A 273754-nucleotide genomic window follows, 5' to 3' on the forward strand; every position below is an offset into this window, starting at 1 on the left:
AGCGACGCACATATATCAAACCCGTTCGTGGGTATTGATTTGGTTACGAAGTTTTTCGGCAAATCACACACACGCGACCCGAACGCAAAGTAAGAGAGCAAATGTTTTGATTTTTTTACTTCAGTCTTATACTGAATTTCATGCAAGCAGGTTGATGCCGCTTTATTTGTTTATTTTTGGGTACACAGAAAAGATTTTGCAGTTGTACAGCAAATATGTGGAGGGAACAATTTGAAAATGATTTTTGTTTTGTATTAATATTTTTAATGACGCAGAATGGCTCGTCTGCAATGCAACAATAAAAAATGTGTGTATGCTTAGAAAGTCTTAAAAAATCATTTTTATATACAATTTGTTTTTTCTCTTTAAAAAAATTAACATATGAAGAAAAATACTTTTCAAATTATGAAGTTATTTATATTATTTTTAATTTAAGTCATACAAAGCGAACGCGCCAACAATATATTTTTCATTTCACACTCAATATGAAAATCATCACCCTGTTCTGTCAGTGTAATTTTACCCACACATAAACAATTTAAGCGCTCGCTCTTCTTGGTCGGCTATGACATATATCCCTCTGGAGTAGAGAAAAGAAGAAAAAAAAAAAACACAAAAAATCTATGGGGGAACCCAGACGAGGACAAAACAAAGGGACTACTTTTACTATGTAAAAAAGACATCAGTAGACTGACGGGCATCGTTACAGGACACCTGGGACTACAAGCGCATCTGCACAAAATAGGTTGTGCAGGAAACAGTGGATGCAGAGCATGCGAAGAGGACGACGAAACGTTGGAACACTACCTCTGTCATTGCCAGGCCTTTACAAACCCGAGAACCCAGCTACTAGGGAGCGACATACTCGTAATACAAGGATTCGACCAAATCATGACAATCGAGCTCAAAAAATTAAGAGACTATGTCAAAATGACAGTAATCCTAGACTAACCACGGTGCTCTTGAAGCAACTTTAAATGGAAATTTTTGCAGATTCTGAAACTACAATGTTCATAGATGAGAAAAATCCAAAAAAAGTTCAAATTGGGACATTCATTGACTGTATCGCCTCCTTATAAAACAAGGTCATGACTGCAATTTCCCAACTTAAACTTATATATCTCGAAAATGGTAAAACCTAGGAAAATATTATGAATGCCAATCTTGTAGAGAATTTTCACAGCTAAAAGATTCTCTCTAGTCCCTAGTTCGATAAAACTTACCGTTTTCAAGCAAATCGTGAAAACCGAACAATAAAGCTAAAATGTGACGTAAACGTCTATATATCTCAAAAATGGTAAAACCTATGAACAATTCTCTAGAGTATTTTCACAGCTCCAACATTTTCTTTAGCCCCATTTCGATAGGACTTGCTGTTTCCAAGCAAAATCGCGAATACCTAAAATAAATCTACAAATGTGAATTTTGACCGCGATTTATTTAAAAATCCCTCCAGCGATTTTTTCTTGTTTTTGGATTTTTCTCACCTATGAACATTGCTGTTTCAAAATCCACAAAAACTTCCCAGGTGTAAGCGGTTTTCACTTAAAGTTAGTTAAGGCGCACCGTGTATAAACTTGTTTTATAAGGTAGCGATACAGTCAATGCATTGCCCCAATTTGAACTTCTATATCTCAATAACAGTAAAACCTAAGAAATTATTATAAAGATCAATCTTGTAGAGAATTTTTATAGCTACAACATTTTCTTTGGTCCCATTTTGATAGAGGTTGCGGTTTCCAAGCAAAATCGTGAAATCCTAGAAAACCCCTAAAAATGTCAACTTGAATCGCGATTTATTTAAAAAGCGCTCCGGCGTTTTTTTTTTTTTGATTTTTCTCATCTATGAACATGGTAGTTTCAGAATTCGTAAAAACTTCCAAAGTGTAAGCACCTTCCATTTAAATTTTCTTCAAAACGTGTAACGTCAATAAAATAATCAGGAATTTAACTAATGAATTCATATACTTAATTATACAACCTCATCCTGACCTCAAATTAGAGCGCACAACATCACCCCTCTTTTCAACCTAACCTAATTATTCTCCAGCATGATTTATACAGTTTTGCGTGCGCTCAAACCAATAGTTGAAGTATTTTTCCACTCCCATTGAGACACCCGCATTTTCTGGCTACGAAAATTGTTGACCACGCAGGAATAAAAAGAACTCATTGGGTGCCAAGTCAGAGCTGTACGGCGGATGACCCATTAATTCTTCGGTTTGTATTGATGTGTGAGAGCTGGCATTATTATGGCGCACAATGATTCGTCTTCGCTTGTACGATTTTCGAACAAATCATAAAATTGCTGTAGTGAGGAATTCGATCAAAGAACGCCTAATTTCATTTAATTTTTAATGAAATTCACGCTAGTGTGGACTGGGACTAAGATATGCCCTTTCAAATGAAAAAAAAAAATCTTCCGAAAAAGTTTAGTAGTTTCCTTGGCAAATAATCATGAAAAATGGTTTTTATTGGGCTTTACAACCGGGGGTTACCCCTTAGACCATACTTTTTGTAGTGTTGTCGGACAACATTTGTATTAAATGCAGTTTTGCCGGAGTCAATTTTTTAATTCAGATTTGGCATTTTTTGTTCTAGGCGGCGGTTATTTTGCGAAAAATGTTTGTATTTATGAAATCTAGTATTACACTATGCAACACTGAAAATGCAAACCACTTCTAGTATGCATTTTTTGAAAGGGCATATTGAGACTCCAAAAACCCTAGCAAGGTTTTGTCCTGTCAGATCCAGTTCGGATTTTATAGCCTCATCTAAACCGGGCTAAAACTACATTTTTTTTGCATTTGTCGGGTCTTTATCTCATAAACGAAAAGAAATTTGGCCTTGCAGAGTTTGGCAATATTATAGCCCTAAACTAGTGTAAATTATTTTTTGGAAAGACCACATAAGAAAAACTCCATCTAGGGCATCAAAATCGATAAAAAAATAGAAAATTTTACATAATTGCTGAAATTCTGGACAGTATCAGCTAAACTATTGGGAGTTGAACCAAGTAAACTTTAGAGAGAATCTTCCAATAATGCTTTCAGCAATTCTATAGAACATTCTGAGACTCTAAAATGCTTAGTTCATGTTGTATCATATGTTGCATCATACTTTTTAACGGCACGTATTTCAAACACCGTTCACACCGAAAGTTTTTTCTCGCATTTCGGATTTTACCACATTATTGACATACTTATTAAATCTTCGTTGAAAAATATACTCAAAACAATGTGATAGAGGCATTTTAAAGAATAGCATGTTCTGGAGAGTTGTGTATTATATTCCAGCGAACAGGGACGTACGCAGGATTTCATTTCGGGGGGCACAACTTGACCAAAAATCATGAAAAATTCAAATGTTGTGTAGCGTTACGTAATGCTATTTTAAGGGGTTATGGCCACTTATAAGCATGAGAAAAGCCATTTTCATGCATTTTTTATAAAAAATCTATTAAACCTTAAGTTACCTTCTATTTTTTTTTAAATCTTACATTCATATGCCCGCTTATAAAACACTGTTTTTACTAAAGCAGTTTGCGGCACTGTAGTTTGAAAAAGAATAAACCGATCAGCATATATATTTCGAAAAGGAATTAAAAAAAAATAATTTTTAAAAATTTTGAACAGTTAATATCAAAATTTCGATTTTAACAAAAACAAAACACCGTACAAAATTGATATTTTTTCTGACTCCGTCAGCAGTTTTTTTTAAGACTCTCTCGGTTAAGCAAATGATTTATGTGTACAATAGTCCCACAAAAACATATAAAGTGCCACTTCGAGGAAAAGACGTTTTTAGTTTCTATGCTACATACAAAACACAATAAATGTTTCCCTTCGAAAGCTCATATCTCCGTAAATGTTTGTCCGATGGACTGGAAATTTTTGGCCCATATTCTATTCTATATTCTATATATATATATATATATATATATATATATATATATATATAAATTCAATAGAACGGATTCATAATATTTAGTCCCAATTTACATTAGGCGAGTTTACTTGCGGCAAGTCTCAGTTTGTAGGAGAGACACGTAAGGGGTATGGAAGTGGAAAAAATTGCTCGTACCGGCAATTTTCAGGCAATTCCTTTTATATTTTCCGTTTTTGACATTATTTTCATTGTTTTGAAAACAAAACTTGCAGAAACAGAATTGCCTCTATAAACGCAAGAGGCAAGTTTAAAAGAGAACGAGAAAAATTGCCGCAAGAAAAATCGTTTAATGTAAATTGGGGCTAAGGATACAATTTTAAATATTTACAGAGTAGGATATTTAGAATTGAAAATAGACAATATCGAGCCACGTTCGGTAATGTCGTTATGTAAAATTTATTGAAGTATATTGAAGTTTCTAATCATACAGGTCCACGTTATGGTTTATCGCAGAATTTTACAACAACAAAGAATTGCCGTTGTCTTTGCTATAGCAAGATTTTCACTATTTCGATGATCTTAGCCTAATTTTTAAGAATATCGGCTGTCGTTGATATGTTTTCAAATGAAAACATTAAGAAAAATTTAATAGTTTTGGAGATATGGTACGAAATGTATACAAATTATGGAATTTTTAGATATATTATAAATATTTTTTTTTTTATTTCTCCAAATATTTTATTTTTACCCTTATCTACAAATTTGCTGCAAAGGTCAGAAGAAGATTTGCATTGGTTTCAGAGATATAGCCCCGAGTTGTTTAATAAGTCGATATTTAACAATGTTTAGATGGGCCATAAAATCCAAGCTGTATCCATAACATGGACCGAGAGTTATCATGAGTTTCAACCTGCCAGACAAACAGAGATACAGACGGACGGACGGTGGTAAGTACTTCCATCTTGGCTGAAACGAATATCGTCCAAACATATGTGAAGTCTTAAATCATCATTTTGATGAAATCTATACAATCCTAGTGTATATAATCTCGTAATCTAAAGTCTGAGGTTACAATTATACTTCGGTAATGATAAGTAAAAATCAAGTGACGCACCAAAATTCATTTGTCTTCATTATTTTCTCATACTGTTTAGCAACAATTCTATAGAAATGTGTCTAAAACAGAATAACAAAATTTTGGCGATGGCAGTAAAACAAATTTCTAATTGGCTTTCAATATGTAGGCCACGAAGGACCGACCCTTCAACATTTTATTCAATAGATTTTTTATATATTTCCATTCCCATAATACTGAACTCGTTATTTTTGTTATAACCGGGTGAGTTTTAAGCCTCGAGAGCTCTATACAGTTCGAATAAATAATAGAAATGGGGTATATTCATTAAGGAATTAGATTTTGATAGTGGTATGATATGACATGAAGAAGTAATTCAGATTTTATTGGAAGTTTCTCTCAAAAACAGCTTACAAACAAAAATTTTTAAAATCCCGGGCCCCCCGTGCCCCCCTCTGCGTACATCCCTGCCAGAGAATATTTTTCCAAAAGAAAACATTAAGAACAAATTAACGGTTTTGGAAATATGGTGAGAAATGTATAAAAATTATGGAATTTTTCGATATTTTATACAATTTGAGACAATAAATGTAGTTTTTTTCGAGTTCATTATTTCTCGAAATATTTTATTCTTGCCCTTATCTACAAATTTGATTCAGAGGTCAGATGAAGATTCACATAGGTTTCCGAGATATAGCCTAGAATTGCTTTAAAAAGTCAATATTTAACCATGTTTATATGGGGCCATAAAATCCAAGCTGGATCTGAGATAACAAAACCCAATTAGGGGTTTTGTCGTTTGGATCTGTACTTTGAAACTTCAGCTCAAATTGTTTGCACAAGATTACCTTAAAAATATTGCACTGTGTTATACATATATTGACTCATACTCGTATTTTAAATTTTGAAAATCGGGTCGGATTTTGATATAGCTACATATATAGGGCCCAAAATACCCAAAATCGGACAAATACGCATATTGGAGATATAACAAAATCGATCCGATTTTCAAAATTTTTTGTAGAAATAGTTTTTTAGCAACATTAATGAACTGGTAAAGTTTTTTCAGTGATCGGACCATAATTGGCCTCATACAAATAGTCCCGTCAAAATAGTCATTGAAATAGCAAAAATTTCCCACAAAGCTGAATTTTGGTGGATAGCTAGGGTTTGCCATTAGAAGCAATGTCTTAAAAGTCCCCATCAATTCCATGTGTACAAAAACAATTATACGGGGTCAAAGTTCAAAATTTAGGGATTTTTTAGGTTTTCGATTTTTTTCTTGAAAACGGCGGGTCTAATCATTTATATGCACTTATAAGGGAAGTGCGCACATATTCATGAAATAACCGGTTTAACCGGGTCTGTCCCAGCAAAAAATATATGCCTCGTTGAAGACGGAAATTATATCTATCTTTAAAAAATTCCAACAAAATCGAATCGTATTTAGTAGAGTTCTTCCATGTTAGTGTTATTTTATGCAAAAATAGTCCATTTAACCCACATGAGTAATCAAAAGCCTAACGGTAACGACCACTACGAAAACTCTCCGAATTTTATACCCTCAGCCTTTCGGCTAGAAAGGGTATATACACTTTCATACGGGCAAAATGTGCCTCATCGAAATAGACCCCCAAGTATGTTTGGGCGAAATGTGTTTCAGACAATTTTGAGTCGATTGTGCTATGTCCGTCCGTCTGTCTGCCTGGCTGGCTGGTGCGCACGATAACTCTCAAACGGATGAGCCGATCTGGTCCAATATTTTGTCCAAACTTAGTTTAAGTTCGAAGATGGGTCATATCGGTCTACTCCTTCAGGTACCTCTCCAACAAAAGTTCGAAAATGTTCGGAAAATTTCTGCGCACGATAACTCTTGAAGGGAGTAACCGATTTGGTCCATACTTCGCACATCGTGAAATGTGTACCAGACTTAGATAAGGTTTCAATATGGACTCAATCGGTGTACTCCTTCGTGTACCTCCCACACAAAATTTCGGAAAAGTTCAGTTTAGAGGCTGTTCTCGAATCGCTTTGATTTTTGTTGTAGTAACTTATATTCACTGCACCCCCATGCGACGGTACAGATTTCATCAGGGGCAAGTCCATACTTCCTGAGAAAATAGCCTGTAAGGTGCAAAAAAACCCCTATGACATCGTGTGTAGTGTTTGGAGCGTAAGATAACTCTCGAACCTTCAGGTACCTCCCTCACAAAAGTTCAGGTCCGAATATGGACTATATTTGTCCACTCCGTCGGCTACCTCCCACACACATTTTTGGATAAATTCACTTAAGACCTGCTCTCGGATCATTTTGATTTTTGTTGAAGCAACTTGCATTCGCTGCCTCAATTACGACAGTAAAAGTTTTTTCAAGGGCATGTACATACTTCTTGAGGAAAAAGCCCGAAAGTTGTAAAAACCCCTATGGCATCATATGTAGTGGCTGGAGAGCTCGAACCGAATACTGCGTTCGTCCACACTTTGGATATCGTAATATATCTTCGAATATTAGATGAAATTCGAAGGTGGAAGGAATAGACCTTCCGATACCTCCCCCACAAAATACGTAAGTTTTTTGGGAAAAAAGTATTTCAATCCACACAACCTGAGGGTATATCTCTGTCGGCAATGTCGACTGATACTTTTTTACTTGTTTTTTTGAAATGTTGTCAAAAGATAGGGATTGTTGCGCTGATTACGGAAATGTATAATTTTCATGGGCGGCGGATCTGGTTCGCCGGTTATTTGACCCGAAAAGCCAGATTTAAAACCGGGTTAGACCCGGTTCTACTGGACCGATTACTGCAAAATGGGTATCGTTCGAAATCTTATAGAAATACCTAACACATGGCGTTGTTACCTTTTTTTGGAAATTGTGTTTCTTTCTTCTTTTCGGAAAGATTCCCCCTATATACATATTTGCCTTTTAAGCGGAACACAAAAAAAAAAATATTAACAAATTGAAATTGAGAACAGGGGCCGGATTCTTGTTCTGTGAAAATTTGAAATGAACAATTTTTCCTTTATAATTTTTTTTCATTTGACAGTTTTTTCTTTTATAAAAGTTTTCATTTCACATTTTCATAGAAACAGAATTGAGCCCCAGGACTTCAAGACTGGAAAAACTATAACGAATAGAATGAAAAATATTTGACATTTTCACAATACACAATAGTTTTCAAAGAAGAATATGTTTGCTGAAACAATTTAAAGCAAAGTATTTTAATACAAAGTGTTTCCCAACAGCTTTAACCGGTCCGCCTCATGATGTTCTTACGCGGCTTACTCCTTCACATATGTAATTTGAGACTTATATCGCTATATCTCAAGAATGGTGGCTCCTATTGAAAAGTCATAAAGATAATTCTTCAAGCCTACAACTTTTACTTTAGTCGATTTCAGATAGGCCTTACCGTTTTTGAGAAAAATAAAAAAAAATCAAAAAGGCCTCCAAAAAATGACCTTTGACCCTTAATAACTTCGTTTGCACACATTTTAGGACGTTACTTTTAATGGCAAACCCCATGGTAGAACAAATACAAGGTAAAGTTAATACTACAACAAATACAACTCGAACAACAACCACAAAGGAATTTGTTTTTGTTTGTAAACCTTAGTGTCAACGTAAATGTAAACAAAACAAGGAAATGTCTATAAATTATTGGAATTTAAAAACTAATAATTTTTCACATTTGATTGAATATTTTGGAAAACATGAATGAAAACTCGTTAGATTTTCAATTTGAATGTTTCCATATCATTCCACTAAATGCATAATTTCTCGCAGAAAGTAGAATACTTGCAAACATGTTTCGGGTCGCTGGTAATTCATTGAAAAAAGAGAAGCTGTTTCAATCATTTGCTTTTGAAAACAAAAAAGCACATGTTTATTAGGGCTTTATTCTTTTCAAGTTTAACAAAATACCACACATATTAACAAATATTGTACCGCCTCTATAAGCGGTGTTTTAGTGTGCGGCATGTCGTTTGGACCTGGAGGAGGTTACATGTCAATGATATGAAGCCGTCTTTATGGGAAATAGTTTTTTTTCTGATGAATAAATTTGTTCTTGAAAAATACATATCCCTAATATACATCGAACATAGAAATAAATACATAAAATGTCGAATGGAATTTGACACTAACACTACAACCCAGTTCAGTCAGCTGGGTATTGCTGCTACCTTTTCTTGTTCTACCATGGGCAAACCCTAGCTTTCCACCAAAATTCAGCTCTGTGGGTTTTTTGCTACTTCCCCCTTATTCGCATGTCTATTTTGACTGGGCTAAAATTACTATGGAAACAAAGATCGCTAAGTTGGCACGAGTTAACCTTAAACGAGCGCCATAAAATTTCATATTTCATAAATCGAAAATCTCGATAATTCGTATAAAGGACTGTGTACATAAGCTGCTCTGCCTGATTGCCTTGCTTTCCTGCTTCATTTTTGACATAATAAAAATAAAAGAATAAAGAAGGCCGAGGAAATTTCGAACTGGGTTGCCCTTTTCTTTTTTATTCTTTTATCAGAAGTAAGCAGCTTATGTACGCAGGCCTTAAGGTCCTTGAATCCGTTTCCTTGGCATTTTGACCCCGCTAAACCTCGATAATTCGTATAATATGACCGGTCCCTTGGACTACGAATTATCGAGATTTTCGATTTATGAAATATGAAATTTTTTGGGTCACTCTAGTGTGCAACCTTCATTTTACATAAAATCTGTACATATTGATCAATTTCTGCGTGGAGGGTTTCTACCCATTGAGAATCCGAAATAACAAGATACAGTCACTAATCCTTTAAAAGTCATCGCAACCATAAATGCATATCTATATCCACAATTCTCTGTATGCATGTTTTATACCCATATCGAATGTTAAATATCAAATTTCAATCATTTCGGTAGGATAATGTGACAAAAACCTTCAAAGTACTGAAAATCGGGATGTAGCGTTCTGTGGGAGGTATGTCAAACCGTGAATCGATACTGCAAATTTCCGGGGGAAGATTTGTATCCCTAAGAAGACTATATACAAACTGTCACTCACTTCGGCGATAATAATGATGCTGATACTGCTCTATTCTTCTTGGGGGTTATATCAAAACGTGGACCGATACCGACAAATTTGTGGTAGAAAGTTTTGTAGTTCCACACAAGACTAAATACCAAATTTCAGGAATGTTGGTAGGATAATATAGCTAAAACCTTTAAAATACCGAAAATTGGGAGATACCGTCCTATGGTGGGTATATAAAAACGTGGACCTATATAAACATTTTTTGGTAGAGTGATTTCCACAGACGGACGGACATGGATATATCGATGTAGAGTTGCACGCTGATCACAAAATATACATACAATCGGGCCTCCATTATCCGTAATGGTGGGGACCGGAAGCATTACTGATAATCGATTTTCTCTGCTTCTAATTTATTTTTAATAAAAAATATGCGTTCTTGCAAGTATTTATAAATAAGAGCAATTACGAACTTAATGCGAAATTTTAAAGATTGCAACTGTTCTAAAATAATTCGTTTTTTGTCCATTGAAATATGGACGAATGAATTACAATCCCGGATCATAAAGGTTTTCACAGTTAATCGGTGTGAAATCAACAAAAAATCTGTGTTTTCCTTTCCCGGATAATGGAGGTTTACGGATAATCTATTCCCGGATAATCGAGGTTCGACTGTAGTTTGTAGGGTCTAAGGTTATTATTTCGAGTAGTTACAAACGGAATGACAAACTTAACATACCCCCCATTAACATTAATAGGTCAAGCGCCATTAATTCGACTGATATATCGATGATGCCTTTAGTATCTCAGGTATTTTTTCTTGCCACGGAAGTGGCATTCCTCTGTATGTTTAATCCATACTGGCGTCCTGGCTTTAAGTAGAAACAACATCTTTTATACAAATTAATAGAAACATTAATTTGGATTATTCGCTGATAATTGTCCCCCTCAGTTCCCGATTTTGAGATTCATATGCTCGTAAATATTCGTAAACTTTGCTTTTCATATTTTTCCAAACTCCCCCGCAACATTTGTTTGCATTGTATAAATATGTTGTGCGGTCAGTGATGACTTGTATTTATGTACATATGTATGTATGTACGAACATTTGTATATCCAGCCATGTCATGTGAGTGTGTTTTTGCTTGATATTATCACTTAAAATTTCTTTTCTTTTCACAAATCATTTTTCTACTTTAATTTGAATACAATGGGACACCGTGTGTCCTATACGAGAGAATAATTCAAATGTAATCTGGTTGTATTAAGAAAATCATCATCGTTGTTTGTCATTAAGTGACAACGACTACGACGACAACAACATCGGTCACATACCGACCGCCCAATGCCCGCTCTTCTGCCTTCATCTACTTTCTGCCCGCAAAATCGTTGGGAGTAGTAATAAAAAAATTAGTGGCTATAGTGGTGAGTGATCTTTTTTTATTTGTTTTCAGGAGCTCAGACTTCCATCGGAATCAAACGTGCGCTTGTTTATACAAAATAATAGATACTTGCTGCTATCTTCATTCGTACATACTTAGAGATATGTACATTAAATAACAATCAATGCTGGAGAAGGAAGGTATGGTTGGTATGGGTGCTATAGGTGTGTGGAAAAAAGCTAAATTTTCATTGTTGAAAGAACGACGACGACAAAAAGTTTGATGTTCTCTCCTACAATAAAGGCAAACAAGTTGGAAGAAATTATATCTTTAGAAGATTAAAGTGACAAAGTGAATTAAGCAAGATTTGGTTATGGTTGTTTTGTATATATACAAATGTATGTACGTATGTATGTATGTATATGTCCGTCTTTGACGTTCATGTTTAGGTATGGGGGATATTTGTATATATGTATGGATATACATATATCATCTGGTCAACCATATAAATCGGTTGTCGCCAGTAGAAACTGACTTTTATTGTTACCTCACATACACTGTTAAACATTGTATGTGTGTGTTTAGCAAATAAATAAATTTCATTTAATTCTACTTTCGGTAAATATTTGTAGTGCATAAGCACCTTTATATAGAAAAATCTAAATAAAAAAATCCAAAGATACAAGTCTTGTTTAAGTTCATTTAAATATTTGTATTTATAAACGATTTTATCGTACAACTTACATGTAGGCGGTAAGAAGTAAATTAACACAAACATTTGTTTATTTCCGAGTTTTCTTTTCATTTTTACAATTTGTCGTTTTACGTTTAAATGTCCCAGTTTTTAACAAGAACCCAAAATAACATTTTAATTAACTAATTAGGCATGTGGGTGGCTTCATTCATAGTCCAGTTTGAAAAATATTTGAAATTAATTGAAAATAGTATGCATAACAATCATAAATGACAATATGTATTTAATGTTTTTTTTTATTAATTTCGTTATTTGAAAGCTACTAAAATCTGATGTGATGTATAATTTAAAATTATAACAGATAATTTCATACTATGTTGCATATCTTATGGGGTTAATTATTAATTTCTTCTCATTTAGCTAGGAAATGAAGGGTTCAAAAAAGATTCTTAGTGTCGCGGCTTATTGTCATATTTCATCATGTATGGGGACAATGTGGCAGATTTTGTTCTTCAAACACATACATTTCTAATGTAACAGCCAATACGATATACACCAAATACGAGATTAGACAAATAATTGCTACCCCAAAGCCCAGTTGGAATCTTGTAGCCAAAAATGAAGCATATAATATTAAACAAGAGGCTACCAAAATGGCAGTGGAGTAAAAAATACTAGCCGAATTAATGGATATTGCATACTGATACTGATGATGTAGATTAGCAGGCATGAAGATGGCCTTGAAAAGCCATGGAACACCCAAACAAAATGAGATGTTAAAATTATTTGAGCCAACGGCATTGCAAACTGCCATAGAACCATAACCTGGGGGGAAAAAATAAAATAAATAATCATTAGACCAATATAATTTTGAAATTCACCTTTCTTCGTTACAATAACACTGGATATTGCTTCCGGAATACTTGTGCCAATTGCTAGAATTGTTATACCCATTATTGAATCGGGTATTTGTAAATAATAACCTAGTTAAGAATTCTAGTTAAGTAGATTCACATCATCAAGTGTGTGTGTGTGTTTATTTCATACCAACCACAGTAAGCATCCAGGATATTAAATACGTTAAAATTGAAATCCATATAATTGACATAATTAAGCCCAGCATATAATATTTTCGCCCCCAATCTCGACGTACGTTTGGTATTGTTAGAAACATTAACACTTCCAGTGGATATGAGATACACCAAATAAATTTAACCCATTTGTTATCATTTTTTGGCCATCTGGAGAAGTTGAATGACTCCTCTCCGGAATGATCAGGATCAAGCATTTTCACAAAATCTTGTACAGGACCACGTGGTACGTAGCAAATGCAGGGACAAGGCTTTTCAGGATCTATGGATAAAAACAATTAACTTTTTATAGCCCCTGATACTAGTATGAAAATGTAATATAAGTTCTTTTTATACCCTACACCACTATGTGGGGAGGGTATTATAAGTTGGTTTTGGCCAAAAAGTTTGTAACGCATCGAAATAATGGTCGTAGACCCATACTTATATACCAAAATGAATGTCTCGACGAGCTGAGTCGATCTGGCTATGTGTGTCCGTCCGTCAGTCCGTCCGTCTGTCCATCTAAACCTTGTAATCACGCTACAGGTCGCAATTTTGATCGGATCGTCACGAAATTTTGGATGTTGATGAGGGTCCCGGAGGGGAAGAAGCCTATTGATTTTGGTGATGGTCGGATAATATTTAGGTGTCGGAATGGGCAAAAAACTTATGTGGATAAAAAGACAACGTTTTTTTCCAAAGCGAATATCTCAGCTTCTATACGGGGTATACAAAAAGCAAAACCTGACAATAAAAGTAGAAAATATCACCTTTCTAATGATGTAAAGTAGGTTCTCGTAGGTGATCAAACAACGAAGATATCACAATAGTCGCAAATAAAACCCAAATTTTCATTTTTGCGATTTTAATTATAATGAAGAATATCACAGCTTTGGTTGGGGACTTTCCAAAAGCAAAGCCTGGCTATGAAAGTAGAAGATCCCATCTTTACAACGATGTAAACTAGGTCTGCGTAGGTGACCAAATAACGGAGATATCGCAATAGTCGGCAATACATCCCATTTTTCCACTTTTTTGGAAATCACGCTACAGGTCTCAATTTTGATCGGATCGTCACGAAATTTTGAGGGTTAATGGGGGTCACACAGATGAAGAAGCCTATTGATTTTGGTGATGGTCGGATAATATTTAGGGGTCGTAATGGGCAAAAAACTTATTTGGAGAAAAATACAACGTTTTTTTCCTAATCGATTATCTCAGCTTCAATAAGGGGTATACCAAAAGCAGAACCTGGCCATGAAAGTAGAAAATATCACCTTTCTAATGATGTAGTAGGTTCTCGTAGGTGATCAAACAACGAATATATCGCAATAGCCGCTAATAGAACCCAACTTTTTATTTTTGCGATTTTAATAATAATGACAAATATCACAGCTTCGGTTGGGGGTCTTCCAAAAACAAAGTCTGACTATGAAAGTAGAAAATCCATCTTTACAGTGATGCAAAGTAGGTTGGCGTAGGTGGCCACATAACGGAGATATCACAATAGTCGGCAATACATCCCATTTTTTAATTTTTTTGTAATCACGCTACAGGTCGTAATTTTGATCGGATCGTCACGAAATTTTGGGGGCTAATGGGGATCCTACAGAGAAATAAGCCTATTGATTTTTGTGATGGTCGGATAATATTCAGGTGTCGGAATGTGACAAAAAAATATTTGGAAAAAAGACCAACGTTTTATTTCAAAGTTAATATCTCCCTTCTGTAGGAGGTATATCGAAAGCAAAACCTGGCAAGGAAAGTAGAAAATATCACCTTTACAACGATGTGAAGTAGGTTGTCATAGGTGGTCAAACAACAGAGATATCGCAATAGTCGGTAATGCATCCCTTTTTCCATTTTTGTGCAATCACACTACGAAATTTTGATCGAATCCTCACGAAATTTTGGGGGTTGATGGGGGTCTAACAGAGAAAGAAGCCTATTGATGGTTGGCATACATCCCACTTTTCCATTTTTTATTTGGGTTGTACTGTCGATGCACTTAAATGCGTGTTAATGAAGACATTCAGAGCAAAGGCGCTAAACTATTCCAATTTTAATATTTTGAATTTTATTAGTCAAAAGCTTATGAACAGGGGTAGTTGTGTAGGGTATCACATAGTCGGTCCCGACCCGACTGTAGCCTTGGCTCACTTGTTGTTAATTAATCCTCTTTCGAGTTGAGTTGTTATGACCTAAGAAGTGCATTGCTAAATTAGGAGTTCACCGAAGTCCCATACATTCAACCATTATATGTAGCACGGGTTGTTAAGTCCGATCATCAGGCATATTAGAATGTTATTTTTGTGGGTGAACGAAGGTGAAATAAATACATATGTATATGTATGTACATAAAATGTCGTATGGAAGTTGACACTAACATTGCAGCCCATTTCAGTCAGTTGGGTATTGCTGTTACCTTATATTGTTCTACCGAGGCGTAAATCATTCGAAAATTGTATATACGCATCAATGTCAGTTATTTAATTCCAAACTTTTCCTATAGTTCGTCTTGGCTGTCAACGCTATTTTTAACTGCTATTTACAAATACTTTGACAGCTTTTTTTCACCTTTATTTGTATTTGTCCTTCTGTATCCGAAGATTTTATCATCAATATTTGTCATTGAAAGCTTTGACATGTTGATGGTGGCTTAGAAAGCTGAGAGGCCGTGTCACTTGGTTGTCGGAGACCCAGGTTCGAACCCAATTCTGAAATTATTTTATTTTTGTCTTAGGGCGAAACCTATAACTCTGCGTGTTGCGTGTGCGTTTAAAAAACAAAAACAAAATACATGTATTTCAATTTGAAATACATATATTTTGTTTTTGTATTTTTGAACGCACACGCAACACGCAGAGTTATAGGTTTCGACCTTATTAAGGTTTAGTAAGTCTTATGCCAGACCATGAAAATTTTCATTAGAAAATTCTTTGCCATTCTTTTTTGAATTTTCATTGACGTCCACACACATATATGAAATCAAATGAAAATTTTGTTATTTTCATTGCTTTGCATTGGTTTGAGAGTTACGAATTTAAACACAAAAAATAATTTCAGATTACAGAACCTTGTGTACAGAGTTTCACCCCCTTCACACCTCTTACCTATAAACTCATTTTCATGTTAATGAAATTTTTCATAGTCTGACATAAGACTAAGTTTATTGGGTTTCAAAATTGATGATAATAGTAGGGGTGTAAATTCAGATTCTCATCTGAAATGTCAATTCTCAAAGCAGCAGCTAACAACATTTTCCCGACCTTATTGCCTTCCTTTTTTCAGAATAATATAGAGTTGTGTATTTCAGGTACGAATTAGTTCCAAGAAACTATTCCGAAACTATAGTTCCTTGTATATGTAGTTCCTTTAGTTCACATATCGTCAACTGAAATGCCCAAAGACGTAACCATTTGAGCTTGCCGACAAAAATGTGGATTAGGATTAAAGTTCAAAAGTGTTGCGGAGGAGATAATTGAAGGAATAGACCGACATAGTCCATTATGAAAGTAGATCTTATTATGGGAGTCATATCTATTCGATAGATATCGCACCCACTAGTCACTTCAGGGGTTATTGTATAACATTTGCACCAGTATGCCAGGAAGCGTGAACTTGTCCACGGAAAACATAATATCGCTGTAAACAGGACAACAACGAATAGCATCGGTATACATTTTCAAAGGATCTTCGAACAGACCCTAAACCGCACTTAAACAAAAATGTTGAACTTTTGCCGGGATGTTACCTTAAGGAGAGGACCACTATGGGACATTTTTGGAAGTTAAACTAAATTTGGACAAAATATTAAAAGATCCAAAGTTTGGACCAAATTGGTTACCCTATTCAAAAAAGTGTATCGTGTATACCATTTTAGCGACATTTTTTTTAAATTTTGGGGGGAAGCACTGGAAGTTGTGGACTGGTATTGCCCATCTTCGAACTGAAACAAAGTTTGGACAAAATATGTCGAAGGCCAGTTCGAGTGCTATAGTGCGTCCAGCCTCTACACATGGTGCCATAGAAATTTTTATAACTTTTGGGTTATTTTCTCAGGAAGTATTTACTTGCCCCTGAAAAAAATTGTACCATCGTAAAGGGGGTCAGTGAATGCAAGTTGCTTCAACAAAAATCAAAGTGATTCTAGAGCAGGTCTTAAAGTGAACTTATCCGAAATTTTGTGTGGGAAGTACCCGAAGGAGTGGACAAATAAAGTCCATAGTCGAACCTGATCTTACCTGCTAGATATATGTATTAAAGATGGGAAATGGGTAAATACCCAAATGGTAAATACCCATTAAAATAGGTAAATTGGGTAAATACCCAGGTATTTACCTAATATGTGGGTATAAACTTCAGAAACTAAAATCATCCAATTAGATGCAAAAACCCAGTGTTTTAGCAAATTTTAACTGTCTATGAACAAAATTGCCTGTTTTTGATACGGGCAAGTTAAAATATGGCCAATTTTGGCCCATATTTCGGTAAGTCTCTCATATATTGTGACAGTATAATTTTGATATTTGAAAGGTTTGTGAGCTTTTAAAGCGGTTTGTTGTAGTGCTCCATGCAGGAAAACATAAATGCTGGATCGAGATCCAAACTTTATCATATATCAAATGAATTAACCCACGATTTAAGTGCACAATCCTGAGATTTAAGTCATCCTCGACAAAGCTATAAAAAAGAAAAAAGAAATTTATCGGATATTTACCCATGTTTTGGGTAAATACCGGCTAGAATCCCATTTATATATATTAGGATGTGCAAAGCATGGACTGAATCGGTTACTCCCTTCAAGAGTTATCGTGCGCACAAATTTTCCGAACATTTTCGAACTTTTGTGGGGGAGGTACCTGAAGGAGTGAACCGATATGGCTTATCATCGAACTTAAACTAAGTTTGGACAAAATATTACGAAGGCCATATTTTGGACCGAATCGGCAGATCCGTTCGAGAGTTATCTTGCGCTCCAAAAACTACACACGGTGTCATAGGGGTTTTTACAACTTTCAGGCTATTTTGTCAGGAAGTAAAATCAAAGCGATTCGAGAGCTGGTCTTAAACTGGACTTTTTCCGAAATTTTGTGTGGAAGGTACCCGAAGGAGTGGACCGATTGAGCCAATATAAGAACCTCATCGAAGTCTGGTAGAAATTTCAGGATGTGCAAAGCATGGACTAAATCGGTTATTCCCTTCAAGAGTTATCGTGCGCACAAATTTTCCGAACATTTTCGAACTTTTGTGGGGGAGGTACCGGAAGAAGTGGACCGATATAACTCATCTTCGAACTTAAACTCTGTTTGGACAAAATATTACGAAAGCCAAATATTAGACCGAATCGTTTGATCCGTTCGAGAGTTATCGGGCGCACCAGCAAACCAGACAGACGGACATTTCTAAATCCCATAAGGACAAGGGGTCATTACAGTGCGTTTGACTGTACAGCTAGACTCAGAATGTCTTCTGTACAAAGCCAACTGACATCAAGATTCAACAGTCTTCAATAACGCTTTCCAATTAGTTCTAGTTTTTGTCTTCCTACCTATGTGAATCCAAATGACTCTTCGTCGGCATAATCATTGTAATTTTTACTGTTGACTATGGCTTCTACGGCTTCACAAATTTTCTGAAGAATTATTCTCTTAAGTCGCCGTTTTGCTTCTGATTTCATTAACCTTTTACTTTCGCAATATACTGCTACCCCACTTGGAAATATTATTTTTTTTTTTTCAAATGTGGCTATTGAAGCTTTTAGAGTTCTACCCATAATGTCGATTTTCTCGGCATATGCGAGTAACATATCTTTCATATCGTCATCATAAATGCCCGAAGATGTAACCCACAAAACTAAAACTTTACAGGCGAAGCCTAAAACCTTATAAAATGAAAAACTGTTTTATACAATATCAATCTTATTAGGGCGAGTATTTTGAGTATTATCACTCACGTACGAATGGGAGTAAGTAATGAAACTAAAACCACGAAAACGCTTGGTTATGGGATCCGTAATTATAACATCTGCAATGTTATCCCATTTTTCGAAATGCCATTTCTTGAATAGGATCGTTATTTTTGAACCTAGAAGCTTGAAAGTTTGCCAGAGGATGTATTTTAGCGTTGTGTAACAGATTCCATCAAAAACGAATTTCTATTTTCATATGGGTTACGTCTTCGGGCATTTAGGGCGACGATATATAAAATCCAATTTTTATACACATGGCGTTGAACTGATCATAGACATTAATTGACTGAATTTGTGTCAAAAACTTCGTTTGAAAAGAAATAATGGGGAAGTTGAACACAATCAATTTTTAATAAAAATGCCGTTCCAATTACTTCCAACAAGTGATTCCTTAATAAAAAGTCCTTGTCAGCCAGCGTAGACCCAACACACATTGTCAATAAATATTAAACTTATCGAACACTAACCTCTAATCTTCTTTTGTATAACGGCATCCAGAGACAAATTTATGATATTGATGAAGAAACTCGTTATGAGTATTGCAGCTTCATACCAAAATATATAACCATCAAACATGAATAGGGCCAATAGGATTATATTTAAAGTATTCCATAGCAGGTCACGGGATAATGGCCACCAATCCAAGGAGATACCCTGTGTGTGAGAAAGGTATAAATGAATTTTTCAATTTCCCTATTCATACCACCATGCCAGCCGAAAATCCACAAAATGCTGTTATAGCCAAGCTATTAAACGTTGAAGAACCCACAATGGTCCCAATACCCATGTCTCCTTCAGTCAAAAAGGTGGCATATAGATTAACAAAAAACTCCGGTGCTGATGTAGCCATGGCAAGAAATGTTGCTCCAGCTACATCGTAGGACATGTTCAATTCTTAAAGAAAACATTGCAAACATTAACACCTTAAAATTCTTGTACATCTCGGACTTACTATAACACAATCTCTCCACTGATGGTACACAATATTCATCACAAACAATGGCCACGCCCAAAAATAAATACATATTTATCACAAGGCATAGCAGAACATAGTCGTAACGTGTACCCGTTTCGGTAAACCAATTTGGAAAGGCATCTATTCCACTGATGGTACAATTTGCCACATTCTCGTGATTTCGATGAAAAAAGGAGCGAACTTTGAAGATGTAGAAAATAAAGAATTAATAACATTTTTTATATCGAATATGCCAAGATAATAATAGCTTACTCAAAGAAGAAATGTCCCCATCATTCTTATACGTAAAATCCATTGGGTAACATTTATTGAATAATTTATTTATTTTGAATGACATTCATTAAAAAAAACCCAAAGAAAAATGTTAGATAAATTCATGGCATTTCCCTTGGTTAAATTCAAGTCATGTAGCAGATCAACCAACGTTCAACCTTTTAATAGATCCACTACTAGAGTGGTTTCATTGAAAACTGTAATGAAACCATGCGCCCTAGATCGAGTTCCATACTAGAGTAATATCATGAAATTGCTGTAGTGGGGAACTCCATCCAAAAAAATTTGTAAGTTTTCAATGAAACCACTCGAATGTGATCTTTGACTAACACATGGCGCCAGAACTAACACAATGCGCCATTGACAAACCACATGTTTTTTTAAATGTATTCTTCTCACACGAGTTGTCAAATTGTGTAGATCGATTTACTCGCCTTAGCGCAAATGTAGAGCGCTGATTATTAAATGAGGAATTCTTTACTAAATATGGAACGCGTCTACGAAAAAGGTCTGTATGTGGATGTCTAACTTATTACGAATACAGACGAACGAAAAAAAATTAGTCTTATGCCAGACTATGGAAATTTTCATTAACATGAAAATGGGTTTATAGGTAAGGGGTGTGAAGGGAGTGAAACTTTGTACACAAGGTTCTGTAATCTGAAATTATTCTTTGTGTTTAAATTCGTAACTCTTAAACCAATGTAAAGCAATGAAAATATGAAAATTTTCATATGATTTCTAGTGTTGGGCAATCTCGTTCATTGAGCGGATCGATCTTTTTCATTCCGTTCACCAAAATGATCCGGGTCCTTCACTTCGTTCGTTGGCTCTTTTTCATTCAATAAAACATGTTAGTCCATCATTTTCTTTTGAATATCGTTCATGGTTCCTCTTCTCTACATTGATTGTTTTGTGTGTGTCAGTTTGTGATGCTTTCGTTAACGCAGCTTGCGTAAGTATATTTTGTGTGTAAAACTAATTATGGTGGTTTTGCTGCAAATTTTGTAAGCAGCGATGTCTTGGCCATCAGAGATCTAAATGAACGACATAAACTAATGTGCTGGATACTGATCCGTTCGTTCTTCTCACGGAATCGTTCCTTTGAGCCGGTTCGTTCATGAACGACACAACTCTAATGATTTCATATATGTGTGTAGGTAGACGTCAATGAAAATTTTGGAAGAAAATGACAAAACGTTTTCAATGAAAATTTTCATAGTCTGGCATAAGACTTAAGGTAAGGTCACATTAGGCAAATATTTGCTCCAGCGACCGGCATTGTGCGCTTACTGAGATCAAGTGAGTGTTAATAATACATTGAATTTATGCTCACTTGCTCTCAGTAAGCGCACACTGCCGGTCGCTGGAGCGAATATTTGCCTAATGTAACACTACCTTTAGTTAAATTTTTTTTCAGTTTTTATATCTTTTCAAACTCATCAGGTATGTGATCTCAATTAATTGGATCAAAGTTTTCTTTGGGTGTAAAAGGAGTTTTCAGTTTTTTGTTTTATCATAAAGCCCCTAAAATATAAATTGTGATGTGTTTGCGCAGGGCCCTTGAACATTAGCATTTGTATTTTCCACCATTTTATTGTTTTTTTTTTTTCAACGGCAGTTATTTTGGTTATCTGCGACAGTTTTAAGATGGAATTTGGCGATTACTTTCCTTTCGACGATTGATAGTCACTACTGATGTCATTGAATTTCTTAATTGACGTCATGCATAGGTGCGCGGTGAGCGTGAAAGCAACACAGGGGGAACGTTTCCATATACATATGTATGTTCAAATAATAAGCCCAAAAAATTCAAGTGTGTTTGTGTCTATTCTGTTATCGCCGCCTTGATTTATATGCCGATTAAATTATATTTTTTCGGACTAATAATATGAACTTGAAATGGAATAGTACCCCGAGGAAATTGTAATTAAATTTTAATTAAGACTATGGGTCTTGATAGTGTTGCTTGAACGGGGAACTTTTTCTTTAAATTGGGCAAAGTGAAAAGCGATAAAAAGGTAATCATTTTGAATTTAAATATCGTAGCTATCTCTGGTCAGGAATGTTCGCCAAGGGGATTCCTGTAAATCATGTGGAAATCATGTGAAACCGAGAGTACTGCGTCATAACGTAGTTAGTCATACATACTTCATTATTAATGTTTACCCAAAGGAGCATTTCCTAGAAAGGAAAAATTCAAATTGATTAAAATGTAGTCGATTCCTATAAGTAAGGTCATGTTTATATTATAGCCTTTTGCAGGGTTAACCTTCTTCATGTGGATTTATTTGAAATATAAGCAATGGAATTGACATTTGAAACCCAGTGGGTTTGTTAAATCTGATCCCCATGTAATTGGAAAAGACTTTGTCTTTTAAGTTTTGAAATCAGTTATAAATCGACATCATGTCGGTTCTGTTCAGAACTGCAAGAATCTACTAATTTTTACTATTTTTTCGATATCATAAAAGAAAAATTGATATCGTAGTAAAAATTTGTATATTCTTGCAGGTTTTGAAATAGACATCATTTTTCAAAAGCAATGAACTGCTGTCATTTACTAGGCGTTTACACATGGTACAATAATTTACAGGTAGAATTAAATACCAGCTGTTTTGATTCTCCTGTAATACTAGTGTCAAATTTCAATAGACATTTTGTATTCTTATTTCTATTTCCCTTGTATATTAGGGATATATATTGTGAGAGCAAAATATCATTCAGAATAAAAACTATTTCCCACGAATATCTCCGAAGAGAAAACGGGAAAGCCTCACTCATATCAATAAAAGATTCTTCGAGTGCGAACGAACTGCCTCACATATTATGACACCACTAGACAGCGGAATTTTATACAACCCCTATTTTTAGTCCGATTCATGTAAAATTTTTGGACTGGACATATTTTTGGCTTCTGATTAAATTGCAATCGAAACATATGACATATGCAAAATTATGCAACAAATATTTCAATAATAGGTACAAAAATGTTTGCGTGTAAAATTTTTCTGTTTAAAATTCTTTTCAGACAGTTCAGTAAAAAAGAGAAATGTATATCCACAGCCTCAACCTTCAAAATACCTAAAATCGGGAGGTAAGGTATGAAGGCCTGAACCTAAATCCACAAATTTTATGTGGAAAGTTGTTTACCCCGAAGGAAGACTTAATACCGAATTTCTGCCATTTTGGCGGGATATTGAGGCCACAACCTTCAAAATACCGGAAATCGGAATGTACCGTACTATGGGGGCTATATGCAGACCGACAAATTTCAGGTGGAATGTTTTATACCTCCAAGGAAGACTTAATACCAAATTTCAGCCATTTCGGAGGGATACTGAGGCCACAACCTTCTAAACATCAGAAACCCGGAGGTACCGTTCTACGGAGGTACGTTTCTTCACAACAATTTCGTGAGGGATTTTAGCTACCGCGAAGTTGGAGCCCAAGACGGACTACACAACAACATACCCAATATCGATCTACACACTGCAATTTTGCGTATTATAAGATATTTGTGCCATTTTTTGTTATATGCACAACTTAAGAGAATATGTTTTTGCAGAACAGGACTTCTCTCTGTCATTTGTCTGACCATATATAAATCCATAGGTAGCATATATTGATCGACTTTGCTCTGGACTACATTTACATCGATGTTTATGTATGATGCAAATCAACCTATTGTCAATTTAAGATAATGTTTGCCATATGTGATTCCGTTCAGAACAGACAATGCACTATAGGTAATTTGCCCTGTTTTTGAGACAAAAATTAATAACAGCGGAATTAAAGGATTTTTTAACATTTGAAATTATTTATGTGTAAAGGTGAGATAAAGCAAATAATTTTACAGATAAATTCGGATATAACGAACAACGGTTATAAGCAACTACGTATATAACGAACAAAGCTATTTTTTCCAATGCAATTTTCATTAGTTTTCTTATACACAACAAACTGTTGAAAACGATCAAGGTAGTAAGTAACAAAAATGTTGTCCCCGCGAGTAGATTTTCCAATGAATTGTTACTATTGTTTTGTATATTTTTTTTAATATACGCTAACAAAGACGAGTTTAGTACTCCCTTAAACCGTATCAATGATTAATATGTAATAGAGAGATAAAATAAAGCTTACTACTGCCGCACCGTTTATTGAAAACCACGGATATACCGAACAATTTGTCGCCATTACTTATTTTACTTGCAATGAAATTGTAAACAACAATATTTTTTACATTTATTGTTTATTTCCTCAAACCAAACTTCCACAATTTTAGGACTTTTTATTGAGAAGTAACCTAATAAAATCTTATAAATAACAAAAAACGGGCAAAATCGGGTTTTGAAACCTAATAATACTAATGCAGAAGACTTTCAGTAATGTGTTCTAGGTGGCAAAATCACGGCCAAACACGGCCAATTTAGTATAAGTCTATATGAAGTGAGTTTAAGAAAAATAAAATATATATTTCTGAGTATATGTGTTTTTTTTTTTTTTTGGTCGCTACCCAAAATGTTTAAGCTATATTATATATTAAATAAATTCCTCTCGTAATTGCCAATCTATTCCATTTTACATATATTTATATTTGGTTTATTTTTCAGCGTTTTTAAATACATTGAAATATGCAGTACAATATATATTCTTCTAGTTCTTCTTCGAAATTCTCACTTTGACTGCAATTTAAACCGCAATAATGACGCTATTTTGAAAAATATCATTCATATAAATAAATTTTGACATGTTCTTTTTTCAATGCCCACTAAAAAATTATTATTATTGAAAGTTGCAAAATCGACTTTTTGCCTCAAAAACTGGGCAAATTACCTATAGTGCAATGGATGGAAGGTGGCACACAATGTGTGTTATTTTGTAAAATTAAAAAAAAAACAAGTAAAAATGTATCAGTCGGCTTTGCCGACAGAAATATACCCTCAGCCTATGTGAATCAAATCGTTCATCTACGGACAGATGTAATGTATTTAAAGTCTTTGCAGAATTTTGGCCCAAAATTTGGTTGTCCCGTTCAAGATATATCGTGCATAACATTTCAGTGACATTTTTTTTAATATTGGGGGGAAGTACCGGAAGTTGTGGACCGGTATTGCTTTGAACTTCAACTAAGTTTGGATAAAATATGACGAAGTTCACATTTTGGATGATCAAATCGTGAGTTATCGTGCTCTCCAGCCACAATATATAGTGCCATAAAGGTTTGTTACACCTTTCGGGCTGTTTTCTCAAGAAGTAAGGGCTTGCCCCTGACAAAAACATTTACCGTCGTAATTGAGGCAGCGAATGCAAGTTGCTTCAATACAAATTAAAGTGATTCGAGAGCAGGTCTTAAAGTGAACTTAACCGAAATTTTGCGTGGGTGGTACCCGAAGGAGTGGACAAATAGGGTCCATTTACGAACCTGATCTATATCTGGTAGATACATTAGGATTCGTAAAGTATGGGCCAAATCGGTCACTCCCTTCAGGAATTATCGTGTGCACAATTATGCCGAACATTTTTAAACTTTAATGGGGGAGGGACCGATAGGGCTCATCTTCGAACTTAAACTAAGTTTGGACAAAATATTACGATACCCAAAATTTGGTTCGAATCGGTTGCTTCTTTCGAGAGTTATGGTGCGCACCAGCCAGCCAGACAGACAGACATATCAATCCCACGACAGCGGGTTCTATCGTACCGGATTGACCCGAAACCATAGTGTTTCGGCCAGCGGCTGGCAACCCAGCATCAAACCTACGGTTCTATGTAGGTTTTTATGCTACAACAACAACAACAGACAGACGGACAGACGAACGGACATTGCTAAATCGACTCCAAATTGTCTGAAATGGATTTCGTCCAAACATACTTGGGGTCTAAAACCATTATTTCGATGAGGCATATTTGAGGCAATTATCCACTTAGAGGAATGGGTAGGAAATATTAGAATTGAACATAAATCGAATTTTCATTCATAATTTTCAAATTTATGTAACCAAATCAAAAAATATTTATTTTTGAAATTAAAGTAATTTATTGACAATTTTTATGTTTTCTTTACAAATACCATTGACACTGGTATTACATACAAAAACAAATTTGTATGTCGTTGTTGCTACGTTTGTTGTACAACAACACTTGCCTCTACCTGTAAAATAATTGTACCATGGCGTTTACACCAGACAAATTTGAGCAGACGCGGGGGTACCGTTATATGGGGGCTATACCAAAACGTGGACCTATGCCCACAACTATTTTTATATAAGTTTATTGACACTTAAGAACCCTTAACGTCAAATTATAGCTAAATGGGTCTGAAAATGTAGTTAAAAACGTCAAAATACCGTAAATCGGGGGTACCGTTATATGGGGGCTATACCAAAACGTGGACCTATGTCCACAAGTTTTCTTATATAAGTTTATTGGCACTTAAGAACCCTAAATGTCAAATTATAGCTAAATCAGTCTGAAAATGTAGCCAAAAACGTCAAAATACCGTAAATCGGTGGGTACCGTTATATGGGGGTTATACCAAAACGTGGAACTATGTCCACAACTTTTGTTATAAAAGTTTATTGACACTTAAGAACACTATATGCCAAATTATAGCTACATCGGTCTGAAAATGTTGCTAAAAACGTAAAAATACCGTAAATCGGGGGTACCGTTATATGGGGGCTATACCAAAACGTGGACCTATGTCCACAAGTTTTCTTATATAAGTTTATTGATATTTAAGAACCCTAAATGTCAAATTATAGCTAAATCGGACGTGCACAGATCGACTCAGAATTTTACCCTGATCAAGAATATATATACTTTATAGGGTCGCAAATGAGTATTTCAATGCGTTACAAACGGAAAAACAAACTTAATATACCCTCCATACTATGGTGGAGGGTATAAAAATTATGTAAGATTCCATCATGAAAAATTATTTTGTTGTTTGAAGTGCATTTATAAATACAACACTATAACTTAATTTTTTTTAATTATTATACCTTCCACCATATGGAGGGTATAATTAAATTTGTCATTCCGTTTGTAACACATCGAAATATTTGTCGGAGACCATATTAAGTATGTATATTATTGATGAGCATAAAATTCTATTTCGATTTAACCATGTCCGTCTGTCTGTTGAAATCAAGATACAGCTCGCAATTTTAAAGATAGAGAGTCAATATTTGGTACAAAAGTTTTTATTACTTGCAGGATGGTTGGTATTGAAAATGGGATATATCGGTCCAAGTTTTGATATAGCCGCCATAGAACGGTACCTCCCGATTTTCGGTATTTTTAAGGTTTTAGCTTCATTATCCTACCAAAATGACTGAAATTTGGTATTTAGTTATCGTTGGGTGTATAGAACATTCCACCTGAAATGTGTTGGTATAAGTCTACGCATTCATATAGCCCCCATAGAACGGTACCTCCCGATATTCGGTATTTTGAAGGTTTTAGCTTCATTATCCTATCAAAATGGTTGAAATTTGGTAATTAGTCTTCGTTGAGGATATAAAACGTTCCACCTAAAATTTGTTGGTATAGGTCCACGCCTTAATATAGTCTCCATAGAACGGTACCTCCCGATATTCGGTATTATGAAGGTTTTAGCTTCATTATCGCACCAAAATGGCTGAAATTTGGTATTTAGTTATCGTTGGGTGTATAGAACTTTCCACCTAAAATTTGTTGGTATAGGTTCACGCCTTCATATAGCCCCCATAGAACGTTACCTTCCGATATTCGGTATTTTGAAGGTTTTAGCTTCTGTACCCCATAAAAATGATTGACATTTGGTAATTCGTCTTCGTTGAGGATATAAAAAATCGTTCCACCTGAAATTTGTTCATATAGGTCCACGCCTTCATATAGCCCCCATAGAACGGTACCTACCGAATTTCGGTATTTTGAAAATTTTAGCTTCATTATCCCACCAAAATGGCTGAAATTTGGTATTTAGCCGGCCGAACTTAACGCTTTTCTTACTTGTTTTTTATTTGCAAATTGAATTTTCGAGTCACTGTAAACAACGCAACGCACGATCGTACGTCAAACCGTACAGAGTACGCTTATGCTAAAAATGTCATGTTCAAGATGCAAAATAGACTGCATAGTCGCTGCACCAAGCTCTTGTAAAATTTATGATTTCTTTCAAATAAAAAGGGGGTCTGGAATCACTGGCACTAATGATTCATTTTCTTTTTGGGTACAAAAATGTTGCTGGGCACTGATACCTCAAGGAAAATAGACCCTGACAACCTGCGTATTCAACAAACAGCTGGCAAATTCTTCCCAATTACTTGAACTGTTAATTAGTTCACCAACAATTATTTAACATATTAGGCTATTCATTCATCGCCTATTGACAACAGTGGTTTGTGGTTATCTTAAAATGTGTGTTGCTTAGTTTATATTCTATAATTATTTTCTATAATATTTGTAGTAAACAAAATTGGTTTTGCAAAAAGAAATTTAAACATTCTGGTCCGATGGAGAGATGGCGTTTGGCGCACGCTACGTTTATGGGCCTGTATTAATTGCCTCCGATTTGATTAGTTTTACTACCGATAAGACCTCTATTAATCACCCCAAATGATTGTAAATCAATCATAGTTTAAATTTAACTACAAATCTTCAGCAAACATATTTTTGTAAACATTTGTCGGTCAAGACAACAAACATCAGCAAAATACTAACAAAAACTGGAAAAATTCAATTATTTATAGGGATTCCAAATTGTATTTTGGTGGGTATTTTTGTTTGCGAAAAAGGATTGGGGAAAAATTGATGATTATGGTAATGGGAATAATTTAATTGGGCCTTTGAATAAGAACAGATTTTTATGTTGCCATTGAATATTTGTGAAATAAATTAAGATATTATTTATTTAATATACACATGTCCTGTAAAGAAGTTGCTTACTCTAATCTACATTTTCTAACAGAACTCTGTAAATTTCCTAGCTATTCTTTTTCCATAAAAGAATATGTTTATAGAAATTCCAGAAAATTCCCAAGAAACTTATATCGTGAATGTCTAAATTTCTTCCCATCTCAAAATCTACCTACCTGCTCTTCATAACTACCTGTAGGTACTAGGTTCCCTCTTCGCAGCAGCGAAAAAGTGAAATATTTCCATTAAATATGTTTTGTATAATTCTGTAATAAGGCTTATCATTTATTTGTCATTTGGCGGGAATTTGTTTTCTTTAAAGAAGCACACACACACAAAGAAAATATTTCCCTTAAAAATAAAAACAACAAAAATCACATGGGTACATAAGAGGCTGTAAGTGGCACGGGCATTTGCATTCAAAAAACTAAAACGACTAGTGAAGCACTAACGTTTCGCCAATAGAGGTGGCTGCAGCAGAGATAATCAGCGTAAATTCAATATGACATTTTCAAATCGATCAATTATCAATTCTAAATGGAAAGTGACGAAAATGTTTATCATATTGAGAATGCTGTTGGTATTTGGTATATTAACCCTATTTTATTTGCGTTTTTTATTGGTGGACACTGCGGATCATTTGGAAGAACAAGAAAATTGTAAGAATTTGGTGAAAACTATTATTTGCAAAACGTAATTTGGAAAACTAATTTATATGTATTTTTAAATACTACAGCATGGATTCAAAACTCTTATAAACGAAAAATCTTATCGGTGGATTATTGGCCTCATGAAACGGAGATTGGTAATTGTACTCCTCCTGCTATCTTGGAATTTCCATCGGATGGTTTGAGTCGAGACCAGAGACTTCATGGCTGGATAATTTTACACATTTTGTTGATTTTTTATGGTTTTTGGTTCTTGGCGGCAGTTTGTGATGATTATATGGTTCCAAGTATTGAACAGATTTGTGCGAGTAAGTTTGAAAACATATTTATAATTCGATATAGCAAAATTAAACTCCTGTTTCTCTAAGACGAATCCAAACCAAAATCGTTTGAATATGTTTTGAAAAAATATATGTAAATATTTGATTCATTTGATTTCGAATCGTCTTAGAAAAACAGGCCATAAATGTTTCTAAACTTAAATAGATTTAAACATTTTATAAGACTACACATTAATAAGCGACATACCGGGCTAAAAATATTATTTTCATAACCCATGCCTTGACAGGAGTGGACAGTTTCACTTGCCTTTCAATTTTGTTTGAATTTCAAAGTGTTTTTCAGAACTGAGCCCTAGGCATATCTGATCATAAATTACTTATTCATCTCTACTTTCTATCCCTTCCCCAATAGATTTCAAAATTGACGAAGATGTAATTGGTGCTACAGTCATGGCAGCTGCTGTATCCAGCCCAGAATTGTTTATGAATTTTGTTGGTACCTTTATAACGAAAGGAGATATTGGCGTGAGTGCCATTGTCGGCTCTGCTGTATTTAATATATTGGCAGTGCCTGCATGTTGTGGCCTATTTGCGCTAAGCTATCTTAAATTGGATTGGTGGCCAATAACACGTGATTGTTTGGTATATCTCGCTGCAGTCTTAACACTGCTTGGCATTTTAAGAGATGGCAAAGTTATGTGGTATGAAGCAATAGGACTTATAGTAGCCTATTTTGTTTATATGTTGGGTAAGTTTTTTAACTGTTTAAGATCCGTCAGATCAGACCAGTATAGTGAAATGCAATAATCGGTTTTTCGATTATACGGTTTTCGTGAAAAACTTAAAACTCGATTTTCGGTTAGTCGATTATTTGAGAGTGTACTTAAAGTCGACTTTCGATTATTCGTTAACCGCCGAAAAAAAGTACGGTCCATTGCGCGGTTTTAGCACACCCAATAGTCAACTACGACTAATAATGGTCCACGATTAATAGTCGACAACGAATAATAATGGAATATGACTGATGCTCGACTACGAATAATGTGGTCTGTTCCAGGACGTGCAAGAAGCTACTATTTTTTACTACGATAAAATTTTTTCCTTTATGTTATCGCAAAAAATAGTAAAAATTAGTAAGTTCTTCCAGTTCTGGAACAGACCAATAGTTGACCCCGTCTTTCGAAAGTCGATTAAGAATAATCGATTATCCGGTTTTCGCACAGTCAATAGTCGACTACGACTTTTAGAAATTTTACGGCTAATAATCGATTAACCGAAATCGATTTTACGTATCCCTAGACCAGTAGTCTATGTTGGTCCATGCAGCAGATAAAATTTGTCAGATGATATTTGTGCCGGTTTCGTTTTTAGTTAGCTTACATATAAAGTATAATCTCGATAATCCGGCCAGCCTATGTTTTGACGGTGTCCGAATTATCGAATTGACCGGATTACCGAACAACAAAGAAATAAAAAATATTTTTTATGACTAGATCACTCGTGGGAGGTGCATAATAATATATTTTTAATTGCAATTGCTAAAAACGGACACCTAAATGAAATAAAGAAGTAAAAAATTCTGTAAGTGGAAAAAATAGTGATGTCCGAATTATCGAGACTATCCTGTATATTTATGCTTTTAGTAGCGGGATTCTGTAACTCATTTTTGCGGTTATCGATAATTGTCGGTAATATTAAAATGCTTATAATTTCGATAATTAACGAAATATTTCGGTAAGTTAACAATGAATAAAAAGTAGTCGCTAGCATCTACCGACACAAACAGTGATGTCAACTTTTCTTAATGTTTTTAGTCATAATCATGCGATTTAATTTTATCGATTTTTGTCGGTAACAGCAAAAATGAGTTACACACCACTACAGAGCTTAAACAGAATCCCCTATATTTTTCGCTTAACATTGATTTAATATTAATATTTGTTTTCACTTTCTGTTGTTGTTATTGCTTATAGTGATGTATCACAATCAGAAGATATCCAAAACAGCCAAGAGGCTTTTAAAAAAATGTGGATATCACACATTCCATTATCAAGAAGTTACGGAATTTACACCACTACTGATGAAAAATGATTCTAAATTTAGTCTTGCCACAGAGGCATATATATCTTTGGAAAGGGGTCTGCATTCGTCACACATGATGTTGTATTTGGAACAGCAAGAAAAAGAAGGTAAGAGCTGTAATGAAATTATGTAGTTTCTGCAACTATAAAATATAATCATTTTTTAATCTATATTTATAGAAAATATCAGATCTCCCTGGTCTTCTGATGGGTATTCGAAGGTGGAGTATATCTTCCGTTGGCCCATTACTATACTTTTGTGGCTAACAGTGCCAAATTGCCGAAAACGACACTCTCTCAAATATTTAACCTTTTTTATGGCGATTTTATGGACCGGCATTATGTCTTATGTGGTGGCATTTGGTATAACAATAATAGGTACGTGCTATAAAAACAATGTATATTGGACTCTAAGAAGTACGACCACAATGAAATCTTATCGTGGCATACACCCCCAAGCCGTTAAACTTTAAGAGATTTAAAATTGCGATTACTAGGTTTAAAATACATATATTTCAATATTTATGATGGCCATAACGAAATGAAATATATACCTATATTGGCTACCCATTAAAATTTTATTGATATTCAAGAGTTTTATGCCCCACATAATTGGTGAGAGCGTTGGGTTAGGCCTTGTATGCAAATGATCTTATCAAAGTGGATGTTTATTTAAAAATATTGAAATGATTGGTCAATTCTTTGACATGGCGCTACAAAGAAGATCATTATTTTCACACCTTTTATGATTGGATTGGGTGATTTGAGAATGCGAACATACATAAGTAGTTACGTATGTATGTGTGCTCATATTTCGATTAAACATACATTTTTGCTCATCTGTTGTTAGTATTTTGTGGTTGTGTTGAACATCGCAATGTTCATTGGCTTAAAAGCTTTAATCGCTATGCAGAAATAAATAACTATTTTTAATTTTATTTTCTTTTTAGGCGATACCTTACTTATACCAGATTCTGTTATGGGCCTGACCATATTGGCTGCTGGCATGAGTATACCAGAAGCAATTTGCAGTATAGTGGTTACACGACAAGGCCAGGCATCGAAAGGCCTCAGTAATTCGCTTGGTTCAAATACATTTGATATTTTACTTTGTTTGGGTCTGCCATGGTTTGTTAAGTCATATTTTTTGCCCGATAACCCAGAAGAAGCTTCATTATCACTAAACGCCGAGGGATTGACATTCACGGGAATAGCATTGCTCACTTCCTTGGTTGCGTTATATGTCATTTTTGTACTTAATAAATTCACATTAAATCGCAAAGTGGGTCTATCCTGTCTGGTGCTCTATTTTCTAATAATGACATTAACTACACTGATGCAGTTGAATGTATTCTTCGACATCAATTTACCCGTGTGTCCGCATTAATTAATTTTAGTTTTTCTTTATTTGTTTTTCAATATTTATATAAGAAAATGAAAATTTTAAGTAATAATAGGTATAAGCAACGGTATATTCAATTAATGCCAACGAAATAACTGTTAATGCGATTTTCGTCAATAATCAATGTTGAAAAATTGATATAAACCAAATGAAAAATTACCATTATCATCTATAAACAATTAAAAGAAATGATAATAGAAATATTATTAAAATTATAAGCCAAAACAATATTATATAACTTTATCAATATGAATGGTTTAGAATTTTATCAAGATCAAATTTTGAATACTTTTTTTTTCAATCGAAAAAGAACTTTGGAGACGAAAAATGTTAACTACAAATACTTGTGCTCAAATATTACAGAGAATGAAAGACATTTATCATGTGCCTTCTTATGAAAATTAAGAGTTAAGAAAATTAAGGAAGTAGTCAGCCGGTCTGCTCAAAGACCAATTTACCATTTGGAAACTCTTAAGATACACCACATTCGACCAGTTTGGCGATGAGTGTGGCAGATTAGATAATTCTGTGGTGATTTTGTAAACTTATTAGTGATATCCCAATTATTTCTCAGTAAAATATTTGAAGAGGCTTGTTTTCCATGTTATTATCTTCATAATTTTACTTTTAAAAAGACACGATAGGATCGTTAACGTGATCGTAAACGGTGGTGAGTGATACTACTTCAGACGTCAATGTAGAATTTATTAGAAACTATAGTTAACGAATAGCTGGTAGGAGTATATACAATTCTTTGAAAAAAAAAACACTTTAGATTTTAGTATAATTATTAGGAGAATCCAACTAACACACACATTGACATGTCGTCTCTTTTTAAGTATGGGGTTAATACCCTTAAGTTGGAATAAACATATTAGAAAAATTCCATTTCTCATTAATTCTGGACTTTTTTGAATGGGATTAATGGGATTGTTGTGAAAATTAGGAGGGAGAATTGTCGGCCAGACTGCTGAAGACCAATTTTCCCTTTTACAAAAACTTGAGATATACCACATGAGCCGAGTTATGAATGATGAATTAGACAGATTATATAATGTGGTGATAATTTTAAACTTATTACTGATATCTCAATTACCATTGCCAATGCTAAGTTGTTTAGTTAAGGCTTTGAGAGAAATTTGTTATTTTATTATTATCACCAAAATGTTATGGTTCATTAGAGACTTCGTAGGAAATGGGATCGTTAACGGTGATGACAGTTTTTCAGAAGTCGAAGATATAGAAATCTGAAATATTCATTCAGATTTTAGCATTATTATTTCCCAGCTAAATTTTTGTAGCCTAAGCGATTCCGGAGTACATGTGTCGTCCATCCAAATTCTTATAATGTATCTTATATACCTGTAGTGGGATTCTGTAACTCATTTTTGCTGACAAAAATCGCTAAAATTAAATCGAAAAATTATTCGATTTAATTTTATGACTAAAAACAAAAGTTGGCGTAACTGTTTGCGTCGGTAGAGACGACTACTTTTTATTCATCGTTAACTTACCGAAAAATTTCATTAATTATCGAAATTATAAGCATTTTAATTTTACCGACAATTATCGATAACAGCACAAATGAGTTACAGAATCCCAATACTGATGAAGTTATAGCTATCGATATGTTGCCTTCTAATCTAAACACTTGCTTTCCAATAAGACCAAAACTTCGTTATGCTTCGTTATGCTGATTGCAAACAAATATATGTTTGGATCCAAACATGGCATGCTCACCCCTGTATTAATATTTTTTCTTTAGTGTTCTAGAGACAATCGTTGATTAAAGACGGTAAAGTGTTGTGTATTTTCTTAAAGAAATTGTGATTTTTAGTAAATTAAATGTTCAATACATTTTATAATTCGGTGACGTAGGGGATGAATGATACCAAGCAACGGTCTTGACCGGCTTTAACATGGCAAAGCCCAGGATTTATCTTGGTACCTCTTTCATCTCAAGTGGACACTGACCTCCCCGTGGTGTCACCTGGGGAACTGCCTTTAACACCCGTTAAAGGTAGTGAGCTAACATGTGCCGCGCGTTCACCCATAAGAACGTTAAAAACTTGGGTTTGGGCGTCGGGTTAGTAACCCTCCCCTAGAAAAAAAAAAACATCCTACTATGAAAAAACGAAAGAAAAGAAAAACAAACCCCTCTAAAGTTGACGAACCCCGCAAACGTTTTAAGGACCATGATCTGCGAATCTGCACCTGGAATGTTCGCACTCTTTATAGAGTAGGTGCAGTCTTCGCATTGGCAGACGTACTTGAAAAGTACAAGGTCGATATTACTACCATACAGGAAATACGATGGATTGGGAAAGGCGTCACAACAACACCTAAAGGTGACGCACTGTATTATAGCTGCCATGAATGAAAGACTTGCTGCAATTCGAATAAAAGCTAAATTCTTAAACATCAGCTTTATTTGCGCTCATGCTCCCACTGAAGAAAAGGACGAACAGACCGAAGATATATTTTACGAGCGCTTAGAAGAAACATATGACCGTTGCCCTGCCCATGACATTATAATCATTCTAGCTGATTTTAAAGCCAAAATTGGAAAGGATAATATCTTTGGCCCAACAGTCGGGAAACATCTGACAATGGTATGAGGCTGATAGACTTTGCAGCTGCAAAAAACATGGTAGTTAGCAGTACCAGATTTAATCATCTCAATCTCGAGGGCACCTTGCTGTCTCCAGATCAAAGAACAAGTAATCAAATTGATCATGTTGTGATAGATGGTAGACATTCATCGAGCGTGTTGGATGTACGATCGTTCCGAGGCGCAAACATTGATTCGGACCACTGCCTTGTTGCAGCATAGGTACGTACCCGTCTAAACGTTGCAAATAAAGCACGAACAGACACAACGCGGAAGTTGGACATCGATAGGCTGCAAACACAACAGATAGCCACAACATATTCCACTCAACTAGCCCAATTGCTTAATGAGAGCACTCCTTGTCCCGATATGTAACATAACAACACAATGAAAAAATATTGCCCACTCCATGCAAACAGCCGCAAAATCCATACTTGGATTCCAGAGACCTCCACAAAGGAATTCATGGTATGACTAGGAGTGTCGTGTTGCTACCGAAGAGAAAAATGCGGCATATAGAGCTACTTTACAATCAGTAGCAAAGCATAGCGCACGAGAGAGATATCGGGAGAAAAGGAGAGAGATATCGGGAGAAAAGGAGACAAGAAAAAGAGAGAAATGGAAAAGCGGGAGTGTGAAAAAATCGAGATGTACAGGAGCCAGAATGAAGTCCGAAAATTCTACCAAAGAGTGAAACATCAAACAGATGGCTTTGGTACATCCTCCTGTAGAGACCAGCAAGGTAATCTGGTAACAGATACATATAGCGTGCTCAGGATATGGAAGGAACATTTCTCCAATCTGCTGGTATCCAATAGTAACGAAGACGATGATACCACAGATCCAATCCCAGAAGATGGTATAGAATGTATACCGCCCGGCCAAGATGAGGTGAAAACAGCAATCAACCGGCTGAAGAATAATAAAGCAGCAGGAGCCGACGGCTTACCAGCCGAGCTGTTTAAAACCGAAGGCGACGCGCTGATAAGGTGTATGCATCAGCTAGTTAGCACCATCTGGCAGGAAGAACGCGTACCCGACGATTGGAACCTGAGCATCCTATGTCCCGTCCACAAGAAAGGAGATAAGAATGTATGCTCCTACTATAGGGGCATAAGTCTTCTCCCTATTGCCTATAAGATAGTGTCAAGGATATTGTGCGAATGACTAAAGCCAATGGTCAACGAAATAATTGGACCATACCAATGTGGCTTTAGACCTGGCAAGTCCACCATTGACCAGATTTTTACCCCGCGGCAAATCCTAGAGAAGACCCAAGAGATGCAGATCGACACATTTCACCTTTTTGTCGATTATAAAGCAGCATTCGACAGTCCCCTCCGATTAAAGGTATTCCACGCAATGTCTGAATTTGGTATCCCCGCAAAGCTCATCCGGCTTTGTAAGATGACTTTAACTGATACTAGGTCCTCAGTTAAAATTGGAAAGAACCTCTCCGAAGAATTTTGTACCAAAAGAAGTTTCAGACAAGGAGACAGCCTTTCGTGTGACCTATTCAACATTTTGCTGGAAAAGGTAATACGAGATGCAAATGTCAAAAGAAATGACACAATTTACACCAATAGACATCATGGGACGATCAGTAAAGGAAGTAACTGATACCTTTAGGAAGGTCGAAGCAGAATCTGCGAAAGTGGGTTTGGCGGTAAACGGCGAAAAGACCAAATTGATGGTGTCGATGCGCAAAGCGTCCATAGAGCTCGGACCAACTGTGGAGGTTGGTACTTAAAAAAAGGCATGGTCGAGCCTTTAGCTCCCAAATAAGGACCTAGGGTGGGAAACACAATCACCATTGCAAATTCATTATACCCTACACCACATTGTGGTAAGGGGTATTATATCTTTGGGCATGTCTATGTAACATGGAAAAGGAAAAGAGAGAGTTCCTTTTCGGGGATATACATCGAATCACTTTCTGAGTCGATTTATGCGTGTCCGTCAGTCTGACCGTCTATCCATGTATTTTTGTTCGCAACGTACAGGTCGCATTTATAATCCGATTCAGCAGAACATTGGAGAACTTAATTTTTTTTAGTCATAGAAGGACGCTATTGCTTTTGGTTAAAATCGGTCCAGATTTCGATATAGCTCCCATATATATTCTGGGCCGATATCATGTATTTACTGCACAAAACACGCTATATATGTCCGATTTCGATGAAATTTGGAATGTGTGACTGAATTCGTTCTAGAAAAAAATGTGTCAAATTATGTCAAAATCGGTTCAGATTTGGATACAGCTCCCATATATATTTTAGGTCGATTTTAGGTATTTCATGCACGAAATAATAGTGCCAAATTATATCGAATCCGTCAAGATTTGGATATAACTCCCAAATTATTTTTTATATTCCCATTGGTGTAGGGTATCATATAGTCGGCCAAGCCTTTCCTTGCTTGTTTTGCAAACCGATACGTTTGCAAGATTGACAAAAATAGCGTTTTTGAAAAATAAGGCCTAGTGGAAATACCCCGTCCCCTCCGAAATTCAACAAAATATATTGCCAATTTTCACCAGGGGTCATCCCTATATTTTCTCTGAAATTTTAACTAGTTTCGTAGATATAACATATTTAAAAAAGTAGGCATAGTCGGGCCCTAAATAAGTACATAAGATCGGAGGTTCAACCACCGTTGCCTCGCAAATTAATTTTCTAACCGATACGTTCGTCAGTTTTGCTAAAATCGAGTTTTTAGGGCATGGGGGAGGTTCCCCGCCCCGCTCCGAAATTCAATAAAATCTATAGCCTATTTTCTAGAGTTGTTAATTCTAGTGAACTAGTTCAGTACCATAGTTCGTTTGCGTATGAGTTATTTCATGAAAACAAAGATATAATATAACTCATTCGCTGTTCGTTCATACAAACGACCGGTGTCCACTGAACTATATAGTGAACTAGGTCGTTCAAACGAACTAGATTTTAACAACCACGGGCGTTCCCTGTACATTTTGATTAATTTTGGAACATACAAACATATACACATTGTCTTCTATATATAACATAATTTCGATGATAGGGATGAAAATAGGATTATGTCATCAGATGATGAACATACTGTATCTATGGGCTTTTTCGGTAAGTAGTTGTTAAAGTACCACTTTATCATAAAGTAGAGTTCAATTTTATTTTGCTTGTATAGATTATTCGACAACATGCATACACATGTAAATATTTAGGTATACAATTGGAATAATAGTAATAATAATAGTTTAATAAATTTGTTTTGGTATTAATACCACTTAATATTAACAAAGTAACAACATCAGCCATAACATCATTCTGTACGCCCCTACTAGGCACTCTAATAACATCGTGCATGATAATAAATGTAATTCTATTATTATTTTTATGATTTGTCAAAATGTCAGTGAACACGATTAATTCACAACTGATAACAGGATCACTTCTCGCTTACTCTTTATTTTGGGACATCAGCCAATTTAGTTTATTAGCACAACAATCTATCAAACCCCGTGCCACTGATAATGCAAAGATTTGATAAAAACGATTAAACCTGGAGGAAAGAATGGGTTGGGAAGTCATTGTGAATGTGAACAATCAATTATGCCAAGGACTTCAAACAAATCCCACAATTGTTCAGAACATTACTTTTTTCGCTTCTTTTATTTAAAACATACACAAATTACAAGAGCAAATAGGTATGTACAATGTACATACATATGGGTATATGTACAAACATCTGTATAATCAATTAGCTGAGGATTATTCATGAAATTCATGCAAATAGTTGTGTTGTGGTTAAGAAGAAGATACTAAATTAGTCACCACCATCGATCGATAACCCACCACTAACTAATTAAGATTAATAAATTTAGCATTACCATATTACTCAGTAAATTGATTTCTATTCATGCTGTCGATTCATGGAAATTTTATAAATTATAGAGTTCAGATAAGAAACATACATCTCCTCCTCCACCTCCTTTGAACCAAACAATGCTGGTGGCATCAGAAGATTCTTCGACCATAAATCTTTTTATAAATTTGGTATAGAAATCATCGTTCAGTGGAAATGTTTAAATCAGAATTATTCAAAACAAATGATAAAAACAAAGAAAGCATAAATAGTAATATAAGTAATAAATAAATTTCTTATTATTATCAATTATCGTACGATGTTGGTTAAACAATTCGGTTATGCGACCTAAAATGCTTGGAGAGGTTTTTTTCCTATTTTAATAGTGATTTATAAATGTCATCGTACTTACAAAGCTGTGGAACTTTGCATGAATGACTTGAAACACATTTGATCCTATGGGTTGTCGAAAAAGGCGACAAGTCTATAGGATCGAATCGATTTGCATTCCCAGAGTCTTATGATGTAACCTCACAACTCTCACAAATAAATATGGTGCAATAGTCTGGAACCCTTGTTACACAATACATAGCAACTCCTGGTAGAACAAGAAAAAGTAACAGCAATACCCAGCTGACTGAACTGGGCTGTAATGTTAGTGTCAAATTCCATACGACATTTTTTATATTTTTTTCTATGTTCGATTTATAGTAGGGATATATATTTTTTGAAGAAAAATGTATCCATCAGAAAAGAAACTATTTCCCATAAAGACTTCTTCATATAAATGACATGTAACCTCCTCCAAGTCCGAACGACTTGCCGCACACTAAAACACCGCTTATAGAGACGGTACAACATTTGTTAATATGGTGTGGTATTTTGATAAGTTTGAAAAAGTAAAGCCCAAATAAACATCTGCTTTTTTGATTTCAAAAACAAGAGATTGAAACAGCTTCTCCTTTTTCAATGAATTTCCAGCGACCCCAAACATATTTGCAAGAATTTAGTGTAATGATGTGGAAACATTTAAATTCAATACATAAGCTGTGTTCCTTTACTTACCTGAGGTTACCATTTTACCATTTGTTACCATTTTAACCTGTAAAGCGTTCCTTAACCCCAAAAAGTGGTAAAACTGGTAGCAATTTTTAAGAGAGTGAGCGAGGAGAGAGATTACTTATGCCTTTCTCTTTTACCACAGGCTACCAGACACATTTCTGCAGGTAAAAAATGGCAGAACTGATTTTTCGACTTTTGTTTGACGATTATTTCACAATGAAGAAAAAAATGGACGAAACACAGAAGAAAAAGTCGAACGCTGACAAAACTAAATTAAAAACTGTGAAATAAAAGACGAAAATTGATTTTTTTATGTTTCTTTTTGACATTGCTACTAGATCTACCATTTTTCCGTTCCTTTACTTTTCTGTTAAAAATGTTCATGAGAGAGTAATTTTGAGCAATTTTGACACTTTTCTCTTTTACCACTCTTACCATTAAAAAAGTAAAGGAACAAAGCTATAAATTTCAATAAAATTTGCATCTGTTTATATTGTAAATATTAGTCTGTAAGGATATTTGTAATATCTATAGACTTAATAAAATATGACCTTCGTCCTAATAAGACAACAATTAAATAAAAAATTCATAGCATGAGCCCGGCTGCCCTGGCTGAGCTTTGAACCTGGGTCCTCTCCAACAAACAGGCAATGTTGTCGAGGTATTAGCGTTCTAAGCCACTGCCAATCTATCAAGGTTCCGAACTGGAGGGCATTACAATTCATGAAGGAAAAAATCTTCGATTGTATACATGTGTGTATTGAAGAAAAAGGCTTCAACAATACTTATATCTTTAGCCAATAGCCTTAGATGCTAGTGCTATTTTTTATATAATTTTACTAGCTGACCCGGCCCGCGTTGCTCGCCCGTTTTTGAGGTCCCGGTATAAACATTTACAACTACAACTTTTTTCTACAACGGATTTCTACTACCAACACACCAACAATTGATGTAGACCACAATTACCAATGTCATGTTTACCAATAATAATATCTGAAATTTCACGTTTTGGTCAAAACAGCTCTGGGGGGGAAGTCACCCGAGACCACTTCTTCCCGTTATACTATGAGAATTTGCATTGAAAGCTGTTATTTCGATATTTTGAAGAACTTTGGCTGATTTCCCAATCGATTGTTTTGGAATTTTGGTCAAGTGCCATTTCAAATTATCGGAATTTTACTGCGAAAATTGTGAAGTTGACCGCAATGTCTAACTTATTGAAGCCAGTTTTTATAGCGCTTTTAAAGACACGCGTACTAACATTACGGATATTATCTGCAATTATACATTTTTGAAAAAAAAAATTGTGGACCGCGATATTTCACTTCCGCGATGATCATTCAGGGTCAGGGTAATAATTACCATAGCATTACAAACAATTTTTAAACAATAGGTTGAAAAATACCTTCGATTTCACGTTTTGTTAAAAAAATTTGTGTGGGAGGTACCCTGGTCACTCCATTGACCACTATAAAAAGTAGTTAAAAACCTATTCTCAGACCTACAAACTCCACATACAAAATTTCATCAAATTCGGTCCAGCCGTTTCGGAGGAGTTCAAAGCCGAACACCGTGACAGGAGAATTTTATATATATATAGATTGTAATTTTTTATTATAATAAATTTTTGAAATAAATTTTGTTTTTTTTTCAAAATAGTCTGGCTTAATCCCATTGTTGTTGTTTTAATATTTTAAAACAACTATTTTATTAGTGGAACAATGCCAAATCTTTTCCACTAATAAAATAGTTGTTTTAAAATATTAAAACAACAACAATGGGATTAAGCCAGACTATTTTGAAAAAAAAAAACAAAATTGCAAACGCTATCCCAATAAAAAACGCCACAATGTTTCTATTTGAAATAAATAAATAAAATACTTATGTATATCTATATCTCGACGAGCTGAGTCGATCTGACTATTTATGGCCGTCCTGTACATATAAACCTTGTAATCACGCTACAGGTCGCAATTTTGATCAGATCGTAACCAAATTTTGGGTGTTGATGGGGGCCCCGGAGAGGAAGAAGCCTATTGGTGACGATCGTATAATATTTAGTGGTCGGAATGGGCAAAAAACTTATTTGGAGAAAAATTTAAAGTTTTTAAAGCTTCTATAAGGGCTATACCAAAAGCAAGACCTGACAATGAAAGTAGAAAATATCACCTTTCAAACGATGTAAAGTAGGTTGTCGTAGGTGGTCAAGCAACGAATGTATCGCAATAGTCGCTAATGAAACCCCACTTTTCATTTTTGCGATTTTAATTATAACAAGTAAAAAAGTATCAGTCGGCTTTGCCGACAGGGATATACCCTCAGCCTGTGTACATTGAAACAATTATTTCCCAAAAAACTTATTTATTTATGGGGTTTTAAAAATTTTGGGCGTTTGAACGGACAAAAATGTTGATTAGGATCAAAAGTTTTGCGGAGGAGATACTAAAAGGAATGGATCGACATTGACCATTATGGAAGTGGATCTCCAGCCACTACATATGATGATTATGGGGTTTTTTCACCCTTCGGTGAATACAAGTTGCTAAAACAAAAAGCGATTCGAGAGATGGCCCTAAACTGAACTTTTTGTGTGGGAGGTACCGGAAGGAGTGGACCGATATAGCCCATCTTCGAACTTAAAATATTACAAAAGCCAAAATTGGAACCGAATCGGTTCATCCGTTCGAGAGTTATCGTGCGCTCCAGCCAGCCAGACAGACAGACGGACGGACATTGCTCAATCGACTCCAAATTGTCTGAAACACATTTCGTCCAAACATACTTGGGGTCTAAAACCATTATTTCGATGAGGCACATTTTGCCCGTATGAAAGTGTATATACCCTCGTTAGCATAAATACTTACTTAGTTGGCCCATTACAGAACATTTGTTCCATAGACCGAACTAAGAAAAGATCTCCATTCCTCTCTGTTTTTCTCTTGACTTTTTGGAATACCGCGCCTTTCCATTTCTTCATCCACTTGTGTGCTCCATCGAAGCTTAGGCCTGCCGATTCTGCGTGCACCGCCATGTGGCATGTTTTCATACGCCTTTTTAGCGGGTTCATCATCGCTCATTCTCATGATATGGCCTAGCCAACGCAATCGTTGCATCTCGATACGTTTAACTATATTCATGTCTTTGTATAGCTTATATAGCTCGTGGTTCATACGACGTCGATATTCACCGTCAACGCAAATCGGCCCGTAGATCTTTCGAAGAATTTTCCTCTCAAACATACCAAGCACTGCCTTATCTGCTTGCGCAAGTACCCATGCTTCGGAGCCATACATTAGCACGGGTAGTATCAGCGTTTTGTATAGTGTTATTTTTGTTTGACGAGATGTGGCTTTGTTTTTAAATTGCTTACTTAAACCATAGTAGCATCTGTTGGCCAATACAATTCTTCTTCTTATTTCACAACTGATGTTGTTTGTTGTGTTTATGGCAGTGCCGAGGTAGACGAAGTCTTTAACTACTTCAAAATTGTAGGTACCAACTTCTACGATTGGTCCGAGCTCTATGGACGCTTTGCGCGTCGACACCATCAATTTGGTCTTTTCGCCGTTTACCGCCAGACCCACTTTCGCAGATTCTGCTTCGACCTTCCTAAAGGTATCAGTTACTTCCTTTACTGATCGTCCCATGATGTCTATGTCATCAGCATAGGCAAGTAACATGTGGCTATTGGTGTAAATTGTGCCATTTCTTTTGACATTTGCATCTCGTATTACCTTTTCCAGCAAAATGTTGAATAGGTCACACGAAAGGCTGTCTCCTTGTCTGAAACCTCTTTTGGTACAAAATTCTTCGGAGAGGTTCTTTCCAATTTTAACTGAGGACCTAGTATCAGTTAGAGTCATCTTACAAAGCCGGATGAGCTTTGCGGGAATACCAAATTCAGACATTGCATGGAATACCTTTGATCGGAGGGGACTGTCGAATGCTGCTTTATAATCGACAAAAAGATGAAATGTGTCGATATGCATCTCTTGGGTCTTCTCTAGGATTTGCCGCAGGGTAAATATCTGGTCAATGGTGGACTTGCCAGGTCTAAAGCCACATTGGTATGGTCCAATTATCTCGTTGACCATAGGCTTTATTCGTTCGCACAGTATCCCTGACACTATCTTATAGGCAATAGGGAGTAGACTTATGCCCCTATAGTTGGATCATACAGTCTTATCTCCTTTTTTGTGTACGGGACATAGGATGCTCAGGTTCCAATCGTCGGGTACGCGTTCTTCCTGCCAGATGGTGCTAACTAGCTGATGCATACACCTTATCAGCGCCTCCGGTTTTAAACAGCTCGGCTGGTAAGCCATCGGCTCCTGCTGCTTTATTATTCTTCAGCCGGTTGATTGCTGTTTTTACCTCATCTTGGCCGGGTGGTATACATTCTATACCATCTTCTGGGATTGGATCTGCGGTATCATCGTTTTCGCCACTATTGGATACCAGCAGATTGGAGAAATGTTCCTTCCATATCCTGAGCACGCTATCTGTATCTGTTACCAGATTACCTTGCTGGTCTCTACAGGAGGATGTGCCTGTACCAAAGCCATCTGTTTGATGTTTCACTCTTTGGTAGAATTTTCGGACTTCATTCTGGCTCCTGTACATCTCGATTTTTTCACACTCCCGCTTTTCCATTTCTCTCTTTTTCTTGCGGAAAAGACGTTTCTCTTCTCTCCTTTTCTCCCGATATCTCTCTCGTGCGCTACGCGTTGCTACTGATTGTAAAGTAGCTCTATATGCCGCATTTTTATCTTCGGTAGCAGCACGACACTCCTGGTCATACCATGAATTCCTTTGTGGAGGTCTCTGGAATCCAAGTATGGATTTTGCGGCTGTTTGCATGGAGTGGGCAATATTTTGCCATTGTGTTGTTATGTTATCGGGACAAGGAGTGCTCGCGTTAAGCAATTGGGCTAGTTGAGTGGAATATGCTGTGGCTATCTGTTGTGTTTGCAGCCTATCGATGTCCAACTTCCGCGTTGTGTCTGTTCGTGCTTTATTTGCAACGTTTAGACGGGTACGTACCTTTGCTGCAACAAGATAGTGGTCCGAATCAATGTTTGCGCCTCGGAACGATCGTACATCCAACACGCTGGATGAATGTCTTCCATCTATCACAACATGATCAATTTGATCACTTGTTCTTTGATCTGGGGACAGCCAGGTGCCCTTATGAATATCGAGATGATTAAATCTGGTACTGCTAACTACCATGTTTTTTGCAGCTGCAAAGTCTATCAGCCTCATACCATTGTCAGATGTTTCACTGTGGAGACTGAATTTCCCGACTGTTGAGCCAAAGATATTCTTTTCAATTTTGGCATTGAAATCGCCTAGAATGATTTTAATGTCATGGGCATGGCAACGGTCATATGTTTCTTCTAAGCGCTCGTAAAATATATCTTTGGTCTGTTCGTCCTTTTCTTCAGTGGGGGCATGAGCGCAAATAAAGCTGATGTTGAAGAATTTAGCTTTTATTCGAATTGCAGCAAGTCTTTCATTCACTGGGGTGAAGCTGGATACCAGATGTTTTAGTCTCCGACTAACTACGAATCCGCAACCAAACTCATGCTTTACGTCATGGCAGCTATAATACAGTGCGTCACCTTTAGGTGTTGTTGTGACGCCTTTCCCAATCCATCGTATTTCCTGTATGGCAGTAATATCGGCCTTGTACTTTTCAAGTACGTCTGCCAATGCGAAGACTGCACCTTCTCTATAAAGAGTGCGAACATTCCAGGTGCAGATTCGCAGATCATGGTCCTTAAAACGTTTGCGGGGTTCGTCAACTTCGTTAGCATAAATGCTGAGGGTATAATGACGAATAGCACAGCTTTGGTCGGCGACCTTTTAAAAGTAAAGCATTACTATGAAAGTAGAAAATCACATGTTTACAATGATGCAAAGTAGGTCGGTGTAGGTGGCCAAATAACGGAGCTATCGCAATAATCGGCAATACATCAAATATTCCATTTTTTTTGGAAATCACGCCCCAGGTCGCTATTTTGATCAGATCAGAAATTGGGGATTAATGGGGGGTCCCAGAGAGGAAGAAGCCTATTGAGTTTGGCGATGCTCGGTTAATGGTTTAATCTTTTGCGAATGTCTGGCCTTCTAGTAGGGTACTCCAACGGCAAAGTAGAAAGAAATTATCGCCTTTACATTGATGAAAAGTAGGTTGGCCAAGGTGGTCAAACAAGGGAGATATCACAATAGTCCGTAATATATCCAATTTTCCATCTTTTTTTCGTAATTACGCTACATGTCGCAATTTTTATCTCAGAAAGAAGCATATTGAATTTGGCGATAGTCGGATAATATTCCCTAAAACAAACGTTTAGCAGTGAAGAACTTATGTACAGGGGTAGTGGTGTAGGGTATCACATAGTCGGCCCCGTCCCGACTATAGCCTTTGCTCACTTGTTTTTTTATGTATTCGTTTGACTAATTGAAATTGTTCTGTTAAGACACTGACACGTATTAATTATGAACCATATTTCTAAACTGTACAAACTTTGTGATTGATTTTTGAACAAAGGACATCCGTCATAATTTGATTTGAATATTCGAATAATTTATTCTTTACCATCAACTTTCAATTACGGAAAATCTTTTGAACAAATTATCTTCGTACTGTCAAACAATACGATACCCGTTCGACTGTCTTCTTGCTTTCTTATCAGAATTCCAATTGAAAAAGATTTATTGATGTCTTCTATTTAGTTATTACGCAGATTTTGACCATTGCAGTTTTACCAATGTCACCGCCAACTCTTGGGGACGGTAATACAATGTCCCAAACCAACAACGAAGCGATAACGTAAGATACGAGGACACCACCAGTCGCCAATAATTTATAACGATCTAAATGCGTCATTGTTAAAATCTTTGACATATCGCCAAATGTGTTTTTTTTCCAATTCCTTATAGGGCTAGTAGCTTTTTTTGCTTTTGCCAGTCGAAAATCTTAACTGGAGAAGTGAATGGGACATATATCAATAATTAAATCGCCACAAAAATCTTTTTGCCCCTTTTTGCTTTGATGGAAATGTTATCGCATTTGAGTATCGATTTGTCGGCATTTCTCTGCTCTGAGCAAATAATTTCACTCTCTCGGAAGTTGTTGTTGTTGTTTTTGTAATTGTTGTTACCATTAACTACTACAGTTGCTGATTTTAGTTGTTTTGTTTAAGCGGACCCAATCTATCTATAACTGATATCGGTGAAATGTCTACGGACCCACCGATAATACCGATCAACTTGAGAGGAAAGGCCAGCACAATGGCACGAGTAGCGCTTGCGAATAAACGAACAATGCGTAATCATTTGTAACAAATATGACAGACAGATATCAGCCAACCACGGCGACCACCACCATTGCTCAGTCTTAATTCTGCTGATAGCTAGCCGAGTTGGCCGAGTATAAAATTCAATAAAACAAGGCGGTGTGATTTTATTCTCGTCAATAGTGGCCATAAAGACGTTTGTCCTGATTGCAAAGTGGGCACGCGGTGTGGCAAAACAGAAATACAAATAAAGAAACGTTTCGAATTAAATGAAACTGCTGCTAATGTTAGAGAAATTTTCGAACTTTCAATACGGCGGCGATAAGAAAAATCGATGAATACAACAAACGCAGAGCCATAAGCGGATTTTGTGGACATTTAATTGAATGTTTATTTCCACACAAGAAGAAATAAACAAACACACGAAGTAGAATAAATCAATGGAATTGATTTCCGGTTAATTGCTTGTGCCCAAAGCAGAAACGGAAGTGAAAAGTTTCTACGAAATTGCAACGCAAAAAAAACATGTTCATAAAAGCTTAGGTAAAGCTTATCAACAAGAACACTTAAAAGCGGGTTTAAAAATATACTAAGCTAAGACTAAAGCTTGTAATATTAAAGCTGTGGTTCGTTGAGAAAAAAGAAAAGCCTTATTTTGTGCGTGTGTGTGTGTGTGTTAATAAAGCTGTTTCCTATTGAGTTTCTTCTTGAACTGGAGAAGAAAAAGTAAATAAACCTTTAAAAGTTGCTGTTCAAAAGACAACGGAAAAACAAAAGGAAAATAAAAGCATGTTAAAGAAATGTATGCTGCACTTAGCGGTGCTGTTTCTAATTTTTGCACACCCTGCAACAGAAGCGGCAGCAGTTCTTGAATCAAATGGTAAGTTAGATTTATCTCAAAATTCGAAAAGAAAAAGTGTTAATTACAGAAGTCATATGGAGAATTTAGGCACTTATTATGTTGGGGAATTACAACCATTTTAATTGAATTTTTTTTTTTTTTGTCAAATGGAATAATGGGCCGTCGGATAAAACGACATACATATGCATTTCATACATATTTTAATGCTTACTTAAAATATTCAATATTAGCTGCTTGTACTTTGCTTGCTATCTATGAAAGTAATCTGTTATAGTGTGTCCCTATCACCATTAGGGGGGTTTCTCCTACAACATAAAAAATTGTCAATTGTGGCAAAAACCACTCAGTAAAATTTCTCGGTGACAAAAAAGAGATTCCATATAACACTGTGCAGCACTGAAAATAAAAACAACTTCTAGTTATCCCAGTTTGGGTTTTGTGTTTGGAGTTTGAATTAGGATTTTGTGGTTTCATCTTTTTGCATTGTTTGGGACTTTTCTCAGAAACGAATAAGAATTTTGCATTGCAGTCGTTACCTATACTGTAGCCCCTAAAGTAGTAAAACTTATGTGTCAAACAGACCAACTAGGAAAAAAACTGCATCTAGCACATAAAATCAATAAAATATAGAAAACTTTATATAAATTTTGGAACCAAGTAGCCTTTTGCAAATTTTCCAAAATATTTTCCAAATAAAGTGCTTAACAATTCTTCAGAACATTCTGAAACTGAACCAAGTAGTCTTTTGTCAATCTTCCAAATTATTTTCCAAATAATGTGCTTAACAATATTTCAGCACATTCTGAAACTCTATTTCATGTTGTTTCAGTGGTATTTTATATCATAACTTCCACGTACACGTACAGTTTATTCCGATATTTGGGATATATGAAATTTTATGGCGATCGGCTAACGTTAAGCCATGCCAACCTAGCAATCTTTGTTTCCATAGTAATTTGCATGGGGCCAAAGGTGCATTTTCACGAAAATTCTCTAAATGGCACAGTCGATGAAAAACTTTACCAGTTCATTATTGTGGCTAAAAAACGATTTCTACAAAAAAATTGAAAATAAATAAATGGGACTAAGGAAAAAGTTCCCAGCAAATTACTTACTTTTTTTCATTGCTTTTTGCATTAGCAGGTAATGAGTACTCATTACCCTCCGCATTATCAGACAGTACATACATATATAACAGTTAACACATAACTAGTTACATCCTTAATTACTACTTACTTACTAAGGAATAAGCACGGTGGCACAGGGCTAGTGTGTCTGACTACAAATCCTAGGTTTGTGTGTTCAAAGCTCATCGTCGCACAGTGGTCCCACTTGTATGGAAAAGAGTGCCAAAAATAGTTCTAATCGAGCTACCGCCTCCAAATTTTACACGTAGGTTTATAACAAGCCAAAACGATAGAAAACCATTTTTAGTGGATGTAGGTCCATATTTGGCTATAGCTCCCATAGAAAGGTACCGCCCGATTTGTGGTTTTTTGACTATTTTGGCCAAATTAATCAACCGATTTGGATGTTATTTTGCATTATGAGTTCTGGGTGAATAAACTACCTCCTCGCAAAAAATATTCAATACAGGTCCACGTTTAGGTATAGCCGCCATATAAATGTACCCTTAGATTTTCGGTATTTTGGCAATTTTGGCCAAATTAATCAACCGATTTGGTTGTAATTTGGCATTTTGAGTTCTGAGTCAACCAAATACCTCCATGCAAAAAATGGACAATATCGGTCTAGGTATAGGTATAGCCCCCATATAAACGTACCTCCCGATTTTCGAAATTTTGACGATTTTACCCACATTTTCCAACCGATTTGGCTGTAATTTTGCATTTTGAGTTCTGAGTGAGCAAAATACCTCCTTGCCAAAAATGTTTAGTATAGGTCCAAGTTTTGGTATAGCTCCCATATAAACATACCTCACGATTTTCGGAACTTTGACGATTTTACGGGCGTGGTGTAAGAAGAATAACTTAGCGGGTGGCAGATGGGGGCAGCTGGACTTTTTTTAATCGTAAACCAGAGACTTTCCCTAGCATTCTAAAAAAATTGCGAAACTCACAAATGCTCACAACATTAGTAAAACTCAACATAAATGAATAGTAATTATATTAAAAATAGCAGAAAAAGTCATTTATTAAGAATTTATTTTTAATGAAGTTAGAAAACGAATTATGAATTTGTTTTTTCGTAAAAACATTGCCAATACCATCACCTATAAGTTTCATTTTGAAAATTGCACATTTACCTCTCCAATTTTTTATAATTGCGCCGTTCCCCTACTTTATAAAGTGGTAAAAGTCGTAAACGATTTTCATATAAATTTTGTGTACGGGAACGCAAAATGTGTAAAGATGGTAAAAATTGTAAAAACTTTTTAGTTCTGGAACAGAGCTAATTTTACTCGTAACCTACGAATGCTTTGCGGATGTATTTTTCATTTTTAAGGCCTCACCGACAAATCACAACTTCTTCGACTTAACTTGGCGTATAACCGCTGTAAATTTACAAAAATAAGGCTGGATGTTAGTATGTAGTGTGTTTGGCTACAAATCAGAAGTTCGTGTGTTCGACATCATCAGGGAGCGGAATAAAAAGAAAGAAAAAACAAAAAAAATTGTGGAGTGTTGAATTTTAATATATTTTCCCCTAACTTGTTCTAAAAATAGAACATATACGTACTTATAAAACATATTTAAGTACTTCCTTCCTATGACATCCCCATGTAAAAATAATGACTTTTACGGTCAATTAGTAAGTAGTTACAACTGCCAATTTTTACTGAATAAAGTCATTACTTGGTAATGACTTTTTTGCTGGGTTGTAGAGAATTTTCACGGCTACTACATTTTCTTTAGTTCCATTTTGGTAGTGTTTGCGGTTTCCAAGAACAATCGTGAAAACCTAAAAATGTTGACTTTGCTGCGCTCCTGCGATTTTTTTTCTCATCTATGAACATTGTAGTTTCAGAATCCGCAAAAACTTTCAAGGTGTAAGCCACTTTCCATTTGAAGTTGGTTCAGGCGCACCGTGATTGCTTTCAGAGATATCGCCTCGATTTTAGTCTAAAAAGTCTATATTTAGCCATGTTTAGATCACTGCCGACCAAGAAGAGGACACACAAAGTTCTGAATATTGACATCTTTTGACAGTGTGTTAGTAAGGTTGTATGCACGCATGCCGCAAAACAAAAACAAATCAAAACATTTGCTCTCTTTTGTGTGCTCTTTCATTGCGTTCGGATCGTGTGTGTGTGAATTGCCGAAAAACTTCGTAACTTCAACAATACCAAAGAACGGCACTGGTTTAGATGAGGCCATACAAACCCCATCTGACAACACAAAACCCAACTACGGGTTTTTCGTTTGGGTATGTACTTTCATAAAATACTCAGCAGAAGCTTTTTGCACATGACTACCTTAATAATGTTGCACAATGTAGTTGAGCTAAATACAGAATCGGACTTCACTCCATGATATCCGAGGAGTGAGTCAGTCTCCTCTTGTTTCTTCTGGATGTTCGTAAGAAATAGTTTTTTTTACACATCGTCACCTGAAATGCCCAAAGATGTTACTCAAAAACAATAAGTTTACAGGGAAACTAAAAACGCTATAATATTAAAACATTGTTATAAAATATTAACCTTATGACGGCGATGGTATGGTTACTATTATTTAAAAATTAAGTTTGATATGTGTAAAATTACAACTACGTTTCGGGGAAAAACATCATCATAAGTCTAAGTATTTTAAGTATTTTCAAATCCAAATTCAATAAACTCGCTTATTATTGGGAATGAAAACTAATTTGGTAATTCCATTTATCTACGTCATACCGATATAATTACATTAAATTAGGATCGAAGAAACTAGTAATAAAAAGCTTCTTAGAATCACTTTTAAAAATGCAGACAGTTGTTAAGATGACAACAATTTCCCCAATATTCAATTCTATGTAACTTAGCTACAACAAAAAAAAAAACACACACACAGAAAACACTTGTCAAAAACAAGAAATAACAATATGTAATTTAATGACTTCTCCTACTTCATTGATAAACATGATAAAGCAAAAATTTGTATTTCTATTTATATGCACTTAAAAGTGTTATAATAATAATGCTTAACAATAAAACAAAATGAAACAAATAATTTCAATCGAAACGTAAATGTTGCTAGCTCACACAATAAACGATTAAATCCTAAATTTGGTGCTTTATTTTTTAATAAAAATATTTTTTTTAAACAAGCAAAGAAAGAAATAGGTGAAAAGTAGAGTTTAAAGGCGATTTGAGGTGAATCCCCCTGCGATAATGTTGAATTTCTTGGAATTATCTCAACAAAAATGTCAAAGTGTTTAATATGTGCCTTTTTGTGTTTAGTAATTGATATTCTTCAACAATTATCAATGGCAAATAATTAACTTATTTAATTGAAAAAGATATATATTTTTTGTGACTTTGATAATTGTATTCTGGGAAAACTTTCTTAAAAATTAGACTTATTTGCAGTTAATATGTGTGTTTCCATTATATTTGTTGTAACTATTATCTCAAATCATCATAACGTAACCTAAGATGAAACGTAACAGGCAGAAATTATTTATCAATAATTTCCAGTTGTACGAGAATACACACAGCCAGAGAATCTCTCAGCGGTGCATATACATACAGTGGCGGCCATATAATTAAGAACGACATCATATTAAAAAGTATTTGACTTGCTACGTTCCAAATATTTGAATATTTATATGGAACAAGATTGGTAAATAAAGGACAGGGTAAGCACTTTCAAATAAAGCCAAAACATGGTTTAATTCTCCCTCGTTTATACGAAAGATACCACGATTTATTAAAATAGTCATAAATCGACCTGGCCACATAATTAAGAACGATATAAGTAAAAGTTACTTTAAGGTAATTTTCATACACAATATGTAAATATATCATTATGTATTTTAGAAATCGGTTATTTTGATTCATTTTTAGTATCAAATGTCCTTCAATGGTACATATTATTAAGTCTAAGTTTGATAATTAAGCCATACCTAACGATTCAAAAATTTGCCCATAATTTGACGAATTTATTTCATTTTTGGGATCTAAAGCCACAGTTTTGGCTTCCTCTCATTCCCTCGATGACGCTCTAAACGATACCCTGTAATTGCCGTTCCATAGTCGGCGCTTATTTACCCTTAAATTGGTTTTTAACCCACTTCTTTGAGTCCTTTACGAGGGAATTGTCTGGGAAATAGTTTCGTATGAGCCATTTCCACCTTATAAATCGGTGGGATTGTTGTCTGCAGGTAGTAGACAGGAAATAAAAAAATAATTTCGTTTTGTACAAAAAATTGGCCTAACGGTACACCAAACAAAAATGAAAGGTTTAATATTTTGAAAACCTTCATTGCACAATGTCTTTGTGGGTGTGGTAGGCATAGTTATGTAAGACTTTTTAATCAATGAAGCTCATATTAATATCAAAACTAGTCAAATCAATAATTTTTATGGATGAAAATACAATGTTTGTATAAACTAATGTCTGATGTACATACACAAAATTATTGTGGAATTCGAGCTTTCATAACATTATGTTAATAAATGTTATATTCGGTGTGAAATTCTTCCAATTTTTGTGTAGACGTTATATTATTGTTTCATTTCCTGTCTACTACCTGCAGACAAAAATCCTACCGCTTTATAAGGTGGAAATGACTCTTATGAAACTATTTCCCAGACAATTCCCTCATAAAGGACTCAAAGAAGTGGGTTAAAACCCAATTTAAGGATAAATAAGCGCCGACTATGGAACGACAATCACAGGGCATCGTTTAGAGCGTCATCGAGGGAATGAGAGGAAGCCAAAACTGTGGCTTTAGATCACAAAAATAAAATAAATTCGTCAAATTATGAGCAAATTTTGTAAAACCTTAGGTATGCCCTAATTATCAAACTTAGACTCAATAATATGTACCATTGAAGGACATTTGATACTAAAAATGAATCAAAATAACCGATTTCTAAAATACATAATGATATATTCACATATTGTGTATGAAAAATACCTTAAAGTAACTTTTACTTATATCGTTCTTAATTATGTGGCCAGGTCGATTTATGACTATTTCACTAAATCGTGGTATCTTACGTATAAACGAGGGAGAATTAAAACATGTTTTGGCTTTATTTAAAAGTGTTTACCGCGTACTTTATTTACAAATTTTGTTCCATATAAATATTCAAATATTTGGAACGTAGCAAGTCAAATACTTTTTAATACGATGTCGTTCTTAATTATATGGCCGCCACTGTAGATGGTTGATTGGTTGTATACTTAACGTTTACTATGTGTTGTGGCGCCCATCATTTTTTATTGCCAGTTTGGTTATCTAAATGCTTTGGGAATTGGCATTATGGAAAAAATTCCCATCACTTAAGAACGTCTACGATTGCGTCTCTGATTTTCATTAGAAGCGAAACAAAAACCACATCATTGTTGCAATACTTTATTTGCCAATGTTTCAATTTGAATTAATTAAAAGCCCTTTGAGCGCCAAAAGCGTCTAAACGAAATGAAGTGATTGAATTTATAATAATGTTTAAATTATTAAAATGGAATTACGAGCGTTATTGTTATCAGTTTTGTTAATATTGTTACTTTTATTGCTAATAATTTATTATAAGTTTAATGTACAGAGAGTGTTTACAGTTAGCCTAAAAATATTTCGCCTAGAATATTTGCCCATACACATATTTCGTTAGAAGGACTTGATGGACAGACCCAGTCTGGGAGATGGAGGTGGTGAAAACAAATAAAACTCCTTTAAACAATCTATCATCCTAAAATGGCTATTTTTGATGTTTTTATTTTAAGTAAAAATAAAGGGACTTTTTTAGTTAAAATAATTAAAAAAAACACTAAATAATTAAAATAAATAGGATTCTCCTGCTAACAGACATGACAACAGCAATTCGTAACAAGTGATAAGGCATCGGACATATGTATGTTCGAAACTTGTGTCAGTTAAACAGGTAGAGCTATGCTTTGCTAGGCCTGCAATGATAAACTACATTCATAGCTACTAAATAAACTGAAGTGGGGGATTTTTTTCTGTTCTGTTTGGTTTCAGTGTGAATGTCAATGGCATTGTAATCAATGCAACCGAGATTTCATATGATCAGAGAAATCCCCATTTATTGATTTTTATGTAACTTTTTTTGTTTTATTAAGGGAGTTTTTCTTGCCACTGATTTCAGTAATGAAAAAAATATATTTCAAACAATTATGTTGTTGTTAGTTCGTAATTGCAATTCAATGTTGCATTCTTTTGAAATATTATTTTCAAGATCATGTTTGAATACCATAACAATAAAACCCTCAAACAATTGAACATAGAATATTTCAAGTATATTTCCAATTTCTGAGGGTATTGCAATCGCCCGATTGGCAAAACATTAATTCACACCGCAGCACGTGTCACGCAATTGCTGCGGTGTTCGTTCTTTATTTGTTTTAACAATTCTTTGATAAATCAAATCATCCAACCGCACGAAATAGAAAAATAAAACAAAAGAAATATTTTTTCACACCCCCAACCGATACATGATGTGAAAATGTTTCGGAGATGTTTTGTTTCGACAATAGCAGCAGTTCAATCAACTTTTATTCCAATATAGTAAATAAATGACTTGGGGTCAAGTTTATATATCAATCGGTGGGAATTATAGGTATCCACTAAGGATCTGCAATTTAATTAATATCCACAAATAAGAATCCATGATTTCTTAACTTTTATTAAATCCACAGAAGATTGTGTGAAAACTATCATCTTGAAATTGTTGCACAGTGCAATTTACAAATTTGAAATAGCACACTCAATACCGAAAGCATGTAGTAGGAAATAAATTGAATTGTAGGGCCAACATATTTGTGGAAGTTAGGAAGTATTAGTAGTTCTCGGAGGAAAAAGAAACGCAGCAAAATCGTGAAAACCTAAAAAACCCCAAAAATGTGAAGTTTGATTGCGATTTATTTAAATAGCGCCCTGGCGATTTTTCTCATTTTTGATTTTTCTCATCTATGAACATTGTAGTTTCAGAATCAGCAAACACTTCCCGATTCAAGAGCACCGTGATCCATATGTACATATATAAAATTTCAAATTTCTTCTAAATATTTAACTAATAGCTTCTCTCCAGTACTGTACTGTCAAAAATTGCTTTCCCCCCACAAATTTGTTCAAAAAGTACGGGAACGGAAAAATAGCAACAATTGCAAACACTCTGCATACATTCTTAATAAATAATCAAAATAGTGATGTTCAATAGTTAAGAAATAAATTCCCCCAACCAATGTTTGATCACATTGACTTTGAAAATTATCATTACAACATTATTACACCGTTTCCAAGAAAAAAATTAAAATTTAAATAAGTTTGCCAATTCCATTGAATATATGTATGTACCTCTACGACACGTTTTCCCACAAACTTGTGTATATCCCACCAGTGTATATCTGTGGTTTACTACAGCTTTGTTCCTTTACTTTTTTAATGGTAAGTGTGGTAAAAGATAAAGGTGTCAAAACTGCTCAAAATTGCTCTCTCATGAACATTTTTACCAGAAAAGTAAAGGAACGGAAAATGGTAGATCTGGCAATGTCAAAAAGAAACATAAAAAATCAATTTTCGTCTTTTGTTTCACAGTTTTTAATTTAGTTTTGTCAGCGTTCGACTTTTTCTTCTGTTTTTCGTCCATTTTTTCCTTCATTGTGAAATAATCGTCAAACAAAAGTCGAAAAATCAGTTCTGCCATTTTTTACCTGTAGAAATGTGTCTGGTAGCCTGTGGTAGAAGAGATAGGCATATGTGCTCTCTCTTCTCTCTCACTCTCTTAAAAATTGCTGCCAGTTTTACCACTTTTTTGGGTTAAGGAACGCTTTGCAGGTTACAAATGGTAAAAATGGTAACCACAGGTAAGTAAAGGAACACAGCTTGAGATAGTAACATAAGTCGACTTATGTCAATTTAGATCATTATTCCTTTTGAGATATTTCAGTTTATAAAAATATATATAAAATATATATAATATAAAAAAGAAAAGAATTGTTTGGCACATTATTGGGAACATTTTTGCAAAAGGCTGCTCTGTTCAACTCCACATAGTTTAGCAGCTACTGACCAGAATTCCAGAAATTCTGTAAAGTTTTCTATAAATTATCGATTTTGATGGAATAGATGCAGTTTATTCTTTCTAGCTCATCTGTTTGACACTTAAGTTGTACTTCTTTAGAGTTACATTATTGTTGAAAACTGCATAGCCAAATTCTAGGCTTAGATGAGGCTAAAAAATCATGGATCTGACAAGACAAAACCAAGACTTTTCTGATCTCAATACGTACTACTAGAAGTTGTTTGCGTTTTCAGTGTTGCACAGTGTATTCAAATATCGATCAAAAATTCTTTACAAATTTCCATGGTGTTGTTCGAAAAAAAGCTTTGATATTTGTACTTTTTTTCAAAATACAATTGAAGAAGCTAATATCGAAGGGGGTATATTCTAAGAATAAAGATAATTAAATTTATTTTTCAATTGTTTTGTTTATTGTTTGGATTTTTTGGCGCGAGCGCATGTGCCTTAGCCCGGTGAGTTGTGTTTTGTCTTTGCACAAAGTTCAGTTTAAGTTTGAAATTTATTTTTTGCTACTCATGTTTTCTTAAATTGTTGTTGCTGTTGTTCTTGTTGACGTATAAAACTAACGATAAGTTTTAAGTAAAGGTTTATTTACACTTGAAATGCTCAACAGTCAATCAGAACGATAGCGGATCGATCGATATCTCGTTTACTCTCGGATCGTATCGAAATAATTTGAAATATTTACCAGCTATTGAAGAGTGTGACAACGGGCGAGTAGACAGACAGACGGTGGTATAGACAAATTAAAAGTTGAAGTATTTACTTCGTGTTGTTGGCATGAGTTTTTTTTTGTGATTATGAACATAAATTCATTTTTCACTGTAAACAAAGCTAAGTGAATCAATTTGCTAGACATACTAAAGTTGCCAGTGTACGTTTGTAATAGTGTGTGTGTGTGTGAGTCTTCGTTTTTAATAATTTTAGCCTTTGTGGTAACGATCACAGAAAAAATAATTGTTAATAAAGCATAATAATTAAATCGTAACAAGTTAATACAACAAAAAAGTATATCAAACAAATCTACAATCGTTATTTTCTTTTCAAAGTTAATAAACAAAACAAAGAATATAAACAAAAGTTGTTAATACTCTGCCAAGGTTTTAATAATTTATTAAAAAAAAGAAGAAGACATGCGTCACTCCACGGAAACATCCTAGTGGCTGAGTTTTCTTTACAAGAAAGAAACTAATCAATTTTGAAACGCCGTCTAAAATGGATTTACCTTGGAGAAGATGGTGGTATTTTGTGGGTAAATATTTAAAGAGTTTGTTAATAGTTTGATTTAGAACTTAACTGTCAATTGGAGGGAAATACCGTAGAATACCGATAATTTGTAACCGGAATATGCACAATAATTCATAACAAACTTCCTCTTGGAAAATATTATTTCAATTTATTATAGGCCACTAATGTTAGTCTTCTTCACTTCACAATTTTACTAGGCGTGATTTCCAAAAACCTCCTGCTGAATACATCAAACAGCACATCTTTATTTCGTATTATTTTGACCCACATTAGAGGTTCATGTACCCTAATAGCTTGTTTGAATTTATGAAGATTAAACCACTGGGCCTATAGCATCGCGTGGATTAATCTTTGCTGTTTACATGTACCATTGAGAGATTTAAAGATTACTTATTAACATCATCGGAGAAAATTGTGTGAAATATTAATTCTTTCCACTCTGTGTTTTGCAACATGTTGGTAGAAAATACAAAAAGGTGCAAGCTAGCACAAGAAACAAGGTAGATGCATCGGTGAATTGCTACACTAAAAATAATTAAAATAATTTAAAATGTAAAAATTTGTAAACAAGGCGGAAAAATTAAATTTGTTTTGATGTACAAAGTTGATTTTAATCAACCAAGACTAATAATTACGATGTCTAAACGATAAAGTAATTTGTTTATTTATTTTAGATGGGCAAACTGCGATAAAATAATTCCTTATTTGCTCTTTAGTTAGCATTAGTAGCATAATGTGCTAACATTTTCAGTATTAAAGTATAAATTTGTAATTTGACGTATGTTTTTTGAGACGAATTCTATATGCAAAAAATTCTTTTGACGTTTCAAATTCGATCAGATGGGCTAATGCATCTACCTTGGTAATTGTGCTATGAACAAAAATCAGCTGAATCAGAATCAGCCATTTAAATCCTTCAAAATATATATCTAAATGCAATGAGATTTGTACTGGATTTATTAAATTCAGTCGAGGATTTATGGCTAGTCTAAATGAGCTATAACGGACAACTCGTACAAACAGTTGCAACTTTTTGTAATTTTTTTGAATAGAGTTGTGGTTTTATGTACAACCAGAGACTACAACACTGACAGGGCGATCATGAATAAAAATTCCGTGCGGAATTTGTTCCCTTTCCCCAAATTTCAAAATTTTTATTTCCATATTTATGTCCAAAACGGGAATATTTTTGTTGATTCGGCAAGAATATTCCATAATTAAGTAATTCTAGTAGTTTTCAACGTTTTAAAATGTTTATTTTAAACGAATTTCACGTTTTGAAATTATTTTCCGTGCTTAAACTTCCGAGGGAAATATTCATGATTGCCCTATGTATTTATGGCGGATTTAAAATAAAACCAATCGTGGGAGGATTTCATTTTGTATGGGAAATCTGGTCAAATTTGACCGGATTAAGCAATTAAATCCTCATGAAGGAGGTTAAACCGGCAAAAAGCTCTATTGCTAACGAGGTATAAAACGGTGTTTGCATTAGAGCTTTTTGTCGCGTTTACACTAAGTCCCAGCAAGAATTGTCCAGCAAGAACTTTCTCAGAGAGTAAGGGGTTTTTATTCTCTTTTGCTAGAAAATTGTAAAAAGTAAACAGACACCTTCCCAGCAAAAACCAGCAAGCAATCAGCTGGCTTGCCAAAACAGAACAATAAAGGAAGCAAATTTTATTAAAAATAATAAAGAAAATGAAACAAAAAAGTATTTTTCCACTTTACAAATTTGTTCTCCATAAAACAATACAATTACACTATGTTATTTCCACAATAAAATTTGGTATGTTCCAGTACTGTAAGAATCTACTAATTTTTACTATTTTGTTCGATAACATAAAGGAAAAATTGTTAGTAAAAACTAGTAGCTTCTTGCAGGTTCTGGAACAGAGCAATTGTTTTTAATTTTCACAAACATAAATAAACAACAATTTAAAAACAGATGATTGATTGTTTTCAGGAAGAAGAAGAATTGCTAGTGCTTGCTAAAAGACATTTGTCCAGCAAATCTCTCGAGTCGCTCTCTTTTGCTGGTTTTTTGTGTTAACAGACGACTTCCAGCAACAATTGTTACAAATTTTAGGGTAACCAGACAGACCTATTCTTTATAACAACGTTTGCACTAGAACTTTTTGTCGGGTTAACCTTTTTTATGAGGATTTATTTGACGCTTGCGCTATGGAATTGACATTTGAAACCCAGTGGGTTTATTAAATCCGGTTAATTGGAAACGTGGTATAAAACGGTGTTTGCACTAGAGTTTTTTGACGCGTTAACCTCCTTCGTTAGGGTTAATCTTCTTTATGAGCAAACGAGGTATAACATTCATTTTATGCTTTGAAGACAATTGGCAAAAACAATTTTTTTGCATTGTTGTTGACTGTTACAGTTTCCACCATTCTATTGGCTTTTGTTCAAAATGCTCTGACGTTATTTTTTATTTAAATAAAGAATAATCTACATATTCATACTTGCATATGTGTTTATATGTATAATGATGGTAACAAATCTAGTTATTGACTTGAAAACAAAGACTACAAATGTTATATTTCAAGAACAAAGTTTATTCTTGGAATGCAATGTAATGCAATAAACTGGCTGTTTTATATGCTGATAAAGTTTTTGGATTTTCTCTATAATGTGCTAAATATCATAATCATATTGCTTCAATCTTGATTTTATTAGAAGAAAGAAGCCTATACCACATTAACATATCGACATAAAAATACCCATAATATTTTATGATAATTAATGGTGGTAAAGTACCCATATCATCACGTTTTTTCCTATTCGTTGAACAGTTTGTGTACTTTTTATTCAAAACAAAACTGACCTGCCTTTCGAAGCAATCTTTTGAATAATGGCATGATTAATTTCTAAATTCTAAAACTACGCCATAAGCTTTAAATACTTATCGAGTATCATAAACGTAGTATCTGGAAAAAATGTGTTTGCTGAGAATTTTCTTCATGTCGTTGTTTGTCAAATTAATCGTCGGTTACTTACATAGCTTTTTAGCGCTTTATGACAAATTATATGGGCCATTTAAAAAGAACAATTAACTTATCTAAAGCAATTTTCGTTTAAATGTCAATAAATACAGACAAAATACTAAAATAATTATAAAATTTTGCAAATAATTTAATGAAAGTGAATGAATGTTGAATGATTATGGATTGAATATGAAATTCCTTGATGTATTATCAATTGTTGTTATTGTTAAAATTCGTTGGTACCAGCCAGACATGGTTTATTTGTTCTTGAAGAACAACAGTGATATCTAATGACTGATGGAATTTTTCTATTTCTTTTGTGCGAATGTTGATAAAAAAAAGTTGGTGAAAAGAGCCTAATTCATCAAATTTCAATCGCCAATATGACAAATATTTTTCCTCGCTCAATTATTATCATTAATTATTATTATTAATTTCATTCATTATTAAATTACGGAAGGGTAACTTAACTTTACGCATTTTTGTAAACGAAAATATCTAAACAAAATAATAAATACTCGTAGTATTCATGGTAGAGTAACCGAGCTCGCAGCTAATACTTTTCCTGAGAAAATACTATTTTTACAACGTGAATGTGATAAGGAATCCGCAAAAGCAATTTATTATTGTTGCTATTGTCATTATAGTAATTCTGAAGAAAGGCGGCAGTATATCTGTGATTACATTTTCTATACCACTGTTTTATCTTCCTTTATTTTACCATGATTCTTAATAAAAACCTTATAGAATGTCTAGCCAAGTGCATATTTAACTGTAAAGGTATTATTAGCGGTCAATAGCTATCAATAAATCGTTTAGCTAAAAAACAATTAAATTTAAACAGACATTAGATGTTTGGAATCGTTGCTGCTGTTGATAAAGCGTCAATTTTTTACAAGCAATTAAAAACTAGACGAATTTAAGATTAGCTATTTATGAGCTTGTCGCTCGCAGTTAACTTTCTATTAGTGCATTACGTGTGCAGTAATTCTTACGAAAGTTTAGATTTTAGCGATACTTAAATTTCCAAAACGCTACTTAGAATGGACATTAAGTCAACACATAACTAGTCTGGTTTTTTTCTACTAACGCAAGTTATGTAGTATCCTATTAACAATAGCTGTTTTCCTTTACTTACCTGAGTTTACCATTTTTACCATTTGTTACGATTTTTAACCTCCAAAGCGTTCCTTAACTCCAAAAAATGATAAAACTGGCAGCAATTTTTAAGAGAGTGAGAGAGAAGAGAGAGCGCATATGCAGGTAAAAAATGGTAGAACTGATTTTTCGACTTTTGTTTGACGATTATTTCACAATGAAGAAAAAAATGGACGAAACACAGAAGAAAAAGTCGAACGCTGACAAAACTAAATTAAAAACTGTGAAACAAAAGACGAAAATTGATTTTTCATGTTTCTTTTTGGCATTGCTACCAGATCTACCATTTTTCCGTTCCTTTGCTTTTCTGTTAAAATTGTTCATGAGAGAGCAATTTTGACATTTTTCTCTTTTACCGCTTTTACCATTAAAAAAGTAAAGGAACAAAGCTAATGTGTATAAGTTGTCCTATAAGGAGGTAGTTTACACAATATATCAATGTCATATGACATGAAATTTTCCATCGTTATATAAGCTTTGTTCCTTTACGTTAAAGTTTCTTAATGTTTTACCATTTTTAGCTCGGAAAGCGTTCCTTAACCCCAAAAAGTAGTAAAACTTGAAGCAAAATGAGAGAACATGCCAAAATTGTTTTCTCTTTTACTACTTTCTGCTCGACAAATTTCGTGGTGTAAAAAGTGGAGAATCTGTCAAACTTTTGATTTGACATTTATTTGAAAATTAAGGCAAAAGAAAAAAAAAGAAAACAACGCACACTGGCAAAGCAAAATAAAAATAAATAAAATAATATAAATAATTAAAAAATTAAACCAGTGAAATAAAAAGTAACAAACAGTGAAATTCATTTTGTTTGTTGTTATTGTTTTAGACAGTCATGTTTGTTTTTTTTTTGACATTGCTGCCAGATCTACTATTTTCCCATTCCTTTACTTTTGTGCAAAATTTGTTACGTGAGAGCAATTTTGACAGTTCTCTCTTTTGCTACTTTTACTTTTAAAAAAAGTAAAGGAACAAAGCTATAGTCACTAATGTGTGTAATATTGGGGATTTTCCTTACGCCATTTACTTTTTGCGTCCACACCAGCAAAAATGCAATGAAATTACTTCTCCACATTGTCTTTGTGGGTAGATATGGAATGTTTTTATTTCATGTCATATGACATTGATGGCTAGTGTAAACACCACTTTAATAATGTGTTCTATTTGAAAATTGTTAAGTTAAATTATACATACATAACAGTCCACATTTTTTTCTAAGTCCCAATTTACATTAGGCAATTGTCCGTTTGTCGGTGAGAGAAGGTGTTGAGAGGCAAAGGGTTACCATATGCCTCACCTCTCTCTCCTTCAAACTAAAAATTGCAGCAAAGAAAATTGCCTAATGTAAATATGGACTAAGAATACAACGAATTGCTTATGGCTATATTACACCATATGCTTTTTCACATGTATGTTGCCACTTTGGGTATACTAATATAATACAGACCAGCTGATGTCATATATGTGAAAAACATATGTTGTAATATAGCCAATAGAATATTCGACCCTAGTAAATAAATTGTAACACTTATTTATCATTTTTTTATTTATATGCATATCTGAAAAAAGTTAAAAACTGTTGGTCTGTTCCAGAACTGCAAGAATCTACTAATTTTTACTATTGTTTTCGATATCAAAAAGGAAAAATTGTTATCGTAGTAAAAAGCAGTAACTTCTTGCAGGTTCTGGAACAGGCATTTTATTCTCTATTTTGTTCTCCACACATACAGTATGTAAAGTTCATATTTGTACAAACTTCAAAAATGAAAAAAATCGTTATTAATTCCATATTTTATATGCAAATATGAAACAATTGATGGGAATTACTATAACAAAGATTTCAAAATAAAAAAAAAAATAATTTATTGCATCCATTAGGTATAGATGGCGCCCGTGTGGGTGGCACCGTGAATATTGTTGCAGAAGGACAGCTATTAGCTATTTCCATTCCAAATTCGAGAATAAATTGCCATAGTTAATCTTATCTATCACATTTTCTTAAGTATTTCGGATGTTCGTCTGACTTTTTATTCGTGCAAAACTTTTAATTAGATTATGGTTATTTTTACATTTTCTACAGCAGAGGCACTCTAAAAGAAGAAAATAACAAAAATTAGTTGTATTTTGCTTAAAAACTCCTTAAATACCTCAAATATATAGTGCTTCTACGAATTTTGCCAACCACACAGGAGCCAGCTATACCTAAATGACGGAATAAACTAAAAGTTTGTTTTGTTATTTTTGAATCTCTCTTCATTATGTATAGTAATTCCCACCAATTGTTTCATATTTGCATATAAAATATGGAATTAACAACGATGTTATTCATTTTTGAACTTTGTACGAATATGAACTTTGCATACTGTATGTATTATTGAAGGTCTACTCGTATTTTGATAATTACATAGATACGAAGTAAGATGTCACTTCGGCAATCACTTATCAAAAGCTACATACACTTTCTATAACAACTAGAAGAACATAGTAGTTACTACTCCGTGTGATAGCAAAGTATCCATTGATCTGGAAATTTGATTCTTAATTATCTTCTTCTACTTTCTATATTCGTTCCGGGTTTTATTAGCCCTTGTTTAAGGGAAACAACATTATCTTGGACAATGCAATATATTAGTATATACTCTTGTTATGATACATCAAAGTACCTATCGTCACATTTCGATCGTCGTACACACTTTAATCAATTATTTTTAAAATACACATAATATCATTCTCAATAAACATAAATATCTAGTAAATAGTCTATATAATTTTACCACTAATTTCACACATTCACGAGATTAACTAACATTTTTACTTTCTTTTTTTTTCTTTCAGAAAATAATGGATCCCTGACAAAGCACACACCAAATAATTTTGAAACATTTTTACAAAATTTTGAAGATTTTGTTGCTTTGAATGGAGTAAATCGCGAAGTATGTCCCGATGAACCAGAATCATCACCGTTAGACGATTTTCCCGAATTGTTTACAGGTAAGAATTCGCAACTTAATTTCGAAAATAATCACTATGTGGTCATTGATAATATAAAGCTGTGCTACTTGAGATAGTAAAATAATATTTAAATTAAAAGTCAATAGAAATGTGATTTGCTTACCACACACTTGGTTAAATTGATTTTTCTTAAGATATGACTTGCGTCAAACACTTCTCAGGCAAAAGAACAAAAAGACGTGCCTCTGTTTAAGTCATCAATAATTCTGGCATCATAGTAGCAAAAAAACACATTTGAAGAGGTTACAGTTATCGCTTAGTTGATAAGGTATCACAACCCTGATTATTTGGAGTCAAGTGTTCAGATGATATTCAAACTCTTCATATTCGTACGCCCCTTTGGTGATTATAAAGAAACCTGTATGTATTCACAATTTTAGAAAAACAAAAATATAAGACTTCTGCATTATTTGTTTAATAGCGGTAAATATAAAAGAGGTTTTCCAAAGGTGACTATCATTTATAACTGATTTTAAAACAAATTAACTGTCGAAACAATTGTTTTGCCAGAATGTTGACCATGATTAAAACAAAATCACGTGATTTGGACAAAGCAAACATTAATCCAAAAATATAGCAAAGATATCTGATCGCAATTCTATATACAGGCCATGAAAAATTGCTGACAGTACGGTTTTCAAAGTCATTGTGATTTATAACAGTCCATACCACTTAAGCGCAAAATTATTTCAAACACAAATCGACAAATTCTATTGAATATACATACCCAGCGAAAAGTTTGCCTCCAAAGAGGCAGTTAAATGATATGTACAAGTGATTTGGAAGTGCATCAAATTATGCATTTTCACTCATGATTTTTACAAGGGAGTGACCCCGGAAAGAGGCCCTCCATTGCACCGCATTTTAACTGACCCTTTGGCATTGCATTTTAACTGAACCTTTGGCACTGCATTTTAACTGACCCTTTGGCATTGCATTTTAACTGACCCTTTGGGGTAGAATAGGAGGCAGTCCAGAGCACGTGTTTTGAATAACAAAATAAAATGCATTTATTATTTGTGTAAAACAAAAATATTAATAACTTTATTAAATTAACACAAATTATGAAAATTCTCTATTGAATTCAATCGCAAATATGTGTGTTTCCTCCGCTCTTCATTTAATCCAAGCTTAAGTGCTTTTGCTTCATCTGCTAAATGGGTTTGATATTGTCTTCCCATCACCAGTTAAGATTTCGACTCCAACAGCACTCCATTGGGAAATTTTCTTCTCGTGAGTTACCGGAAAAATGTTCACAAATTAAATATTATTTAGTTTGTATTAACAAATGTTTGGAAATGTTAACACGATTATCTCTTTTTGGAAATGTAGTCCGTAGAGATGTACGAACTGATTTATGTACATGTAGGGATCTCTAACAACTGCTAATAAAATGTAGTGAACGGAGTGCCTTTTTCACGACTCCGTTTGCACTGCATCCGGATGCTGTTAAATTGTGAAGAATTGGAGTGCCTTTTTCACGACTCCGTTGAACTGCCTCCGGATGTTGTTAAAATGTGACAAATGGATGTGATTCTTTGGATTGCATCCAAATGCGGTTAAAATACGAGGAATGGAGTGCCTTTTTCACGACTCCGTTTGAACTGCATAAAAACATGCCGTGAAAGAACTAGTCTACATTGCACTACTTCCAATTTATTTTGCTGGGTACATACGTCAATTACAATACATGCATATGTACTTTTCTAAATAACGATATATAGGTGCCAGTTTTAATTCGGGTTTTCTAAAGCCACACGCTGAAACTTTCATACGAAAATTTCCCATTATTTTGGTGTTTATAGATCGAGTTCCATACTAAAGTGATTTTATGAAATTACTGTATTGGGAAACTCGATCTATAAACGCCAAAATAATGGGAAAGTTTCGTATGAAAGTTCACCGTGTAGCTTTAAAGTTTGAAACGAATCAATTGCTTTGTTGCAGTACCTGTTTTTCCTTTATGTTATCGAAAAAAATAGTAAAAAGTAGCAGATTCCTGCAGTTCTGGAACAGACCAAATATTTGGCCTGTTCCCGTACTTTATAAAGTGGTAAAAGTCGTAAAAGTTGTAAAAGTCGTAAACGATTTTCATATACATTTTGTGTACGGGAACGCAAAATGTGTAAAAGTGGTAAAAATTGTAAAAACTTTTTAGTTCTGGAACAGAGCTATTATTTGAATTATTTTACGGTTCTCACATATGTAAATATTTCGTTTAACTTCTTTTTACTTTACGTTTTGATTAACTTCACTTACTCTAAAGCTACACGCTGAAACTTTCCCATTATTTTGGCGTTTATAGATCGAGTTCCATACTAAAGTGTTTTTATGAAATTACTGCATTGGGAAACTGGAACTAAGAACACCAAAATAATGGGAAGGAAAGTTTCGTATGAAAGTTTCAGCGTGTGGCTTTAGAGTTACTTTTACATTAATATTTAACAGGAAAAAATAAATCACTGTACATATGTTTAATACTACTATGTTAAACAACTATTACTACTAGATGAGATCTCGCTTCTCAAAATTAGAAGCTAAGCAGTACGAAATTCAATTAATTCGTTCATTCCTGTTGAGCAGTGGAGCCAAATTTTTATGCATTAGCCTCACTGAAACTGTCTTTCCTTTGCTAAACAATGCCAGATGAGAATGAAGAGATAGTATGTTGTTGTTGTACATCCGATAACGTATATGGGCGAGGATCAGTGCTATAGAGCCACTTGATCCCTACACACCAACTAGAATGTTTTCCCCTAAAGTACCTGATACCGGTAATAGTGAATCACCCGCAATACCGAGAGTGAATAAAGTATTCTTTTGAAAAAAAAAAAAAAATCTAAGCATTTGGGGTTTTGTTGTATGAACTCGTAGGTTGAATCTACGCAAACGTCTGGTTACAGGTTTTAATTTGTATTTTGTTTATCTTTTATTCTTTCAGAGGAAGAGTTGCGCCAAGGCTGGGTTATTTTACATGTCTTTGGAGCGATTTACTTTTTTATTTTACTGGCCACAATTTGTAATGATTATTTCTTGCCCACCGTCGAATGCATTTGTGAGGACTTGAATTTATCCAAAGATGTAGCCGCTGCGACATTCATGGCCACCGCTACCTCTATGCCGGAGTTCTTTACCAACACAATATCAACCTTGTTGACAAACTCCGATATGGGTTTGGGTACAATTATTGGTTCTCTTATGTTCAACACTCTCGGAGTTGCCAGTATAGCCGCCTTGGCGATTAAAAAGGTACACAAATGCATAGTGGTACTTATAGAATTATTTTTAATATTTTAATATTTTTACAGCCTGTGCAATTGGATTGGTGGCCCATTGTGCGCGACTGCTTTATCTATGGTTTAAATACCGTTATTTTAATCATATTGGCTTGGGGTGGTAATATTACATTTGTCGAGTCCTGTGTTATGATGGGTTTCCTTGTCATCTATTACCTGGTTACCTTCAACAACAATAAATTCATGCCCGCCATACGAGTATTTGTGGAAGACAACTTGAATTGCTGCCATTCAACAAGATTCGGTAAGACCATGAAATTTGCAAATAATATTTATTTTTTTAATCATCCATAATGTCTTGCAGATCTCACCGAGCCACCAGAGAACAGTGCCAAGGCTAAATTACCATTGAAAAAGGATCCACTGACAGGCAATGGTTTATTTGTAGTAAATTTACCAGAGAATACTAATTCCATGTCTTCACGCGCACAATTGGCACACTCGAAGAGCTGTAAGTAATTATTAAATGCTCTTGAATTCCATATAATAAATTTTTTTCATTGTTTGTTCTAGGGGATGGCGAAGAAGCATCTATGGAACTGCCTTCCAAACTATTTGCGTTGCCTCGCGGAGAATCGAAGGTCATGAAATTCTGGTGGGCCTTTACTTTCCCCATTAAATTCGTACTGAAATGTATTATTCCACACCCTGCCCATCATCGTAAATTGTATCCACTTTCATTTATAATGTGTATTGTTTGTATTGGAGCCAATGCCTACATGATTGTATGGACCCTAACAGCCTTTGGTGGGTAAAAAATTTATTTTTGAAATGTAGAAAACAAATTTAATTATGATTTTTAAACAGGCGTCGCTATTGGAGTGCCCACAATTATTATGGGCCTTACTTTCTTGGCGGCTGGTTCCACAACTCCAGAATGTGTTTCCAGTGTTATATCTCTAAGAAGTGGTTAGTACTGCCCTCCAACTTTACAAAATGTTCTTCCATATTTATTTCTAACCATTTTTCAGGTGAAAGTGGTATTGGTGTATCAAACTCACTTGGTGCCAACTCCTTGGCTATTCTCCTATCTTTGGGTGTCCCATGGTTCATCAAGAACTGTATCCACTATGGCGAACCTGGAAATATGATCAATGTTGCTGCCCAAGGCATCGAGTATAGCATATTAATTTTAATGCTTTGTACGTTGGCACTTTTCTTTGGTCTCAGCTTTACCGGCTATCGTCTCACCAAACGTTTAGGCGGTATTCTATTCACAGTCTATATCGTATTCATTGTATTGCAAGTCTTAATCGAAATGAATGTCTTCTTCCCCAAGAAATGCTAACACTAATGAACTTATCTAAGTATTTTAGTTGTCCTTAAATTTAAATTATTGTAAATTTAATTAAGACTGCTTAGTTTATAAACAACAACAAGAAGAAAATTGAAGAAAAACGAAACGAAATTTGTCCATATTTCCAAAGAGTGCTAAAAATGTAGTTAAACAAAGTATTCAAACCAAAAAAATAGCTGTGTTTATAATTAATTATGAAGTACAAGTTTTAAAGATTTAATTTACGCAAATGTACCGCTCCACTTTTTTTTGGATTTTGAATAGGTTCATATTCGAAAGGCTGAAAAGCGGTAGCATATTTTTGCAGTAAAATAAAGTATTTATTATGTTTTATGTGGACTTGTTCCGAATTATCGAAGTAAGTTTGTATACTCAACTGTATTTATTTTGTTTTATAAGAACGATTACTCTTCTAATTTAATATTTTTATATTTTATACGCTTTCAATTCGTAATAAGTCTTATTTAGTTGTTATTTAGTATTTTAGACCGAATAGCGAAGAAAAATACAACGACACAAACTGATATAATAATCAATTTTATATGTGTTTAATTTCTAATGTCCATGCATCGCAAAGGATTTGCATTTCCGACTTTTTAATCATTAACATTATTTCTTAATACATACATACATATCTTAAATATCAATTTTAGAAATCTAGTATCAATCCAAAATAATTTATTAGCATCTTTATTAATGTTGGTATTTCTGAGGAACCAACAAATGCGAAGGCGATGATGGTGGTCCTCCTGTTGCCAATGATGGTATTGGTGGTTCTACTGTTGCCAATGACTGTGTTGAAATGGTGGGTTTCGGTGGCTATAATGGTGGATTTCGGTGCCTCGCATCCCTGTTATTTCCATGGATTCACCGATAATGTTGAAGATGAGACAAAAAAAGAAAAAAGTACACACTATATATCTACGCAACAGCAGAGAAATCGAAATAAAATACGCTTACAGCGAATTGAAAGTATCGTATGAGACACTACTATACCACTTACTTCGCACCCCAGGAGGGCCATACACAAAAAAGAGAAATGATTAAAAATGTTGTAATTATAAACAATTTGCTAATATTAATTTATTTTAATTTATATATTTTTTAATATTTAATATTTATTTATTCTTTCCAATTCCAAGTCCGAAGACCTCATTTAAGAAATTGACAAAACAACAGGATATTTAACTTAACAGAAAAAAAAACTAATCGGAGAGATGCTCAACATAGGCACAATAAAAAAAAAAACATATAGAAACTTCAATACACAACTACTTTCCACTAGTGAAAGTATCGGTATATAATTAATAAAACACAATCCGGCTAAAAAACTACTCGGTTTCCGAGCAGCAATAGCTCACATCATTACATATAAATTACAATAAAATTACGGAATTTGAGCATAAATCCTAACAATTAAAATTATGTATAAATACAATTTTGAACAGGGAAAAGAATTAAAAGGACTACTCAATTAAATTCTTAAAATAGAAATATTAATTTAAAAGTTAATATTAATTTAATAATTAATTCTCAATCAAACAAAAGTCTGGAAAAAATATAAGTTTTTATTTCTTTATTTTATAACAAATTCTTAGAAATATATACACTCTTTTTTATTTGTGGTAGAAATTAGGTATGTTCGTTTACTCAATAATTTGTAAAAATTTTTACAAGTCCAGCAACTTCTTGTAATCGACTAAGGTCTTTTGCATTGTACTGTAGAGTAAACGAATAACATCCAGTAACAATTTGTACAAATTGTAACTCCCAGTTTTTGTAACTTATTTTTGTTCGTTCGTCTATATTCGTAATAATTTAGGCATTCATAGCTCAGCCCCCAGATGACATACACATCTAATTTTTAGTATACCCGTTCCATATATCGTTAAGGATTCCTCATTTAAAAATCAACGCTCTACATTTGCGCTAAAGCGAGTAAATCGATCTACAAAATTTGACAATTCGTGTGAGAAGAATAAAAATTTTTACAAAAACTGGGGGTAAGTAAACGAACACACATATTAGGCCTGTACGATAACTCAAAAGTTTGTACAAATTTGTACAAACTTTTACAAAATGCTGTTCGATAACAAACTTGTTCAATGAAAGAGAAATGAGAAACAGTTGCAAGAACTTGCAAATACTTTTTACTTGCGAAATTATCGAGCAGACCTATTATTTCTCCAGCGGCGTTTAGGGATCAACAAACTCTTTTTTTGTAGTGATCTATAAAGCAACTGCTTATAAATTGTATCCAACGGATTGCATTTTTCATAACTTCGTGTGGACTGCATCGAAGGATGTTGTGAAATCATAACTCCACATGCACAACTTCCAAAAATTTTTGCTGGGTCTTTTTCTATGAATTCACTTATGAATTTTACAAGGGAGCGCGCAGCTAGGATGCACTCCATTCACAGGTTTTGATGTAGTGTTTTGAATTCAATTTAAAGGCACTTTTCGGATTGCATTTTTAGTCAGTCTAAAGATGCAATAAAAATGCAAGCCATTGCGGAATATTCCAAAATAAATAAAGTGCATTTTATTCTTGTAAAACAATAACTCAAAGAACTTTATTATGGGTGTGTTCCAGTACTGCAAGAATCTACTAATTTTTACTCTTTTTTCGGGAATATAAAGGAAAAAATGTTATAGTAGTAAAAAGTAGTAGCTTCTTGCAGTTTCTGTTCCAGATCATATATTTATTATATAAACACAAATTTATTATATAAACACAAATTTAAAAAAAAGTTTCCATTAAATTTGAGCTTATTTCCTCCGTTCTCAATTTAATACAGGCGCATCTGATTTTGCTTCATCATCCAAATGGTTTTTTATGTTGCCTTCCCATCACTAGTTCATCTTTCGACATGGACTCCAACTCCGCTCCATTAAAAATTTTCGCAACTTAAGTTTTTATTTCTTTATTTTATAACAAATTCTGCGAAATGTATACTCTCGTTTGTCTTTTGAAGAAATGTGTAGGGATCAACCAACTGGTTTTTTTTCTGTAGGGATCTCTACAGCAACTACTTATAAAATGTATCGAACATAAATCTGTTGGACTACATCGAAAGGTGTTGTGAAATCATAACTCCAATTGCACAACTTCCAAAATTTTTTTTTTTGCTAGGTAGATATTGTCACAGTCAAACTAATATTTTTAATGGAAACATCCTCTCAAGTGAAAGTTATTGTCTAACCACATCTCTTTTTTTTAGTTGCTTAGTCTTGGTCCACACTAAAGTGATTTCATTGAAAAAAATAATGAAATTAGGCGTTCTTAGATCGAGTTCTTACTAAAGTAATATTATGAATTTGCAGCAGTGGAAAACTCAATTTAAGAACGTCTAATTTCATGAAATTATTTCATTTAAATCATGCTAGTGTGCTTAATGTGTGGTTAATTTCTAATGTATGTACATGCATGGACCATGCATCACGAACAGATGAGAAGGAGTCATATTTAGGTTTTGTTATATAAAAGGATTTGCGTTTCCGACTAACTTTCTTTGCTTGAAAAATTAGAATCCAAAGAAAACAACAATTTAAATTAACGGATAAAAACATCCCCTAACATATATCTACGTTGTCAACTCTCCCCTTTTGCAATGTAAACAAAGGATATCAACATCTGTCATTACAGGATAAACTATCAAATGAGAGCCAGAGAGTTAGAGAGAGGGAGTGTATGTCTCAGATGTCTTATTTGACATTGCAAACAAAAAGTCGACAATTATTTAGGTTTATTGAAGCGTTTGTTGCCGTTCCTGCAAATAAATTTGTGGGGCAATCAGACAATAAATTATTGAAATAGTGCAATAGATACCTATTACCAAATCTCAACTAATCACATTTTAGGAAATCTCTATAAAAATGACTCCATTTGACGATTTTTCCTACTTAATAAATTTTGTTCTACTTGGGGAGGAACCGGTAAGTTCTATAGAAATTAATAATGTTGCAAAAGTGAAAATATTTTGCGCGTTTGTTTAATTATAGACAATCGAAGATTTTATTTTGCTGGTGGGTACTTTTGTGGCTTTTGTTGCTTTCATTTTATGGTGTTGTTTTCCCATTCAACCAAAGGTAAGTTGACACAATTCTATTGACTTTTCACATTTGCTAATGTCCTGTTTTTTCAGGACTCCAATCATAGACAATTCTCGTGCAAAACAATTCATTCCATTGACAACACATCACAACAAATTCACACCAACTACAGCAAGACATCCTCGTCGAATTCTTTAATCTACAATGATTATGTTGTGAGAAATGTTTCCAGCAATGCTGGAGGTGGACAAACCAGTTACCATTGTTGTACCTAAGCCCAGACGGTTGGAGCAATTATTCGGGGGTTTTCTAATGGAAAACACTTAGTTGTGTAAGTGCTGTTAACAAAGTTATAAGCATGTAAATGTAGAAAATCTAATTGATCCTTGCAAGAAATAATTTTAACATAGCCAAGTATGTTTATCCTTAAACGTACTGTAGGCTGTGGTGTATTATTTGAACTTATAATTTCTTAAAGGTTGTTGAAATTCCTAATGAAATGTATTGGAATGTCGTCGATGGCTTTGATTATTTTATTCAAATCAATGCCCACAACAGGGAAAAAAACGCTTCTAAAGCCTCTAAAGATCCCCCATTAGAACAGAAACAAAGAAAACCAAATACGATGTAAATAGGTATTTCTTACAGTTTGTTTCCAAATCTATTAAAACATACACGCTTCAAATAACCCCACATGTCCAATTACTTAGAATAAATATATTAATTTCTAATTTGAACATGTATGTATGTATTTAGTTGTAAGTTAAAATAAAAACAAAGCAATTATATAATTTACTAAATACAAAATAATATTCATTTGATAGACTGATTCATTGATATGAAACACACAAAAAAATGCAAGCAGTGAAATGTATAAAAGAAATACATGAAAAACTTTAAAAGAAAATGAACATTTAAATTGAGATTAATATTTCTTATTTTAGTTTTCCCATTTCCCTCCATTAATTTGTTGTAAAAGAAAAGTAAACATCAGTATATTGTATGTTATTTATATAGATATAAATATAAACATTATTGCAAAGTAAATAAACTACATACTCTCATACATATTTTCTTAAACATTATGCTTATCAAAATCCCATAACCATCGATACGAATATATAAATCCAATAAATGAAAAAATATAAATACTTACCCCATGATTACACATGTTGGTAACTTGCAGACACTAGTGTATACATATTATAGTCGAAATTTCAATTTGTTCAAACCCGACGATTACACATGCAAGTAACTAGCAAACAGTTGTGTATACATATTATATTCGAAACTTCATCTTTTTTTTTCAAACTGACACTTGCATGTGTAAACGCTAGGAAAAAATTTGAAGTTACTTTCAAAGCACTTGCATTGATTACTGACAACGAAATTTTCTCGGCAGTGAGTGTATTGGTATTTTTCGAACTGTCACTTGCATGTGTAAACGGAGGGTAACATACATTCAATTAATTGTATTGTTTACTCTTTTATAGTACGTTTACATTAATGAAATCCACATTTAGGAAATCGAGTGGATTTCAACTGTCAATTCCATTGCTTATAAGTCAAATGAAATCCAATGGATTTCAGATGAGTTTTCAGTTGACGTATACGCAAAGGAATTGACAGTTGATATCCACTCGATTTCGTAAATATAAACGTACTATTAGTTTAATTGTAAAAACTGAAAACGCCCAGCAACAAATTTGGAAGTTGTGCAATTGGAGTTACCCAGCAAAAAGTTTGCATCCGCGGATGCAGTTGAATCACTACAAGTGTACAGTACATTTGACGTTGGAGTACATCTTTTCCAATGAATTCACTTATGAATTTTACAAGAGAGCGCCCAGCTAGGATGCACTCTATTTTTCTTCCACAGCACACAGCTAGGATGCACTCCATTTTCGAACCAAATCACAGCTTTTGATGTAGTGTTTTGGATTGAATTTAAAGGCACTCTTCGGATTGCATTTTTAGCCTGTCTAAAGATGCAATAAAAATGCAAGCCATTGCGAAATATCCCAGAATAAATAAAATGCATTTATTATTTGTGTAAAACACGAAGAACTTTATTATATAAACACAAATTAAAAAAGTTTCCATTAAATTCAATCACATTTGTGCTTACTTCCTCCGTTTTTCAATTAATCCAAACGCATCTGATTTTGCTTCATAATCCTAAAGGTTTTGATGTTTCCTTCCCATCACTAGTTCAGATTTCGACATGGAATCCAACTGCACTTCACTCTATTAAACATTTCCGTCTCGTGAATTACCACAAAAATGTTCGCAACTTAAGTTACATATTTCTTTAGTTTTTAACAAATTCTTCGAAATGTATACACTCTCGTTTATCTTTTGAAGAAATGTGTAGGGATCAACCAACGTTTTTTTTTTTCTGTAGGGATCTCTACAGCAACTCTTATAAAAGCTTTATTCCTTTACTTTTTTAATGGTAAGAGTGGTAAAAGAGAAAAGTGTCACAATTGTTCAAAATTGCTCTCTCATGAACATTTTTACCCGAAAAGTAAAGGAACGGAAAAATGGTAGATCCTAGCTGTGTGCTGTGGAAGCAAAATAGAGTGCATCCTTGTAAAAATCTAAAGCGAATTCATAGGAAAAGATGTACTCCAACGGCACTGTACTGTACACTTGTAGTGATTCGACTGCATCCGCGGATTCAAATTTTTGCTGGAATATCATTAATTACCGAATTTTTAAGCATTTTAATTTTACCGATATTTGTCGGTAACTCAATAAACAAAATAAATCGATGATTTTCATTCATAATTTTACAACTGGCAACAGGCAAGTTTTGGGTTTTTGACAATCAATACATGTGCTCAACTGTCCTGCCATGTGTAAACGCAAGGTAATGAAATGTTAGTGTTCATAATATATTGTAGATGGCGTGCTAAGTGCGTAATCCAATTTATTGTTCAATTATTTCAGTTATTTTAAAAATTACAATATTAATAAAAAAATAGCTCTGTTCCTTTACGTGCAAGAATCTTCAAGTTTTACCACTTTTTACTCGAAAAGCGTTCCTTTACTTCTGACACCATACAACTCATATGGGAGCAGTTTACAGCTTTTACTACTTTTGCCGGTTTTACCATTTTCAAAAGTAAAGGAACAGACCAAATATGTATTTTTTGTCGAAAAAGGTACAGAGGCTCTTTAATAACAAATACAGGTTTGCACAATTAATATGAAGTTAAAAATATGCTGGTGAAATACATTTTTAAACGTTTTCTTTTTAAACGTTTTCTACGGGTATATGACGTTTTCGACGTTTACAACTTTCTGACCGTTAAACTTGGCAGCACACCATCTCTGTCATAAATATCGTCGAACACTTCAAATCCCTACCCATATGTTAGAGGTAGTTTACACTATATATCAATGTCATATGGCACGAAATAAAAACATTCCATATCTTGCCACGCAGGCAATGTGAAGAGACTGCTATCTCTTAGCCCCGGGCCACACTAAGAGTAATTTCACTGAAATTTTGACATGAAAGTAAAAGAAAATATAAAATAGAACGGTCTGTTTGTTTCATTCGAATATTGCAACAAAGCAAAATTGCAGAACACATGGAACCGTGTACACTAGTTTCTCGAAATTATGAATTTTTCCCAAAAAATGCAAAGTTTCATGTAAAAATTTCATTGAAATTACTCTAGTGTGGCCCGGGACTTACTTACCGAATCATATGGTTTTTTGTTTTCATTTTTCAAGGCGAATTCCTAGTTTTTGACGTTTTACATTCGATCAGCTGGGCTGAGGCATCTACCTAAGTAAAGCTGAAGACACATCCAACGTTAGAGAAAGCTTTGTGTCATTTCTGGTAGAAGAATAAAGAAAAATTGAAACTTGGCAGCATTTTGTCTTTTATTCTTCTACCAGAAACTTTACTCAAACGTTGTATGTGTTTTCATGGGGTAAACTAATCATCCGGAAATGAGAGCTTAGGCCAATCACCATAAATGATGACGTGGTTCTAGCTAATCATTCTTAAATGATAGCCCGAAAACACGGCGGCATTCGGCTTTGCGTTACAGCCAATCGGCTCTGTACTGTGGTGCTGTGCGAGTGTGTGTGTAAAAAGTTAAAAGTAAAGTCGCGTCGAAAAACTTTGTAAGAATAAAATATTTTTAAAATAAAATAATTAATAGTAAACGGCGAAAAAAGTAAATACAATAAATGAAAACAAAATGTTCAACTGCATTTGTTTCGAAATGAGTAAAATATAGTGGTAAAAATCAAATATACGGCTGGGAAAAAGGCTGTATTTTTTTGTGTTCGTTCTTTTTTCTCCATTCATTCTCAAAAGCAAATCAATCCATGGTAAAAGAAAAATTGAAATCGGAAAGCAAAGTAATTTAATGCCGCTGGCTATGCTATGTGCGTATCCAAAAATAAAAAATTACTCAAATATATAAAAATCCATGAAATGTAAAATAACACAATAACGAAAAGAAAAAATCGGAAATTTGTTAAAGCGGACAGTACATTTCATGTGTGTGAGTGTGCGTTTGTGTTTCTCCTTGTCCGTTGCGGTCGCTCTCTCTGCTGTGTGGTGTATGTATGTCTCCCCCTCCATCAAGACGACAAACGTCGCGCCCAGCAATGTGAATATAGCAAAAAGATTAAACTTAATAACGGAGACAAAAGAAAGTGTTTAAGTAAAGCCTTTAAATAAAAATTATTATTAACAAATTATACAGAAATAAATTAAAAGAAATGAAGAATCACAAAGAATGAAGGGGATAGTGTTTTTGTGCAAAAAATGTGTTTGCTGCCGGTAGCGCTGTTGTTTGCAGTGCTGCTGTCGTAACTGAGCTGCCGACGTCTGCTGAAGGCTTAGTTTGACTGCAAATATTTAGCATACACACAAGTCATATTGGAGTCTAATATCTTCATCATCATCATTATTGTTGTTGCCGTCGTTTTTTGGATGGCGTTGTGCTCTCTTCTCTTTTGTTGTTGTAGCAGATGAGAAGCTTGATTTTGTAGAAGAGACAAGCCAAAAACCAGAGTTTGGCATTTCGGCACTTTTGTTGTTATTCAACGTAAAAAATAAAAATTATACAAATTTAATCAAACAAGTAACAAAGAAAGCAGCAATACAAACAAACAGACATTTCATTTCTTGCTACTACACCTTGTTTTGTTCCAAAAAAGAAAAAAAAAACAACAACGAACGAACTGTTCCCACACAACCGACAAAAATAACGACGTGACGTTGGATTCCTTATTTCCGCTCTGTTCTCTTTTCGAAGAGTTTTCTTAATTTATTTTTTTTCTGTTGTCGGTGTGTGTTTTGCTCTCTTTGTTTATTTTTTTTCTTCCCTGCTCCCCTTCCAGAAACAACAACACAACAACTTTAACGAACAGACAAAAGAACTCAAATAACAACGTTTCATTATTATATTTTTTCGTTTCTGTTTAGTTTTGTGTTATTGCCATCATCACAGACAACAACAAGAACAACTACAGCAACACAATAACAACAAAAACAAAATACATTTAATTTTTTGTTTGTTAAATTTGAATACAAATGAAAATGCTACGAATTAATATCTGCAAAACAAACGGAATTTCTACGTTCACAATAAAGGACTAACCAAAACAAGTTTCAAATGAAATGTAAGTAGATAAAATTGAATGATTTTTATATTCTTTAATGTTTCTATATACTGTAGAATCACAATAATTCGTGTCCCGAGGAATATAAAATCTCAAAAATTTATAAAGCTGTTGGTCTCTTGAAACGCTTTCCTTCGTATTTTAACCCCGATAACTGGAGAAGCTTAATAATTCGTAAACAAATTGCCGGTCACTTGAATTACGAATTATCTGGATTATACTGTATTTACGAATAGCTGTTTGTATTCTTTTTATTGATGATCTGCAGGATATATGATAGAAGACCTCAAGAGATATTTCAATGGAGTACAATTGATCTTTTCATAGAAAACAAGAATGACCTCTCAGTTAAAGAAAAAATGAGAAGACTTAGCGGCCCATATGAGAAGAAAATTTGCAGTAAATTAATGCATTAATATATAATAATGTCGATTTCTACACTTTCAGTATTTCTGGTGTAGCTTAGGATATGGTAGGTTTGGTATGGTATGTGGAGGTGGTCTTCTAAGACTCTTATCCTAGGTATTACGTAAAATTGGAGGTAAAGAATTTAACTTTAACCCCCTGTTTTTGTAAAAAAATTATTGTTCTCACACGAATTGTCAAATTTTGTAGATCGATTTACTCGCCTTAGCGCAAAAGTGGAGCGCTGATTTTTGAATGAGGAATTCTTAACTATATATAGAACGTGTCTACGAAGAATTAGGTCTGTATGTCATCTAGGGGCTGAGCTATGGATGCCAAAATTATTACGAATATAGACAGACAAACGAACAAAAAATAGTTATAAAAATAGGGGGTAAGAGTAATTATAATTTATTTTCTTCAATTTTATCGCAATGGGTACTTTACAGGATATGTTTTTTAGATATGGGTTGTCACTTTTTATATACAAAATGTATATGCAAAGTGACAGCACATATGTAAAATAACGTATCGTGTAAAGTACCCATTAGAGCAGTAATGTTTTCCATGTGTTTATATCAGCCTTTCGTACCGGATTCACCCCTAAACGAAAAGTGTTTCCGCCAACGGGTGACGACCCAGCATCAAATCTATCCTGCTACAACAGAAACAACTCCTAGGAAAATATGAATCTTTTAAGGTTTCTGTGCCCACAAGCCTTATTCCTTTCTTGGTAACGTGATGAGGTTACTCCTTGAACTCTTTGAGATGTATGATATTTAATATTTGTAGCCTTCGTTAATTTGCCACTGTAAGCACACGGGTACCATAATGATCACTCTTAACTTCGTATAATGGAGTCTTATTGGGGATACTTTTTATGAATAATTCCACGGAAATATTATTTAAGAAAGAGGATATTAAATATTTGTGTCCCCAGTCAATGCCTTCCACATTCAATGCTGTTAGTCCATCTTTTGAAAAACGTGCTAAGATTTCCTTCAGTGTATTCAAACAGCGGATGTTTTCATCCCATATTACCTTCCTCTGAATGTGCAGCATATTCCCAAACCTTTCAACGTCCGACTTGTTCGTGGAAAATCATGTTATTGACCAAAAAATCAAGGTTTTTGGAATAAATTAAAAATGTTTCATCTTATCAGCATCCGATGCACTCGTATCCGCCGAGTTTGTGTCATATTCTATATTATTGTGGAAAAATATGATATAACTTCGCGACTCCTATTAATATTCCGAGATGTTTCAATTATCTGTCAATTTAAACCATTTACACTGTTATTTCGGTGTCCGCGGAATTATTTGTGGTTTTTCTTTGGTGAAAAATGATTAAAAAGCCTTGCTTTATCGACTGAAAGAAAATTCGGCGTAATATCTCAAAAATTCGCGAAAATAAAATTAATGTTCTATCCTGATGACTAAAAATAAATGCCTATTTTTCATAGTACTATCGGAAAAATGATCAGAAAATCATTTCGTGAAGAGCTAGAAACATATTTTTTTTGATCATACATTATCGTTTGATACACACTATCGACTTTAAATTCCTACAAGATAAAACAAGTATACTCATTCGTTTCGGGATAAATAAGCTAATGTTAAAATAAGTTTAGGTGTTATATTTTACGGACGTGGAGTGTATGATATCAAGGATAGAACCGCTTCCTTTGACTCCAACCCGCTTGTTTTGTATGAAATGTCGCTTATTTTTAATATGTAAGTTTTTACTTAAATTTCTCTTTCTTTAAATTAAAAAAGTTTTTACTTCCGCCATATTCATTGTACGCTTTTGTTGTGACTTATTGTAATGTAATTGACTTTACGGTATTTTTGCCACATTCTTCGCTTTGTGAATCAGCATTAATGCGTTTTTTCATTCATCTGTCAAACTTGTTTCGTTTATTGAACTTCCCGGCAACATCATTGGCCAATGCAGGTATGACGCACGCTTTAAATTTTCAAAAAATTATATTGACAAAGATCAGTTCTCATGCATTAAAAAAACATCTTGTTGACGATAGGAGAGAATTTCGAATAATATGCAGGCGGTGCAGGCGGATACAGGGCCTTAGTACTTTTAATTAACTGTTCGCATCACTTATTGTTCACATCACACATTTGTTGTTACATTGGCCTTACTTCTGTAATTTTATTTCCACAAGCTTACTATTACCCTAATGGTTTTAAGCATTTAACCCGAAGTATTGATATTATTTAAGAAGTCCTAAAATTATTCTTTTCGGACTGGGATAGTTTCTCAAATTTGTAAATTTGTAATCATTAAATCAGCTGAATTCAATATTAACTGACTAAATACAAAACAATTCTCGTGTAAAAGCATTTTTAGAAAAAGTAGGACGTCGTTCCGCCACATAAGGGGAATGTCAGTAAGTTTTGACATCACTCGAAAGTGTCCCTAAAGTTGGCCACCACTGTCGGTCATGATGATGGATAATTGAGGCATGCGCAGTTACAGTAGCTCGATACACCGATGGACCTTTACCGAGTGATGGCTGATATCGGTTGATTTTAGATCGAAGTTGTCGGAAATCTTTTCTTAGTTCAGCTTATGGAACAAACATGAATGTATGCCCATACAGAATATTTTGGTATCAGTGGACAAGAACTGGGCAATTTGCAATTTATTCCAATTTTTGAGATGTTCTATCACACATTATCACCATCTTCATGAGTGACGAAGTTTTTCCGGTACATCTGCATAACAAGATGTTGTCGATGCAGTACCTTCTTGTGTTTTACCGCATTCCCGTCACGATCGAGAGATCTTCATGATCTGGGGAGAGAGAAAGGTCGAAGCCAGATCCTCTAGATCAACGTGGCTGTCAGGCAGGCTTGAATAGCACTCACACCGATGCAGTGGCGCATGCAGTACACAGGTACAGTGTGAATGCCATAATCTGACAACTTCCCAATATATCTCAGCAGATAAACGCCACCAGCCAAGGCAAACATGACTGGTTTTGGCTCTGTTAAGATCCGGACTATGCAGCCGCCTCGATTCGTATTGGGCCCAAATTGACGGCACAATACCCAACAATGGTCCAGCATGTGGTTGGGACCCCACAACTCTGCATTTGTTTAATTTCCCAGCTAAACCCACTCACCTATCTACTGATTCTTTACGCTTGCAGCCTGTCCAGGTTCTAGCATTTTTGAACCTGGGCTTTGTTACAACATCAATAACCGATCAAGTTTATTGCAGTTACATGTAGGAAAAAACTCAGATATGGAAGCTATCTTTTTATAAAAGTTCTAAAAAAGAGTCAATAAATTTTGAACTTAATATCCTATGCAGATGGCAGCGTTAATTTACATTAAGATGTGCATTTAATTTTAACCTGACAGACGACAGTTTCCGCATTTACGAAACAGCTGATTGCTGTTTTGTTGTTGTTTGCCCTGTATTTTTTGTTTTCCTTGTGTCTCAGAGCATGAATATGCGCTCTCCCTCATATGAATATGGGCTCTCTTCTACGGTATTGCCATATTGAAATACCTAAATGCCCTTTAAATTCAATTTGATGTTGTGCATTAAGGAAGTGGATATTGCATGAATTAAATTGAATTAAGGCAGTTAATGCAAATTAACGATGCCGTCTGTCTAGGGTATTAGTTAGAAGTTTTGTTTTTCTTAAGTTATAAGTAGATTTTGGCTGAGTTCCGTATCGTCATTTGCTATGGGTTGTTTAAACTTCGTCAAAATATTTCAGTTGCACACTCATACATTGTTTGTCGAAAATGCAACTAAATGTATCACAAAAAATGATACATGTTTGTTTTTTACCTGCGTTTTGAAACATGTAGCTTCGCAGTTGCTAAATACAACGGCGTTAAAAACATAATACTTCACCAATTTTCAATCATTTGTAAAGAAACTGACGATACGGAAGTCATCCTTTCCATTTGGCCTGAAGCTTCATTAGATCTTAAAATTTCCTTTGACATAGTCTTTAGGAAGGATATTTATTTCTCTGATATTTTTGTGCATAATAATGTTTGCATGGGGCCTCATGATTGCAGCTACTAACAAAAAATATGCATCTTACTGAGGCCAATAAACTTCGTAACATCGGCAGTTGGTGGGAACACATGCGCTATGCAAGAGGTTTGACTGGCATGCAAAACGTACTCCGAGGCCAAACCTACCAATTTTAATATAATAAACCCAGATCTCGCTTTGCATCGTTTCACTTTGCGTTGTTACGACACTAAACTGATATATACTTCGGGCCAAAATCCTGATATCAACCCTTATAACATTTTTGGTTCCATTTTAAGAAAAAAAGCTCGGATAAAATCTTCGAAGAAAAATCAAGATTTACTAAAAATAGGCGAACCAGTTCCAATAGAGTGTAGCATACGGAGCCTTAATTTTGGGTTAAATAAGCTCATTAAATCCTCAATGAATTCCCAAAGTGGATAGACAACTCATTAACGAACACAAATTCGGCAGTTTTTCAAGAAGAAACCTTAGATTTGGTAATTTTTGGAAACATTTTTTTGTTAAATATTTAAATTGGTGTTTTCACTTTCGCATTATTTTACGAATATTTTTAGTAATGTTGTCCGATCTCAAATTATATACCCTCAGTCTTTAGAGGGTATATACACTTTCATACGGGCAAAATGCGCCTCAATGAAATAATGGTTTTAGACCCCAAGTATGTTTGGACGAAATGTGTTTCAGACAATTTGGAGTCGATTTAGCAATGCCCGTCTGTCTGTCTGTCCGTCTGTCTGTCTGTCTGGCTGGTGCGCACGATAACTCTCAAACGGATGAACCGATTTGATCCAAAATTTGGCTTTTGCAATATTTGATCCAAACTTAGTTTAAGTTCGAAGATGGGTTATATATGTAGGTCCACTCCTTCCGGTACCTCTCCACAAAAGTTCAGAAATATTCGCAAAATTTGTAAGCACGATAACTCTCGAAGGCAGTAACCGATTTGGTCCATACTTTGCACATCGTGAAATTCCTACCAGGCTTAGATTAGGTTCCGATATGGACTCGATCGGTCCACTCCTTCGGTTACCGCTCACACAAAATTTCGGAAAAGTTAAGCTTAGGACCGGCTCTCGAATCGCTTTGATTTTTGTTGTAAAAACTTGTAATCACTCCCCTTCATACGACGGTACAAGTTTTATCAACTGCAAGTCCATACTTCCTGAGAAAATATCATAAAGGTCCAAAAAAAACCTATAACACCGTGTGTTGTGGTTGGAGCGCAGTATAACTCTAGAATGGATCTGCCGATTTGTTCCAAAATTTGTAAAATTTTGTCCAAACTTAGTTTAAGTTCGAAGAGAAGCCATATCGGTCCACTACTTCAAGTACCTCCCCCACAAAAGTTCAAAAACATTGTGCGCACGACGGCTCTTGAAGGGAGTAACCAATTTGGTCCACACTTTACATGTCCTAATATATCTACCAGATATAGATCAGGTTCGAATATGGACAATATTTTTCTACTCCTTCCGGTACCTCCCACACAAAACTTCGGATAAGTTCACTTTAAGACCTGCTCTCGAATCACTTCGATTTTTGCTGAAGCAATTTGCATTCGCCGCCTCTATTACGACGGTAAAAGTTTTTTCAGTGGCAAGTCCATACTTCTTGGGAAAACAGCCCTGGAGAGCACAATAGCTCTCTGGTCCAAAATTTGGCCTTCGTTATATTTTGTCCGACTTAGTTTAACTTCAAAAATGGTCTCCATATCGGTTCAACATTTGTGTCCAAGTGCAGTTTAGGGTCTGTTCGGAGATCCTTTGGAAATTTATACCGATGATGTTCTTTGTGGTCCTGTTTACAGCCAAATTATATTTTCCGTGGACAAGTCCTGGCATACTGGTCCAACAGGTGTACGATAACCCACTCAAATGACTAGTGGACGCGATATCTATCAAAAAGATATGACTCTCAAAATAAGATCCACTTCCGTAATTTACTTTTGAACTTTAGTTTGAACAAAAAGTGCCACAAAATTCAGAAAAGACCCTAAATACACAGTCTTACATAAGTATACGTACGCCCCATAAATCTCGGGTTTTAGAAAAAGTAATGATATTTGTGAAATTCCAAGTACACAGGTTTATTTCGTCTCACTAATAAACAATATTTAATACAACAAATGTATATTCCATAATATAAATAACGGTAAATTTTACAAAAACCAAAAAATGATACTTACAAAAGTATACATACGCCCCAAGGAAATATGAGTATTATCGTACAATTTATGGAATTAGCAGCAAAATTTATACATTTTATTGTTTTGGCGAATGTGTTTGGATGTCCGAGATATATTTTAGAGAAAAAAAAAATAATTTTTGGGTGTTAAGTGCCGTTATTTAATGCCAAACTTCTTGTATAGCTCGTTAAAGCGGACCCTTGCTGATTTCTTTCCGTTTTAGGTATTTGAGTATACAAAAGCCACAATATTAGTATCAGACCTTGTGCATAACACACCTTCCTGGGTGTCGATAAATTCACATTTTCCTAGGATATCTCAGGAAGTTAATAGTTTCCTCGGAATTCTTGGCTCAAATTGCATACAGAAGACCTTGAATTGTGTTTTAATATGGTGTTATATAATCCTTGGACACCAATTGAATCAGAAATGTGAAATATTCTGTAAAAAACCTGCTCCCAAAGCATCAAAATATAATCACTACCAAAAAGCATGAAATTTACACTGTGAACAACGTAGTTTTCGTATTATAACCATTACCGTCAATATAGGGTCGGAAAGTATCGGATAATTGTACATTTCTTATTCAATTGGTGTCCAAGGATTACATAACGCCATATTAAAACACAATTCAAGGTCTTCTGTATGTAATTTGAGCCAAGAATTCCGAGGAATCTATTAACTTCCTGAGATATCCCAGGAAAAATGTGAATTTATCGACACCCAGGAAGGTGTGTTATGCACAAGGGCAACTAAAAAGCTTTCTAGGATCTCAAAATCTATAATCTGACACTAATATTGTGGCTTTTGTATACTCAAATACCTAAAACGGAAAGAAATTAGCAAGGGTCCGCTTTAACGTGCTATACAAGAAGTTTGGCATTAAATAACGGCACTTAACACCCAAAAATTATTTTTTTTTCTCTAAAATATATCTCGGACATGCAAACACATTCGCCAAAACAATAAAATGTATAAATTTTGCTGCTAATTCCATAAATTGTACGATAATACTCATATTTCCTTGGGGCGTATGTATACTTTTGTAAGTATCATTTTTTGGTTTTTGTAAAATTTACCGTTATTTATATTATGGAATATACTTTTGTTGTATTAAATATTGTTTATTAGTGAGACGAAATAAACCTGTGTACTTGGAATTTCATAAATATCATTAGTTTTTCTAAAACCCGAGATTTATAGGGCGTACGTATACTTATGTAAGACTGTGTACATTCGATCTGTCCGTAGATGAAAGTTCCAATTCACATAGGCTGAGGGTATATCTCTGTCGGCAAAGCCGAATGATACTTTTTTACTTGTTCACTTGTATTTTACTTTTTTTTACCAAACCGTAACTTGATCTTGGCAAAATTTCCAATCAAAATTATTCTTTGTTAAAAAATAAACAACAACACTGTTGTTTGAACTTGTCCTCTCGCAGTGTGGCAATTTGAAGGGGGAAATTGTGCATTAAATCTCATTCACTGATGACAAACTTCTCTTCTGCTACTTTGAACTGTGCTCACAAATGTCTCTCGGAAAACCCCGGGTTCTCGTTTTCTAAGACAAAGAATAGAAACCCAAACCCTCTCCCCGTCCGAAAAAAAGATCGTTGTCATGATGTTATTATTGTTTGTTTTTGTTCGTGCTTTCTTTTGTGAAAGCTTTCTAAATATTAAAGTGAGTGTGCAGTTTTTATAACGAAGCACAAAGCAGCACACTTCTTCTTCGTTTTATTGTACCTGTGACGAGCGCGTGTTTGTTTTATTTCTTTCTGTGGCCCGAGTGTTGTTTGTGTGATTGTAGATTTTACAAATGTTTAAATATGTTCCGTCTTCTTTTTCAATATTTACTTTGATTTGTTTAAATTTTTCATATTTGGGGGGATACATCCATCCAAACATGTTTGGTTGTTTTTGTTTTTTTTTTTTTTTTTTTTTTTTTTTGAAGACATCTGCGATAGCCGTTAGAAATTGCCTTGTTGTTGCTTTGTATCTGTATCTCTCGAGTACTTAACTTTTTTTAGTCGAATTGGTTGTTGCTGGCGCTGGGTTTGCGAGTGTATGTCTGCGTTTGTTTGTGATGTCATGTGTGAGAGAGAGTGTTTGGCATTGTTGTTGTTGTTACTTTTCTGTGGGATTCTCTTGTGTGTTTGATATTTATTTGTATTACTTTCTGTCACTGCCTTGCTTGCTACCATGTATTTTGTTGTTGGAGCAGTGCCTGCCGTGGGTCATTGTACCTTATAAACGTCATGCTCTCTTTAAGTTTTAAACAAACAGCAACAGCAAACACAGTTCTTTTTCTTAAAACATTTCTTTATTATGATTTGATTTGTTATTATTATTCGGTTTCGTTTTTTTTTGGGTTAGTTTTTTGTTTCATTTATTTCTTTCGTTACCAAGAGCTTTTTAGAATTGGAAACGGACTAAAGTATAAAAAGAAACATTGGTCTAAAATTGAACAACAAACTGTGAGAACTTCAAGTGTCTGGTGGTTTTGCTGCATTGTGCTAAAAATATCCATCAAGGGCTAGTGTTATAGCCCGAAAAGGTGATGCTAATTATCGCCTAATTTATTCTTCTTGCTGTACGTAGTCTATTTTCGTTGTGGTTTATCAAATAGCACAAAGTTTTTTTTTTTTTTAATTTTAAGTTGACTTTACTTTGGTATTTATTTTTCGCTTTTTTTAAGGAAATGTTGACAAAAGTTCTTTGCCGGAATGGAATATTCAAAGATTTAATCCATCATTTTGTTTGCAACAACAACATAATAACTATTATTTCGCTAAGTAGATATTTGTTGGGAAATTTTCTGTTAAAAAAATAGTTTCTGTGTTTACACTGGCCCATGTAAACACTTGTGTTTGGTTATCGTTGTTATTGTTGTTGTGGCTTTCAATATAATTATATTTACATACAGACGTTGTTGCCGGAAGAAAACAACAAACATTGCATCGTTACAAAGTTTGTTGTTGATATTCTATGTAGGTACCTCTTCTTTGAAACACCCACCCACCGACCCACCCACCATCCCTGCTATACCGCAATGCAACTGCATCTTTTTTTCTGTTCTACGCAACCGGATAGATAATTATCATTGTTGTCGTTGTTGTAAAAGAAAAATTAGATAGGCATTTTGCGGTATTGGTTTCGAAACGTAGATATTTCTGGTTGCCTAACTAACACGTGACGCCAAAGGCGCCAGCCGATATTACACAGGGTAAAGTGCAGTGATGATGATAATGACGTGGGCATTTACACTTATAATATGACGCAGGAACGATTCTTCTGTTCACAATTTCACAATTTTTGCAACAAAGGGGCCGACTCGTTCGTTACAGCTGAATAATTGAATTGCGAGCAATTACGAAGGCTAATAATTCTTTGTTTGCTTGCCTTCGTCTATCAATTCGCTGCTTCTTTGAAGGGGGTGGGCTAATATCTATGACGTTTTGTTTAATTTGTTTTTTTTGCTATTTCTTTTTCTCCTAAAGTAATTTGCGCACTTGAAAATCTTTTGGAATGAATAAACAACAATCCCAATCAAAAGCAATAACACAAAGGTTCCCATACAACAACAATATGGAAATAAAGTAAAAACATTTAAATTTTTAAGTAAAATCATTTCAAATCAGCGCGTGTTGTAAATATTTGGAAAAGAAATGTAAATAAGCTATTTTTGTGAAGGTTACCTACCACGAGTCCAATCCATTCCGCATACGTTTATTCTTTCATTGCGTTGTATTTTACATCTTATGTAATAGGTATGTTGTAAAATAGTACCTATGGTAGAAATGATTTTTCGACATTTGTTTGACGATTATTTGGCAATGATGAAAAAATTAACAAAAACGAAATTAAAAGGCGAACCTGACAAAACAAAATTAACAAGTGAGCAAAGGCTATAGTCGGGATGGGGCCGACCATGTGATACCCTACACCACTACCCCTTTGCATAAGCTTTTCACTGCTAAACTTTTCTTTTAGGGAATATAATCCGACTACCACCAAAAATAATATGCCTCTTTCTCTCTGGGATCCCTATAAGCAACCAAAATTTCGTGACCATCCGATCAAAATTACGACCTGTAGCTTGATTGCAAAAAATGGAAGAATTCGATGCATTATCGACTATTGTTGTATCTCCCTTGTTTGACCACCTTCGCCAACCTGCTTTACACCAATGTAAACGTAATATTTTCTTCTTCCATTTACAGGCTTTGCCGTTGGAATACCACTACTAGAAGCCGATATATTCACAAAGAATAAAACTTTGAATTTGTCTCCAAATGAGTTTTTCCCCATTCCGACCCCTAAATATTATCCGACTATCACCAAAATCAATAGGCTTCTTCCTCTGTGGGGCCCCCATCTACCCCCCAAAAATTTCGTCACCATCAGATCAAAATTCCAACTTGTAGCGTGATTACAAAAAATGGAAAAATTGGGTTTATTACTGAATTTTGCAATATCTCGGTTTGCTCACTTACACCAACATACTTTGCATCAATATAAACGAGATCTTTTCTTCTTCCATTGACGGGTATTCCTGTTGGAATACTCCAACCAGAAGCGGAGATATTCGCATAAGAAAAAAACGTTGACTTTCCTCCACATATGCTTTTCGCTTATTCCGACTCCTGAATATTATCCGACCCTCAACAAACTAAATTGGCTTCTTCCTCTGTGGGACCCGCATCCACTCCCAAAAAATTCGTGACGATCCGATCAAAATTGCGACCTGTAGCGTGATTACAAAAAAATCGGAAAATGGGATGCATTATCGACTATTGCCATATCTCTGCTATTTGACTACCTACGACAACCTACTTTACATCGTTGTAAAGGTGATATTTTCCACTTTCGTTGCTAGGTTTTGCTTTAGATATACCTCTAAAAGAAACAGAGATATTGGCTTTGAAATAAAACGTTGACCTTTCCCCAAATAAGTGTTTGCCCATTTCAACCCCAGAATATTATCCGACCATCATCAAAATCAATAGGCTTCTTTCTCTATGGGACCTCCATTAACCCCCAAAATTTCGTGACGATCCGATCAAAATTGCGACCTGTAGCGTGATTACAAAAAAATCGGAAAATGGGATGCATTATCGACTATTGCGATATCTCCGTCATTTGGTTACCTACGGCGACCTAGTTTGCATCATTGTAAAGACGGGATCTTCTACTTTCATAGTCAGGCTTTGCTTTTGGAAATTTTACAACTAAAGCTGTGATATTCGTCAATATAATTAAAATCGCAAAAATGAAAATTGGGGTTTTATTTGCTACTATTGTGATATCTTCGTTGTTTGATCACCTACGAGCACCTACTTTACATCATTAGAAAGGTGATATTTTCTACTTTAATTGTCTTTTTATCCACCTAAGTTTTTTGCCGTTTCCGACCCCTAAATATTATCCGACCATCACCAAAACCAATAGGCTTCTTCCCCTCTGGGATCCCCATCAACATGCAAAATTTCGTGAAGATCCGATCCAAATTGAGACCTGTAGCGTGATTACAAAGTTTAGATGGACAGACGGACGGACTGACGGACGGACACACATAGCCAGATCGACTCAACTCGTCGAGACATTCATTTTGGTATATATAAGTATGGGTCTACGACCATTATTACGATGCGTTACAAACTTTTTGGCCAAAACCAACTTATAATACCCTCCCCACATAATGCCTGTGAAGTTATATTGGAAAAATTAATTTTTAGCAAAGGCGCAAACCATTCACAGGGTGACTCAGAGAAAACATATTTAACTAAAATTGGAGAACAAATTTGATCGCAAATTATAATTTATGGTCATAACTATTAAAATAACGGTAAAGTATAAACAATTCTGAACAAAATGAATGAAGGAGGCATAAATACGTGTTTAATATATATCAAAGAGCTGTATTGAAAAAGACACTGAACAGAACAGCCCATTGTGCCAAAACTATAAAAGATGGGCGGACGAAACTTGGCTTAAATTAAAGGCCTCTTGAATAGCTATCAGCCCATATATAGGTTTTATCCGAAATCAATTTCAGAGATCTGCATTTTGCGATCTACCTTGGGCCCACCTATGAAATATATACTGAACATAATAGCCCACTGTTCCAAAACTATAAAAGATGGGCGGACGAAACTTGGCTTAAATTAAAGGCCTCTTGAATAGCTATCAGCCCATATATAGGTTTTATCCGAAATCAATTTCAGAGATCTGCATTTTTGCGATCTACCTTGGGCCCACCTATGAAAAATACACTAAACAGAACAGCCCATTGTGCAAAAACTATAAAAGATGGGCGGACGAAACTTGGCTTAAATTAAAGGCCTCTTGAATAGCTATCAGCCCATATATAGGTTTTATCCGAAATCAATTTCAGAGATCTGCATTTTGCGATCTACCTTGGGCCCACCTATGAAATATATACTGAACATAATAGCCCACTGTTCCAAAACTATAAAAGATGGGCGGACGAAACTTGGCTTAAATTAAAGGCCTCTTGAATAGCTATCAGCCCATATATAGGTTTTATCCGAAATCAATTTCAGAGATCTGCATTTTGCGATCTACCTTGGGCCCACCTATGAAATATATACTGAACATAATAGCCGACTGTTCCAAAACTATAAAAGATGGGCGGACGAAACTTGGCTTAAATTAAAGGCCTCTTGAATAGCTATCAGCCCATATATAGGTTTTATCCGAAATCAATTTCAGAGATCTGCATTTTGCGATCTACCTTGGGCCCACCTATGAAATATATACTGAACATAATAGCCCACTGTTCCAAAACTATAAAAGATGGGCGGACATAACTTGGCTTAAATTAAAGACCTGTTGAATAGCTATCAGCCCATATATAGGTTTTATCCGAAATCAATTTCAGAGATCTGCATTTTGCGATCTACCTTGGGCCCACCTATGAAATATATAATATAATTGTTCCGCAAACATCCCAGATGGGACAAGGGAGACTTCTCTCATATCAATGAGTGCACCCCGATTCATATTAGCTCAATGATATGGGACCTACTGTTTATTGCCGAGTCCGAACGGCGTGTCCTAAGACACCACTTGTAGAGAAGTTTTTCAAGGCTGAAATACTCAGGAAATGTCGCCAACATCACTGAGGGGTATTTTGCCACCGCTGAAAATTTGATGTTGCCTGGCCTGGGAATCGAACCCACGATCTTTAGCGTGCAAGGCGGGTGTGCATACCATTGCACCACGGTGACATGAAATATATACTGAACATAATAGCCCACTGTTCCAAAACTATAAAAGATGGGCGGACGAAACTTGGCTTAAATTAAAGGCCTCTTGAATAGCTATCAGCCCATATATAGGTTTTATCCGAAATCAATTTCAGAGATCTGCATTTTTGCGATCTACCTTGGGCCCACCTATGAAAAAGACACTAAACAGAACAGCCCATTGTGCAAAAACTATAAAAGATGGGCGGACGAAACTTGACTTAAATTAAAGGTCTCTTGAATAGCTATCAGCTTATGTATAGATTTTATCCGAAATCAATTTCAGAGATCTGCATTTTGCGATCTACCTTGGGCCCACCTATGAAATATATACTGAACATAATAGCCTACTGTTCCAAAACTATAAAAGATGGGCGGACGAAACTTGGCTTAAATTAAAGGCCTCTTGAATAGCTATCAGCCCATATATAGGTTTTATCCGAAATCAATTTCAGAGATCTGCATTTTTGCGATCTACCTTGGGCCCACCTATGAAAAAGACACTAAACAGAACAGCCCATTGTGCAAAAACTATAAAAGATGGGCGGACATAACTTGGCTTAAATTAAAGGCCTGTTGAATAGCTATCAGCCAATATATAGTTTTTATCCGAAATCAATTTCAGAGATCTGCATTTTGCGATCTACCTTGGGCCCACCTATGAAATATATACTGAACATAATAGCCCACTGTTCCAAAACTATAAAAGATGGGCGGACGAAACTTGGCTTAAATTAAAGGCCTCTTGAATAGCTATCAGCCCATATATAGGTTTTATCCGAAATCAATTTCAGAGATCTGCATTTTGCGATCTACCTTGGGCCCACCTATGAAATATATACTGAACATAATAGCCCACTGTTCCAAAACTATAAAAGATGGGCGGACGAAACTTGGCTTAAATTAAAGGCCTCTTGAATAGCTATCAGCCCATATATAGGTTTTATCCTAAATCAATTTCAGAGATCTGCATTTTTGCGATCTACCTTGGGCCCAACTATGTAAAAGACACTAAACAGAACAGCCCATTGTGCAAAAACTATAAAAGATGGGCGGACGAAACTTGGCTTAAATTAAAGGCCTCTTGAATAGCTACCAGCCCATATATAGGTTTTATCCGAAATCAATTTCAGAGATCTGCATTTTGCGATCTACCTTGGGCCCACCTATGAAATATATACTGAACATAATAGCCCACTGTTCCAAAACTATAAAAGATGGGCAGACGAAACTTGGCTTAAATTAAAGGCCTCTTGAATAGCTATCAGCCCATATATAGGTTTTATCCGAAATCAATTTCAGAGATCTGCATTTTGCGATCTACCTTGGGCCCACCTATGAAATATATACTGAACATAATAGCCGACTGTTCCAAAACTATAAAAGATGGGCGGACGAAACTTGGCTTAAATTAAAGGCCTCTTGAATAGCTATCAGCCCATATATAGGTTTTATCCGAAATCAATTTCAGAGATCTGCATTTTGCGATCTACCTTGGGCCCACCTATGAAATATATACTGAACATAATAGCCCACTGTTCCAAAACTATAAAAGATGGGCGGACATAACTTGGCTTAAATTAAAGACCTGTTGAATAGCTATCAGCCCATATATAGGTTTTATCCGAAATCAATTTCAGAGATCTGCATTTTGCGATCTACCTTGGGCCCACCTATGAAATATATAATATAATTGTTCCGCAAACATCCCAGATGGGACAAGGGAGACTTCTCTCATATCAATGAGTGCACCCCGATTCATATTAGCTCAATGATATGGGACCTACTGTTTATTGCCGAGTCCGAACGGCGTGTCCTAAGACACCACTTGTAGAGAAGTTTTTCAAGGCTGAAATACTCAGGAAATGTCGCCAACATCACTGAGGGGTATTTTGCCACCGCTGAAAATTTGATGTTGCCTGGCCTGGGAATCGAACCCACGATCTTTAGCGTGCAAGGCGGGTGTGCATACCATTGCACCACGGTGACATGAAATATATACTGAACATAATAGCCCACTGTTCCAAAACTATAAAAGATGGGCGGACGAAACTTGGCTTAAATTAAAGGCCTCTTGAATAGCTATCAGCCCATATATAGGTTTTATCCGAAATCAATTTCAGAGATCTGCATTTTTGCGATCTACCTTGGGCCCACCTATGAAAAAGACACTAAACAGAACAGCCCATTGTGCAAAAACTATAAAAGATGGGCGGACGAAACTTGACTTAAATTAAAGGTCTCTTGAATAGCTATCAGCTTATGTATAGATTTTATCCGAAATCAATTTCAGAGATCTGCATTTTGCGATCTACCTTGGGCCCACCTATGAAATATATACTGAACATAATAGCCTACTGTTCCAAAACTATAAAAGATGGGCGGACGAAACTTGGCTTAAATTAAAGGCCTCTTGAATAGCTATCAGCCCATATATAGGTTTTATCCGAAATCAATTTCAGAGATCTGCATTTTTGCGATCTACCTTGGGCCCACCTATGAAAAAGACACTAAACAGAACAGCCCATTGTGCAAAAACTATAAAAGATGGGCGGACATAACTTGGCTTAAATTAAAGGCCTGTTGAATAGCTATCAGCCAATATATAGGTTTTATCCGAAATCAATTTCAGAGATCTGCATTTTGCGATCTACCTTGGGCCCACCTATGAAATATATACTGAACATAATAGCCCACTGTTCCAAAACTATAAAAGATGGGCGGACGAAACTTGGCTTAAATTAAAGGCCTCTTGAATAGCTATCAGCCCATATATAGGTTTTATCCGAAATCAATTTCAGAGATCTGCATTTTGCGATCTACCTTGGGCCCACCTATGAAATATATACTGAACATAATAGCCCACTGTTCCAAAACTATAAAAGATGGGCGGACGAAACTTGGCTTAAATTAAAGGCCTCTTGAATAGCTATCAGCCCATATATAGGTTTTATCCTAAATCAATTTCAGAGATCTGCATTTTTGCGATCTACCTTGGGCCCAACTATGTAAAAGACACTAAACAGAACAGCCCATTGTGCAAAAACTATAAAAGATGGGCGGACGAAACTTGGCTTAAATTAAAGGCCTCTTGAATAGCTACCAGCCCATATATAGGTTTTATCCGAAATCAATTTCAGAGATCTGCATTTTGCGATCTACCTTGGGCCCACCTATGAAATATATACTGAACATAATAGCCCACTGTTCCAAAACTATAAAAGATGGGCAGACGAAACTTGGCTTAAATTAAAGGCCTCTTGAATAGCTATCAGCCCATATATAGATTTTATCCGAAATCAATTTCAGAGATCTGCATTTTTGCGATCTACCTTGGGCCCACCTATGAAAAAGACACTAAACAGAACAGCCCATTGTGCAAAAACTATAAAAGATGGGCGGACGAAACTTGGCTTAAATTAAAGGCCTCTTGAATAGCTATCAGCCCATATATAGGTTTTATCCGAAATCAATTTCAGAGATCTGCATTTTGCGATCTACCTTGGGCCCACCTATGAAATATATACTGAACATAATAGCCCACTGTTCCAAAACTATAAAAGATGGGCAGACGAAACTTGGCTTAAATTAAAGGCCTCTTGAATAGCTATCAGCCCATATATAGATTTTATCCGAAATCAATTTCAGAGATCTGCATTTTTGCGATCTACCTTGGGCCCACCTATGAAAAAGACACTAAACAGAACAGCCCATTGTGCAAAAACTATAAAAGATGGGCGGACGAAACTTGGCTTAAATTAAAGGCCTCTTGAATAGCTACCAGCCCATATATAGGTTTTATCCGAAATCAATTTCAGAGATCTGCATTTTGCGATCTACCTTGGGCCCACCTATGAAATATATACTGAACATAATAGCCCACTGTTCCAAAACTATAAAAGATGGGCAGACGAAACTTGGCTTAAATTAAAGGCCTCTTGAATAGCTATCAGCCCATATATAGATTTTATCCGAAATCAATTTCAGAGATCTGCATTTTTGCGATCTACCTTGGGCCCACCTATGAAAAAGACACTAAACAGAACAGCCCATTGTGCAAAAACTATAAAAGATGGGCGGACGAAACTTGGCTTAAATTAAAGGCCTCTTGAATAGCTATCAGCCCATATATAGGTTTTATCCGAAATCAATTTCAGAGATCTGCATTTTGCGATCTACCTTGGGCCCACCTATGAAATATATACTGAACATAATAGCCCACTGTTCCAAAACTATAAAAGATGGGCAGACGAAACTTGGCTTAAATTAAAGGCCTCTTGAATAGCTATCAGCCCATATATAGATTTTATCCGAAATCAATTTCAGAGATCTGCATTTTTGCGATCTACCTTGGGCCCACCTATGAAAAAGACACTAAACAGAACAGCCCATTGTGCAAAAACTATAAGAGATGAGCGGACGAAACTTGGCTTAAATTAAAGGCCTCTTGAATAGCTATCAGCCCATATATAGGTTTTATCCGAAATCAATTTCAGAGATCTGCATTTTGCGATCTACCTTGGGCCCACCTATGAAATATATACTGAACATAATAGCCCACTGTTCCAAAACTATAAAAGATGGGCAGACGAAACTTGGCTTAAATTAAAGGCCTCTTGAATAGCTATCAGCCCATATATAGATTTTATCCGAAATCAATTTCAGAGATCTGCATTTTTGCGATCTACCTTGGGCCCACCTATGAAAAAGACACTAAACAGAACAGCCCATTGTGCAAAAACTATAAGAGATGAGCGGACGAAACTTGGCTTAAATTAAAGGCCTCTTGAATAGCTATCAGCCCATATATAGGTTTTATCCGAAATCAATTTCAGAGATCTGCATTTTGCGATCTACCTTGGGCCCACCTATGAAATATATACTGAACATAATAGCCCACTGTTCCAAAACTATAAAAGATGGGCGGACGAAACTTGGCTTAAATTAAAGGCCTCTTGAATAGCTATCAGCCCATATATAGGTTTTATCCTAAATCAATTTCAGAGATCTGCATTTTTGCGATCTACCTTGGGCCCACCTATGTAAAAGACACTAAACAGAACAGCCCATTGTGCAAAAACTATAAAAGATGGGCGGACGAAACTTGGCTTAAATTAAAGGCCTCTTGAATAGCTACCAGCCCATATATAGGTTTTATCCGAAATCAATTTCAGAGATCTGCATTTTGCGATCTACCTTGGGCCCACCTATGAAATATATACTGAACATAATAGCCCACTGTTCCAAAACTATAAAAGATGGGCGGACGAAACTTGGCTTAAATTAAAGGCCTCTTGAATAGCTATCAGCCCATATGCAGATCTCTGAAATTGATTTCGGATAAAACCTATATATTGGCTGATAGCTATTCAAGAGGCCTTTAATTTAAGCCAAGTTTCGTCCGCCCATCTTTTATAGTTTTGGCACAGTGGGCTATTATGTCAAGTGTATATTTCAGAGGTGGGCCCAAGGTAAATCGCAAAATGCAGATCTCTGAAATTGATTTCGGATAAAACCTATATATGGGCTGATAGCTATTCAAGAAGCCTTTAATTTAAGCCAAGTTTCGTCCGCCCATCTTTTATAGTTTTGGAACAGTGGGCTATTATGTTCAGTATATATTTCATAGGTGGGCCCAAGGTAGATCGCAAAATGCAGATCTCTGAAATTGATTTCGGATAAAACCTATATATGGGCTGGTAGCTATTCAAGAGGCCTTTAATTTAAGCCAAGTTTCGTCCGCCCATCTTTTATAGTTTTTGCACAATGGGCTGTTCTGTTTAGTGTCTTTTACATAGGTGGGCCCAAGGTAGATCGCAAAAATGCAGATCTCTGAAATTGATTTAGGATAAAACCTATATATGGGCTGATAGCTATTCAAGAGGCCTTTAATTTAAGCCAAGTTTCGTCCGCCCATCTTTTATAGTTTTGGAACAGTGGGCTATTATGTTCAGTATATATTTCATAGGTGGGCCCAAGGTAGATCGCAAAATGCAGATCTCTGAAATTGATTTCGGATAAAACCTATATATTGGCTGGTAGCTATTCAAGAGGCCTTTAATTTAAGCCAAGTTTCGTCCGCCCATCTTTTATAGTTTTTGCACAATGGGCTGTTCTGTTTAGTGTCTTTTACATAGGTGGGCCCAAGGTAGATCGCAAAAATGCAGATCTCTGAAATTGATTTAGGATAAAACCTATATATGGGCTGATAGCTATTCAAGAGGCCTTTAATTTAAGCCAAGTTTCGTCCGCCCATCTTTTATAGTTTTGGAACAGTGGGCTATTATGTTCAGTATATATTTCATAGGTGGGCCCAAGGTAGATCGCAAAATGCAGATCTCTGAAATTGATTTCGGATAAAACCTATATATGGGCTGATAGCTATTCAAGAGGCCTTTAATTTAAGCCAAGTTTCGTTTGCCCATCTTTTATAGTTTTGGAACAGTGGGCTATTATGTTCAGTATATATTTCATAGGTGGGCCCAAGGTAGATCGCAAAATGCAGATCTCTGAAATTGATTTCGGATAAAACCTATATATGGGCTGGTAGCTATTCAAGAGGCCTTTAATTTAAGCCAAGTTTCGTCCGCCCATCTTTTATAGTTTTTGCACAATGGGCTGTTCTGTTTAGTGTCTTTTACATAGGTGGGCCCAAGGTAGATCGCAAAAATGCAGATCTCTGAAATTGATTTAGGATAAAACCTATATATGGGCTGATAGCTATTCAAGAGGCCTTTAATTTAAGCCAAGTTTCGTCCGCCCATCTTTTATAGTTTTGGAACAGTGGGCTATTATGTTCAGTATATATTTCATAGGTGGGCCCAAGGTAGATCGCAAAATGCAGATCTCTGAAATTGATTTCGGATAAAACCTATATATGGGCTGGTAGCTATTCAAGAGGCCTTTAATTTAAGCCAAGTTTCGTCCGCCCATCTTTTATAGTTTTTGCACAATGGGCTGTTCTGTTTAGTGTCTTTTACATAGGTGGGCCCAAGGTAGATCGCAAAAATGCAGATCTCTGAAATTGATTTAGGATAAAACCTATATATGGGCTGATAGCTATTCAAGAGGCCTTTAATTTAAGCCAAGTTTCGTCCGCCCATCTTTTATAGTTTTGGAACAGTGGGCTATTATGTTCAGTATATATTTCATAGGTGGGCCCAAGGTAGATCGCAAAATGCAGATCTCTGAAATTGATTTCGGATAAAACCTATATATGGGCTGATAGCTATTCAAGAGGCCTTTAATTTAAGCCAAGTTTCGTCCGCCCATCTTTTATAGTTTTGGAACAGTGGGCTATTATGTTCAGTATATATTTCATAGGTGGGCCCAAGGTAGATCGCAAAATGCAGATCTCTGAAATTGATTTCGGATAAAACCTATATATGGGCTGATAGCTATTCAATAGGCCTTTAATTTAAGCCAAGTTTCGTCCGCCCATCTTTTATAGTTTTGGAACAGTGGGCTATTATGTTCAGTATATATTTCATAGGTGGGCCCAAGGTAGATCGCAAAATGCAGATCTCTGAAATTGATTTCGGATAAAACCTATATATGGGCTGATAGCTATTCAAGAGGCCTTTAATTTAAGCCAAGTTTCGTCTGCCCATCTTTTATAGTTTTGGAACAGTGGGCTATTATGTTCAGTATATATTTCATAGGTGGGCCCAAGGTAGATCGCAAAATGCAGATCTCTGAAATTGATTTCGGATAAAACCTATATATGGGCTGGTAGCTATTCAAGAGGCCTTTAATTTAAGCCAAGTTTCGTCCGCCCATCTTTTATAGTTTTGGAACAGTCGGCTATTATGTTCAGTATATATTTCATAGGTGGGCCCAAGGTAGATCGCAAAATGCAGATCTCTGAAATTGATTTCGGATAAAACCTATATATGGGCTGATAGCTATTCAAGAGGCCTTTAATTTAAGCCAAGTTTCGTCCGCCCATCTTTTATAGTTTTGGAACAGTCGGCTATTATGTTCAGTATATATTTCATAGGTGGGCCCAAGGTAGATCGCAAAATGCAGATCTCTGAAATTGATTTCGGATAAAACCTATATATGGGCTGATAGCTATTCAAGAGGCCTTTAATTTAAGCCAAGTTTCGTCCGCCCATCTTTTATAGTTTTGGAACAGTGGGCTATTATGTTCAGTATATATTTCATAGGTGGGCCCAAGGTAGATCGCAAAATGCAGATCTCTGAAATTGATTTCGGATAAAACCTATATATGGGCTGATAGCTATTCAAGAGGCCTTTAATTTAAGCCAAGTTTCGTCCGCCCATCTTTTATAGTTTTGGAACAGTGGGCTATTATGTTCAGTATATATTTCATAGGTGGGCCCAAGGTAGATCGCAAAATGCAGATCTCTGAAATTGATTTCGGATAAAACCTATATATGGGCTGATAGCTATTCAAGAGGCCTTTAATTTAAGCCAAGTTTCGTCCGCCCATCTTTTATAGTTTTGGAACAGTGGGCTATTATGTTCAGTATATATTTCATAGGTGGGCCCAAGGTAGATCGCAAAATGCAGATCTCTGAAATTGATTTCGGATAAAACCTATATATGGGCTGATAGCTATTCAAGAGGCCTTTAATTTAAGCCAAGTTTCGTCCGCCCATCTTTTATAGTTTTGGCACAATGGGCTGTTCTGTTCAGTGTCTTTTTCAATACAGCTCTTTGATATATATTAAACACGTATTTATGCCTCCTTCATTCATTTTGTTCAGAATTGTTTATACTTTACCGTTATTTTAATAGTTATGACCATAAATTATAATTTGCGATCAAATTTGTTCTCCAATTTTAGTTAAATATGTTTTCTCTGAGTCACCCTGTGAATGGTTTGCGCCTTTGCTAAAAATTAATTTTTCCAATATAATTTCCAATATAACTTCACAGGCATCCCCACATAGTGGTGTAGGGTATAAAAACAGTGAAATTAAAAAAGGAAAATTAAATTCTTTTGTTTCTTTTTGACATTGTTACCAGATCTGCCATTTGTGGTAAAACTGGTCATGAGAGAGCAATTTTGACAGTTTTCTCTTTTACCACTTTTACCATTAAAAAGCAAGTACCATTAAAAAGCAAAAAAATCGGTGTTCCAGTTACTCTCCAACAGGGGTTCCATATTGTCATTCCAATACTATTGAGAGACGAGTTGTGCTCTGTTGTAGGTTGTTTCAAAACACTGCACTGAGTGTACATTTTTTTCTATATCTCAGAAGTATTTTAAATTTTTCAGAGAAAAAATCAGAACTTTTTACGTTAGTCCATTCTCCGACAATACATATATTGAGTTAAATATTCATTCTTTGCATACTTATGTAGGGTCCGAAGACCCTTCTGACGGGTTTTTATCAATGAAATTTATGACATTCAATACTGTTAGATCATTATTAAACGCATAATGTCTACAAAAATTTGCAATATTTTAGTCTGTATTTTTTATAAATCGAAAATGAACATTGTATATTTTTACAGAATATTGTTTTGAGGATCAGTAGCAATAGAAAAACCGTATAGTTGTTACATAATTTGTTGCCATAAATGAATAAATTATTACAATTTGTTTGCAATACTTTTGTTGTATTTCGAAGGTCTCTTATTTCTCAAAGAGTGCCACATACCAAAAATATCAGTTTCGAGAAAAACAGGTTTTAAGTAGCCGTTTGAATTTTTTACTTCCCAACTTAAAAAATTATTAAGCAAAAATAAAATATCTTTTTGGCACTATTTGCCAGGGTAAAATTTCTGTGCAAGATCAAGCATGATTTAAAGTGTTTTATTTCAGCTTTAGAGGTATTAACATGAAATTTTGACATAAGATACATTTTAGTAGTCGTAGAAAAAATTAAAAAAAATCCATGAAAAAAACATGACAGTGTACCAAACTAATTATAATACAGATAAGACAAGGATTTTAGTGAGAGCGAAAATGTTATATTGTTGTAACATATCGAACCACTGGGGTCCTGCGTGCAAGTGGAAATCCTAACCACTGTAATATTGTGGATTTGACTAGGCGAAAAATATCGCAGTCCTATGGACCTTGTATCAGCTAATGCTCATATTGACAATTCAGCAGACAATTAAAGCAGGTGATAACAGAAGTACATATCTCTCTACATGAAATCAGTTTTCCTTTCAGTCTCCCCCTTTATGCTCTACAGACAAATGTCCTGCAGTTTATAGACACCACATGAAATTACAAAAAAAAAAAAAAAAAATGCACCTGCCAAAATTTGTAGCCTTTGCAACGGTTTTGAGTTACAGATATTCTCCACACGCAGTTTAACACAGGTTCACACACATACGCACAACTACACATTCATACATACTATACCACTCTCATGAAAGCAAAACATGAAATGACCGACAGACTGTGTGTGACTGGGTAGAGAACTATGACAAGGATGATGATGTCGATGATAGGTGGAGTAGAGTGTAATAGTCAGCACCTTGTTGTACCGACAAACAGCTGGTCAGCAACATAACCTAACATCTCTATCATATTGGGCCGTTTACACATGCAACGCTTTTTGTTTTGTTGCAACAACATTGTTTGACTTGGATCACTTTTTCATGTCATAATTCTAGTATTGGGACTTTTTGTGTAATATGGTTCAATCGCCACTTCGGGATCACCACATTATTTTGTGTGTGGCACACTTTAATAGGTTATGTGTAGTTGTTAATGAATAGGAACAAAAAGGAAATGGTTCAAAATACATTCTCTTGGGATGTGCTCGTTACCACGCCGCAAAAAAGTCCTCCCAAAATAATGAGTTTTTATAAGGGGTTTTTGTCAGCCGTAACTACTTACAAATCCTAATACTAACCCATTATTTTAACAAGGGCATGTCACACTGATTTACTAGTTGTTCTATGACCACTAGAATAACTAATTATTCTGTGGCCACTAGAAGTTGAAAAATAAGCTAAAATAAAATCTATTTGTAGAACAACAGTTGAGGTGGAATTTGTTTTCAATTCCAACACACTTCATATTTTTTGTTTTTTATTTCGCCCTTTGCTGAATTTGATCATGCGAACGTCTGATTTGTAGTCGAACACACTACACACTAGGCCATGCGTACGAACATTAAGAGGAGTTGTTTAAACGCTTACACCAACTGTTCTTTGTTTTTTTTTTTTAACAAAAAGTAACCGGCCGACGGTGAGCGTTAAACACACAACCCTCGGATTTGTAATCGGACACACGCGATCTGTGCCATCGTACTTTTAACTCAGTAAGGAGTACTTACTTTGTAATGGGTTACATAATGACTAACGGATTCTAATTTTCGCTGGGCATAAGCTGTTCTTATATAAGTCGATAGGGTAAAAAAATCTGAAAACTGTGTAGCGAATACGGAATAAGGGATATTGTTTAGAATGCTGACTGAAACTAGAATTAGTCGGTATTGGACGAAGTACCGGAACCATCTAGTTCCTCCCCCAAAAACGAGATTCTTTATGTATCAAATTTGAAGATCAAGAGTATGAAAAAGCATTAAAACACAAAAGAACGGTGTATTGAAATATTCATAAAATTATATCGGTTTCGGAAGTATTTAGAAGGACAGAACATTGTATCGGTGTCGGAAGTATTTGGAACTAGATTTGCCCAACTCTAATAATCACATTAAGGAATATGATATCAGATCAAACTTTTACTTTATTTTACTCTTTATACCTATGAACTAAAACACATTTTCTTTATAAATTTAAAATGTCTTTACCGGCAATGACAACAGCAATAACAAAAGAAACAATAAAAACGCTAATATTTTCTTGAGTATTTAGGTCAGATCATGACGTATTTTGCTACTACAATGACGGCAAAAACAAAATCAAATAACAACAACACTAGGTTTTGCCTCCACCTACATATGTAGACCTAAATGTAAACATTATTCAGTCATATGTATGCATATGTCGTGACCAAAGTACGCTCAGCTGTAGCTAAGCAAGCAATAATGATGGGAAGTAGTTTTTGCGGGCTCCGCAAACCTCTTCCTCCACAACCAACTATCGTCACAAAAGCAAACATATTTATGTCTGTATGTAATATAACAGTTTAATAAATAAAAATTTATACTATTTTTACTTTTTAATAATAAATGTGACCAAAGAGTTCGGCTTTTAAGTTTCCGAAAATACATAAGTTTTGTGACATAAACCGCGACGTACCTGACCATTCCATTGATTTTTATTAAGCTTGAATCGCTTTTATTAAATTTTGTATAATAGTTTCTTCGATGTTTTCTCAAAGATCAATTCATTCGTGTACGAGTATCACTCTCATTCGAATTTTGTTTTGATATTTGAACTAATTGACAACTGTGTTGGCAAGAATCTGCCCAACAAACTAAATGTAACACAGGATTAATATTTCTACATACTTTATAAACAATATTCTGATAAATCTGGCCCTAGATAGGTTCCTCTCCTACTTGTCGGAAATTTATTGCCTTTTGTCAGATACCACCAGACACATCAGCACAATGTTTAAAGGATTTTATATCCGAGTTCTCATCTCCAGAATAGGTTTAATTTAAATTTTCTCTTTTTTCTTATTTTATTTCTAGGCAAAACCATAGGATCACTATAATATTTTTCACTAATCTCGCTGAGATTTCGAATAAGAAACCGAAAATAATCTGGAATTTGTTTTTGTACAATTTTCTAAAATATTGTTGTTTGTTAGAACTGACATTTCGGTCCGATGCATTGATTGCAATATTTAGAGACGGTGGATCTTCTTAGCTTCATTAAAAAATAACATTTTTTTTGGGCGGACGCGTGGTTGACTAAAAGTTGTGCGTGTTTGCTTTTTTGTAGCCTATTTTTACCACCTTGGCATGATTAACAAAACGTTTTAGTCATTTAGCGTATATTTATTTGATTTTTGAATTTTTCTTTTGCCTTTCTTCGCATTTTTTAGATTTGTTTTTGCCAAGAGAAAGTGTTTTTGGTAAATGAACACCTTATTCATCATTTATTATAACGTGTGCGGCAAAATATGAGAGCTTATACTTTTTATTTGTTTTCAATTGCTGAAGTATTGGGTGCGTGTGTGAGGCTCTGCCTAAGCAGTCACTCTGCCACCTATTTCAATTATGAATTTCCCTTTAGTTTTTTTATTTCTTAGATATATTGTGGTATGCTTATCTGAGCTTGATGAACGTTAGATGAAAGTTGAAAAAATAGGCTGAGTTTAATATTTTACTAGAGGGGATATCTCAAATCGACTAGATTGAAACCAATTTATTTATTTTGTAATCGATGTAATCGATGGATATAAGAACATATTCTAAAATTAAAAAAAAAAAGATTATTTGACATTTATAAGAAAAAAATCCATTTAAGAATAAACAAGTAAAAAAGTATCAGTCGGCTTTACCCTCAGCCTATGTGAATTGAAACTTTCATCTACGGACAGATCGAATACCTGCTACAAAACCAAAATATTTTTCCCCAAAAATTATGTATTTAGGGAATTCTCAGAATTTTGTGACCTTTTTTGGACATTTGAACTTACCGAAAAAAATTTGGAATAGGATTAAAGCTCAAAAGAGTTGTAGAGGTGGTACTTGAAACATTGGATCGACATAGTTCATTTTGGAAGTGGATCTGATTTTAGAATAGATAACGCCACGCATTTCAGTTTGTCACTTTTGGTCCACTGTGCCAGGGAGCATGGATTGCCCAGTAAAATCTTAATATTATCTTTCAACCTAAAGTCAAACCTAAAGTAAGTTTGGACAAAATATTACGTAGGCCAACCAGAGATACAGATGGACGGATATGCTAAATCGAATCCAAATTGTCTGAAAATGATTTCGTCCAAATATACTTGGGGTCTAAATCATTATTTCGATGAGGCACATTTGCCCGTTTGAAAGTGCATGTACTAGGGTTACGACTTTTTGAAACTTTTTCTCAAAAATAATTTTCTGTAGTGAGAATGAACACGCGGAGAAGAGATATTGTAAGAGCAATCATATTCCAAGAACAAAATAGTGTATTTTAAAATACTGAAAATACGTATTGTTGGTGTAACAATATATTTTGTGCCATTATATTTTCTGATAAAAAAATATATGCTTGAAACAACAATATATATTTTCAGATTTTTAAAATACACTATTTTGTTCTTAGAATATGATTGCTCCTACAATATTTCTTCTCTGCGTGAATGAAATTTTGCCTATTTATGCCTAAAATAACATTCATTCCATTTTATAATAAAAAAGGTTCCGCACAAACCACTTTAAAATTTTTTTGAAATAATTACTATGAAATGAAAATATTTTTCTCAAAAAATTATTTCCTGTTGCACGAATGAATGACATTTTGCCTATTAATGACTAAAATAACTTTATTTATTTCACACAAACCATTTTTAATTTTTATGATATATGAAAAAAGGTTATATATAATATATAATGATATATATAAAAAATAAAAAATATTTGTCATTTATGAATATTTCTCTTCTTCTAATTTCAGATTTTTCCCATTTTGAACTACAATTAGAAATTGCAAAGATTAAATTCTGACTGAAGAAAAAGACCGGGCAACTGAATAAAGTTTACGAAAATGGAAACATTTTTCAACTCATAAAGAAATACATAATAATAAATTGCAATACAATAAACACAATTGTATATATAGTACTGTAAAACAACAACAAAAATAATAGAGAAAGAAACGAATGCTTCATTTTTTTCGCTTTCGTTAACAAGAAAAAATTTGTAAAATGTTTCGTTGTCATTTAAATTTTGTGGCGTTAATTTTGAATGTGAAAAATGTTCAAAGTACTTGTCTTCAAAGACTCAACTGCAACAAGAACACCGGTAACAACGACGTCATTAAGCACGTTAACAGCTCTAATAACAACGTAATCTTCTAAAGAAGTTAAGTGGAAAAAGTTTAAAAGAAAGAATTTGTTGAAAATAATAATAAAAGTAATGATACAATAAACATTTTGTATTAAAAATATAAAAAAATATTAAAAACCCAAACAAACCTATTTAAAACAGTGTGTGTTCAAATCATGATCAAATACAAACCCCATTTTGGAAATTAATACAAATTAAAGAAAAATAACCACAAACATAGCAACAAAGTAATTTAATACAGTGACACATTGTTGTTTCCTCTTATCCGCTCCCTCTATAAACGCCTCCCCAAAAACAAACATCGTTAATAAATAAAACGATTTTCCCAAGAAATTTGTGGTTTTCTTCAATACTAGTGCTGCTCCGCGACACCTTATAATTTCTTTGGAAAAATATATGTGAAACCCCTCATTAGGAGCACTTTTTTTGTAATCATCTGAGCCACTGTTGCTGCTGCCTATTTTCCCGCATACCACGACAAACAAAACGGTCTTTATATGTATAGATTAGAGGATACAAGCGGCGCCGCAATGGATAAAGCCAAACAAAAATGTAAGTAGCTTTTTTCATTTCATTGTATGATTATTCTCTTATTATTTTTAGTTTGTTGCTACGTAGAATTGAAAATTTGTGACAAATAGAAGTTTTCATATGCGACAACTGCTAGTAAAAATACCTACATATGTATGATACTTTTTTTATTCCTAAGTATTTCCTTAACAGCATTAGAAGCTACATAAGTCTAGAAGCCTTCACCACCACCATTATATTTGAATTGAATTTTAATTTTACTACTAGCTTGACTAATTTGGATTGGCCCAAAAGGTATTTGTTTATTTGTTTTCCACACAAACATATTCTACAAAAAGACACGTTATTAGTAGTCATGGTACCTTTAAATAACTCACTCCTGGCTAATTGGTGGGCTATTTTTGGCCAGTGAGGAAAAATCAAAGAAAAAAGACTATGAATCAATACATGTCGTGTGTGCGGTATAAGTTCGATACGAACATGTCTGATCTGGTATCTTTGTTGGTTTTCTATGAATGATTCAAATTGCTTTTTCGCCCCGTTGTACCGTTTTGGCAATATTTAAATCTATTTGGTTGTTCGTTGGTTGCTAACATTTACAATTGACACAAATAGCGACAACTAATTTGTGCGGCAAACTTTAGCGTGGGACTTTCATTAGAGGCCGGCATATTCTGTCAACCGGTCCCCCCATATACCTCACAAGCGTCACTTAGTAACTGAACATATGGTTTATTTTGGATTTTTGGAAAAATGTCTCCCACAAAAACTAACACAGACAGACAGACAAAAACAACGTTAATGCATTTATATGTACGTATGTACAGTCAGACCCGATTATTGTGAATTAATAATTGTGGGGAATATAGTTATCTAATTTTTAACTGTCTTAACTTAGATACGATCCAATAAAACAAGTACCGGATGTACAGTTCTATGGGGTTACATGAAGACGTGGACTCACCTATTCCAACAAATTTCAGATGGAAAATTTTATATCCTGAACGAGGGAAAAATATCATATTTCAGCCATTTCGGTGGGATATTGAGGTCACAAGCTTCAAAATAACGAAAATGGGAATGTATGGGAACTAGGTATATGAAGACGTGGACCCATAACGACAAATTTCAGATAACAAGTTGTTTACCCCCAACGAAGACTAAATACAAAATTTCAGCCATTTCGGTGTGATGAGGCTAAAATCTTCAAAATATCGAAAATCGAGAGTTACCGTTCTTTGGGGGGCTATATCACACACCATAACTCTCGACGGCTCAACCGATTTGTTCTAAAATTTGGTTCTAATAATATTTTGTACAAACATAGATGGGCCATATCGGTCCACTGCCATTTTAGAATGGTTCACACGATAACTCTCGGAGGGAGTAACCGAGTAACCGCTTGGGCCCAAACTTTACGCGTCGTAATATTTCCCGCATACATAGATCAGCATTGAATATGGATTTTATCATTATCGGTCCACTCCACTCCTTCGAACACCTCCCACACAAATTTTCAAAATTTTTGGAACAAGTGCAGTTTATGTCGGAAAAAGTTACTTGGATGGCAGCAATTTGTGCAAAGTTTCAAAATATACTATCTATCGGATAGGATGAAGAAAAAATCACACAGATCTCTCAGAGGTCATCTACAGAAGTTTACAATGGGTTCATATACATGTCATACGAAAATAGACACATTTTAGGACACCATGAATTCCTAGGAAAAATTAAATTAAAAAAAATTAAAGAAATTTTGGAACAAATACTTGGAATGGTTTTTGGAAATATGGAAAATATGGTTATAGCCACTTATTGAGCATGATAAAAAGCCTTTTTTCATAAATTGTAATAGATTAGCATATATTTTTTGTGAGATCATTAAGAGCCTTGAAATCTAGCCCTAAAGCGAATGGAAATTCAAAAATATTTTAACGAAAAAATTGATAGTATTTTGACCAAAAAACCATCAAAATTAGTTTTTAAAAAGTCTCTCGCCACAATCAACAGAAATAGCAATCCAAATGCGAAGTGATGAAATATTTGCAAATTGTAGATGAAAAATGTTGAGTCCTCTAAGGACTACACATCCTTTTCCCAAGTAAAATAGCACAGAAATGATGGATTTATTAATTAGAAGAACTAAAAACGTTATGCCAAATATTGTTATGGATAAGGATAATTGTTTTAAAACTTCATTGCAGAAATAATATATTTGTTATATGTAAAATCGTTTATATTTGTGTGTCCACTAGGTTACTGGGAACACTTTCAGAAGATAATAATCTTACACAGAAAATTTGAAATATCTACCCTTTATGAAAAGCCTTTATATATCGACACCTCCAAATAATAGTATGCTAAGTCTAAAAAGTGAGTTTTGCAGGAGAAGCTCTCAAAGTTTGGAATTTTTTTTAAACTTCAGTACTATGCTAAGTCAATATTTGTTTATAACTTCTGTTCGGATTGACAGATCATTACCAAAATTAGACAGAATTTAAGTTAAAGGACGTTCGACACCTCCAAATAATAGTTTGCTAATTCTATAAAGCGAGTTTTGCAGGACAAGCTCTAAAAGTTTGGAAATTTCTTTGACCTTCAGTACTATGCTAAGTAAATATTTGTTTATAACTTCTGTTCGGATTGTCCGATCATTACCAAAATTTGACAGAATTTAAGTTAAAGGACGTGAAATATAAAAATGTAAAGAACTTGAAAACATGCTAAGTCGACTTAGCATACTATTGTTTGGAGGCGTCGATATGTGGGTGGAACTATTGAGGGGACCCTAGGCGAAATTTAACTTTATGCGGCATACGGATACCGTTATTAATTTCCTTATTAGGACACATATTCAGAAAATAATGGTATAGATTCATTGTAGGAAATTCGAAATATCGACCATTTATAAAATTGCATCTCGTAAAAACATCTGCAATATGGTGTTGTAAAAATCAAACAGTTGACTGCCTACTTGTCAGAAACCATGTTTAGTACTGCACGGTTCGGCGTGGATATTTCCTTTTTTAATTGCGATCTTGTATCAGTAAATTTTATAATACATGTTTGCAGGGTCACGAAAGTCCTACAAGGCAGAAAGAAACTATCTGATTTTCTTGAAACTCCGCCAGTATGAGATTTGATTAATTCTGTTTTGCAGGTCTCAATAATCCGTTCGGACATAGGCTGACTCCTGTTGCCTTTTAACCTTCAGTCGGCTTATTGCTATATTGACCTCATAATACTTAAGTGGAACACGCCCACTGGTTTTTTCAACGCCATATTTTCCATATTTTTGTAGTGTTTTTTTTTTTTTTGGCAATCTTTTATAGTGTTGTCTGTTATCTGTCGTTCAACGCTTATAAAGTTTCATTGTTCTATGTATTTTCACGCATTTGTCCTAAAACGCAATGAATTCCATTAGAACGATTTTTTGTAATATGTGCTAAAAGTCTCAAAAATATAATTTGCATATAAAATTTTAAATTTTCTGCGGGTTAAGGATTGTTTGGCTGCAGGCTTTTTAAATATAAAATCTGATGTTCTGATTTAAATTTCTTTATTTTCCAATATTTCGATTGGAACCTTCAATCATCTTCAGGGAACTACAAAAGATTACACTGTGCGACAACAAAAAAATGACGAGGAAAATCGAGTAGATTATGAAAGTAGAGCTAAAAATATGAGACACGTGTATCGGCGTTTTAAAAGTTTACGTCGGAAAGTAACCAAAATAGGCGGGGCAAGTTCCGCCCATTTTTAATTTTTTCCAAATATTCGAGTTAAGATATCTTTGAATCCTTGCATTTTAGGTATACAGTGTCTTTGGCAACTTTACAGAGGAGTACGAGGGCAATATTTCAGTTTAAAATTTTAACCCTCATGCGGTTCATCAAAGGGGTCTTTTTTGTCCTTTTTTCCAAAATCTTTCAAAAACTCCTTAAAAATGTGATTGTATCAAATCCAAATATTCTACAAAATTGTTCGCGATAAAATTTTACTATAGGTCTCAGAATACACCAAATCTGTAACTCTTGTCTAATCGCCAGGAATCTCTAAAAATTAAAAACACGTTTTAGGGTTAAAGTAGGACTTCATCTGAGTTTATTCAAAATTGTCCCACTAAACATAATTTTAGAGAGATGATGTCAGAGACAAAAATATTCTTCGTTAAATTTCACTATGGGTCACCAAAGAAATGATATGTCCATTTACATTTTATAGCATGAAAATAGCAGTATCAATTTTGCTGAAAAAACATGAAAATATTTCCCAATTTTTTTGATGAAAAATTTTTCTTTCTTTTTCGAGTTGGTACATGGAAGTAATATGAAACTTGGTTATAGGTGAAAAGTGTCAAAGGATGAAAAATTCTACACAAAATTTCACTATGAGTTTCAAAATAAACTATATATCTATGTATACTATTTCCTTAAAAAATTAGATTACAAATTTATATGTATTAAGATGAAATTATATGTTTTAATTTTGGACTGTTAATTTTAAATAATTCCATACTGGATCAAAATCTTGCAAAATCCTTTACTTTTTGGGAATATTGTTAAAGAAAGAAATGTTCCAAATGAAATTTCATTATGAGTCTCTGAATAAAAGAAATCTGTAACCATAACATATAACATTCTTAGCAGCACGTGTTTTTGATATATAGGTTTTAGGGCCATATTTTCCAATTTTCATACAGATTGTCGTTGTGATTGGATACTGTAAATATCATATTGATGGTTTTTCGTTGTGAATTCATACAGGAGATGTTGTACGTTCCATTCATAATGCCTTTGAAATATTTGTGGTGTATATATATGTTTGGAATATAAAAAACCCACATTGGACCTGCCCAAATTGCGTATTTTTAGTACTTTCAACTTAAATTCCGTAGTTTGGATAAGCCATTGGTTGCTTATATTGTAACTGAAAGTATATTAGAGATGTACGGCTATGGTCAAGTAAAAATATAGGTGTCATATGGGCTCCCACATGCACAATTTGGTGTGGTCCAAAAAACTACAATGATGGGACTAACTCCTACTTTGGTGGCATTTACGGAATTAACACTAGCATTTGACATATGTAAATAGCTGTATCATGAATGACCATAACGAACCCAGTTACGATATAGTCATTTATGTCAATTTCTAAGGTTTATTCCGTAAATGCCACCAAAGTAGGAGTTAGCCCCATCATTGTAGTTTTTTGGACCACACCAAATTGTGCATGTGAAGCCCATATGACACCTATATTTTTACTTGACCATAGCCGTACACCTCTAATGTATTTATAATTACAATAGCAACCAATGGCTTATCCAAACTACGGAATTTAAGTTGAAAGTACTAAAAATACGCAATTTGGGCAGGTCCAATGTGGGTTTTTTATATTCCAAATATATATACACCACAAATATTTCAAAGGCATTATGAATGGAACGTACAACATCTCCTGTATGAATTCACAACGAAAAACCATCAATATGATATTTACAGTATCCAATCACAACGACAATCTGTATGAAAATTGGAAAATATGGCCCTAAAACCTATATATCAAAAACACGTGCTGCTAAGAATGTTATATGTTATGGTTACAGATTTCTTTTATTCAGAGACTCATAATGAAATTTCATTTGGAACATTTCTTTCTTTAACAATATTCCCAAAAAGTAAAGGATTTTGCAAGATTTTGATCCAGTATGGAATTATGTAAAATTAACAGTCCAAAATTAAAACATATAATTTCATCCTAATATATATAAATTTGTAATCTAATTTTTTAAGGTAATAATATACATAGATATATAGTTTATTTTGAAACTCATAGTAAAATTTTGTGTAGAATTTTTCATCCTTTGACACTTTTCACCTATAACCAAGTTTCATATTACTTCCATGTACCAACTCGAAAAGAAGGAAAAATTTTTCATCAAAAAAATTGGGAAATATTTTCATGTTTTTTCAGCAAAATTGATACTGCTATTTTCATGCTATAAAATGTAAATGGACATATCATTTCTTTGGTGACCCATAGTGAAATTTAACGAAGAATATTTTTGTCTCTGACATCATCTCTCTAAAATTATGTTTTGTGGGACAATTTTGAATAAACTCAGATGAAGTCCTACTTTAACCCTAAAACGTGTTTTTAATTTTTAGAGATTCCTGGCGATTAGACAAGAGTTACAGATTTGGTGTATTCTGAGACCTATAGTAAAATTTTATCGCGAACAATTTTGTAGAATATTTGGATTTGATACAATCACATTTTTAAGGAGTTTTTGAAAGATTTTGGAAAAAAGGACAAAAAAGACCCCTTTGATGAACCGCATGAGGGTTAAAATTTTTAACTGAAATATTGCCCTCGTACTCCTCTGTAAAGTTGCCAAAGACACTGTATACCTAAAATGCAAGGATTCAAAGATATTTTAACTCGAATATTTGGAAAAAATTAAAAATGGGCGGAACTTGCCCCTCCTATTTTGGTTACTTTCCGACGTAAACTTTTAAAAATGAATTTTGTTGCACAGTGTTATTAAAACTTAACAAATTTTACATGAAACTATTTCTTAATTGATTTACTTGAAAGAGAGTTGTGGTAAGTTTGCTGCCAAGTACTTTCTTCAACTAAAACTTGTCGCGTTTGTATTTGTTCACAGTGTGTCGGAACTTTTGATTTCTTCAAAAAAAAAAATTAATTAATAATAATAATAATTAATGCCATGCTCAATTAAAACTATACAACCTTTCGAAAGATATTACTTATTTTGTAATATTATTATTATTATTATTATTATTATTATTATTATTATTATTTCAATGTAAATATTTCATTATTTATATAATTTTACTGAATTTGTTGTGCTGTGTTATGCCTCAATCGCCCGCCCAGCTAATCACAACCTATAATGTGGTATTTACAAGAGGTAACGTTCTTTCGGTGGCTACCACATCATGGCATGGTGTGTGGTGTTCGTCATTTGACGTCAAACCTATCGATTGGCGTGGCTATTGATATATTCAGAATTTATTCTTAGAAAATGCTATGGTTTGTTTAGTTGTGCTTGCTATTTTTTATAATGAATATAACAACAGAACCTTTCAGCGTCAAAAAATACCAAATGTGATAAAACAAAGAAATGATCTGATGGTCATACGGAAGAAAGTCATGTGTCAAATAGCAGCGAGAAGCAGCACAACGGTCATTGATATTTGGATAAGTAAATTGAAAATGTTACTAACAATAAACCTACCATGAATGGCATTTTCAACGAAGAGCGAGAAATATATTTTTATTAATATAAATCATATAAATCATACATTATTTTTCTAATCGAAACAAAATGCAATTCTTTTGTGAAAAAAAAAAACCAAAACTGCAGTTGTGCAATAGTTTACATTACTTTTTCTATTGCCACTTGAATTTTGTTGCCATTTAGCTTCTTGCATTTCACATTTCTATCTTCAAGATGTGTGAGTGAGTCTATTGTCTGTTTTCATTTCTTCATTTGCTTGGCGACAAACGTAAAATTATAGACATCTCCTTGTGTTGTTTTTATTTCCTTTCCTATTTCGTGGGAATTTGAAATGATGAGAGGAGTCAGGAATAAATAAAGAATGGGTGGGCATAGAAGAAAAAACGTGTCAAACAAGAATCAGACGCCAGACACACAGCGGAATATGTAGTTCATACCATTTCTACTTTTGTTACAACTAATAATGTTAAAAAGTTTTATTCTTTTATTTGTAGTTTGCTTTGTCCAGTATTATTATCTCCTCTTCATTGTGTGTCCATTGCAGCTACCAGTTGGGGTATTGGATGTTATTTGTCATCTTTGAAAGATGCAAAAAGTTTTCACGTCTGTTAAAAATTGACATCGAACATTTATTTGAACGAGATGAAATAAAACTGTCAAAAGTGACCAACAAAGTTTTTTTTTCGTTCAATTGGTGTCATTTCAGTCGTAGAGTTCACCCTCACCAAATGGTATTTTCGAGGAAAGTTGTTACTCAGTTGTTAAAGGGTTTGAAACACAGACAGAAAGACAAATTCAATGTAGATTCCTATTAAGTTAAATTTGCGTTTCATAAACTAAAACACCCGGAGGAAGCTTGAGTCGTGGAGAACATGTCAGTTAAACGAAAACATTTTGTCTTGGGAAAAAGTGGAGTTTTCGAGCATTTTTGGTGCGTTCAATGCATAAGTAGTTCTATGGAAATACGGGAAAAGAACTAACGGAAAGGAAACCTTCAAACATCGCTGGATAGTTCGAGTGAGGCAAAGCATCCCGATATTTGGTATCAGTTGGAGAATCCTAGGAATCCGATGTTTATTATAGTCTAATCTCCGTTTTAGGGAAATGTCTAATGTCACAGTCAAAAAAAGGGCAAGCCGAAGCGCAAAGTTTGTACTCGTATTCTATTGTTTATGGATTTTCCATTTAATTAATTAAAACTTAGATAATAAATACAACGATTTTTTATTATTTTCGATTTGCAGCAAAAAAATTAATAAATGTAACCATAGAAGTTACATTGAAGCGCAAGGATTTCTTAAACAACATCTAAATAAACGCAGAAAAAATGTAGTCATTTGATAAAAAAAATTCAAAGATTCAATAAAAAATGTATCGATTTGCCGGCGATAAAAAATGTCATATTGACAAAATTCGATCAAATTATTTGAACACAAAGTAAAAATACAACTGATAAAATATTTCACATATTGACAAAAATATTTGTCAAAATATTCCACATTGTCAATATTCTAGAACATATGAAGATTATAGGAACGATTCTTCAAGCTCAAAATTCGATTATTTTAGGTCATTATTTCCTGTTCAGGTCCGTAAATACCAAACCTTTCAAATTTTCTTGAGTTTTTAACAGTTTGTTATTTCCAAACCTGAGCAGGGGGAATGTAAGAAATAATTTAATTGTTCTTGAATTTCAGCTCTGAGAATCATTCCTAGTATCGTCATATGTTCTAGAAAATTGTTTACTGAAATCTTAGGTACATTTTTGTAGTTGACGATATCCCTAATTTTTGGGCGGTTGGGTATCTTTGGGCCAGAATCGGAGAAAAAAATGTTAAAATTGAATATTTTCATATGTTTTCTGCTATTTTCACCCTTAAGAACCGTTCATAGACATTTCGCATGTTCCAGAAAGTTGTTCATTGATGTCTTTGCTACATTATTGCAGTTGGTTGTTTTATTGAATATTCAACGGTTTAGTATCTGTGGACCAGAACCAGAGAAAACTGGATAAAAAATCCCATTTGCTTTGTTAATTTGGCCTTTAAGAACCGTCTAGAAAGATGTTTATTGGGATCTGAGGTACATTTTTGTTGTTGGTTGTTTGCTTCAAATTTGATCGGTTTGATAGCTGCAGACCAAAACCCGAGAAATTTTTTAAAAGAAATTTGACTTTGGCTATTTTAACCTTGCAGATGAAGTTTGATGGATTATATGTCTTCACAATTTGTGTTCCTTAAGACAAGATCTACAACTTTGCCTCTGAGATAAATTCAAAATTCCTAACGGTTTGGAAGATATATTCTTAAAAAATAACCCCTTTTCACATCAAAGCCTCAAACCTTTAGAGGCCTACAACCGCGAAAGTTGATGAGATAGGGAAAAACGGCGAGACACGTCTCATCTATTTTTCGGTCTTCTATCACACTGTGGAGTCAGAATATGGTTAATAAAACATGACTCAAAAAATTACACACAGTGTATGTGAAATATTTTATCAGTTCAATATAAAAAATCGATAAATATTTTAGTCAATATGAGAAATATTTTATCAGTTGTATTTTTACTTTGTGATCAAATAATTTTATCCAATTTCGTCAATATGATAATTTTTTTATCGCCGGATTTTTTTTTGTGAACATAAAACTGGACTGGATGAGATTTATATTTCAAAAATTGTTTTGTATTTTTCTAGCCAAAATTGTTCATTTCAGAAAATGAATGTAGCCTGAGGGGATTTTTGAAAGCGTTGCCCACTGTAGCTCGAAGACGGATGGCCCGATCTTCATATGTTTTTGTGAGGTTGTTCAGCTTGTCCAGAAGTGATAGATTGCTTGTTTTTTAAATTAGGTATTTTTGTCGGATTTATGGCAAAAAATACTATCCATTATTTTCGTTAAAATCGAAATTTCGACTTGGACAGTTCACCATCTTTTTAAATGGTTAGGTTATTAATGATCCCACAAAAATATATACTGATCGGTTTATTCGTTTGAGAGCTACAGTGGGAACCGCAAACTGCTTTAGTAAAAACAGTGATTCGTAGGTGGGCAATTGTCAGAAAACTATGCAATATTTTTCAACAAAAAAATTGGAAAAAGCTTGAGTAAACTCAAAAATACCCAAAGACGTAGCCCACAAGGAAATCAAAATTCGTTTTTTGATGGAATCTGATGCATAAAGCTAAAATGCACGCTCTGGCAAAATTTCAGTTTTATTACATACTAAAATTCGTACATGATTGATAATACCGCAAATACTCGCCCTCATAAGGTTGATATTTTGTGGATTACAGCAGTTTTTTTTTTAATTTTTTGTAAAAACAAAAATCATGAAAAATAGTGATGATTTTAGCTCGAAACTTTTTTTTAAGTATTGGTCCTGAATGTTTCTTCCAATGATTCATGTTTATTATAGGTTTTTATATTTTTAATACCACTGTAAATATGTAACATGACATACGAAAATCGTAACAAATTCCCTACCAACTGATGATTAAGATTATGAATGATTTTAGTTCGGAGCCTTTTTAAATAGAATTGGTCCTGAATGTTTTTTTTAGATAATTTGTAGACCTATGATTCATGACTTTTTATACACTTTTGTATTTTTAATACCACTGTGACCATGTCTCTTCTCGCCTATTTTCTAAATATTACGTATTGTGTTTGCGCGTCTGTCCCCACGCCATATTCCTCAAGTGTATTTGCAAAAACAGAAATACTTTTCGTGATTTTATTTTTCGTAATGTTTTGGTCTGATTGTCGCTGACAGATCTTTGTTTTACGGGTTTCATTTTTTTCTTCGTGGTATTTCAATTTGCTTTTGGTTTGTTGGGTATTTTTAAATAAAAATACCATGAAATTCAATTGAGAATTTCGAAATAAAAACGAAAAACCAAAGACAGACACACAAACACTTGCAAAACTTTCAGAAAGAGAAATGCCGAAATCGTCAGATCAAAGTAGAAAAAATAGCAAAATGCCTGTTTTTCTAAAAGATTTCGCATTGTGTTGCAGTTTTCGTTGAAATTCGGTAACGGCGGATGGTTTTGAAAAATACGAAAATTAGTTTGTGAGAAATATTGAAGACTTTACAAAAGTTAAAAAATGTAGTATCGAAAAATACAATTTATGAAAAATTCTGTGTGAAAATATTTCAATATAATGCAATAACCAGCAACCACCTACACCACCAGTCCGAGTATAACCGAATCACGTACACTTAATCGCTTACTTAATCAAATTTTATAAATAAACCGAATGTTCAATTTACTGCCAAACCGGAAAGAATTTTACCAGAACGCGTTTCCAAAAAAAGCACAGCCAGCGACAACGACCACACTACAACTCGCCGCCACCGACCTGATTAACACGAATTATCCATGTACAATAAATGCACGGATGTTTTAAATAAATAAACCACAATTGTTTATAACTAAAAGTCCATAAAAACAACAAATCTAAAAAGCAAAATAATACAAAAAGCACAAAAATCCATCAAAAGTATTTTGTAAAAATATGTTTTTTTTTCTAAATAATTTTATGCTTTATTCGACAAAAATAGCCAAAAGCAAAAACATTATTTTTCGTTCACAATCTGGTGGCAGAAGAAGAGAAAACAGAAAATTTAACAAAATTGTGTTGGTGGTATTGGGATCCAAGAATTTGTTAAATTATAAATAAAACACAAATATAAGACGATTACACAGTGCTACAGATAGAATAATCTTTCAAGAGTTACATATTTCTAATAGATTTTGAAAAGTTTTAGATTTCAGTCACGTAATTTGAATTTGCAGCATGCTCACAATTAACACACATTTATGGGCCAATATCTCTTTTTATTGCATATTTATAGTGATTCTGTGTTAATTCTTTGCTGAAAATAAAAAAAAAAATGTACTCAAGTATGTGCCCAAAATACTATCGGAACTGTTCTTGTTCTTTTTGTTCAATATTGGTTTTAACGAAACATTTACAAATCCTTGCTTTGGGCGTCTCACTAACTTTTCTGGTCTTTTTAGTGCAAGTTTCGAAACCCCCATAAGCGCAACAAAAGCTTTAGAAGCTGTCAAGGCCTTTAGACTATCGTTTTCTATGTAAAAACTATTCTCCATATAAACAGCTTCGATATCTCTAGAATACCACATAAATATTTCATGTGGTATTCCATAACATTTTTAAACGAAACTACAACAGAATTCTATTACATCTGAAACTTAAACTTGTAGCACAGTGTAACGTTTTAATCAGAATTTTTGTACAGTGAAAGAATAATTTCGAAAACATGTCTGCCGCTGCTTTATGCTATTGGCAGGCATCAACTGCTGGCAGTGTTACCGCAAATGCCACAGTAACATCAGCATCAGCTGTGGCTGCCGACAGTACCACAAGTCCCACATCAACAATGCGACCACCAAAGCCGTCTAACGACAACGTCAGCGGTACCAGTTCTTTGTTTCAACGTATCAATAGTAGCAGACGCCTAAATAAACAACAAACACCTCACTATTTCGCCTACAATAATCACCAGAACAGCATTGATGATGAAGGCGGCGATGATGATGACAGCAACCTGCCAGATGGGCATTGGAAAATGCAACAGCGACAACATCGATCAAATAATATTGGTTTACTTACAAATGACAGTGGAGTAGCCCCCTCGTGTAATGAAGAGGTGTCATACATCAGCAATCATTATAGCCAGCAACCGCCACCACCCCATTACGATGAGAAACATCATTATTATAACCCTGAAAATATTTCAGATCATTATCATAATGATGTACATCAAGATCATCAGTACAATACTACGGTTATTGTTGCCAACAATGTTTACAATAATGCTGCGGTCGATGAGGATGATTATGACGATGGAAATGGTGTTGATGATGTTGCTCTTGTTTACAATAATCAATCTCAAAATATCGATGAGCGATTACGGGTAGACCATGAGATAGCCCGCAGTCATCAGCTGCTACGAAATTGTAGGTGGTTTGTATTTTAAATGTTAGTTTTTTTTTTTGCATGATCAAAAATTGCCACATAACCCATAATAGGGTGGGGTACACAAGTGGGGAAATTTTTTATTTTATTATACCAATAGTCATGGGATAGGAGAGGGGATGATGTGTTTGCATTCGTCTGCCAGCCAAGGGGACTATAAGAAAGTTACCATATCATTGAACTCAGAATGGAATCGTGCTATTCTCATTGTCTCTATGAGAAAAGTCTCCCTTGTCTCTTCGGGGATGTTTGAGGAAAATAGTCTTTGTTGTATACAGTCGAGAGCAGAATAATTTGCACTTTTCGATATTTACCTATTTTTGGTTAATTGGTTTTGCCGAATACATAAATGGAACATGTTCAAAATTTAATCTTGTGTAGTTCATGAACATCAGTCAGTAAAACTAGGCAAAAATTGCTTTCAGATACCAGTTTGTTCAAAAAGTACTTAAACGAACAGTGAAAGAAATGTTGAAAACCTCTGACATACGAGGGCTGCCCGAAAACTATCTGGCCTGGGCCAAACCGCCTGTTGCCAGGCGCCGTTTGATTTTTTTGGAAATACTGACAGTTTTTTGGCCTAAACGTACTCAGGACAGTTTGTCATACGACCATGTGTTGTGTTGTTTACAGTGACTTGAAAAATTCACTTTGCAAAAAAAAAATGGAATTTTCGTCCGATCATTTTTCACAAATTAAGTCTTTGTATGCCATCCGATAGCACTATGAAAAACTGGTTTAATGAATTCAATCGTGGCCGACAATTGCCAAAATATAAAGGAAGGTCGTGAGGGTCGCCCAGAAAAAAATTAAGCCATGCGTGAACGGATAATGCAAGATTGTCATGTTATATACCATGAGATAGAGGAATCCTTGGACATTTCTTCAACCAATTAACATTTGATATTGCATGAACAGATGGCCGCAAAAATGGATTTTTCTTGTTAGATGCGGCAAAATTGGACAATCGCTCAAAAAAAGGCTTGGATTGGTGTAAAGAAATTGTGAATAAATACGCTCGCGATGCTTCAAACGACATTTAAAAGATTGTTACAGATGACGAATCTTTGATCCACGCTTAGGAACCCGAGACAATACAGGAATCGTTTAGGTCTTTGAAAGGGAGCCAAATCCAACTAAAGTTCTTCACGTAAGAAGAACTTCTAAGCAAATGGTCGCCTGTTTTTTCGGCAAAACTGACCGTGTGGCGACTATACGGCTTGAGAAATGTAGGACGGTTAATTATGAGTGGTACACTACAATTTGTGTGCCTGAAGTCTCCTAAGAAATTCTATAAACGAACAAGAGAAGACAAATCTTTCTGCATCATGACAATGCGAGCTCTCACACATCGATTCAAATTCAACGCCTGTTTGACCGGACAAATCGTGAAATTGATAAGTCATCCGCCGTACAGTCCTGACTGGGGATCCAACGACTTCATTTGATTCTAGCCTATCAAGAAAACAAGTGAGCAAAGACTATAGTCGGAACGGAGCCGACCATGTGATACCCTACACCACTACCCCTGTGCATAAGCTTATCACTGGTAAACATTTTTTAGGGAATATAATCCGACTACCACCAAACATAATATGCCTCTTTTGCTCTGGGACCGACCCCACATAAGCAACCAAAATTTCGTGACCATCCGATCAAAATTGCGACCTGTAGCGTGGTTGCAAAAAATTGAAGAATTGGATGCATTACCGACTATTGCGGTATCTCGCTTGTTTGACCACCTTCGCCAACCTACTTTACACCAATGTAAAGATAATATTTTCTTCTTCCATTGACAGGCCGTTGGAATACCCCTACTAGAAGCCGACATATTCACAAAGAATAAAATTTTGAATTTTTCTCCAAATGAGTTTTTACCTAAATATTATCCGACTATCACCAAAATCTATAGGCCTCTTGGGATGAATTGCGATCTCTGTGATATCTCTCTTGTTTTACCACCTACGACAACCTATTTTACATCGTTGTAAAGGTGATATTTTCTACTTTCCTTGCCGGTTTTGTTTAAAAAACAGAGACATTGGCTTTGAAATAAAACGTTGACTTTTTCTCCACATAAGTTGTTTGTCCATTCCGAACCCTTAATATTATCTGACCATCATCAACCCTTATAAGTGCGGAGATACGCGCTTTGATATAAAACGTTGACTTTTTCTCCAAATAAGTTTTTTGCCCATTCCGACCCCTGATTATTACCCGACCATCACCAAAAGCAATAGGCTTCTTCCCCTCCGGGACCCTCATCAACACCCAAAATTTGGTGACGATCCGATCAAAATTGCGACCTGTAGCGTGATTACAAGGTTTAGATGGACAGACGGACGGACGGACACACATAGCCAGATCGACTCAGCTCGTCGAGACATCACAAACCCTCCCCACATAGTGGTGTAGGGTATAAAAAGGCTCGGTCACCAATTTTCGTCGCCAGAAAATGCTGTTGAAGCGTTCAAAAACCATGTTTTGGAGGTGTCTCAATCGGAATGGGAAAGGTGATTCAACAATTGGTTTGAGCCCATGAAAAATTGTGTATAACTCATGCTGGAGACTACATAAGAAAAGGATAAAAGTATTTTTGATGGTAAATATTCGCGATTTCATTGTTAGTAAACTTCAGCCTTCGTATACATACATATGACAAAATCGATGGATTAGCCAATCTGAAGCAAACATGGTGTATATTCCGATTTGTAATTATTAAAAATTACCCAGCCATTCCATTTCCATTTTTAGAACAGTTGAGGTGGAATTTGTTTTCAATTTCAACACAATTCATATTTTTTGTGTTATTTCGCTCTCTGCTAGACTTGATCATGCGAACTTCTGATTTGTAGCCGAACACACAACACACTCGGCCACGCGTACGGACATGAAGGGGGGTTTAAACGCTGAAATGTGCACCACCATTTGTTCTTTACTTTGTCTACAAAAAGATGGTGTGCTGACGGAGAGCGTTGAACACACAACTCTAGCATTTGTAATCGGACACACACGCTCTGTGCCACCGTACTCATAACTTTGTAAGGAGTAACATAAATAGTTATTTTTGTTTACATTACTTTGTAATGGGTTACATAATGACTAACGGATCCGAATTTTTGCTGGGCATAATCAGTATTTTAACTGAAATAGAGAAACTTCTCCCTTGCACGTACTTAGGGAAAGTTTACACTATATGTAAATGTCATATGACACGAAATAAAAACATTCCATATCTGTCCACGCAGGCAATGTGGTGACGTAATTTTATTACATTTTTGCTGGTGTGGACGCACAAAGTAAATGGCGTAAGGAGAATCCCTAATATTGTACATATTAGCGACTATATAATGATGGAAAATTTTATGTCATATGACATTTACATATAGTGTAAACTACCCTTTAGGTTAGAACTGTGTATGAACACAAATAATGTCCGAAATAAACTTCCTTACTATAGTTTTTTTTTACACTTCTTGTTTTCTTATATTTTTTGTTTTACAATGTTTATCATCACTTATTACATCACTTATACCTTTCACTACAAGATTTGCAATTGTATTTTTTTATTCACATCAAACATTGTGCAATAATTTCATTCAGAAACGTGTAAAGCGAACAACAATTTAGCCAAACTAAATTCACAAGAAACCTGTCATTTATTTGTCTATCCCGCCATTACAGAAGAAATCTAGACTTTTTGGCATCCATAGAATTTAGGTGAAATTGTTGGTAATTTTGCATTATTTGGCTTATTTTTTGCTCTTCTGTGCCCTGCTATGTGGCGGCAACATATTCAGTGTCTTTTAATGTTCCGGTTGTTGTTTCCTTTTCAGCATTTTGTCATTATACCATATCAACCAAATGAAAACCTTATGCAAAGAGTTTTTCTTCTTTTCTTTCGTTTGCGGAGGTTCTTAACATTTTGGCCAAGGTGCCAAAAATCAAAATATGATGCAAAAATAAATGATAAAATCAATATAATTGCTGTTAAGAAGTCCATTTAGGAGACACTCGACATTTCTAGATATATTCGATATGTTTTGGGGGGGAAATAGCAGAGCTTTTTCTTAAATCGTGAATTGTCAAAATAATAAACGTGTTCTTCATATAAATATAGCATAATTTTAATGATTACCCTATGATTTGTAGGCTTCAGTTTGTCATAAATTTATGGTACTGTATTCTATAGGAATTAATTTGAATTTTCTCCTTTTCAGGTATATTCTAGGTACATATATTCGATATGTTTTGGGGGGAAATAGCAGAGGCTTTTCTTAAATCGTGAATTGTAAACGTATTTTTCATATAAACATAGCCTAATTTTAATGATTATCCTATGATTTCTATGCTTCAGTTTATCATAAATAATAGTACTGTATTCTATAGGAATTAATTTGAATTTTCTTTTCTCCTTTTCAGTATCTGCAGCATATGTATCCAGCGCGGCAGCTGCTGTTGAGGCCGGTAGTGGCGGAGGTCGTCAACGACATGCTCCACTCTATGGTCGCTTTGTTGGTGAAGAAGAGCTTCCTGCAACACATCGCGAAGTTATGCATCATGTAAGTATTACATATGAGCACTTGTGTATACATTTAAGTGCTTCTCAAATCCAGTGCAATGGAAATGTGCTATAAAAACGAAAGTTAGACGGCTAGTATTTAGGAAAGAGAAGATAGGAAGCCGTCAGTTGATTACAATTAGTATACAAATCGAATGAGCTCAGAGTTCTTTTTCATTCTAAGATTTCCATGGGTCCATATTTGATATTTATGACCAGAAGTGAACTCATAGTCACCGAGGAGGCTGACCTAGTGTTGTTTAACACTCAACACTGACATAGTAGGTGTTCGATGGTCTCTGTCTCATCATTCTCACATTACCTGCAGTAGCGCAGTAGCTGCTTTTATCCCACCAACGACTTCCGGATCTTACATAACAGTAGCCCGTGATGACCTATACAGCAATTCTGGTCCCAGCCTTGTTAAGTAGAAGTACTAATGGCCTGTTTCACTAAGACGATTCGAATTCAAATTCGTTGGAACAACTACCAAACTTCTGATTTCTTTGGAGTAGTATATGCTTAAACCCCGTTTAATTAAAAATTGTTATTAAATATGTTTATATCTTTATTTAGTTTTAAGGATTAAGTTCAGAGTTAGGTGTAGTTTAGGATAACTTTGCTTTTGTAACATAGATGGCCTTATAGGCTTGGTTACCCATTCGAAATAAATAAAATAAAAAAAAAATAAAATAAAAAAAAAATATTTAATTCAAATTTTGTTTTCAATCACAAAAATGATTACCACAACAGGAGTTTGGTAGTATCTCGAACGAATTTGAATTCGAATCGTCTTAGAGAAACAGGCCATAAGACTTCATGAAGAAGTACTACGACATCCATGTATCTGCATATGTATGTAGAATATCTTTCAAATTTTCCCCAGCACCACATGAACCTTATTTTTACTCGTTCTGCCCTCCGTCAAAAATTAGATTTGTGTTGAATTTGTCAACTTTGGTGGTGAAGTAACACATTTCGGCCATGTAGAGATTCCGCAAATGTAACAATGGTATCGGATTTAATCACTGATCTCCAGAGGGGCCAGACAGACTTCTTTGTGAACGGTACAAGCTTGTCCAACATCCGTTACTGAGGATCGAAACTTAGTACATATCACATATGTATGACAAAATAGGATAGACCACAGTCCTGAGTTCTTTCATGAGTAGAGTGCGATTAGGGCTTCTTTTTCGTTCCTCTTCCAACGCAATTGGCGGTCAGGGGGTCACGAAAAAATTGTTGGCTTCCGTAGTGAGTCTTTCGAAAAATCAAATTTTTGACTTTGACAGTTTAGCACCTCAAATATACATGATGATGGGTCCATTCGTTATCGAGCAAAGGTGAACATCGCAAAACGCTTTTTTAAAAACAGTGTTTGGTAGACGGCAGTTTGTCCCAAAACTATGCAATATCTCTTAACAAAAAAAAAATACCGAAAGTAGCTCAAGATGTTCCCTTTCAGACGAAGTAAAGAAATATTAAAAATATTGGTATTTTCTTTATTGGTGAAAATTCCAGAAAATTGGATTTTTTCGGGCAGCAAGTGAGCATTGGCAACAATCCTTCAGTATTTCGTTTATTAGTTACTGCCCCTGCTTGGGTGAAGTTATTCCATAGTATAATCCAGAAGAGGTGCACTTAGTTGCCGGTTATCTCTATAAGCGCGAATTAATGATTCTGCTTTAAGACACCTATGTCTTCCAAAGCGCTGTGAATTGATTCGTGTTTTACGTTGTTAAAAAAACGTTCCTTCAATATCGCGGAAGGCGGCTAATGTGAAGTTTGATGACTCCATATTCTTCATCATGTATGGCCTGTTTCTCTCAGACGATTCGAATTCAAATTCGTTCGAATTACTATCAAATTCCTGATGTTAAAGGAATTTTATGTTTGATTGAAAATAAAAACAATTCAAATATTTTTCAAAAACAGAAGTTTGGTAGTAGTTCGAACAAATTTGTATTCGAATCGTCTTAGTGAAACAGGCCAGTAAAGTGATTTCGTTAGACTTCCCTTTGGTATAAGTATGCATTTGGGCGTAAGCTAGATGTAATTTAAAGGTCCAATTATCTTGGTTTAAAGTACTTGACTTATTTCGACAAGGTTCTTATATTCCACTGTAAGGTTACGCAACCCAACCACCAGTGGCGGGTTTGTACCTATACATATCCTTAAAGATTAACAAAGTTGGTGCTGGTCAGTAGGCCAAAAAGTAGCTTAGTCCAATTTTTGTGAAATTTTAAAGGCATTTAAAGAACAGAATCAAAAATATAGATCTTTTTAACCAGTTGCCCGATTTTATCTCTAATTTTGGATTTACGAAGCAAGGAATCCTGAATACTTTGGACCCTCAAGGTTTACTTTACTTATGCAAATATAGAGAGACCCAATACACGCTTTGTCTTTCATACGTAAGATTTGAAAATTCCATTACGTTAAATAATATTTCAGCTTTAAAATGATTTCGTTTATATCCATTATTAATAATTATAATATCTGTTACCTATCATCAGAAATGCATGCATACACAATGAAACTAAACTTTTCTCATTTATTTTCTTTCTTCTCTTTTTTCATCGTTTTCTGTCGACCAATCAACAAAAACACAGCGATCTAGTCCAACGTCTTCGTCAGAGGTGCGCGCCATGCAAGCACGAATTCCAACACATTTTCGTGATCCCGCAACGGCGCCGTTACGAAAATTAAGTGTGGATTTAATAAAGACCTACAAACATATAAATGAGGTAAGTACCACCACTACCAATAACAACAACAACACCTAATAGCAACCAACCAAAATAACAAAATAATGATGACGCCGCTAAGGCGCAAAACCGTGTCCAAGAAAAGAACGGCAGACGGACAGACCAAGAGCTATCCAGACAGATGATAAACATATAGCGAATCAGATAGAATGTCAGAATGTTGGCCAGCACAATTGTGTCACAAAACAGAAATTATTGCTTGCTTGGAATCTTCATTGCGATTGTCATCCAATCGTCCAATCATCAAACACACGCATTCAGATATGACTATGTGCAGCAGAATGTCTTCCGCTTTAAATTTGCTGACATTGTTGTTCAAAAATCATTCGCGCTGGTATTTTTGCTGCTACCATTCGTTTGAACTGTGGCGACTAATCAGAATTTCAAATAGTAAAAAATGCTTCGTTTTTATTATTTTTTTCTAAATTTTTTTATGTCTGCTCATGGTCTTTGCTACACTCTACCCCTTCTTGGTATATACATAGCTTGGTTTGTGGGTCAAGGTTATTTCTAAACTGACTGACTAATGGACGGATATTGATGTGTATGTCACATATGTATGTATTCGTCTGGCTGTAGATTGGCATTTAGAAAAATCTATAAAAAGCAAATAAAAAAGTATTATCGTCAGTGTTGAAGTATATTAATTTGATCCTCAATATTGTTTGAATTTTTCTTTTCATATTCCTTCTAAACACACACACAAATATTAATTTGGCCAAAAGCGTCCATTTGAATTCACATTCCCTAGGATGGCAAGATCTTCAAATTGAATGAAAAAAGAAGACAATAGCAGAAATAAAATTAACACGCTATTGAATGTTTCCATATTCACTTGGCGAAGAAGGTGATGACTTGTGGCCAAGAAGCTGCTACTAGTGACAATTGTTGTGAGGCAATGCTATTGTTTGTTTACGAACGCTTTTGGGTTGTGGAGAGGCTTTAATTTCACTAGTCACTGGCAAATGACATATTTCTACTTGCTTTACTTTTTTATCAATTCTATTGCTGCAGTTACAGGAGGAAAGTAGCGTTAGACAAACATATTTCTAGCTAGACACCAAAAACGAAATTTGTGGGTAACACAAAACGCCATCCAAATTTTATTTCAGTCTCGACCAACATGATACCTACCAAATCCGAGAGTAGACAAGAGAACGAAAGACCTCCTTTCATTGTTGGGAAACCCCACTGAAATATTTCCCCATGTTTTAAGTCTTTTTCTTTGGCTGGCTACTCATTAATAAAGGGATGTGTACATTATTATGCCCCAAAATACCCCAAAATAATACATAGATAGTATATTTTACTCAAGTAAAAGCCATCCCTTTGCAAATTAATGCAGACATCGATGGACAAAAACGACACATTATTTTGTGCCGGCTATTGATGATATTAAAGCGTCAGCGCCAATGTTCAAATTGCAATGCCATGGCATTGGAGCAACTTTTCGGAATATTTATCCGCATTAAAAGAAGCAAAACTCTATTGATGACAAACACCCAGAAAAGAACCAACAGAAGTCGGAAAACTTTTGCTGACTGGCATCTGCTATAAAGGTAGAGAAAAGTTTAACGTTGTCAGAAAGCGAGAGCGAGGGAGAGAAATACATGGATTCCACTCAGGTCGGTGGTCTCTCTATGTATCTGTAAACTTTAGTCGACCACTCTTGTTTGTTTGGCTATAGTGTGTTGCACGAAACGTTTTCTGACGTTGACGGTGCGCCAGCAGAGTTTGGCATACACCCATTTTTAAGCGTTTACTGAGTAACTTTGCAGACTTTTAGGCGCAACTCATTTTGGGGCCAAGAAACTCTTATACAGTTCCTGTATACATACCCAGAGGAAAGAACAGGAACATGTATAGTCATAGTCAACATTTCTTCATAACGTTATGCCGCAATTGAAGATATGGACGTAACAAAACATATTCGGCATTAAATTTCAAAAAAAAAAAAAATACCCAGCAATATTTTACTTATTTTATTATCTTCGTACGTACGAAAAGTTTGATTTGTTTTCATTGGCATTTTCAATGGATTGTTGTTTATTGGCGCTTTGCGAGTTTTGTACTCTCCCTCTCTATACTGAAATATTGTGTGAGTAATAAATTTTCTTGCAACTCTGTCTGGGGCCTTGTTCTCTGTCGCGGTTGACGACACAATATTCTCTGTCGGCCGCTGAGCTGCATATGTCTGTTGCTGCTGCTTTTGGTCTGTGGCGCGGCATTGTTGTTGTTTTTGTTGTTTTTCCTGTAGTTGGTTTTTGTGCTTATACATCTTCTTTCTGTACAGCAGAATTCTAAATGTTCCACGGGTTAGCAACAACTTTTTTGCAATTTTTGATTTTTCATTGCATACTTCTGTGGGTTGAGATAATGGATGCGAGGAGGGGGAGCGAGCGCCAATAAGGAGAAGAAGGAGTACATTTGGGAAAGAGCAAAGGGACAGAAGAGTCGTTTTTAACACAGGGAATGAGGGAGCCGGCTATAAAACCTAACACACAAAACAACCAAACATACATACATACGTATGTACAACTCGTTTACTGGCTAAATGACTGAATGGATGGATGTCTAGCTAGCTGACTGACTGACTGACTGGCTGTTTGGTATAACTATCTGTATAGACAGGGAGGAGAGAAGATGTGGGGAAAATTGTATATCTGTTAGACGAGCTAATGTTTATGTCCGCTTTTTTATTTTGACCATATCAGTAGCTGGATGTTTGTTAGCTACAGCTAGCTATAAAGTGAGCCGGTTAGGCAGACCGCCATGCAACATTCAGTCATGTTTGCATTATATTTGCCTTGTTCTTATGGGTTTGTATTGTTTTCGGACGCCGTTATTTCTTCACGTCTCCATGTGTTTCCTTGTTTTCTATACAGTTGCTGGTTTTTGGTTCTCTCTTTTTCGATTTTGGATTTTTGTTCGTTGTTTCCTTGCCTGATGATGATAACCAACCAGCCCATCAGACACATGCGCTTTTAGTAATGTTTACATTTCATAGGTTACCACCACCAGCAGCACCTTACATCAGTGAGCGCCACATTTACCACCTCTTCTACCCCAACGCCCTCATTCTGGAAAAAGTTTTGTTGTGTTCATATCGTTTGTCAATTTCCACAGTTTATAGATATTCTTCACGTTGTATGTCGTCGTCTACCAGCCAACCAGCCAGCCAGCCTACTTCTACTTCTCTATCATAATAAATATGAGAGAGCATTGTATATGGATCTTAAACTTCTTGACTATTTATTATCGATTTTTATAAAATGAAATCTTTTTGGTCAAAGAAAGAGTTGGTTCGAAAATGATCTAAATATTCATATCAATCTCAAAATAGTTTTTGTGTGGCATGCAAAATGTATCTTATAATGATTAGAAAATTAGAAGTTCGAAATTCCTACGAAACATAGGACTTTGTCAGCGATAAATGCTGACCGCAGTTGTCTCTATAGAGGTAGTGTCATAACATATTTATCTTTGCACACCATCGAGAAGGAAATTTCCCATTGTCCCATATATGCATGAATGTGTTGTAGGTTTTATAATCCGAGGAGGAAATAAATAATTTGGATAGAATCAAGGCATTTTGAATAGGTATTGGCAATGACACAATGGAGTATGTCCAAATTTACATTAGGCGAGTTTACTTGCGGCAATTGTCAGTTTGTCGGAGAGAGAGGTGAGGCATATGGTAAACCTTTGCCTCTCAGCCCCCTCTCTCACCTACAAACTGACAATTGCCGCAAGTAAACTCGTCTAATGTAAATTTGGACTATGTTATGTCAAAAGTTTTTTATGTTGTTGGAAGAATTACACAAATATTAATAGGTCTGTACCATGATACAATAAGAAGGTAGCAGCAACTGCCGTTTTTGGTAACATAGGATGTCAAAATTTGACATAAATTCAATGCAATTGACACATTATGTTACCATCAGCTGGACTGGTAATGCTACCTTTTTATTGTATCATGGTCTGTACGATAACTCAAAAATTTGTACAAATTTTACTTAGTGATGTTCGATAATAAAATTGTCCAGCAAAAGAGAGCGTGTTGAGAGAGATTTTTTGACATATCTGCTACCGATAACTTGCAATTTTTTGCTGGGAAATCTGTCCCAAAAAATTTGTAAGTTTGCCCAACTGACTTTTAATGTAAACAACTTGAAATGTTAACATTAGGTCTGTACGAGAACTTGCAAATTTTTGCTGGGAAAATGTGTCCCCTAAAAATTTGAAAGTTCGGCCAGCTGACTTTTAATTAGCTGTTCAATGTAAACAACTTGAAATGTTAACATTTTTGTCGAAAAAATTTCATAATTTCACATTTTTTAGATTTTAAAGCGTTGTGAAACGGATTACTGCTTTAAATAAGTCAACTGCAATTTTAAAAATAAGGTTTTTGTTCCATTTGGTTTAAAATATCAAAAGAAACAAAAACAATTTTCATACATTTTCGGAAACAGCTGACTTTTTTGCAAGTTCTTACAAAATGTTGTTCGATAACTTTCTGCAATTTTTCTTGATTGAGAGAGAGTAAAATGCACTGAGAGAGGTTGCTGGAACTTACTCAGTAATTATTGCTGGGAAAGTTATTATCGTACACACCTATTTTTGACCAAGAAAATTTCATAATTTCACATTTAAAGCTTTGTGCATAGGATTATTGCTTTAAATATGTAAAATGCAATTTTAAAATGTATGCTTTTGTTCCATTTGTTTTAAATTATCAAAAGAAACAAAAACAATTTTCATACATTTTCGGAAACAGCTGACTTTCTTGGAAGTTCTTAGAAAATGTTGTTCGATAACTTTCTGTACTTTTTCTTGCTTGAGAGAGTAAAATTCACTGAGAGAAGTTGCTGCAACTTGCTGAGTAATAATTGCTGGGAATGTTATCGTAACATTTCAAGTTTACATTGAACAGCTGATTAAAAGTCAGCTGACCAAAGTTACAAATTTTTACGGGACAAATCTTCCCAGCAAAAATTTGCTTGTTCTCAGTCACAGAACTGTCAAAAAATCCCTCTCAACTCTCTCAAAAGCATTCAGTAAAAATTTGTACGAATTTGTACAAATTTTTGGGTTATCGTACAGACCTATTATTGGCACAATTCAAATAAAGATGTTTTTGGTTGACTGAAATATTGTTTTCAAGATTCATTTAGAAAGGTTACCCAGAAAGCAAGTTCAGGCGTTGGTATTCTTTTGCTGTCAAAAGTTTTTGTAGTGAAAATTTTACAAACAAAAATAAAGTTGCGGAATATTTTTGGCAGAATTCAAATAAAGAAGTTAATTGTTTTATTATTTTTAAAACAAAAATGTATTTTAACAACAAAAGAAGACATCAGCTGGGCTTGCAGGGTCACCTTGTTATTGCATCAGGATTTTTTTATTATTAAAAAAAAAACAAACAAAATGTATTTTGACAACAAGATAAGACATCAGCTGGGCTTACGGGTCATCTTGTTATCCATGTACGGAAGGTTTGGCCAAGGTCTGTACTAGGTCGAAAAATAATCCCACCTTATTATGTTTGCTGTCAAATGAAATTTGAAACTTCGAAATTTGCCACCATAAAATACTTCTTTTCATCCTAAACGTGTAATAAAAATGACCTACGACAATTCTAAATGCTTTATATTTACATTTTCAAATTTGTTGTATTTTATAGGATTTTCAAAACGTAGTTTTGTTTTTCCTGACAAAATTATTAGAACAACCCTATTATTCATTATTTTTTGACATTAAATTTTCAATAACAACAGTGTTGCTTTTGTAAATTTGTTAGTTGTTGTAATTCATGCATATACCTTATATAAATGTGCCTTGTAATTTCTATTTTCTGTGCATGGCAGAACTACCAGGTAGTGGTATCACACCATGAAAAGTCAAATCCTTTTATAAAAAAAATATTTTTGTTGTAATTTCCCCAGCAACATAAAGAAAGTTTTGACATAACATATTCAAAATTTTACGATGCCACTACCTGGGTAATTGTGCCATGTTTCTGTGTACATTAGGGATATATATTTTTGAGAGCAATATATCATTCAGAATAAAAAGTATTTCCCACGAATATCGCCGAAGATAAAACGGTGGAAGATTCTTCGAGTCCGAACGAACTGCCTTACATAGTATGACACTACACATAGGGACGTTTCTTCCGAACAGCCAGCAGAAGTTGGCGCCCAAGACTACACAGCATATTATGAATATACATATTTGTGTAATTTTTTTTGTTATATGCACAATTTAAAGGCTTTTGTGGACAAACATGTTTTTACAGAACAGGGTTTCTCTCTGTAATTTGTCTGACCATATTGCAATATTCGTCCTATGGGAATATATTGACCGACTACATATGCTCTCGAATACATCTACATTCTTATTTATGTATGATGCATTAATCAAACTAGTGTCAATTTACGATAATGTTTGCAATATGTGATTCCGTTCATAACAGACAATACTTAAATTTTTTCCATTCGAAAACTTTTTTGGCGGTGGGGAGAAGGTGGCACAGAATGTCTGTTATTTTGTAAAGTATAAAAAAATTAAGGTCCTAATAAACATAAGTTTCTTGATTACAAAAACAAAAGTTTGGAGCAGCCTTTAATTTTTTTCATTAAATTTTTAACAAATTTACTTAATGCTTGCAATTATCCATTCAGAGAAATGGCTTGAACATTAGAATTGGAAATAAATCGAATGTTCATTCATGATTTTCGAATCTAAAAATATATATTTTTTTTTAATTAAAATAATTTTTGACACTTTTTATGTTTTGTTGACAAATACCAGTGATACTAGTATTACATACAACAACAAATTTATATGTGGTTGTTGTTACGTTTGTTGTACAACAACACTTACCTTACTGGAAAATAATTGTACCATGGTGTAATAAATAAGGTGTTTGCATGAATTACAACAACTTGTTAAGACCACAATTATTGTCCATTCGATAAAAAAAAACAGTTTACCAGTTCTTTGCAGTGGCTAAACAAGTAATCCTACGAAAAATTTTGAAAATCGGGTCAGATTTTAATATTTGCTATATAAAGGGTCATGGAAAATTTAAGGCACCAGTGGCACGCGTTAACATATTCCGATTGAGCTCAAACTTTGGCAATTTTACTTTTTAACAAAATTAAACATTTTAGGAGGGTGCCGCATAAAAAAAATCCGAAATCGATTTTTTAAAACCACTCTAATGTATACACAACTGTTTGCAAGTTACTTGCATGTGTAATCATTGGGTTACCCCCCGTTTACACACGCAAGTGTCAGTTCAAAAAATTGAAGTTACGACTATAATATGTATACACAACTTTCTGCAAGTGTAATCATTGGGTAACGAAAAGTCATCGAAATTGTCCTTCAGATTGTTTCATGTTCCCTCATATTGCCGGCAACGATGTCTTTCACTTTCTACAGGTAACTGTAGATGCATTTGCAAATATAAAACTCCCTTTCCCAAACCTAAGCATGTCTTGTCAAAATTGTTGTTTCGAAGTAATGTTGTTTACTCGTCATCTTGTCAACATTTATTTTTGAGTTATGGTTTTTATAAAAAAGCTTGTAAGATGAAATACCTATGTAGTCTTAAAGCCTATCTTCCAAGGACATCAACATACGAAGCTCTACTTTTCGAAATGTAAATTGTCCAAACTCTAATTCGTCTACTTTCTTTCAGGTTTACTATGCTAAAAAGAAAAGACGTGCCCAACAGACACAAGGTGAAGATGATTCCTCAAACAAAAAGGAACGGAAATTATATAACGATGGTTATGACGATGATAATCACGATTATATAATAAAACACGGTGAGAAATTTTTGGATCGCTATGAAATCGATTCATTGATTGGTAAGTTCTTTTTTTTCTTGAGATATGATATCATTTGGTTTTTAATATTTCATATTTTGTCGCTATAGGAAAGGGTAGTTTTGGACAAGTGGTCAAGGCGTATGATCATGAAGAGCAAGGTTATGTAGCAATAAAAATTATTAAAAATAAAAAACCGTTCCTAAATCAGGCACAAATTGAGGTTAAACTATTGGAAATGATGAATCGGGCAGATGCAGAAAATAAATATTATATCGGTAAGTGGAAGTAAATTATAAAGGCGGGATGCGGAGGAAATCAATAATTTATCAGACCCCAGACAGTAGACCTACTGTACTACAGAATGGCTCATGCCATTCTGTTTACAGTGCTTGACGACGGAGTAAAACATGGATCTGTTTGACTGTCATAGAAGCGTTATTTTTACTGCTGTGATGACTTTTTGATTTCCTTTTCATCTCTCATCTCGAAATATTATTATCTCATCTTATTTTATTCCTAATATCTACTCAATTGCTAATATTATTCTTCCTCCTTCTCCTTCCAGTAAAACTTAAAAGGCATTTCATGTGGCGCAATCATTTATGTTTAGTATTCGAATTATTATCCTATAATTTGTACGATTTATTACGTAATACAAATTTTCGTGGTGTATCCTTGAATCTAACGCGAAAATTTGCTCAACAGCTATGCACTGCTTTGCTCTTCTTGAGTACTCCCGAACTGAATATAATCCACTGTGATCTAAAACCCGAGAATATATTACTATGTAATCCCAAAAGATCAGCGATTAAAATTGTTGATTTTGGCAGTTCGTGTCAACTGGGGCAAAGGGTGAGTCCATCATTTACGTAATAGAAATCCTAATAATTGATATTCGTATTTTTCTTGCTCCCACACAGATATATCAATATATACAATCTCGCTTCTATCGTTCGCCGGAAGTGTTGCTGGGAATACCTTATGATTTGGCCATTGACATGTGGTCTTTGGGTTGTATATTGGTGGAAATGCATACTGGTGAACCATTGTTCTCCGGTTGCAATGAAGTCGATCAGATGAATAAAATTGTCGAAGTGTTGGGCATGCCACCTAAATATTTATTAGATCAAGCGCACAAGACACGTAAATTTTTCGATAAAGTCGTCTCAGATGGTTCATACGTATTAAAGAAAAGTCAAAACGGTCGTAAATACAAACCGCCTGGGTCTCGAAAGTTACACGATATATTGGGTGTTGAAACAGGTGGACCTGGCGGAAGACGTATGGATGAGCCTGGTCATTCAGTAGCTGATTATCTAAAATTCAAAGACTTAATACTGCGAATGTTGGACTTTGATCCGAAGACACGTGTAACACCCTACTATGCACTGCAGCATAATTTCTTTAAGCGTACCTCAGATGAGGGTACCAGCACCGGTTCGGGTGCAGTACAACCTGGTAGTATAGCAATATCTTCGCCTTCCGTTAGTTCAACGTCGTCATCAACGGCTGCATTGGTGCCTGGACAAATGTTATCGGCTAGTGCGGTGCAACATTCAGAGCAACAAAGTCACGGTAAGTTAAAAAAATATATTTGTCAAAGTTATGTAGAAAATTTATAATTTGTATCCGAACGCATTGAGAAATTCGTTTAGTTTTATTTTCGCTTTTGGCATTTTTTCTTTAAAAACCAAATTTTATTGTGTTGTAGATAAAAACGAAGTCGTATTTTGTTTTTAAAGATAATATGTTCATTTCACCTTCAGAACTGGAGTTCCTCACAACGTTGTAGTTCATTCACATGTATAAATAGTAACATGTATAGAATTTTCTTGATTTTTTTTTATAAAGATTTGTTGTGGATCTAAATGACATGACTATAGGATGTGAAAACTGTGCAACTACTGTTTGAATTGAAGTATTTTCAATATTAATATTGATAGCTGAAATTCTCCTTGTTTCATCAGATTTTCATTTGAGATTTTTGAAGAAACGCAAATATTGCATGTTTTAATTATTGTTTTTATACATATGTATATATATTTTTAGTTTTGTATTAAGTTTTTTTTTTTCAAAGTATTAAATAGGATGTGTTCTTCACTCCCTATTTATAAAAAAGTGAATTCACTATAACATAAGGATGAAGTGGAACTATTAATGTTTTAGATATCATTAAGAAATATTTATTTAGAAAATTTACTCATTTTGTTGATAAGCAATATATTTGTTTTTTTTTTATTATTTTAATATTATTTTCTTTATTTATGTTAAAAATATATTAATAATTTATTCCAAGTTATCTAATACAATTTATAACAATATTTGATCTTATAACACAAAATTGTTAAACCATATATTTTGTTGTTGTTTTTTTTTTTATAAAATTTTAAATAAATTGTATGCAACCCCTCATATAACGCAATGTACTATTCTTGTCTCTATTCCATTTCTTCGCTTTAAAACAAATGATTTTGATTTATTTAAAACATTATTTATATGTATATGTAAAACATCGTTTTGTGTGGATCCGACATCAATAGATGATCGACGATGACCTGGAATGATGGTTAACAGAGACAACAATCAACATTCAACATCAGCAAAGGACAACAGCAGCACTCAACATTCACATCAATCAACAATTCCAAAATCAGCATCTACATCAACATCATCATCCAATACATCCATAGCTTCCTCAGGTTCTAATACGGCTACCAGGAATATAAATAGGGTAACGGCAACAACAACCACAAATGCTACTAGCAACACAACGGGACAACAGCATCAATCAACACATGGTTCTATACATAATTTGGTATAAAAAGAATTAAAAAAAATGTTGACCAAATTTGAAAACGGAACAGAAACGAACTGTATATACAAACCTTTTGTTGTAAATTATTCCTTTTCTCCCACTGGGTAAAAAAGGAAAAATGAATTGGGCTCTTACTTTTTCCCGTTCGAAAGAAAGGACGCATGAAACGTAATTAACGACGAATAGTATATAATTTAATTTATTTTAATTTAATTTAAAAATTATTTTAAGTTGTATTTAATGATATTTTATTTTAAGTTAGAAAATTTTAGGTTATGAATAATGAAATTTAGTTTCAGCAATGAGAAAGATTTGAAAAACAAGAAACAAAAACACCATACATAATATGTTGTTATTAAAACTATTTGACGAATATTAGAAATGAATTCATAAAATTCGAATTTAGTTCCATTGATTTGCAAATCTCTCAACAACCTGTTTATCTGCATTTGCAAATCCATAAACTTAAATTAGAATGCGAAATGTTGTGGGTTATTTTTTTAATCTTAAATTAAACTGGGGTCGTTGTGGGAAATCTTATTGCTGTCAGAAAGATAATTGTAATTTGGCGTCTAATTTGGTCATCTCGCACAAAGTAATAACAAATAATTTTTTTTTCCAAGATATTCTGACAACAATTAGTGTCTACCAACAGCTTAAACGAACTTTACCAAACGGCAAGATACAATGAAATAACGTCAACTATTATAAAAAAACCGCAGAATTACATAATTATTTTGCTTGGATCCTATATTAATCCGTGGAAGTGGAATTTCTTAGACTAGGTCATTTCTACTTCATTCAAAACGTTCTAACTTACTACCCAGCAAACTTAATATCGGACGTCCGACACGTATGCTCAAAGTCGGAAGTTTTTCCCACGTGTTTGACCGACTTCGTTCCCAATTCTGTCCGAATGGACGAAAGGATTATGTTGATATTTATACCCTATACCACAATGTGGAAAAGGGTATTATAAGTTTGTTTTGGTAAAAATTCATGTAACACCGCTAAATATTTGTCAGAGACCCCCAATGTGGTATACCAATCTTCATATCTCGACGAGATAAAGCGATTTTGAGATGTGTGTCCGTCCGTCAGTCCGTCCGTCCGTCTGTCCATTATAAATTGTAAACTCGCTCCAGGCCGCAATTATGGACCGATCGTCACGAAATTTTGTATAGAGGTCGGGTTCAGATCAGAATAGATCCCTATTCTTATTGGTGATGATCGTGAAATATTTAGCGGGTTAAATGGACCGAAAACATAATATTTATCCAATTTTCTAGCGACTCTGTAGGTCTCAATAATAGTCCGATCAACGCGTAATTTTAAATAAGGTAAGAGTATATCACAAACGAGAAGCTTGCAATTTGAAATGGCGATCGGATAATATTTAGAGGGTTAAATGGACCAAAACTTTTGTGTGAAAATTGTGAAAATTTTTAATATACAGCTTATATCTCAATTCCTGGAAGTGACATTCCGGACAAGTGAGATATACTTGAAAGTGGAATACTTGACCTTTCAATTGATGCCAATTATGTTGGTGTGCATGATCAGATAACAGAGTTACAGCCTAATATATTCCGTTATTTGTTTGTAGTGAAATAATAAACTCGCTAGAAGTCGCAATTATACATCAATAGTCACGAAATTTTGCACCGGGTAAGAGTATAGGTCGAAAAAGATGCCTACAATTTTGAATGATGATCTGATATTCTTTAGCGGGTGAAATGGACCATTACTTTTGTATGAAAAATATAACAATTTTATTTTTGGTCGATATTTTAATTCATTAAGGACATATATATTTCGCAAAGTAGCCTACATATGGAAAAAAACTACTGACCTTTCCTCTGATGTAAATTACAATAAAGTGTTTGCTAGATAACGGGCCTACTGCCTAATATATAATGGGTTGTGTGTAGAGAACCACATTTTTATCCCATGCTACATATTGTCTCTCCAAAAGTTTGTGTAACACCACGAAATATTCGTCCTAGACCCCTTATTTGGTGTGCCAAAATTCATATCTCGACGAGATAAAGCGATTTAGCGATGTGTGTCCGTCCATTAAAAATTGTAAACAAGCTTAAGGCCGCAATTATGGACCGAATGTAACGAATTTTTTAAGGAGGTTGGGTTCGGGCCAGAATAGAAATGATTAGTTTTTGATGATGATCGTGAAATGTTCAGGGGATGAAATGGACCAAAAACAAAATTTTAACCAATTTTGTAGCGGCTCTCTAGGTCAAAATAATAACCCGCACAATTTTATACAAAGTTTGAGTTTATGATGAAGAAGAAGCGTACAAACCAACGTGAAGATCAGATAATACTTAGCGGGTTAAATGGACTGAAACTTTTGTGTGAAATTGGTAAAAATTTCAATAAAGTAGCGGTTAAACAACGGAAGTAGTAGTACTACATAAGTGGGTTTCATTACATTTTAGTTTGTGTAAACTAAATTTTCCTTTCCTGCTACAAAAATGTCTTTGTCGTGGTCATAAGTATTATACATTACATCTCTGATATTTGATAATTAAATGTTCACAATCATTGGAACGAAGTTCCATGGAGAGCGATTGTCCAGGGATAGTGGTATAGGGTATCCCATGGTCGGCTCCGTCCGACTATAGACTTTTCTTACTTGTTTTATATTAACATTATATGAATACATGTATTTTATGTATGTATGTATTATCAATAATTGCTTTTCATATTAAACTGATCCTGTTGATAAATGTACAGTTCTCGTCATTTGAGAAGACATATTGACATTTATATGATATCACTTTAAACTTTCATAAAAATTTACTTCCGAATTTGGCCCTAATTGACAGTTCATTTCTTTGACGTTTTCTCTCATCCACGTCATCGCTTAAATTTTTTCCTTCCACTTGCAGTATTTAGCTTTAGCTAGAATGATATCTACTGAAATTCTGATCTCGGCCTTACTTGGGGATGTTTGATTGTCATATTCAAAAATTACGTTAGCCTGGTTAAGCTATTTTGTGTAACATAGATGGAGTGTAAGGCTTGGTTACCCTTATGCGAAATACATTAAATTTAATAAGGCTGTATGAAAGCGTGATATTGAGCTACTCTTTAAAACGATATTGTTGCATGAATTGTCAACCTATGATTTTGAACTATCAAACTGAATGGTAGATCCTAATTGGTATGTAAATAACAAAAATCTATTTACAAATTATATTTCCATACATTTAAAATAGTTTCAAAGAACCGTTGAACACATTAATAGAGATATATTTTTAAAAAGATTTAATATATGTATATCATACATTTAAAGCGGAATTCGTTTTGACTTCATTCTTTCATTACATTTTGCCGTCATAGATACTCGAAAGTTTGTAGCGTTCAAAATTTTAATGGCATTTCTTTTATTCTTCAATTTCATGACAAATTGTTTCGTCTTTCTCACACAGTTTTGTAAAAAAGTTTATTCATATTGGATATAATGTATTGCTATTATATTTATATTAATTTTCCTACTTAACAACAAGAACAACAAAACGACTCAAGTGACTGCCATAATTTTAAAACTTAATTAAAAAACAAACAAAAAAAACTCAGTACATTTCTATTTAATTACTAAACAACAGCAACAACAAGGAAATTCTACTATTTTGATTTAAAACAATAAAAAAAACTTAAAAACTATTTTTAAAAATCTCAATAAATTCTTCTTAAGAATTAAAAAAAACAGCAGCAATCTGTATACAAAAAGATAACAAGGATTAGTTGGTTTAACATTGTCGTAATCGAAATTTGAAATAAAACAAACAAAATATAACAGCAGCAAAAGAAAATGAACGTGGAACGTAGTAATAAAAATGAAGCAAAATTAAACGTATATAGTTTTAGCAAATCCAGCAAAGCAAACAAAACCAACCCAAACCAAACTTTAGGACATTTTTCAAACAACAAAAAAATTGTAATAAAATTCCGGCAGAAACAACAATACGATTACAATAACAAGAGGAAACTACCAAACTTTTGGCTACCAATGGAAAAAATACTACAAAATATAAAACAAGAAATTACTATTAGATTTGTTTTTAGAAATTTAAGTCTCAGCGTTGCTCTCCTAAAGAGCAAAAGTTGGGAAGGAACTCTAAAAAGATTCAGAACAAAAACAACATACATTTACGAAACAATATTCTACAACAATAAGAAGAAACATGTCTTTAAAAAGAACATAATTAATAAACAAAAATAAATTGAATATAATTTTGGCTTGATTTAATTTTGGGAAAGTTTATAACCTTTTTTATTTTTTTATATAACTTCCCCATACTATATCCCAAAACCCTCTTTTCCCCCACAAAAACAATTTCCACGGTAAACATGTGGGAAAAATAATAACCTTAAACTCTATATTAAAACAAAAAAAAATTGCATATTTTGGCATCGAACTATTACTATACAAATGAAAAAGTAAAATAAAATATGAAAAATAAAATCTTATTATGCAAATAAAACAATACTTAAAACAAATATTTTACTACATAACTACTACTTTTGGACTCTATGGCAATGTTTATCCAATTAATCAAATGATATTTGTAACTAAAACATTTACACAAACACCCTCTCACCATAGGCTTTATTTAAATGACAAAAAAATCAACACATAATAAAAAAACGAAAAAACACAAATTTCGAAAAAAATACTTTTTTAATTAATACAAAATTGGGCATTTTTCCTTTTAATTTTTGGTAATTACATGTTTGTTACTATAACTGTTATAACATCTCTAAAATAGCAATTTATTTTAAAAAAATGAAAACAATTTGTACATTCCTACTTTTCAAGTCTTCTTAAGAACTCTTGTTTAAATAGCATTTACTCTTATTACGGTGGGAATAGTCAAAACATATTCGATTCGTGATTCCGGGGGGTTTAGATGCTGTATACTTGGGCTATGGAGGAAAACGGCAATTGTTAAGAGTAATGGAAACAATGCGTTTTCCATAGGAGTTGAGGATACTGCTATAATCGGTACATAATTGTGACAATATGTACCCAGGTTGTTTGTTTTGTTTTACGCCGTAATGTACGGTAATAAAAAAATTGGCTGACTTCCGAAACGTACCAACACATTGCAATTTTTAGATTTCGTCAAAATATTTCATTTGCACACTTTGCATTGTTCCTGCATTGCAACTGCGAATGCATCAAAAATAATTATATTAATTATATTTTATTTATAATGTTGGCACACCGTGCCAAGTTTTTCTTTCAATTTTATAACAGTTATAGCATTGACAATTCTTCCTTTTTCATTTATTTTTTCTAATTTTGTTTATATTTATTTATGTAAAATAATAAATTATAGCAACATAAATAAGTAAATTCTGAGAAATATTCAATCTTGAAACAAATTTATAGTTTATAGAATGGAGGTAAAGGACAAATATTTATATGAAAAAATATGCATTTATTAGGTGACTTTAACCACCATAGAGTTCATTATTTGCAGAATAACAGTGAAAATCCAAAAACAAAACATATTTAACAAAAAAAGCAAATATATATATATATACAAAAATACCTGTGAAAAGGAAAATATATATAATATAGCTGAAGGAATTCTTGGTTTGTTATAAATGAATACAAACAAACAGTACATTTCCGAACGGGGAATAGCATATTTGTTTGTAATGCTTTACTTTATAAACCTGGACATGAACTTCAACTATTAGCATTAACTAAAACAAACAAATGCTGTATAAAACACATGAACATGAAGGAAGTAATCAATCTTTGCATTTTCAATAGAATTAATAAACAAATTCTCCATACACTTGTACAAAATTACCACAAACATTCATCCTGCCTTTCCTAGTTCCCCTACATCCACTTTCCTTTACCCAAAAAAAAAAACAACTTGATTAGCAATCGTATACAAAATAAACATTTAATACTAGAATACAAAACAAAAGGGATGGAAAGTAAGGCGAAAATAAAAAACCAAAACAAAACATTAGAATATAAACATAATATAATTAGGCAACGGTAAAAACAAATCATAGTTTATAAAAAAAAGAAACAGCAAGAAACAAACGTATTATTAACAACAAATACGTGGAAAACAAATTACAACAAATAACAAACAAACAGAATGAATGTTCAAACAAAATGGGTGTGTGTGTTGTAAAATATTGAAATATTATTAAAATAAAAAAGAACAGAAAGCAAATACATAATTTACCTAAAATAATATTAATAATAGCGTACTTTTTAGACAACAACAAAATCCAAAGAAGAAAAACAGAAAAAAATGTACTCAAATAAGGTCATGCTAGTATTAAAAACTCATAAAACAAACAAAAAAACAAATTGAAATGGCATATATTTTTTCACTAAACTCGATTAGGTTTTCTTCTTTTAAGTTTGTCCACTTTGAGGTCCTTATTTCAAGCTTTTAACTTATTTGCGATTTTTGCATGTAGAAAACTGTTGACTTTATATTTATTTGTGGAAAAGTGTAAAACTTTTGTTTTATATCACATAAGAATATTTTTTTTTTAATTTCATAAAACCTTAGGTATATTCCATGGCTATTTGTAAACACTGGTTACACTGGTTGTAGGTGTTACTATACGTTTACTTGTTGACCACAACTTCTGCTTTTCCCTTTTCAATATACATACATAATCAGCCTTATCCTGAACGTAAATTCACCGTGAGTTTTGTCTCTCTGCCTTTTTAACTTAATGCAGAAAGTGGGAAAACTCACGGGGAATTAACGTTCGGTATAAGGCTTAATATGTTTTCTAATAATTCTTAATAATTTAATTCCTTAACTTTTTTTTGAAAAAGAAAAACATAAAAGAAAGTCGGTGAAACAAATGAAGATTATATGATTAAGGAGTAAAGAAAAATGTTATACAACTTTAAGCCATTTATAAGTAATATAAATAAAAAAAGAGGAAAAAGAAACATACAAAACTTCATCATAAAAGCATTAATACATAAAAATACCAAATTAAATAAAAACAACGGAATATATATTAATAGAAACACACACACACACAAACATATTTCATTTAACTTTAAGTTAATATTTCATAAATAATATTAATATATAATAACTGAACAGGAAAAACAAACGCAAATAATACATAATAAACCAATACCAGTATAATAATTAAAAAATAACAATAACAACAACAACAAATTAATAATTATATGAAGGAAAAGAAACAAAAAAGCAAGAAAAAACTTAATAAAAATTTATGATATAATCAACAAAAAAGAAAATCTGCTATGTGGCCAACAAATGTGTTTCACTTGTTAGAATATTTTCAATCATTCTTTGCGTACAGATGCGTTTGGCAACTACGAATACCTGGAAAATATGTCCATAAGGGTGTTCGAAATTAAGATATCATTTTAACTCCACGTTAAAACATTTTTAATTTTCATTCACAATTGTGAAAAATATTTCCGCGTCGTGGCCACTATTTCGGCGGCATTTCCTTGCCGTTTACCAAATAACAGTTGCCGATGTTCGATATCTCAAGCTCTTAAGAATTTTCTTTTTTTTGTTTTTTTTTTTACTTTTTTATTTTAAGTATGTGGGAAAGCAATCTCAATCTCACCTTTTATGGGTTACGCCTTTGAGCATTTCAGGTGAAGATATGTAAATGTTATCAATCTGTACTATTACATTGGTTATAACTTATAAACCAGGTTTAGAGTACGAATGAAATCTTCTTCATCAATAATAAAAGTTATAAATAGTTAGTTTGTATTCATAAACTGTGCCAAATTCGAACTTCACAACTTAAGTGGCCGTAATGACCGTAAAATAAAAATTGCCAACTCAGAAAATGCATTTTTTGAGTTATGCCACTCTTTGAATAAATAAGCGATATATTTTAAGGAGCCCGGCGCCTTTTTTTTCTATACTTTATAAATTTATTTTATAAAATATTTTGTAAATAAATAAATAAAATATTTTAAGGAAGATTAATATTGCACATTAATTCAGACGCATTTTCAGAAACTGTATTTAAACATTTTTAAGACATTTAGTGACTCATTCTTCTTTTTCTATCATCTTTATAATAGGCCTACTACTGCATCCATCTGCTCAACAGCCAAACAGTTTAAGTGGCAGTGTCACATCGGGAAATTTTATGCGTTCGCGGGCCATTGGTGGTGGTAGCAATGGCGGCAGCAGTGGTGGTCCCCAGAGTTTCGACCAAAGTAGCCTTATGATGAAATCGCTCTATGAACAACAACAGCAGCAGCAACAACAGCAACTTTTGGCCGCTCAACAATCATTGCAAGGTCTTTTATCACCGGGCAATAGCAGCAATTGTAGTAGTACCACACAAAACAATAGTCACCATCAACAATATCCATTGGCCATGGATTGTGATCCACCTTTATCAACACAACAAATGCCACCACCTCCACCACCACAACAACCATTACGTTTTGGTCTTGGTTCATCTTCGTTGCAGGGTGGTAGTGTAACATCTACCACATCTGGACCAGCTGGTGGCTCATCATCGTCCTCATCTTCAGGTGGTTCCTCAGGGTCGAGCAGTTCACGTTTGCGTCAAAATTCTGGCAGTAGTGGTGGGGCAAATAGTGTTTTTGTCAAACAACAACACCCGCAACAATCAATGGTACATTCATCAAGCCAACAACCTCCACCACTACCACCGCAAGGTGTAACACATCATCACAGCTATGCACCCGCTTCGTTACCCCTAGATTTGGTACATCATCCGCTATCGGCGGCTGCCTCGCATTTAATGATGACCGATTCAAGTGTAATAACGGCGTCTGCCTCAGCGACCGGACCTGCCTACACATCATGGCCCAGTTCAGGGCCCAACAGTCATGCCTTTGGTATGCCACCACCTCCACAACCTATTCAATCTAATATGGTTGTAGGTGGCGATATGGTGCCGCCACCAATACCGGCCCACCACTTGCAACAGCATCATCAAATGCAGCAATTACAACATACACAAAGACGTAATGATTCGCAGGTACGTCTGCCACCGGGTAGTGCGACAAGTAGTAGTTCAAATTCGAACAGTGTAGGTCCAGGCGGTGGCAGCAGTGCGACTGGTGGTGGCGGAAGCGGTTCATCGGCCAGTGGAGATGCATCCTCGCCCATGGTAGGCGTTTGTGTTCAGCAAAGTCCTGTAGTTATTCACTAGTTCCATATAACTCCTAGATGACGATGTAAAGCTGCGCCGTTCTTTGTTAATTATTTTGTGGGTATGGAATGTGTTTGCGTCGTTGTCGTTCCCGTTCATTAAGTTTCTATTTGCCGAGAAAACACACACATGCACATGTATATTTTCTCCTATTTCATTTCCATAACAAAATAATGACCTCTACTACAACCGTTTGCTCTTTTTTATATTTAATTTAAATATATTCGAAAGCCTACATACATACATATTTTATAGATATAATTTTTATCATTTAAATATATAACCTGTATTTAAAATTAAAGAAACAAAAAATATAAACAAATGTTTCAACCTCAATTTTTTCTTAGATAAAAATAAATAAAAATATAACACAGTGCTAGAAGCTAAGTGAAGACATACTTCCAGGCTGCTAAAGGGCAAAAATGCAGATATCTGAGAGGATATTCAAAATATAGAGGTCTAAATTCCGCATTCGATATTGAACGTTTATACGTTCGAAAAATTATATTAGATTCGATTGTTTTATGATTTCGTTTAGGAAACGAAATTGCATGTATAGTTTTAATATCTCACTGAAAATGTTTCGAAAACTAAATCTTTAGTTGGAATACCCTCATGAATGTCTATCGCATTATTAATATCACTTTTGACACGGTGTAATTTTTTAATAATATTTAAAACTGTCACAGAGTTATATATGTAGCAAACATGATACACAATTTGTGTAAATCAAGCAGCTGCTTTTTTAATTTCAAAAACTTTCCACAATTATTAATGTTCTGTTCCAGAACCTGCAAGCTACTATTTTTTACTACGATAAATTTTTTTCCTTTATGTTATCGGAAAAAATAGTAAAAATTAGTAAATTCTTGCAGTTCTGGAACAGAGAATAAAATTACTTATCAACAAACATAAATCCGACACATTTTTAATGACTACTTCAGTTTACGGTTTTCACATCCGTCCATTTCTAACTATATTGTAACAAATCTTCTACAATAGATGAGAGATTGAGATACGTTTGTTTTTGAAAGAAAGCAGTTGCTGAAAGCTGAAATAATACCGACTTGTTTCATTAAAGTGCTACCTTACTGTTAACATTTATACAACTATTTTAAAGATAAGGAATATTCAATTTTATTTTTTAAGTTTTTATTTAATATTTTTAGTTAAAACAGAATTCTAAACAACAAATTAAATAAAAATGACTCGATAGTTTATATTTCGTTTAAAAATAATATACAAAAATGCATACAAACACCTACACCTTCCCATATACATACATAAACTTACGACAACCCTCCCTCATCAGCTCATATATAAACAAAAAAACAATAGTTGAATTTAATTTTATTTTTTCATAATTTATTTACTTTTTAGTTCAATTTTTGTACACAGTTTTCCTCGCATTTTTTTTTTAATTTAACAAATCCGTGAAAGGAGAAAAGCAAAAAAACCTGTAAATGAAAGCAACAATCTGCCGACTTTTTTAACAACTGTCACTCCACCCGTTTAAAATATGTTTTTAGTTGTAATTTTATAATAAAGAGAAAATATTAGTTTTTAAACTTAAATTGTATTTATAATTTTGACTTTAAAAATTTAAATAAATTTAAAATCGATTAATATCGGATATAAATGTACAATTTGTAAAGTTTTAATAAAACAATGCCGCAAGGACAAGGTAAATCCTCGGAGGGAGGCGGGACCGGACAGTTATTGCTGATAGTTTGCACTATATGCCACTAAAAATCTACATAGACTATTTTCAAAATCTCGTCATGCTCATAAAACCAATTTTTAGATGTAAGTAATGACGTTTAAGGGTTGCAAATTTCGTACATAGCTGTTCCGGGTTGCTATTATTTTGCACGGAACTGTATGTTTTAATTGGGATAGCTTTTACAATTTTTTTCAGGGCATTTCCAGTGGCCCATATTGAACTTCAACCCAATGCTTCGCAGTTTGCCGTATTCTCGGCCATACGTTCAACGGTCTTGGAAGCTGAGACCCGACGTCTGTTATTTTATGAGCTAAGTGGCAATGCAAGACATTTGCCAAATATAAATTCTTCATGCTGCTTGCTATGCGGCTCTTGTAGCAATCAATCTACAGAATGTTCCTGTCATGCTTTACAACATGTTGGTGCGGGTGGAGGAGCAGCCGGTGGCAATGGTGCAGTTGTTGCCCAGGTAGCAGTGGCAGGAGTTGCGGGGGCTGGTGGTAAACGTTCACGTCAAGACTCGACCAACAGTGATGTAGAATCAGAATCTGAGGAATCCACAGAGAAAGAACCTAAAATTGTAACCGTCCCACTAATAGTTGGTGCTGGCTTAAGAAGCCTTTTCGAATTAATATCCGAAGCTCGTCATATACAACCGACATTTTGTTCCAAGGCCTTGAAAGCTCTGTTGGATGTGATCCAGGGCCAACAACCGGAATCGTTTAAACACGAACCAGAAGAATTAATAAATCCTTTATATGATCTTTTATTGGATTTGGCCACCATGAGTAGTACAACGGAAAGTGGTAACAGTGAAACTGATTGGTCTGCAGTGGCTTGTTCCGCCTTAATTGGTTTATGTATTGCTCGTGGGGATACTGGGAAAATGTTGAAATCCATTGCAGCATTGATAATGTCACCCAGGCATTTGTCATTGCAACGCATACAAATGCCAGCCGTATTGGGAATGCTCCAGCGAACTGTAATAAGCGCTGCATTGGCAAAACCTACTTCTCCAGATTTTTATACCAAAGGCGTACCGGTGAACTCCCTTGTTGATGAAGTAAGTTTTTAAGGCAGATGAACCACTTTTATGGAAAAGAAACGGAACTTACCATATAGGTCTTCTTACGGAGGTCTCCTATGCTATAGAAGCTCCAACGGAGTTCTTCTATACCATAGAAGCCCCCTATGGAGGTTTTCTATACCATAAAAGCCCGCTACGGAGTCCTTCTATACTAAAGAAGACCCTTTCGGAAGTCTTCTGTGCTATAGAAGCCCCCAACGGAGTTCTTCTATACTATAGAAGCACCTTTCGGAAGTCTTCTGTGCTATAGAAGCCCCCTACGGAGGTCTTCTATTGTATAGAATCCTCCTACGGAGGTTTTCTATATATAAGCCCCCTACCGAGGTCTTCTATTCTATAAATTTATCTATTATCTACTCTGAGAGCCTCACAGTGTTATTAAACCTTCTTTGTTTTTTGACAGTTCACTATCAAAGCTCCTTTTGGCGGATTTACCGAACCTGCATTAGCTTCGGATGGCACCTATTTATATTTGCTAAATTGGCACTGGCTATAATGGCTCCTACAAGGGTCACATTTATATGCAAAACGATGAATTTACCAAAGAGAAGACGGGATGGCTAGGCTATAGTAATGGTCAGCTATATTATCGTCGCAACTCCAAATTTGGAAAACAACCCAAGATTGGAATATAACCTGCCCATTGAATCTTCGGATCGTCAAGTTTTATTTGCTGTCCCAAAAAATGATAAGTTCGGTGGAATTATTTTTTGATGATGAAGGAAATGTACAGGACATTGCATCTATTAGAAGAAATTTGAGGGACAAGTCGAATCCATTGGAATTGCCATCTGCACTGTAAGCTGATGATCATGTGGAAAGATCTGTATAATCAGTAAATTATTTTAAAATACGCCTTAAATATTTTCGATTGCCAAAGGATGCCGCAGTTTACGTTGTGGAAACGTTAAAGGATGACTTCAAAGTAAGTTACAGATCAACAGCAATACCCCCACTTTTAAAAGTGTGCGCAGCGTTGCGATTCTTGGAGGAGGGAAGTTTCCAAAAGTCCCATGGCAATGATATCAACAATTGCATGGCTCAATCTACATTGTCGAAAGTATGGAAGGAAGTTGTCCACTTGATAGAGGACAAATTGTGCCAAAATTGGATCGTTTCGAAGTTGACAGAGGAGGAAAAGAGGCAAAATAAAAACCATTTTTATTCAAAAACGAAAATCCCTGGTGTAGTTGGCTATATAGATGGAGGATGTTCGTCATGTGTACTTAAACTGAACCTACTGTATTTGTCACCAGATTCATTTGCAAAAGATTTGCTGCTATCCGCTCCAAAGGCGATAAATTCACTTATTGTGATGGACCACCACCAGTGTCGATGAAGTTTATTTTATTTTGAGGCATTTTCTTTTTCAACTTTGCTTTAAAGTGAATCCAGACTCTGCCACTCTTCATACGTTCGTGTTGGAGGTTCATGGCTGTTTAAACTATCCGAAATGGACCTCCACGCTTCATCCGCTGTGGCTTTGGTTTCACCAAAACTCCCGAACTCCTCGGGCTAAGTTTGGATTTTCACTCAGTTTATCAATTAATATTTTTTTATTAATATTAATAATAAAACTGCTGCTTTGTCGTTATTTTCACCATATTGATACACAAAATTAATTAATGATGCAAAGAATCAATAATTGTTAATAAAATGTTTATTTTTCCTTCTATTTTACTTCTTGTTTCTTCGAAAATGTTCACTGCAACTGAAAATTTGTGGTTGCTGAAAAACAGCCGCTTCGTCAACTGAGATTCGCAACTTCAGTTGAGAGTTGCCATACGTGGATCAATTTTGACAACTGGAAACGCCACTCAACGGTAATTGTTATCGAAGATCGACCCCTTAATTGAGTAATCGTTGATCGTAAATGTCCCCCAAGGATTCCCTGGTGGTAAGACGCCTTAATATTGGTCATCAAAATCGCACCGCTGAGCGTGATCAGAACAGCCTACCCGTTGAGCTACCTTTACAGCTGTCACGCAAACGTTTTCGCACCCTGGGCTATGCCACATTCGAGGAAGAAGTTTTAAATCAAAATCAAATCTTGAAGATTCAAGCTTCCTACAATATCTTCGAACCGAAAATACCCAACGATGTGGAATTACAGGAAATTGTTTGTGGGAAAGAGTTCGGCTTGGTATGCGCGAACAATGGTAAAGTTTACTACTATGGCAAATCAAGTGCCTTAGGTTTGAAATCCGTGGGTCGTACACCTATTATGAAACTCACCGAATTGATTATATCGAAAATATCACGTATTATTCATATTGCTGTGGGCCATGATGGTGTCCATGCATTGTTGGTGAATGATGATGGTACTGTATATTTTGCTGGCACCGCTAGACGTGGTGAAGATGGCGATATATCGAAAAATAGACGTCAACCCAAGGCTGTCAAACCAAAGAAAATGACAAAAATTGAGGGTCATGTTATTGTGCAGGCCGCCTGTAATAATGGCACCTCGGCCTTTGTAACAAAGACAGGAAAATTGATAATGTTCGGCAAGGATACTGTGCATTGTGATGCTCAAGGTTTTGTGGCAGATTTTGCTGATCAACATATTCAGAAGGTGGCATTGGGTAAGAGACCTTAAACATACCTCTTGTATATAAAACACATTTGTGTTATTTTTCTGCAATTCCTTTTTAATGGCCTTGGCGGACAGCACTTGGGGCTGATTACAACGATTTATATTTTTTAGGTATCTATTGTGGAATTTATTTCCGGATGGTTATTATTATCATTGTCATTATTATTATTATTATTATCATTATTATTATTATTATTATTATTATTATTATTATTATTATTACTATTATTATTATTATTATTATCCTCAGGAAATATAGGCATATATATAAGCCCATTGTTTTTTGGCGAAATATTTAAAAAAGTTACAAAAACCGAATATTTTTGACGCATAGAAAACAGGGTTAACAACGTTTTCTTTGTTATTCTCGCTTATAGGGTTGCCATGGATCCATGTTACATGCACTTTTTAATTGCCACAGGACCAACATTTTTTTAAGTATTTGGTTTTTTGGATATTGGGCATGGGCTTCTAAAATACTGAGGTGTTATTATTGGTGAAATTGAAAACCGAATATTTTTGACACTCACTGTATATGTCTTAAATGACAATGTTATTATTTCGCAAAGTTATGTTCAGACCAATATAATTGTGAATGAAATGACTTTATTTTTTTAAAATCTCGTCTTGCCTTGCTTTTATATAAAGTAAATTGTCTAATGTAGCTGGTCTTTTTAATCGTTGTCTTAACTTATGAAAAAAATGTTCTATAACAAAATGAGTGCAGCAATTGTTTATAGAAAAATCATGACAAATTAAAAAGCGACGTATTAGTTGCAAACTATTAACGACTTTTCTGTTGATATCTGTTCCTTGCCAGGTATATGATATGCCAGAAAAAAAATTGATCGCATTTGTAATTATAGTTATTTTTTCGGCTCTATCATAATCGGCTTCATTTGAGAATAATTCTATAAAAGGTAACAAGTTTTCAAGAACACTTTTCGTAGCTTCAAACTGTAATTGAGCATTTGGATCATCATTTGACATTAAGAAAATAACTATATTATTATATATATGGAAAAATTGCTCAAAATGGAAATAATCATAACAATAGGTTTTATGAAAAGCAAAACAGTCTGGAATAACTACATGAGGCTTAACAAATTTGTCAAAATCGACTTTTACACCATTCACTTTCACTTTTGACTGGGTAAAGTGCACAGTAAAGGTAAATAACCAGTGCATTGGATCAATTACATTAGGCGGAACAATATGTAGAAATGTACGTAATCGGGGATATCGTCGGCGATATCGTCCTGACCGTAGAACTTCTAAAAATTTTAATTGGTAATTTGCTGCATCGGTGGCGGTCATAATTACGGTTACCCCTATATCTCTAGTGACTTTATAAACATCATAGAGGAAATTTTCAAAATATTCACAATAATCCTCTCCTTTAGGTGTTGGTTCGGACGCAACGCCTATTATAATAGGATCATGTGTACATAGAAAAGGTTGCAGCAAGAAGACATAAGCTGATTTTTGAATCCCATTATGATTTATCTTTAGTTCATCTATGTGTAATACACACTGTTGGAGATTTGGGTTATTTTCAATAATTTGTCTAATAATTTGTTGTGTTTCCAAATCGAATCCTCTACGATAATTTGAATATCTTGCCTCTAGAACTTGGGATAATGGTGTCGTCCAATTAAATATATTGCTTAGAACATCATAGCAAGTAGAGCCTGCTAATGTTATTAGCGTTGCTATGTCATCTGAGGTGAGATCATTTCGAAAAGAACTAAAATCTATTGTATTGCCTTCTCGTTCCTCAAGATCTTGTGAACCATTTTCCATTGTTACTTCATTATCCGATTCAACAATAGACGAATTTGAAATATAATCTTGTACGTCGTTATTTTGTTGGTTGGAATCTGAAATAGCGTCTTGTGAACCATTTTCCATTGTTACTTCATTATCCGATTCAACAATAGACGAATCCGAAATGTAATCTTGTAACATTTCTGATATTTGTTGAGTTTCGGATGCATCTATTGTGGAATCTGAAATATCGTCTTGAAATCAATTTGAAATACATGTATTTTGTTTTTGTATTTTTGAACGCACACGCAACACCCAGAGCTATAGGTTTCGCCCTCAGAATAGTCTGGCTTAATTCCATTGTTGTTATTATAATATTATACTAGGCGTTTACACACAGACAGTATTGGCAAAGTTACAAACCATTTTTTCCAATACAAATTTTATAAATGTATTTGAGAAAAAGGTTTGTATTTTTGCTATTTCCTTGCCAATACTGGCATTTGTAAACGCCTGGTTAAAACAACTAATTAATTAGTCGAGACAATTTTGCATTGTTGCCAAGGTGTAAAGCAGGGACGACTATAGTTTCGTTTGTTTTTGTTTGCGTGTATTCTCCGCCGAAGTTATTTTTAATAACTTCTTCAACAAAAAAACATCATGCTTTTTTTCAAATTTCTTTATTGATGAATATTTATAATAATTTACATTTCATTCTTTAATCCCACGATGCCTCATAGGCTTGTCTGTGGTTCGTTGGCTCGAAATATAAGGGTGACCAAGAAAACAATCCAATCTCTATGAGAAGTTTTTCTTTGGCAATCAACAATGCCAAATTTGTTGCTCTATTAAGTTCGTTGTTTTAAAACAACAAAAAATTGGATTAAGCCATTGCCAAAAAATTCTTTTGAAATTGATTTTTTTATTTTTATATGCTGTCGTTAACAATATCGATTACGACTTTTCTCGTATTTCAACGCCATACATCATATAAAAAATGTAAACTACGCCTACGACACATGGCCTAAAACATAGAATCCGTTCAAAAACAGTTTCTACCCTTTGCCTTGAGAAGTTTTCATTGGAACAGTGACTTCGTTCTTCCTTCACATACTAACAGGCTAAAATTAATTCGACTACCCTCATTAAAAATCAGACGCATGATGATGAACACTATTTTTGTATTGAAAATTTTCAATGACGATAAACCTTCAGACTTCCTTATTTCTTCTATTATATTAAATGTTCCTATTAGATTTAGTAGAAACTATCTAATATTATATACTGATTTTCATCGTACAAATTATTTATCATGTGAACCAGTAAGTAGAATGTGTAATGATTTCAATTATTTATATAATAACATACAGGGTGATTATGAATGAAAACTCCCCGTGAGTTTTGTCTTTCTGCCGTTGCAACTTAAAGGAGAAAGTGAGAAAACTCAGGGGGAGTTGACCTTCATAATTGGGCTGAGACTTTGGCATGAACACTAACATCATTACGTCTAGACAAATTTTTTCTTGAACTCATAAGCTGTTGGTTAATCTTAGTATAAAGTAAGTTAACCGGCTGTTGGAGATATACATTAATAATTTTTTGGAGTAGTACATTAATAATTTTTCCCCTCGAGGGTTTTTATGAATTTAATTTAGCTATTTTCGCATTCAATTTCCCCTTAAGGGTTTTTTATGAATTTAAATTTGCTAATCCTGCATTTAATTTCTTATATAAGTTTACTTTCATTTATTTATTTTTTCATGATCTCATTTTTCATTGCAATTAGGTTCCCCAGTAGTCCATCCTTCTTTCTTTTTGATGATGTCATTAAATAATAATCTTGGGCCTATTGCTGGTAATTCGTCCTATTTTAGGAATAGATTGAACCAATTTTCTAACAGCATGTCTTTTGGCCAATTGAATTGTCAGAGCTTACGTCCTTCTGCTTACAACACAACATTAAGTGAAATTAAGAACTTGGTCTGCAATAGTGGTCTTGCTTTATTTGCTGTTTCTGAGACATGGTTGAAACCTTATGTTTCAACCAGAGCAGTTGCTATCCCTGGCTACTCGTTTGTGCGATATGATCGCGCGAATGTTAGGGGTGGCAGTGTTGGCATTTATATTCGCGAAGGTCTTAGATATAAAGTTGTATTTCGGTCTGGGCACCCTTGTGTCTGCGAATCGCTATTTATAGAACTAATCCTGGGCTTTAGGAAAGTTCTGTTTGGTGTGGTCTATCTTCCACATGGTAATATTTCTAGTTTTGAAGATATACATGGGGACATTCTGGCGCAGTATGACTCTATTGTTGTGGTTGGTGACTTCAACTGTAACCTTTTTGATATATCCAAGTCTACAGACATGAGGAGCATCTGTCTTCGGCTTGGCCTTTCTCTTCAACATAATTCTTTGCCTACACACTATAATATTGCTACTGACTCTGTGTCGTTAATAGATTTCTTTGCCTGCAGCAATTCTTGTCCACTCAATTTTTCTGGTCAGGTACAATGTCCAGCAATTTCGCACCACGCCTTTATATTTGGTGTAGTTAATATAAACCTAACTGTTTCGGAACGAATTGTAGAGTATCGCGACTTCAACAATATCGATTGGGAGAGTATGCTTAACTATTTAATTCAGACCGACTTTAGCTGGATATATAACACCTCGGATGTTGATGCTCAACACTCTTTTTTTGATTCGCTCATTGAGAATCTTTATTCTTTTGTCCCTATTATCACGAAACGAGTTGTTAATGTTGTTGATCCCTGGCTAAAATGTCGATCTGTAATTTTGGCTAACTCTCTACGTGATATGGCATATAAGGAGTATTTGCGAAACCCTTCTCAGCCTAATTGGACAATATACTGCTCTCTTAGAAACAGAGCGAAATCTGTCCTTAGGAGTGAGCGTAGGAGACACTATACAAAAGTTTTTGGTGCGCTTGGCCCAACACAGGTTTGGAAATATCTACGTGCAGGAGGTTTTGTTGGTAATGACGACAATCATGAAACGAACTTTGATGCTACAGTCTTGAATGACTTCTTTGTGCAAAATGATATTGTTGGTAGTGCAGTTGTAGTAGATTCGAGCAATGTGAATGGTAACTATTCATTTTCATTTAATTGTGTTTGAGGTGGATGTTTTTCAAGCCTTGTCGCGGATAAAATCTCAATCCTTGGGTGTAGACGGCATACCTATAAAATTTATTAAATTGATTTTTCCATATATTTCTAGACATATCACTTATTTCTTCAATACTATATTGACAACTTCAGTCTTTCCTAAAGCATGGAAAGTTGCACGCGTAGTGCCAATACCCAAAGATAGAGAGTTAAATGGTATTGAAAACATGAGGCCTATTAGTATCTTGCCAGCCTTATCCAAAATCGCTGAGCATCTAATTAAGGAGCAAATTGAGCATTTTATTGATAACTATCGTCTTCTTAAATCATGCCAGTATGGTTTCAGGCGAGGGCTTAGTACTACCTCGCTTCTGATTGATTTAACGGATGCCATTAGAGAGACAGTTGAAAGAGGTGAAAATGGAGTTCTCGTTGCATTGGATTTATCCAAAGCATTTGATCGAGTGGATATTTCGAAGATGATAATTAAACTTCGATCCAATTATTTGTTCGATTCATCTGCTTGTGCATTAATTTCATCTTTTTTATTGGGTCGCTCCCAATTCGTTACATTCAATGGTAGTGTTTCCGATATTCGTAATATATACAGTGGAGTACCCCAGGGTTCCATCCTGGGTCCCCTTCTGTTTATTTTATACATCAATGACATTGCCAACAGTTTACACAGACGTGGGTGTACTCCGTTTTTGTATGCTGATGACATTCATCTATTTTTTAATGGCAAAACTGCTGCCGAATTGCAGTCTAATATTAATTCTACATTATGCAACATATCACATTGGTTAGATAGCAACAATTTGGTGATCAATGTTTCTAAATCTAAGTCGATGATATTTGGTCCCACTAGTCGTCTAGGTGGTAGTGTAAATATACTTATTGATGGTTCCCCTATACATTTCGTGGACAAGATGAAGTGTCTAGGTGTCATTATCGATTCTAAACTTGATTTTTCTGCACATATTGATGCTTTATTTCCTAAGATCATAAATGTTCTTCGTAAATTATATAGCACTGAGTTCTACCTACCCCTCTTTGTTAAAAGGAATCTGGCTCACGCACTGCTAATGTCAGTTATTTCTTATGGTATTGAGGTTATATCAGGTACAACTGATGAACAGTTGAAGAGAGTAGAGAAGCTTTTTAATATGGTTGTCAGATTTGTTTACAGTTTGCGCAGAAGGGACCACATTTCTGCTCATGCGCACGATTTCTTAGGAGTACCTTTTAAAGTTTTTATCCAACAACGTGTTGTGTCTTTTCTTTATAAATCGATATACTTGGATCTGCCAGTATTACTTCGGGAACGAATTTCGTTTTCAAGATATACTCGTAACATACAGATAATTCTGCCCATTTCTTCCACATCTTGGTTAGAAAATTCTTTTATTGTTCGTGCTGCTCGGCTGTGGAATCACCTACCCAATGAGCTACGTAACTTCTCTTTCCCATGTTTTGAATTTCGGCGCAAGTTTGAAGCCTTAACTATTAATAGTGGCTGATGGCTTAATATATGGCATTTTACTGAGTAGTATGTTGTTCTGAATACATGCTTTTTCGATCATGTTGAATTACCAGCAATATTTTTTTTTCTCTCTCAGTTCCACTTTTGATTCTTTTATAAGGCTGGGGAGCCTTTTTTGCAATTTTTGTTTTAATAATTTTAACTTACATTGTGTTATATACATTTATCTATATTTTCTTATCTCTTATCTATAAGTAATTTTGTAATATGAAATAATGTTGTAGTTTCTTGCTGTGTTGCGATGCCAATTGGCCAATAGGCTTCTATCGCAACGTTTAAATAAATAAATATATCTGCAGCTGGTATTCAACGATCACTTAACTTATACCATTATCCGGATCATGCTGTGTACGCGATCCCTACGTTCAAAAGGAGTTCGCCCCCTCGGTCGGTAGTGGTGGGAATGAGTGGCGTTAGGAACGTTCGAAAAGAAAAAAAAAGAAAAACAATTTGTTTGAAATCTTCTTTTGATCAAGAAATAAGAAAATTGCATTGAAATTTAATCTTTATATGAGGACTTAACAGATTTTCAATAGAAATTTTGTCATCTGATAAAAATACGGAATTTATCTAACGAAAATCCATAAAAGTAGTAACACTTCTATTTATTTTTTTATTTATTTAGCATTATAGTAACCAAGCAAATTCGTCCATTTAGTTACGCAAAACAACATTAATTTGACTACTCTGAGATCAAATAAACTTAATTTAAAAAAATCATAAAAAAATACTTATACAGCCCAATCATGAACATCATCTCACCGTGAGTTTTCTCACTCTCACCTCCTCCCTTATTATAAACATCATAAGGGAAAACAAAACTCACGTTCGTGAGAAAAGTAGTAGAATGTCAAAAAAGTGAGAACGTGAGTCATTTTTCTCTCACTACTGAAATCAAGGTGAGTTGACCAAAAAAATGAAATTATGGAAATTTTTTATAGAAAAAAATCGACAAAAAAGAATATTTTGCATTTGCAATGATGATTTGATAAATACAATTGAATTTATTTGTGTTTTACGTTGAAATTAACAAATAAATAAAAAACAATTAGACATTTTTTTGACAACTATACATGTTCATCCATGTAACAATGAAGCAAGCAATACCTCAATCGAGTTTGGCGTATTTTGGAGGCGGAATTGAAGTTGGCCAACATTTTTCAGATATGGGAAGCGGTTCAGAATCATAGGATGGCAACAGGAATGGAGCAACCCCTTTTCTGCAATTGCTGTTCCTCGATAGAACAATGTGCATATTACTTAACGTACATGCATACATATCGTCACCAAACTTTGCGGCAACTCAAGATGATAAGTGAGTTCGCTAAGGTTTCCAGTTCCATATTCGATGCCAAAGATGTTATAGCATTAGTGCAAGTGGCTGTCACCTTTTTAGCACCTTTGCCCATTCTTTTTACAAGAACGTGACCCCCCAAAAGAACCCAAATCGTTTTGGATGGCATCTTCAATAACCCAGTGGAATGGTATCTTAACCAACACCTTGGCATGGCATCTATACCAAACCTTTGGCATGCCTGCCCGAACAAGAAGAAGTCAAAACAGGAAGGAATAAATTCATAAAGTAAAATATAAATACATATATTAAAAACAAGAACATAACAAAAAGAAAGACAATATTATTGGTATGTTCCAGAACTGCAAGAATCTACTAATTTTTACTATTTGTTCCGATAACATAAAGGAAAAAATGTTATCGTAGTAAAAATTAGTAGCTTCTTGCAGGTTCTGGAACAGAGCATATATTATTCTTATTGAAATTGTATTTAAAATTCATGATATTGGTTCAAATGTTGAAGAAAGAAATTGAATTGTACGTAGCATTCTTAGAATTGGTCCGTATGCTGGAGAAAAGAACGGATGTTTCATTTATTGTATTTATTTACAATTCTTGAAATTCCTTCAAATGAAGATGGGATCTTTCACCAGTAAAATTGTCATCGCATGGAGCTACCACAAAATTTTGCTTTTTTTTTTTTGTATTCCTCAGCGTTTGTCGTTTCGGCCATCATCCAAAATGCAATATTAAACATTTTCATTTCTTTTTGCCATTTAATGATCTTTAACGCTTAAGTTACACATGCCAGTGAATTGGTGCCAATTGAGTACATGTATTATACTCGAAAATGCCGAAAAAGTGTTCGACTGGCATGCAGTTTTCTTGTGTGTTTACACATGCCAGTGCAAGTTCAATTTCAAAATTATTTTAAGCCGCATTAACACAGAAAAATGCATTATATTTCAGATTTACAACACAATTCACAACATATTTTATTACTTTTTATTTTATTTCGTTTTAAAAAGATTGTTTTCAATCATAAACATAATGAATCTGGTATTGCCGCCTTTTCAATATTGTATAATCCCAGACGGGAAATTATTTATCAACCTATATTTGCATGAAAAACATCAAAATTATGTCTTTACTAACCACTAATATATTGCAGCTACTAAGACGTATTATTTGTCTTTTCTAATCTTTTTGAAAATATGCATTAAATCTTTGCATTCTTAAAATAAACAAAAATGTACATGGATTAAAAAATAGTCTCGGCAACTCTTTTTTTAATTTTCGACATATCACTGGCAGCCAGCTCAAAATTTTGCTGGCATGAAAAATCTAGTGCCAGTGGAGTCGACAATTCAAAAAATGTAATTGTGGTAGTAAAATATTGTGTATGTATTGAATTTTTCGAACTGTCACTGGCATGTGTAAAGATTGGGTAAACGACATTTGTTCACTTTTTTGCAAATTGTAGAAATTCTACGGGTGTAAACAAACAATGTCAAAACAAAAAACAGCTGTTACAGATGTTGCCACATATTAAACATTGATTAATTTTTTATCAATTACCAAGTATTTTTACAGTGGGTTGTTGGTAACAAATGTTTTTCGTTTTAGAAATATTAAATTAATTTAAAATAAAGTAGTGTTTTATACAAAAATTATGAATTTAATTACTGCAAAATTATTTGTAAATAAAATAATGGTATGGCAACACAAATTATATTTTCAAGGGTTCACAAAATGCGTCACTATTTTCGATTTCCCAACTTGTGAACCCTTCTTCACTTTTTTCGCTCCCCCCTTGTCATTTGTGATAGGTCGAGAAGTGAGCTGCAACTCACTCGTGAGAAGCTCCCTACGTGAGTATTCATGATCGCTATGATAATTAAAGAGGGCACAAGTTTCAATTACTTTACCTACACTACTCACAGTAATTTAGTAAAAAACAATAAGGAAAATTTGCGATTAAGGAATATTTTTAACACTAAATTATAATAAGAAAAATAATAATATTAAAAATTTAATTTACATAATCCCAGTTTTGCAATATAACTCAGTAGAAAACAAATGAAGTGAAATATAAAAACACTAATTTAAACTTCATGAGATTGGGCATATAAGACCAGCTTCCTCTTATATGTAAGTTTTCGAGGAAAAGCTAAACGTTTTCAGCGCGGGTGGCAAGCTGTTAAAAATTCTAGAAATTCTCACAAAAAATGATTTCTCCAAAAACGAAGTCTTTCTTGGCAAGACAAGGTGTGTGTTTCTGATGGATCTTCCAGAAGTAAACAAATTAATGGTAGTCAACGGCATTTGCAATTTATACATTTTATAGAAACTACAGATTTGTAATACTAACAAAGTTATTAAAACTGCAACCAAGGAAGTTATAGTTAGATTTTTTTCATTCACGAGCAAATACTCGATCGAATCGAATGTCGTTTCTATGAAAATGTGAATTGAAAACTTTTTATTTATTTACTCTATTTATTTGCTTTGCAATTTAAGCCAATTTTGAGGCCAATTTATATAATTACAAAGAATCCACCTAAATATCATAACTACTCTAAAAACAATTTCATATATATGTATGTATAATTCATCTTAAATCTAGAAATTGGAGATCTAATTATTTTGGTTACAATTATATTCTTTCATTTTTTTTAGAAAATTCTTCATTACGTCATAGCTACTCCAATTTTAAAGCAACAGATTAATAATAAATAGGCTTGTCCTCGTACTTACAAAATGTTGCTGAAACACTTTTTTCAGCAACTTTTCCTTTATATAACTGTCAAAATCAGAAACATTGGTAATAATTATTACAAATTATCGAGTACGCAGACAGGCATAATATATCGTATAAGTTATGAGTTAAATTATGAAATGATCATTAAGAACTTTTATAAAGGAACAAAATGTCAAATGAAAAAAAATTATAAAGAAAATATTTTTCATTTCAAATTTTCATAGAACAAGAATCCAGCCCCAGGTTTTATATTGTCGGAATATGAACAATTAAACAACAATTGCTCGTACATATACAGTGAGTGTCAAAAATATTCGGTTTTCAATTTCACCAATAATAACTCCTCAGTATTTTATAAGCCCATGCCCAATATCCAAAAAACCAAATACTTAAAAAAATGTTGGCCCTGTGGCAATTAAAAAGTGTATGTAACATGGGTCCATGGCAACCCTATAAGCGAGAATAATAAAGAGTACGTTGTTAACCCTGTTTTCTATTAGAGTTGGGCAATCTCGTTCAATTGAACGATCCGGATCACTATCTCGTTCAATGGACAGCGGTAATTTCTTTGACAAAACTGCGTATACTTAATTTCACACGTTGGTTTTTATGATGTTACTCATTCGTCTTTGAACGAGGACAGTGATCCGGATCGTTCAATTGAACGAGATTGCCCAACTCTATTTTCTATGCGTCAAAAATATTCGGTTTTTGTAACTTTTGATAAATATTTTTCCAAAAAACAGGTCATTATCGAACTTTTTCTGCAATATTAGTATATATTTTAATGATTGCGAATAGAATCTTTGTTACTGTGTGCAAAAATATTATATTTTATAGCAAATTATTAAAAATGTAGCCCTAAGAAAAAACGCTATCCCAGAAAAGAGAAAACTGTTCATATTTCATTATAAAACGGCAGAAATAAAAGGAAATTTTGCTTATTTTTGAATATTTAGTCGAATATAGTTGAAATAATGTGCAAAAGTCACGAAAATATAGAAATAATCGATTTCGTGAAATACATAAGCCAGCCAAAACCAAGAACTGGGAGGGAAGGTAGAGGAATCTCCTGAAAAATTACGGCTAAACCGCCCTTAATTTTCTTGACATTGGTCACTGAGTCCTAAATGACTTTCAGAAGATAGAAAATATACACTTACATTACAAAAAAAATCGCAAGAATAATGCCTTTCATGGTAATAAAGGTGATGATGAATAATGTCGTACTACTAAAATTTATAGTATCTTAGATCTATAAAATAATGAAAGAAACAAATTCGTCATGCTTTGGAAGTATTTCTAGAGTTAAACACATAATTTTTTGATACGACAAATCGGTATTGCGTATGGCGTTAAAATACGAGAACAGAGTCGTAGACAATTCTGTTTACGATAGCATATATCATACACCATTTTTCCCGTTTTGAGATAATCGCATTTTATAGTCTGTGTTTCAATTGCTTGAAACTGACTGAAGAACATATTTATATTTGACATGAATTAATGACTTTAGAAAAGTTGTTCCATATCTACACTTATGGAAAAAATTGACTTAACTTTTTTCAGATCTTAAAATCCATCTTAGTACTGAAATAGCACTTTATTCTACAATTTAAACCATTCTGTGTGAGCTTAAATTGCCATTGGTCGAATTGCATTAGGTCCCCTTCAATATATATATATATATATATATATATTTGAGTTTTCGATTTTTGTACACTTTATTTCCTTTATTAATAAAATATATTACAAATCGGTCTTGTAATTGTATTTAAAAAATCTAATGAACTTCATTAAATATGTTAGCTAAGCATTATAATTCTTTCATTATGACATAAAACAAAGCGCAACTGAATATAGGTATATGTCATCACTTAGAACATAACTTGAGCACGATAATGCTTTTGTAGTTTATTAGCACGTACACCCACTTTCATTTGCCACTTGGCTTGGACTCGCTTCATCAAATGTATATCGTGAGCCTTACGAGCAGCCAGTTTCTGTTCAGTTTTTGTCCAGCCCAATGCACGATAAGTGCTCAAAACATGATGCAATTTACTTGATTTCTTTGGAACCAATGCGCGATTTGGATTCAAACGCTGCTTATAGTAACGCAGTAAAGAACGATGACCAATTGTAGCACCTGATGGCAAAACAAGCTGATATTCATCACCATCCAATAGCTCTGGAACGACTTCCTCATCAACATCCATGCCTTCTTCCTACGAATGTATGTGAAAAATTAATAACAACCCATTTAATAAAAATTTTGCATCCAACTTACATGATCTGGATAACTGGAACTGTAATCATAATAATCCGAATATTCAGCCAAGGCCAGACCTTCATGTAACATTTGACAATGGCCTTTATCAAGCATATGCTTTCTTACAGCATCCAAGGAATAGAAGGTCTTGCCTCTATCATTGCACCACAAGCATATGAAAAACACGGCCACTTTTTCACCCAAATAATGTATCAATCCCTCCACATCTGTACAATACTCCACATCAGGTATAAAGAAGGAATGAGCAACGGACATGTGCTTTAAATTATCAACAAGGTCTTCAGCTTTATGTTCACAGAATATACAATCATTTTCCTTAAGAGGACTTTCGGCAATCTCGTCATCCAGTTCATCAGAATCTACTTCCTCTTCCTCAATATCTTCGTAATCATCATCATCGTCATCATCACCATACTCGACAACTTGTTCGGCTTGTTTCAAAGCAAACTTTCCCTTTCCTTGTGCAGCGGCAGCTATGGCAGGATGTGGTCTTTGCTGTATTAAGGATTTAGTGGTCACTTCCTTTGCTTCGTTTCCACTTTCCCTTTCGAATTTCACCAAGTTCTCTTTGTGTTTCTTGCTATTTAAATGGTTATCATGGGCTTTTTGATTACCAAATTGTTTTCTGCATGCATTACAATACAGGCTCATTTGTCGCTCCTCGTTGGCAGTGGCTTCAGCATTACGCATTTGAAGGACACGGGATTGGAAATCTTCTGCTGTGACCGGAGGCAATTCAGCAACACGACGTTTAAGATTGTAACGATGCCAATCGGTCTTGTAATGTTCTCTTTGTATATCCGCCGATGCGAATTTTACGCTACAATTGATGCATGTGAAATTTGACATTGTTTTAAGTATCGACAAGAATTTCACAATTCTTTCAAAATTAATCAGTTATATTCTTTGCGAAAAATAAATAAAAACAATAAAAAACGTGTGTTCGGGCAGTTGCCGTGTGTTTTTTTTTTTTTTTCTTTTGACCACTACTTATTTAAGGCTATCAATTTACTTTGCATACACGAAGTAAAGACATATGAGGTTGTTTACACAGGGAAATAATTTGCATGCAATTTCATTTTCCGTAATATAGAAAAAACGCATACGTTTTTACATAATTTTAGTAGAGGCTATATTCCACCATGTGTTTTCCTTGTGTGTGTTTTACATTTTTTTCATCTACATGTTGAACACGTAGTGGGAGCAGGTTGAATGTTTGGACTGGATTCGGATCGATCTGAAATATTTACCAAAAGTAGGGCTTGAACTGCTGATCACGCCTAAACTACATACCGCTCATTTACTCAAAGAGTGGCATAACTCAAAAAATACGTTTTCTGAGTTAAAAATATCTATTTTTTCTACGACTTCCATTTTATCTTGTGTCAAATTTTGTCATGTCGATATCTCTAAAACAGCTCATTTACTACGAGTTTGGCATAATTCAACCAAAAGGTTTTTTTGAGTTTTTGGAGCACTAAAACACTTCAAATCATGCTTGATCTTGCACAAAAAATTAGCAGTGATATCTGGCTAGCTGTTTACAAAATATGGTCAAAGTAGTTTCTTTTTACTTTTTGTGTAATAATCTTTTTAAGATGGGAAGTCAAATTTCAATCGCCAACTTAAAACGCGTTTTTTTCGAAACTAGATTTTTTGAGATGTGTCACTCTTTGAGTAAACGAGCGATACCATTTTATGTACCATTTCATCGTTGAAATACTTTTGTCCCGGTCCACACTAGCGTGAATTTCATTAAAAAATTTCATGAAATTAGGTGTTAATTCCCCACTACAGAAATTTTATGATTTTACTCTACTATGGACGTCGATCTAGAGACGCATAATTTCATATGGCATAAATAGAATACTCTCCCACCTGGCGGAAAAATCTGGAAAAATTACCACAAGTAGATCTTGTTGTCCTGATCACAAATATATAAACTTTTCCGGGGGGAAGTCCATACTTCCCGAGATATGGACATCGTAAGTTCAGAAAATTCCCTTGTTAAAGTAAGAAAAAATATTAAATTAAAAAAAAATGTTGTTTTCGTGCCCTAAATTGGCTCCTGTCCATAGGAGAAAGTCTTAAATCCCCGGCCGAAGGCCGGTTACTTAGGAAAAACTTACAATTTAAAAAAAATTTTCAAATTTTTTCCGTCAGGTGGTAGAGTATTCAATTTGTTCCTTTCATATCGAAATTTCAGTGAAATTACTGTAGTGTGGTCCGGGACTTTTCGTTCTCATTGTTTCCTCTACCAACACAGATAAGCTCTGTTCCTTTACGTGCAAGAATCTTCAAGTTTTACCACTTTTTACTCGAAAAGCGTTCCTTTACTTCATGTAAGCATATAACTGATATGAGGGCAGTTCGCAACTTTAACTACCTTTGCTGCTTTTACTATTTTTAAAAGTAAAGGAACAGACCAATAAAAATGTATTGCATGCAACTATTTGCCATGGTTTGAACCAGCACTATCTTTATTATTATTTGTTACCATCTCACATTGCACTCATCCCGAAGAGACAGTCGATCTGGTAACACCTTGGGTGCACGTTTTTATAATTTTTGTTTGGTACATTTGGAAAATAACATCTTCAATTAAAAGCCTTTTGTGATGGCAACCGAAGGACTTCTACAAGTAATACACAGTGTCTCTTCATCAGAGAACAATTTTTTCAATATTTACGTGGAGGGTTTGGATGACCAAGTATTTGGCTTGCAGGCTGATCGTCTTGCAGATGTCATTCAAAACATTAGCTCTCTCCTCTCCAAAACATCATCACGTTTGTTGGGGCTGCGTTTATTGAATAAATTCCTTGACCAATGTACTGATGATGTTTTTAACAAGACTGGAAATCTTTGGACATCTCTGGCATTAAAGTCCTGCCATGCTCACATGCAGCCGAATGAATCTATGCTGGCCTATGAGGCTTTGGGAAAAATCACCTCAAAATCGTTGCAATCGGCAGATATAACGAAATCCTTTGCTAGTGGCCATCTTTCGAAAATATATGAATCATTGAATTACGTCCCTGCAGAAAGCGTTGGACATGCCCTTCGTTGTGTGGAGATATGCTTGAGAAATTATCCAGCTTCAAGTGGCCCATCGAGAAAAACAATTGAAAAATTTCTGGCAAAATTCCATGATTCCCTTGATGCCGACATTGTTGCTTACACTGGAAAATGTTTACACCTAATGCAACAGGTAAGTGGAGGCGAGGTTCGTAGTTCCAGTCACAAATCACAATGGAAGAACTATCAAACACAATTGGTGGGCAGTATACATGCCATATTCAATGATATGTTTGCCAATTGTAATGAAATATGGGATGATAATATTGTAAACGAACAACTTAATATGGATGAGTTGGTGTTGTCGGATGAACCTGTCAATAGAGCTGCCCAACTCTATATAAGATGTCACAACTTGGTACAATATCTCATAGCGGCACTGAAAGAACCATTTCCAACTGAGAAACCTTTGCTGCCTAGGATGCTTTTGGGGATAATTAATCGTGGTTTGAGTGTAACTTTGAATCTGCTACATCAAAATCCCATAACCGATAACATTGCTTTAGCATTGCTAATGCCAAAGATCCACATAGATCTGTTGCATCTGCTAGATGTGGTAGTATCGATTCTAAGGGCACACACATTACCCTATTATAACTTGATATTAGGCCTGTTAATGGATATTATGAAATCGACAGCGGTAAATGAAGGCTATGGTAAACAAAAACCATTTGCTTTGCTACGAGCTAAGATCTATGATAGCATTTCTCTTTGGTGTAAAGTTCAAGGCAGTGGTAGTCGTTGCGATTCAATTGCGGAATATTTAATCAATGAAATTTTAATGGATATTACGCCGGAACAAAATGAACTTACATTGCAGGTCTGCGCAGGGTCCGGTAAGCATTTGTCCAAGAAAATGAAACGTCAATTGCACAAAGCCCAAAATGAGCGATCTAAGATATCCAAAAGCAGTATAAAGACCGTTAAAAAAGCATTACCTCAGAGGGATGACAAAAAGCAATTGGTATGCATTGCTGCCCTGCGTTGTCTACAAGAACTGCTGCTGTCCGTTTCGAGTTTCCTCAAGCCGACAAAAATCAAGCTTCTACAAACAATGTTAGTTCAAATTTGTGGAAACTTCTACGAATTGGCAGCTGATATGGACCATTTATACACAAGCGCACAGTGTCGTCTTGAGATTTACAATGTCCTTTACGTTATAGTATCAACACCTCATCACTTGTCTCCTCCACCTATGGATTTAATTTTGGGTTTGCTGACTAATGCTGGATGTCGAGATGGAAGCATGAGAGTTCGCAATCAATGTACTAGAATTTTACAAAATCTGGAGAAACTTGTTCATCCACAAAAGGAATCGTTGATCTTTCCTGTTGATGCTCGTGAAATTCGCAATGCTTTCATAATGTTGGGACAAGAACGGCTATTGGGTGATTCTGGCGCCGCATTTAATGGTACCGAAGGAGACTCTGACGAAGGAGATGAACGTGATGATGTAGACTACAATCAACAAGAACATGAAGAAGTACAAGATCGTAATGGTAATGACTGTAATGCCGATGCTACCAAAGAAGATACTAGTAATTTATCAGACAACTCTGTTAGTCAGGTTGTAGATGTATCAAGCGACAATGACGTCGAAATGGTTGAGCCAAGAAACGAAGATAATCAGGATAAGATTGGTGAGGAGTCGGCTAATGATAATGAAGTTAACTTGATAGAAGAACAGGATGATAGCGACGACTGCCAAATTGTACCTGCTGATTCACCGAAAAATAGTGTTAACAGTGCTGAGGAAAATGGCACTACTACTGATAATCTTAATGAAAATCCTAAATCTCCTGATATTATCCTACGTGTTGAGGATTGTGATAGCCCACTTGTACAGCATGTCGACGAAGTATCCCAGGATGAGCCATGTAGGAAAAAAGCAAAGAGCGATGATGACGGGAAAGAAATGGAGGAAATTGACGATGATAAGCTTTTAGAGGATATAGCAGCATCATTTGTCGATGATTTGGCTTAGATACTTTTGTATTACAATTATATTTTACAATACCAATAAAATACGATAAAGTATACATAGCTTATACCCCGTTTATATATAACCGGATTTAACAAACCGACTGGGTTTTAAATGTCAATTCCATTGCTTATATTTCAAACAAATCCTCATAAACAAGGTTAACCTTGCAAAAGGCTATAATATAAACGCCGTGTTACTTGTCTTGTCTTTTACATGTGTTTTCCAAGCACATACATAAATAGTTAATTTCTGCGGCTGGATTCTTGTTCTATGAAAATTTGAAATGAAAAATATTTCCTTTATAATTTTTTTCATTTGACAGTTTTTTCCTTTATAAAAGTTTTCATTTCACATTTTCATAGAAACAGAATTGAGCCCCAGATATTCTTAAAGAGAAACTTAATTTTTGCAGCTAATAATGGTTTAACAGTTAATAGAAAAAGGCCGTCATGGACGGTCTTCAGACAGACTTTCTATATTTTTATTATTTGCATATATTTAGTCATTTTCTTAATTATTTTTCATAACCTATGTTTGCGAAAGCAATAAGCTTATTACGGTTGGCGTAGTCTATGCGTTCAAGTGCCGTAGGCGTAGTTTACATTTTTTATATGGTGAAAATTATACGATTTTTTTTTATTTTATAGCATCTTACATCCGTAAAATATCGAAAGAAACACATTCATCATTCCCAGGACGGATTTCTTGGGTTATAAATAACATTTATTTTTTTTTTTGATACGACAAATCGGTATCACGTATGTGTTGGAATACGAAAAAAGTCGTGACCGATTTTTTTAACGACAGCATATAAAAACAAATCAATTTCAAAAGAGTTTTTTTTTTTGGCAATGATTAATGAAATATGTATATTGGAAAATACTCTTGTGCCAGACATTGAAAATAATACATGAAAATATTATCAGCCCTATTCTGAACATTCCCATGGGAACTGTTTCCCATGGGAGCGAAATTTCCCATTCCCACGTTTTCCATATTCTCAACGACGTGGGAACATCAAATCATGGGAATTGAATTTTCGAAATTCGAAATTAGTTACACCAAATTATGATAGCATACTTTTAGGGGGCTGTAATTTTGTTTTTTAATACAAAATGCCTATTTGCATTGAATTCGCGGTTTTTGAATTAGATTAGCAAAAGCACAACTTACTTAATTCAACAACCGTGCATTGATTTATGGATTTTTTAAGTGAATGGAGTCAACGATGTGTGATGTTGTTCTAATAAGCACATTTTCTTCAGATTGTGCGAATTGGTGTAAGCATTTTTTAATTAGTAGGCAAACATAATTTTTATGTAAAAAGTAATAGGAACTTTTTAAGTTTGTAACGAATTTAAAAATTGTATGTTGATACCGAGTAATTTTAGTTAGGGGTTTAACGAGTATATCGCTAGTTTTACTTATTCTTATTTACTTATTTTACTTATTTACTATTTCCTAGAACTAGTATTTTGCATATTTTTAAAAAAATTCAAAAAGATAAGTTCGGATATTTTTCTCGATTATTACATATTTTTGCTTGTTATTACATATCGTCACCATAAAAATCCGAAGACGTATCTCAAAAAAAAAAAATAATAATAATAAAATACGTTTGTGATTGAATCTAGAACTAAAACACATGCCCTTGCAAAATTTCAAGCTTTTACGTTCAAAAATAGCGATCCTATTCAAGAAAAGGCATTTCGGAAAATGGAATAACATTGCAATAATTTGGCATATATGTATGTACGCCTGTGATCTTTGTCGTGTCGTTGAGGAGACTAACACGTTTTCAATAGAACGTTGGTCGTCTGATTTAAAAAACCCGAAAGTTATATTACGAAAATGAATAATAGTTGTAAAGATTGTATATATTATGGTTATTTTCGAATATATATTTTAATAATTATTACCAAAAATTCTTTTGAAATTGATTTGTTTTTACTTGTTGTTCTGCGTTAATAGAATCAACCATGACTCTTTTTCTCGTATTTCAATACATATGGTCTGTTCCAGAACTGCAAAAATCTACTAATTTTTACTACTTTTTTTGTTTTGTTCGATAACATAAAGGAAAATTTTTTATCGGTGTAAAACATGTTAGATTCTTGCAGGTTTTTGTATCATATAAGAATATGCAAAATCCGAAGTCTACTAATGACATATTTTACAGTACATTTTGTATGCTTTTATTAAGCAAACACTTGGCGATTATAAATATTTGCAATAATTTTGTCGTGTAGATGTCTTAAAATATGAAATTTCATAAAAATATGAAATTTCTTGAATTTTTTTTTTTTTTCATACTCCCACACTGTTTGCTGGGGAGATTTTTCCCACAAAAAGACACAAAATTCTCCCACAATTCAAGATAGAGAATGTATACTTTTTTCCCATGGGAACAAATTCCCAATTCGAACTTCATTCATAATGAGGGGAGATGGGAAATGGGAAAAAAACTCCCACAAAATTTTGTTCAGAATACGAAAATGTGGGAATGGGAAAAAATTCCCAACTCCCATGCGTTCAGAATAGGGCTGTATAGCTTTTAGTAGAGAGCGGAGGTGAAGGAGCTCCCTTTCTCCCTTCTTACCCATAAGCTCAAAACATTTTCATGAAAATTTTCATAGTCTGGCACAAGACTATACTAAAATAAATAAAAAGTTCAATACTTTTATTAATTTTCGTATGATAAATTTCCAGGCTGTTTCTGTATGTCAAAACGAAAAAGTGTGCGAATGAAACACGTCCAAACTTTAGTTTTCGAAATATGTTTACCTTTGTTTTTGCTTCAAAACAAAAAACAAATTTGAAAATCACACACGAGTTTGGTAGTATTCTTTCTTTCTTTTGACATACAGAAACTGGCAGTTCGTGTTTTTATCAGATGTCAGATGACTTTCTATTGAAAATCTGTTAGAGTCCTCGTATAAAAAATAAAAAAATAAGCATACAACAACAACTACAAAAACGTCTACGCCAATTAAAAGTTTAAACATGATCTACTAACACTTCTATTAATTTTTGTTACCAAAAGAATTCTTTCAAATTTAATATATTTTTAAGTACGAATTAAAGTGCTGCAAGTGCCGTCTTAAATGAACTGACATTTTTCAAGACTAAGACATTATTGATTCATTCAAGTCATTCGCACAAACTAAGCCGAATGATTCAAATCACAGTTATGAATTAGTTCAAGTGAGTCATTGTGTGATGGCTTGTATAGGCTTGACCACATCGATCACAAGCTTGATTGACTGTAAGTGACAACGTGCCATTTTCAAGATTGTGGTCACTTGTACGAATATTGTGATCATTGTGGTCGCTTGTGCGTTTATTTTGATCATTGTGGTCTCTTGTGCGTTTCATTTTGATCATTGTGGTCGCTTGTGCGGTATATTGTGGTCGCTTGAGCGAATGTTGTGATCATTTGTGTGTGTGTTCTACAATAGAAAGGTTGTGTTTAAGTAGTGAAAATATGGAAAATTTTGAAAATATAAAAGAAAAAATAAGTAGTGGAGAATATACCACAGTTAAAAAAAACTGGAAGAAGTGAAGTCTATAATATTTTTATGTATATTAAAAATGAAAACGGTGAAATTTTTTTAATAATCTACCATTTTTTCTCTCTAGGTTTCAGGGTTTTCAGGAAGGGTTTCTACCGTTTATACAATAAAAAATAATTAAAAAACCTAACAATATTTATATAATAATCAAATATTCTGGAATGCCGGTAATTTGTATTAAAAATTACAGACATTTTTGTGAAGATGTCAATGGATGTATGAGCTTACCACTAAGAGCAGCGATACATAGAGTAAGCCACACATCACATTACACGTGGAAAGTAGGTAACATCATTTCATTCATTTATTGCAGTATTGGCGATGTTTATTTTGACCTCCATAATCATTTTGTTATGCCAAAATAGTTTTAACGTTTACTCGATTATCGAGTTTCTTTTAAATCATTGAGATTTTATGATGTAATGTTATGAGAGGACATTCCTAAGGTAATAAACCACCTGAAAGTAAAAATCCTAATTTTCAAAAAAAAAAAAAAAAAATCGTTTATTGTATCATAATGTCATAAAATTTATGGGAATTTCATTAAGGTTTTTCTTATTTATGTAATCTAATTCACACACGACATTTCATCACTCCAACAGGTAGAACTTTTTGAATTGTTCAAACATTTGTCGTTTACACATATTTTATGACGCACCACTCAGCTGTTGTGTTGAGCAACTTTATCGTGGTGGTTGGTTTGGCTTGGATGGTCTTGAAAATCTCGTTGTGTAGCTTGGATGGTCTTGAAAATTTCGTTGTGTGGCTTGATTGACTCGAACATTTTGTTGTGTGAGTTGATTGACTTGAACATTTCGTTGTGTGGCTTGATTGACTAGAACATTTCGTTGAGTCGGCATAGCTTGATTGGTCTTGAAAATTTCGTTGAGTTGATTTACTTGACTCGTTTGTAGCGTTGACATACAACGACTTATCTTGTTTTTTGGTCCAAGGCTTGAATGGAGAAACAAGTGGCTTGTGCAGATGTTTAGTACGAATACATTCGTAATACCAATCAGTCGTTTCAGCACGTCAACTTGCAATTTAGGATACGACTACGCCAACCGTAATCAGGCTGAATGAACGAAAATAAACCAAGAAAAGAAAAAACAAAACAACACCAGTATCAATTTTCTTATAATAAAAATAAATAATTCCTTTATTATAGAGATATTATATACTAGCATGTGCCCGCTACTTCGTTCACGGAAGTGACACAATTATAAAGAAAATCTCAACATTAATACCCTAATTTTGTCTTCAGCAGCAACCCATATGTTCAACAAACCAAACATTATTGAAATAATTTTTGTTTGAAATTGAAAATCAAAATTTTTACAAATTCATTGGTTGTAATCATTTTTTTTCTAACTGGATTTTATTTATTTATACATTGCGATAGAAGCCTATTGGCCAATTGGCATCGCAACACAGCATGAAACTACAACATTATTTCATATTACAAAATGACTTACAGATAAGAGATAAGACAAAATAGATATATATTACACAATGTAATTTAAAATTATTAAAACAAAAATTGCAAAATGGATTTTAACGAAAGAAAATCTTTTGAGCGACACCTGTTATGTGAAAACAAAATTATTAAAGACGATTTATAGCTTACTTGAAGTTTATAACATTATCACCAACTGCGCCATCTGTTGGAATGGAAAATAACAACCTTCATTGTCTTTCCAATATATATTGGTTTACGATAAAATAAATGCGCCTAGAAGTAAACTACAAAATTTGAAATTGTTTGTGATATTTTACGGTATTAAAAAACTATAGCATTTAATTTGACAAATGTGTTGCCAACTAAGTACATAAGTGAGTAATAAGAGTGAATAATAAGGATTTTTGCTCTTATTTTTTATGGTTCCAGGACGAATTTTGCCAAACCCGGCCTTATCTCGCACATTTGCACCAACATTGACCTACTCGTAAAATTTCAAGCTCCTAGCTTTAGCCATTTTAGCTGGACGTTCACTTCTCTTTAAACAAAAATGGCGCTGAATGGCGCTCTCTTTAGCGTGTAAAAATAGTAACATGATTGCCGGCGTCTGATTGGCTGATACGTCGACTTTGACGTTTGTTCCAGTTTTTTGACGTATTTTCCATTTTTCCGTTCCCGAACTATTTCAAAAAACTTTTGTGTGTTCTCTCTTTTACAAGTTTTACTATAAAAAAGTACGGGAACGAAGCTACAATTTTCCTTTACAATTATTTGATGTTTTGTTGCGCTTTTGTTTTCAAAATACAAAACACACACATATATCGTACGTTCTGTCAAAGTTGAACATTTTCAACTTTAAATATCATACGCTCGACGTACATATTTCGGTACCATTCATAAGAATACCACACACTTTGAGAACACGGACGTATTTAGGCATGGGACTTATGCTTGGTTTACATTTACGAAATCCACTCGATTTCAACTGTCAAATCCATAGGTTAAAAGTCAAATGAAATCCAGATGAGATTTCATTTGACGTTTGAGCTATGGAATTGACAGTTGAAATCGAGTGGATTTCGTAAATGTAAACCAAGCCGGATTTAGCGCATTATCAGGTTTTATTTGCTAAATCCAGCCAAAATCTACCATACAAAAATAAATCCTCCTATTGAGTGGATTTGTTTTAAATCTGGCATAAATCCTCGTATACAACTCCGTTTTTTGCAACATGTTGCTAGAAAATACAAAAAGTTGCAAGCTGGCACAAGAAACAAGGTAGATGCATCGGTGAATTGCTACACTAAAAATAATTTAAAATGTAAAAATTTGTAAACAAGGCGGAAAAATTAAATTTGTTTTGATGTACAAAGTTGATTTTAATCAACAAAGACTAATATTTATGATGTCTAAACGATAAAATAATTCGTTTATATATTTTAGATGGGTAAACTGCGATAAAATAATTCTTTATTTGCTCTTTAGTTAGCATTAGTAGCATGTTCCATGTGTTCTCTGGAGTATAACTTTTGAGATCTAGGTAGATCTAAGATATTATATATATGTGGTGAAAGGTATTAATGTGTACTATCATTTTGTGAAAAAATTAGCTGCGCCTATCTGCGCCTTTTCATAAAAATCTGATTTCAGATGTCGTAATACTTAAAAATATGGACATTTTTATGTTTTGGTTGGCGAACAATCGGAAACCCATTAATGTTACCAATTGGATTTCGGAAAAATTTAATAGACGTATATAATAATAATATATAATTTCAAAGATATCGCAAACTTTGGCTTTTGTGGCGGAATCTTAGCCGATTTTTACTAAATTTGGAACCTTTTTTTATTAACTTATAACAAACCACAGACAAAACCATGAAATTTGAACATATGTATATAGGGGAGCTATTTCTATATCTGAACCGATTTCAATATAACTTGACAAACTTATTTGTAGTCCGAATTTCGTAACATTTTCCAAATTTTATTGTAATTTGATGGAATTTGCATGCTTGGTCAATCATTTTCCTGAAATCGGGCGAACATATATATGGGAGCTATATCCAATTCTGAACCGATTTCAATATGATTGGCCCCATCGTGCATTACATGGATTGAGCTAATCACGTGGAAATGATATCACAAATAAAACAGAAAACATATGAGCTGCGTTCCAGAACTAAAAAGTTTTTACACATTTTGAACATTTTTCCCCGAAATGCGTTCCCGTACACCAAAAAAGTTGCAAAATGTTCACTTCTCTTTTAACAAAGATGGCGCTGAATGGCTTTCTCTTTAGAAACTTTTTACACGACAAAGTTGAGCGAGCAAAAATGTGCAACATGTTTGCCGGCTTCCGATTGGCTGACACACCGACTTTGACATTTGTTCCAGATTTTTTGACGTTTCTGCGATTTTTCCGTTGCCGTACATTTTGGAAAAATGTGTGCGTTGAACTCATTTTTGACAGTTTTCTCTTTTGAACATTTTACCATTAAAAAGGTACTGGAACGAAGCTATGGTTTCAATAGTAGTTTTTGTTTCTTTTTTATTTTCTTGTATTTTTTAATAACAAATTTCTTGATTTGTTGTTATTCAAATATTTGAATACAACAAAATATGGACTCGAGCTGAAATAAACACAAAGATGTAAAATTCTGCAGTCCAACAATGAAAACGCCAACAACAATAATAGGCATCAGCACGGCCTTGTTGATCAATGCGTAATGCAAAAACAACAACTTTCTCGTTGTTTTACCCCCGCTTATTGAAGCAACATTCAAATGTTCGTATTCTTTGCAAAGCAAAGACGACATAAAAACAGTGGTGGATATGAAATTCTTTAGTTCGACTCAAATTGTAGGGTAATCAGCTTTAGGGCCATACAGCAAATTTCTCATTTTGTTTAATTTGCTGGATGGGCTTATTGACCTGTTTATCGATACAGAGTCGGCGGCAAAAGGGAACTGATGAAGTTGTTTGGTGACAACTGAAACTATAGTCTTCCCAACCTCCGCCCGCAACTAATCAATTTCATATCCACTGTAAAACATTTTGTTGTTATTCAAATATTTGAATACAACAAAATATGGACTCGAGCTGAAATAAACACAAAAGCTCTGTTCCTTTACGTGCCTGAGGTTACCATTTCTTACCATTTTTAACCTGCAAAGTGTTCCTTTACTTTAAAAAGCATACAATTTATATGAGACCAGTTCACCACTTTTACCATTTTTTGCCACTGTTACCATTTTTAAAAGTAAAGGAACAGACCAAAAGATGTAAAATTCTGCAGTCCAACAATGAAAACGCCAACAACAATAATAGGCATCAGCACGGCCTTGTTGATCAATGCGTAATGCAAAAACAACAACTTTCTCGTTGTTTTACCCCCGCTTATTGAAGCAACATTCAAATGTTCGTATTCTTTGCAAAGCAAAGACGACATAAAAACAGTGGTGGATATGAAATTCTTTAGTTCGACTCAAATTGTAGGGTAATCAGCTTTAGGACCATACAGCAAATTTCTCATTTTGTTTAATTTGCTGGATGGGCTTATTGACCTGTTTATCGATACAGAGTCGGCGGCAAAAGGGAACTGATGAAGTTGTTTGGTGACAACTGAAACTATAGTCTTCCCAACCTCCGCCCGCAACTAATCAATTTCATATCCACTGTAAAACATTTTGTTGTTATTCAAATATTTGAATACAACAAAATATGGACTCGAGCTGAAATAAACACAAAGATGTAAAATTCTGCAGTCCAACAATGAAAACGCCAACAACAATAATAGGCATCAGCACGGCCTTGTTGATCAATGCGTAATGCAAAAACAACAACTTTCTCGTTGTTTTACCCCCGCTTATTGAAGCAACATTCAAATGTTCGTATTCTTTGCAAAGCAAAGACGACATAAAAACAGTGGTGGATATGAAATTCTTTAGTTCGACTCAAATTGTAGGGTAATCAGCTTTAGGGCCATACAGCAAATTTCTCATTTTGTTTAATTTGCTGGATGGGCTTATTGACCTGTTTATCGATACAGAGTCGGCGGCAAAAGGGAACTGATGAAGTTGTTTGGTGACAACTGAAACTATAGTCTTCCCAACCTCCGCCCGCAACTAATCAATTTCATATCCACTGTAAAACATTTTGTTGTTATTCAAATATTTGAATACAACAAAATATGGACTCGAGCTGAAATAAACACAAAGATGCAAATTAGCAAACTATTAAAGAAGCCAAAATTCCAAAAAAAAATCCAAGGTTTGTTGCAAATACCGCATCTGGCAACACCCCCACAATTAGCAATTTCCTGAAAAATCTCCTAGGAAACCACAATAAAATGGAAGGAAAGGACAATCGATCGAAAGAGTAGGTCTAGTACTGTTTATTGGTTACAAATCTCACAAAAATTCGTATCAATTTTTCTAGCAAACGTCATAAGATGAAAACGTTCTATCTTTCTAACTGGTGTTCTGATAACTCTTCCTTAGCAAGAGGTGCCTACTAGGGCTATTTCGAACAAATCTGCTTCGTCATAACAAAAAAAAAAAAAAAACGACTGAAGTTCCATGATAGCAGTGGAACCATACTCTGCAATTGTCTTATTCCGTATAATTCACAGTGCAATATATTGCAATTTCATTCATAATGTTTTCCATCAGATCCTTGTCTGCAATGATATATTTTTAAGTACATAAATACCCACTTGACACTAAATAAATATAGCACTGACCTGTATCCGCCAATGCCTGACACACAATTTTACACGGCCTTTTGTTCTCTTACACCATCCTTACAGATTGCTAAACTATTCGAAAGTTGCATCCTGTGGATCTATTTATTCGAAGTTCGCACGTACATATTACTCGTGAAGTCTATACCCCCCATACCAAGTGCGGATATTATTCGAAAGTTCGCCACAAAACTTCGAAAGTGATATTATTTTCGAGCAGAATACAAGGGTTTTTTCGATAGTGTAGGCCAAAAATAAAATATTTGGAATTGTTGTCAAATTTTATTTTTTCAAATTAAAATCAGTTTGTAAAAAGTTTCATGTGAATTCGTTTATTTAGTTGAATTAAAAGAATTTGGTTTATTTATAAGTTGTGTAAATAACAATCGCGAAATTTTATTGTGCTATATGTTTTTTATAAAAGAAAAGTTGAAAATATTTTTGTGAAACTTGTAATCGAAAGCCTAGGAGCTGAGCAAATATACCAGATGAAGGGACTTTTGAATAAGATGAGAAAATTATGCCCCTGGAAGAAGTGGATACATATTGCATGAAGAATCCATTGAAGGTGAGACTCCTGACGTTGAAGAACGTTTGACGCGTGTTTACGTCCCTGGAAGAAGTGGACACATAGTGTCAGAAGATTCAATCGATGTCGAAAATATTCTCCGATTACCTGGCCTAAAAGGTTTCTTGGCGTGTGAACAGCAACTAAAAACTGCAATTCGGAGTATGTATATTTATATTAAGTCTATTTTAAATATTAATTTTTGACATATATCTTTTCTCTCGTTTTAAATATACCCGGGTGACATGGTGGCTGACCTGGGATTTTCCCTGGATGACAGAGTTGTAAAACGCTCATGACAGGGTTGTAAAAGCCGCGAAATGACATATGAAAAGCAAAAGTTCGATGAATCTAAAAATAAAAATGAAGAAATTTATATCTATATAGTCTTAGTTTTCCCGCCATTTAATGCTTTGAATTAATTGTTATGTTTTCTGTTTATTTTGCAATTCTTGCATAGAATTATATTATTTTTAGTTTTTGCAATACACTTTCCTAACTCAATAAAAATATAGGTATTGAAATTTACCTAAAATACCCTTTAATTATTGGGGAACGAATGGAAAATGAAACACCAAAACTATCGATAATAATAACATTAAAGAGCTTCTAGCGATATCTAAAATGAATCGTTAAAGTATCGCTAAATTATATGTTTCCGTAATGTTTTTGATTCGAAAATAATATTATTATCGATACTTCGAAAACGAAAGTTTTACTGCCACAAACAGAGCGACCAGTGAATCGTTTTTGATTCGTTTTCGTGTGTCGTTCTCGAACAAAATATCCGCAAAACTATCGCAAAACATTCGAAAACGATATCGTTTGCGATAGCAATGGTATGGGGGGGGGTAACTTCAAAAATATGTGTTTAATGTTTGTTTATCAAAAAGTAAAAAAAATATATATAAATATTAATTGACAATTAACGAAAAGAAAAACTTCATAAACTTCATATTGTATTTGACACTAGTATTACTAGCTGGGACTTGCTTTTACCTGTAACGCGCCCCATACACTATCAAATTTTGATGTCAACATTTGTAGTAGTACGTGTACATTTTTCAAAATATGAGAATGTGTGTGTATTTTATGGATTGAGGAAAATCAAAATAGTTTTGATTTTCAAAATGAAACCTCATCAATCCAATGAATATAGTTTATTTTCAAAATTGTCAAAAAGAAATTTTGAAAAAAGAAAACATTGTGTTTGGAAAGAAATAAAAAATTTAAGTTCATTCGTTTTTTAGAGGAAAATTTGAAGATTTCGGTTGCAGATTGAAGGCTGATTGAATGATTTGCTACACACTTATCAAGCACACACGTACAGAAGGAGTTCATCGGATGGACAAGCCAATTTGATAGTGTATGCCATGCTTAATAATTGTACCATGCAAGGTACATTTATAGAAGGTATGTGCATGAATTACAACAACTAACAAATTTACAAAAACAACATTGTTGGTATTGAAAATTAATTGTCAAAGAAAATATTGAATAATAGGGTCGTTCCAAAAATTTTCTCAGGAAAAACAAAAAAACATTTTGAAAATCCTCCAAAATAGAACAAATTTGAATGACAATGTAAATATAAAGCATTCAGAACTGTCGTACGTCATTTTTATTACACGTTTAGGAAGAAAAACAGTATTTTATGGCAGCAAATTTCGAAGTTTCAAATTTCATGAGTAGACTCTATTACATTTTGAAAACTAAATTTACAAAAAAAGTAAGAACACAGCTGATTGTCACTTCTACCTTGTATAAATGTACCTTGGTACCATGGGGAAAAACAAAGACATAGAACTGTAAAGATTGGACATAGTGCATAATGCAGTTCAATTTACTATTATACCATAGATGGGGTTTGTGTATAACAGACAACTAACAGAACACGACGGCAACAAAAACAAGTATAACATAATTTTATGTCACCATATTGGAACATAACATTATGTTAGACCTCCAGCGCCATCTGCCGATGTATAGTAGCAATGGAAATGTCCCATCTTATTATCTTTTATGTCTTTGGGAAAAACAAAGACATAAAATATAACAAGATGGGACATTTACATTGCTACTATACATCGGCAGATGGTGCTGGAGGTCTAACATAATGTTATGTTCCAATATGGTGACATAAAATTATGTTATACTTGTTTTTGTTGCCGTCGTGTTCTGTTAGTTGTATGTTATACACAAATACCCTCTATGGTTTAATAGCAAAATTGAACTGCATTATGCACTATGTCCAATCTTTACAGTTCTATGTCTTTGGAAAAACAAAGACATAAAATATAACAAGATGGGACATTTGCATTGCCACTATACATCGGCAGATGGTGCTGGAGGTCTAACATAATGTTATGTTCCAATATGGTGACATAAAACTATGTTATACTTGTTTTTGTTGACGTCCTGTTCTGTTAGTTGTATGTTATACACAAACACCCTCTATGGTTTAATAGCAAAATTGAACTGCATTATGCACTATGTCCAATCTTTACAGTTCTATGTCTTTGGGAAAAACAAGCATTCACGTGGAGATGATATCACGTGGATTGAGCTAATCACGTGGAAATGATATCACAAAAAAAACATAAAACAAAAAACATATGGTTTTTGTTTTTTTAATTTTATATTTTTTTTATAACATATTTTTGGATCAAATTGGAAACTATTAAAGAAGCCAAAATTCCAAAAAAAATCCAAGGTTTACGTTTGTTGCAAATACCCCCGCATCTGGCAACACCACCACAATTAGCAATTTCCTGAAAAATCTCCAAGGAAACCACAATAAAATGGAAGGAAAGGACAATCGATCGAAAGAGTAGGTCTAGTACTATCTATTGGTATCTATTGGTTACAATTCTCACAAAAATTCGAAAATTCGTATAAATTTTTCTAGCAAACGTCATAAGATGAAGACTTTCTATCGCAACAAAAGTAAATATTGCAAAACTTCGTCCAGCTCAGAGAAACAGGAACCGATCAGAGGATACGTGGATGTAGTGGACTCCAGTGATGAACGATTTATGGATCGAAATGAGTGGGTTAAAGGTCGTGGGCAAAGAGTAACAACGCAAATGGAATATGTCAATATGGACATGAATCTGGAAGATGAAGAAAATGAACAAATGAGAGCTGGTGATTTCCATTTAATGTCTCAAATGCCTTTGTCTGTTGGTGGCCATTTTAAGTTCTCTTCGGAAAAGCAGTGGGAGCAGGCAGAGAATGAAGCCTTTCTCGATAACACTGAAGCGAGTGAATATTTTACACTAAATTTAAAGCTAATCAATGTGGGCCTTCAAACTATTCCCTTCTATAAACGTATGGATTTTTCATCATCAATGTTTACCAATGAACAGCTAGTAGGCATGGAAAAGACTGCCGAATTGGCAGAGAAGACTTATCAGAATGTCTTAAAGGAACATATTGATAATCCACGTATCCAAATTAGCTCTGCTAGCCGTAAAACAAATTCAGCAAAGAGTCAAAAATCTCAATCTTCTAATGCCAAGAAAGCGGCTGAGGCACCCGATGAACTGGATGAGTTATTAAATATGACTACGGATCAAATGTCAAAGGCCAGCATTCAGTCTGGACGAAATACACCAGCAATTAGTGCACCTGCCACACCCGGAACACTCGGAAATGCTACTACACGTCCACCATCTGGAGACAATAAGGATGATATACAACAGTGGTTGGATAATGTTTTAGAAGAATAAATTGGATACTAAAACTTGAAATTGTATGTTCGTTGGAAATACCTACATACATATGTATGTATTTTATAATATATTTATAATGGCACCTCAAGGAAAGCTCAAGCTTAAGATAACATATTTATTTTGTTATGTCCCGTTTATATTGCAATGCTTAGCGAAGAAATAAACAATATATGTGAAGAAAATAAGAAGATAAAATCTGAAATTTAATTAATTTTAATTTAAAACACTTGGGATTTAAAAGGAACAAGTCCAGTTTAGGTCTCTGTATCATATGGCCCTTGGGGTTCTGAGTATAACGATATAAACGTTGTCTTGCACAAGTCCATACATCCGGAGATATGGGCCTTCAAGGTTCCGTAAATACCAATGTTATCTCTCATATTTTTACAGCCGACCATGACAATATGGGTATCATAGGATATCACGATTCACCAGACTGATGCGGGGCTCATTTTGAAATCAAAACAGTTTTGATTTTTATCAGTCTTGAAAAACTCACACATTTACTCTGTTCCAGAACCTGCAAGAAGCTACTATTTTTTACTACGATAACATTTTTTCCTTTATGTTATCGGAAAAAATAGTAAAAATTAGTAGATTCTTGCAGTACTGGAACAGACCAATACATTCTCAAATGTTCAATAACCCAGCCAGCATTTTTTTTTTTGAAAATTTTAGTCAAATTCGAGTCTTTTTTGATCCGACTGCACGATTAAAAAGCTGGAATATGAGCTCATTTTCTGATCATAAATGACTCCTTTGTCGGTAGGAAAACATAACCTCAGGCGACTCTTCTAAGCAAATCACAAATGAGTCTTCCTTTGCATTAGTTTCGAGTCATTTTTGCCCATTTTCTGATTGTATATAAAGTCTTTTTCGAGTCGTATTTTAATCATTTATTGGTGATTTGTTGATTAATTTGGGACTCTTTTTCGAGTCTTTTTTGAGTCATGTATATTATCGTTTATGAGTCTTTAGGGAGTCATTTATAAGTCATTTTATTAGACGAAAACATTAAAAGAATTTTCTTTTTTTATTGTTCTTTTTTTTGTTCTTTCCTTTGTGTTGTCTTTTCTGCTTTGCTATGACTTTTAATTATCCCCTTTACCTGTAGTGGAATTCTGTAACTCATTTTTCGAGTTACCGACAAATATCGCTAAAATTAAAATGTTTATAATTTCGGTAATTAACGAAATTTTTCGGTAAGTTAACAACCAAAATAAAGCTGCTGCTAAATTCTACCGATAGCAACAGTGCTGTCAACTTTTATTGATACTTTTCATTCATAATTTTGCGTTTTAATGTTACCGATTTTTGTCGGTAACTCAAAAAATGAGTCACAGAATTCCACTACAGAGTTGCTCTGTTCCAGAACCTGCAAAAAGCTACTATTTTTTACTACGATAACATTTTTTGCTTTCTGTTATCGGAATGAATAGTGAACATGTGTTGTGTTCATGATACAATAAGAAGGTAGCATTATCAGCCCAGCTGATGGTAACATAATGTGTCAATTGCATTGAATTTATGTCAAATTTTGACATCTTATCAGGGACGTACGCAGGATTTCATTTCGGGGGGGGCCCAGCTTGACCAAAAATCATGAAAATTAAAAATGTTATGTATCGTTACGTAAAGCTATTTTAAAGGGGTTTTTGATGACTTTATTCACGAGGGACACTAAAAACCTTCTGGACTAGGCAACACGTAGTGTCGGCAGGCGTCATTTGAAATTTTTTTGGAAAATTTGTCAGTTTTTAGCCTCAGGATACTATGGACAGTTTGACATACGACCATGTGTTGTGTTGTTGAGGCTATTAGCATAAGTTTTTAAAATATCGTCACTAATATGGATTTTGGAAATCCTTCTGGTGAAAGAACTTCCATGCAAAAAGTGCGAATATGTCGAATAGATATATACAGTGTTTGGAGGATGTAAACAGTTTGACCCGAACATAACACCGTTTCTTCTTTAAAGTGCATATATTACACACTAATTTCAGTGCCATTAAAAAAGTTTTGTATTATTGTTAGAAAATAATATTCTTTTATTGCTTAAAAACACGAAAGCTTTACTATTTTACCAGAAGCGATAGAGTCAATGAAAGCCAACTAAACATTCAGAAAGTTACATTAAAAAAAAATATCAGGAGCTGGGCGATGCAATCTACGACTCATAGACTGCGAATCCAACTCGTAGTACTGTTTGAGGCTTCACAAAAACATGATCGAAGAAAAACCTTTAAAACAAACTCGGCAACCTTTTAGCTATATCCTGAAAAGATAGTTGAGTCAAAAAACTCCATCTGATACATCAATGGTTTCCAACAACCAATCAAGAAAAAGTAGCAGTCGGGTTTGTCTACATACATAGACATATAGAATACGGACTACATAGCCAATTTTTGTTCTGTAAATTGTAAAGCCAGGAAGTTTCCGAATTTCGTCTCCATTTTTGAACGTATAAATTTTCCGACAATAACTTCGAAATATTTCGGGTGTACAACTTCTCTATTATTGGCGTTACCCAGCAAAATCTATTTGAAGTTGTTCTATGTGAAGTAGTGATTGAATAGCTTTTTTAGAAGCAGTCTACGCAGAGTCATTAAAAATGCATTCCGTTCTTCACATTTTGACAATGTCGGATTTGAATCCATTTCATAAAATTTTCACATTTTAGCAATGTTTACATTTATAATAACTTTTTGCAAAGAAAATTCTCAAGAATACAAGAAGCGATGTATATATCATGGTATTTTAATTACTCAGCAAAATGCTTGTATCCAAAAAGATAATCATAGGTGCAAGAAATATCAGACTGCATATTTGTTTGTAGCCAAAAAAATGGTTAAATTATGAGTGCAAGTAACTATGTCTTTTTAAGTGAAAGAAGTCATGATTTTTACAAGGGCATGGTGCAGCTAGGATGAAATCAATTTTAGATGTTTATCACTTATTTTGCATGATTCTATGCAAGAAGCGTTTTAAGATGTTTTTGGGTATTTTTAAGTAATAAAAGCTAACTTTTTAGAATAAAATTATTTGATTTTTAGTTGCACTCAGTCGCTTTTTAAAATGATTTATTTGAGATATTTCATTGTTTTATATTCATTATATTTCAATTTCATTAAGACTACACGGTGCGCCTTAACTAATTTTAAATGAATGGTGCTTACACCTGTGAAGTTTTTGCAGATTCTGAAACTACAATGCTCATAGATGAGAAATATCTAGAAACAAAAAAAATCGCCGGAGGGATTTTCGAATAAATCGCGATTTAAGTTCACATTTTTAGGGGTTCTTTATGTTATCATGGTTTTGCTTGGAAACCGCGAATCCTATGTAAATGGGTCTAAGGAAAATGTTATAGCTGTGAAAATTCTCCACAAGATTGCTCTTAATGATATTTTTGTAGGCTTTACCGTTTTTGAGATATAGAAGTTCAAATTGAGACAATGCACTGACCGTATCGACTCCTTATAAAACAATATCATGCTCAGTGCGCCTTATCTTACTTTTGATGAAAACCGCTTACACATGAGAAGATTTCGCGGATTCTGAAACAGTAATGTTCATAGATAAGAAAAATAAAGAAAACAGAAAAAATCGCCGGAGGGATTTTTAAATAAATCGCGATCAATATTCACAATTTTAGGGTTTTTTAGGTTTTCACGATTTTGCTTGGAAACCACAAATCGTATCGAAATGAGTCTAAAGAAAATGTTGTAGCTGTGAAAATTCTCTACAAGATTGGATGATTTATTTTTTCCTAGGTTGTACCATTTTTAAGATATATAAGTTTAATTTGGGAAATTGCAGTAATGACATTGTTTTATAAGGAGACGATATATATCATAAGAGAAAATATCATAAGAGAACAAGAATTTTCACAGCTACAACATTTTCTTTAGTTCCATTTGGATAGGGCTTGTGGTTTTCAGCAAAACGGTCAAAACCTGAAATACCCTAAAAATGCGTTTTCTTATTTTTTTTTCGTCTATGAACCCAGGTGTAAGCTTCATTCGTTTAAAGTTGTTTCAAGAGCACCGTGATATACAATACAAATAACAGCTGATTTTAATACAATCCCAGCCAGCATTTTTTGAAAATTTTAATCAAATTCGAGTCTTTTTTGATCCGACTGCACGACTAAAAAGCTGGAATATGAGCTCATTTTCTGATCATAAATGACTCCTTTGTCGGTAGGAAAACATAACCTCAGGCGACTCGTCTAAGGAAATCACAAATGAGTCTTCCTCTGCATTATTTTCGAGTCATTTTTGCCCATTTTCTGATGGTATATAAAGTCTTTTTCGAGTCGTATTTCAATCATTTATTGGTGATTTGTTGATTAATTTGGGACTCTTTTTCGAGTTTTTTTAGAGTCATGTTCATATCGTTTGCGAGTCTTTAGGGAGTCATATATGAGTCTTTTTATTAGACGAAATAAATTAAAATAATTTTCTCTTTATTCTTTTTTGTTTCTTTCCTCTGTTTTGTTGTCTTTTCTTCTTTGTTATGTCTTTCCTTTATGTAGCGTGGTGAGTATACTGCTTCTTCATTTCACTGGGCAAAACCTGAACATGTGTTTGTATATACACTTAATATTATACGTTACATTTATATCAAAGTTTTGTAGAAAGTGTATATGAGAATTTTATTTTTCTATTTACAACCAAATAAAAATAAAACAAAGCAATCAGTTTTTAATCACCTAACTGTTCAAAATATGATAAGAAGATACATAATTATAATCACTTTTCAAACACCTGCACGAGCCTTTTTTGATTAAGCATTTTTCAATCTTCCAGATGATCAAAATGTGACAATAAATAACAAAAAATGGTCACATTTTAAACACCTGAACGATTTATTTGTGATTGCTACATATTTGTTGTTGTATTTTAAATTGAACTCTTTTTAATCATTATAGGGAGTCACTTTCGAGTCCCTTTCTGTTCATACAAGCGACTTAATCAATTTTTGATCACCAAAGGGACTCTAAAAAGACTCCTCAATGTGATTTTTGAACAAACAGTCTTCCAAATGCTAGCAGGGATACCAAATAACCAAAGTTTGAGCATTTATTTCGTTTACGGTTGTTTTCAGCTACAAATACTGATAGGAAAAAATTCAGATGGGTATGCTATTTATATCAGATATTATCACTTTATGATTCACAACAATAACTTTTTCTCCATTATTTTCTCCCACTATTTAGCAATAAGTTAATATAAAATTGGAAAACAAAATATTGATGAAGGCAGTAAATCAATTTTCTAATTGGTTTTCGAGATATACTCCACGGAAAACCCTTGATATGTCGTACATATTATCCAATAGACACTTCATTTTATGTATTTGTAATCCGCACGATAAGGAATTTGTAATCCTTTTGAATACAAATTCCAAAACACAGGCATGGCATAAGGAAGGAATTCAGTTTTGCTAGAAGTTTCTCTCAAAGAGCGTATTCAAACAAAAAATTTTAAATATTTTTTCAGACAGCTTGTTGATAAAGTACATTTTCAGTAAAGAACCTTCAGAACAATATCAGTTTTCATTTGAAATTTCAAAAACAAAAATTATTCTAGAGAAGAAATCGTAATAATTAGTTAAAGTAGCTCAAAAAATTTTGTCGGACCAAACCATTTCGGGGGGGCCCGGGCCCCCCGTGCCCCCCCCTGCGTACGTCCCTGCATCTTATGTTACCAAAAACGGCAGTTGCTGCTACCTTCTTATTGTATCATGGTTGTGTTTGTCTATACTCTTAAGGGAAGTACACACTAACAGTCAAAACTGACAGTCAACGTACTTTAAGGACAATTTTCCGGCAAATAACAACTTTTATTTTGCCAAAAACGTTTGAAATACTATATTTACGGTATTATTTAGAGATTATAAAAGAAAATTTTCAATTAGGCTTTGATATTCACGAAATAGACTTCGATGACTGTCAGTTTTGCTTGTCAATGTGTACTATACTTAAATATTATACGTTACATTTATATCAAAGTTTTGTAGAAAATGTATATGAGAATTATTTTCAACAAAACAAAAATAAAACAAAACAATCCGTATTTAATCACCTATCTGTTCAAAATATGATCAGAAGATACATAATTATAATCACTTTTCAAACACCTGGATGACCATTGATTGGATTGGATGACCATGATGATTAAGCATTTTTCAATCTTCTGATGATCAAAATGTGACAATAAATAACGAAAAAATAGTCACATTTTAAACGCCTAAATGATTTATTTGTGATTACTACACATTTGTTGTTGTATTTTAATTTGAACTCTTTTCAATCGTTACAGGGAGTCACCTTCGAGTCCCTTTCTGATCATACAAGCGACTTAATCATTTTTTGATCACCAAAAGGACTCTAAAATGACCCCTCAATGTGATTTTTGAAAAAACAATCTTCCAAATGCTGGCTGGGAATTTACACATACTATCACAAATGCTGTCGGTCATACCCAACAAACCAATCGTACCGACATCGTAACGAAATGGGAACAAAATTCGGACGTTACGTCCGAAATCGTAACGATATCTTAACGAAAGTTGTATGAAGTGGTTGAAATAATTTCGGAACGAAATGTCGGATCGAAATCGAATCGATTTCGGTCAGAATTCGGAACGAAATCGGAAGAAAATCCTTGGGAAATTCGGAATGCGAATTTTTTCGTCCGAATTTTCGTACAGATTACGGAATAGTGTCGTAAGCAAATCTGAGGTACCTTCCGAATCTTCGTAAAGATTTCTGAACGATTTTGGAAGAATGTCGTATGAATATCGAAGGAAAAAGTTTTCTCTGACGCCTCTTTTTTATTGATCAATTTCTCGCTGTTATGTTTTTTTTTTTTTTTTTTGGAAGATTGTAATTTCAAATGTATCTAATGATTTTCACTGTTGTTATCATTTTGTAGTTATAGTAGAACAACGTAAACTTTGTGTACGAATATGTTGAGCCTATCATCACTAGCTTGAATTATTATATGTTGCATTTATATTTAAAATATATTAGTGGTTAGTAAAGACATAATTTTGATGTTTTTCATGCAAATATAGGTTGATAAATAATATCCCCTCTGGGATTATACAATATTGAAAAGGCGGCAATACCGCCTTTGGGCGCAGATTACTGTGATCCTATGAAGGCTACACGCTCATGTTATACATTAAAAACGCGTAATCGCGAGTACTACAATCAGCTGGATTTATCTAAATGTATACTATATTTAGATAAATCCAGCTGCGCGTCCCGATTAGAGCAAAATTTCAAAAAAAAAAAAAACATTTTTCAGTCTTCAAAATGTCAGCATCCGTTTGAGGTAGATACAGTGGATATATTAAAAGATCATACATTAGAAACTTCAACTCTGAAGTGTGTTCTTTAACTTCTCCTTTGAGCATTAAGCTCTGCATTGTGTTGTAAAACCACTAATTGAAAATTAACATAATTAATACGACCACAGTTTCCGCTTAAATTGTTGTTTTTAAAAATCCATCGGTGAACCGAGCTAAAACCCTTCAGTTTACCTAAGTACGTTCAAAGGTCATGGTATATTACAACTGTTCGCGAGTAACAATAGCCCATACCTCAGTTTCAACATAACTTTTTTTTACAAAAAGCTTGATATATGTATGTATATTAAAATGTAAATAAAAATCATCGGACTCCCACTTTAATCCTCTCAGTGGTATATGCAAACAGCAAAGATTTAATAGATCCAGTGAGTTAATCTTCATAAGTGCAAACAAGCTATAGAACATCTCAAGGAAATCTAGGACTGGTAGATAATGTCAGATGAAAATTTTGTAAAATAATTACTGTAATGCAGTAATTATTCACGTTCTTGTCCTTTTTGTCAATCCAAATCAGCATATGACCTGGTTCTTATATCTGCCGTGTATGATGTTGTTGATTTCGAAGATGTTGAAAATCAGATCCAACCAATTGAAAGACAAATTCTAAGGTGATGGATGATTATGTGTTTGCAGTCAACAACTCCACCTTGCCTATTCTTAGGTTGTAGTAATTAAAAAATAAAATGCACAACTTATGATACTTATGCAACAAGAAAAAGAACACAAGAACAGCAGCTACAACAACATCATACAGCTAAAGTTGATAATCTTTTCATGTGAATGCATAATTAAAATTTATTAAAATATAAAACTTGTACGGACACACATATACACACTAACACAGCCGAAGAAACAAATGGGAACAAATGGGGGTAAAAGCGCAGCGCGCTTCCCAACCAAACTGCCACGGAAAGATGGGGAGCCATAAATGATGACAACAAGGACTACAACAACCACAACTTTGTAAGAAACACTGTTGGAGTATCTGCAACAACAACGAACAAAGTTATTTACATTTGAAAGTTCTACATTTGGGGGGGTTTGGGTGCAACCGCCCATAAAGATTTCAGCTCGTTAGTGGTAAAACATTTTTGCTCACTTTTTTCTTTCGGCTGTTTTTTTACAAAGTGTAGAAGAAATCTTCTGTACTATAATACAAAGCCATCTTTCATAGATTTATTATAATTGTAAGTGTGATGATGTTGTTTTTTTTAGCAGAAACATGAATATGAATGCATTATTATTGGATTTGAACAGATTCAGGCATGTGGAAGGAAAGAAGCCAAGATGCATTTTATCCACATCCATTAGAATTTTTAATCTAGTTTCTACATATAGTACATACGCCTACATACATAGTATGTATGTATGTTATGACACGAGACCTATTTTATTTCTTGTTTCATTAAGAATAAGCTGTGGCAAAACAGCAGATTATGTTATTGGAGATTTGAAAAGATTATACAAATACCTGAAAATAATTATTTTCAAGAGGTTATTGACGTTACATTTTTATAATGTGTATACATTCATCTACATACATACATACGCTATTTTCTTAATTCTATAGCTGCTCATTTAAGTAAAATTTTGTTAGTCTTTTTTTAGACCTGCCAACACTTCTAATGTTTTAATTAAAAATAATGATCAGATGTAAACAAACAATTTTATTCAAAATATTTCTAAGAAATGCATTTTAATTGCAGGATGCATTCGCTTGTACTAACAATTAAGAAATGTTTCATAATCAGTATCTATAGAAATAGTTATACCTACTAGAGTATATTTTTCGAAACATATTAAATTTAGATTTATTTTATTGCCAATTTGAGCCAAAAACGTCGATAGATACTTTATAAAGGAAATCGTGCGGTACCGTTATATGGGGGCTATTCCAAAACGTGTGACCAGTGTATAAAATGTAAAATATTTGGTTAAGAAGTTTTTTTTACAACTATGAAATACAAGTGTCAAATTACATCCAAATTGGGCCGAAAACGTCGATAAAAACACCTGAAATCGGGTATTGTTATATGGGAACGATTCCAAAAAGTTCACCGATGTCCATAATTTTTAGTGAAGAAATTTATTTACCACATTACAAATTTGCATGTGTGAATTTAAATTGAAGCTTTTTACTTCCAAAGACGAGTACCCTTTTTTTCTAGAAATCAATTTTTCCAATATTGCATCATATTACAATCGAAGGCTTTTTTCTATCGTGTCTTTTATATTAAAAGATTTATTTAGTGGATTGTGATTTAGAACGATATTTTCAATATTTTCTGTTGGTTGGTGACGACACATGTTCAAATCCCAGCCGCGCTTAGCTGAATTTTTATTTTTATTTACATATTTTATTTATTTATTTACAATTATACTTATAGTAAATATAAGAATAATTACTAGGAGTACAGGAGCATTGGCAACAAAGGTCATCAGCTTTTACTTTTAATGTTTGCCTTTTTAGGGCGAATGCCATTATTCGTTAGATTTTAATTAATTTTTCGCTATAATGGTGCGAAGGGAATAACCGATTTGGTCCATACTTTGCTCATCGTAATATTTCTACCAGATATAGATCAGATTCGAATATGGACTATATCGCTCCACTCCTTCGGGTACCCTCCACACAAAATTTCTGAAAAGCGCAGTTTAATACCTCCTCTTGAATAGTTTCGATTTTCCTTGCAGCAGGATGTACTCGAGGCCCCTTTTACGATGGTACAAGTTTGTTTGAAGGGCAAGCCCATGCATCCTGGCAAAATGACTCGGAAGCTGAAAACCCCCTACAGCCACCATGTAGTTAGTGGCAACACATGCAAAATTTCAAGCTTCTACGTGAAAATATAACGATCCTAACTAATAATGAGGGATCCCAAAACCAAGCGTTTCCGTGGTTTTGGTTTATCTTTTTTGTGCATTCTTCGCTACAAAAACATTTTTCAAATGAAGACTAATAGTACGTTTACATTTACCAAATCGAGTCAATTTTAACTGTAAATTCCATTGCATAAACGTCCAATGAAATCAAATGGATTTCAGATGAGTTTTGATTTGACGTATACGAAAAGGAATTGACGGTTGGAATCGACTTGATTTCGTAAATGTAAACTTGCTATAATAGTACGATTGTATATAACCGGACTTATGCCTTGTTCAGACTAACGCTAATTCGCTCTCTATTCGTTGTTCGACCCCAAATTACGATATAATTACTTCATTTCCCATACAAAATTTTGAGAACGAACAACGATTTTTATACATTGTTCAATTTAAATTACTCTCAGAACGACTATAAAATATGTCCCATCTCTAACAGATGAGAGAATTTATCGAAATAAATTAATTATGACAGAAAAAATATAAAATTTAAAAATTTATTAAAAACCCAAATATTTTTAGATAAACTGCAAAACGTGAATGAAAAGTAAAAGGTTTAACGATAATTATACATTCAAATCATAGCAAATTTTCTCTTCTCTTTTACTGCAACTGCATTTCTTGTCCATCGTTTTAAATTCGCGTACAAATTTAGGAACAAAAATCAAATGCCTGCCTGAATGTCTGTATACCAAAAAGTTGTTTTGGCAGGTCTCTCTCTCGATAATTTTGAAAATAGAAAAATTAAAAAAAATGTGCTGAAAACACCAAAATTGTGAGAAAAAATAGAAAAGATGAATGAAAATAATATTATTTAATATTAAATAGATATCTGAAAGAAGGACAAATATTTTTTCAGTTTATATCAATTAATTTTACTCGTCTTTTGGCTGAAACATTCTTTAAATTCAGTAAATAAAAAATATGAAAGTATGAATCATGTTGCTATGAATTGTGTACCATGTCGTATGAACGGGTTAATTCGTGTACATAATTATGAGAGCGAATAACGTGATTCAAATGCTGGTCTGAACATGGCATTAACCAACCCACTGGGTTTCAAATGCCAAATTCTTTTGCGTATACTGCTAGGTTTACATTTACGAAATCCACTCGATTTCAACTGTCAATTCCATTGCTTAAACGTCAAATGAAATCCAATGGATTTCAGATGCGATTTCATTTGACGTATACACAGAGCAATTGACAGTTGAAATCGACTCGATTTCGTAAATGTAAACTTACTATACGTCAAATAAATCCTCATTAAGAAGGTGAACCCTGCAAAAGACTGTAATAGAAACATGGCTTAAGGTGGATAACCGTGCCTAGTAATGAACCTTGAACACTGCAAGCAAAAACTAACGAGGAAGTGACTTAGGCGTGTCGCCCAGGGCGATGAGTCGCGGCGATAGTCGCAGAAGTCACCCTGAAGTGACCTACGTTGTGAAGAAATGAACCACGCCAGCGTGTCGTCTTGGAAGTCACTCCAGCGACACTTCTAGAAGATCATTTCCGCGATAGTTCTAGAAATTAAAAAAAGAATATTTTTTTATCTATTTATTTTTATCTATTTTTTTTAGTTTTATTCTCTTTTAGAGAAATTATTCTTTGCAATTTCCGCCTACATTAATTTTGTCATTTTAACAATGTGATGTTTTGTTGCCTGACTTTCGAAGCGAACCCAGACCTTCAGAGTGTAAAGCGAGTATGCTTACCACTGCACCACCGCCTCATATAATCATCAGATAGAAAATGTTCTATATTTGTTCAAATATGTTGAATCATTAAATAAATGTAAACAATCGAATTGGAAGTCACTCCGAAGTGTCGGCATACGCGATAAAACGTAAAGAAAGATCGTTGGTGAATTACACAAACAATTTCTATAGCCTTATTGTGAATAAAGCTATAGAAATTGTTTGTGTAATTCACCAACGATCTTCCTTGGCGTGTCTCCGGAGTGACCTCTTAGGCGAGGGAGGGAGTCAACAATAAAATAAAAAAAAATATGATCGCAAATGTGAGTGCTTCAGTCATGAAACCATATTGTGTTCCAGAACTAACAAGTTTTTACAATTTTTACTACTTTTGCACAAGTTGCGCTTCCTTATACCAACATATAGCACTATTTATAGCTTTGTTCCCGTACTTTTTAATAGTAAAACTTGTTAAAGAGAGAACTTTAAAAAATTGTTCTAATGACTTGTTCATACTAAGGCTAATTCGCTCTATATTCTTTGTTCGAACCCAAATTACGATATAATTACTTCATTTCCCATACAAAATTTTGAGAACGAACAACATTGTTCAATCTAAATTACTCTCAGAACGACAAATGAGAGAATTTACATTAATTATGACAGGAAAAATAAAAAAGGCAAACCTTTTTAGAAAAACTGTAAAATATGAATGAAAAGTAAACGGTTTAACGACTAGTGTTCTTTCAAATCATAGCAAATTTTGTCTTCTCTTTTACTACAGCTGCATTTCTTGTCCATCATTTTAAATTCGCGTACAAATTTAGAAACAAAAATCAAATGCCTGCCGGAAAGTCTGTATACCAAAAAGTTATTTTGGCAGGTCTCTCTCTCTCTCGTTAATTTTTAAAATAGAAAATTTTAAAAATATACTGAAAACACTAAAATTTTGAGAAAAAATAGAAAACATGAATGATAATAATATAATTTAATATTGAATAGATATCTGTAAGAAGGACAAATAGTTTTTCAGTTCATATCAATTAATTTTACTAGTCTTTTGGCTGAAACTTTCTTTAAAATCAGTAAACAAAAACTATGAAAATATGAATCATGTTGCTATGAATTGTGTACCATGTCGTATGAACGGGTTAATTCGTGTACGTAATTATGAGAACGAACGACGTGATTCAAATGCTGGTATGAACATGGTATAACACAAAAGATTTTTGAAATAGTTCGGGAACGGGATAATAGAAAAAAAAAAACGCTAAGTAAAATTGGAACAAATGTCAAAGTCATCGTATCAAAGTCATGAATAGAAGATATTGGAAATCTATTTATTAAATTTTGGAATATTGGGGGTAGATCCTAATATATTCCGACAATTCAGTTTATAAAAAAAGTTCAAAACCGTATGATTGTCACTTACACCTTATATTATTACACCATGGGCACATTTATATAAGGTAGAAGTGACAATCAGCTGTATTTTTACTTTTTTGTAAATTTGGTTTTCAAAATGTAATACGGTCTACCCATGAAATTTGAAAATTCGAAATTTGCTACCATTCTTTCACATTTAATTTTCAATAACAACAATGTTGTTTTTGTAAATTTGTTAGTTTGTTAGTTGTAATTCATGCATTTACCTTATATAAATTTGCCTTGCACACAATCTATTTACATATGTCAGAAAGTGTTTTTACTAAATTCCGGTTTTTGTAAAAAAATTGAAAATTAACAAAAATATATACGTAAATTTATCTAACAATGGACTTAAATTCTGTAAGTCATAAGGGACCCTATACACAAATGGCATTGGGGGCAGCAGTTGGTTTGCTGGCTGGATTGGTGACCATGAAGTTGGGTAAACTGGCAGCAATAGTCGTCGGAAGCAGTATTATATTATTGGAAATTGCTCAAATCGAAGGGCTCATACAGCTCGATTGGTCCACTCTTCCGAGAATGTTCGAGAAGAGCAAAGATCAAATTGCCGATAAAACTCCCTTAATTCTTCAAGCAAAGGATTTTGCAGTAACTAACATGACTTTTACAGTTGCTTTCGTAGGCGGGACATTCTTTGGCATCGGCTTATCTTAATGGAAATTTTGATTACCAAGACATTATCTTTTATTTTGTATACAGATTAAATTATAAAGATTAAATTGCATAATATCAGTTATGGAAATTGCAGTGAAGTTTCTGTATGAAATAACATTTTTCGAAGATAAGGAGGGTTGGCGTTTTTTGTTTGGGATGACGACTTCTATTTTGTTTTTCAAAATATTCAGGCTTAATCCCATAGTCGTTGTTTTAATAGAAGATGGATAAAAATAGAATGTATTAACGGAACGTACAAGGCTAAAATCACGCGATACCTTACGCCACTACACTTGAATTTTTAGCTAAAATTTTAGAATTGTTTAGAATTCGGTTTCACTTTCTGTAAAGGTTGCCGATTTTGATTCCGAATTTGGATGCAAAAGTATAGACGTGATTCACGATATCGCAAAGTTATGTCGAAGGAAATTCGAAACATTACAATTCGAAACTCTGAAGGAATTGTTTTTCTTTACAATACGAAATGGACATAGGAATACGGATTTTCAGATGTTTCATTTTAGAAATTCCGAAAATTATTTGAAATTTCGCATTAAACATACTCAAAAATTCGGGAAAAATTCGTATGTTTGATTCGATTTTCTGGAATTTTGATGCTTTCATCTAAATGACCTATTAGTTATGACATCATTAGCCAGATTTAGCCCATTATCAGGTTTTATTTGCTAAATCCGGCCAAAATCTACCAGATTTCCCATTCAAAAATAATAGCCCATTTAGATATGACTTCATTAGCCGGATTTAGCACATTATCAGATTTCCCATACAAAAATAAATCCTCGTATTGAGTGGATTTGTTTTAAATCCGGCATAAATCCTCGTATACAACTCTGTTTTTTGCAACATGTTGCTAGAAAATAAAAAAAAGTTGCAAGCTGGCACAAGAAACAAGGTAGATGCATTGGTGAATTGCTACAGCAAAAATAGTTTAAAATGTCCAAATTTGTAAACAAGCCGAAAAAAATAAATATGCTTTCACATGGTTCAATTATTAGAAGGTTGGGCAGGTTGATTAAGTTTTTAAAAAACAACTCTGAAGCCAGTTTGCTTATAACTTCAAAATTAATAACAAGTGTTGTTCATTTGAAATGTTGTCAAAGTTTGTATTGTTTACATTTTGTTTATTTTATTTTGTTTGACTTTATTTGTTATTGTGATTAGACACTTGCGTAAGACTAAAGATGTATATATTTTCCGCTCCTCGGTACCGCAGGTCCTCTCTCTTTGGTCTCTTTCTCAGGCTGGTCTATTTGAAAATAAGAATGTTGGTGATGAGTACTTCAGCTACATTACCAAGTGTGGATGAAGTCCCAAGACTTGTACCATTCTATTGGCATGTGCATCTAAGCTTTGCATGTTGCACGTATCTTGGTAATTGAACCACGTCTGGTTCCTGGTGTTGGTTCTATTGAAATGTCTTTGTAACACCTTTGGACTTGGAAGCAGTTAACTGACTTGAGAGCAAAACATGCTTCGCACTCGGGAGAAGGCGATTGTGACTGGGAGAAATTGGCTGTTAAAATGGGAACCACTCATTTTCATTTATTAAAATGCTAACATTAAATAAAACACAATATTTAACAGGGAGAGAGGGTATAGAAGTTTGTATTACTCCCAGGATTTGCCCTTGAAAATCGGTTATATCGTTTTGATATAGCCCCATAGAGCCGTACCTCCCGTTTTTCGGTGTTTTTAAGGTTCATTATTCAAGCGAAATGGCTAAAATTTGGTACTTTGATACCTAAAACTGTTGGATATATAATATGTTTCTGTGCAGAGCTGTCGGTCCAAGTTTTGATATAGCCCCAATTAAAAAGGCTATTTTAAAACCATGACTTTTAGAAGAGAAAGATGAACAGACGATTGGCATATTTAAGGATTGCCTAGTATAGTGCGGCGATAATGATATGAACGCGATGCAGTTGGTAAGCCAGGTTAAAGCATTTATGAAGACATAGACAATGTCTTTTGTGGTTTCGCCTGTCCAATCAACCAGATTGGAAGCCATTTATTTATGTCAACTTTTATACTACTACTGTCTACAAGTATTCTTTTTGCGTTTTTTTTGCATTACACGTTCTTCGTAACTTTTAGCCAAATCCTCGGAATCGAGAAGATATCGATGTTACATTTCCATCGGTCATTGACTAGTTCAATTTATCCACTGATGTCCATGAAAGTTTTGTATAATTCATGAGGAATTCGTGTTTGACCATGCACCCACTATAAAGTATCTTATCGTCATTGAAATGAAACCAATTGTTGAAAATTCCACATTGCAATACAATTCCTTCTGCTGTACGATCTCGATCTGTGTAGGGCCTATGACAATTGCAATAAAGTTCCTGGAAATATTATTTATACAAATTACTCCGATTTGCTGCCACAACCTGTTTTATGCTAGGATTTAGACACATCTATTAGAATTACCCATAGGTTAAGTTGGACAATAGCGACGAAAATTTCTTTTGGTATACAAGTCAACCAATTCTAGGTTTTCGTGGATAGGTACATGCCAAACAGACGCCAGCACATTTAGGCAAACCCGCACAGCTTTTTGGGGCAGCAAGTCAGACATGAATACAATGCACACTGTGTATAGGTGCATACCTTTTCGTCAGATGCTCCTAATAAACCCAGCAAAATTTGAAGGAAGGGGTTCTATGCGATGACGTGATTTCATGGCATATTTTGCATTAGTTCAAAGCAAGTCGTGAAAGATCCGATCGTTTCATTAGCATTTAAAGCCATGCAAAGGAATTCGTGAAAGATCCGATCTTTTCATCGGCATTTGAATCATTTGTACAGATCACTACAAAAAAAAAACAAGTCGATTTGTACACCCCTAGAAGTAGCGACATCAAAACAAAAGAGTATACATTTCCAAAATTTTTGTTATAAAATTTCAAAATTACAAATTAAATATAAGTTCATGAACTAGAAATTCTTAAAGGAGTGCTGTTGGAGTCCATGTCGAAATCTGAACTGGTGATGAGAAGATAATAGAAAAGCTTTTGTAAGATGAAACAAAATCAGTGGCTGAGAGTGGACAAGTAAACGCTGTTGCGGTGCAGCGGCGGTGATTAAATTGAAATTTTGGGTGTAAACTTTATGCTGATAAATTAGTTCTAGTTATTTCATGAATTAGTTTGAATTAATATAGAGTTTGGTTTGTCATGAAAATCATATTTAATACAGAATTTTCCATTTTCCAAACAAGACTTGAAAATGTCATGCCAAAGGGTTGGTGAAAATGACATGTCAAAGTATTGGTCAAAATGACATGCTTAGGATCCGACAATGAATGTCATCTTAAGATCTGAAAATGAATGTCATTTTATGGTGGTCACGCTCATATAAAATTCATGAGTGAAAATGCTAAAAAGATGACATGCCAGATCACTTGCATCGAACATTTTGCTGGGAAGCAGCATATTCTTCTTCCAACACATCTAAAATTGTGACACTGGATTCGTCCAAAACATTTTTCACAACTTCCGGCTTTCTTTACGTTTGCCATAGCTCGGATATAAAACACACGACAAATGTATTTTTCCCACCAAGCGGAGATTAAAGCACGTATTGAATTTAGTTTGTAAATTATCAAGTTTTATATAAAAACAATAAAATCTGTTTACATAAATTCAATAAATATTTGAATTCAATACATTTATTTTGTCGTTTGTCAATCATTGTCAGAACTGTTTTGACACAATAGGCGGACCTCAAGAAAAAATTGTAATCATATGTTTGCTGTGTCCTACCTTGTAATGATTGTACCATGATGCTTTGATATACAAGGTTGATTGTAATCTACCACGACTAATATTTACGATGTCTAAACGATCAAATAATTCTTTATTTGCTCATTAGTTAGCATTAGACTATGTTCTGTCATCTGTCAATTCCTTTGTGTATACGTCAAATGAAAACTCATCTGAAATCGATTGGATTTCATTTGACGTTTGATCAATGGAATTGATAGTTGAAATCGAGTGGATTTCGTAAATGTAAACATAGTATTACTGGCATAATGTGCTAACATTTTCAATATTAGACAATAAATTTTTAATTTGCCGTATGTTTTTTGAGACGAATTCAATTTACAACAATTTCTTTTGACGCTTCAAATTCGATCAGATGGGCTAATGCATCTACCTTGGTAATTGTGCTATGAAAAAAATCAGCTGACTGCCATTTAAATCCTCCAAAATTTATATATAAATGCAATGAGATTTGTACTGGATTTATTAAATCCATTTGAGGATTTACGGCTAGGCTAAATGAGCTATTAATGTATTTACTTCTTTGTCTATGGCTTTTCTAACACATACAATGATACATATGTATGATCTGTTCCAGTACTGCAAGAATCTACTAATTTTTACTATTTTTTTTCGATAACATAAAGGAAAAAATTGGTCTGTTCCAGAACTCCACGAATCTACAACTTTTCACTATTTTTTATCACGGTTCTTCTAGTCTAAATTTTTATTGGTGGCATTCTTGAAGGATATTTATTTGGTAAGATATAAAAGCTGCGATCCATTCGAATTGTTGTTTTCTCCAAAATTATTGTTTAAAATATAAAACACTGTATAATGTGTAAGTGGCAAATAGAGCATATTAGGATTGGAAACCAGTAATAACAATGGTATGTATGTTCATATAAGTACGACTCTATATCATTGGTGCCACCGCGTACTCAAAAGGTCAGCCGTGTAAAAATTCGTTATAAACGGATTTGTTATGTGATCAACACGCATTTCGAACCATAAGAAGAACATACGATATCGTTAATTTTAAAAATATTATCGGACAGCATTCTTTGATATCAAGGAAGCTTTACTAGGATGGTAGCATGGCAGGTAGTGGCATCGTAAAATTTTGAATATGTTATGTCAAAACTTTCTTTATGTTGTTGGGGAAATTACAACAAAAATAATTTTTTATAAAGGGATTTGACTTTTCATATTCGATCAGCTGGTGTGATACCATTACCTGGTAGTTCTGCCATGGATGGTAGTTAGAAAAATATATTTTATATAACCTCCGCTAATTAGTCACGAATAATTGGATTTTGACCGCATATATTCAAGACGTCGTTTAAGATGTTTGCTATTGCTTTTTGACCATATTGCTATTTTACCCTTAATATTGTTCCAAAGAGATAACTAATGACACAACTACACATAATGTTTGCTTACTCTCTGTGACGTCTATGTCTCACGATTTACCACAGTCCCGGGAATTCCCGGGTTCCCGGGAATGAGAAAAGTCGGGAATTCCCAAACTCTATGCATCAGGCAACAACTACAACAAAAACCAGTTCAGTACTGTGAAATGTCAAAAATGTTTTTCAAAAATAAAGCGATTCACATAATTTTTTTAACAAAATTTCATTATGCAGATGTTAATAAATGCATTATTACAAAAATCCATTAAAAATTAAAAAAATTTCATTTAAATTATTGTTTTTTAATGTTTTTTTTGTGTTTTCAATTACAACATCTATTTTGACAGCTCGCAGTACATCAGCTGGGCTGATGTGAGTACCTTGTATGATTGTGCCATGCTCGTACAAATTTGTCGTGTAAAAAGTTTTTAAAGAGAGCGTCATTCAGCGCAATTTTCGTTTAAAGAGAAGCATGTCACAATTACCAAGGTAGTGGCATCGTAAAATTTTGAATATGTCAAAACGACCCTTAAATATTGGCTTAAAAACTGAAGTTTTCTGGTCATAAAACGGGCAAAAGATTTAGATTTTGATGTCCTTGATAACCCCACAAAAGGACTAGTATGACAATCGGTTCATTAGTTTTCGAGATAGAGTTTACCTCGATTTCAAAATGTCATTTCGAGAAAAAACGTTTTTGGTTTCTATGTTGAATACCATGGTATTACAACTGGGCTGTAATGTTAGTGTCAAATTCCGTACGACATTTTGTATATTTATATTTTCCATGTATATTAGGGATATACATTTTTTAAGAAAAATATATATCAATCAGAAAAAAGACTATTTCCCATAAAGACTTCGACGATGACATGTAACCTCCTCCAAGACATATAACACTGCTTATAGAGGCGGTACAACATTTGTGAATATGTGTGGTATTTTGTTAAATTTGAAAAAATAAAGCCCTAATAAACATGTGGTCTTTTGATTTCAAAACAAAAATATTGAAACAGCTTCTCTTTTTAATGAATTATTAGCGACCCCTCATAGTTTTGCAAGAATTCTACTTTCTGCAAGAAATTATGCATTTAGTTGAATGATACGGAAACATTCAAATTGAAAATGTAACGAATTTTCATTCATGTTTTTCAAAATATTCAATCAAATGTGGAAAATATTAGGTTTGTCTTCGTACTTACTAAATGTTGCCGAAACACTTTTTTCAGCAACTTTTCCATTGAACAACTGACAATTTTAGAAACATTAGTAATAAATAGGGGTGTCTTTTTACTTACTAAATGTTGCTGAAACATTTTTTCAGCAACTTTTCCTTTATGCAACTGTCAAAATTTGCAACATTAGTAATAATTATAACAAATTATCACGTAAAAAGACACAGCTATTATTACAAATTATCGAGTACGCAGACAGGCATATTAGTTCTTTAATTCGACATTTCCTTGTTTTGTTTACAAATACCGTTAGTGTCGCCGTTACAAACAAAAACAAATTTCTATGTGGTTGTTGTTGAGTTGTATTTGTTGTAGTATTTACTTTACCTTATTTGTTCTACCATGGTTGCATACAAAACACAATACAAATTTTCCAGCCAAAGCTCATATCTCAGGCAATATTAGCTGTGTCTTTTTACGTGATAATTTGTAATAATTATTACTAATGTTGCAGATTTTGACAGTTGTATAAAGGAAAAGTTGCTGAAAAAAATGTTGCAGGAACATTTAGTAAGTAAAAAGACACACCAATTGTTTCGACCGACTTGAAATTTTTTACCACATATTAAGTCTGTCTGGTTACTTTCCCAGCAAGAACTTTCTCAGAGAGTAAGGGGTTTTTATTCTCTTTTGCTAGAAAATTTTAAAAAGTAAACAGACACCTTCCCAGCAAAAACCAGCAAGCAATCAGCTGACTTGCCAAAACAGAACAATTTGTCCGCCAACAAAGGAAGCAAACACGTTGTATTTTATTAAAAATAAAACAGAAAGTGAAACAAAAAAGTATTTTTCCACTTTACAAATTTGTTCTCCATAAAACAATACAATTACCCCCAGTTTTTGTAAAAAATTTTATTCTTCTCACACGAATTGTCAAATTTTGTAGATCGATTTACTCGCTTTAGCGCAAATGTAGAGCGCTGATTTTTAAATGAGGAATCCTTAACGATATATCGAACGGGTATACGAAAAATTAGATGTGTATGTCATATGGAGGCTGAGCTATGAATGCCTAAATTATTACGAATATAGACGAACGAACAAAAATAAGTTACAAAAACTGGGGGTTAGACTATGTTATTTCCACAATAAAATTGTTTTTAATGTTCACAAACATAAATCAACAAAAAACTAAAAACGGCTGATTGATTGTTTTCAGGAAGAAAAAGAGCTTGCAAGTGCTTGCTAGAAGAAATTTGTCCAGCAAGAATTTGCAAGCTCTCACAGCGTTGCCAGTATTTTTTAGATTCTTTTCCCCAACTTGTCCAAAACTTTTCCCAAAATTCCCCAGATTTTATTGAATTTCCTCAAAAAAATCCCCAAACATTTTTTAAAAAATAGTTACAAAAAATCAAAAGTAGTTTTATTTTACTATTGAAATTCATATCATTAAACTTGTAAAGTATTCTATAGCACTTTTATATATGAATTAAATTAACGATATTGAAATCTTCACTTTCAAGTGATTCAGAATCATTAGTCTCATTGGATTTATATAAATTTGTATAATGAAAGAGCTGTAACATTTTTTTAGGTGGGTCAAAACTTCTACAACAAATGGAGTTGTTAGAAAATTGATTTTTTATTCTAGTAACTCGTACTGCGTTTTATTTCTGAATATGGTTCAAAATAGAAGACTCCTTCTACTTAAGAATTACTTGTTGGAACGGAAAGCACATTTAATACCATCTCCAATTTACGAATGATAACTTTCTCCAACGCGATTCGTAAACAATCGTGGAGATGTTTGTGTTGACAACTGGTTCTAAAAAGGTTCGTACAGAGCTTAAATTGTGTTGACCCAGTGAATTGCTGCAAATATTGGGGTAAAATTGCTTGTAAGTTTAAAAATTGCATATTTGTAGGCATCGGTTGCAGCATTTGTATTAACAGCGTTTAAGATATTCGGCACTGGTCTTTTTAACTTTAATAATTGTTTACTCAATAAAAGTTCAAGTCAAAATTAAAGCCTAGGCTCCTCATGGTAAATATGCCGAGTCGTTTTCGATCGATTCCACTATTTTTCAATATCTTCTTAATTTTTTATATAAATGGTTTCAATATTAGAGTGTACAGGGAAAAATGCATATTAGCAGAGATTAAGGCCCGTTCTTACATCTTTTCTTTAAAATCCCTTTTTGTTATACCTTACTTTAAGAAAAATAAGGAATGAAGTTCGCATTACCAGGGATTTGTTATTACATCTTCCATTTCATTTCAAGCAAAACAGCCTGTATACATCAAATTTACTCAAATCGGATTGCTTTATATGAATTTGCTCTCAAATTTTTCTTGTTTTTGGGCGCACTTTAAATTTTAAAAGGAACAAAAGTTCCTTTTAATTTATCTGACACTTACTATTAAAGCAAACTTGTAGGAATAAAAAACGGATAATCTGTCCGATATCGGCCAACATTTAACTACAAAAAGGATATAATAACGGGCCTAAGCATATTTATCTCTTTTATAATTGGAGCCATGAATGTTAAATACAGTTTAATTTCATCATTGTCCATCAATCAAGAAATCATTTCTGTCGTTAAGTCCCCTTCAGCAGTAGAATTGATGGAACATGTTAATTCAATTCAACCCACTGTTCTAGTACGCTGTCAGTCGTCGAACCGCATGATAACACTTCAAATCTGTTATAAATTAGAGGTAGTTTACACTATCTATCAATGTCATATGACACGAAATAAAAACATTCCATATTTACCCACGGAGGCAATGTGGAGACGTAGTTTTTTACATGTTTGCTGGTGTGGACGCAGTGAGTAAATGGAGTAAGGAAAATCTCCAATATTACACATATTAGCGAATATATAGCGATGAAAAATTTCATGTCATATGACATTTACATATAGTGTAAACTACCTCTTATTACAGTTAGAATATGATGCATGTTATTTGTGCGTGACGCGTGCGCTACTACCATTCACGTACTGAAATTAAAAAAATCAGATAATTTGAAGTAATTAGTCAAAAAAGAAATTTCCCAAAAATCCCCAAATATCTTTCAGATTTCCTCAACATTTTCCCAATTCCCCAAGTCAAATTTTTTTTCCCCATTTCAAATAAAAATTCCCCAATTTGGGGAAAAATCCCCAATACTGACAACGCTGAGCTCTCAGTAAAAGCACTGTCAAAATGTCTCTCTCGAATCGCTCTCTTTTGCTGGTTTTTTGTGTTAACAGACGGCTTCCAGCAACAATTGGTACAAATTGTTACAAATTTTAGGGTAACCAGACACAGCTATTCTATGCTACTTCTACTTTAAAATAAGCCAATAACGTTTTCGTTTCGACGTTTCTATAAATTTTAATTATAAATTTATAAATTTTTTCTGTGTTTTTTATTTTTCTTATCTATGAACATTGCTGTTGCAGAATCCGCGAAATCTTCCCATGTGTAAGCGGTTTTCATCAAAAGATAGGTAAGGCGCACTGAGCATGATATTGTTTTATAAGGAGGCGATACAGTCAGTGCATTGTCTCAATTTAAACTTCTATATCTCAAAAACGGTAAAACCTACGAAAATATCATAAAAGTCAATATTGTGCAGAATTTTCACAGCTACAACATCTTCTTTAGCCCCATTTACATAGGACTCGCGGCTTCCAAGCAAAATCGTAAAAACCTAAAGAACCCCTAAATATGTGAACTTAAATCGCGATTTATTTAAAAATCCCTCCTGCAATTTTTTTTTGTTTCTCGATATTTCTCATCTATGAGCATTGTAGTTTCAGAATCTGCAAAAACTTCCTAGGTGTAAGCACCTTCCATTTCAAATTAGTTAAGGCGCACCGTGCATATCGACCAGGGGGCAGTGGCATCAACATATTTGTAATATGTTATTTCAAAATTTTCTTAAGTTGTTGGGGAATCACAACCAAAATAATTTTTTTATAAAGGGATTTGACACTTCATATTCGAACAGCTGGTGGTATCACACATTCGTAATTGTGCCATGATTTGAACATAGTATGGAAACATTCTTGTAATGTTTCTCTTACCTTCACACCTTTTTTACCGTTTTCAGACTTGCAACATTTTACTTTCTTCTTCCCAAAGTGCTAGATTCTTTGCTATATGTATGTACATATGTATTTATAAAATCAGTTATCTCATTCCGCACAAAACATAAAGATTTTTGTTTGCAAATCCTCTTTGATTTAAAACATGATTTCTATCAGCAATTTAGGAATTATTGTTTGTTTAATCTGTAATTGTCACTTATTATGCAAAACAAATGAAATGGAAATGACAATAAAACCCACAAATTAACTATTTGGATTGATAACAATGCAATACAAAAGGCAACAAGAGGGTGTGCCATTGGGAATAATTGAAAATTACCAACAGCACTTAAGGGCATTATGTTCCTGTCGGTGCACGGAACTTGTTAAGGACTAGAAGCACAGACATACACAATAAATAATATGCCTTTCCGCGTACTCGATAATTTGTAATAATTATTACAAATGTTTCGAATTTTGGTTATGGTTATGGCCATGGCATACAGGTACAGCGGCAAAAACAGCTGGTTATCACAAAAGCTGTCAAAATTCATTATTGTGAATAAAAACACATACAAAATGTAAACAAGCAATTCACAATAATACATTATTGTGACCAAATTTGACGTTTGATATGATTTGATGTAACACCTTCTTATTCCACCATGGCCATGGCACAATAATACAGGTACAACGGCAAAAACAACTGATCTTCATACCAGTTGTCAAAATACATTATTGTGAATAAAATCACATACAAAATGTAAACAAGCAATTCACAGTAATACATTATTGTGAGCAAATTTGACGTTGACATGATTTGATGTAACACCTTCTTATTCCACCATGAAGGTGGCATATTTATATAAGGTAGAAGTGACAATCACCTGTATTCTTACTTTTTTGTAAATTTAGTTTTCAAAATGTAGTAGGGTCTACTCATGAAATTTGTAACTTCGAAATTTGCTACCATAAAATACTGCTTTTCATCCTAAACGTGTAATAAAAATTACCTACGACAGATCTGAATGCGTTATATTTACATTTTGATTCAAATTTGTTCTATTTTAAAGAATTTTCAAAATGTATTTATGTTTTTCCTGAAAAAAATTTTGGAACGATCCTATTATTCAATATTTTCTTTATCAATTAATTTTCAATAACAAAAATGTTGTTTTTTGTAAATTTGTTAGTTGTTGTAATTAATGCATATACCTTATATAAATGTGCCTTAACGTAAACAAACATTTTGACAGCTTGAAGAATTTTTTTGATGTTGTTTTTGTTGTACTACTTACACAGTCTTACATAAGTATACGTACGCCCCATAAATCTCGGGTTTTAGAAAAAGTAATGATATTTATGAAATTCCAAGTACACAGGTTTATTTCGTCTCGGTTGGTTGGTTGGTTTACGTGGTGGCTATAGCCTTCATAGCCTCAATTAGTATTTTAAATATACCGTTTTGAAAACCACACCACTCGTGTAGAGACTGTTATTATGTTTGTTGTGTTGATAATTTATATCCAGCCTGATGAAGTGAGAAACCTCAGAAGGTCTCCCAGATCTAGTTCGGTTATCTCGGTAAGATCGTGCAGGAACGGCCGTCCCAGGGTTTTCAGTCTTTTTTGCAGTTGTGCAGGGCAGGAGCAGAGGAGGTGTTCAACCGTTTCTTCCTCTTCTTCGTTTCCGCAGCTGCGACAGTAGTCATTGTATGGAATATGTAGACGCTTTGCGTGATTACCAATGGCCCAGTGACCTGTTAGTACCGCAATTAGCCTTGCCAGGTTCCGTCGATTTTGGCTGATCAGGAACTTTGTACGTTTGATGTTGTAGTGTGGCCATGTAGATTTTGATATTTTACAAGTTTCAGTCTTGTCCCATCTGATCTCAGCTTGTGAAAGATAGTATTTGAAGATATCCCCTTTAACTACTCCCAATGGTGTTGCGACTGACGCCCTTGAGAGTTCGTTAGAGGCAGATCCCGCTCTAGCTAGTTCGTCTGCTTTTTCGTTACCTTCAAGACCCCTATGACCTGGGATCCAAATGAGAACTACTCTGGTCAGACGTCCTAGCTCAGCGAGTTCTTCTTTACATTCCTTCACCAGCTTTGATGTGACGATATTTGAATTCAATGCTAGGAGCGCCGCTTGACTGTCGACAAAAATTCCTATTGAGTTTGGTGAGTGATGCTGTAGAAGTATTTTGCAAGCTTCCTTAATAGCCAGTATCTCTGCCTGAAAAACACTGCAATCTTCTGGTAGCTTTATTGATGTAGATATATTTGCTTCTTCCGAGTAGACACCAGAGCCGACTCCACAGTTCATCTTAGAGCCGTCCGTGTATACATTTATGTCGTACCCCTTCAGTGGTGTACTATTGTTCCATTCTTTCCTGCTTGGAAATTGAACTTTAAAGGGCTGATCAAAGGTTATTGCAGGAGTACAGTAATCAGCGTTGGTTGCTATTTTTCTTGGTAGTTTGAGAAGCACGCAGGCATGTCCGTAGGATCTATCTCTCCACATGCCTAGAGCACGTAGCCTTGCAGCATTGGAGGCCGCAGTTGCTTTGATGTGTAGATCTATTGGCAGTATATGCATCATTGTATTGAGGGCTTCAGCCGGACAAGTTCTCATTGCCCCTGTCACCCCGATGCATGCGGATCTTTGAATACTGTATAGTTTTCTCTGAATTGTTTTCTTTCCCACTGTTGGCCACCAAACTAGTGCTCCATATGTGAGTATTGGTCTTATTATGCTGGTGTACATCCATAACACCATTTTGGGTTTGAGGCCCCAGCGGCTCCCAAACATTTTGCGACATGTGTAGTATGCAACGGTTGCTTTATGAGCACGATGTTCCATATTACGTTTCCATGATAGTTTTGAATCAAGGATAACGCCTAGGTATTTGGCGTGATCTGATAAGGGTATTTCTTGACCTCGTAGTCGTGGAAGATTGGTGAAAGCATATTTGGTTTTTGTAGTAAATATCACCATCTCAGTTTTCCCTGGATTCACTCCCAGACCACTTCTTGTGGCCCAAGTATCCAGTGATTTCAGGGCTCCGCTCATGATGTCACTCATCACGGACGGAAATAAACCGGAGACGAGAATTACCACATCGTCCGCATAAGCAACCACCTTAATCCCCATTTGGTCAAGTTTGCTTAGGATTTCATTAATCACAAGGAGCCAAAGCAGTGGCGAGATCACCCCTCCCTGTGGAGTTCCTCGATTTACGTGCTTTGACAGCGTGCTGTTTCCCAGTGTGGCATTAATGACTCTACTCTGCAGCATGGTGGTTATCCAACCACTGATGAATGGTTCCACGCCAAAGTTATATAGAGCTTGTTCTATTGCTGAGGTGCTAACGTTGTTGAAGGCGCCCTCTATGTCTAAAAAGGCGGCTAAGATGTATTGTTTGTGCTCCAAGGACATCTCAATAGTCCTAACGACTTCGTGAAGGGCTGTATCTGTCGAGCGTCCTTTAAGGTAAGCGTGTTGACTTGAAGATATGTTGTTTGAGTTCTCCATCTTTTCTCGAATATACACGTCAATGAGCCTTTCGAGTGTTTTAAGCAGAAATGATGAGAGACTTATTGGTCTAAAGTCTTTAGCATTTTCGTGACTACGTTTTCCAGCTTTCGGTATGAAAACAACTTTTACCTGTCTCCAACTCGTAGCAACGTAGTTTAGGGAAAGACATCTACTGTAGATGTGTACTAACCAAGGGTTAATTAAGCTCTCCGCGCTTTGAAGCATTTTTGGTATAATACCATCTGGCCCCGGAGATTTGTAGGGAGAGAAGCTATTGATAGCCCATGTAACTTTACTCGGACTTATAATCTTTCCGGCTTCAGTGTTGTCTGTATTTATAGCTGTATTGGCTTGCTCTTCGTTAGTACTATTCGTGCAACCGGGGAAGTGCGTTGCAAGAAGAATTTCAAGAGATTCGGCCGAGTTTTCTGACCAGGTACCGTCATTTCTCTTTATGTAGGTGGGATTTGAGTGACCCTTTGCCATAACTTTGCTTAGTCTGGCAGTATCTTTGGTGCTGTCGAGAGATCCGCAGAATTCAATCCAGGATTGCTTTTTTGCTTTGGATATTGCTTTTTTATATTCCCTAAGCTTATCCTTGTATGGCTGCCAGGATCCGCTTTGGTAGCTGACGTTGAAAGCTTTTCGTGATTGTTTTCTTAACTTTGAGAGCTCGGACGTCCACCATGGTGGATAACGTTTCTTTGAGCGAGTCAATGGGCATGACACTTTAAAGGCTGTATCTATGGATTTCTCTAGAATGGATACAGCCTTTTCTATGCCTGCTGTAGTTTCATCTGTATGTGGAATATTTGGAAGTTTGTCCTTCAGAACCCTATTGAACTTTTCCCAGTTCGTTCTCTTAGGATTGCGAAAACAATTAGTGGGCGTTGCCTTTTCAGATATGTTGAATAGTATCCAATTGTGATCTGAAAAGGACCTCTTATCGGATACTATCCAGTTGTCTATTTCAATTTGCCGTCTATCTGATACTAGCGTGAGGTCGATGACCTCCTGCCATCCCCTAAAGTTCTCCGAGCTTGGAAATACAAAAGTTGGGTTAGTACCTTTGTTGCATATAGTGAGGTTGTTAGTATTTATGAAATCTAAAACTGACTCACCTCTGTCGTTTGTTTCAGAGCTGCCCCACAGGGAATGTCTTGCGTTAGCGTCGCAGCCAATGATTATGGTGTCATGTGGTAGAGTGGCCCCCATAAAGCTCGAGACCTCGCTTGGTGGAGCTTCTCTGGAATGGGCCATGTAGCAGGAGGCAATAAGGAACTGCTTACCGTTTTCCAGTTCCACTCTTGCAACGGTAAAGTCTGCTGTGCTAAACTGGGGACATAAGAAAGCGTTTATGGTGTTTTTGACAATTAGACATGATCTAGGCTTACCATTATCCTTCATGTATATCGTCTTGTAACCTCTGTTATCCAAGCCTTTTACTTCGTTTTCGTAAACGTAGGGCTCCTGTATGATGCCTATGTCAAGATCCTCCTCAACTAGAAGGATCCGCAGGTTATCTGAAGCAATTCTCGAGTGCTTCAGATTGATCTGCACGACCTTAAACATCATTTTTATTGGGTGAAGATGTGGGTGGCCCCTCTAGCTGCATATTGTCGAGCAGCATACCGGCATCGTCGATGTCAGCTTCATCGTCTTCTCCATTCGGGCCATGTGGGCGTAGTATTTTGACTTTGGCTTCCCTTATGCCAAAGAACAACTTGTTCCCCAATCTTTCGAGAGCCTCTACTCCGGCCTCAGTAATTGAGAGAACTAAGCTCATGCTGTTATTATTAGTTGGCTCAGTGGCGATTACGGACCACTCGTCCATCGGAACATCCTTGTTCATTTTCGCCAGACATTTCAGCAGCTTTGGCCCGTCGCACTCTATCTTGGGCAACCAAACTCTGGCACGAGGTCTCATCGGGATTTCTTGGGCCGGGATCAGCTTCAGGCTGATGTCGTCCCAAGCATTGCTAAGCTTAGCTATGCTTTTTTCCAGAAACTCCTTTGAGTACTCATCCATACATTTGATCACCCTGTAACCACGATGTACCTCGCTGGAGTCGAAATGGGGTACAGGAGAATCCTCGTTTGCCAGAACGTGTTCCATAACCAGTTCCGACAATTTGGTTTCTACAGTACCCCATTCCGCCGTGGTGATAGGGGACAGCTTACCCTCCTTTTCGTTAGCTATGGCAACCAGCATGTTGTCCTTAACAACTTCATTGAAGGGGCGTTTTGTTGTAGATGATGTAGTGGTGTTGTGTTTGAGCTTCTTTCGCTTTGCGGGCTTTGTGTCCTCCGTCCGGGAACGCTCTCGCTTGGAAGAAGATTGGCGATCGTTGATATGTGAGATTTTGGCTTTCTCATACTCCTCAACAATTTGTGTATATTTGAGCTTGTCCGCCTCATCCCGTTCATCCACTGTACCGTTAGCAGCATTCTTGGCTATCTTGCCGAGAATAAACTTCGCCTTTTGGTACAGGGATTTCCGAACGTCGGACGGACTTTTCTTTTTTAGGTTGGGTTCAGTAGTTTGTCCATCTTTCTTGACGGACAGAGTCGCTGTTTTGTTGGTATTTTGTTGTTGAAGTGAGTCACAGCTGTTTGCAGAGCTGACTACACTTAGTTGGCTAGCTACCAGCTCCTGGCTGGATGCTAAGAGTTCATCCTCGGAGGAGTTGCCAGGCTGCAACCGAGGAGTTTTGTTTTGGTGTTTGTTTGTTTTTGTATTTTTCTCCATGTATTGATCCCACGAGTGTGCCGTAAGGGGATGGACCATCGTACGCAGTGACGGCGTGCGCAGACTAGGCTATTAATAAGTACAGCTCGACCCGTGCCCTGGCGTCGAGGGGGAATTGCTAGCGACCAGACTTCTTTAGACACTTGTCGGCCATTCAGATCCTCAGCACAACTCCCACTACCTTGATCTTAAAAGTGTTTGTATATATGTCGCTAGTCCCAAGGTGAACTGTGGATAAATCAGTCCACCCTCTGGGCTCGTGACAATTCCCTCCTCCTTTTGCAACCGGGCTTGGGACCGTCTTTGGCGGAGTTTTATTTCGTCTCACTAATAAACAATATTTAATACAACAAAAGTATATTCCATAATATAAACAACGGTAAATTTTACAAAAACCAAAAAATGATACTTACAAAAGTATACATACGCCCCAAGGAAATATGAGTATTATCGTACAATTTATGGAATTAACAGCAAAATTTATACATTTTATTGTTTTGGCGAATGTGTCTGGGTGTCCGAGATATATTTTACAGAAAAAAATTAATTTTGGGGTGTTAAATGCCGTTATTTAATGCTAAACTTCTTGTATAGCTCGTTAAAGCGGACCCTTGCCGATTTCTTTCCGTTTTAGGTATTTGAGTACACAAAATCCACAATATTAGTGTCAGCTTATTGATTTTGATATCCTAGAAAGCTTTTTAGTTGACCTTGTGCATAACACACCTTCCTGGGTGTCGATAAATTCACATTTTTCCTGGGATATCTCTCATTAATAGATTCCTCGGAATTTTTGGCTCAAATTACATACAGAAGACCTTGAATTGTGTTTTAATATGGTGTTATATAATCCTTGGACACCAATTGTATTAGAAATGTACAATTATCCGATACTTTCCGACCCTATATTGACGGTAATGGTCATAATACGAAAACTACGTTGTTCACAGTGTAAATTTCATGCTTTTTGGTAGTGATTATATTTTGATGCTTTGGGAGCAGGTTTTTAACAGAATATTTCACATTTCCGATTCAATTGGTGTCCAAGGATTATATAACACCATATTAGAACACAATTCAAAGTCTTCTGTATGTAATTTGAGCCAAGAATTCCGAGGAATCTATTAACTTCCTGAGATATCCCAGGAAAAATGTGAATTTATCGACACCCAGGAAGGTGTGTTATGCACAAGGTCAACTAAAAAGCTTTCTAGGATATCAAAATCTATAATCTGACACTAATATTGTGGATTTTGTGTACTCAAATACCTAAAACGGAAAGAAATCGGCAAGGGTCCGCTTTAACGAGCTATACAAGAAGTTTGGCATTAAATAACGGCATTTAACACCCAAAAATTATTTTTTTTTTCTCTAAAATATATCTCGGACACCCAGACACATTCGCCAAAACAATAAAATGTATAAATTTTGCTGTTAATTCCATAAATTGTACGATAATACTCATATTTCCTTGGGGCGTATGTATACTTTTGTAAGTATCATTTTTGGTTTTTGTAAAATTTACCGTTATTTATATTATGGAATATACTTTTGTTGTATTAAATATTGTTTATTAGTGAGGCGAAATAAACCTGTGTACTTGGTATTTCATAAATATCATTACTTTTTCTAAAACCCGAGATTTATGGGGCGTACGTATACTTATGTAAGACTGTGTACGTGACCTGTTAAGTAGATCATGCACAAGGCCTTCTAGTAGCCACCACACAACTAGTGATATCTTTAGTAACATGGGTTATAACGGCACTTCCTTTTTGAAAAGTTGCTTTGTGATGTTTACATCCACAAATTATTTAAATTTTTATGACATAATAACAAATATCAGTACTTGACGAACAAACAAACGACCAACATACAATAACATAGGAGACCAAGTGTCAAATATAAAAAGGGAGGAAGTTGTTGACTTTTCAACCGTGGCATGCCACAGGATAAAATAAGAGGAAGTTATGCATTTGAATGGCAATTTGGCAAACTAACCCCGAATCAAATGTTATGGACTTGATTTCTTGCCTATCTCCAGTGAATGTTTAATGGGTTTTGTAATAAGTTTTGAAACGGAAAATCTTGATAATCACAAAATAACCTCAACAAACAAAGCTAAAGGGTGAGTGGAACATCATGTTTTAACAAGGGGGTTGGTTTGCCACACTTTACATCGAAATAACAAGTGTTGTTCACATTAAATTAGCTGCAAATTGTCTCGTAATTGTTATCCTTTAGAGGAGTTGGGTAATAACAGGCTATCAAGATTTATAAGGTTATGTAATCTTTAATACAGTAGGATTTAGAGGTTATTGATTGGTATCTTAATGCTTTGTCTATTGTTACTATTTTTATCGTGTGACAAGTGCATGATGTGAGAAGAAAAAATAACTCTTAATAAACTTGATTTGTTCAAAGATGGGAAGATATGACAATGTAGCTGTTGCTATTTGAATAGCAAGCGCTAATTGTAGATAGCGATAATAATGATTGTGGGAAGAACTTTTTTGGGACCCAAAAAAAAACACAATATTTAAAGGGTATCATAAGATCTAATAAGAGAGCAATTGATGTGATTTATGTCCTTTGAAAATTCAGAATTCCGCTTTCTATTCAATTCCATATCAACGCCATAGAAAACCGGCAATTTGACATAGCCGTTAAGTGAATGTAATCATGAGCCGGGAGTATTAGAATTTCACAATAAGTTGATGATTTGCAAAAAAATGAACATTTTCGATTTTAAATTTAAATAAAACTAAAATCGAATTGAAATGGTCGACACCACCCCTTCCTTTTGTGGATATTCAAACATACATAAATATCCTTTCCAATTAATTTCTATTATATTATATAGAAATAATTGTCGAGAGGCCAACCCAACAGAAATACATAAATGTTAATGGATTATGGATAGAAGGCCAAAAGTAACAATCTACGTTTGAGTGCTTCAGTTCTGTGTTGCGATTAACAAATTATTTCATCCGTTAACAAAAATAAATTTGCTGTGCAACAAAAATCTATTGTATAACGAAAATCTATAGATACTTCAAAGTTCCGCTGGTTACTTGGCTAAAAACAACAACAAAAACAACATTCATAACTACATCAACGAAAGAGAATAAACGAACGAACGAACGAACTTCATCCCATTTTGGAAGGCACCATTATGTATTAAATCATAGTATCAACGTTGTGATATGGGAATGATGTTAGACTTGGTTGTTTGGGGATCTTTTCAACATCATAGTATATATTGTACATACATACATACATACCTATGGATTGTGGTAAGAGGGACAAACAAAATGGAAGTCGAAAAATGTAGCCAACCGGAAAACAAGCAACAACGTTAAAAATTAAAAGGGTACTGAATCCTGAAACGATAGATGTTAAGAGAAATGACTGCCAGTGATGCCAGATAATTAAATGCAGCAAAAAATTTGTGGGAAAAACCACATACCTACATACCTATTACGAAGGACGGTCCTTGGAAAAATATTCTTTAAAAATTCAAGCTTATTGGCCTGACGGTCATTGGAAAAATATTCTTTAAAAATCCACGCTTATTGGCCTGACGGTCATTGGAAAAATATTCTTAAAAAATCCACGTTTATTCGCCTGACAGTCATTGGAAAAATATTCTTTAAAAATCCACGCTTATTGGCCTGACGGTCCTTAGAAAAATATTCTTTAAAAATCCACGTTTATTCGACTGACAGTCCTTGGAAAAATATTCTTTAAAAATCCACGCTTATTGGCCTGACGATCGTTGGAAAAATATTCTTTAAAAATCCACGCTTATTGGCCTGACGATCGTTGGAAAAATATTCTTTAAAAATCCACGCTTATTGGCCTGACGATCGTTGGAAAAATATTCTTTAAAAATCCACGCTTATTGGCCTGACGATCGTTGGAAAAATATTCTTTAAAAATCCACGCTTATTGGCCTGACGATCGTTGGAAAAATATTCTTTAAAAATCCACGCTTATTGGCCTGACGATCGTTGGAAAAATATTCTTTAAAAATCCACGCTTATTGGCCTGACGATCGTTGGAAAAATATTCTTTAAAAATCCACGCTTATTGGCCTGACGATCGTTGGAAAAATATTCTTTAAAAATCCACGCTTATTGGCCTGACGATCGTTGGAAAAATATTCTTTAAAAATCCACGCTTATTGGCCTGACGATCGTTGGAAAAATATTCTTTAAAAATCCACGCTTATTGGCCTGACGATCGTTGGAAAAATATTCTTTAAAAATCCACGCTTATTGGCCTGACGATCGTTGGAAAAATATTCTTTAAAAATCCACGCTTATTGGCCTGACGATCGTTGGAAAAATATTCTTTAAAAATCCACGCTGACGGTCGTTGGAAAAATATTCTTTAAATATCCACGCTGGCGGTCGTTGGAAAAATATTCTTTAAATATCCACGCTGACGGTCGTTGGAAAAATATTCTTTAAATATCCACGCTGACGGTCGTTGGAAAAATATTCTTTAAATATCCACGCTGACGGTCGTTGGAAAAATATTCTTTAAATATCCACGCTGACGGTCGTTGGAAAAATATTCTTTAAATATCCACGCTGACGGTCGTTGGAAAAATATTCTTTAAATATCCACGCTGACGGTCGTTGGAAAAATATTCTTTAAATATCCACGCTGACGGTCGTTGGAAAAATATTCTTTAAAAATCCACGCTTATTGGCCTGACGGTCGTTGGAAAAATATTCTTTAAAAATCCACGCTTATTGGCCTGACCGTCGTTGGAAAAATATTCTTTAAAAATCCACGCTTATTGGCCTGACCGTCGTTGGAAAAATATTCTTTAAAAATCCACGCTTATTGGCCTGACGGTCCTTGGAAAAATATTTTTTAAAAATCCACGCTTATTGGCCTAATGGTCCTTGGAAAAATATTCTTTTAAAATCCACGCTTATTGGCCTAATGGTCCTTGGAAAAATATTCTTTAAAAATCCACGCTTATTGGCCTGACGATCCTTGGAAAAATATTCTTTAAAAATCCACGCTTATTGGCCTGACGGTCGTTGGAAAAATATTCTTTAAAAATCCAAGTTTATTGGTCTGACGGTCGTTGGAAAAATATTCTTTAAAAATCCACGCTTATTGGCCTGGCGGTCCTTGGAAAAATATTCTTTAAAAATGTAATTTTTCTAAAGAAAACGTTCTATAAATTGACAATTTCTATAGAAAAAATTATGGGCAATAGCTTTTTCTATAAAAAATAAGATTGTAATTACTTTTTGCTAAAGTAAAAAAGTGTTATAAATAAAAGTTCTACGAACTGATTTTTACTAAGAAAAAAATTGACTGAATAAAATTTGCTGCCTCAGTTTCTCAGAACTAATCTGGTAAGTCTTGGAAAAATATTTATACCTACATAGCCCAGTTAAAATGCTGTTCAGTGAACCAATCTGGAGCGTGCCTCAGTTATAAATGAAATAACGGTAATTTCAGTTAGTTGGCGCTGTTGCCTGTAGTGGCAGACAGAAAGTTTACAGTTGTGGTTGTAAGGACTCTGATAAGTTCACTAACACATACAAATAAACATTGATGTTGCCACTGCATGCACAAAAGGAGTGAATAATGTGAATGAATGCCTAGGGAGGGGGCTTCAAGTGGAAGCAAAATTTTTCCCATTTAAGCGTTTAATGTAAATGCAATGAATAAGCAATGATAACGATAATAAACCCATGAATGGATGAACAGAGGTTCCCGAGAAAAGCAAAACGAAAAAGTTCGCAGCATTTTTTGTGTAACTTATTTAACAAGTTATGCAACGCTAATTAATGAATACTTGAACAAAAAATATGAAAAAATGAGTAAAGGAAAATGGATTTCAAACGACTGCCACGGCTGAAAACGATATTTTTGTTGCACAACACACACCCAAAATGGAGAATGAATAAATTGATATTAAAAAGCATGAAATTGCAAATTTATAGTTTGTTTTGTATAATTACTAAAAAAAGCCAGTAGTAACTTATTTCACTCGATATTTATAAATGATTTGATTTAAATATTAGATAGGTACATCTTCTCTTTTCATATTCATACCCTCCAACTAAATCGTTTTGTAATTGATGTTTGGTACGATTTGCCATTCTCGATTTCACCTCCATTTTTTATGTGACAGAAAAACTGTTGTTGACATTCATGAGCGAATGCGTTTTCACCTACAGAGACAGCATCCAACAAATTATTTACGCCCCGGAGGACAAAAACAAATGGTAACATTTTTCCAAACGGAATAAATAACAAAAAGGGAATGTCATTTTTTGTTTTGTGAAATAACTCCAGACTTAATGGTTCTTTATAATTTTCGCTTTGTTTTGTTTGTTTATGATTGAAATAAAAAAAAAACGCCAGATGCTGCTTTCCGGTAGCTTCTGGTTACGAGTCTTTCTCGTTAACATTTACATGGAAAAATGTTGTTAGCCACTTGAAAATTCTAACGACAACAAGCGACAAGAACCAAATTTAACTTTACATGAAAACCGAAATCACACAACCTACAATGCAGAGAAGTGGGCTACAATACAACACAGGAAACATTATTTTATATTTTTGGAGCCATTTTAAGATCTGATATTATAGAATCTCAGTTTCAGACTTCTGTATGGTGAATCTTGATTTGCACTAGGCGATGCAAATTGCTTCATGTCTAGATATAGTCAATTGTGGCAACGAAAACGACGTATGTAACTGGGACTAGTATGAAAACTGTATATTAGTTGTGTGCCAGAACGCGCAAGATAGTATGTAACTATCTAGCCTTGTTTTTTCCACATTTTGTGGTAGAAAATCGATCCCTTACCAAATAATAAAATGGAATAGCAAAGCTTGCACTCCGTTTTAAATAAAAATAGTGTTGAATGACGCTCTCTTCTCCTATTTTCTAATTATATTTGGAATTAATAATAAAATTCGTTATTTGAGATAGATAATAAAATATATTACAAATAATCGAAAAGGTAATGCAATTTTGAGAAATGCATTGTACTATTTATCCTAAAGTATCGAACAAGTAATTTACTTACTTACCGAACTAAGAAAAGATCTCCAACTCTCTCTGTTTAGTGCTTCGCTTTCTGGAATACCGCGCCATATCATCTCTTCATCTACTTGTTTGCGCCATCTATTCTTTGGCCTGCCAATTCTGCGTGCACCACCATGCGTTGCATCTCGATAAGTTTATATATACTGATGTCGTTGTATGCTGATACAGCTCGTGGATCTTTCGAAGAATTTTTCTCTCAAATACACCTAGCACTGCCTTGTCTGCTTGCGCAAGTACCCAGGCTTCTGAACCATGCATCAGCACGGGTAGTATCAGTGTTCTGTAATGCGTTGTTTTTGTTTGACGAGATGTGGCTTTATTCCTAAACTGCTTACTCAACTATTCAACACTATTCTTCTTCGTATTTCACAACTGATGTTGTTGGTTGTGTTTACGGCGGTGCCGAGGTAGACGAAGTCCTTTACTACCTCAAAATTATAGGAACCAACGTCAGTAGTTGGTCCGATCTTTACAGACGCATTGCGCGATGACATCATTAACTTTGTCTTCTCGCCGTTTACCGCCAGACCCACTTTAGCAGATACCCTTTCGACTTTTTCAAAGGTATCAGTTACTTCCTTTACCGTTCGACCTATGATGTCAATGTCATCGACATAAGCAAGTAACATATGGCTGTTTGTATATATTGTGCCACTTCTTTTCACCTTCGCATCTCGTATAACCTTTTCTAGCAGGACGTTGAAAATACCACACGAAAGGCTGTCTCCTTGCCTGAAACCTCTTTTGGTACAAAACTCTTCGGAGAGGTTCTTTCCTATTTTAACTGAAGATCTTGTGTCAGTTAGAGTCATTTTACAAAGCCGAATGAGCTTTGAGGGGATACCAAATTCAGACATGGCTTGGAATACCTTTGAACGTAGCGGGTTGTCGAAGGCTGCTTTATAATCGACAAAAAGGTGGTAGGTGTCGATTTGCATCTCTTGGGTCTTCTCCAGGATTTGCCGCAGGGTAAATATCTGGTCAATGGTGGACTTGCCAGGTCTAAAGCCGCATTGGTATGATCCAATTATTTCGTTGACCATGGGATTTAGTCGTTCGCACAATATCCCTGACACTATCTTGTAGGCGATAGGGAGAAGACGTATGCCCCTATAGTTGGAGCAGAAAGTCTTATCTCCTTTCTTATGGACGGGACACAGGATGCTCAGGTTGCAATCGTCGGGTACGCGTTCTTCCTGCCAGATGGAGCTAACTAGCTGGTACGCCATCAGCTCCTATTGCCTTATTACTCCTCAGCCGGTTTATTGCAGCCTTTACCTCATCTTGGCCTGGTGGTATACATTGAATACCATCTTCTGGGATTGGATCTGTGGTATCTTCATCGACTTCGCTGCTATTTGATACCAACAGTTTGGAAAAATGCTATTTCCATATCCTTAGCACACTATCTATATGAGTTACCAGATTACCTTGCTGATCTCTACAGGAGAATGCGCCAGTCCCAAAGCCATCTGTTTGATGTTTCACTCTTTGGTAGAATTTTCGGACTTCATTCTGTCTCCTGTACATCTCGATTTGTTCACACTCCCGCTTTTCCATCTCTTTCTTTTTCCTGCGGAAAAGACGTTTCTCCTCTCTCCTTTTCTCCCGATACCTCTCTCGTGCGCTACAGCAAAGCGTAAAGTAACCCTATATGCCGCATTTTTCTCTTCGGTAGCACTCCTGGTCATACCATGGATTCCTTGGTGGAGGTCTCTGGTATCGAAGTACTGATTTTGCGGCTGTTTGCATGGAGTGGGCAATGTTTTGCCATTGTCCTGATATGTTATCGGGACGAGGAGTGCTTTGATTAAGCAGTTGGGCCAGTTGAGTGGAATATGCTGTGGCTATCTGTTGTGATTGCAGCTTACCGATGTCCAACTTCCGTGTTGTGTCTGTTCGCAATTTATTTGCTACGTTTAATCTGATACGTACCTTTGCTGCAACAAGGTAGTGGTCCGAGTCTATGTTTGCACCTCGGAATGATCGTACATCCAACACGCTTGATGCATGTCTTCCATCTATCACAACGTGATCAATTAAATTTTTTGTTCTTTGATCTGGCGACAGCCTGGTGCCCTTATGAATATCGAGATGCTTAAATCTGGTACTGCTTCTTGCAGCTGCAAAGTCTATCAGCCTCATACCATTGTCAGATGTTTCACTGTGGAGACTGAATTTCCCGACTGTTTGTCCAAAGAAATTCTCCTTTCCAATTTTGGCATTAAAATCGTCTAGAATGATTTTAATGTCATGGGCAGGGCAACTGTCATATGTTTCTTCTAAGCGCACGTAAAATATATCTTTGGGCTGTTCGTCCTTTTCTTCAGTGAGAGCATAAGCGCAAATAAAGCTGATGTTGAAGAATTTAGCTTTCATTCGAATTGCAGCAAGTCTTTCATTCACTGGGGTGAAGCTGGATACCAGATGTTTTAGTCTCCGACTAACTACGAATCCGCAACCAAACCCATGCTTTACGTCATGGCAGCTATAATACAGTGCGTCACCTTTAGGTGTTGTTGTGACGCCTTTCCCAATCCATCGTATTTCCTGTATGGCAGTAATGTCGGCCTTGTACCTTTCAAGTACAGCTGCCAATGCGTAAACTGCACCTTCTCTATAAAGAGTGCGAACATTCCAGGTGCAGATCACAGTGCTTAAAACGTTTGCGGCGTTTGTCAACTTTAGAGGGGTTTGTTTTTCTTTCGTTTTTTTCATAGTAGGCTGTTTTCTCTAGGGGAGGGTTACTAACCCGACGCCCAAACCCAAGTTTTTAACGTTCTTATGGGTGAAAGCGCGGCACATGTTAGCTCACTACCTTTAACGGGTGTTAAAGGCAGTTCCCCAGGTGACACCACGGGGAGGTCAGTGTCCACTTGAGATGAAAGAGGGACCAAGATAAATACTGGGCTTTGCCATGTTAAAGCCGGTCAGGACCGTTCCTTGGTATCTTCCATCCCCTACGTCACCCCAATACGGCCTTATAGACGAAGAATAGTTCACATCTGTCATTAGGCAAGGTTTTTTCCACAATTTGTTTTACAAATATTAGCAGCGAACTAGATTTTGCACCACGTTGGGCGCCAATTCATTACATTTGTTAAGAAAAAAAATTAATATCGAACAAAATCGAAAAAGCTAGCATCATGTTTGTTGGCATCCGACTGGTTGATACGTTGATTTGAATATGATTCATCTGCTTGAGTCTTTTTTCCAATATTTACTGCTTTGATTTAAAAAAGTTCTGGAACAAAACTAAAAATTTGGCCAAGTATCAGCCAGTTAGATACATGTATTTTGATATTTATTCTTGAGTTTTAGTCAATTTTCCTTTCCGTGCGTTTTCAACAAATTTGTATGGGGATCTATTTTTGTCTGTTCGCTCTTTGGCCGGCTTTGCCATTAAAAACATATGGAAACACAAAAATTATCTTTATTTTCCCACGGTGTTATAAGGCCTATTTTCGGCAGCGGTGCCGATATTATTTTATTAAATGATTTGGGAATGTAGCAAGGAACCCCAGCCCCATGTTCCCATATTTCGAAATTTTACTCATACTTCTATATTTTAGACTCTGTAACAACCATAATAAATCATGGTTACACATGCATATGAGTTTGTAAGCAGGTATACATATGTATTTCATCCTTATTTTTAAAATTCGTCCCTGTACAATTTTTTCGGTTCTTCTCCCCATACAAAAATGCTCCTTCCTCCCATGTTGTTTTTTGCATGGAGTACCATCCATCATTTTATTTAAAATCCCAACAAATGCTGATGTCTTGTAGGTTTTTGTTACTGAACTCAAAAGTGCTCAACAGAGTAAAACACTAATGAGCAGATAATCGACATTACAATGTTGTATTTCCTCCCTCAGGCAGATGAGAGGTTAATGTTTATGAAACGTTGTGGATGGGTGGGTTTGGTGGGTGGTTGGTTTGATATCAAAGTTTCAATGACTCCTTAAACCGACCACAAACAATGTTCCATGCAATCATTATTTTGTTCATAATTGTTGTTATTGTTGTAGAGTGGCACAAACATAAGTCAGAGTCAGGAAGAGAGAAAGTACATATAAAATGAGCCATGGTTGGTTGAATATTGATGACCAGTCAGAGTTAGAGAAAATTCAGTAAACTCTTTGTATAAGAACAATGGGTTATTTTATATAACAATGTAATATAGTAGCAGTCTGAGAGAAGTCTCAATTGTCCCGTCTGGGATGTTTGCGGAACAATATAGTAGAATCCTGAAAATATGATCCAAGCTAATTTTTCGAATTTAGGTGTTTTCGTTTAATTGGAGTTAGAAGTGAGGAGAGCTTTTATTAAACTAGAGTTGTTCCAAAGCCGCTTTACGACACTGACATTCTAGTACGAATTATAGCGATTCTTTTATATTTGATTATGTCGGTCTTACGCCATGTTTACATTAGGGCTTTTTCTCGAGATAACCTCCTCTGTATACGCAATGGGCTTGACAATTGGAACTCACTGGATTAACTAAATCCTGTTATATGTATTTACACTGATTATCTGCCAAAGTATATTTTTATCTTTGGAAACATGACATGAGACTATCTATCGCCTTTTTCGATTGTTACAACCAAAATATTTATCTAGGTATACAAAGTTTTATACGTCGCACTTTGTGATGGGCCATCTCTGGTGCCGTAGTATATAATAAAATACTTACCGCTAGCTTTTTTCTTTTAAAAAGGAATATCGGTTCCTCCAACTATATTCATTTATACATGGACATAAGAGGCGTTTTGAAAAGAATATTTTAACCCGAAGAGGCAATTAAATACGCGTAGTATGTACGTGTATGTTTCCCTACAAAAACGTGGTTATCTCTTTACTTGCTAGTTTTTGGTGGAAGATATTTGTCGAAAATAAGTCAAAATTTGGCACTTTAACTTCCTTATATTTTAAAACAAATTCAATATAGTTTTTTTCGAAATAGTCTGGCTTAATCCCATTGTTGCTGTTTTAACATTTTAAAACAAATTCAATATACATATACTCAATGAGTGACACATCTCAAAAAATCCAGTTTCGAGAAAAATTCGTTTTAAGTTGGCGATTGAAATTTGACTTCCAACGTAAAAAACTGTTTTCCCCAAAAAATTAAATAAATACTTGGACCATATTTTGCAAGCAGCTAGTCAGATATCAGTGCGCAAGATTAAACATGATTTGAAGTGTTTTAATACTTCATAAATACAAAAAAACTTTTTTATTGAATTATGCCAAACCCATAGTAAATGAGCTGTAACTCGTTGAGTTTTAGAGCTACCAGCATTTTTTGAGTTATGCCACTCTTTGAGTAAATGAGCTATATGTAACTTTAATTCCCATTTATTGTATAATTACTTTATTTCATATTTTTACAGTTACTCCTTTAATACTATTTTAAATATTGCACTGTGTTGGCACAGATTATTTCACCAAGTGTAGACAATCGCTTATCTGCGTCGGTCGTACACCTTCAACTATTTACAAAATATATTATTAAAAATTAATTAACAATCAATAAATCTGTTGTTAACATTTGAACCCGAAATCGATTCACTTAGGTTGGTTAACTTTTACAGGGGGCATCCATGAACATATCCAACGTTACGGAATAATGCAGCCGCTGCTGCTGAAGTTAAAAAATTGCAGGGATTTGTTGTATTAAATGTTGATAGACCGGGTGGACAACAGCCCAATGGATTTCCCGTACCATCGCCGACATATTCCTTTTCCATCGTGGCCTGATGGCGTAACTGTTCCAGACGCAACTGATTTTGCCGCTTCCATTTGGTTCTGCAAGAAAAGAGAAAGATGAAGAGGTTTGATTTAGTGTTACGTTTTATTTCAGGATTGCATGTATTTGTACCTTCTATTTTGGTACCATGTTTTCACTTGTGTTTCGGATAAATTTAATGTCTCCGCCACATCGCTACGATCGGCAACACTTAAATATTTTTGACAACGAAATTTTCTTTCCAAATAAGCCAATTGGGCGTGGGTAAATGCAGTACGCCTGCGTCTTGGTTTTCGACCACTTTTTACTAAATTCAATTTAGGATCATTCAGGAAATTGGAATGTGTTTGCCCCTGTAGCTGGCCATTTGTCGAGGTATCATTGTCATTTTGATAGCTTGAAGAATCCAAACTTGATTCATTGTTGCTAAGATTAAAATGGCCATTTGATATGGAATTTCCACCTCCAGCATAATGGCAGTTGAGTGCCTCCGAGTCGGGAGAGGATCGGTCTTCAATATCTATGTCTGAATTGTTGTCGGATAAGTCTGAATCTGCAAGAAAGAGGGGATAAAAAGAATATTCTATAAATTTTCTACATACATTTGTAACAACTATCCTGTTGTGTAGCACGTGTAAACGCTTAATCACCTACAAGGCTTCCATTAAATTTGGATTTCTTTTTTTGTTTAAAAATAATAAAATACCCCCTTGTGGTGGCGAGGTGGCCCACACACACCAAAAAGCAACCCACTCGAAACGCAATCATTAAAAGACAATTCAACAATTGAAATACTATATTCACATTTAATGCATTTTGAAGTGGGCGTTTGTTAGACGTCTATCTGGCACATACACATGTCCTGCCAATACCACCACTTTAAATAAAACCCATCATCAGCATCATTATCAGTGGTCGTCGTCGTCGTCATTCACTCATCCAACCTCTCTCTCTTTCTGATTTGTTCATTCATTCATCGAATTGACTTTAGCATCCATAGAGGGCATTGAGAGATATCCACATAGCCTGCGCATCATCATTTTCCCAATAGCTTACCATTGTTGTTCATCTGGAGTACTTTTGCAAAATCCGTATGCAAAATTATTTTGCTTAGTTATTTCCTTGAAATAACTGGGCTTTATTACAAAAATAGCATTGTATTGTTCGGTAATTGTGTTATTTTTATCTGACGATTTCCTTTGTATCCTGTCTGTGTGGTTAAATGCGGCATGTGTGCCTCTGCAGACAAAAAAGGAACGAAAAAAAGTTTAGCATTGTGGCCTTAATGGAGGACACAGTTGGAATCATTATGTTCACGTGTTTGCTGAAGATGATTTTAAAATTGCGCAATAAAAGGTCAAACATGTGTCAAGAAATTCTTAGTAATTTTAACAATTATGACGTCAGAACATTAATAGGAACAAATTGTTAGCTAGTTTTCATTTGAAAATTACATACTTTGTAGTGATTGGGTGGGTGGATATAAGGAATCGAGTATAATCTATTTTCCTATGCCACTCGAATAGGAGCCCTATATTTTAAAAGTGTTCTATTTGTACAAATTACGAATGTATCGGGATGAAAATTAATTTGAGACACAATGGTGGTTGCGTCTACGATCTTACGTACTTATTTGGGACCTCAAGTCTCGACCATGCCCACTTTTGAAATATGTTATATCTGCAAAACTACTAAAGGACAATGTTTAAAGTTCTGATCGAGAAAATAGAAAACATATTTTGATGCATTTCGGAAGGGGATGGGGTACCTCCCCTATAATCTATTTTATAAAACGCTATATTTGGAAAAATTTTGGATTTATCGGCTTGAAGATTAATTTGCGAGAAATTGTGGTTGCATCTCAGAATCTAGGAATTTTTGTGGCATAAATACCTGACCCACTGAACCGATTTTCATGAAATTGTATGCAAATATATATTTTTATGAATTTCCGAGGAGATGGGGGAAACTTCCCACGCTATACATTCATAACTTATGATCATATCATATTTGAGCATTAATTTTGGGAGACAATGGGGTTGTGTTCCCAACATAGATACATATTTGGAGCCACAAAAAAAAAAAAAAAAAAAAAAAAAAAAACAACCACGCTCACTATTTCCAAATACATTATACTTTCAAAACTACTGAAACTAATTTCATAAAATTTTCAGAAAATATCCTTAGTACAAATAGGCAGTATATTTATTGATGCATTTTGGAGGTCTATATTGTTTTATAATCGCTCTATTTGCTAATGTTGTTAGTTGGGAACCGAAGTCCAAACCACGGCCGCTTTTTAAATATGTTATATCCCGAAAACTAACTAACTGATTTTTATGAAATCTTCTGGAATGTGCCGTGGTTCACATAGACATGAATTTCGGAGGTGGTAGGGTACATCCTCTATTAAGAACAAGTAAGAATGATGTGTATACAATGGGGTTATGACTTTTTTACAACCTTATTTTACATAAAATCTTAATTATAAAGTTATTCGATGAAAAAATTTCCGACAAAAGGCTACTGGAAATCATTTTTGAGAAAAAGATCAAAAAGTCATAACTCTAGTGTGCAACCTATAGAATACGTAAAATCGGGAGGTACATTCATAGGGGGATATACACCAAAATATGATCCTATTTTGGTTTTCTACCAATAGAGAATCCGAAATATCAAGTAACAGTCACTTCAGTAGAAAAATTCTTTGAAACAAGTAAAAAAGTATCAGTCGGCTTTGCCGACCGAGATATACCCTCAGCCTATGTGAATTGAAACTTTCATCTACGCTCAGATCCAATGTCGACCAAATTTGTTCAAGAGATATCGTGAATATCATTTTAGTTACATTTTTAAATATTCGGGGGAAGTAACGGATGTTGTGGACAGATATTGCCTATCTTCGAACTGAAACTATGACCCTTTCGGGCTGTTTTCTTAAGAAGTATGGACTTGCCCCTGATGAAACTTGTACCGTCGTATGAGGTGCAACGAATAGCAGTTGTTACAACAAAAATCTAAGCGATTCGAGAGCAGGTCTTAAAGTGAACTTATCCGAAATTTTGTGTGATAGGTACCTGAAGGAGTGGGCAAATATAGTCCATATTCGAACATGATCTATATCTGGTAGATGTATTAGGATGTGTAAAGTATGGCCCAAATCGGTCACTCCTTTCAGGAGTTGCGTGCGAACAATTTTTCCGAACATTTTTGAATTTTTGTGGGGGAGGTACCTGAAGGAGTGGACCGATTGAGTCCATATTGAAAGCTTATCTATGTCTGGTACACATTTCACGATTCATTCATTAAAACTATGTTTGGATAAAATATTACGAAGGCCAAATTTTTTACGAAATCGGTTGATCCGTTCGGGAGTTATCTTGCGTTCCAACCACTACACACAGTGTCATAGGGGTTTTTTCACCTTTCAGGCTATTTTCTCAGGAAGTATGGACTTGCCCCTGATGAAACTTGTACCATCGTAGGGGGGGGCAGTGAATATAAGTTGTTACAACAAAAATCAAAGCGATTCGAGAGATGGCCCTAAACTGAACTTTTCCGAAATTTTGTGTGGGAGGTACCCGAAGGAGTGAACCGATTGAGTGCATATTGAAAGCTTATCTATGTCTGGTACACATTTCACGATGGGCAAAGTATGGACCAAATCGGTTACTCCCTTCAAGAGTTATCGTGCGAACAAATTTTCCGAACATTTTCGAGCTTTTGTGGGGGAGGTACTGGAAGGAGTGAACCCATATAGCTTATCTTCGAACTTAAACTAAGTTTGGGCAAAATATTACGAAAGCCAAAATTTGAACCGAATCGATTCATCCGTTCGAGAGTTATCGTGCGCTCCAGCCAGCCAGACAGACAGACGGACGGACAGTGCTCAATCGACTCCAAATTGTCTGAAACACATTTCGTCCAAACATACTTGGGGTCTAATACCATTATTTCGATGAGGCACATTTTGCCCGTATGAAAGTGTATATACCCTCGTTAGCATAAATGCTGAAGGTATAAAAATTCCCAGTGGAAATTTTTTATGCTCTTACCGAAGCGAAGACTAAGTACCAAATTTAACCCAAAATGTAGGCCCTTACCGACAGTTCTCAGTATAAATAGTTTATGCCCCTAGCAAAACTTAAACACAACAGTTCAGCCATTTCGGTCAAAACCTCCAAAATTGCGAAATCGGGTAGTGTGGTTCTTCGAGGGCTATATCAAAGTGTGGACTTGTCTGTTCTAAAAAATTTCTAGAGAAAAGTTGTGTGGCCCCAAAGATGACTAAATACAAATTTTCAGACTATTCGGTGTGAAATGAGGCTAAAATTTTTCAAATACCGAAAATCGGGTGTTAAGAACGGCTGGACAGATTTGGATTTTTTTGAAATGTTCGCCATAATCCAACTTATGTTTTTATGGAAAGAAAATTTGACCACGTACACTTTTTTTCAATTTTCAATTTAATTTTTTCTACAAAACTACTGAACCGATTATTTTATTGAATTTCGGTGGGGGCGGGGTACTTACCCTATACCATATTTTTTAAAAATGTTATATCTTTATAAATAAAAATCAAATGTCGTTCCTTGGTAATTGCATCAGTTGAGAACGGCTGGACTGATTTGGATATTTGTTTGAAATGTTCGTTAGGTTTTTATGGAAAGAAAATTTAACCACACCCATTTTTACGCCCACTTTTTCAAATATGTTATATCTACAAAACTATGAAGCGATGTTGAAATTTTCAGGTAATGTACAGGGATGGCCCTTGTGAAAATAGATTGGATATTTTGTTCAATATTTAAAAAAACGCTACATTTGCAATAATAACTACTGTGTAGGTATGAAGATCCAACAACGCCTACTTTTTAAATATGTTTTATCTCCAATACTACTGAACTGATTTCCATTAAATTTGCAGCAAATGCTCAAAGATTGCCGTTGTAATGTATATTTAATGAATTTCGAAGGAGGTGGGGTACCTTCCCCTACGCCTTTCTTTTAAACGCTATATGTATATGCCAAACTTCTGATTATATCGACAATGGGGTTGTGTCTCCGATTCTAGGTATATATTTGGAGCCAAATACATTATTTGTCCAAAACTACTGAACCTTATTTCATGAAGCTGGAACAAATGTCAAAGCCGGCCTACCAGTCAATCTGAAGGCGCCAACCATGTCACTATTTTTACACGACCAAATTTGTCGGATAAAAAGTTTTTAAAGTGAGAGAGAGAGTCATTCAGTGTCATTTTTGTTTAAAGAGAAATTAATATTTTACTACTTTTTGGTGTACGGGAACGCTTTGTGGTAAAAAATGTGTAAAAGTGGTAAAAATTATAAAAACTTGTTAGTTCTGGAACACAACAGGCAAATATTGGGATTTTGACAATCAATACATGAAGTCAACTGTCCTGTCATATGTAAACGCCGAGTAAAAACCCTTAAGGTGACAATAAGTGACGTATGCACCAATACATATTCTTGTAAAAATGTGTTCTATACAATCTACTATTCCATAATACCTTTACAAGGTGTTAACGTTCTAAAGATAATCGTATGTACTTTACCCCCACTCCTAGGGTAAATGTGATCAATTGAAAAATAATTGCTACTTGACTCCGACAAAGTGTAGAAGATGTTTCCTTTGGAATTAAAAGAATAAATTGATTGAACGTGACTTTTCGTTGAAATCTTAAAGATGATTTCCTATTTTTTTATGTGATCCCCTTGTTTCATGTTAACATTCCACAAAAAACACAAACAAGGACACACAACCCATTCATGTATTTATCAGGGATATGTGATGTTTTTATTTAGCGGTTGTGGAAAAGGGGGTTGATTGATTGCTGACTAAAAGGGTTTAAAAGTCAAATGCCTTACAGCGAAATAATATTTGCAAAAAAAAACTCAATTGGCAATCAATCCTTTTTTATATTCATATGTGCTCGATGCATACATATGTTTATTGTTTTAGGGATATCCTGATTTAAAGAGTTTCAATTTAGAAAATGTCATAAGACAAAGAATTCGTTATTTTACAAAAAAATTAAACATTTTGGGGCACCCCTCGTTTGGATAAGTGGCGATAAAAAAGTGATTCCTTATGAATCATCAATACATTTAATCGGCTAGCACTCTGTGAAGTTTGCAAAATTTTCCCTTTGGGATATTTACGAGAAATAGTGTTGTATGGATAGGAAAACTCAAATTTTCTTTTAATGAAACAATTTATTTTTTTAACAAATTTCCTTCTTTCTCCTAATTGCAAACTTCATGAAGTTTGAATAAATTTCCTAATTATAACAATACAGCACTTTGTTTTACCCCACAACCCTATTTTAAATATCACAACAAAAGAGGAAAACAAAAAATGAATAAACCACAGGACATCAACAGACCAATTAACGGCAGCAGTTGTGGCCGTAGCAGCATCAGTTTATAAAATTGTGTAATGACAACTTCGGGATGCCACATCAACTGTTAATAGCTCAACACTTGAGTGCACAAGCCAAACCAAAGTCGAATTATAGTAAAATATAACAGTTGTAGTGACGGACAGACACACACACACATCCAAATGAAAGATGACAAATTAAACTGGAAACCCAAAATAATAAAGCAAATGCCCTAAGCTTTTTGTTGTTATTCTTTATGATGAAAATTATAAGAATAGACCGAGACAGAACATACCTAACCCTACCCAAATATATAGCACTTGTTGTAATAATATTCATTTGGTTAAGAAGTTTGCAAAGCAAATTTATATAAAGTATATGCATGAATTACAATAACTAACAAATTTACAAAAACAACAGCTCTGTTCCAGAACTAAAAAGTTTTTACAATTTTTACCACTTTTACACATTTTGCGTTCCCGTACACAAAATTTATATGAAAATCGTTTACGATTTTTACAACTTTTACGACTTTTACCACTTTATAAAGTACGGGAACAGACCAAAAATTGTTATTGAAAATTAATTATCAAAGAATATATTGAATAATAGGGTCGTTCCAAAAAAATTCTCTGGAAAAAGATAAATACATTTTGAAAATCCTCTAAAATAGAACAAATTTGAATCAAAATGTAAATATAAAGCATTCAGAACTGTCGTAGGGCATTTTTGTTACACGTTTAAGATGAAAAGCAGTATTTTATGGTAGCAAATTTCGAAATTTCAAATTTCATGAGTAGACCCTATACATGTTTAAAACGAAATTTACAAAAGAAGTTAGAATACAGCTGATTGTCACTTCTACCTTATATAAATATACCTTGGAAGTTTGTAAAATAATGAAACAAAGAGAGCTTTTCCGACATGTCCGACTAGGTTTCCGGGTATCTTGTCTGAAATAGATATTTTGACGGCCTTTAGGGATAAAAAATAACCAACTTTTGTTAATTATCCTAAGTCTTTGAAGAATTAGTTGCGTAAAGGCGACTTAATGAAGGCGCATGAAAGAGTTGAACATTAATTCTATCATCATCTACTTTAACTTCGTTTATGAAGAATTGGTCTGAAAGATATACAGTGATGATCGAAGGATTTGCAACCCCAAATTTTCTTTCAGATTTTGCTTACATCTGGGGGAAATTATAGTTTTGAAATTTATTTATAATGTGCCTCATCGAAATAATGGTTTTACAGGCAAAGTATGTTTGAACGAAATCTGTTTCGGACAGTTTTGAGTTGATTTAGCCATGTCCGTCCGTCTGTCTGGCTGGTGCGCACGATAACTCTCAAATGTGTCATCCAGTTTGGTTTAAATTTTGGATAACGTAATGTTTGGTTTACATTCGGCGTCTTTTCGTGATTTCGAAGGCGTTTCGTGATTTCGCGCGGAATCACGCAAAAATTATCATGATTTCGCATACAAAAATGAAATCATCTCATTTCGTGATTTCAGCGAAATCAACATCGAAATCACAGTACACATGATATACAACCCTGTTTGTGACTGAAAAAGTACCAAAAGTTGCAACACTTTTCACGTATCACAATAAACAAGGTAGATGGTCAATTGATGCAACAAAAATTTTAGTATCAAAATTTGTAAACAATGTGAAAAAATATTAAATTACTTTGTTACAATGCTATTTTTCATTGTGTCCACGTACTTTTTAATGGTAATGTTGGAAAAAAGAGCGAATTGTCAAAAATTGCTTCCCCATAAAAATTCCTAAAAAATACTGGAACGGAAAAATGGCGGAAATTGCAAAAACTCCAGTAAAAATGTCAAAATCAACGTATCAGCTATCGTATTTAGATGATAATGAACATGATGCTAGTTTCTACTATGCCAAAATTGTATGGTAGAAAACAGGAGAATAGGGTGTTATTCGGCGCTTTTTTGGTTTAAAGAGTAGTGCAAGTCTTGCTAGATTTCTTAGTACGGTAACGCATTTTTAGCACTAAACGGGAAAACTGCTGCAAGTAGTAATATTTTGCAAGTTCTGAACACAACTTTTATCTATCAAAATTTATTATTATGATGTCTCAACGATAAAATCATTTTTTATATTTTCATTTGTTAGTGCTATACACAATTAAAAATATATATATAATTTTACGATAATTTTCGAAATAAAGTTGTAAAGTTCTATATTGTCGTATATTTTTGATGACTAATTCAATTTACAACAACTTGTTTTGAAAATTCATGTTCGATCAGCTGCGCCTATGCATCTACCTCGATTAGTGTGATATGTTTGAAATCAACAAAAAAATAAGTGTAAACACCGGGGTGTATTTCAGGATTTCGTGAAATCCAGTGGATTTTGGAGCGCTAGTGTAAACTTGGCATAATATTTTGTCCAAACTTAGTTTAGGTCATATCGGTCCTCTCCTTCGGGTACCTCCCTCACAGCAATTCAAAATTGTTCTGTATAATGGTGTGAACGATAACTCTCGAAGGGAGCAATCGATTTGATTCAAACTTTGCACATCGACTTTTTCCTTCCAGATATAGATAAGGTTCGAATATTGACTATATAGGTACACTACTTATGGTACCTCCCACACGAAATTTGGAAAAGGTGCAGTTTTAGAGCTCCTCTCGGATCGTTTTAAAAATTGTTCCAGCAGGTTGTGCTTGCGGCCCCCTTTACGATGGCACAATTTTTTTCGGTGACAAGTTCATACTTTCTGTGATAATGGCCTAAAAGTTCACAGAAACTCTGACTGCACCAACTAAAATGGCAAAGCCGCAAGATAACTTTCGCAGGAAGTTTCTGATTGGTCCAAACTTTGCACATAGTATTATTTCATCCAGTAATGTATCAGGTTGGAATATGCACTATATCGGTCCCGTTCTTCGGATACCTCCCACAAACAATTTGGGAAAAGTGCAATTTGAGAACTCATATCGAATCTATTTAAAATTTCTTGTAAAAGGTTGTTTTCTCGATCCCTATTACAACGGTAAATTTTTTCAGAAGTAAATCCATACTTTCTGAGATAATGACCCAAAATCTCCGAAAACACCTGCCGGCACATAGTAAAATAATGTCTAGCGCGCAAGATAACTCTTTAACTTTTTCAAAAATGTCTTCCCAACTAAGTTTATGAATTAGAAGTTGTCATACTAAAAAATGTTAGTACCCAGCGAAAAGTTTGCCTCCAAAGAGGCAGTTAAATGATATGTACAAGTGATTTGGAAGTGCATCAAATTATGTGAGTGACCCCGGAAATAGGCACTCCATTGCACCGCATTTTAACTGACCCTTTGGCATTGCATTTTAACTGACCCTTTGTCCAATCCAAGCTTAAGTGCTTTTGCTTCATCTGCTAAATGGGTTTGATATTGTCTTCCCATCACCAGTTAAGATTTCGACATGTACTCCAACAGCACTCCATTCGGAAATTTTCTTCTCGTGAGTTACCGGAAAAATGTTCACAAATTAGTTTGTATTACCAAATGTTTGGAAATGTTAACACGGTTATCTCTTTTTGGAAATGTATTCCGCTGCCTGTAGAGATGTACAAACTGATTTATGTACAGGTAGGGATCTCTAACAACTGCTAATAAAATGTAGTGAACGGCGTGCCTTTTTCACGACTCCGTTTGCACTGCATCCGGATGCTGTTGAATTGTGAGGAATTGGGGTGCATTTTTCACGACTCCGTTGAACTGCCTCCGGATGTTGTTAAAATGTGACAAATGGATGTGATTCTTTGGATTGCATCCAAATGCGGTTAAAATTTGAGGAATGGAGTGCCTTTTTCACGACTCCGTTTGAACTGCATAAAAACATGCCGTGAAAGAACTAGTCTACATTGCACTACTTCCAATTTATTTTGCTGGGTATGTATGTATATGTCAATGATTTGGTGTAGACCCACATTACGGTAACTACAGATTCCTCGCATGTTTAAGCAAACTCTTGTATCACGATTATCAATATATTTAATATACGGTATAATTATTGTGTTTGTTTCTTTTTTTTTTGGTCAAAGGCTGAGGATATATCTCCGTCAGCACAGCTGACTGATTCTTTCTTACTTGTTATGTTTGTATTTTGATTTTATTCTATCAAATCCTGTAAATAAAGATCGCCCGAGACAAATTCGAACTTGTTTGGCGTTTGCCTTTTAGTATTTTACCAGAAATGACTTAAGCAAGAATGGCAGCCGCTTATGTATCGAGGAGTGTACTTTTCCCCAGAAATATATAAAATCTGAATGAAGAATTTCAGTTGCAATTTTTTGAGCTGCACTGCATTCTATTGGAGGATAGTTTTATACCCTCAGCATTTATGCTAACGAGGGTATATACACTTTCATACGGGCAAAATGTGCCTCATCGAAATAATGGTTTTAGACCCCGAATATGTTTGGACGAAATGTGTTTCAGACAATTTGAAGTCGATTGAGCAAAATCTGTCTGGCTGTCTGGAGCGCACGATAACTATCGAACCGATTAACCGATTCGGTCCAAAATTTGGCTTTCGTAATAGTTTGTCCAAACTTAGTTTAAGTTCGAAGATGGGTTATATCGGTCCCCTCCTTCCGGTACCTCCCCCACAAAAGTTCGAAAATGTTCGTGAAATTTGCTCTCGAATCGCTTTGATTTTTGTTTTTGCAACTTGTATTCACTGCCCCCTATACGACGGTACAAGTTTCATCAGGGACAAGTCCATACTTCCTGAGAAAATAGCCTGAAAGTTGCACAAAATCCTTATGACACAATGTAAGGTGGTTGGAGCGCAAGATAAGTCTCGAACGGATCTGCCGATTGGGTCCAAAATTTGGTCTTAGCAATATTTTTTCCAAACATAGTTTAAGTTAGATGATAAGCCATATCGGTCCACTCCTTCAGGTACCTCCCCCACAAAATTTCAAAAATTTTCGGAAAAATTGTTCGTACGGTAACTTTTGAAGGGAGTGGCCGGTTCAAATATGGACTATATTTGTCCACTTCATCCAGTACCTCCCAAACAAAATTTCGGATAAGTTCACTTTACGACCTGCTCTCGAATCACTTTGATTTTTGTTGAAGCAACTTGCATTCGCTGCCTCAATTACGAAGGTGAAAGTTTTTTCAGGGGCAAATCCACACTTCTTGAGCAAACAGCCCAAAGGGTGTATAAACCCCCTATGGCACCATATGTAGTGGCTGGAGATTCACTTCCATAATGGTCAATGTCGATCCATTCGTTTAAGTATTTCCTCCGCAAAACTTTTGCTCTTCAATCCTAATCAACATTTTTGTCGTTTAATATGTCCAAAATTGTTAAAACCCGCTAAATACATACGTTTTTTGGGAAAAAATTGTTTCATTATACACTGGCTGAGGGTATATCTCTGTCGGCCAAGCCGACTGATACTTTTTTACTTGTTATTTCAATTTTCTATCCTCATTTTAGTAAATAAATGGAAAAAGATATCGATAGAACCCTTGCATCAGAAAACGGTGGTTAATATCCATAATAATGCCAGCCACATTTCTATTATTATGCTAAACATGCAAAAGAAAAACAATCTTCTCTCTTTTGGAATGTTCATGGGAAATGTGTAATATCACTCACCTTCTCGGTGTAGGGTATTCTTCTTGCCAAAAAAACGATGAAAATATGTTAACAACTTTATAAGCAATTTGTCACGTACGACTTTTGAAAATAACATAAAACGCCCTAAATGACAATTGTTTTGTTTTTCTGCCTCTGCATTCATTTACCGCCACCACCTGCGAGGAGAGTGGGAAATCGTCGCTGGATTTTCTAGCCAAATAAAAGATGGGAGAAGAAGTCGTTTGCCTTTAGCCCCCCCAGGCATGGTAACAAGTGAGAAATGAAATTGCTTTTGTTGTTGTATCCACACAGAGAAATCATACGGCAATTAAAAATGTAAAATAATGTCTAGCTATTCATTCATTCACACAGCCACAACTTTTGCCACTTTTACAATATTGTTAAACAATAAGGATTCGTTTTTCAGGATTAACTGAAACAACCACAACCACACGCACACCCATGCACCCATATAAACAAATTCTAAACTGGCCTCTGGCATTTTGTGTGTGCGGTTGAAAGTGAATGAGGAGAGTGGGTAAAGTGTCAGCAGGCTACATTTGCAAGCGGGAGGATAATGTCAAAGAGAATGATGCCATGCTAATTAGAGTGAGTGTGTTGTGGTATGTGTTAAATAGAGTGCAGAACTTGAATTAGAGATAAACTTGTCATAACTTTATGGATACAAGTATCCTATTCACATCCAAGTATGTTGTACTAAACAATTAGCAACTATTTAAATGTTAAATACAAAATTAACTCGTATTTAGTTGGAAAGCTAAAAAAATTATGTCTTCATTTTGTTTATTCATTGTATTACAAAACGAATGTTGCCAACAAATGGCGGCAATTCAAGCAATGGTTTATGAGCGATTTCAGTTTTCTTAATGGTGAAGACGTCCTTAAGTTTTGTTTTCTTATCATACTTGGATGTTTTACATGGAACCACCGACGTAGCCAGGGGGGGGGCCCGGGGGGCCCGGGCCCCCCCCGAAATGATTTTCGTTCCCATAGGATATTAGCTTATATTACACTTTTTTTAATTTTTGAGTAAAATTTTAAACTGTTTTAAATTTTTCAAGAAATATGTAAAGTATTTGGAGGAAGTATAACAGAGAATTATTTCACTACATTGGTATACTTATTGTCCAACATATTTGATAGTATAAAAATAATGAACAGTAGTGCGATTCTGTAACTTTTTTTAATAACGAACCGACATCGGTAGTTAACGAAAATATTCGGTTGAGTTAACGAATATGCTATTCTGTAACTTTATGTTACCGATTCTAGAAATCGTTAACTCATACCGACGAATATCGATGGGAATGATATGTCAAATATTATATTTTAATATTAATTAAAATATATTTTGAAGCTGAAAACATTATTTCGTCGCGAGTACAAAACATAAAGCGTTTAAGAAGGAAGCAATTCAGATTTTTGAAGGAATGTGGCTCAAATGTGTGTCTTTTGGATGACTACGGATGCCAGTAAAGAAGCATTTCTTAAGATATTTTTATTGTGTGTGATTTAAAAGTAATAAAAGTGATAAAAGCATCAATTATCTTTTTTAAAAGCGCAGTTGTATTTTTTTAATAAAAAGTTGGGATCATATTTTGGGTTGTGGCGCTCTGTATGAAATTCAGCTTTGATATTTGACATGACTTAAGCGCCTTCAGTGATCGTGGATCCACGTTACCGTCATTTGAGTTTATATATTCACATATTCAATTCACGCCCACATTAAATGAAATTTCTCATAGCGGAGAGTATGAAAAGTTCGAAAATCCAAGCTTATACGCCATTTTTAGCATTCTGGTTGTTAGGGATGCTGAGTTTAAAATAAGATTATCAGAGAACAAAGTAGGTTATAGTAATACTATTCACGTGTTGGCCTCAATGCTAATTTAAAGCCAACGAAAGCCTCCTAGAAAGATAGTGTTAAGGACATTGGTATAGGTCTTACATAGCAGTACCACACTTGAGTTCTTTTGAAGCATTAGCTAACGTTTTTCCTCTTTAATAAGCAAAACAAAGGTTAGCGCAGTCTTCATACGTAGGGTAGCATGGGGCAGCTTCCCCAGCGCCAATTTAATTGATGCTACATAAAGGTGGTCTAAAGGAAAGTTATGAGTTAATCGAAGATCTACAAGTCCTCTTTGATGATCTTTATGCAGTTTCAATAAAATCGGCGCTGTCGAAAGCCCAACAGTGGCGAAGCTGCCCCATGTTATTCTACGCAGTTAGCACTTATGTAAATGCATTAAGAAGATTTTTTCTCAATAAGGCGGAATTAACCTTGTGTTCCCTCCTTATTAACTTAACGTATGTTCATAAAAAACGCCGTTGTTAATAGAAATCAGCACAATATTGCAATAATGTACTGTCGTTAAGACATAACGACTACTTTTTTTTGGTTGTTAACTTAACAATAATTTTCGGTAATTAACGACAAAATTTACCGACAAAAATCGTTAAAATTGGTATACAGAATAGCACTTACCGAAAATTATCGTTAACTACCGACATTCGTCGTTAATTCTGTCGTTAAGGAGTTACAGAATCGCACTACAGGTTAGGCTTTTTGAGCAATTTTCTGCATAGTTGTTGTTAAGTTTTAAGGTGTTGTTTAAGCATTCAATCGTAATTTTAAGTGATACTGAGTTCAGAACAAGACGTTTATTTGTATATATTAAACTTTTTTTAGCATATTACGTCCAATACTTTGGCTTATAAACAACACCAAGAAAAACATTCGATCTTTTGTTTTTGAAATGTTTGATAAGAGAAATTCAACAATAAAAGATAAAATCGTTGCTTAATCTTTATGGTTTTAAATTGCTGTATATAGTCTCTTACACGTTTATGTAATGAATTATTTTGAGCATCATAACAACTACAAATTCTTTATTATGTTTGAAATTTGGGAAAAAAACCAATACCAACCCATTTTTGTGAAGTGTCGTCCGTTGAGATTATTTGAAACTGGTCTCTTCCTACAAATAGTAAATGTCTATTGTACAAAAAAGGATTTTCCTGTCGCATTTTTACGTTTTGTTAGACCTTTCGAATGTTAATAAAATCAAGATTATTGAGATTGAGGTCAATGTTTATATTTTTTTATTGCATATTATTTCCAATATTTCGAATTTACATTGAATTTACTTCAGGGTTTTTTTCTGTCGATTGCTCTTTGAATTGTATTTTGGGAAGTACTTTCAATGGATGCAAATTTCTAGAAATGTTCCTTTTTCCTTCTTCGACATAGGACTTTGTGATGACAAACGAAATAAAAAAAACTGATCGGAAACATATTCTTCTTCGTCAAAATCTCTACAAGTATCAGTGGATTTTGCGGACAGGAATATACCCTGAGCCTGTGTGAAGTGAAACTTTCATCAATGGACAGATCGAATAGCGGCTACACAACCAAAATCCCTTAACCCAAAGCTATCTATTAGGAGATTTTAAGAATTGTGTATACATTTTCGGACGTATGAACTTGCCAACAAAATATGGATTTTTTATGGGGGTATCTAAAGAAATAGACCGGACCGACATCATTCCTGTTAAAAGATATTGCGCCCACCAGTCATTTCAGTTCGTCGCAGTATAATTTACAGTTTTTTTAGGAAATATGGACTTGCCCACGAAAAACATAATACCGCTCTAAACACAAGGAATACCTCCAGTAAAAATGTCTAAGGATGCTCGAACAGACCTTAAACTGCATAAAACAATTATTTTGAAGGTTTGTGAGGGATGTACCTAGTATGGTCCATTTTCGAGCTAAAACTAAATTTGGACAAAATATTACTAAATAGTTTGGACCAAATCTGTTGCTCCATTCAAGAAAAATCGTACATATCACTATAGCTGAAATTCTTGAAATTTGGGAGGAAATACCAGAATGAGTAGACGGAAAATCATCATCTTCGAACTTTATATAAGGCTCGCAGAAATATTGCGATTAACAAAGTTTGGACCAACGAAGTATACGGTTCGAAAGTTGTCGTGCGCACCAGCCACTACACGTTATGGCCGTAGGTAATCTTTACAGCTTTCCGGCCATTCTCTCTGGAAGTATGGACTTGCCCCTGAAAAACCTTGTACTGTAGTAATAGGAGAACCGAGATCGCTGGTTGCAAAAAAGCAAAGCGTTTCCTACCTCTCTGGAGGTATTTATTAATTATTATTTATTTATTAATTTATTTCATATTTTTACTTATAACTAAATTATTACCAAAAAGGAAGTGAAACCATGACTACTGAGGTCTTATGCTTACATTGGTACATATATTTACTAATTATCCAGAGAGGTCTTAAACTGCACTTCTCTGAAAATTTTTGAAATCTCTGTGGATGGTTACCGAAATAGTGGATCGATAAGGTCCATCTTCGAATTTGATCAAAATTTGGACAAAATATCACGAAGGCCCAATTTTGGTCCCAATCGGTTGATCTTTCGAGAATTATCGTGTTCTCCCGGCAGCCAACCATAGCTAAGTCAACCCCAAGTTTTCTGAAACAGATTTCTTCCAAACACACTTGACCATAAAACCATTATTTCGATAAGACACATCTTGACTAAAGGCTGAGAGTATAGACCTTGGATTGGGCGCCAGAATTTTATTTTAAAATAATCCAAGACTGGTTGCCAGAGTACTCCTATTTCCTGATCAATTTATGAGAAGATCCACAATAGGAAGCCAGCATTTCTATAAGAGAAGTGTGACGATTGGACGCCAAAATTAGTCTATTGACAGATGCACGACTTTGTCATTTACATACCCGCGATTGGATGCTAGAATTTCATCATGGATGGACTCACTATTGCTCAGCATTAGTTATCTATCGAGAAAACCACTATCGGCCTTCATAAATTCTTTGTGATGAGATCTACGATTGCACACCAAAATACCTTTAGAGAAATAACTACAATTGGTTTCTTTATGACAATAACAACAATTGGACACCTGAATTTCCGAAATTGAAAAATTTGCTATATTCTGACACAGCAGCGTGAAAAAAGACAAAAAAAGAAGACACGTGTCTCGGCGTTATTTCCTTTATTTACATAACTCCTAAATTCTACCTGTAAATTTAAAAAATACTTGTGGATAACGCCATGATATTCAAAGGTTCCCTCTGCATAAATCAATTCTCTACTAATCTCATTTTCCTTCCATAAATTACTCAATAAAATTGAAGTGGAAAATTAAACTGTTGTGAAGTAGGAAACAAAGGAAAGGTCCTCAACATTCCATGTAAACAAAAAAGTTAAATGTTAAGATATTTTTAAGGGTTTCCGATTGTATACTCTTTATTTTGGTCTTACCGAAGTGATATCACGAAATTACATAACACTCACTGAAGTTGTGAGTTATTTGAAAAATTATACACACAAAAATATATGCGATTATTGTTTTGAACATATAGTAACTCTAATATATTGTCAAAAAAGTTCTGAAATCAAGGAGAAATTGGCGAAGAAGTCTTACGTCATTTTAATTAAGAAATATTAATAAAAATAAGATTTACATAATTGCTAAATAAGAAAATTTCGCTAACATGAATTTTCAAAATTTTGGTCAGGTGGGCCCCCCCCGAAATGAAATCCTGGCTACGTCCCTGCATGGAACGTTGGTGACATGAGTTCCTGAAGTATGTGAGATGTACTAAATGGAAAGAGAAATTAAAATTAATAAAGTCATAAACTAATTAAAAGGAATAAAGGTTTCAGTTTTAGTATTTGGATCAAATGTTTTCATATTTTTCAATGTACATGGTGCGCCTGAACTAACTTAACTAGGCGTTTACACCAGACAATTTGTCTTAAAATACAACTCTGATTTACTAACACATACATAGATTTGCCGGCTGTCTCCCACCTGTCCATCATTTTTTCACAGAAAGTAGGGTTAATAAATTTTTGACATTTTTGTAAAAAAAAATCTTGAAATGTGCTGAAAACAAAAGAACATGAACAAAAACAAAATATGTGAACAGAACACAAAACGAAATCGACGATTTTCATTCTTAATTTTACAACTGTTTTTGCTGGTGTTTGGACGCCTACGTCACACAGGCGTCAACACATGACAACTGTGTTGTCATGTGTAAACGAAGGGTTAAATGAAAGGTCCCCGCAAAAATACCCCTTACAAAGCCCCCTACTAACCCATTATTTTAATAAGGGCATGTCGCTCGAAATTAGTGGTTATTTTTACTTTGTTCATAGAGGAAAAAGAACCGAAAAAAACGCCGGAGGGATTTTAAAAAAAATAGCGGTCAAAGTTCACTTGTGTAGGGTTTTTAGGTTTACAGAATTTTCTTTGAAAACAATAAGTCTTAACGGAACGGGAGTACAGAAAATGTTATAGCTGTGAAAATTCTTTATACGATCGACATATATGATTTTTTCCTAGGGTTTACCATATTTGAGATATAGAAGTTCGAATTGGGACATTGCACTAACTCCGTCGCCTGCTTATAAAAGAATGTCATGACTGTAATGTTCCAATTTTAACATATACATATATCACAAACCGAAAAATGTGACCTTTAAGGGCATTTTATTTGAGAATCCCTCCAGCGGGTTTTTTTTTTTTGATTTTACTCATCTATGAACATTGTTTTGTCGGAATCCGCAAAAACTTCCCAGGTGTAAGCATCTTTTATTTAATGTTAGTTCAGGCGCACTGTGTGTAACCTCGAATTGGGGAATCTGGGGAGATATTATTACATACGATATCACATTAATATAATTATTAATTTCTTAAATAGCATTGCGTTCTGATTTCCATACTTTTTCAGGATTCCTAAAGGAATCCATCCAGGAGAAGTTCCTATTGCCTGTGCTTATACCCACGTTTCCAAATTTTTACATTTGGGTGTTGAAACCCTTGGTTACCGATGGAAAATTCAGATTTGTCAGTTCAAATTTACATTTTCTATGTCCATGACCCTACGCGCACCTAAATGTTCTCCGTCCTGACAATGACATTTGATTTATTCTGGATGATTTTAATATTAAAATTGAAAATGAAAAAATCTTTGATATAATTCTATGTTATGTATTTTACAGCAGAAACTTAGACAGTCATCTTGTGAACTCATTTAGAGTTGGGGGACTTTTAGAGGTTGTCCTATTTTAATAGCTCGCCTATGTTACCGTGTGTAGTCGTATATCATAAGTGTCAAATTGACAGTGATATCAAACTCAGATATGGGTAGGCTTATGTACAAATGATCGTATTGGCTTATCAAAGGCGACATATGTATGTATGTATGTTTGATATTTGACGCGTTGGGCGCCAATTAATTTCAATATAGTCGAACTTTTAAGGTTTGTATTGGCGATCATCGATTGAATCGAAAATCAATGTTTCGGATTAATGCCTTTATGAGGCAATCTGAAAGTTGACGCCGAAAATACTTAATCTACATTTGAGAAGAATATGCGAAAATTGTTCAATTCAGCTAACATTTTTTTTTTAATTTTTTGAATAAAGAATATTAAAAAAATTATTCATTATCTATATAAATAAAAATCAAATATCGTTCGTTGGTAATGGCATCAGTTGACAACGGCTGGATCGATTTGGATTTTTCTTTTTTGAAATGTTTGCTATAACTCATCTTAGGTTTTTATGCAAAGAAAATTTGAACACGCCCACTTTTTTAATTTTCAATTTTTATCCTTTCTACAAAAACTACTGAACTGAAGCAATGGCCCCCGGTGAAAATAGGCTACATATGTATATTTTTCAATTTCGGAAGGGGCGGGGTACTTCCTCCATACTCTTTATTTCTTTATTCTCTATTTCTTTAAAAATGCTATACCTATATAAATAAAAATCAAATGTCGTTCGTTGGTAATGTCATCAGTTGAGAGACAATAAATTCCAAACAGCATCAATGGGCGCAAAATCCTACAAAGTCCGTAAGAGAAAAGAAAGGTTATAGACTAAATGTGTTGATAAATTTAAAATTCTCCTCGGTTTGACAATCGACCGAAGAAGTGAGGTAGAAAATACCTATTTTTGAATTGTCAAGAATAAAGACCATAAAAAGTTGTCATTAACAATCATTACGACGGGCCAGCAACGCGAACCGGGGTCTGCTAGTTTAATATAAATATTGGGAAATATTTGTGAGACATCATCACTTCAAAAATTCATAAGAATTTTCTTACGAATTTTATCCAAAAATAAAGCAGAAATCCATACGATATTTCATCAGAGTTCGGACCAATTTCGGTCCGAAAGCCGATAAAAGCAACCCATGGTATAAGTAAAGAGGTAGATTTAAATGAAAAAAATCTATGGAACCCTTGTTTTTCTTGAATTCCTAAAACTTCAAAATAAAAGCAACAAATGGTTTTGTTTACAATGCATTTTTTGAGCATTTTATAAAAAACGCGAAAAATGAATGAAGAGTTTAGTTTTCTCCACATAATCGAGTTGTGAATATGATAAACTGATTGTTTCATTGCAAATCTCACCAATTTCTTCCATACAATTGGTCTAAAAACAATTTTAAAAATAATTGAATTCGATTGTTTTTAAAATTGTTTGGCATATTATTCAAACACCACACACACATACACAGTTTGTTTATATTGTTTTGAAGTTTTAGGCATACTCGAATGAAAAAAAATTAAATTGACATAAATCTTTGGCTAACCTTTCTTATTAAACCATGAAGCAACCGATTTTTATCCAAACTTTCGGCTAGGGAACACTTCAACCACTCCATATGAACTCGTATCTGAAATCGGATTTATTCTTTTACTGTTATTATGGCTGACGTCCGTATCGTCAGGTGCTTGGCAAATGACTGCAAATGAACTAAAGATATACTAAACCGCCTGTTAGACTATAAACTTATAACATGTTTAAGTGCATTATCTCGTTTTATTTGACTTATATTGTATGAAAATGATAACTTAAATCGACTAGATTTATTAAATCTAGCATAGTCTAAATGTACTGATTCGAAAATAAGAATCCGTCGAACGAGTTAACTCCTCTTGACATATACATTTAAGAGAGGCAATTGCCTGCTCTCCCTAAATCGTTGAATTGGACATTATAACGAACATGTATAACGAACATATATAACGACATTAACACGAACGAAAAAGTCGGGGAATCGAAACCGTCGTTGAGTCTGTACAAACAGGCCGACGGTAAGTGAAAATGTATCACCAATATATGAACGTTTTTTTGTTGTTTAATGGACCTTCTTCTTAAGGCCGATCCCGATACCATTTAGTATCGAACTTGACACTTGAACTTAGAATAGTTTTACTCTTCACGGCGCTCTTGAACCAACTTTAAATGGAAGGTTCTTACACCTGTCTTTAGTTCCACATCGATAGGACTTGCGGTTTCCAAGCAAAATCGTGAAAACCTAAAAAACCCGTAAAAATGTCAACTTGAATCGCGATTTATTTAAAAAGCGCTCCGGAGATTTTTTTTGTTTTTATTTTAATTTTTCTCATCTATGAACATTGTAGTTTCAGAATCCGCTAAAACTTCCCAGGTGTAAGCACCTCCCATTTATAATTGTTTCAAGAGCACCGTGTCAACTGAAATATTCAGGAAAATAACCAGTTAATATGTCATGGTCTTACTCTATAAGTCTATAAAGTCTACTCAGCGAAGATATTTAATAACCAATTTCACTTGTTTCAGATGCTTCAGATGGAAATATATTCTTCCATTATTTCTCAATTCAAAATAACTCGCTTTGCTTTGTATATTTTTTATCTCAGTCTCTAAGGCCATGTTTATATTATAGCCTTTGCAGGGTTAACCTTCTTTATGAGGATTTGTTTGACGTATATGTAATGGAATTGACATTTAAAACCCAGTGGGTTTGTTAAATCCGGTTATATATAAACGTACTATAAAACACAAATTTTTTGTAACGCAATTTGTTACGTTATGAAAGGCTATATAGTTTACCTGACACCGATTCAATACGTTGTTTGTTAAAACCTCTTTCAAAATACATAGCTCTTAGAATCTTACCATCCTCATTATTTTGTTGCTGATGATTAATTAAATCTCCCAAAAGATCTCGAATCAAAAATGATTTGGAATTTTGATTATGCATTGTGTAAATTTTTATCTGAGGGTTTCTCTGCTTATAATTTTTTGTTAAATTTTCTTCTTGCGTTATTTGATTTTTAAAAAGGTATTTTATTTCCCGACGGCTTTCGACGGCTTTTTTAAAAACGTTTATGTTTTTCTTAGACACGATTTTGGATTTTATCCGTTAAATGTTGAACTAGTGACGAGGCTAAATGAACAACTGACCAAAGCCGCAGATGTTAATTTTTGTTTATAACTCTTGGCGAAAGCGTTATGGCATTCCGGCCAGAAATCCGAATCTGGATGGGTGTCCTTAAAAGTTAAACAACGCTAAACGAATTACAAATAAACACTGACAGTTATGATGAGATGAACGTCATAAAGTTGTTGTTGGTGGCAGGATAAGATTCATTAAAACATAGCAGTGAAAGCTGCAGCAGCAGCACCAACTGCCTACATAAAATATGGGGGTAAGGATTAAATGTTTGCTAAAATCCGTTTATATTCCAATTTACACTCTCTCAGTTAAAATTGTGTGCGTCTCTCTTTCTTCCTCTCTCATTCTCGGTCGCAATATGCTATACTCAACTGAACCTGTGTGTACCACAAGGAATTTAACGCTAAATTACCACCCACAAAATAACGTTAGCCATTTTGTTTCTAAAGAGCAGCACATCTTCCGTTTCCCATCAATAATGACAGCTTTTTGTCTTCTATCTCTTTCGCACTACGAGAAAAGCTTTTGACCAAATAATCTTCAACCACGTAAAGGGTGGGTGGGTAGTAGCATAATATTGAGGGTGTTAGAAATACTCAATTATCATTGGTTGAATTCGTTGTTATGGGGTATTGGGATACGAAGGACCATCCCTGATTCAATTTGTGCAAACTATTTTCGAATGATTTGTATAAAAAAACATTTAAAAACCATTTACTTAATTCTTAAAGTTCGATAAAAAAAACTTTAGAAAATAAAGGCTGCACACAATAACCGCTTTTAGAACGCTTCTAGAAACAGCTGAGACGTTCTAAATACATATATGAATCTATTTAAACGAAGGCAATAAAAAATTGATTCTTTGATTCGATTTATTTGTGCTATTTCCTTTCTCAACACGTATAAAATATGAGGTCATACAAATATATTCGTAACTTCTTTTTAATATTTTCAAAATGCTCTGGGCTTTGTTAGCCATTGGTTCCTACTAATTTCTCCACATAGTCCTTAATGTGCAAAACACCATAATCGGCACTGGCAATATGCAAATTGTTACCACACACAAATTCCGTATTGATGTGGGGATTGTGGAGCTCACTTATTAAGGTGCTGCAGGCTGTTGACGGATCATTTGAGGCTTGAAGTTTTCTCTGAAATAAAACATTTAAAAAATATACATGTGTGTTTGTAATAACATACCACCCAAAACTCATTTCCCGGCAAGGCATTTCCATCCCAAGCATATGTTACAATCAGCAGCATATTATCATAATCCGGAGATTCCTAAAAGGAAAATATTGTTTTGCTAATGTTTTTTGTGTTATTGTTAAGTAACTCCTTAACTTACCAATTTATCGTTGGGATTTCTTTTGGAGAGAAATATTTTAATACCACCAGAAGAATGACTATCCGATTTCAAGAAACTGCCATGTTTTAAATCTCCCCACTCCTTCAAATTGAACCACGCAAAATGCACCACTCCAATATTATTCAATTTTGGCAATAAACATTTTAGTCGTTGATGGAAGGTTTCCAAAAAGATTTGTTCCTGTTGGGAAGCAGCACGCCATACACCCAAACCGAATCCTACCACATGTATGTAGGCTAATTTTCCAGCCAATTTGGCACGATGTTCCGATTCCAGCAATAACATATCGAAAGAAATAGCATATCTTTTCTTCATCATTAGATTATCAAATTTGAGCAAACAGTTCAGGGAACTACCAAAACGTGGATCATTGCCCTTCATCACTTCTGCATATAGATTGTCATATTCCTCATAGAACTTATTCCATATTCGGCGATAATCTTGCAATTTGTCCAATTCATTAATTTTTCTCCTGGGATTTAGGGTATTGAAAAATGACTTTTTTATTTGTTTCTTCTCAAAACTTTTCTCCCCATAACCATTTTTTGGTATATTCTGATTTTCAGATATAATTATATCCTGGAATTCCATTACCTCTCTGCGTTCAAATCTGGCACCAATCATGCCCAACACAAGACCTTCTCGTTCGATTTTTGTTAAGTCCGCAATAGGTTTACCACAATTTGCCCGATTGCCGTCGTTAATGAAATCGCTGAATGAGGAAACCGAAAGCAATGCGGAGATCTGAGGATATACGATTGAGGCAACAAGTAAAAGTGTCCATATCACCTCAAAATGTTCGACGTTTGTAAACCCTTACCTTTATTTCATCGTAGCTTAGGACATTCTTTAAGACAAGAGGGGTTATTTCCTCACTACTTCCAACTTGTTTGTAATTGGGGCCATGTCCTGTATAAGCGTCTAACAGCATATAGTCATCATCTTCACCATAAAAACTTACACATCTTTTGCTTAATAGCCTTTGAACAAAATCCGTTATTGTCATTCCCTTATAGAGACGTTTTTCAATGGGAGATCCTGTAAAAGAGAATGACTTTTCTTTAATACGTTTAGTGAAATTTTTTGTATATATAGCCTGGAATAAAAGTAATATAACAATGTCCTTGAATGGCCAGAGCTATGGCGGTTTGTTCAATACTTACGGGTAGCCTATGGCGGTTTATCCAATACTTACTGGTAACCTCTTTTACGATATACTTCAGCGTTTTAGTCCATACCCAGCAAAAAATCCTTAGTAAATAATGGGTTTTTATAGTACTTTTTGGTAATCGTAACTACTTACAAAACCACCTACTAACCCATTATTTTAACGAGGGCATATCGCACTGAACTACTGGAAGTTGAAAAATAAGCTAACAAATTTCTATTATTAGAACAGTTGAGGTGGAATTTGTTTTCAATTTCAACACACTTCATATCTTTATTCTATTTTATTCCGCTCTGTGCTGGATTTGATCATGCCAGTGTTTCTAGTTATGTCGTTACACGTTTGAACAAACTGGAGTACATTGAGTTTATGAAGTACCTCCATCACACATATGTAAACCATTTGGAGAGTCTTCTTTGTGCTGAAGACATGAAGGTCTTCGGTCAACAAAAATCACTCAAACGTCTCTTTAGATTTCCAAGAAAGATCACAACATATGTGTATATTAAAACTCTTAACATAGTAATTTTTAAAGGGTTATACCCTAGACAGACGCAAAGACATAAATACAACAAGATAAGACATTTTGTTTGCTATCATTCTTCAGTGAATGGCTTTTGAATTTAACATAATGTTATATCACGATATGGTGATATAACATTTTTTTTCTTTTATACATTTTTACGTATTTAACCGAATTTACCGATCCAGTTGACATAGAATTATTCTTGAATAGATCCTTGAATTCATAAATTTCGTTTCTGATACCATTACATGAAATGTTCCTCCTTGGTTGCGATTTTGAATTAACTGCAGCCTGTTAAGGGTAATGTTTATATACAAAGTTTCGTAAACATTTTTTTGTTGCATGCATTTTGTCATGTCTTAGTTGTATTTATGTCTTTGACAGACGGCAGCGTTATGCTTGGTTTACATTTACGAAATCCACTCGATTTGAACTGTCAATTCCTTTGTGTATATGTCAAATGAAAACTTATCTGAAATCCATTGGATTTCATTTGACGTTTAATCAATGGAATTAACAGTTTAAATCGATTGGATTTCGTAAATGTAAACCAAGCATTAAGTTGCATTAAGATCAGCATTTTATTTTACCCTGACAGACGACAGTTTCTGCATTTACGAAACAGCTGATTGCTGTTTTGTTATTGTTTGCACTGTATTTTTTATTTTCCTTGTCTCAGAGCATGCACTATACCTCATATGAATATGGGCTTTCTTTTACGATATTGACATATTGAAATACCTATGTAAATGCACATTAAATTCAGTTTGATTTTGTACATTAAGAATTTGGATAATGCACGGATTAATTTGAATTAAGGTAATTAATGCAAATTAACGGTGCCTCCTGTCTAGGGTATTACTGAAGATTAAGAAGATTTTCTGTATGAAGGCCCTCTAGAGACAGAACGTATCTTAGCGATTTGCTGTAGATAACAGACCGATTTGGTGTTTCTGCTTATATATTATATTATTGTCAGGCTTGCTTTGACAGCTTCTTCTTTGAATTTTTCAAATGCGGGTATTACTGCTAGTAGACGGCGGTCCATGATATTCATAAGTATGTAACATATCGTCACCATAAATGCCCGAAGTCATATCTTCAAGAAAGTCAAAATTAATTTTCTGATTGAATCTAATTCATAAGACTAAAATACATGCTCTTGCAAAATGTCAAAAATAACGATAAATGCAGAGTTTTTTGTAATGACAGATCCCAAAACCAAGCGTTTTCGTGGTTTTGGTTTCATTTCTTACTCCCATTCGTATATGATTGATAATATCCCATATTCTCGCCTTCATAAGATTAATATTCCATAAAACTGTTTTTCATTTTATTATACCCTATACCACAATGTGGAAAAGGGTATTATAAGTTTGTTTTGGTAAAATTCATGTAACACCGCGAAATATTCGTCGGAGACCCCCAATGTGGTATACCATTCTTCATATCTCGACGAGATAAAGCGATTTTGAGATGTGTGTCCGTCCGTCAGTCCGTCCGTCCGTCCGTCCGTCCGTCTGTCCATTATAAATTGTAAACACGCTCCAGGCCGCAATTATGGACCGATCGTCACGAAATTTTGTATGGAGGTCGGGTTCAGATCAGAATAGATCCCTATTCTTATTGGTGATGATCGTGAAATATTTAGCGGGTGAAATGGACCAAAAACATAATATTTATCTAATTTTGTAGCGGCTCTGTAGGTCTCAATAATAGTCCGATCAACGCGTAATTTTAAATAAGGTAAGAGTATATCACAAAGGAGAAGCTTGCAATTTGAGATGGCGATCGGATAATATTTAGAGGGTTAAATGGACCAAAACTTTTGTGTGAACATTTTTAATATACAGCTTATATCTTAATTCCTGGAAGTGACATTCAGGACAAGTGAGATATACTTGAAAGTGGAACGCTTGACCTTTCAATTGATGCCAATTATGTTGGTGTGTATGATTAGATAACAGAGTTACAGCCTAATATACCCCGTTATTTGTTTGTAGTGTAATAATAAACTCGCTAGAAGTCGCAATTATACATCAATAGTCACGAAATTTTGCACCGGGTAAGAGTATAGGTCGAAAAAGATGCCTACAATTTTGAATGATGATCTGATATTCTTTAGCGGGTGAAATGGACCATTACTTTTGTATGAAAAATATAATTTTTAATTTCTTGAGGACATATATATTTCGCAAAGTAGCCTACATATGGAAAAAAACTACTGACCTTTCCTCTGATGTAAATTGCAATAAAGTGTTTGCTAGATAACGGGCCTACTGCCTAATATAGAATGGGTTCTGTGCTACATATTGTCTCTCCAAAAGTTTATGTAACACCACGAAATATTCGTCCTAGACCCCTTATTTGGTATGCCAAAATTCATATCTCGACGAGATAAAGCGATTTAGTGATGTGTGTCCGTCCATTAAAAATTGTAAACAAGCTTTTAAGGCCGCAATTATGGACCGATTGAAACAAATTTTTTTAAGGGAGATTGGGTTCGGGCCAGAATAGAAATGATTAGTTTTTGGTGATGATCGTGAAATGTTCACGGGATGAAATGGACCAGAAACAAAATTTTAACCAATTTTGTAGCGGCTCTGTAGGTCAAAATAATAACCCGCAAAATTTTAAACAAAGTTTGAGTTTATGATTAAGAAAAGCGTACAAACCAACGTGAAGATCAGATAATACTTAGCGGGTTAATGGACTGAAACTTTTGTGTGAAAGTGGTAACAATTTCAATAACGTAGCGGTTAAACAACGGAAGTAGTAGTACTACATAAGTGAGTTTCATTACATTTCAGTTTGTGTGAACTAAATTTTCCTTTCCTGCTACAAAAATGTCTTTGTCATGCTAGATAACTTTTTGGTTTTGCTCATAAGTATTATACATTACATCTCTGATATTTGATAATTAAATTTTCACAATCATTGAAAAGAAGTTCCGTGGAGAGCGATTGTCCAGGGATAGTGGTATAGGGTATCCCATGGTCGGCTCCGTCCGACTATAGACTTTTCTTACTTGTTTTTTTTTTGCTTCTCCTGTAAAATTATTATTTTGTTTGTTACGACTTTTGGCATTTATGGTGACATGGCATTTATGGACATAGTTTCCTGTATGAACTATTTTTAGTCACATTTGCATTTCGGATAAACTGTCCAGTAGAACATGGGCGCATGTTACTGCGTTATTTTGTGTATAGTATGATATATCTATTCACATTCGCATTTCGTATAATCTCCTAAAGCTGAAAACACATCCAACGTTTGATTAAGGTTTTGTGATGGGCGTTGAGAAACAAAAAAAAAAAAAAACAACAACAGGGCGACGCCGACACCAATGTCCAGCGTTGATATGTTTGCCGGCATATATTTTAAATGAATTTGAATTTTTCGGCATCATGCCGAACAGTGTAAAAACGGCCGAAACGACACTAAACTTTACCCAAACGTTGGATGTGTTTTCAGCTTAAGGTCTCTCTTATCGACACATCTACCCATCGTTGTCTCACCCTACGATTATGTCAGTACTTAAGATCAAGAATTGACCAAGATAAATTCTTAACTTTATTGTGACTAAAGACAAATGGAAGCTTTGTTCGTTATAAATCATAACCTATCTCTTCCATGGATATTATATAGAAAGAAGAGTCAAGCAAATATAATGTCTTTTAGAGGTCTCCTATAAACAAAAGAATATTCAGACAGGATAGAAAGTCAGTCGTAGGCATGGCACATATGTATGAATATGTTATGTCAAAACTTTCTTTATGTTGTTGGGGAAATTACAACAAAAACAATTTTTTTATAAAGGGATTTGACTTTTCATATTCGATCAGCTGGTATGATACCACTACCTGGTAGTTCTGCCATGGTCGTAGGCAAGGCATATTTATACAAGGTAGAAGTGACAATCAGCTGTATTCTTAAGGCCTGCGTACATAAGCTGCTTTGCCTGACTGCCTTGCTTTCCTGCTTCATTTCTGACGTAATAAAAATAATAGAATAAAGACGAAATTTTGAACTGGGTTGCCATCAGTTGGAAATTGGGTCGGCCTTCTTTGTTCTTTTATTTTTTTATTGAAGCAGCAAAGCAAGGCAATCAGGCAAAGCAGCTTATGTACGCAGGCCTTTACTTTTTTTGTAAATTTAGTTTTCAAAATGTAATGGGGTCTACTCATGAAATTTGAAACTTCGAAATTTGCTACCATAAAATTGTTCTTTTCACAGTAAACGTGTAATAACAATAACCTACGACAGTTCTGTATGTTTTATATTTACATTTTGATTCAAATTTGTTCTATTTTAGAGGATTTTCAAAATGTATTTAGGTTTTTCCTGAACAAATTTTTGGAACGACTCTATTATTCAATATTTATCTTTGACAATTAATTTTCAATAACAACCATGGCAAATCCGCAAGATAATCCTCGCAGGGAGTTTTTGATTGATGCAGGCTTTGCAAATCGTATTGTGTCATCCAGTCCAGTATGGGATTGAAATATAGACTATATCGGTCCACTCCTTCGGGTACCTCCCACACACAATTCGGATAAAGTAAAGTTTAGGAGCTCCTATATTATTGTGTGTTTGTTCGACCTTTTTGATATTAATAAAAAACCAGAGTTGTTTGAGCTTGAGGTTGGGCTTCACCATCATAGTTTTTAAGCTAACTTGACACTTTTATTTTGATTTTACTTATTTCCCTGAGGATGCAATTCAAGTAAATTGCGAAATATTGGAAATGATAAATAAATAAACAACAAAAATAAGACCTCAAGCTCAAACAACTCTGTTTTTTTAGGAGCTCCTCTCGCATCGTTTTGACACTTTTTCAGTAGATTGTTTGGAGCGGCCTCATTTATAATGATACATTTTGTTCCGGAGTAAGTCAATACTTCCTAAGATAATGGTCCAAAAGCTTCAAAACACTGTCGGATAACTATAAAACTATTTTCAAAAATTTCTTTCTAACTTATTTTAACATAATTTAGTATTTTGAGTCCTTTATGAGGAAGTTTGGTTGCAAAAATGTTTGGTATATGTCAATGATTTGGTATAAGCCCACGTTACGGTACCTACAGATTTTTAAGCAAACTCGTGATAAAAAAATCAATATATTTTATATACGGCATAATTATTGTGTTTGGTTTGGTTTTGTTGTTTTTTTCTTGGTCAGTGGCTGAGGGTATTTCTCCGTCAGCACAGCTGACTGAAACGTACTTACTTGTTTTTATTACATGTTTTTATTACACTAACAGCCTGTTTCTGTATGTCGAAAGAAGAATGTGTGCGAATGAAACACGCCCAAACTCTTGCGTGTTTTTCAAATTTGTTTTTTGTTTTGAAGCAAAAGCAAAGGTAAAATTATTTCGAAAACTAAAGTTTGGGGGTGTTTCATTCGCACACATTCTTCTTTCGACATACAGAAGCAGACTGTAAATTTAAAAAAAAAGTAAGAATACAGCTGATTGTCACTTCTGCCTTATATAAATATGCCTTCCTACAGTTCAAGGCAGAACTACCAGTAGTGCGATTCTGTAACTCCTTAACGACAGAATTAACGACGAATGTCGGTAGTTAACGATAATTTTCGGTAAGTGCTATTCTGTATACCAATTTTAACAATTTTTGTCGGTAAATTTTGTCGTTAATTACCGAAAATTATTGTTAAGTTCACAACCAAAAAAAAATTGTTGTTAAGTCTTAACGACAGTACATTATTGCAATATTTTGTTGATTTCTTTTAAAAACGGCGTTTTTATATGAGCATATGTTATGTTAATGAGGAGTGTACACAAGGTAAATTCTGCCTTATTGAGAAAAATCTTCTTAAAGCGTTCACATAAGGGTTAACTATGTATGATAACATGGGTCAGCTTCGCCACTACTGTGCTTTCGCCAGCGCCGATTTTATTGAAACTGCATATCAAAGTTCTCTTTGATCTTCGATTAACTCATAAATTTCCTTTAGACCACCTTCATGTAGCATCAATTAAACCGGCGCTGGCGAAGGCGCAACTGTGGCGAAGCTGCCCCATGCTATCCTACATATGAAGACTACGCTAACCTTTGTTTTACTTACTAAAGAGGAAAAACGTTATCTAATGCTTCAAAAGAACTCAAGTGTGGTACTGCTATGTAAGACCTATACCAATGTCCGTAACACTATCTTTCTAGGAGGCTTTCGTTGGCTTTTATTTAGCATTGAGGCCAACACGTGAATACTATAACCTACTTTGTTCTGTGATAATCTTATAGATTTTAACTCAGCATCACTAACAATCAGAATGCTAAAAATGGCGTATAAGCTTGGATTTTCGAACTTTTCATACTCTCCGCTATGAGAAATTTCATTTAATGTGGGCGTGAATTGAATATGTGAATATATAAACTCAAATGACGGTAACGTGGATCCACGATCACTGAAGCTGCTTAAGTCATGTCAAATATCAAAGCTGAATTTCCATACAGAGCGCCACAACCCAAAATATGATCCCAACTTTTAATTAAAAAAATCACACACACAATAAAAACATCTTAAGAAATCCTTCTTTACTGGAATTTGAGCCAAATTCCTTCAAAAATCTGAATTGTTTCCTTCTTAAACGCTTTATGTTTTGTATTCGCGACGAAATAATGTTTTCAGCTTCAAAATATATTTTAATTAATATTAAAATATAATATTTGACATTTCCTTCCTATCGATTTTCGTCGGTATGAGTTAACGATTTCTACAATCGTTAACATAAAGTTACAGAATAGCACATTCGTTAACTCAACCGAATATTTTCGTTAACTACCGATGTCGGTTCGTTATTAAAAAAAGTTACAGAATCGCACTACAGGTAGTGGTATCACACCAGCTGATCGAATATGAAAAGTCAAATCCTTTTATAAAAAAATTATTTTTGTTGTAATTTCCCCAACAACATAAAGAAAGTTTTGACATAACATATTCAAAATTTTACGATGCCACTACCTGGGTAATTGTGCCATGGTACAGTTCAAATATATTCCAAGTTTTCTTATTTTATTTTATTTTATTTTATTTTATTTAGAAATTGTCGTCATATATGTTTGTTTACATACCCAATACACATACATACAAGGTGTGTCAAAATCATTTTGACAATGAAGTTACGTCAAGTCGAGTACAATGCTGTGAGCATAAGGTTACCTTTTATTATTCTACCATGGTTTAACCTCTTGTTAAACCTCTTTTGGTACTGAACTGTTCGGAGAGTTCCTTTCTCATTGTTAACTGAGAATCGTGCATCTGTTAGTATCATCTTATAAAGTCGGATGAGATTTGCGGGAATACTGAATAATGCATGGCTTGAAACACCTTTGAGCATATTTATATGGCTGTCAACGGTTTCTTTATAATCGACAAAAAGATGGTAACTTGATTATTTTAATTATTTCATTGACCTAATCTACTGCGGCTGTCTGTTGTGATTACAGCTTACCGATGTCCAACTTCTGTGTTGTATCTGTTCGTACTTTATTTGATACGTTTAATCTGATAAATTTGATTTCTTGTTTTTAGTCTGCAGACAGTCAGGTATCCTTACGAATGTCAAGATGCGTAAATCCGGTACTGCTAAATACCATTTTTTTTACCGCTGAAGTCTATCAGCCTAGAACATTTTTAATGTGATGGGCAGGACACCGGTCCTACATTTTTAAGAGTTCGTAAGATATATCTTTCTTCTGCTCGTCCTTGTCTTCAGTGGGGGCATGAACGAAAAAAACGAATGTTTTAAAAGTTAGCTTTGATCCGAATTGTAGCAAATCTTTCATCCACCGAAGTGAAACAGAACAACAGATGTTTTAACCTGCGACTAACTACAAATCCGCAACCAAACTCGTATTTTAAATCATCGCAACTGTAATACAGTGCCGTTAACTTTCCCAATCCATCGTATTTCCTGTATGACAGTAATCGGCCTTGTACTTTGTAAATACGTCTGCAAGTGCGTAAACTCCATCTTCTCTATAAATAATCCGAACATTCCAGGAGCAGTTTCGCTACAACATTTGGGGGAGTTGAATCTTTTTTATCTTTTCATGGTAAAATACTTTTTTTAAAAGGAAGGGATACCAACGCATTGAATAACCCCTTCTCATTTCTGTAGTGAAATTCTGTAACTCATTATTTTAGTTACCGACAAAAATTGGTAGCATTAAAACATTATAAGCATTTTACAGATATTTGTCGGTAACTTGAAAAATGGGTTACAGAATTCCACTAATGATCCGGGCTTGGGACAGACTGTTGCGGAGTGATATAGACAATATTTTCGTGAGCCTCCAAGCACTCCGAGTTCTTTATCAATAATTAATCTCTTTCAAAATACATATTTTTGTTATTGGTTCATATTTTAGTATAATTTGACATACAATTTTGTTATCTGAGGACGAGAAGTATTCCAATCAAATTTATTGGTAAAGGTTTGCATTTATTGGGTACGTCCACACTACATTTTTGTCGGCAAATTTATTCTTCCTGAAAAAGCCACAAAAGTCTGAAAAACTCCCATGTGTTTAGGATTTTTGCGCAAAAGGATTTCGGTCTTGTACCCTACCTGGTATTCATTCTGTCATTAGATGAAAGTCTCAATGTACACAGACTGAGGGTATGTCTTATGCCAGACTATGAAAATTTTCATGTACATGAAAATGAGTTTATTGGCAAGAGGTGTGAAGGGAGTGAAACTCTGAACACAAGGTTCTGTAATCTGAAATTCTTCTTTGTGTTTAAATTCGTAACTTTCAAACCAATGTAAGCAATGAAAATATCACAATTTTCATTTGATTTCATATTCGTGTGTGGATGTCAATGAAATTTTAGAAGAAAATGACAAAGAGTTTTCAATGAAAATTTTCATAGTCTGGCATAGGACAATGTCTTTATTATTTGCTTTTGTTTTCAATCAAACATTTCAAAAAAAAATTCTATAAAAACAGATGTTTGATAAGAATTCGGTTTATACGAACTCCGACTTTGAATAATTTTTTTTTAAGAAATCAATTGCCACTCTTTGAGTAAATGAGCAATATGTTCCCAGCTTTTATAACGGCAACAAAATGAAAGCTTTTCCTTCGGGTTGCCACATGTTGCCATTTACCCGCCCAAACACTTAATACGTCATTTGTATACATACCAAATTCAAGCTTATGCTCCAAAAAGTCAATTATCAAAAAGAGAACTTTTTCATGTATCACCGGATAAGCGGAAACAATCTGTTGCTGTATATTTGGATACCGTTCTTTGGGCTGGGACTTTATGCGGCAACTATCGATGGGAAACTAAAACAACACGTTACGCTCCTATAAACATTGATCCACCAATAATAAAACAAGTATACTCACATCTATGGGAAAATTTGATGATTTCTTTATAAATTTCGAAATTTCAATATTTGTTGCCTGCGGTTTTTCTACGGAGAGACATTTTTCAATAAGTTTATGCTCGAATTTTGTAAGGTTTTTCTTTATGCCAATGGGAGGCCAACCCCTTTCGAACTCTTCCTTGTCAAATGCAGCAGACATTGTGGAGAGTAGAAATATCCAACAGAGACTGGCGTGCAATTGTTGTGTTTTGGTTTATGGCGGAAAAAAGGCTTTAGCCAGTGTCGTGAATCATCATCAATATCGTCGTCATCCAGTGTGTATTGTGGCTTTTTGATAAACAAATCTTTCTTTATATGTGCATACCTTGCAAGCATTTTGAAGTGAGTTTTATCTTCTCTTCACAATTCGTTACTTTTTATTGACTCTTTTTCTGTAAAAATGCGACATTTGTCATATATACAACAACAATTACATTGTTATTGCATTTGCAGATAAAAGTATGACGCCTATTGTTTTACACCGCCATTTTTTTCCCACTAATAAATTAAAGTTGTTTTAATAAAATATTAAAACAACGACTATGGGATTAAGCCTGACTATTTTGAAAAACAAAATAGAAGTCGTCATCCCAAACAAAAAACGCCAACCCTCATAGTTTTACAAAAACAATTAACACTCTAAACAGTTTCCCAAAATTTAATGCAGAGAAATGTAGTCAAATAAAAACTCTATATTACCATTATGACTACCATTCATCATCTAAGCAGAATATTTTTGGTTACAATATTTGGATTGCTTACATTTATTTTAAAATTGTAGTAATTAGAACAAATAAGACGATTCTCTTACGCATTTTTGAGTTACCGACAAAAATCGATAAAATTTAAGTGATTATAAATTCGTTAATTAACGATATTTTTCGAAAAGTTAGCGACTAAAAATAAATAGTCGTAAAATTCTACCGATAGAAAGGGTGCTGTCAAATTTTATTCGTACTTTTCATTCATAATATTGGGTTTTAATTTTTACGAATCTTAACGGTAACTCCAAAAATGAGTTAGAGAATCGCACTACTGAGTATTCCTAAAAACATATGTACATATGTACGTTGATAAATAATGAATTAAAATAAAACCTTAAGTCAAAATAACCCAAACAGTTTTTTTCCCGAGAGCTTGATCTTTTTGGATAAGAATGTACTATCGCATTCGTTGATGCAATCGTCTTGAAGTGACCTTTTCGTTACAAAACCGATAACAAATGTTTGCAGGATATGTATGTACATATATGCAGCACAAGTCTTTGTTGATACATTGTGGAGAATTTTCATTCTGATATCACCATTCATATTGTTGCAGGGGATTTATAATTTATAGAGGTTTGTTTACTGTTTATTTTATTATTGTGAACTTTTATTTCGCTCTTTTACTCCCGGTATTCATTTATTGTTTGGGTTATAGAAAATATTGTTAAAACCCCTACGGAGCAAGGAACAGTTATATCGTTTTAAATGATATCGAAAAATAATATTGGAAAGTCATTCACAGACCAATTTGGCTTGTTCCAGAACCTGCTACAATCTACAAATTTATATTACGATAACAATTTTCTTTTATGATATTGAAGAAAATAGTAACAATTGGTAGATTTTTGCAGTTCTAGAACAGACCAAATCATTCAGAAACGAAAAACATTTCTGTCAATTGTTTCCCTTCGCATTACTAAGGGATCAATTTTGTTCTATTGCAGCTTAGAGCAAGTTCTGGAAAGATTAAATGCATTAATTGAATATTCATTGATAGTGGGGAGTTATTAACTTTCCTATTTTACAAATAAAGTCAAACAATATCCAGGAAATAGTTTATTTTTGTCGAAAAATTCTTGAGCTATGTGGCCATGCAAATATTTTATTTCGTAATATTCAAGTCTAGCTATTTCTTACATGACGACGTACATTCATTCAATAAAGGGTAGCAACATTTACTTCTTTTCCTATATTTATACCCTCAGCATTTATCCTAACGAGGGTATATACACTTTCATACGGGCAAAATGTGCTCATCGAAATAATAGATAAGGTTCCAATATGGACTCAATCGGTAAACTCCTTCGGGTACCTCCCACACAAAATTTCGGGAAGGTTCAGTTTAGGACCTGTTCTCGGATCGCCTTGGTTTTTGTTGTAGCAACTAGTATTCACTGCCCCCCCATACCACGCTATAAGTTTCATCATGGGCAAATCCATACTTCCTGAGAAAATAGCCTGAAAGGTACAAAAACCCCTATGACACCGTGTGTAGTGGTTGGAGCGCACGATAACTCTCGAACGGATCAAACGATTCGATTTGGGCTTTCGTAATATTTTGTCCAAACTTTGTTTAAGTTCGAAGATGGGTTATATCGGTCTACTCCTTCCGGTACCTCCCCACAAAAGTTCGAAAATGTTCGGAAAATTTGTGCGCACGATAACTCTTAAAGGAAGTAACCGATTTGGTGCATACTTTGCACATGGTGAAATTTCTACCAGACTTAGATAAGGTTCCAATTAGGACTCAATAGGTCCACTCCATCGGGTACCTCCCACACAAAATTTCGAAAAAGTTCAGTTTAGGACCAGCTATAGAATCTCTTTGATTTTTGTTATAGCAACTAGTATTCACTGGCCCCCATACGATGCTATAAGTTTCTTCATGGGCAAATCCATACTTCCTGAGAAAATAGCCTGAAAGGTACAAAACACCCCTATGACACCGTGCGTAGTAGTTGGAGCGCAAGATAACTCTCGTATGGATCTGCCGATTCGGTCCAAAATTTATCTTTCGTAATATTTTGTCCGAACTTAGTTTAAGTTCGAAGATGGATAATATCGGTCCAATCCTTCCGGTACCTCCCACACAAAAATTCAAAAATGTTTGTAAAATTTGTGCGCACGATAACTCTTGAAGGGAGTAACCGTTTTGGTCTATACTTTGCACATCGTGAAATTTCTTCCAGACTTAGATAAGGTTCCAATATGGACTCAATCGGTAAACTCCTTCGGGTACCTCCCACACAAAATTTCGGAAAATTTCAGTTTAGGACCTGCTCTCGAATCACTTTGGTTTTTGTTGTAACAACTTGTATTTACTGTCCCCCATACGAAAGTACAAGTTTCATCGGGGGCAAATCCATACTTCCTGAGAAAATAGCCTGAAAGTTGAAAAAACTCCTATGACACCATGTGTAGTGGTTGGAGCGCAAGATAATTCTTGAACGGATATGCCGAATCCGTCCAAAATTTGGCATTCGTAATATTGTGCCCAGGGTGACGTAGGGGATGAATGATACCAAGCAACGGTCTTGACCGGCTTTAACATGGCAAAGCCCAGGATTTATCTTGGTCCCTCTTTCATCTCAAGTGGACACTGACCTCCTGTGGTGTCACCTGGGGAACTGCCTTTAACACCCGTTGAAGGTAGTGAGCTAACATGTGCCGCGCGCTCACCCATAAGAACGTTAAAAACTTGGGTTTGGGCGTCGGGTTAGTAACCCTCCCCTAGAAAAAACATCCTACTATGAAAAAACCAAAGAAAAAAAAAAAACAAACCCCTCTAAAGTTGACGAACCCCGCAAATGTTTTAAGGACCATGATCTGCGAATCTGCACCTGGAATGTTCGCACTCTTTATAGAGAAGGTGCAGTCTTCGCATTGGCAGACGTACTTGAAAAGTACAAGGCCGATATTACTGCCATACAGGAAATACGATGGATTGGGAAAGGCGTCACAACAACACCTAAAGGTGACACACTGTATTATAGCTGCCATGACGCAAAGCATGAGTTTGGTTGCGGATTCGTAGTTAGTCGGAGACTAAAACATCTGGTATCCAGCTTCACCCCAGTGAATGAAAGACTTGCTGCAATTCGAATAAAAGCTAAATTCTTTAACATCAGCTTTATTTGTGCTCATGCTCCCACTGAAGAAAAGGACGAACAGACCAAAGATATATTTTACGAGCGCTTAGAAGAAACATATGACCGTTGCCCTGCCCATGACATTAAAATCATTCTAGGCGATTTTAATGAAAAATTTGGAAAGGAGAATATCTTTGGCCCAACAGTCGGGAAATTCAGTCTCCACAGTGAAACATCTGACAATGGTATGAGGCTGATAGACTTTGCAGCTGCAAAAAACATGGTAGTTAGCAGTACCAGATTTAATCATCTCGATATTCATAAGGGCACCTGGCTGTCTCCAGATCAAAGAACAAGTAATCAAATTGATCATGTTGTGATAGATGGAAGACATTCATCGAACATGTTGGATGTACGATCGTTCCGAGGCGCAAACATTGATTCGGACCACTACCTTGTTGCAGCAAAGGTACGTTCCCGTCTAAACGTTGCAAATAAAGCACGAACAGACTCAACGCGGAAGTTGGACATCGATAGGCTGCAAACACAACAGATAGCCACAGCACATTCCACTCAACTAGCCCAATTGCTTAACGCGAGCACTCCTTGTCCCGATAACATAACAACACAATGGCAACATATTGCCCACTCCATGCAAACAGCCGCAAAATCCATACTTGGATTCCAGAGACCTCCACAAAGGAATTCATGGTATGACCAGGAGTGTTGTGCTGCTACCGAAGAAAAAAAAATGCGGCATATAGAGCGCGCGAGAGAGATATCGGGAGAAAAGGAGAGAAGAGAAACGTCTTTTCCGCAAGAAAAACAGAGAAATGGAAAAGCGGGAGTGTGAAAAAATCGAGATGTACAGGAGCCAGAATGAAGTCCGAAAATTCTACCAAAGAGTGAAACATCAAACAGATGGCTTTGGTACAGGCACATCCTCCTGTAGAGACCAGCAAGGTAATCTGGTAACAGATACAGATAGCGTGCTCAGGATATGGAAGGAACATTTCTCCAATCTGCTGGTATCCAATTGTAGCGAAGACGATGATACCACAGATCCAATCCCAGAAGATGGTATAGAATGTATACCGCCCGGCCAAGATGAGGTAAAAACAGCAATCAACCGGCTGAAGAATAATAAAGCAGCAGGAGCCGATGGCTTACCAGTCGAGCTGTTTAAAACCGGAGGCGACGCGCTGATAAGGTGTATGCATAAGCTAGTTAGCACCACCTGGCAGGAAGAACGCGTACCCTACGATTGGAACCTGAGCATCCTATGTCCCGTCCACAAGAAAAGAGATAAGACTGTATGCTCAAACTATAGGGGCATAAGTCTTCTCCCTATTGCCTATAAGATAGTGTCAGGGATATTGTGCGAACGACTAAAGCCAATGGTCAACGAAATAATTGGACCATACCAATGTGGCTTTAGACCTGGCAAGTCCACCATTGACCAGATATTTACCCTGCGGCAAATCCTAGAGAAGACCCAAGAGATGCAGATCGACATATTTCACCTTTTTGTCATTATAAAGCAGCATTCGACAGTCCCCTCCGATCAAAGGTATTCCACGCAATGTCTGAATTTGGTATCCCCGCAAAGCTCATCCGGCTTTGTAAGATGACTTTAACTGATACTAGGTCCTCAGTTAAAATTGGAAAGAACCTCTCCGAAGAATTTTGTACCAAAAGAGGTTTCAGACAAGAAGACAGCCTTTAGTGTGACCTATTCAACATTTTGCTGGAAAAGGTAATACGAGATGCAAATTTCAAAAGAAATGGCACAATTTACACCAATAGCCACATGTTACTTGCCTATGCTGATGACATAGACATCATGGGACGATCAGTAAAGGAAGTAACTGATACCTTTAGGAAGGTCGAAGCAGAATCTGCGAAAGTGGGTCTGGCGGTAAACGGCGAAAAGACCAAATTGATGGTGTCGACGCGCAAAGCGTCCATAGAGCTCGGACCAACTGCGGAAGTTGGTACCTACAATTTTGAGGTAGTTAAAGACTTCGTCTACCTCGGCACTGCCATAAACACAACAAACAACATCAGTTGTGAAATAAGAAGAAGAATTGTATTGGCCAACAGATGCTACTATGGTCTAAGTAAGCAATTTAAAAACAAAGCAACATCTCGTCAAACAAAAATAACACTATACAAAACGCTGATACTACCCGTGCTAATGTATGGCTCCGAAGCATGGGTACTTGCGCAAGCAGATAAGGCAGTGAGTGCTTGGTGTGTTTGAGAGGAAAATTCTTCGAAAGATCTACGGGCCGATTTGCGTTGACGGTGAATATCGACGTCGTATGAACCACGAGCTATATAAGCTATACAAAGACAGAATATAGTTAAACGTATCGAGATGCAACGATTGCGTTGGCTAGGCCATATCATGAGAATGAGCGATGATGAACCCACTAAAAAGGCGTATGAATACATGCCACATGGCGGTGCACGCAGAATCGGCAGGCCTAAGCTTCGATGGAGCAAACAAGTGGAAAAAAAAGTCAAGCGAAAAACAGAGAGGAATGGAGATCTTTTCTTAGTTCGGTCTATGGAACAAATGTTCTGTAATGGGCCAACTAAGTAAGTAATATTGTGCCCAAACTTAGCTTAAGTTCGAAGATAAGCCATATCGCTCCACTCCTTCAGGTACCTACTCCACAAAAGTTCAAAAATGTTCGGAAAAATTGTGCGCACGATAACTCTTGAAGGGAGTGGCCGATTTGGTCCATACTTTACACCACCGACGTAGCCAGGGGGGGGGGCCCGGGGGGCCCGGGCCCCCCCCGAAATGATTTTCGTTCCCATAGAATATTAGCTTATGTTACACATTTTTTTTTTTAATTTTTGAGTAAAATTTTAAAATGTTTTAGATTTTTAAAGAAATATGTAAAGTATTTGGGTCAACTACATTGGTTTACTTATTGAAAGTATGAAATAATGAAGAAGTTAGGTTTTTTGAGCAATTTTCTGCATAGTTGT

At 34.6% G+C, this 273754-nt stretch overlaps 11 protein-coding genes and 1 long non-coding RNA gene across 66 annotated transcripts; 8 read left to right on the plus strand and 4 right to left on the minus strand.

Annotated features, from left to right (window-relative positions):
* Positions 1 to 12341: 12341 nt before the first annotated feature.
* LOC141397571 (sodium/potassium/calcium exchanger 5-like) lies at positions 12342 to 20428 on the minus strand. Of its 2 annotated transcripts, none has more exons than XM_073974007.1 (7): positions 20333 to 20428; positions 20057 to 20260; positions 19811 to 19998; positions 19572 to 19758; positions 13108 to 13413; positions 12942 to 13043; positions 12342 to 12885 (listed from the first exon to the last, which is right to left on the minus strand). In XM_073974007.1, the coding sequence occupies exons 1-7, from the start codon at positions 20415 to 20417 to the stop codon at positions 12539 to 12541; spliced, it is 1419 nt and encodes a 472-aa protein (XP_073830108.1). In that variant the 5' UTR covers positions 20418 to 20428; the 3' UTR covers positions 12342 to 12538. The 2 variants fall into 2 exon arrangements, with proteins under 2 accessions (XP_073830108.1, XP_073830107.1); XM_073974006.1 differs by having other exon boundaries at positions 19808 to 19998.
* Positions 20429 to 29649: 9221 nt separating this feature from the next.
* Positions 29650 to 33932, plus strand: LOC141397466 (sodium/potassium/calcium exchanger 5-like). Its single transcript, XM_073973705.1, has 6 exons — positions 29650 to 29916; positions 29994 to 30233; positions 30619 to 30954; positions 32180 to 32395; positions 32468 to 32665; positions 33238 to 33932. The coding sequence occupies exons 1-6, from the start codon at positions 29760 to 29762 to the stop codon at positions 33672 to 33674; spliced, it is 1584 nt and encodes a 527-aa protein (XP_073829806.1). The 5' UTR covers positions 29650 to 29759; the 3' UTR covers positions 33675 to 33932.
* A 14463-nt stretch (positions 33933 to 48395) lies between these two features.
* Positions 48396 to 72119, plus strand: LOC141397468 (sodium/potassium/calcium exchanger 4). 3 transcript variants are annotated; one of them, XM_073973708.1, is made up of 9 exons: positions 59163 to 59476; positions 59626 to 59828; positions 66814 to 66969; positions 69932 to 70239; positions 70299 to 70530; positions 70591 to 70737; positions 70800 to 71033; positions 71094 to 71195; positions 71258 to 72119. In XM_073973708.1, exons 2-9 carry the CDS (start codon positions 59792 to 59794, stop codon positions 71572 to 71574), a joined length of 1533 nt encoding a protein of 510 aa, XP_073829809.1. In that variant the 5' UTR covers positions 59163 to 59476; positions 59626 to 59791; the 3' UTR covers positions 71575 to 72119. The 3 variants fall into 3 exon arrangements, with proteins under 3 accessions (XP_073829807.1, XP_073829808.1, XP_073829809.1); XM_073973706.1 differs by lacking the exons at positions 59163 to 59476; positions 59626 to 59828 and adding an exon at positions 48396 to 49386; XM_073973707.1 differs by having other exon boundaries at positions 59031 to 59828.
* Positions 72120 to 75285: 3166 nt separating this feature from the next.
* On the plus strand, positions 75286 to 77109 carry LOC141396988 (uncharacterized). The gene is made up of 3 exons (XM_073972737.1): positions 75286 to 75522; positions 75589 to 75675; positions 75732 to 77109. Exons 1-3 carry the CDS (start codon positions 75463 to 75465, stop codon positions 75912 to 75914), a joined length of 330 nt encoding a protein of 109 aa, XP_073828838.1. The 5' UTR covers positions 75286 to 75462; the 3' UTR covers positions 75915 to 77109.
* Positions 77110 to 79684: 2575 nt separating this feature from the next.
* On the plus strand, positions 79685 to 152752 carry mnb (minibrain). Of its 50 annotated transcripts, none has more exons than XM_073973755.1 (10): positions 79685 to 79900; positions 81013 to 81294; positions 109717 to 110660; positions 128334 to 128473; positions 131085 to 131219; positions 138946 to 139117; positions 139186 to 139353; positions 139644 to 139930; positions 139999 to 140653; positions 150001 to 152752. In XM_073973755.1, exons 3-10 carry the CDS (start codon positions 110606 to 110608, stop codon positions 151107 to 151109), a joined length of 2721 nt encoding a protein of 906 aa, XP_073829856.1. In that variant the 5' UTR covers positions 79685 to 79900; positions 81013 to 81294; positions 109717 to 110605; the 3' UTR covers positions 151110 to 152752. The 50 variants fall into 50 exon arrangements, with proteins under 50 accessions (XP_073829856.1, XP_073829859.1, XP_073829862.1 ...); XM_073973758.1 differs by having other exon boundaries at positions 79709 to 79900; positions 81098 to 81294; XM_073973761.1 differs by having other exon boundaries at positions 79709 to 79835; positions 81098 to 81294.
* A 25-nt stretch (positions 152753 to 152777) lies between these two features.
* On the plus strand, positions 152778 to 154415 carry LOC141396857 (E3 ubiquitin-protein ligase highwire-like). The gene is made up of 3 exons (XM_073972532.1): positions 152778 to 152824; positions 152956 to 153895; positions 154323 to 154415. Exons 1-3 carry the CDS (start codon positions 152778 to 152780, stop codon positions 154413 to 154415), a joined length of 1080 nt encoding a protein of 359 aa, XP_073828633.1.
* Positions 154416 to 168720: 14305 nt separating this feature from the next.
* Positions 168721 to 170330, minus strand: LOC141400030 (cytoplasmic 60S subunit biogenesis factor ZNF622). Its single transcript, XM_073979436.1, has 2 exons — positions 169296 to 170330; positions 168721 to 169233 (listed from the first exon to the last, which is right to left on the minus strand). Exons 1-2 carry the CDS (start codon positions 170145 to 170147, stop codon positions 168886 to 168888), a joined length of 1200 nt encoding a protein of 399 aa, XP_073835537.1. The 5' UTR covers positions 170148 to 170330; the 3' UTR covers positions 168721 to 168885.
* Positions 170331 to 171806: 1476 nt separating this feature from the next.
* On the plus strand, positions 171807 to 174410 carry LOC141397293 (proline-, glutamic acid- and leucine-rich protein 1). The gene has a single exon (XM_073973404.1). It carries the CDS (start codon positions 171916 to 171918, stop codon positions 174355 to 174357), a length of 2442 nt encoding a protein of 813 aa, XP_073829505.1. The 5' UTR covers positions 171807 to 171915; the 3' UTR covers positions 174358 to 174410.
* Positions 174411 to 183689: 9279 nt separating this feature from the next.
* Aven (Apoptosis and caspase activation inhibitor) lies at positions 183690 to 188629 on the plus strand. Of its 3 annotated transcripts, none has more exons than XR_012412086.1 (2): positions 183690 to 183768; positions 183829 to 185235. XR_012412086.1 is itself a non-coding variant. In XM_073979577.1 (2 exons), exons 1-2 carry the CDS (start codon positions 183740 to 183742, stop codon positions 188429 to 188431), a joined length of 852 nt encoding a protein of 283 aa, XP_073835678.1. In that variant the 5' UTR covers positions 183693 to 183739; the 3' UTR covers positions 188432 to 188629. The 3 variants fall into 3 exon arrangements, 2 of the variants coding, with proteins under 2 accessions (XP_073835678.1, XP_073835677.1); XM_073979577.1 differs by lacking the exon at positions 183829 to 185235 and adding an exon at positions 187609 to 188629 and having other exon boundaries at positions 183693 to 183768; XM_073979576.1 differs by lacking the exons at positions 183690 to 183768; positions 183829 to 185235 and adding exons at positions 187285 to 187530; positions 187609 to 188629.
* On the plus strand, positions 184724 to 185235 carry LOC141400133 (uncharacterized). The gene is made up of 2 exons (XR_012412087.1): positions 184724 to 184862; positions 184981 to 185235. It is a non-coding gene; the product is annotated as an uncharacterized lncRNA (long non-coding RNA).
* A 43052-nt stretch (positions 188630 to 231681) lies between the features above and the next one.
* LOC141396839 (homeobox protein B-H1) lies at positions 231682 to 254565 on the minus strand. Its single transcript, XM_073972516.1, has 3 exons — positions 254149 to 254565; positions 232217 to 232637; positions 231682 to 232143 (listed from the first exon to the last, which is right to left on the minus strand). The coding sequence occupies exons 1-3, from the start codon at positions 254231 to 254233 to the stop codon at positions 231924 to 231926; spliced, it is 726 nt and encodes a 241-aa protein (XP_073828617.1). The 5' UTR covers positions 254234 to 254565; the 3' UTR covers positions 231682 to 231923.
* Positions 254566 to 255282: 717 nt separating this feature from the next.
* Positions 255283 to 267154, minus strand: LOC141396840 (uncharacterized). Its single transcript, XM_073972517.1, has 6 exons — positions 266876 to 267154; positions 266668 to 266812; positions 256618 to 256835; positions 255777 to 256541; positions 255629 to 255712; positions 255283 to 255579 (listed from the first exon to the last, which is right to left on the minus strand). The coding sequence occupies exons 1-6, from the start codon at positions 267053 to 267055 to the stop codon at positions 255400 to 255402; spliced, it is 1572 nt and encodes a 523-aa protein (XP_073828618.1). The 5' UTR covers positions 267056 to 267154; the 3' UTR covers positions 255283 to 255399.
* Positions 267155 to 273754: the final 6600 nt, after the last annotated feature.

This window comes from Musca autumnalis, unplaced genomic scaffold, assembly GCF_047663935.1.
Source record: "Musca autumnalis isolate F117 unplaced genomic scaffold, ASM4766393v1 scaffold_3, whole genome shotgun sequence".
Lineage (NCBI taxonomy): Eukaryota > Metazoa > Arthropoda > Insecta > Diptera > Muscidae > Musca > Musca autumnalis.

What these genes read in the sequence shown, in the direction of transcription:
- LOC141397571 (XM_073974006.1), bottom strand. Translation starts at nt 20,417, where the DNA reads ATGTCATTCAAAATAAATAAATTATTCAATAAATGTTACCCAATGGAT. An exon ending in AGTGGAGAGATTGTGTTATA is followed by an intron (nt 19,999 to 20,056) that starts GTAAGTCCGAGA and finishes GTTTTCTTTAAG; the next exon opens with AATTGAACATGTCCTACGAT. An exon ending in GATTTTCGGCTGGCATGGTG is followed by an intron (nt 19,759 to 19,807) that starts GTATGAATAGGG and finishes TCTCACACACAG; the next exon opens with GGTATCTCCTTGGATTGGTG.
- LOC141397466 (XM_073973705.1), top strand. Translation starts at nt 29,760, where the DNA reads ATGACATTTTCAAATCGATCAATTATCAATTCTAAATGGAAAGTGACG. An exon ending in TTTGGAAGAACAAGAAAATT is followed by an intron (nt 29,917 to 29,993) that starts GTAAGAATTTGG and finishes TAAATACTACAG; the next exon opens with CATGGATTCAAAACTCTTAT. An exon ending in TATTGAACAGATTTGTGCGA is followed by an intron (nt 30,234 to 30,618) that starts GTAAGTTTGAAA and finishes CTTCCCCAATAG; the next exon opens with ATTTCAAAATTGACGAAGAT.
- LOC141397468 (XM_073973706.1), top strand. Translation starts at nt 49,296, where the DNA reads ATGTTAAAGAAATGTATGCTGCACTTAGCGGTGCTGTTTCTAATTTTT. An exon ending in CCGCCTTGGCGATTAAAAAG is followed by an intron (nt 70,240 to 70,298) that starts GTACACAAATGC and finishes ATATTTTTACAG; the next exon opens with CCTGTGCAATTGGATTGGTG. An exon ending in ATGGACCCTAACAGCCTTTG is followed by an intron (nt 71,034 to 71,093) that starts GTGGGTAAAAAA and finishes ATTTTTAAACAG; the next exon opens with GCGTCGCTATTGGAGTGCCC.
- LOC141396988 (XM_073972737.1), top strand. Translation starts at nt 75,463, where the DNA reads ATGACTCCATTTGACGATTTTTCCTACTTAATAAATTTTGTTCTACTT. An exon ending in TTCTACTTGGGGAGGAACCG is followed by an intron (nt 75,523 to 75,588) that starts GTAAGTTCTATA and finishes GTTTAATTATAG; the next exon opens with ACAATCGAAGATTTTATTTT. An exon ending in GTTTTCCCATTCAACCAAAG is followed by an intron (nt 75,676 to 75,731) that starts GTAAGTTGACAC and finishes CTGTTTTTTCAG; the next exon opens with GACTCCAATCATAGACAATT.
- mnb (XM_073973733.1), top strand. Translation starts at nt 123,193, where the DNA reads ATGTCTGCCGCTGCTTTATGCTATTGGCAGGCATCAACTGCTGGCAGT. An exon ending in TCATCAGCTGCTACGAAATT is followed by an intron (nt 123,893 to 128,333) that starts GTAGGTGGTTTG and finishes TCTCCTTTTCAG; the next exon opens with TATCTGCAGCATATGTATCC. An exon ending in TTCAGAGCAACAAAGTCACG is followed by an intron (nt 140,654 to 150,000) that starts GTAAGTTAAAAA and finishes TCTTTATAATAG; the next exon opens with GCCTACTACTGCATCCATCT.
- LOC141396857 (XM_073972532.1), top strand. Translation starts at nt 152,778, where the DNA reads ATGCCGCAAGGACAAGGTAAATCCTCGGAGGGAGGCGGGACCGGACA. An exon ending in GAGGGAGGCGGGACCGGACA is followed by an intron (nt 152,825 to 152,955) that starts GTTATTGCTGAT and finishes TTTCGTACATAG; the next exon opens with CTGTTCCGGGTTGCTATTAT. An exon ending in TGAACTCCCTTGTTGATGAA is followed by an intron (nt 153,896 to 154,322) that starts GTAAGTTTTTAA and finishes GTTTTTTGACAG; the next exon opens with TTCACTATCAAAGCTCCTTT.
- LOC141400030 (XM_073979436.1), bottom strand. Translation starts at nt 170,147, where the DNA reads ATGTCAAATTTCACATGCATCAATTGTAGCGTAAAATTCGCATCGGCG. An exon ending in GTTCCAGTTATCCAGATCAT is followed by an intron (nt 169,234 to 169,295) that starts GTAAGTTGGATG and finishes ATACATTCGTAG; the next exon opens with GAAGAAGGCATGGATGTTGA.
- LOC141397293 (XM_073973404.1), top strand. Translation starts at nt 171,916, where the DNA reads ATGGCAACCGAAGGACTTCTACAAGTAATACACAGTGTCTCTTCATCA.
- Aven (XM_073979577.1), top strand. Translation starts at nt 183,740, where the DNA reads ATGGAAGGAAAGGACAATCGATCGAAAGA. An exon ending in AAGGACAATCGATCGAAAGA is followed by an intron (nt 183,769 to 187,608) that starts GTAGGTCTAGTA and finishes AAATTTTTCTAG; the next exon opens with CAAACGTCATAAGATGAAGA.
- LOC141396839 (XM_073972516.1), bottom strand. Translation starts at nt 254,233, where the DNA reads ATGCATAATCAAAATTCCAAATCATTTTTGATTCGAGATCTTTTGGGA. An exon ending in GCAACAAAATAATGAGGATG is followed by an intron (nt 232,638 to 254,148) that starts GTAAGATTCTAA and finishes TCTTTCTTGCAG; the next exon opens with ATTCAGACTTATCCGACAAC. An exon ending in ACATGGTACCAAAATAGAAG is followed by an intron (nt 232,144 to 232,216) that starts GTACAAATACAT and finishes CTTTTCTTGCAG; the next exon opens with AACCAAATGGAAGCGGCAAA.
- LOC141396840 (XM_073972517.1), bottom strand. Translation starts at nt 267,055, where the DNA reads ATGTCTGCTGCATTTGACAAGGAAGAGTTCGAAAGGGGTTGGCCTCCC. An exon ending in CATCAAATTTTCCCATAGAT is followed by an intron (nt 266,813 to 266,875) that starts GTGAGTATACTT and finishes GTGTTGTTTTAG; the next exon opens with TTTCCCATCGATAGTTGCCG. An exon ending in GAAATCCCAACGATAAATTG is followed by an intron (nt 255,713 to 255,776) that starts GTAAGTTAAGGA and finishes TTTTCCTTTTAG; the next exon opens with GAATCTCCGGATTATGATAA.